Genomic DNA, 288358 nt, shown 5'->3' on the forward strand with positions numbered 1-288358 from the left:
CAGTTTCCTGCTGATAATCACATAGTTATTTCCTTAAATAGTTCTAATATGAGAACCCCAATTAGCCATGTACTAGTTAAAAATATTGTGTTTGACAAGCGTGGGGAGCTGTGGTCTTTGATTGAATCTTATCCTGCCCGTGGCAAGTTTCTAAAATTAAGTACCTGTCAGTCGACTGCCCCTCCTTCTCACTTGTACAAATCGGGTGGTTTACACGTCTGTGGGACGTCTGAAGTGAGAGGTGATCTGTGATCTGTGGCTGGTTCATTCCCTTTGTCCCCACATTTTCCATGTGTCAGCTTGATGTCCCTTAACGCCCCCCCTCCCACCGCCCCCATGAGTTACTCCCTTCCTTTTAGCAGCTTGTACTTCTTTTTCCCAGCACTCATTACACTTACTGTTAAATGTTTATTTGGCTGATTGTTTATTTAGTGCCCGTCTTTTCCATCTGACCATATGCTTCATGGGGGTGGGGGGAACCATGTGTTGTTTATGGCCCCGTCCCTGGAGCCTGTCATGGTGTCTGGCACATAGTGGGAGCTAATTTGTTGAATGAATGAATCAAAAAGTAACCATTAAAAAGACATTAAATTTAATTTAACCACGAATCGGAAAAAGTGTGAGTGCGGAATTAACCTCTTAGATTTGTGTGTAGTGCTGCACAGGCAGTTATCAGTTTCAAGAAGTCACAGCCTACTGAAATGTGTGGAAATTACAAAAAAGTATTTTTTTTTTTTTAAATAAGGGAAAACTGAAGATCAGGAGAAGCCATAAACTAGAGGAACCAGAGAACTCTTGGGAATATTAAAGTCCCTTCCTTCAAAAGTGAAGGTTTAAATCCAATTTGGTATTAGAACTTTCGAATGAATATATGCAAGGTAGTTAGGCTTAGAAATTCCCACACTACTCGTGACTTGATAGATTATAACAGCTCTTTCCCTTAGGAGCTGCTGTGCTTTCTCATTGTAAAATGTAATTAGCAGATGTAAAAAAAGGTTTATTAATCTCATAGGATATAATTATGGTTGTTTATATGTAAATTCCTTCATGTTCCCGGATAGCTTGTCTTTCATTTTAAATAAACAGGTTGAAGTCAAATGTCATTACCACTTTGGTTAAAATCATTACAGTTATTTTATTTTATTTTTAACAGATCATTACTTTATTTTCCGAAAGATAATGCTAACTTAATTGGCCTAGTTTTAGGGTTGGGATTTTCCAATAGCCAAACCAAAATGTCTCAGTGTAGATGTTGTGCCAAAAGTATTTGAGAGCATCCAGTTAAAAAGAAAATGCACTATAGGAGTTCCCATCGTGGCGCAGTGGTTAACGAATCCGACTAGCAACCATGAGATTGCGGGTTCGATCTCTGCCCTTGCTCAGTGGGTAAAGGATTCCACGTTGCCTTGAGCTGTGGTGTAGGTTGCAGACACGGCTCGGATCCCGTGTTGCTGTGGCTCTGGCGTAGGCTGGCAGCTATAGCTCTGATTCGGCCCCTAGCCTGGGAACCTCCATGTGCCGCGGGAGCGGCCCAAGAAATGGCAAAAAGACCAAAAAAAGTAAATAAAAAAAATAAAAAATGCACTATAGCATAGAAAACTGGAGATCTGCACAGCCATCCACCCATTTATTTAAAGCGCCTAATGATCTCGGATGGATGAGACCTGGGATGGGCGGCTTCTGCTCGCCCCTCCAATCCACCTTGTCTTGTGCTGGCTGTTTGCTCTCCTAGGAGGCAGCTCTGTCCAGACAACACCAACAGGTTCTTTGGCCTCTTGGTTTCCAGTGGATTTGGTCAAGGGGAGCCAGCAGAAGGTCAGGGAGGTCTGGATATAGTTTCCTGGATCCCTCCCTGTGGGGTTACCAGGGGCGGGCTGTGTCCCTCCCTGGGGGGGGAGGGGAGGTGTGACTGCTTCTCTCACAGGGCTTCTGTCCCTGATTCCTGGTTTTTGTAACTGCTCCCCCTGCTGGTTCTTAGGGCACTGGGGGTGGTAACTGCCCCTTTCTGTCTGTTTTTGGACTATGGCTTTCCACTGCCCCCGCTTGAAAATAGTCCCCTTATTAACCCCCCAAGTTACCTGAACTCAAGGGCGCCATTTGTTTTCTTTGCTCCCCAGAATCATACAATACCTTAGAAAAAGGGGTGAAAAATGTACCCTTTTATAATTCAGTAGAATGTATCCAAGAAGATCATGTGAAGCCAAGAAATGATGTAGTGTGACAGGTATATCTCCTTTCAGGCTTCCACATGGCTGAAAATACACTCTCCATGTTCTGAAGGAGGTGCGCCTCCTATGACTTGGCCTTCTTCATTTCTGCCTTTGAAACTTCGGACTGACCATCGACAGCAAGTCATCTGTGAATTTTTTATCTGTTAGTGAGAATAGATTGACCTTCTTTCTCGGGCTGGCTTTATTATGGGTGCTGTGCATTTGTGAGAAAGAAGGTTCTAGTAAGAGAGAAGGTCTGTATCCTGGCTCATGATAGAATTACACTCATGACCTTAAATTTGCTAATATCATGCTGCACTCGGCGTGTTAACTGACCCTTTTGGGGGGTGTGTGTATGTATGTGTGTGTGTGTGTGTGTGTGTGTGTGTGTAGATAGATTTTACGTACTCTGCATGAGCTGATGTTGAGGCAAAGGATAAAATTACAGTACAATGAAATCATTCTCTCTCTCTCTCTGTGGCCTCCACAATTTCCTGTTTCAATAGACCTCCTTTGCTTTTGCTAAGTCCCATCATGCATCAAAAGACAAAAGCCTTGGAGAACAGACTTGTGGTTGCCAAGGGGGGGGCGGTGAGGGAGTGGGATGGACTGGGAATTTGGGGTTAATAGATGCAAACTATTGTCTTTGGAATGGGTAAGCAATGAGATCCTGCTGTATAGCACTGGGAACTATATCTAGTCACTTATGATGGAGCATGATAATGTGAGAAAAAAGAATGTATACATGTATGTGTGACTGGGTCACCGTGCTGTGTAGTAGAAAATTGACAGAACACTGTAAACCAGCTGTAATGGAAAAAATAAGAATCATTATAAAATAAAATTAAAAAAACCAAAATGCAAAAGCTTGTGTCCTTCTCTGAATCAGCAGTGGGAATTCAACTGAGAAGACAGTCATGGACTAATTTCACATTTGGCATTGACGTTGATGTGTACAGATAGGACGCTTACTCTCTGTTCCCTGTAGGGAGGATTTCTTTGAGCAGGTTCTGGTTTGGGAGGGGAATAGTACTTCCTGTTTTGGGAAGGAAACTCAGGATAGTCATTGCTCTTGTTCATGACGCTACTCTTTGGCTCCGCAGCCTGTTCTTTTCTCCTTTTCCCTGTCCTTATTCCATTTCCATGAAGCTGAGAGGAGCATGAGAGCTCAGGGCTGTGTGAGGAGCAGAAGCTCAGCAGGGGGCATTGACTTCCTGCTCCGACTCCATATTTTTATCCAGTTTCTGACTGTATACTCATGTTTTGCCACAAGCAACTAGGAGTTTTAATACCAGAGAGCAGTGAAGTCTGAAAAGACAAACCGAATGTCTATAATCATTATGCTTTTCTGGACATGGTTCTGCAGCAACAACAAATCCATCCCAAGACCAGGTCGCAGGAAGCTGTCGTAGCCATGGCTGTGGTTGCTAAGGCCAGCATCCCTGAAGAAGTGCTCAGAGGAGCACTACCCCCTGAGGCAGAGCACAGCTTCAAGCTGGTCCTTGACTGGAGAAAACCAATGACGCTATCGAACGGTGCCAAGAATCCACCTGCTAACCTCCTCCACCATTACGGCTGGCAATCAATGGACGAGGTTGTTTGTAGAGATGGAAAAACACAGAAGCCTTTTTGGTAGGAATTGAGGGTGAAGATGTGTGCGACTCAAGTCTTCAGTTGTCCTCTCTTTGCAAATCTGTCCTCAGTTGTGTGTGCATTTCTTGCTGGAAGACTTAGAATTTCTGCGATTTGGAGAGGATTCCTCTGAGCTGTGCTTTAGGGCCCCTTGCTTGTGAAAGGTGTCTTGCCTTCCTAGGGGATCTTTGGCAAAGCAGAAACGGGGGGAGAAGACGTGGGATTCACATCATTTTGAACAGACACGGAAAGCTTCAAACGTACCATCGTATTTTAATGTGCGAACAGTGGGGAACCTTACAGAGGCAGCTGGAATAGGATGTAATCTTCTTGGGCCCTGGAAGAGTATTTGCGGTACCTAAAAGCCCCTCAGTCCCTTTGCATCTCAGTAAAGTCCCATGTCACCATGTCAGTTTTGGTGTTAGATTCAGTCAGGAAAGCAGTGAGAGATAACGTCCATCTGAGGAAGGAATATGCTCTCAGCCCTGCCTCGAAAGTGTATGCAGCAAAATCAGGCATGAGGCTTGGGAAAGGAACAGGGCTTGGCTGCATCCGACAATGTGCTGAGTCAGGTGAGTGAGGGCAGAGGAGGTCAGATGTCAAATCATAGGAGCCTGTGGAAAGAGCTTTGTACTTTATCAAAGGTGCATTGGGGAGAAGACTGAAGGGCTTTCAAGATTTTGATATGACATGATTTTTTTTTTTTTTGAAAAAGATCAGTTTGGTTGCTGGTGTAGACTGGTTTTGAGTGGGGCAGGAGTGGAAGCAGGACGAGCCTGCTTTGGTTCCAGGAATCCAGATGTTGCGGTGGTTTAGACTTTGTTCTGCCATCCCCAGGGCATGGCCTGAGAAGACTAATTGAATGGCAGGTTATGTCCAAATTCAGGCCAGCAGGAATGGGGGAGGGGCAGGGGCAGGAGACAGACCTGCCCTCTCCCTTTAAGGACAGCTTTTCAGAAGTTTCGCATATCACTTTACAATGATCAGAGTGGCAGTGAAGGCTGGGAAATGTAGTTTTCTTCTAAGTGGCTAAATCCTAGATAAAAATCTTGGGTTCTTGCTGGAAGAAAAAGAGACACTAGGGGACAATAATATCTGCTAAGTTATATTTAAAAAGAAAAAAAAAATTTTTTTTCTCTTTCTTTTTTTTCTTTTTATGGCCACATACATAGTATATGGAAGTTTCCAAGCCATGGGTTGAATCAGAGCTGCCGCTGCAGGCCTAGGACACAGTCACGGCAACACAGATCCGAGCTGCCTCTGTGACCTCTGTGGCAGCCTGTGGCAATGCCAGATCCTTAACCCACTGAGTGAGGGGTAAGGATTGAACCCGAAATCCTCACGGACACTATGTCAGGTTCTTAACTTGCTGAGCCACGACAGGAACTCCCATGTTTTGTTTTTATTTTTTTTACCATTATTTTTACTGAAAGATTATTATTATTATTTTTGCCACGCCCATGGCACATGGAACATCCCAGGCCAGGGATAGAATCTGAGCCGCAGTTTCAGTAACTCTGGATCCTTCTAACCCACTGTGCCAGGGACTGAACCTGTGCTGCTGCGAAGACAACACCTGATCCTTAACCCACTGCATCACAGCAGAAACTCCCTGTTGGTTTTTATTTTGTAACAAAACATCTAAGAAACTGTAAATGAATTTCTTTTGAAAGAGACCTTTGCCTCCTTGACAGCTGTGTTAAACTCCTGGAATAAATTGAAGTATGTAAGTCTCAGAGTCACGGACTACTAGCTAAATGTGGATCAAGCGATTAGTTTTATTCACAGCTGGGCAAAAGCCAGGTAACTTGCCAGACTCATGGCTGTCTGTTAAAACCAGACTGGAAAAAATTCAACCTGGACTTGAGGCCGAAATTGTGCCTCCTCCTCCCACACCACATCTCAACCTTGGGACCTGCCTCTGCCTGGACAGAAGACCTGACGTCTCTTACTCAACCAGGGGCCTGGGCTTCGTGCTCCCTCATACACCTGCTTGTCAGTGGAATATGGAGAGCAATGGGCTTCCTCCTCAAGAGAGAGGCTCTGCCTGCGCTTTTATCACGCAGACAACATAAGGACAGCTGGGATGTGTTTGGGCGGGTCAGAGAATGAAAGCAGAGTTTTATCCACTCTTGCCCAGTAAATGCGGAACTCCGACCTATCTTTCAGGTTCCCCTTCCCTTTGTGGAGAATACAAGAGAGGTGGGGGTCTAGGTAGGAAATATGCATTCTGGAACTCTCCAGGAGGGGTGCGATTGGGGGTAGACAGCTCTTCTTTTATGGGCTAAAGTGAAACTATAGTGGCAGAAGGTGAGGGTTTTTTTTTTTTCCCCCCCTGACCCAAAACAGTGATCAGAAAAGCAGAAGCTAAAGCAATTTTTAAAGAAGGGTATGGTGATGGGATGTCTTGAGTTGTGCAATTAATTGCCTCAAACGTGCTTTATTTGGGTAATGGGAATATGGCATTATTTTAGGCACACATCATATTCTCATGAAACTTCAGCACAAAGAAAATAAGAAATGAAAAAAGAAAACAAAAACAAATTGACAGGTGTTTTCAAATGGTGCAGTTTTATGCCTTAAGGCACGGAAAGAGAGTGGAAGGGAAAATGTTGGCGTTCCTGTTGTTGCTCAGTGGAAACAAATCTGACCAGTATCCAGGAGGATGCGGGTTCAATCCCTGGCCTCACACAGTGGGTTGAGGATCCGTTGTTGCCGTGAACTCTGGTGTAGGTGACAGACCCGGCTCAGATCCCACGTCGCTGTGGCTCAGAGGTAGGCTGGCAGGGCAGCTCCATTTCGACCCCTAACCTAGGAGTTTCCATAGGCCTCGCGTGTGGCCCTAAAACGACAAAAGAAAAAACAAACAAACAAACAAACAGCGGGTCACGTGTCCAATGATGGAGAAGGCTGGAGGGGAAGTGGGCGGGGAAGGGCTTGGCGGTGAGGGTGGGGCTGAGGGTGGGGAAGCAGGCCGGGGATGTCCCTTCTAGAGTCCTGGAAGGATGGGTGGATTAGCAGGTCTCTGGGGGAATCAGTACTCTGACTTCTGTCTCCTCCTGCCCTCACATCTCCTGTAAGGTCCCTCCCACTGGCCAAATTCAACTGAAAGCCTGAGGTGAGGGAGCCCAGGTGAGACAGTCTCAGCAACCTCCCAGGATGTACAGCAGGATGGAGAAGGGTTGAGGGGGCAGATGGAGAATAGCCAGCACCATATTTTGGTGGAATGAGGGGCGGGGCTATGGGGCAGAGGCTGTATCAAGATTCTCGCCATAGTTTGAGTAATTGCACACAATCATGGTTAATAGTGGATGGTAGAGGCTATGGGATGGGAAGAGCTGGGAGGTGCAGGGGACAGCAAATGATAGTTCAACCTGAGAGTTGGTGACAGCTTCCTGGGGAGGAGGGGGGCTTCTGAGCCGGGTATTGCATTTGTGCAGAGGATCACCAGGTGGAAAAGACGATTCTCTCTCCAGAGAACAGCGGGGGCCGGGTGCAGATGCCATCAGACTGTGACAGCAAAGGCATGAGCTGGGAAGGAAGATGGACAGAGGCTGATACCAGGGCTTCATGAGACCAATGAGCTGGGATATTATCCTTTGAATGGGCAAGTGAGTTAACAGAGGCTTATAAAGGATGTGACATCTGATAAGGGATGACCCGATACCGACTGCTTTCCCTAACACTTCTTTTCTTGGTACACTCGCCTCTTCCTTCTCATTTCCCTCTTTTACTTCTGTGCCACCCACCACACTTTTTACTGTTGTTTTGTTTCTGGAAGTGGAAACCTCCAGGGTGAAGGGATTAGTTAGAATGGATTCAGTGTAGAGAAAAGAAAAAGAAACACTCCATCTTTTAAAATAATTCCCATTTCACTTGCCAGTCGGGGTTTAATTTGAGGGTAGTGAAAATATTGGGGATGCTGGCATAGAAATTAAAATGTTTAATGCGCCAATGCTTGGTGGTGGACCACAATAAAACAAAAATGCGATATGACTGCAGGACAACGTGAAGGGTTGTCTGGAAATATGATCACATACGCTGACATCTGTGTAGACTGCGACATGGCAAAAATTGAACGAATGAAAATGCAAACATGTGTTCTCACATTGCTTTTCCACACAATGATCTGAAAAGAGAAAACTCTTTAAGACTTTGGAGACAAAGTCCTTTACCTAATTATTCAAACAGCCATTTCTTATCTGCACTTTTATTTTATATACCCTTTACACCTGTTTAATTAATCCTAAACATGATGCTGACTGCTAATTAAACAGCCCTGAAAGTGACTGACTGAAGGTAGTAATTTGAGATAATTAGTTTTGGTTTCAAACACTCAATTTTCACACTTTGTGCTCAATTTTAGAAAGGGGTGGCTCATTATTATAGGCAGGGTGGGGGTTGTGGAGGGCATTTTACTGCTGGACTCTGAGTAGCTGAGGAAGTGGGAGGATTATTATATACCCAAGTAGAGCAAGGAAATGGTATAGTGCTATCGAAACTGCTATAGAATGTTCCCTATCCTCCTACATACACGCACAGACACACACACACACACACACACACACACACACACAGAGAAGGAGTTACTTACAAAATGAAGGTCAGACTGCTGGATCTTTTCCATTAGAACAGAAAAATGTACCTGTTTTTGATCTTTGGCAAAGTTTTACCCACTAAAGAGTAGATCTCACTGAATCATCCATTGTCTCTTTCCCAGATCCTCTAGAAGCAAGTGAGAAATGGCTAAAAAAAAAAAAGACCAAGATTTTGTATGTGGTTTGAGATTTGGATGGTGTCCTTGGTGAGCTGTCCTGTACTACAAAGGCACAAAGCCTAAGGGGACAGTCTACCAAGAGATGGCTGGTATATGTGGCAGAGAAAGAAGAGGCAGGTCAAGACTCTTTTCACGGTCTCACAAAGTTAATAGGCAAGTTAACATGATCTCACTAGGAGAACAGGACCCGGAAGAATTGGGTGTGAAACAAGCTAAATCCTAGTTGTCATCGACATACAGGTGACATAGAAGCCGAGTAAATCCTACAGCACCTTGGAGAGCTCCAAGCACATTCTTCTACTTTTCCCTGGTTAATGAGGCTTTAAGTCCTGGGAAGTTCATTGTCACTTCACTAGCCACCTTTATGGAGTAGGACTCTCTAAACCGAAGAAAGGTTATTCAGACATCGAGGGCTTTTCAAAGATGTCAGGAGGAGAGTCAAAACCTCCGTGTGGATTGGAAATCATCTGGCCAGGCGGTGGTGGGTGACAGTCGGATTCCAGAGTGTGCAGCTCTGTGGGCAGGTGGAATGCCAGCCTCGTTGACGTCAGAGCCCTGACATTCGCTGCAGGATCTGATGGAGAGCAGAGTTAACTGTTTTATGTATGAGTCAAACCTGCATCTTCATCCAGGCCACCTGAGTTAGTGCATCACGGCCTCATTTTGACCCCCGAATTTTCACACCACAGCAAAGCAGCAGAGGAATGATGAGCTACATGTCTCTTAAACTCCAGATCCCACAATATCATTGCCTACTTTTTATTGCTTTCATTCATCTCATAGGAACCTCAAAAGAAGCAAATCAAAAATTGAACTAATCATGGAATTCCCATCATGTCTCAACCGTAATGGACCCAACTTGTAACCATGAAGATGTGGGTTCAATCCTTGGCCTCGCTCAGTGGGTTAAGGATCTGGCATTTCTGTGGCTGTGGTGTAGGCTGGTGGTTGCAGCTCTGATTCGACCCCTAGCCTGGGAACTTCCCTATGCTGCAGGTGCAGCCCTAAAAAGACAAAGGAAAAAAAAATGGAACTAATTATTTTTGATGTCCGAATCTCCTCTTATTCTCCAGTCTTGGTAAATAGGAAACATCATCTACTCAGATCCCAAAGCTGTGGGACTGTCCTCCTTGTCCCCTACACCTTTCCTTGTCTTTTAGATCCTTACAGGTTCTGCACTCATCCTTTTTTTACCACCTGCCACTGCCTTAGTTCAGTTTTTATACTTTCTTTCTTAGGTCTCTGTAGTAATGTTTCTAACTGATCATCCCGCCTCTGGAATGGCTTCCCTCCCTGTAATTCAGCGAATCTCTGAGCATGGGCCCATCCACAGCAGATGCTTCTGGAGGGCACATGGAAATGCAGACTCCTAGACCGCTAGACATACTAAGTCAAAACCTTTGGGAATATGTCTGCCCAGGTGGATACTGACATTTAAGGCTTGCTACCCTCCCTACTTGTGCCAGTGTGATCTTCTTAAAACAAAAATTTGATGATGCCGCTCTGTTGGATACAAGGCCAGGTAACCTCACTGGGCTTCCCCATGGCCTTGGTGACAAGATCCACACTCCTGTCAAACCTGATTAGCTCTTCAGCGTCTGGTCTCTGTCTAGCTTTGCAGTTATTTCCTGATGTTCCTCCCTTGGTATCCCTCCTTCCCATCATGGGAAACACTGCAGTTCTTGGGGCCTCTCATGCCCTCCTTGACTCTACGCCTTTGGACATGCAGTTCTTTGTGGCTGAGATGTCCTTCCCTACCTTGCCTGCCAGGTTTCTTGCATCTTCCATGCATGTCCTTCTGCTCTACTGCAACATTCTTGTGTTCTTCTAGCACTTTTCACTGGTAGAGTAAGAATCTTCACTTGTATATATGAGTGAATATTACATTTCAATTTTTTTTCTTTTTTATAGCTGCACCTGTGACATATGGAAGTTCTCGCGCTACGGGTGGAATCAGAGCTGCAGCTGCCGGCCTACACCACAGCCACAGCCACACGGAATCCGAGCCACATGTCTGTCTTGCATTCCCACTTGCGGTAATGCTGGATCCTTAACTCACTGAGCAAGGACAGCGATCTAATCCACATCCTCATGGACACTATGTCAGGTTCGACACCTGCCGAGCCTCAATGGGAGCTCCACATTTCACATAATTTTAGGAGTAGATTGGTGGCATGCAGCAAATTTATTTAGGAGAAACGACATATGATGTCTAATTTTGAAGATCTTCTAGCAATTCACCCTATTTTTGTCAGAACGGTCTCTTTTCTTAAAGAAATTGTGGTATGGATTCCTGTTGTGTGATTTTTTTTTTTTTTCCGGGGAGGTGAGAAGCTGAAAAGATATTTTAATTGGAAGATACATAGTTAGCTATTCCCAAATCTTTTTGTGGTACTCAGTGATTGTATCAATAAGCAGTGAATAGACTAGCAAAACTATATATTTAAAATAATTTACCAGAAATATAATCTTAAGACTGAGCTGGTGTCAAGTGTAAAAAAAAATCTCATATTAAATTCTTTGTCATTATGTAGACTTTACGTCCTGAAGCCAAAGACAATTTCAGAGGTGACCTTTTCTGAGGCATGAGTGTATGATAATGACATTTCTGCCTCATGTCTGCACCAGAACTTATCATGTACTGAAGAAAAGCGTAGCAACCAGAAAAAAGCACACTTGTTTTGCTTTGGCTTCTAAAACAATGGCAGCCGAAGCAAAACTAAATTCTGTCTTGCTGTTTAGAAATGTGCTTTGAAAGAAATGAGCCCATAGGCTCCTACAAAACACTTGCTAAATGATTGGTGGTCCTGAAACCCTATGTTGGCTTCAGGCTGATCCGTCGAGGCATCTGGTGTGGCTTTGGTGGGATCGTCTCTTGGGTGACACCCCATCATTTGACAAGACGCCTCCTGGGTTGAAACGGCCTGCCGTTTGTTTTGCAGATACCTCAAATCAGCTATGCATCCACAGCCCCAGAGCTGAGTGATAACACCAGGTATGACTTCTTCTCTCGCGTGGTCCCCCCCGACTCTTACCAAGCGCAAGCCATGGTGGACATCGTGACGGCCCTGGGGTGGAATTATGTGTCGACCCTGGCTTCCGAGGGCAACTACGGAGAGAGCGGCGTGGAGGCCTTCACGCAGATCTCCAGGGAGATAGGTAAGCGTATATTTATTAGATGATGGTGTTTGGAGGCGACAGGTGGCAGACGTCTGAGCAGCTCCCTAGAGTTCTCCGATCTGTACAGAATAATGAGGGCTCCTACAGAGGCCTGACCCTGGCTGTCCACTCCAGGGGGACGCTGGGCTTATTATAAATGATTCTGTTGTTCATGGTCTATCAAGGTGACATTTTGGTGCTAATTTAGGAAGTGGAGCTCCTGACTCAGGCGAACATTTTTGAAAGTTGTCTGTTTTGACGAGGGAGTTTGCTGGCACAGTAGAGCCACTGTAAATTTGAATAAATGACATACTAGTTGATTGTTCTAGATGGAAGTTTACATTAGCAAGTCATTAAATTAAAAAAAAAGGCATTGGAATTTAACATTCAACACCAGAGGGATTAGGACTGGGAATCATCTTAAAACAATACTGGAGTAGCCCCCAAGACTATGCTAAAGTGAAATTCTTATTGTCATATTTGACTTTTTGAATTTTCTTTCTTACCTTAAACTCTGAAGCTTACAGTGGGATGAAGGGCAGGATGTGAAAACTTGGTTAGAACAGGGCGCTGGTGAACTCTTTCCTGGGCTTTTTTAAGGTTCTCATCCGACTCTGTGCAGGCATTTGGTAAATGTGCATTTTATACGTATATTTAGCCATGAGGATGTAAATTCATTTCACTATGTGGGAAAAAAACAGAAAACAAAAAACAACTTGGGGCATAAATCTTTTTTTTTTTTTGTCTTTTAGGGCTGCACCTGCAGCATATGGAGGTTGCCAGGCTAGGGGGTCGAATCGGATCTATAGCTGCTGGCCTATGCCACAACCACAGCAAGGTTAGATCCAAGCCACATCTTTGACCTACACCATAGCTCATGGCAACACCAGATCCTTAACCTACTGAACGAGGCCAGGGATCGAACCTGCATCCTCATGGATGCTAGTCAGATTCATTTCTGCTGAGCCAGGATGGGAACTCCAGGACATAAACCTTATTGCTGATTGGTCAATATAATTTTGTGGATGAAAGGAGACGTATCCTTTCATCCTGTTACTTAAATGGTATTGTTCTTACTAAGAATTGCTGAATACAGTGTACATATTTTTCTATAAAAGCAATGTTTCGTGGAAAAATTAAAGTGCCTTTAAGCTGTTTTAGCGTTATTTTGAACTTGCGGGAAGTTCTATTGATCATTTACTATTTTCCTTGGAAGCATCAATGCAGGAAAAGACCAAGGGAGTGATTTGGGCTTATCAACATAATTAGCAAAGACAGAGTCTAAAGTTATTGGAATTAAGGTTTTCTTTTGACAGACTTGAAGATGCCTGGGCTCTGTTCTTTTGTATATAAGAGAGCATGGAAACTTATTATACACAATATTTAGTAGATTTAACATTTGTTCCAGTGCTGTGCTGTTGCAGAAAATGGAGAGAAAGCCTGGGCTTGTTTTGGACAGATTGAGTTGATTTATTTAAGGGACAACTATTCATTCTGGTTGTAAATGTCCATGATGCCATAATCTTTGCTCTTTGGAATTTTAAATTATATCACTATTGCTATAAAAATGATTCAAAACATTCATTTGAACTTTAAATGATGCTAAATTATATTACCTTCTTGGATAAGAATCCCCAGCTTATCCTTAAGAGAAAAGCCCTCTCAAATGAAAACAATAGCTTCTGAAAGCCAGGTTAATGCATTATTTAAGCTGCTGATGTCAGTTCTTACTGAGAGATAATTCAACGAAAGAAGGAGATGAGTAGGTATTGAAATAAGAAGTTTCCTGTCGCGGTCCTGTCTGTACCTTCTCAACTTCAGGACACATTCTGTGTGCATGAAACAGATTACGATGAAACATTTAACGCAGGACATGATTTACCAGTTGTTGCAGAATCTGATAAAATGCGCTGTTCTAAAAGTTGAGATCGCGGTACTCTTCCTCCTGCTGAAAAAATAAAGACGTAGTTTTCACTTTTAGGGAGCATTGCTATGCTTTGGTACCTGTCACCTAAAAGGATTCAGATGGTACCATTCATTATTGCTGTGTTTTAGGCATTAGTATGGGAGAAAGTAATTTTAGTGCCTTGTGTTTGCTCCTGATTAGAACAACCCGTTTCTTCTATGTTGATCCCTTCAGCATTCTGTGACTTGATTGGCTGTCCATTCTATTTCAGTTCTCACTTATCTGGGGAATGGAGGAGGGCTGGATTGTCAATTAATATGCAGAATAATGAAAAGGCCAAATTAGTGCCACACTAGAGTATGCCATGGAATATATTAAATATCAAAATCATCCCTCATTTTAATGACAAAGATTTTATCTAGAACAAAAATAGCTGAAAATTAAACCTTTTACATGACAATGATATTAATGGGAATGGCAAATGGTAGCAACTTAACCCATTCTGAAATGATCTGATGACTCTAATGAAAATTCATTAGTTCTGTAACATTTGCTCTTCTTACTGCAACATTGATGACATCCCTGTCACCATGTTAGTAGTTTTTAAAAATCTTGGTCTCTTGACTGAGAAGGAGATGTATAAATTCGTTTTTTGGAGTGTCTGCCTATTAATAAACTCACACATTTCCCCAACTCTTACACCTCTTCCTGTACTGTTTTCAGAGTTTCTCTCTTCAGCAAGGTGGATCGCAAAGAAATTTCAGTGTAAATCGAGGCTTCCTATGCTTTGTCTCTGATTAATTCTGACAGATCATAATGGAATGGTAGAGAAATGAAAATCTGTTTAGTGATAAATTGCTTGTACAGTGTGATTAGAACGTTTTTCATTTTAACAAAATCTGAGACTCAGCGAAGTGTCCTTCGTGAGTCTTGGAGAATGAAGTTTATGAGTGAATGATGGTCGTGAACGCAGATGTCAGTGATGTCTTTTCTCTAGTCTAGATCCTTCTCAGGGAGAGAGGGACGGGAGTTATTTGTTCAAATAAGACAAATGGCCCCTTGATGCTGCTCTAGTCTCAGACCCAGCTCTCCTTGACCATAGCATTTTTACTGGAGAAGGCAAAACCAATTTGATATCAGCAAATAGCACAGTTTTACGGGATCATAGTTCGTGTTGTGAGGTAGGGGAGAAGAAACTGGATGGCTTAACATGGACCCAGCTGAGTGTTTCACCTTGTAGGATAATAAGTTCATCCTTCATTTTCTAGACAATGGAGGAAACTACTGAGGAGAGAGGAGTTTATCAGCATGTGTACTTAAGATTGTACTGGTGAGACGTGGAAGCTGGGGAGAGCAGTTGAGAGGCTTTTGCAGTGTCGGTCATAGCCTGATATAGGGCAGTGATAATAGAAATGGAATAGGGAACAGATTTGAGAGACACAAGGTGGAGTCTCTGGAGCTTAATAACTGCTTGGAAGTAGAGCTCGAGGGTAAGAAAAAAATTAAAAACTTGTAATTCTGAACCTGGGCAATTGGGAGAATGCAAATGCCGTGAGTAGAAAAGAGATAGTGAGATGGAAAGGGGTTAGTTGGGGATGGAAGCATCGTTTGGTTATAAACCCAATAAGCTGTAAATACTGGTACTTACATTTGGGGGGAAGAGCAGCAAAGAACATTGGTCTAGAGCCCAGGCAGGAACTGAGATTCAGCTCTGAAGCTCATTCTAACAAGGCTGAGAATTGAGGTGGGAAGGGTTATTGCTGAGGTGGAACATGACCAATGGGAATTAAAGGGGGCAGAGGATATACTCTTGGGGAAAAGCTTGACATAAAGGTATGGAATGATAAGCTTTGGCGAGGATGCAGCGGAAAGGAAACCTTTGTACACGGTTGGTAGAAGTGTAAAGTGGTACAGTCATTATGGAAAATAATTCAAAGATTCCTTGGAAATTAAAAATGGAAGTACCATGTGATCTAGCGATTCCACTTCTAAGTATATGTCTAAAGAAGACGAAATTGGTGTCTTGAGGAGTTATCTGTACTCTCATGTTCATTGTAGGAGTATTTACAATGGCTAAGATATGGAAACAAACCAAGTGTTCATTGATGGATGATTGGATAAATACATATAAATAAAATGGGATATTATTCCGGTTTCGAAAAAGAAGGAATTCCTGCCACTTGTGACAAAATGGATGGATTTGAAGGACATTATGCTAAGTGAAATAAACCAGACACAGAAAGATAAATACTGCATGCTCTCACTTATATGTAGAATCTAAGGGTCAGACTCATAAAAGTAGACTGTAGGTTGTGAATGCCAGAGGCTGGTGGGAGGTAGGAGAAATGGGAAGATGTTGAACAAAGGGAATAAACTTTCAGTTAAACAGGATGAGGAGTTCCCGTCGTGGCACAGTGGTTAACGAATCCGACTAGGAACCATGAGGCTGCGGGTTCAATCCCTGCCCTAGCTCAGGGGGTTAAGGATCCAGCATTGCCGTGTTGTGGGTTGCAGACGCGGCTCTGATCCCGAGTTGCTGTGGCTCTGGTGTAGGCCGGCAGCAACAGCTCTGATTAGACCCCTAGCCTGGGAACCTCCATATGCCGTGGGAGCGGCTCCAGAAAAGGCAAAAAGACAAAAACAAACAAAAAACAGGATGAATAAATTCTGAGGGGCTAATGTACAGAGTGATAACTCTAGCTAATAATACTGCATTGGATACTTGAAATTTTCCTAAGAATTGATCCTGAAGTGTTCTCACTGCACACACGCAAGTAACTATGTTGAGCTGAGGGAGATGTTAATTAGCTTGATTGTGGTAATCATTCCCTGATGTATATCAAAATATCCTGTTGTACACCTTAACAATGTACACTTTTTGTTTGTTGATTATACCTCGATGAAGGTGGAAAAAATCAAACTGATATAAAGGAAAAAAAATGAAGGTGGGAATAATGGTCTAGGTTTAGCGATGGGAAACTGAGACTACAGCAGAGTGTTCTTTCTCTTTCCTTGATGGGTTCGTGGCCATGGGAGGTCTCTCCGTCTTCTTTGAAGTTTTTGTGGGAGGAGATGGTAGGTGTTCCTGAGGAAAATCCAGAGATATTGAGCAGGTTTTCATAAGCGAACAGGACCTTTGCTGGAGGGCACAGCTGCAAGCGTGTGGTACAGAGGCAGAGAATCAAGGCATGTCCTTGAGAGGAGCGGGTGTATTAGGGCCGCCATAACAAAACACCACAAACGGGGTGGTTGAAAAGAATAGAAACTCGTCTCACGGTTCTGGAGGCTAGAACTCTGAAATCCAGGTGTCAGCAGAGCCGTGCTGCTTCTGAAACCTATAGGGGAGCATCCTTTCCTGCCTCTTGTAGCTTCTGGTGTTTTGCTGGTGATCACGGACTTGTAGACGCATCCGTCCAGACTGCATCCATCATCACATGTCGTGTTTTCCATTCTTGTATCTGTGTCTGTCTTCTCTTCTAAGGAGGCCAGTCATATTGGATTAAAGGCCTCGCCCTACTCCAGCATGACCTCATCTTAACTAATTGTATCCGCAATAACCCTATTTCCTGATAAGGTCGCATTCCGAGGTACTGGGTGTATCTGTGGGGGGGAGACACAATTTTAGACCCATGACAGGGGGTGAGAGTGAAGAAAAGTGTACCCAGGGAGATGACTTGCAGTGACAGAGATGGGAGGTAGACCAGGAGGACAACCAGCTAGCGAGAAAGATGAGAGGGATGCTAAGATAGAATTTGATTAACCGAGAAACCCATAATAGTTCAAGAGTCCCTTCTGAAGGGCTACAGAACTCTACCCTTCTAAACCTGACTACTTGGGTAGATGAGGTGGCCTGATGGGTAACTCGGATTGCAGACTGGGGTTGGTGGGAGGGTCCTCCAGCGTGTCTGGCTTTCCCGGGGATTCTAAGAAGTCAAGAGCATCCCAGGAGGATCCCTGCGGGCACTCCTTCTACAGCGGTTCCTGGCTGTTCAGCCTCCCTGCTCTGTGTAATTCCAAGCTATTGTTCTTTTCAGCAACGCCAGGGAAATTATGGACATCCGGCGAGTCCTTTCTGGTCTAATTTATTTTTATTTCCCCCTTTGGTCTCTTTTGGCTTGAGGGAAGGGAATAGCTTCGCTGCTGCTGGTTGTTAAGACTTGCCCACTGCCTCTTTCGTACACCCTCAGTGGTTACGACCGGTCCTCTCTTTCTGTCTTGTCTTAATGCTTTGATATGATGTTTTCACTGATATTATAATAAGGGAGTTAACAATATATGCCCATAACGTTTCTCTCCTAAGCTCTGGAACTTGTAGCTTGGGCCTCAATGAACGACTTCCTTGAGGCTTTAGACAGGTTCTTTCCCTTCTTTGTCTTACCTTATTATATTATTTAAAAAAAAGAAGACAGGATAATAAATGTTAATGCTGCCATGATCGTTATAAGGGGCGAGGAAGCTAAAGCTTTATCTTTGAAGATAAAAGGAATTTGTGAAAGCAGTATATCTTTTCACTGTGGATTTGCACAGTATGGCAACACACTTCCTTTAATCAGTCATCGTGTTTATGAACGGCTTATTGAAGATGACAGGCCTGCAAGTCGTCATCCCACACGTTACAGGGGGCAGAATAGACCTGATTCTGTCAAATCTTCTACCGTACGTGACTTTTTTCCCTTCTCATTTGCAAATGCTGGAAGCTTCTGACTACTGTCTGACATGTGTTCAGAATCTTAAAATCTCAGACTGGGAAGGGACCACAGAGGTCGCTGGATTGGCACAATCTGTTTGAAATGTTAATGCAATAGACCAATTTAATGAAATTATTTTTGTGTATATAAAATGAATGACACTTGCCAAAATATTTGATAGTCATTTATTTTTGATGTGGGTCAGGAAATAAAGAAATTCCATTCTAATTCTCCAGTTGAAAAGTGCCCCCTGATCATTTTTCAAGATATCTCAGTACAGTTTTAAGAGAAAGCATTTTTTCCCTCTTGTGTTGCAAACAAGAATCAAGTTTCTATTAACTGCAATGGATTCGCTTCAAGATTAAAACAAAGTATTTTCAATGACAGAATGGAAAAAATACATAAAGAGCAGCTTTTTCCCTCAGATGTTCATTGCTTTGGAAAAATGACTTCTAGCAGGCAAAAATCAATTTGACAAAAGAATTAATGTTGTAAAATACTGTGAATGAAAGGAAACATTTTAATTCAATTGAAATTTTTACTTTCTATTCCTACAGCTGAGTTCCATTGATAACACCACATTTCAAGTTGCAAATCATATTTAATTAATATTAACACCAGGTAATTGGCAAGAATAACTTCAAAGGAGGGCTGAGGAAATTGCAAATTGGAACTGCAGGTGCAGTGATCCTGCAGAAGCTTTACAGGGATCCAAAGAAAGTGTATATGATTTTGACAATTACTGCAGAACTTGATCAAATAAAGCATCATTTCAAAGCTGTTCTTCACTCTAGCTTTGCTTAATATTTAGAGCTTAGGAACTGCTGAGTAGCAACAGCTGCTAATAATGTGAAATAGCAAATAAGTGCTTTCAAACCTATGGTTCTAATGCCGGAGCTAAGTGCTTAGTAAACAATGGCAGTTTGATGCAGGGCAACCCACTTTGGAGTCAAAAATGTGTTTAAATCCCTCTTCTTCAATTATGGGACTTTGTCTGTGAAATGCGGGCCCTCTGCTCAGTGATCATCCTGTGATATAATACTTGTGAATGTGCATCAAAAGTGCTATTTGATATCAGGCATTATGAATGAAAAGAATGGGGATAATACAAATTTTTTTTTCCAGAAGGTGTGGCAAAACGTATATATTATTATGAAGGTGGTGGACGTACTGCCTGGTGGGTAGGATAAATAGCCAAAGAAGACTTTGTTTGATTCATTAATTACCTTCAAACTTGGTCATATTCTGCCTGAAAGATCAGAGAGGAGATTTTAAGTGGCTCTTGCCCACCTACCCTCTCTGTTGTCTTTACTGGTCTTCCATACCCATCATGGTACGAATTCTACCCTGTCTTATCCTTTTTTTTTTTTTTTTCTTTTTAGGGCTGAACCTGTGGCATATGAAGTTCCTGGGCTGGGGGTCGAATCAGAGCTGCAGCTCAAGGCCTATACCACAGCCCCAGCAACACTGGATCCGATCCTCATCTGCAACTTACACCACAGCTTGCAGCGATGCCGGATCCTTAACCCACTGGGCGAGGCCAGGGATCAAACCCACATTTTCATGGATACTATGTTGGGTTCGTAACAGGAACTCCACCTTATCTTATTCTTTTCACCCTGGCTGTTGAATATTACGTATTGTATCACCTGACAGGTGTGTTTGCTGGAGTCTGTGCAGCATCACCTTGAGGGACCTTGTCTCGTCCTTAGTGATGTACTCTCATGAGTCCTTGAACTTAACCCTATGGGACCACTTGCCGCTCTGATCATGATGCTAGTTTCTCTGTATACCTCATCCACCAAAATGTGCCTTTCTCAGTGGAGGGGCTCCTCCCGGCAGAAGGCCTGGCATACGACAGGTGCTTTAGGAGTTTCTGTGGCATAGCCACTGTCACCAGATTCCTGGTTGTGTTGGTGTTGAGAGCTTAGCGGTCAGGCTTGCTTAGGCTCTGGGACTGAAGGGCAGAGATGTTCCCCACAATGTCTTAGGCATTTGCTTTGCTAACGTGTAACCTACTTGGGAATCTTTGGGGCTTCCATTCTGTTGAGACTCTCAGAATTCAGTTTTTTATTACTGGAACATACCAAAGCCTGTGATCTGTAGGTTCAGCCTACCCCTGATCCCTCAGGCCACACAGCGTTGGGGAGTGAAGAGGTTCTTACTGGCAGGATGTGACTTCCAGATCTGTCATAGCCTAGCACCAAGATCATGACTTATTTTTTTCTGTGCCCCAATTTCCACATCTGTACAATGGGGATAATAATTGTATAGGGATTGAAGAAAATCATGCAGAACAATGTGTGGCTTGCGGTAAGTGATCAACAACTGCAAACTCATATTGTGTTAGGAGCCCACCCACCCTCGACAGTGGGTGACGCAGCAATTGTCTTATTGCCTTGAGCCTGTGTCCAGTTTGCTCAATGAGCAAATAAGAAGGTGGAGTGAGGCCTAAATAAGTGCTCAAATAGAAGCAGCCGATACTTCTCATTCCTGAAACTTGCTTTTTACCTCCCAGCAGGGACCAATTCTATTATTATTGTTATTTTCTGTCTGTCTTTTTTTTTTGCTTTCTAGGGCTGCACCCGTGGCACATGGAGGTTCCCAGACTAGGGGTCTAATCGGAGCTACAGTTGCCTACACCACAGCCACAGCAACGCCAGATCCTTAACCCACTGAGTGAGGCCAGGGATCAAACCCGCAACCTCATCATTCCTAGTCGGCTTCGTTTCCACTGTGCCATGGTGGGAACTCCAATAATTGTTATTTTCTTAGCATGACTAATATACTACATGGAATAGTGTTGGCACCTAGTTGAATGCATGAATTAATTAAGTGCCCGTCGGTGTTGGCTCACCAAGTGTGCTTTCTCCCCTTCTTTTTGAACCTTCTGTATATTAATTGACTCAGCCAGCATCTAATGTGTATCCACCATGCATTAGGTCATACTTATTCTAGGCTTTCAGGACCCAGAGATGAATCATGGCCTCTGCTTCCTAGCTGGCTACTGTGTATCCGGGGATACAGAGATGTAAACAAACAATTATGAATGAAAATGATGATTGCCTGCATGGAGGCATCATTTAGAGGCATTGTCCAAGAAAACAGTACCCACGAGAAGGCATCCTGCAGTTCATGTAACAAAAAGACCTGCCATAAGCCAGTGGAAGGTGATGGTTTCTGGACCCTAAGCTCAAAGGGAGTACACTTTGTGATATGAGTAAAATTAATTTAGATAAGTTCAACAGAAACAAATTTTCCTGAGAAAAAGAGACAGCACAAACAATGAATGTAGGATATGATGCCAAATTTGTAATGTGTAAATTTGTGAAATGTTTAATATGTGTAAATGTATGTGTGTATGTATATATATATATAGTTTTTGACAATTCTTATTTCTTGATCTGTGCGTGGTTATGTAGATGTATCCACCTATTGACAGTATCTGACTTGCTCTGCAGCTTCAACCCCTGTTCCGTCTGATCACTCTCACCCAGCATCCCCTGTGCCCTTAGCAGCAGTTTCAGTTTTGTTCAGTTCCTGAGTCTGAATCAGGCCAACAGTTTGTCCCCAACCTCAGCTTACAAGTCTCTTGGCTTCGGAATAATTTTGCCGCGATGGAACCTGTTCCCGCTGGTTCCAGGGTGAACTCTGAGCCCCTTTCTCGGTCCCTGCAAACTTACAGTGTGGTCCCACCTCGACTCACACTCTGGATTCCTAGGAAGGGGCTCTGCCCCACACTGTGGCCTCCAAGATTGAACCAGGACACACTGTCTGTTCCTTGTCAACCTTTTCACCTGACTGGGTGGAAGTGTCTGGTCCCCTGTGTGTAATCGCATAGCTGTTGAGGTCTGACTCCGCACAAAGCTATTGAACAGAGGGCCCCTTGTGCGTGGTCTTGACTCTGTCTAGCTTGTGGTCTTTATATTTCTCACTTCCTTTTGATGTCGTATTCCCTAGAATCAAGGCGTTCAGCTTCAGATGATGGTTTGAGTTTCTCTCTAAGAAGTTCCCATTTAAATGCTTTAGGAAGGGTCAGGGTCTGTCGTGCCAACAGTGTAGTCCCTGTTTTGAGTTATTCTTTTCCTGATCTAACTCTCATCACCGAAGGTGTTCGTTTCCGAGGGCTGCCATAACAAAGTACAACAAACTGGGGGGCTTAAGGGATAGAAATCTATTGTGTTATGGTTCTGGAAGCAGAAGGTCTGGGGTCAAGGTGTCAGCAGGGTTGGTTCCCTCTGAGGCTCTAAAGGACAGTCTTTTCCAGGCCTCCCCTCTAGTTTCTGGTGGTTGGTTGGCAATCTTTGGTGTTCTTTGGCAATCTTTGGTATTCTTCACGTGTGGCTGTGTGTATCCAGATTTCCCCCTTTTTAAGGATACCAGTCACGTTGGATTAAGGTGCCCCTCATCCAATATGACCTCATATTAGATGACCTCGTGTAAGTATGACCTCATCTTCATTAATCCTATCTGTAATAACCTTTCATTAACTTCAGCTGCAATGAAAATAAGGTCATATTATGAAGTACTAGGAATTAGGACTTAAACATATGAATTTTTTTTTGGGGGGGAGGAAGGGTCACAGTTCAGTGATAGCCCCAGTCATGACTGCTGGATTGAGCCCTGATTTATGGCGTTCTCTCCAAACTGAACCCACATTTGTCCTGGTCCCCTGGATGGATTTTGGGCTATGGACACCCATTTTCTCCTGAGGGATCAGCTTCTGGAACCAGACTAGCCAGCCCCGTTTCCCCTTGTCCTTGCTGGCTGGTCTCTGCCTGCCTTACTGCTGAATGCCTGTGTCTCCTCCTGTGCTTACCCCCAAAGAAATCACATTCTTTTATTTCCCTTTCCAAAGTCATTTTCTTGGTCCAGCTCGTTTGGGAATTCCAGCACTCGAGGAGAGCTTTAAGGTGCAATCCGTACTTTGCTGTGTTGATGGAAGACCATGATATAAAAACATATTTCTGCAGAATGAAGCAACATCAGAAGCCATTTATGTAACTTTGTTTGTAGATCCTGAAAGAGTTGGCCTGAGAATTAGGAGTGTGTTTTCCCGATTTCCTTCCTAACTTATCAACTAAACAGTGATTATGGTTTCCTTGAAAATAAATGGCTCAGGAAGAATACAATCAGGAGGCTACAAGATGAATAGTTTATTGAAAAAGGTGCCAATTATTTCAAGGGTCACGTCCCTCGGCAAAACTGGGCCACACAGTCTTTCTCTCTAACATCTGCAGCTTTGACAGATCCTGGGCTTCTTTCTTTGCTGCTTTCAATGTTACCTGGCCAGAGCCATTTCATGATTCACTGGAGGCCCCACAAGGGGAAGGCAAAGGAGAGGAGAGAGAAAGTGAAACTCGAGTCAGCACATTTTGTTTCTTGTTAACAGCTCAGGGAAGAGGTTTGGTCGGGAAAGGAATTTTAAGTAATGATTTAAACATATCTTCTGGCAGTTCCACTAGTGAGAAAAAAAAAATGCCTCTTGTAGCAGCTCAGACACACTTCTGAAGTAGTGGGACTCCGGGGCATGTGACTCTGGGGCCACATTTGCATCACGAATCACCGCTGGCACCCCCAGAATAGGCTATTAAGGGAAGGAGGAACGTGCAGAGTACATTGTTAGCCTTTTGCGTTTAGTAGCACGGAGGGCAGTCACTGTGGACCCCTTTGAAATGGTGCCTGATGTTATGCCCGAAGGAATCCTGTGCTGGATGGAATTATTCATGGGAGGTGATGGGGCATTTCATTCAAGAACGCTTTGAGTACCAATTATATGTTGGGCCCCATCCTAGGAGGTTGGAGATATGGCACAGAGTGAGTCCAACCTGATTCCTGTCCTCGTAGCACAAAGGCTTTCCAGGCAAGCTGGCCGTCTTTCCCTTTCTCATGGTTCTCTTCATTTCCTATCTCTAGGTTATGGGAATGCAGCCGAAGTCCACTGCATGAGAGGCCCCAGACCAAGGGTCCAAGGCAAGATTAAGAGAGGGTCTGTTTCTGTCACATCAACGCCTTGATCCCTTAGTTGTTCTGGAAGCACCAGAGTTCAACCGATGTGTCCGTGGCCTGCTGGCGGTAGGGAACACATGTTTGTGTGGGCACACGGAGGGAGACACCTGGGCCGAGGAAGCTCTCCCAGACAGATGTTTGGGAGCAATGCCAGAGGCAGGTGAGGCAAGAACTCCATCTGGCCGTGCAGAGGCTCCACTGAGATTATGGTTCTGGGTGATACATCCCGAACCTACTGCCAAGTGTCCAGAGATGCGCTCACCCTGTCCCTCAGCCTGGACTTCCTGCCTGCCTCCCACATAAGTCTTGTTAGCATTTCCACGTCCTTCAGGTCTTGGAATACTTCCAGAAACCTCCTCTGATCGCCACCTCCTTATCCTCCCAGAAAACCCAAGTTAGTTTTCTCCTCCAAGTGTTCTCTCAGGTAAAAATCAATTCAGAATTTAGGTAAAGAGAGACTTTGTTCAGAATTAAAGACAATTGCAAGAGAGGAAGACTTCAGAAATCCACAGGCATCGCAAAAATCAAAGAGAGAAAGGTTTTTTCTTTTATATAGCAGGCAGGGGTGAGCGAGAGCTTAACAGAAACTTTTAAAAGAAATCTGGGTAGGCAAAGGGAGTCTGCCAGGAAAGGGTTCTGCTCTGGTCAGCTGAGTCCCAGAGGCAGCTAATAAGGGGGGCATGGTCCATTTTTCAGTGCTTGCTCTGATGTGGGGGAAGGCAGTGTTGAGGGGCATGTAAGGAGGAGAGAAGCCTGAGTAGGCATCTGCCAAGACCAAGTAGAGGGTGAGAAGTGGGTAGCTGTGAATGCTTGGTCAGTTTCTAGGCTATCGTGCAGATGTCTTCACACCATGGATTTTAATTACTTCTCTCTTTTTTCCGAGGTGGGGAACGTACTTTTTTTTTTTTGGTCTTTTGTTGTTGTTGTTGTTGTTGTTGCTATTTCTTGGGCCGCTCCCGCGGCATATGGAGGTTCCCAGGCTAGGGGTCGAATCGGAGCTGTAGCCACCGGCCTACGCCAGAGCCACAGCAACGCAGGATCCGAGCCGCGTCTGCAACCTACACCACAGCTCACGGCAACGCCGGATCGTTAACCCACTGAGCAAGGGCAGGGACCGAACCCGCAACCTCATGGTTCCTAGTCGGATTCGTTAACCACTGCGCCACGACGGGAACTCCTGGAACGTACTTTTTAATCTGAAATTCAAGAGGAAGGTCATTGGAACTCCCAATCTATAGCCAGTTGGTGAGCAGCGCAGGTGATAATCTGGGTTTGCAATTGGCATATGCAGGGCTGGGGAGGGGAATCATCTTCTAGGACTAAATCCTCAACCTGCAGAATCAGATGCTCTCTCTGGATGGATAGCGTCAGAGTTGAGTTGTAGGGCACCCAGCTGGTGTTTCAAGAATTGCTTGTTGGTGTGGGGAGCCTCCGGCCCCTGCAACGTGGCCTCTAGTGGAATCGATATCAGAACCTATTTAGTGCTGGTTTAGCACTGTAGTTGTGAGGTCTAGAAGATGCTTTAAAAATGTTGTCGAATGAGTGAATAAATGCACACAGCAGGTGAATGAATCCTGGTGACAGGACATCAGGAAGTAGGTAGTTTGGAGGAGGAAGGTACATGGGTGGGCTAGCAGTCCACGTGAAAGTGTCCTGTGGAAGGGGGGGGGCCCTCCCCAGGGTAAGAATTCATGACCGGCCTGCTGTCGTTTGGGAGATGGGGGGCCCGGGGGCATGGCTGGGTCTACAACAAGGTGTTACATGGGGAGGAGAGAGGACTAAGAAACCAGAGTTCAGGGTCAGGAATAAATTGGGAAGCAGAATCAGTAGCTTACGTAGATGACAGCAAGTTTGATGTCCAGACTGCTGCTAAACTTGATTCTGAGAACCGGAGCCAGATGGTGGATCCACATTTCCAGGAGGGTAAAGCTGAGTTACAGGCTTGAGCTCTGCTAGGTCTGATGGATGGGTTGGGGCCAATCAGAAAGTACATAAATATGCTCAATGGATTATTCCCCTTCCAAGTGGCTTTGAGTCTTCCAGGTACAGGTGTGTGACGTGAATCATGACGCCAAGATGTCCTGAAGGCATAGAGCTTCCGACATTCACACTCATGCTTCCAGGCCCTGGGGAGTGTGTTCGCAGATGACTCATTCAGCAGATGATTGGTGTCCATGAAGCTGGACTGGGCTGGGTGCTGGGAACTTGCAGCTCTGGTCTCTGGCCTTAAGGGGCTTAGATTCTGGTGAGGAGCCCGATTTAAAAAGAAAACAAGGAGTTTCCTGGTGGCCTAGCATTGAAGAATCCAGCATTGTCATTGCTGTGGCGTGGGTTCCATCCCTGGCCTGGGAACTTCTACATGCTACAGGCATTTACCCCCTGACCCCCCCCAAAAAGAAAATGATTATAAATTCAGGATAATAAGTATAGATCTTAACTTATGAAGAAAGAAACGAATGCATGTTTAGTTGAGAGATATCCTGGAAGCCAGTGTGGCTGGATCCCAGCAAGGAGGAGGGTGGCAGCAGAGCAGGTGAAAAGCGTGATTGATTACTGTCAGAGGTCACAGCAAGTGTGGATCGTATTCCTAAGCAATGGAAGGTTTTTGAAGGGTTTGGAGAGTGGGGTGGTGCAATTCAGATTTTAAGGCGATCGTGTGCAAAAACTGGATTGTAGAGGCAAGAAGGAACTAGGATATGAGTTAGAAATTTTGGGGGGTTGACATGCACTGGGGTGGAGGTAAATAAAGGCAGGGAGGTGTGTGCGTTGGCCTATAGACACAAACAGGATCAAGGTCCCAGACCTAGGAAAATGAGGTGACGATGCTGTGGGATCGAAGCCACAGAAAGGAAACTCTTTTAAGACTTGTTGGTCAAGAGCAGGGTGCGTCCTGGAGCCCTTAGGTTGGGATGGGTGTGTCCCAGATGACTCGGTGGCTCCCCTAAAAGTATGATTTGGGGAGGGAGATCAAGTGAATTATTTCCTGGCAAAATTTCACTGAAACTAGTGCTTCGGTGAAGAAGAGCTAAAAAGGTAAATGTCCCTCAGGTTGTTGTTACTTTTTTTTTCCATTTAAATAAAATCTATTTAGAGATCTTTATTGCTGTTTTTCCTGTGTTCTAGGAGGACCTGACGTTTAGAGCTTCCTTGTTTATAGTTGTAAATATTTTTCTCCGAACTCATATTTCTTGTTGCTTGTATACTCTTGTGTTACTGATTCATTTTAAGGCTCATTAATCATCATGCAGTTTTCTGAACATGTTTGTGCTTTCATAATACAAGGATGATTCTGGAAACGCTTCTGGGTCCACAGTCAAGGGTCACAGAAATGGGTGATTTGATACAATGGTCTCCAAAAATTGGGTTTAGTGCAGCTTTCATTTAAAGTGTGTAAAAAATTCATTGAGTAATAAAAAATAAAAAAAGAAGAATTTACTGACAGAAAAAAATAAAGTGTGTAAAATTATGACTTGACCTAATTACTATTGGTTTGTAAATTTCAACATGCAGCATATTCTATTACATGTGAATCTTTGCTTACCAAAATCTCTCTCTGTCCTTCTCTCTCTCTCTCTCTGTCTTATTGTCCCCAAATGTAAGGTTGTCCTTGGATAATTCATTGAAAGGACAGGGAAAATTAATTTAAAAATTTTTTTTTTTTGCTTTTTAGGGCTGCACCCATGGCATATGGAGATTCCCAGGCTGGGGTTCTAATCAGAGCCACAGCCACAGCAACGTGAGATCCAAGCTGCGCCTGCAACCTACACCACAGTTCACGGCAATGCCAGATCCTTAACCCACTGAGCGAGGCCAGGGATCAAACCCACAACCTCATAGTTCCTTCCGCTGAGCCATGACGGGAACTCTGGAAGTAGCATTTATTATGCTTACTTTACATGTACCATCTAATTGAACTTTCACTGGGCTCTGAGGCATCTATTATACATATTTTATGGATGGGAAAACCAAGGCTGAAAAAAAGTACATAGCAGCCCAAGATAAACTCATTCATTAGGAAGTGGTAGCATAAGATTCAAGCTCAGAGTTCTCTCTGACTCCAAAATTCATGTTCTCCTTACCACCTCTTGCTATTTCTCTTTTGAGGTTGCAGACTTTGGCTTCTTGTTTCATGTTGGCCATCCTTGGCCTGCAAAGCTGCAGGGAGGACAACGAGACCATGAGCTTTACACGGTCTGATTTCTTGCCTTTCCTTCCCTCTCCCTCACTCATTGTACTTTTGTGCCACACCTTATGACTTGAGCTTTTTCTAATGTGCCTGTGCGGGTCTTCTTCCATTTTCTGGAAATGCTGCATCCCCCATGTCTGCGTGGAGCTATTTTCAGATACTTTAAGACCCAGCATTAATGATACCTCCTTTGTGAAACCTTCCTAGATTCCCAGAGGGGTTAGTTGAGCTCTTTTCTGAATGCAACCCTTTGTACACATCTTTAGTGAAGAGAGTATTGATGGGAAACAAATAGATACTCTTCCGGCAAAGATGGGTTTGTTCAGAATCAGCAGAGAATTGTACTTTGGGGCCTGCAGCCATGGTGAGCCACGTGCAAGTACCCGCACAGCAAGGGAAGGAGTCTGCTTTTAGGGAGGGGAAAAGAAAGTTGGGGGGGGGGGTACTAGTAAATAAAGGGTCCTTGGCTTTTCATTGGCTGAGTCCTAGAAGGGAGAGGGGTCTTTGCCCTGCAGGGCTCTGCTATCACCACAGGGCATGAGAGCGCCCCCTTCTGGTCTCCACACTCTTTTTCCTCCCCTTTTATTTATTGATTTGAAATATTTTGGGGTTGTTGTTTTATTTTATTTTTTAAATTAAAGTATAGTTGATCTATAGTATTCTGTCAATTTCAGCTGTACAGCACAGTGACCCAGTCATACATATGTTCCACACCCTTTTAAATGAGGTTTCTGTGTCTTAGTTTTGTACAAAAGCATTTATTTCACTGTCTTAGTCAGGACTCAAACTCAAGCCAATGAGAACATCTGGGGTTCAGAAACTTGAAAAGTCTAGGAGCAAATCAGATTCCAGGTCGGCTTAGCTCCACATTTTCAAATGACGTTGACAGCAATGTGTCCTGTGCCAGCTCTGGCTTCTGCTTTCTTGGCTGTTGGCTTTCTCCTCAGGTTTCTTCCATGTGGTGGGAAGAGGGCCCCCTGGCAGCTGTGAGCTTGTGAACTGCCAGCTTAGCAAGTGTATTCCTTAGCTGCCTTAACAAATCACCACACCGTGTGACTTAAAACAAGAGGAATTTTTCTCCTGCCACTGGGGAGCCAGAGGTCCGAAATTGAGGTGTTAGCAGGGTTGGTTCCTTCTGGAGGCTCAAGGGATCATCCGCCCTCTGCCTCTCTCCCGGCCGCTGGTGGCCACCAGCAATTCTCAGCATCCCTTGGCTCATGGCTGCCTCCCTCCAACCTCTGTCTCCATGGTCACATCACCAGCCTCTCTATGTGTTTGAGTCTTCTCTTTTCCCGTCTCTTATAAGGACACTCGTCATTGGATTTAGGGCCCACTCTAATCCAAGGTGATCTTATCTTGAGTTCCTCCCGTAGTTATATCTGCAAAGACCCTTATTCCAAATTAGGGCACATTCTGAGGTTCCAGATGGCTGTATCTTCTGAGGAGAAACTTTCAACCTACTAGAGCAACCTTAGAGGGACTGGTGTGTTTCACCTGCATTAGTTCCAGCAGAGACCCAGATGTGGCCTCACCATGGTGGGTGAGGTCTGTCACTCAAGCTACCACTATGGCCTAAGGAAGGTGCTGTTCACAGAGACCAGGCCTGGGTCACATGCCCATCTGGAGCTGGGGAGAGGAAGGTGGCATGAGCCCTGCTTGCAACACATGGTCAAAGCCACAGGAAGGGTCATTCCTCAATGCTAAATTGAGACGCTCTCCTAGAACAAGGAGAAAAGCCTGCCAGGCAGGCGAACCACTGTGCATATTATGTGCTGTCAGTCTGCTCACCTCTCTGCCTCCCACCTAGACCGTGACCTTCTCAGCCTACCTGGTCTTATTCATCAGTGCCTGGGGCATGATAGAGCTCTATCAACATATGTCACATTGTTACAGTAGCTAAAATGTCCCTGAAAAATAGGTTTTCAACGTAAGCATGAATCATAGTATTTGTCAAAAATCGTTTTGGCCTGCATCTAAATGATAACAAGCAAAGCAGTTTTAGGGATAAGAAAAGTCTTCCGTTGGGTGTTCTCCTCCACTTTGAAAAGGCTCTGCCTTCTGTTCTGCTGTCTCAGCCCAGTGTGTTGGGAGCCAGAAGCCTTCAGCCAGGGCCTTCACGCTCACTGATGATGGCCACGTCTCTCTCCTCTGCAGTCATCTGTAGCGAGATGCAGACTCTGGCCACCACCACTGGAGTCCGGTCTGTGAAAATAGCACAGGTCACACCGAGGCCAAAGAGCTGCCTTCTCAGCCAGGGGCCAGTTCTGTCCACTAGCTGCCTGGACAGCCATCGGAGGAGCCCAGGTCATAAGGAAAGAAGTGGAGTATTTTGTTTGGCTGTTTTAAACATGGCTGAATTCTCTATTTTCAAAGAATAGGTTTAATTCTTTGTATGGTTTCTAAGTCAATGAATTTTTCATTTCTTCAGTTAAAAAGGGAGGGGAGCATTTGCCCCCATGGTGCAATGGGTTAAGGACGTGGTGTTGTCTCTGTGGAAGTGTGGGTTCGATCCCTGGCCTGGTGTAGTGGGTTAAGGATCTGGCCTTGCTGCAGCTGTGGTGTAGGTCATAGTTAGGGCTCGGAGTCCATCCCTGGCCTGGGGAACTTCCATATGCCGTGGGTGTGGCCAGAAAAAGGTGGGGGAAGAGGATTCCTTGTAGGACTGTGAGAACGCTTGGGGGCCTATGTGTTCTATGTGTCTTAAAGGGAGAAAGGCATTCTGGGAAAGCCCTACTATTGAGAACTGACTTTAAACACGTAATCAGCATGTTGAGTATACTTCACAGCACTGCTTATTTATTTTTAAAATGCAGCTTCTTTATTTTAAGCAATATTCTTATTTTTTTTTTCTTCCTACTGCTTCTTTACATGTGATGGTCTAGCTCCCGCCCCCTCCGACACCAGAGGAAAGCTTGGCTTCATATCCAGTCCTTTAATCACTTCTAAGTGTATGAAGTCTCATTTTTGTTATTAAAATGGCCAGCCCCGTGAAATAAAACCAAATTTCAGCCAAACTGGGGGTTTTTCCCCTGCTGCAGCTTGGAGATGCGTTGGGCTGGAACCCTGCTGCGGAGAGGCAGTGGGGGCGATGGCTGCCTGCTTCCCCACGGCCCCTTTGTGACCCTTCTCCGCCCGTCCCAGCTGCCTATCTCTGCTTTGACCTTCTGTGGCGGTTACCAAAGCGCCGGCCGATTGGCTGCAGTTGCTGTCCTTGATGGAGGGTGTTTTCTCCTCAGTTTCCCACTTGTATTTTTCCTTGGAGAAACTTGGGTTTCCTCCCTGGCTTTTGGCATTGGGCCCTCCATGTGGGCCAACATATGCTTTGGGTCTTGATCGCAGCAGCATGAACTTGTGAGTTCAGCTTTTCTTTCCCTTGCTTGTAAACAAAAAGTTGGAGGTAGGACTTGATTAATGAAGGTGGAACAGGAGCAGAACTCTGGTTTCTTTTCTTTCTGCAACAACAGGAGCCAGCCTAAGGTCACACTGGATTAGCTGTCCTGCACTCATTGAGGGCCAGACGTTGTGATAGGCGCTGGGTCCCATTGCAAAGATGGAGGTGATGTGACCGTTACCTTCCAGTTGCTTAGAACCAAGATGAGAGAAAATCATTGCTCCATAGAAGTACAGGTCATGAGCTGTGTGCGTGCAGAGGACAAGGCGATCAGTTCCTACCAGGGACATTATAAGCAGGGGGATTCTCAGGGGAAAGCGCTGGCCCAGGGGCTGAAGGAAGAGGGGGTGCATGTGGGTGGAGACCTGGAGACCAGGGAGACAGATGTTAGCATTTCAAATGTTATGTGCTTCAGAGGTAAAGGTTTTCACCGATAAATGCACAAGATTGCTTTGAAATTCTCAATTATAAAAATGAACATTTGTTTATTTCTTTCGACATACGTGCTTTGTTTTGCCTTCATTTCAACTTTATGCTCAAGAAGGAGCTGCTCCATTGACGGGATTTGTGTCTCTGGCTTCCCAGCATTCCCGGTATACATTGTTTTGTCCCATGCCTTTTCCAGCTTCAAGGTGATAAAGATTGGTTACTCCATTCTTACCCTGAAACACTCAATGGTTGGAATGTCTTTGTCATCGGAACTGTGGTATTTCCTTCACTAGCCTTCGGTAGCTGCAGTTCCTAAACAGGGACCAGGAGGAGTCAGTGAGTAAAGGGACAGAAACACTTCTTAAATCCCTCAGGCTTGATCGAGGCAATTGGAGCTTGGCATCACTGTCTCCCTCAACAATTGCCACCTCCTCCTTTGTGTAGATTTCACAAAATTATGACATGGCTTTGTCTTAATGACATATCAGATATAAGGCTTCTTACAACCTCACATCCCCCAGATTATTGATGGTCTTGTGTTCACTGTGAGCAGTAAAGCATGTCTTCTCTGTGATGCACAAGATTTGTGGTTTCATTTCTTATTTACTGTAACAAACATGGTCTAGCGTACACTCGATTTCTCCAGGCTGTACTCTCATAGTTCAGATACTCACGTGTACAGCGGCTGGAGACAGCAAGATGACAGCTCAGCCAGTCTCCTGAAAAGAATCCACCCCCTAATCTGTTGTGTCTGAAGATCCTTTTGTTGCAGCTCAACCTTTGCGCTTTTTCATTGTTCTAGCTATCATTTCTTCTTTGGTTATCGATTCTCCCTAGAGGTTGGGAAACATTTTTTTTTAACCCTTGAAAAACAAACAAAGATGTTTGAATATTTCCCAAGGAAAAATGGGGCTTCTGGCTATTCCTAGGTACCTTCAGTGATTTCTGGGCTCTGTATTACATTATGAGGTGATAGGCACTTTTTTCACCAAGCGAGGGGGGCACACCACAAATGTCGCCTCTTAGAAAGTCATATTTCTGCTAAGGTCTCAATTTTTTGTTTTTCTTTTTAGGGCTGTACTTGTGGCATATGGAATTTCCCAGGCTAGGGGTCAAATCAGAGCAATAGCTGCCAGCCTACACCACAGCCACAGCAGTGCCCTATCCGAGCTGCGTCTGCGACCTACAGCACAGCTCATGGCAACGCTGGATCCTTAACCCACTGAGTGAGGCCAGGGATCAAACCTGCATCCTCATGGATCCTAGTTGGGTTTGTTAACTGCTGAGCCATGAAGGGAACTCCCTCAAACTTTTTATAAAGTACCTGGTCTCATATATCCAGGTACTATGTTGTTAAGTGTTTGTATTACCAAAATGAACAGAACACAGCGCTGCCTCCAGGAATTTACATTCTAGAGGGGAAGTTACTTTCAGTGGTTGGTGAATTCTCTGCTGAGGCTCCGGAAGGGCAGATATGATATGAAAGCTTTATTTTGCCCAGATCTTGGGAAACACTGTCCCAAAATGATGATTTTGTACCGGTTCAGGGAGAAAGGAGACTGGCTTTTGAGGCAGAGGAGAATAGCACTTGCAAAAGTTTAGAACCAAGAAAGGGCTTGGCAATTTTAAGGGAGTACCGACATTTTTGTAAGGGGAAGTGTGCAATGAATGTGGTTGGTTGTTGGAGGGATGGCAGGAGATGAGACTGGAAAATAAATGAGGACAGGATAGTAAAGGACCTTTTCACCAAACTAAGGAGATAGGGCTATTGAAGGGTTTAAAATAGGGCAGCAGCATGACCAGATTTGTGTTTCCTGAAGAGCCCTCTGACAGTAGGTTGAAAAATGGATGGAGAGAGTCAATCCATCTGTAGACAGCAAGATGAGTTAGTGGGTTATTGCAATAGTCCAGGCAACAAGTGACAGGGTCTTAAATAAAGCTGTGGTAGTGAGGATGGAGGTGAGGTGACGAATAGGAGCACTGTTAGGAAGTAGAATCGATAGGTCTTTGCAAGCAATTGGATGTACAGAGTGAGGAGGAAGAAAGAGTCAGGGATAGCTTGCAAACTCTTGGTTTGGACGGCTAGGTAGGGAATTCTGTTATTAACCCAAACACAAAAAACAAAAGGGGATGCTTTAGAGCGAACTAATAATTTTAAAATCATAAGTACCCCATTCTGTTAAGGGCATAGGTATGATGGTCAATTTTATGCGTCACCTTAGCTGGGCCATGATGTCCAAATATATGGTCAAATGTCATGGTGGATGTTTCTCTGAGTTTCGTTTGTTTGTTTGTTTTTAATGTGACTGATACTTTAATCAGTAGACTTTGAGTAAAGGAAATTGCTTGCCCTAATGTGGGTGGGCCTCACCCAATCAGTCGAAGGCCTGAATACAACAAAAGATTTGCTTTCCCCAAGCGAGGGGGAATTCTGCAGCAGACAGTCTTCAGACTTGAACTGCACCCCTGGGGGCGCCTTCAGGGATCTCTAGCCTGCCGGCCCACCCTGCAGATTTTGGATTTGCCAGCTTCCTTTATGCAGGAGCCAGTTTCTTAAAATATTTCTCTTTATGTGTTTATACATCCTACTGGTTCTGTTTCTTTGCAGAGCCGTGACTGTACAACAGGCTTCGGGGCTACCCTGCATGGCTCCAAATCCTGTCTGGGCCAGTACCCAGGGATCTCACTGTGCGAGGTTAGGCAAGTGATTTCTTCAAGCCCAACTTGCCTCATTTGGAAACTGAGAATAACGATAGCCTTCACTTGTCTTGTTCTTGGGATGATTAAAAGAGAAAATGCACGTAACGTTTTAAGCTTAGGGTCTAGCCAGCAGTAAGCTCTTAAGAAATGTTTGCCGTTATTATAACCAAGGAAACATTTACACATTAGTGTTAATGACTAATAACAGCTCAGATTGTTACCTTTCCCAGGAGGGATTTATGTGATAATAGGGATCAGAGTTTTCCATTAGAAGAATTAGCCTCTTAGCTTAAAGCTTTGCTTATTGAACTAATAGGCAAATAGTCATTGAATGGTTGAATTACCTCCCAGTATCAGTGAGTAGGGTCAGACAAACACAGCAGGTTAGCAAGGGGAAGAACTGAGGCCTGGAGACATGTGACTGACTTAGATAAGGTCATAGGATGAGCTAGTGGAAAATCTAGTACCAGGACTCCTGCGTCCTGGCCCTCGTCTTGGGCCCTTTCTCTTGGAGCAAAGGGGTCCCCCCTAAACCTTGCCATGTCGCCCATCTCCAAGCTGCCAAGACAGTGCCTGCAGAGTGAATGGTATTTTATACCCTTCTTTGTGTAGCCAAGTGCAGGTTAGCCATCTGGTGGCTAGTTTGGTACAATCCTTAAAGGGCTTTTTCTTAAATGGACCAAAACCTGCGAAGGCATTAGAATTTTTAAAAAAATAAAAGTGTTTTCAGGCTTATTAGCCTGTATGAATGTAGAACAAAGGAAGACAACGAGTCATGTATTTTGTTCTCTTTCTTTTCCGGTCTGGTCCAGCCACGGGCACGTGTAGGTGTGGTCAGTGTGGACACACGGATTCTTTGTTTCCTCTTCTCTTATCCCCTGCCGTTCAGCCTCTTTCCTACTCCTTCTACTGAAACTACTCTCTTGGAGGCTGTATCTTAGAGGCCAAGTTCAAGGCCTTTACCAGCCCTCTCCTTCTTGACACCCCCCCCCCCGCCCCCCGCCCCACATCTTCCACTGTAGCTGATACCTTCTTCTGGAAAGTGTCTTCTTTAACAGCAGTCAGGGCTCCTTCTACTACGTTTATTGGCGCCTTGCCCTCCTCCCACCCCAGTGGTAATGCTTCTGAAGGATCTGTTCTTGGCAGTTTTGTCCAAGCTTTCACTTTCAGCCATCATCTGTGTGTTGACGATGCCCCAAATGATATCCTGGGTCTTTGTCTCATTCAAGCTCCAAGCTCTCTCATTCATATTCATCCTCCCTCTCTTTCTCCTCCTCCCCCTCCCTCCCATTCTGGGCCAGGCACAGAACTAAGTGCAGGCGTTACATAAGAAGACCACAGGTTTTGGCTTCAGAGCCCAGGTTAGTGGTGGATGGAGAGGCAGATGTTGAGTCAAAAAACAGCTGTCCCAATAATTTATAAAGGGCAAATGAAGATGTGCCCAAGATGCAGTGGGAACACAGGTAAAGCAGGATCACTAATGTTTAATTCTCTCTGGGTAGGGGTGATGCCAGGGTTGGTTCCATGAAGCTAGTATGAGTTGAATTGTGAAGAACGAGAACGCATTAGTGGGAAAAAGGGCTCTAGGGACCATCTCACACAGTTGCGAAAGAACTGAGAGGCACGTATTTACAATGGAAAGTCATCCAGGGTGACTAGGGTACAGGCCACCTGGAGTGTAGGGTAGGGGCTGGTGGGGGGGTGGAATAAGGAAGAGAGAATAGGCTGGGACTATGGGCAGAAGCTAGCTCCCCAAAAAGACCTTCCATGCTATTCTAGGTTTTATTTTGTTTTTTCGACTGTCTGCTGAGCATCTTTAATTAGCATCTCAATCTTATAATCTGACTGAAATGATCTTTTACTTTAAATATTTCTGTTTACCGCATTAAATTTCAGCTAATGAGGGGATACCTTGTGGTGGGTGTTTTTTGCTTACAGAATGAGTTCATTTCTGGTAAAGGTTCTAAGGCTGCTTTTGACAAGCAAGACTTGGAGCCGATCCAAAACTGGCTTCAAGAGCATTTTTCTTTCTCCATAACAAGAAGGTTGGAGGTATCTCAGTTCCACGGTTGGTTATGTCAATGCCTAAGCAAGGCAGCAAGGACTTTGCTTCTTTCTGCTTTCCTGCCCTGCTGTCTTTAGCAGGTGGGGTTTTTCTTCATCTTTTTGCCCTAAGTTGTCTCATGGTAACAGGTCCAGGTATCAGAGAGAGATGACAACATCCTCAGAGAGAGAAACAAAAGGACATTCCTGTTTATGAATATCTCCATGTTTTAAGAGCAAAAATTCTCAGAAACCTCCAGAAGACTTCCTCTCCCCTCAATCATTTTTTCTTTTTTTTTTTTTGGGCCAGAATTGTGTCACAAGCGTAGTTCTAAATCAGTAGGAAAATGGAAATATAATGATAGATTCAGACTGTGATGCTCAGTGGTAGCAGAATTGCCACCATAGGGACAAATATTGGTTTGGGATGAGGAGAGGGTGGGTTTCTTATGCTGTTATGAGAAAGTGCCACAAACTTAGGGGTTTAAAAATAACACAGATTTATTACCTTACAGTTCTAGATGTTAGAAGCTCAAAATGTGTCTCACTGATCCATGATTAAGGTGTTTACAGGGTTGCATTCTTCGTAGAGGCTGTAGGAAAGAATCTACTTTCTTGCCTTTTCCCTCATCTAGAGGCTGCCTGCATCCTTTGGCTCATGGCCCCCTTAGTCCATCTTTAAAGCCAGCAATGACCACTTGAGTCTTTTCCTGATGCCCTCTCTCTTTCTCGTCTTCTGCCTCCTTCCCACCTCCTCACCCCCTTAGGGAACTTTGTAATTATATTGGGTGTGCCAGAATAATTCAGGATAATATCCCCATCTCAAATTCAGCAGAATAGCAACATTAATTCCATCTGCAACCTTATTTCCTCTTTGCTAGATATTTATAGTATCCAGAGATTAGGATGTGAAAATGCATAGAGGACCATTATTCTGCCTGCCACGGGGACAAAAAAACTTAGATGTTATAGTGGTTCCTTGTCCTTCAAAAGGCTACATAATCAGATGTACAGTCTATCTGTGATATTAAAGTATTATGGAAGAGTTTGGGGAGTATTTGAGTAAAAAATGTGTACAAAGATTTCATGACGGGGGGATAGGAGGGATAGACTGGGGTTGAGATTGGCGTATGCACACTGAGGTATATGGAATGATTGGCCAATGGGGACCTGCTGTATAGAACAGAGAACTCTACCAAGTATTCTGTGATAATCTATGTGGGAAAAGAATCTGAAAGAGAATGGATATGTGTATATGTATGACTGAGTCACTTTGTTGTACAGCAGAAAGTATTACAACTTTGTAAATCAACTATAATAAAACTTAAAAAAAGAAATCATGAGGGGGAAATAAGATATTCTGAGTTAGACTAACTAAACCAAGATAAACTAGTGGGGTAGGGGAGGGGCCTATGTGCCCTGAGGCAAGTGGCCATTGCTACCTGAATAGTCCACCAGCAGGGAGGACAGGGGAACTAGTTGTTGGGTTCACAAATAAGCAGGATCTGCTTCAGGGGAGTGGCCTGAGGCCGAAACAAGAGGAAGGGTGATTAGTAATTGGACATTCGGCAGAAAGTCATTCCCTTTGGCAGGGATGTAGCCACACAAAGTCCAGATGGTTTCTGCCTCCCTTTGTTTTGCCTCTCCACTGTCTTCCCTTTGTATTTACTTTATCTCTGAATAAACAAATTTATGAAGGATCTTATCCGTAGAGAGCATCAAAATTTGCCACTGACCCTTTAAAAAAATAGAAGTGATGTGGCATAACACTTAAGCTGTATTTGCCGTGGATGGATAACTTGGTGTAATAATATTTGGAAGGTGAGATCAAAATGGTTGATAAGAAACGTGATATGAAATTTCCCAGTTCTTTCGGTCATGCCTTTCCTTTATGTGGGCATCATTTTTTCCCCCTTTTTCACTAACCAATTGTTTATCTAGAAGTTACCATTTGAAATTCCATTTCTTCATGAACTACTCATAAAGCCTTGGAAAATGACTGCTAATTCTAAAATAATTGTATCACTTATCATTACTCAGTCAGGAAAAATGGGCATTTATGTGTGCTTTAGCAATATTTAGATAGGCTGTTACACCTCTTCCTTTAAAATAGTCCTGATTGCAATGCAAATTGCAAGCTATGAAGCCATCACTGAAAATTGGAATGGCAACAATTTTGTATGGTTGATAATCCTCTGTTGACTGTGGGTGCTTCTGAGAGCTATACTCAGTCATCTTGGATCTTTTCACTAAGAGGACCAATGTGTGGTCTTTCCAACTAAGGCTATGCTTTGCATCATCGTATAGTCATTCCCGGGGCACACGTGCCTTCTCTGCCTGAAGGAAGTTCTGATTGCCCTCTGCTGCCAATACAGTTTCTGCCGTACTGTCAGGCTTTGTACTGAGATGGGGCAGCTGCTCATTGAACACTGAATAAAATTCTTCAAACATTAATAAATGTCTATTTGACACCAGAGTCTGTGCTGGGGCGCTAAAAGAAATTGATCTATGCTACTGGGCAGCTGGAGTCTAATGAAATGGTTGGATAACAGAATGGTGGTGTGTAGAAATGCTGTGAAGACACTGATGGAGGAGAGGAAACAGGGGTCCAGGAAGGCTGCAAGAGCAGGTGATGTTTCTTCTGGATCTTGTTAGTGTAACCAAAGTAAGAACATGACAGCCACTTTTTAAGGTGGACAGAAGGAATTTGGATAAGCCTTTGAAAATAGAGTTTGCAACAACCAAGTTTCTTTAGATAAAGGTTTCTTGACTCCATGGCATTGGAGGCTAGATAATTGGTTGTTCAGGGAGCCTTCCTGTGCATTGTGGGGTGTTTAGCAGCAGATATCTACCTAATAGACACCAGTTGCACCCTCCATTCATGATGACCAAAAATGTCTCTAGACATTGTTGAATGTCCCTTGGGGGAAAAATCACCCCAGTTGAGAATCACTGCTGTAGATAGTAGACTGAGAAGAATACAGAATCCCAAGCAATCCTAAAAAGAGAAGGAAGGGAGAAAAAGACAATGAGAAAGAAGAGGAAAGAAGAGTCAGGGAGATGGCAAAAGTTAGGTTTACCTGGCTAGTAAAAAAATCACTGAAGGGGAGCACTTTTAAAAATGGGCATGTCTGCTGGCCAGTTTGAGGTAGTTTGAATTGTTTCAGTGTAAGTGGCCTCACACAAAGCTTCTGGCACATGGTCATCTTCAGTGAGTGGTTTTGCTTTTGGTGGGAGTTTTTGAAATCGGTTTGACTTCCACATACAATGTAGAACAGAGAATGTCACATTTGCCTTCGTAGTTAATCCATAACTGGAGCTATTTGTTAGGAAAGAAGTTAGGATCAAAAGTAACCACAAGGCTAGAACTTGCTCTGGAAATCACAGCAGTTTGGGGAAGGTCCATGAAGGTCCTCAGAGAATGAAATGGAAGTTTAGACTAGTCCAGTTTAGATCCTACGGGGGAATGAGCACATCTGGCTGAGATCTGGGCTGTATGGGAGAATGCCCCAGTAAGAGTATGAATACTTAGGAAAAACCCTGGCATTTGCCTGGGAGAACATCAGGGGGCCAGAGTGAGCACGTGGGCACTCCCAAGACCTCTGTGTACTCTTGTTTCAGAACAAGTGCCCCGCTCACACTTACACGCATACCTGCACATACTCCTTTAAAGATTTTCTCTGGGAAAATAGCCAAGACGTGGGAACAACCTAAATATCCATTAACAGATGAGTGGATTAAGAAGATGTGGTATATATACACAATGGAATACTACTCAGCCATAAAAAAAACAAAATAGTGTCATTTGCAGCAACATGGGTGGACCTAGAGACTCTCATACTAAGTGAAGTAAGTCAAAAAGAGAAAGACAAATACCATATGATATCACTTATATCTGGAATCTAATATACGGTGCAAATGAACCTTTCCATGGAAAAGAAAAGCATGGACTTGGACAACAGATTTGTGGTTGCCAAGGGGGGCGGGAGGGAGTTGGATGGACTGGGAATTTGGGGTTAATAGATGTAAACTATTGTCTTTGGAAAGGATAAACAATGAGATCCTGCTGTACAGCACTGGGAACTATATCTAGTCACTTATGATGGAGCATGATAATGTGAGAAAAAAGAATGTATATATGTATGTGTGACTGGGTCACATTGCCGTACAGCAGAAAATTGACAGAGCACTGTAAACCAGCTATAATACAGAAAAATAAAAATCATTAAAGTAAAAAAAAAAAAAGATTTTCTCTGGGAAAATAGTATGGACAGAGAATGCTGTAGAATAACAGAGTTTGTCTGAAAGGAGAATAGCACATCCATACAATGTGTGGATAGTGATTGAAGTACTTGACAGGGAGTTGGGAGACAAGGTTTCTGTCCTTGGTTTACCCTCTAACTCTCTTTGTGACCCTAAGGAATCATTTCATCCCTTTGGACTTTAGTTTTTTTCTCTTTAAAGACCTCAATTGGTATAAGTTGTCTAACCATAGACCTTCCTGCCTAACATCCTATGAATCCATAAAAACCCTCCACTTTTCCTCTTGGATAGGACATTTGTTTATAGTACTTGAGCCAGACCAGCTCAACTAATACCAGCCCTAGAGTGGGATGGATGTGATGGCCAAGCCTGGAGTGAAGGACCCCCATTATAGCCTGAGGTTTCCGTCAGCCACCAGGTCCTCCCAGATCTTGCTCTTTAGGGACTCCTTGAAGGACATTCAAATCTGGGTGTTGTCACTGGAGGAACCAGGAGGAACAGAGGAGAAGAAAGCAGCAGGCTGGGTTCCAGAACCCAGTCAACCTTTTGGACTCTGTTTTCCTGGGCTTGAAGCCACACCCCTTTTACTCTCTATTCATTGTTGATAATGATGACTCAAAACTGGCCTTTTCCTCCTGTTCTCTGTTTGCTCTGCTTTCAAGATGGGTCTGAACAGAAATAGAGGATTTCTGTTCCTGTCTATTTGAGCACAGAGTACAGAGGATTTTTTAGGGCAGTGAAGCTGCTCTGTAGGATATCTTAGTGGTAGATGCATGTCTTTATAAATTTGTCTAAACCCAAAGTACAACACCAAGAAGGTACCTGAATGTAAACTGTAGACTTTGGGTGATGACGTGTCAGTATAGATACAAGTGTAACCAAAGCACCACTCTGATGGGAGATATTGACAATGGGGAAGGCTGTGCATGTGGGGGAGGGGCAGGGACATATGAGGAATCGTTGCACTTCCTGCTCAGATTTGCTGTGAGCCTAAAACTGCTCTACAAAAAAAAAAAAAGAAAAGTTGTTCATTTTTTAAAAAGTCAAATTGCCTTTATTTTTGGTTTCTTTCAGCATTTCCATCTTTCTTTGAGACTCAGAGCTGTCTTAATGAATCCTCTGCCACACTATGGGAAGTTGTTTACCAGTTTCTGCTTTTAATGCAGCTGTAAGACACTCAAACTGTCTGTTAGCCAAACTGGCTTTCTACTAACCACCTTTTCCAAGCTTCTGTCTCTTAAATACAATGTTTTTGACTAGACTAAGTGTATCAAACAGTCTTTTAACACTTTTAAAGTATGGTATTTACCACCGTATAATCCAATTCAGTAAATATCCTAGCACTTTTCTCTGTGTAAGGCCTTCTGCCAGGTGCTTTTGGGTTGTATAAAGATGAATAAGGAGCTGTGCTGCCCATTTCAATGTGAACTCCAGTGGGAGCTTGAGAGATAGGTGTGAGTGAGTGGGTTATTATTATTATTATTACTGCCCTCTCTTATTTAGGATCATACGACTGGCCCAATCCAGACCATGTTTGCATGCCTGCCTCCCCTCCCCCAACAAGGGGAAGAGTCCCCTTGGCAACTGCTTCAAAAACAGGACAATACTATGTTCATACACTAGATTCCATGTGTTCTTGGCAGGTTCTATAGGCCACTGCTACCCCTGTTCCGCCTTATTCCACCTAAAACCTAAGAATGTAGATTTGTCTCATAGACAATGAGACAAAATAATCCTATTTATGTATTTTTTTTTTCTGTTGTTATCATACCCCTTTCCCCATTGCTTTCCAGCAAAAATGATACATGGATGCATTTTTCCAGAAATAGATTACTGTATTTCCACCAATTTTATTTTAATCCATTCATTTCGCTTCATTAAACTACTGGTATAGCCACTGTTGTGGAGGGTGGCCCATTAACTGTATCATCGGAGGGGATATCCAGTTCTATTGGATTTAAGCCTTAACTCCAAGTAATACTGCATTGTACTGTGGAAAAAATATCTGTTGCCCATAATTTCCCTTATTGGGGTCCACAGTCTATAGCTTGGCAACCTATAGAATGAGCTTAAACCTTATCTGGTGAAAATGTAAAATTCCACCTTTCCATTTCCCACCTCTGCCCCTTAGATCTTTCCTGCAACTTGACTCTGGGCAGTGTTTCCTACCCCAGCAATCTTGGGAAAATAAAATCAGCCTTCATACAAAATAAGTAGGGACCCCTACATTAGGTATGGCTAAATACACGAAGAATACATGAAGGAGGAGGTTGGAACACCGCAAGTGGGGGAGTGTGTGTAATTGGGACACTGACGAGAACCTGAAGAGTATCCAGAATTCCAGAATTTCCAACCAAGAGATCAGAGTATAGTCTTAGAGCTTGACTGTGTCAGTGGATTCAAAACTATGGCAGGGTTGCAGGCACTGCCATTCAAGAGAAGAAAGGTGCCCACAGAAGATGGAATTGGTCCCTGTTTAAAAGGAGGGAGGAGAACATGTAGAAGGCAGTTAGTGTCTCTCCAGCCCTGTTAGGAGAGGGCCAGTGGACTGGATGGAACCTGATGGCTCTGTGGGCAGGCAGGGTAACTTGTGAAACGGGGAAGGATGCTTTCTGTTGTCTCAGGAAGCAGATCTCAAAGTCATCTTTTCATTTCCAATAATAGTGACGTGTGTGAGCACTGGTTAGTATGTGCCAGTTCCCAGGTGCTTAACAAAGTTGCTGGGCATATAAAACTGAGGATCACCTCCCAGAACAGGGCAAGTGGGGACATCCCAGAAGCTGTGTCCCCAGAGGAGGAGCAAGACTCTGCCTCATTCCCTTCCAACACACACATCTGTGACCCTCTGCTGTCCTTGCGCTTTGCCTATATCACACAATTTCATGCTTAGATGTGATGCGTGAATGAGAATTGGAAATGTAAAATATGGACGATGTGGAATTAAATTTTCATAAATGGCAAAAAGGCTGAGTTTTACATTGACATCCCCAAAGCCTCCCCCTACGCCACTAATGGTGTCTGCACTCTGGATTACAATTAATCAGCATACTATTTTATTGCTACCTTCTATTATTAAAAAAGCCCAATATTGTTTGGAATATCAGATTAATCAGCATACTATTGTATTGCCATCTGGGCTTATCAGTAGCAACTACTTGCATTTCCAAGTCTTATTAAACCAAAACCATTACAGCAATTTGTACAGGAAACATTCCAGAGTTACTAAATGTCTATAGTCCTGAAAGCACAAGTTAAATGAAAGCATACTCCTTTGGTTACCTAAGGTTTTATTATAGTTACAGTCCTATCTGCAGAAGGCTTTTCTTTTCAAGGACAAAAAAGTGTTAAAGAAACTTCAAATTCTTTAAGAATCAGGGACTCATACTGAATAGGATTTTCTGTCTAGTTGTAGGAGCGCAGTCTTACCACGTGCACAAAAATGTGTGAGGGAGACTTCATGCTCAAGAATCTGGGCTGGGTCTTTCCTCATGTCCCTGATCTAGTGCGTTTCCCCTTCCCCATGACTGCCAAGAGCCAGGGTAGCTCATAAAGCCTGAAGTCAAAAGCTTTTATGCTGCTTCTACTAAAACCAATCTTTCCTGGCTCAGCTTTAGTTGCATAGACTTTGGGAAAACCAAGCCAACCAGCCTAGGCAATCAGACAGAATAAGTTCCCAGGCCCGTACTTTTGCCTGTCCTGAAAGAATAAGTGGAAATTTCCAAGCTAACAGCAACCCCGGGAGCCCTTTGAAAGTGTTCATCTGCTTGAAACTCTGTACCGTTGTAAACATTTGGAACAGCCATCCTAAGGGTTTTCACTGATGGGATGTAGACGACCTTCCTCTGTGCTTACTCATCTGCCCCTGTTACAGTCGTGGTCCATTCCTCTGTTCTTCCTGTTCATGTGGTCAAACGAACCCAGGGGAATTTTGCTTCCACCCTGAAGGCATTTTGTGGCCCTCTTTAGATGTTACGTGATTTCTCCCCTCCGAGGTCCCTCCAGTCCCTGGAAGTGTTGCCCCCTGCAAAGGTGCCCTCCGTGGCCTGGAAGGCAGTGATATTTTTTCCTGCCTTCTGGGCAGAGGAAGGCTGCCTTCCTCCAGCTGTGGCAGTGATGAATGACTGACTTCTCTCTCCTCATTCCCCCTTCACCTTCCCTCTCCTCTTCTCAGAGCTGTCTCTATAGAATACTACTTTTTGAAGCCAGAAGAAGAAAGAAAAAAGAAAGGATGGTTGATTTGCAAGCAATCGGTGGGCTAGCGTCACCTCTCTTGGTCCCCTGCTAAAATAAAAGAAAGAAGCTAGAACAGCATCTGACCTTATCTCGCCCTTCTTTCAAGACCTGCTTAAAAATAATGTTTAAGATTTAAAATGTGGGCTGCAAAAACACCTAGAGATTTCTACTTTCATTTGTACTTTTTACCTCTCTATGAAACATTCTTTGTGTTCCTTTATGTTTCAGGGTAGCAGTATATTTTATTCATTCATTCATTCAACCTTGCTGAATTAATAATCATTTGTTGAGTATCTATGATATGTGTGGTGTTGAGCCAGGAGCTACAAAAGAAATATGGTAAAAGGATTCAGCATTTAGTAAGTAGGACAGGCAAGAAACACATAAAATCCTTATGAAACAGTACAAAGAAGCATATAATTTGATTCCAGAACAAACGATGCAGATATAAAAGCTGAAAGTTTTCTGAGGAAAGAAGATCAGTGAGTGGGGGTGGGGGATCCATAAACCCAGGGAGACCTTGGAGAGACCTAGTTGCCAAACTTAGGGAAGTGCATTTGATTCTACAGAGGATGGGAAACTTCTGGGAAATATGTTAGCACCCTCAAAGCATCTTGTTGGAAGAGATGAGCAGACAAGGACTCTTTGTGGCTGTGAAGGAAGTGGCTTGGTCAAATGCAAATAAAATGCCTCTTCAGCCAGGGAGAGCCTTTTGAGATGTTCAGATTCAAGTGTAATGGCAATGAAGGAAGGAGAATGCTTGCCTAAGCCTAGAGGGTTGGTTGGGTAGACTCTACAGGGTGATACTTGAGGGAACCAGGTATTGAGCAGGTGGGCATGGATGGAGAGGCAGGGATACTGTGGGCAGAACGGGGGAAGTTAGGTGAAAGCCATGTGAAGAGAGTGTAAGCCTCACTACATTTTGATGGGCAGAGAGGCAGCACTGAAAACGTCTTAAGAACTGAGCCAACAGGGGTTCCCTTGCAGTGTTAGGGATCTGTGTTGTCATGGCTGTGACTCTGACACAGCCTGTGGTGTGGGTTCAGTGCCTGGCCCAGGAACTTCCACATGCTGCGGGTGTAGCCAAAATTAAGAAAAAAAGCAGCTGAGCCATTGATGGGAGGGGAGAGAAATTGATGAATTCAGGAGATATTTATTGGCAGTCAAGAGAGTGGCTTCCCACTCATGGCAAAGCTAGGTATGTGCGGACAGAGAGGGAGCAATCCTGAACAGAAAGACAAATATTCCTATTTTTACCATACTTAGTTTCACTTGTGAGATCTGATAGTCAACTTGAAATATCTTGAACAGAGAGCAGGCCAACGTGATTTATTTCTGCCCCAAGAAAAAAAAGATATAGAAAAAGTCAACCATGAATCTCAACTGTCGTCATATTTTTAATCTATTAATTTGATTTACATTCAGAGACAACATTCTCTTTTAAGTTACAGCGTTTCCCATGATCTCTGAAATGACCTCTACAGACATGAAGAGAAGTAGGAAAGAGGTCTGAGTTGCCAGGCAGGGTTGTTTCCTCCTAGCTTTTGATCTGTTCCAACTAATGAAGGCCCCGTCAGGGGCTAATAAAGGAGGCTTGTTGTGGCTGATGCAGAAAATGTAGCTCTAAATGGTCTTAAATTAATATCTGTTCACCTTCATCCTTGACTTTGACTGAGCCTAATGACATCAGTGCACAAAGAAGACAGGATGAGGTGGTCTTAAATCATTATCTGGAAACTAAGTCTGGAAGAAAAAAGTCCAGTTTTTAGCTCATTAAGGGATATTGCTGAATACTCCAGGATATCAAATTAACCATTAAAAACCTTTGAAAGTTGAGTTGAAAATGAGAACATTTTTTTTTCAAATCTTTTGAGATTTGGTTTTTGAAGTGAGTAAAACTCAGAGCTTAAAAAAATTTTTTTTTTCCCCAGCCACAATGAAGAGAACATTAAAGGACATTTGCTTAAGTTACTTCCGTCAAGTTTAAGAAGTTAGTTTGGAGGAAAAAACTTCTTTGATAGTAGTGTTATTTTCTGTAGGATCGTAAGCATGATCTAGAGCTTGAAGCTCATAGCAAATGCAGGCTACGCATCTTGGTATATGGATAGTTTGAGGGGGTAAAACCAAGGTACCCATTATGATTTATCGTTGAATGTTTTCGAATCTTAATATTAAATTCACTTGTCCAACATCTTTCTTGGGCAGGATGATGATGTTACCAAAAAGGAGAAAAATTCCTTTTCTTCTCTGATGCAGTTTAATGACTAAAGACATTAAACTTTAGTCATTAAAGTTTAGTCTGCTTTGAAGACAGACAGACACAGGTTCAAGTCTTATCTCTGCTGTTACCAACCCTGGCTATTTTCCAAGTTTTAGTTTCTTTCTCTGCAACATGGGGACAGTCCCAATAGCACAGAATATTTGTGCCTGTTCAACTAATCTTTGGGTTAGTCCCAGGCATATGGTAATAGTTCTTCATTTTCAGCAGGAATACATATCAAAATTAAGGACAATCATCCCTGGCCAGCTCCTTTTTTCCCAACAAGCTCCTAGGATGCATCCTAGTTTCTAGTGACTTGGAAAATCTTTACATGGACAAGGTAGGCGGAGAATTATTGACTGTATTGACCTGTACACATTATTAGAGAAAGAACTGATTTCTGTCATTTTTATTACTGTTCAAAAATGGTGGTGAACTCTGTCATCTTCCACTTGATGCTATGTTGGTGATATAAGTAAACATCAATTTCAGAGCTTTTTAAGTGTAGTATGCATCCTTCGACCTAAAAAAAAATCCTAAGTTTTATTTAGAGGACAGTCAAATCCAGTGAGGGCAGAATGGAGCTTGCTGTATAGAATGATCCTTGTGTGGAAACAAGCTAACGTGTAGACAGAGGCACACCTAAGTGAGGAGATGAATTGGTTATCCAACTGCATCTTAGAAGTTTCCAAGTACAAATATCAGGTTGTCTCTATCAGATATCCATTTCTAAGAGATGGTATTTTAAAAAGACATTTAGATTTTGAAGGTAAAGATAAATGTGAAAGACAATCAGCAGAATTACTTCTCATTATGCTGCTACGGAGATTGATAATAAACGGTGATAATGAACTTTTTCCCCCAAATTGGAGTGACCAGGATATGGGCAGGGGAAAAAGGAAAATTATGAACACTTATCGAATATCTACTGCTGTCAGACGTAGTGTTCTACATGTGTTATCTACGTACTGCTCACAAAAGCCCTGCTATCATGAGCTACGCTGGCCACTTTTCAGATGACTGAAAGTTTGTCTCAGAGAGGTTAAGTCGAGATCCTATATTTACAAGCTGAAAAAATGGATGCCCCAATCATGATACCATGTGTGAAGGAATGTATCTCCTTTAGTGAAAAATCAGTCTGTTTTGAGCATCACTAATGTTTAGTTCCCAGAGAGGAAACTTTTGGTGGGAGGAGCTGAGTGTTGACACTTCTGCTTTCCTTTTGGGCTGCTCACATCTGCTTCCCTGACAACCACCACCCAGGCGGCAAGTCGTCTTCTCAGGTTCCTGTCTCTACAGAAAGCAGGATTTCCTAAGCACCAGGGCAAGGTTTCTTAACAGTGGTTAAATTAAATGCAGCAGTGTGTTCTGGCTGCTGGTGGAGAGAGTGGGAAAGAACTCTGGGTTGCCTTCCAGAGAAAAGCACTTTGTGTCATAGAAACTTCAACTGAGTCTGAAGTTTTCTGGTGTTTAGTGACACGTATGGACTTTGGCCTCACAAAAGCAGGGACACCCTCTAACCTGGTGCCATCCTTATCTCCTTGTGTCAGTGTTGCAGTGGGAGATCTTCTCTACCCACACGCATTCACGTTTCAAGTGGTGCATCTGGGTTTACTTTGTTTCGTCTTTTTAGGGCTGCGCCTGCGGCATATGGAAGTTCCCAGACTGTGGGTCAAATCGGAGCTGCACCTGCCGGCCTACACCACAGCCATAGCAGCACTGGATTCGAGCCACATCTATGACCTATGCCACAGATTCCAGCACCGCCAGATCCTTAATCCACAGAGTGAGGCCAGGGATGGAACCTGAATGCTCACTGACACTATGTCGGGTTCCGTACCTGCCGAGCCACAATGTGAACTCTGTGCATCTGGGTTTAAATGAAGGCATAAGAAGAGCTGATGGAGCAGGCTAGCAGAAGAGCACAAAGAGAAGCTGGTTGAGGGGTCAGGGCTTCTGGGTGTCTTCTTCCCATGTAGCTCTAAGCTCTGTTGTTTGGCCGTCTGTGCCCTGACTGCAGAATCAGCCTGTCTCCTGCTCTGGGAGCAGTCTTGTCATCAGCGTGGAGTGGGGTGGTCAGTAAAAGCTTTAATACTCCTGTATTGAACTAAGCATGGCATCAAGGCCTCTAGTCCTTGTGCTCTGGCTCTAGGGATGCAACATTTGCTCCGTTCCCAGGAGGAAGTTCTACATGTGTGCTCCAGTTCCATTTGGAGGTTTTCCCTCCACCTGCATCCAGGGAAACCAATCTGGTTTGTCCAGGACGACTTCAGTTTTAGCACCCAAAGTCCCAGGTCCTAGGAATTCTTGCAATCCTAGGCATCCTAGAATCTGAGGCAGCCCTACAACCCCCTATGTGGATAATGTGCCTAGAATCCCTATGGTACTAGGCCTGGTACTTTTGTTTCTTGTTAAGTTTGAAGCCTCAGATGAAATTGCTACAGTACTCTTTAATTATTGTCAAGTGCATTAATACATTGAATTTGGGATTCTGGATGCAAGTCCCCCTGAAGAGTGTGATTTTGATTATCAAACCACCCACATCTTTTGAGCATACATTCTAAGTGATAAAATTTCAATTCATTACAGAATGCTGTTAATACCAAGTATTTTGGGAAATTATCTTTGACTAATATGAGGGGGGGGGAAACTCAGATTTGACTATCTTAGGGTAAATGTTTTATTTAGTGGGAAAACATTCTGCTCCATTGTTTGCTTTCATTGGTCTAAAGTGATCAGACATGTATAGTTACCTAAATATGTTCAATTATAAATCATATCTCCTCTGTCGTTCCCAAGTCACAAGTCACTTTTGTTGGAGTTTTTTAAAAAAGCTTGTTTTACATGGTCCTTAGAGTTATTTGTAAATAACAATTGAGATGAAAATAAAGATTATTGCAGCAAAATGATTTACTATGGAGCTGCTAAAGTGAGGTCTTGACATATTGTTCTAAATTGGATGGAGCTTACTTTTGCTATAAAAGAAATGTCAGTTTTATATAATGACACTTTGAATTGCTTGCATCAAATGCAGGATAATATCCTCTTTTTTTTGTCTTTTGTTGTTGTTGTTGTTGCTATTTCTTGGGCCGCTCCCGCGGCATATGGAGGTTCCCAGGCTAGGGGTTGAATCAGAGCTGTAGCCACGGCCTACGCCAGAGCAACGCGGGATCCGAGCCGCGTCTGCAGCCTACACCACAGCTCACGGCAACGCCGGATCGTTAACCCACTGAGCAAGGGCAGGGACCGAACCCGCCACCTCATGGTTCCTAGTCGGATTCGTTAACCACTGCGCCACGACGGGAACTCCGATAGTATCCTTTAAAACAAAGGGAAGACATTGAAGCATAATGAGGAGTTCTCAAGAGCAGATTATAGAACTAAAGTATTGCTTTTATCCATCATAGGCAGTCTTGGTGTGTGTGTGTGTGTGTGCGTTCACGTGTGCATGCACGCGTACTTATGTGAGGGAGAGAGGGAGAAACCTAATAAAGAACATTCCAGATAGTTTCTCAAATCAAGCTAAATATTGAATGGGCAAAATGAACTCTCACAAAATTAGCTCATGGTGAGACGAGCCTCCTTTAAGATTTTGAAATAAAGAGTAATCCTTGATTGGGTAGAATTCTGTGTGCTGTTTACATGAACTGTCACATGGCAGGAATCATTTTACACAGAATAAATACAGCACCTGTTATTGCCAGATGTGCAGCTTCCTTGGCTGACAGAGAGGATGGGCATGCATTGCAGAAATGCTTGCCTGTGATTTGGTTCCCGAGACAACAAGCATTTTCGCTCTAGAAATGATAGCTTATGATGTTCCTCTCACAGGGCCTCCCGTGAGAACCCCTGGTCACCAATGGGAGTGGCCAAGGAAGTCAGATAGGGGAGCCACAGTGTGGATGGGCCGTGGTAGCTGCGAGAGGACAGAGCCTGTTGGCATCGATATTGATCCCGCCCCTCGAGAATTGTGGGTGCCGAAGAGAGTAGAGATTTTAGGGGGACAGTCTCAGCTCCACCACTTAACAGCTGGGTAGCTTTAGGTGAATCGCTTCCCATCTGTGCCTGGAAATCTTCACCTATAAAATAGGTTGGGTTCAGAATACTTCTCTCACTCGGTTGTTCTGAGCATCAGATAACATCAAGGTACTTTGTAAACTCTTAAATGCTACACAAAGGTTAACTATTTTCCCAGTAATGTGGTTTCTGATTGCATGTGCTTAGGTATTCCATGAGTCACAATGTTACTTCTGAGCTAGGGCCTGATATAAGTTATTCCATGACACTGTATTAGTCCTCTCCCTGGGAAGAAGACTTATCAAAGGTTAGCACTATATTAAGTAATAGATCCATTGCTCTACTGCATTATTCATGATTATGTGTTCAGTGACTGATCAGTTTGATTGAAATAATCATCAGGTGTTCTCCGGGCTCTAGAGAGGAAGCTGAGAAATGACCTAAGGTTTCTTCAATGTGATGACTTTGCTACTATAAAACATGAAGAAAAACCAATTAATGGAATCTCTGTGAAAAAAAAAATGTCATCAAGTTACAGTCTGGAATGTTAAAGGAATCATCCCTTTTTTGAAATTTTTATATATTTTTTAAAACAAATCAAAGCTTTTCAGTAAAAGTTTCAAAGTGGTGAATGATTTCAACCATTTTCTGAAGATTAGTTTTTTTTTTGAGTACAAAAGAGAAAAAAAACCCTATTTCTCCTCATCCCCCCCTTCCTTTCTTTCCTTCCCTTCTTCCTTTTTTTTTTTTTTTTTTTGTGGCTGCATCCACGGCATATGGAAGTTCCCAGGCCAGGGAATGAATCAGAGCCACAGCTATGACCTACATTCCAGCTGTGACCATGCCAGATCCTTAACGCACTGTGCCAGACCGGGCATCAAACCTGTGCCTCCACAGCGACCAGAGCTGCTGCAGCTGGGTACTTAACTCATTGTGCCACAGTGGGAACTCCTTTTTTTTTTTTTTTCCTTCAGTTTCTTTTTCATAAGAAAAGGCAAGCTAACTTTTTGTGGTTGTGAAATCAATAAATGAATGAGTTTGGTGAATTTTGGTTAGGAATTAAAAAATTTTTTTTTATTATTTATTATTATTGTTTTTGCTTTTTAGGGCCACACCTATAGCATAGGGAGGTTCCCAGGCTAGGGGTCAAATCAGAGCTGTAGCTTCTTGCCTACACCACAGCTCAAGGCAACATCCCATCCTTAACCCACTGAGCGAGGCCAGAGATCAAACCTGCGTCTTCATGGATGCCAGTCAGATTTGTTTCTCCTGAGCCATGATGGGAACTCCTGGTTAGGAATTTTAATAGCTGTTGGAAAAGTTTGTGTTGAGACTCTTCTTGGGAAATAGCTGCCCCCCCCCCCCATCTCTACCTCTGACTTCTGTGGGCTCCAGAACCAGGACAGTGACAATGAACGTGAGAATTCTTCTTGGGTATCCTGTTGTCATGTCAAACTATTCACATCTAAAATGAAACTAATTTTCTTCTCCACTGTCTGCATCACCACAACCACCTGACATATTCCCATTTTTGTCAGTGGCCCATCTTCCCATTTCTCTTGCTAAGATTCTCAGGAGTTGTATTTGTCTCTCAGTACCCTCCAACATTTCTCATAACCATTGTACACACAGGTCCTGGCTATGATCCTATTAAGAATATCTCTGGGTGGACCCCCATTTCCCCTGCCACCAGCATAACCCCAGCTTTCATTCTTGCAGTGTCATGGCAGCTCTGACTCCAATTGCCTTTCTCCATTCCTCCTGAATCTTTCCATAATACCACTTTCATTACACTATTACTTCTTGTGTAAACAGCAATAGTTCTCTATTGTGTGCTGCATCCAGCTGAACTTCTCTCTTATAGTTTTTTTTTTTTGGTCCTGTGATGTTTCACCATATTTGCTGGGACTGCCCCTGCCTACCTGGGCTTAGCCAGTTCACCTACCTGCCTATTGCTTGTGGCTCTGATTATCTAAATTCCTTGGTATTGGCCTTTCTTCCACTGGGACCTTAGGAAAGTCTAGAATCAGGGGGGCAAAAGGTGTTTCAGAAACAGAGGTTCACCAACCCCAACCTCAATTTGCACCTCCTCAGTGTCTTACAGTCTGGGACCCTCTCTCCCTCCTTACTCTGAAAAAGCAAGTACATCCTGCGTGAAAGAGCAATAGACCATTTATATGCTGGTGGGAAAAGCACTCTCTCCAAGATTGGTATCTATAGCCCTAGATCTCTGGGAATGATCAGGTGGGAGCCAAGATAGCATTGATAAAGTCCATGTTATTTGTAAGTGTAGTAGAGAAATGGCAGCAAACACCCAAGATGGTACAGTTGGGTCTGGGGAACACAAAAGAACTTGAATGTCCACAAGCATCAGCAGTAGGAAGAAGAGTATGGGGAGAGGAAGATGGTGTTGGGGCTGAGTATTCCATTAGAGGGGCCCCGAAAGCCAGACATTATTAATCAAATCAGTACCTCCACCCATGCCTACTCACCTAGAAACTACAGGAGAAAGATAGCGAGTTGAGATAATTCCAGTATAACTGTATCCAGCTTTGAGGCACTTAAAAATGTTAATGTATTTATTGTTAAAAAACGATGAGCTATCAGATTAATTCAAACAGCTGAATTTTTAGTTTGTACAGGTTAATACTTCTGTTCCTCTTCAAGATGATTAAGGATATGATTGAATTAAATGGCATATATAAAACGCCAAACACAATTTCTAGTAGCTAACAGGTCCTTAATAAATGGGATTGCTTTTACCCTTCGTTTTCCCTGAATTCAGGAATTTAAAGAAAATTATTCATGTTGGTAAGTAAAATTTAAAATCTTTGTGTGGGCTGTTTTGCTCCAGTTGATGGGAAAAATCCTCAAGTCTGAGGAAAAGATTTGGGGGTGAAAAGAATGAGTATGGGTGTTTGTTATACCTGTCTCAGATATGAGTTGAATATACCTTTCCATGTAAGTATAGAATATGGAGGCAGACAGGCTCATGTGGACTCTTCTAAGCCCCCACTGCCAGATCCACTGCAGCACTATGAGACATATTTGCACAAATGGGTCCTGATTTGAGAAGGCTATTATCAAACTTGGAAAACAGGCAAGTTTGGTTGAGGATTTTCCTATAAAAGATTCTTTGCTCTGAAAGATACAAATCAAGTAAAAATTTTTTCAGCGTGTATCTGTTGCATAAAACGAATCCTACCTGGATGAAAAGTACATTAATAACCATCTGAATAAATATGCAAAAACAAGGAATTTGGGGTGTTTTTCTTCTGGAGTTGGGATTTTTTTTTTTTTTTAAAGATCCACTTAAAATTCTTGAGGAAATGGGTCTTAAGAACTGCATTAACTCCACAGCCTACTGGTGCATACATTTGAGTTCCTATCTTCAGATCTTTTCCCTCATATTTTCTGTATTTTATTTTCTAAGATGTATCACTTATTTGAGTTAAATTTCTTATTACATTTTCTTTCTTTACTCTCAATTCATGATAAAATTTTGTATGTTCTACGTGTAAGAAAAAATTGATATTTGGACATTTTCTTTCCCTCTTATCAATTATTACTTACTGCATATCTTTGGGAGTCTGTGGGCTAATTCTCTGCTTTCTATTACCTTATAAAATAAATATGTTAATGAATATACATATATATATATATATTTATGTACATATTTGGCATAGGTAACAAGCCGCATGTGAATATTTCATCAAGTTTCCATTAGATAATTGCTGATATCATTCCAAAAGGATATGTGTCTATATAGCTTAGAAATGACATTTTAGAAAATTGTTTGAAAACTTGCCTCTCAACATCATGTAATTCTCAGAGAAATGAAGGCAAGTCTTTGGGGGTTGAAATTCCCTAGAGTTTTTATTCTCTTGTCATGTCTAGTTTTTAAACACCTCTTGAGGACTGTGGTAGCAGTAGAAAATATCTCACAGTGGCTTTCACATGGGATTGAATGTCAGAATACATAACCACTTACCATTGACTGGGCTTAGTTGTTTCTCCCATAGTATATTAAAAAACGAGTATTCTTCAATGCCTACTTTAAAAGGTGCCTCATCAACAGGGATTTTTTCTAATCCATCTTTATGTACATACGAGAAAAGAAGTTACCGAGATCTTTGTGGCGAGTCAAATGCTTTCAAGGTAACACAAGTGACTTTGATTTCCAGTTTTTATTTGGTTATGAAGAGAGAATAGCATATTTAGCCTCATGAAAGAAAACTCTGCTAAATGGTAACTTTGCTGAATTGATCTAGAAGCTGTTTGTAATTATGAGGAAGGATTATGGTGATGTTAGTGTGTGAGTCAGTACCCCTCAAAATAGCATTTACACATTTTGAGAAAACATCTACAAAAGGATTAATTTGTAATACTCTTGAGGTCTCTCGTATGCCCATTCGAAAAAATTGAGTCAGGAAATTTTTCTCTCTTCTGCCTATTTATTTTTTCAAGATTCAAGAACGTCTTACCTTCCCTGTAGGATCCTCTTGGCAACTCCAGATATTTCTTTTCTTTTCTGAGTCTCCAGAACCCTCTGTCTTATTATTATTAGAGCCCTTAGCAGATTGTCTTGAAATCTGTTGCCCACTTGTCTCCCTTACTGCTCTTTGGGCTCCACAAGGTGACTCTGTTTCTTCCGCTCAACTTGAATTCTTATACCTAGTATAGTGCCAGGGATAGAATGACTGACTTCGTGAAAGAGAGGTCATCCCCTGACAGTGTGCACACAATGCATGTCATGATTAATAAGCTGGAAACTACATGTTTTGAAAGGGTTTATTAGTAAATTCAGATAACATGCACATAAAGTTTGGATAAGATCTAGGGGAGATAGTCTCATCCAAATGTCCCGTGTTTACAATGGCCGCTAACATGGAGACTGCTGCTCATCCATCAAGGCTGTGATGGCCAAAGGTCCCCTATCATAGCTTTCAACACTCCCTCCAACCTTAAATGTTTCTAGTCAAAACTATTGACTGCATCTTCTTCCTGCTTTTCCATCACTTGCTGTTTCAGGATATTATAGAAAGATGTGTGTGAAGAGGAAAAAGAATTGGAAAAAGAACGCAGATGATGAAGGCAAGAGATGAGAAACCAAAGAATTAGTTTTTTTTGTTTTGTTTGTTTTTTTTTTTTGCCAACTCAAATACTATCTCAAATACCAGCTCAAATACTGTCATATCTATGACCTGAAAAAAGAGACTAATGTATGTGAATATTTATCTCTCAAATAGGATTTGGGTGTTATTAATTACGGGGCAAAGTAAGAAACAACCTGTGAAAAGCATTCTCTTCAAAGCAATTCCCAGAATTTCTCTCTTGTAACTTTCAATTGTTCCTAACTTGAGATTCAGGAAGCTTTAGGAGACCAGGAAGTAATTTGTGAAGTCTGCTGTTCTCTCCTACAGACCAGGGCTGATGACAAGAGCAAACGAAATCTTTTAATTTCTCTCGCCCTTCCTGGGGCCAGGCTGATGAATTTAATCTGATGCTATTATGCCATGACATTGTGTCAATATGCGATGATGTGTGTGATGGCACAGCGTCATCACGTGGTGACGCAACATCATGACGTAAGACGTCACAACGCCAATTAAAGACATGACTCCAGGAAGGTTTTAAAATTGAGCAACAGATCTACAGTTATTTGACTGAGGGCTTGAGATATAAGGTAGTGAGGTAACTGAACTGTAAATTATAGACTAGAAAATGTTTCTTTGCATGAATTGTGCCTCTTTTTAAAAATTTGTTATGTGGCTCCTTCAAGAGATTATAATCCCTGTTCTTGCAAGGCAAGTTTAAAATCAAAATAGAATCTTTTTTTTTAATCAATGTAATGTTTTTTTTTTCTTTATAGCTGGTTTGCAGTGTTCTGTCAATTTTCTACTATACAGCAAGGTGACCCAGTTACACGTACATATATAGATTCTTTTTTCTCACATTATCATGCTCCATCATAAGTGACTAGACATAGTTCCCAGTGCTACACAACAGGATCTCATTGCTTATCCATTCCAAAGGCAATAATCTTCATCTATTAACCCCAAATTCCCAATCCACCCCACTCCCTCCCCCTACCCCCAGCAACCACAAGTCTGTTCTCCAAGTCCATGATTTTCTTTTCTGTGGAAAGGTTGGTTTGTGCCATACATTAGATTCCAGATATAAGTGATATCATATGGTGTTTGTCTTTATCTTTCCGACTTACTTCACTTAGTATGAGAATCTCTAGTTCCATCCATATTCCATCCATAATGCCAATGGCATTATTTTGTTGTTTTTTATGGCCGAGTAGTATTCCATTATGTATATATACCACATCTTCCTTATCCAATCGTCTGTTAATGGACATTTGGCTTGTTTCCATGCCTTGGCTATTGTGAATAGTGCTGCAGTGAACATGCGGGTGCATGTGTCTTTTTCAAGGCAAGTTTTGTCCGGATATATGCCCAAGAGTGGGATTGCTGGGTCATATGGTAGTTCTACATATAGTTTTCTAAGGTACCTCCATATGGTTCTCCATAATGGTTGTACCAGCTTACATTTCCACCAACAGTGCAGGAGGGTTCCCTTTTCTCCACACCCACTCCAGCATATATTATTTGTGGACTTATTAATGATGGCCATTCTGACTGGTGTGAGGTGATATCTCATGGTAGTTTTGATTTGCATTTATCTAATAATCAGGGATGTTGGACATTTTTTCATGTGCTTGTTGGCCATCTGTATATCTTTTTTGGAGAAATGTCTATTCAGGTCTTTTGCCTCTTTTTCCATTGGGTTGTTGGCTTTTTTCTGTTGAATTGTATAAGTTGTTTGTATATTTTAGCAATGAAGCCCTCGTCAGTTGCATCATTTGAAACTATTTTCTCCCATACTGTAAGTTGTCTTTTTGGTTTCCTTTGCTGTGCAAAAGATTGTCAGTTTGATTAGGTCCCACTGGTTTATTTTTGCTTTTATTTCTGTTGCTCTGGGAGACTGACCTGAGAAAACATCGTGTAAGGTTGATGTCAGAGAATGTTTTGCCTATGTTCTCTTCCAGGAGTTTGATGGTGTCTTGTCTTATACTTAAGTCTTTTAGCCATTTTGAGTTTATTTTCGTGCATGGCATGAGGGTGTGTTCTAGTTTCACTGATTTGCATGCAACTATCCAGATTTCCCAGCAGTACTTGCTGAAAAGATTGTCTTTTTCCCATTTATGTTCTTGCTTCCTTTGCCATAGATTAATTGACCATAGGTGTCTGGGTCTCTTTCTGGGTTCTCTATTCTGTTCCATTAGTCTGTCTGTTTTGGTACCAGTACCACATTGTCTTTATTATTGCGGCTTTGTAATATCAAAATACAATCTTTTTAATGGACTGCTTCTATCAGAGGTTGTCCTTATGTTAATTTTCTTTTGTCTGTGGAATATGAGCTGGTGCTAAATTTAAATATAATTTCAGAATGAGATTAAGAAAATATAATTTACTCTTAATTTAAATATTTGTTAAAAATTATTTAGTACCTCATAGAGTCCCAGATAGAATGATTTATTATTGAAATTACATTGTAGCTAATACATTTTATAGGTATGCATTTCATAATAATAATCCTGCACTGAGATTCTAGTAATATCAAAATGTTATAAAGGAAAAATGAATTGCACAATATCATTTGCTTTGTGTGTGTGTTGTGTGATCTTAGGCAAGCTTTTATCCATTTTGTGTCTCAGTTATACCATTTTTAAAATGAAGATAGTACATTTTCCCCTCATTTTTATAGGAATATTATATGAACAAATTATATGCTGAATATGAATTTTTTGAGCCTTTTGCAACAAATTGTGGTTATATAAATAATACTATTAAATACCTTCTCCAAGACTAAATAGACTCTACTTATGAACTTGAAATCAAATGGGGAAAATTTTGTTAAGTTGAAACTAAGATACGTTTCACATTTGATAGTTCATCTTGACTTTTTTCCTGATTGCTTCATTTGTAGATTTATGTTTTGAGAAATGAATTAGATTTTGAGGTAGAGAAGATAGTGACATACATAAGATTTTATTTCTGATATTTAACATTTTGATAACTCTGTTCTGTAAAGGTGGATTCAAGGTGTGTATCTTTAGGAGTTCCCGTCGTGGCGCAGTGGTTAACGAATCCGACTAGGAACCATGAGGTTGCAGGTTCGGTCCCTGCCCTTGCTCAGTGGGTTAAGGATCCGGCGTTGCCGTGAGCTGTGGTGTAGGTTGCAGACGCGGCTCGGATCCCGCGTTGCTGTGGCTCTGGCGTAGGCCAGTGGCTACAGCTCCGATTCAACCCCTAGCCTGGGAAACTCCATATGCCGCGGGAGCTACCCAAGAAATAGCAACAACAACAACAAAAAAGACAAAAAAAGACAAAAAAAAAGGTGTGTATCTTTCACTGGTGAAATAAGCTTTACAATCCATGTCAAGGAAAGTATAGTTTGAGCAAAGGTTCAAAATTCCCTCATTCTCATGTAGTTTTGGCAGTTCACAATCCAGAGAATACTGAAAAAGGCTCAAGTGCTACAAAGGTTCTTTTGCTACATCTAATTTCAGTGGTGAAGTGAAGAGGGTGTTTGTTGTCTTAAAATTCACCCTTGCTTCCATCATTCCTTCTGTAACTCCAGTAAAAAAATGTACCTAAATTCCACGCCTTCTGAAAGTGATACATAACTTTTTGATGGAGTGAGTCTGACATGGCAGCTGATTACTTTTGAATACTCAAGCTCCACTGGCTGGTAGCTCACATCTGCAGGAGAGAAAAAAACAATCGGCAGATTTATGAATTAGCTTTGGTTTACACATTAAATCAGCAAAGTACTTCTTTATAATTTTAACCAACAGGCTGTGTGTTGATTAGAGATATTGGTGCTCATTAATAAATGGAACTCTTTTAAATTTTGCCAATGTGTGTGCATTTCATTCGCTTGCCTTTCATAGTTGCCATGATGCACCCGTCTCCAGGACCACCTATGTGGTCCGTAGGGCCCAGTGTTCAAAAATTAGTAAGATTTTCAAGACATTGAAAGTGGAGGATTAAAGCAAGTGTGTAGCCATTCTGAGCACCAGGCCATTTAAAGTGCAAGGCCTTGTGCAAGTGCATTGTCCATGCCCAGATGTCTCTGCCGGTCATGCTTTTGACGGCATTGGGTCCTGTGTGCCAACTCATGGTTCCTGTAATTGATGGCCGGTTTGTGTGATCTCTGGGTTTGGTTGGATCCTTTAAGGTAAGTTTTGGACTGCTTATAATACTCGCTTTTCTCTCTCTCTAGATTATAGTTACTTTGCTTTGGTTAATAATGATCTATCACCATTTCTTGCCTAGCTATAATCTAGAAGAACTCAAAGCACCATATCATCAAAAACATCCTTTAATAACTTGGACTAGTGGGACGTCATTTAAACCTGGGAAATGCCCAGGTCACACAAAAGCTGAATTTCTTAGCATGAAAAAAATAAACTTTATTATTTTCAAGTTTGTCCAGTATTCAGAATAAGTGCTACTAATAAGTACTTACAACTGGTAATCTTACATGATTTGAGGTAAAGAAGGGATCGTTAAGAAATTGGAAAGATTTATTTGTACAGAAATCATAAACTAATTATTTTTAATGGTGTGTTTTCTTGACTTCAGATGTAAGGCCAGGCTTTCCTCCTAGAATCTTGTTTACACTAACAATTTACTTGGCAAACATGCTTTGATTCTATTCCCCTCTGAATTGAAATACAAATTTCAAATAGTAGAACCTGAACTGAGACTTTGGTGTTTACCCCACTTTGACAAGAACTGTATACACACACACACACACACACACACACGTATATGTATATATGTGTATATATATGTATATATATTGCGTGCAGACATATTTGAGATGTAGGTGGGTAGCCTATTTAACTTCAAACCATATCTTGCCGAGATTATTGGTAACAGCAGTTACTAACAGTTAACCTTTCCCTCAGGCAATTTATAGATTGTGAATTCATTTTCCTTCAGGATTGCATGCGACCTCAAAATTCACTGAGACAAAACTTCCCCTGATACATTAATCCCCTGTAAAATATCCCACCAATATACTCTTTGGTCAGTTATCCAACCACCTAATTTGGGGGAAATCATAATCTCATCATCCTGCGTATGAATTTCCTTGTTATGCCAAGTTGTGGCATTTTTCTCTCAACCTATTAATTCTTACTGACATCTTTGGGTCCTTCTATCCTTCTTTCCTTTGGACTAAACAGACTCTTATAAATTATTACTTTTTTCATGTCTCTTCATCTGACATGGGACTCTTCCAGTGTGAGAAACTGAATGTTCATTTTGTCCATGTCTTTAAGTTTCAATGCCACTTGTTCTACAGCTTTAAGATTCAACATTGAAGCCCATACACAATCTGCAAGTTAATTACTAGTGTCAAGAAGAGCAGGCCTGTGGCTTCCCTTTTATGGGATACTTTTCTTATTTCTGTTATTGCAGAAATGTCTGGTTTCTGTTATTGCTAAATGTGGCTCCAGCTTTCAGCAGTCATATTGTTGTTGATTTATTGAATTTACTGCTAAGCAAAGGTCCTATGTCTCTTTTAAGGTAGCTGTGAAACCATTTTTTTTTAAACATCCTGTACTTAAGAAGTTTATTTTTTGGATCTTACAGTTATCTCTGTTAAATTTCAATTTGTTTGACTTGACTCATCGCTTCACCCTGTCACATCTATCGTGGTTTATATAATCCATTTATTATCCCACTCAATTTTTTGTCATCTTTACATTTTAGGACCTTGCTCTCTGTTCATTTAAGCTACTGACAATATTTGGGAACAGAAAAAGGTCAAGGACAGAACTCTGCATCACAATTCTTTGCCCAGGTTGAGATTCTTTTCTTAATTACTTGCTGTTTGAGAACAGCTATTGGTCTAATTGCTAGTTGTCCTGTCTGCATCCAGTCTGCATTTCTCCATCTTCTCCATTTGGGTATGAAAGACTCTGCCAGATGTTTGCTATACAAAATACAGCACATTATTGGCTGCAATTTATGACCAGACTACTAGTCCCCTCAAAGGAAATGATGAAAGTAATACACATAACATAATGTGAAGATAAAATAGGTACCACAGGTAATTCACAAGGTCAATCATCCTCAAGGTAGTGAAAGTCAGCCATATTTATCTAAGTGAGAATAGGGTCTATATGGGTCCCACTGACTGATTCTCATTCAAGGCCCTATTATTTTAGTTTTGTTTTTAGTCACCAAAGAGGCATATTCTCACAATAGTGAAGAATAGAAGATGTCAGGGAAGTACTTGCTTTAAGGAGTATTACGTTGTAAGTGTTGAACAGAGTCTAAAATTTGTTAGAGTGACATGCAAGGTGAAACCCTTGAAAAGCTCACTTACAAAACAGGTGTCTGTCTTTTGGGTATTAGTATTGTTGTTGAAATGGACTAAGACAGATTTAGAATCCTGACCAGTATTTAATAGTACTGAGATTCATACCAGCTAGGAAGTATCTGCCTCTCAGGGTTCCTATAAGGATTAATGAGAAATTGTCATAAATATCTAACATAGTCCTTGGCATAGTATGAACCTAGTGATTTAGCCTATTAATCAATTGATTCAGCAAGTATTAACTATATGCTGTTATGTGAAATATACCAGGCATTTTTTTTTTGGTACTGCTAACTGAATAGTATAGATTTTCCCCATCTATTAAAATATATAAATAAGTAAATATGTATCCACATATACTGCATTGAATCTAACTGGAGTCTACATGATTCACTGATGACTTTTTCATTTTTCACCTACAAAGGTTGAACACTTAGACTGAGACTATAGATACAAGGCCAGAACAATTGGTTTATTTGGTCATTCCATAGAACCAAAGGATTGCAGAGATTGGAGGGACCTTAAAAATAATATAGACCAATTTGTACATATCATAGATTAGGAAACAGGCCAAGAGATGATTTCGTAAGGCTACTCCAACTTGGAGCAAAAACCAGATTTGCCTGTTTTTGCCTCATATCCCTAGTCAGTCAGCATTTCCTCCCCTATCACATGGAACGAGTGCCTCAGGAACCTGGAACCCCCAAATTTGTGATTTGGTGTCACAAACCCTAAAATGGAAAATGTCACCTCGACCTGGCCTGCTGATTTGAATATGCAAATAAGCAAACCGTTAAAAGCGATGATGTATCTTGGTGGTGGGTGTAGTTTCTGTATATTTGAAATATGTTATAGTCAGTAATAGATGAGTTAAAATTACTCTTTGTAGGCATAGTTCAATGATATTATGATGGCCATGTTTCTCAAATGTTGATCCTGTTTAAAGGAGCAGCAAACAAACCTTTTTGAAAAGGGATTGCTCTTGTAAGAAGAGCATAACTAGAGGAAAACTCCAAAAACAATCTATAGAGAATGAGAAGCTAAGCTTTCCTTCATGGAAAATGTCAGTTCAGTTAGGTAGTTGTGCGGAATTGTATCTGATGTCAAAGTCGGGGATAAGGAGGTGGAGGTGATGGCCAAAGAACAGGGATAAAGTGGTAAACATCGCTGTAATCCTGATCTGAAATTCTCTTCCACTTGGTGAAATCTATGCTCAGGGCTAAGATTCTCCTTCAAGGAAAAGTTGCTTACAAATTCAAGGTCATTTTTAAAAATCCCACACAGCTTGTCTGTGCGCCAAACTTTCCTGGTTTTATTTTTATTCTTTTTGCCTTAAAAATATATCTTAGAACACAGGCTCTATGATTCCTGCTTGGTGATGTGTTATTAGTGCCCATCCCAGTTGCTGAGGCCATTGTAAACAGGGGGCTATTAGGGCGGACAGCTGGACAATGAGCAAGGGCTGAAGAGGCTGCAGCCTATGCGTGGAGACTAAAAAGGCAGGGGGCTGGGGATTTTTCTATCTGAGAACCAAAATAGATCATAGAGGGTGAATTCAACCCTCTCTGTTTTGCAAAGTGAGGGAACTGAGAACCCAAGAGAGAAAAATAATCTGATCAGTGCCAAAGATCTGTTATCAGGGTTGGTCTTGAAACTCAGGTAATTTAATAGCAGATTCCAACTGATTGTTTTTCTTATCAAATTTTTAATGAAATAGTTCATTTATCCAGAAAAGTATAAGAGTGATAAAAGAAACACTGTCATGGGGGGTTCCTGTGTGGCTCAGTGGTAACGAACCTGACTAGTATCCGTGAGAATGCGGGTTCAATCCTGGCCCCACTCACTGGGTTAAGGATCCCTTGTTGCTGGGAGCCGTGATGTAGGTCACAGACGCGGCTCAGATCCCAAGTGGCTGTGGCTGTGGCGTAGGCTGGCAACTTCTATTTGACCCCTAGCCTGGGAACTTCCATGTGTTGCAGGCGTGGCCCGAAAGAAAGGAAAGAAAGAAAGAAAGAAAGAAAGAAAGAAAGAAAAAGAAACACCAGTATGCCCATTCTCCCTCATATCAAATTTAACTTATTGTTATATTTTCTTTAGATCCTTTAAAGAAGTAAAATTGGTGAAGCCCTCTTAATATGCCCCCAACCCCCCTGACCTTTCACCATCTTTGTCCAGAGCTAACTACTGCCCCCAGGAGACAGCTGATCATCCCTATGCATGTCTTTATAATTTTACTACGTGCAAACATGCCGTGCATAATATCTGATATTATTCAGCATATTATAAATATTATATAAACATTATCAAGCTCTATTGCATTTTTCTGCAACCTGCTTTTTTGGCTCAACATAATGCTTTTTGAGACTGCTCTGTGTTAAAACACTTAGCTCCAATTAATTCATTGTAATTGCAAGTGTCATTCCAATGCACAAATATACCGCAACTTACCCATTCTTCTCTGTTGACAGTTATGCAGGTGAGTCCTGATATTTTGTTATTAGAGACAAAGCCACAGTGAACATTTGTACTGTTCCTTCTGTATTGGTGTGAGTTTTCTCTAGGTCAGAATTTCCCGGCTGGTGCTGAACAGGCCTGGTGCTGGTGGCTTCAGGCCTCTAGCAGCTTCATCCTTTTAACTTGGAGTTCTGTGTGAATACCATCACATCTGTTTTCTGCTGCCTAAGATGTGAAAAAGTTGGGAAGAACTATATGAAGGCAGTGGTTCTCAAACATTAGCATGCATAGATTCACCTAAAGACCTTTTTAAAGGGTTACTGCACCCCCCCTTCCCCAAAATTTCTGATTCATTAGATTTAGAATGGGGTCCATGTATTTGCTCGCTTTCTTTCTTTCTTTCTTCCTTTCTTCCTTCCTTCCTTCCTTCCTTCCTTCCTTCCTTTCTTCCTTCCTTCCTTTCTTTCTCTTTCTTTTCTTTTCTTTTCTTTTCTTTTCTTTTCTTTTCTTTCTTTTCTTTCCTTTTTAGGGCCCCACTCATGGCATGTGGAAAATTCCCAGGCTACAGGTTGAGTGGTGCAGTAGCCACCGGCCTATGCCAGAACCACAGCAAGTAGGGATCCAAGCTGCGTCTGAGACCTACACCACAGCTCACAGCAATGCTGGATCCCCGACCCACTGAGGGAGGCCAGGGATCGAACTCTCATCCTCACGGACACTAGTTTAACTTGTTTCTGCTGTGCCACAATGGGAACTCCCTATGTATTTGCTTTCTGACAAAATCCCATGTGACATTAATGCTCCTGGTCTGGGGACCACATTCAAAAGCCACTAGGGTATGTATTTAGGAGTTGAATGGGAGTTTCAATTGATTATTCAAATGCCTTTGCATTATTGCCAAACGTTCTCTCATAATTAGTATATAATATGATCTAGAATATAACTTAAAAATAGAAATGATATGATTATGTAATCGAATAGCTTAGTATTTGCGAGCTTTTGTGTGAAAGAATGATGAAGACGATTTAATCATGCTCAGAAACAACTTCCCCTTAACTGTAAATTCTGCATTCCCTTTTGGGTGTTTGGAACCACAAAGAGGGCTCTGTAAGGACAATCGAATGAAGAAAGCATCCCTGCTTTCTATCCCCTGTTATCTTTATAGTGTAATCAATAGTTACATCACCCATCACCAAGGAAGGAAAGCAAAATAGGGAAATGTTAAATTAGAACATTGTCAGCCCTTAACAGAGCTGTAAACTAATCAGAATGTTCTTCCCCTGTGCATCTCCTTTGGCTCTGCTGCATCTCTCTTGAAGTCCACTCTGGTTTCTGTCTCTTTTGGTATCCTGAGCACCTGATTTCAGTGTGGAGTTTCCCAAACAGCACCCAGCAATTCTCAGGTCACCAGCTGGATGTCCTATCCTTCAGTTCAAATCTGACCCTATCTACTTGGAGATAGATTCAGATTCCACAGGTCAGTGGCTCAGTCTTGTTAGAACTACACTCCTCCACCCATCCACAACTTCAGGCATCGGTTGCAAGCCCAGCTTGTTAACTGTACTTCTGACCAGTTGGCCACAGATCAAAGATTCCCACACCCTGCTCCCTTCTTGGGTTAGATTAATTTGCTAAAGTGGCCCACATGAGTCAGAGAAATCTTTCACTTCCTAGATTACCAGTTTATTATATAAAAGACTGTAACTCAGGAACAGCCAGATGGAAGAGATGCATGGGGCAGTATGGGGAAAGGGCATGGGGTGTCCAGGCTCTCTCCGAGTGCCCCACGTGCCCCCAGTCTCCATGTGTTCACCACCCTGGAGGCCCTCCAAACCTCATCCTTTTATTGCGTTTCTATGGTAGCTTCATTACATAGTCATGATTGACTAACTCATTGGCCTTTGCTGATGGAATTTAATCTCCAGCACCTCCTCCCTCTCCAGTGGTCAGGAGAAGAGGAAGTTCCAACCGTTGAATCACTTGGTTGGCTGTCCAAGCAACGAGGCTCCACCTCCTGGCACTTTCTAAAAGTCACCTCATTTGCATAACAAAGACACCTTTATCTTCTATCAGTCTCTTCACTTAGAAAATTATAAGGATTTTAGGAGCTCTGTGCCAGGAATGGGGACGAAGACCAAATATATATTTCTTATTATAAATCACAGTTTCACACTCTTCCTCCCCCAGCGCCCCATTCAGTGCTCGGGCTTCTATGGAAAAGTTCTGCATTCAAAACTTTTCTTTTCAGAACTTTCCCCCTGATCTTCTCAAAAGGCATCTGTTCCTCTCCCTCTGCAAGGAGGAGTCTCTTCTTATACCTTCAGTAAAAAGAGACCTGTGAAATTGAATCTTTCACGAGCAGTAGTTCAGGTTGGTAGGGAGAAGTGGTGCTGAAATAGACATTCACCCCGGCCTCCACGTCCAAAGCATACTTGACATGGACTCACAGCTGGGGTGAAGCAGCACCCCCTCCGTGTCCCCATCTCAGTGAATGGCCCTTCCATCCACCCAGCTGGAAAATGAGGGGTCATTGTCGCCTCTTTCTTCTCACTCATCCCCTCTACACAGTCCCTGTAGATTTGAGTCTGTCACCTTTGCGCACCGCGCTGCCTCTGGCTCCATCCGCATCCCAGAGCCTCTCACTGGATGATTAGGACAGCTTCCTAAGTACTTTCCACTCTTGTTCCCTTCTGATTTGTTCTTCACAGAGTAGCCAGACCGACCTTTAAAAAGTGAAAACTAGGCATGTCACTCCACGGCTAAAAAGTCTCCCCTGGTGGCCTCTCTTTGCTCTTAGAGTTAAATCGAAACTTTTAAGCCTGACCTGCCCTGGCCGCTGCCTGTCTCCAGCTCCACTTCACACAGTCCCTGCCCTGTCCTGATTTCCAGCAGGCAGCAGACTTCTTGTTCTTTCTTCTTCCAGGATGTTGGATTCACTCCTGTCTCAAATGCTTTGCACAGATTCTTCTCTTTACTTGGAAAGCTCTCTCCTTTGCCACCTCTTTGTGCTTCTCCCTGCTAACTGGCACCTGTCTTCTGTGGAGCTGAAACATCACTTCCACAGGGTGGGCTTCTCCGACCATTCTCTCCCATTGCACTGGATTTAGTCCCATGGTCAGAGCGGCCCCACACCCTCTTTCCTCCTTCATGGCTCTCCTAATATTTCTAATGATGTGGTTATTGTTTAGTTTCCCTTTGGGGCTGGAAGCTGAATGAGGTCAGGGGTCCTGGCCTTTTCGTTCTCAGCACTGAATCCCTTGGACCTAAGGTAGTGCTTAGGGAACACTCAGTAAATGGAATAAACATCTGTGGCTGATTGATTTAAATTCTTGACTGCATTTCCATGTATTGTACACACACACCCAACACACAACACACTTAAATTTCCCCACATCATTTACCTGTAAATATGGGTCACTGTGGCTGGTTTAAAAACCCAACACCAATAGACTAGAGATCAAATTTGTATGAACCATTTTTGTGTCATTTATGTTTTATGTTGAGTGGCTGGAACCACCCAATTTGTTACTGAAGAGTGAGTAGAAACATTTTATTAGCCAGTTCTTCTATCTGACTATCTTTATTACCAGTGACATTACAAAAGACAGCACTTCTGGTGTGCAAGATGGGATTAGAACCTCAGAAGGTGCCTGTCAGTCAGAATATTATGAAAAGAAGGCTCAGCACTCAGGTGGTGAAGTGAGTTTTACAGAATACAGTCTGAGATTCTGTAGGAGAGGAGGAACTTAACGTGGAGCTCCTAATTTCTAGCTTGAGAGTAAATAAATCCTCAGGTCCTTAAGTTTGTTGGAAGCAAACCTAATTTTTGCAAATCTAGGTTTAATTTTTTTCATAAATGATTCAAGAACAAAATTTAAGAATCTAGAGTTACAGCATCCAATGACTTAAAAATTTTTATTGAGGTGTTCTCTGGCGGCTCAGCGGGTTAAGGATCCAACATTGTCACTTTTGTGGCTCGGGTCATTGCTGTGGTGTGGGTTTGATCTCTGGCCCAGGTACTTCTGCATGTCACAGGCACTACCAAAAATAACAATTTAAAACATTTTTATTGAAATGGAGTTGACTTACAATGTTGTGTTGTTCCAGGTGTATAGTAAAGTGATTCAGTTATACATATGTGTGCATGTATGTTCTTTTTTTAACATTCTCTTCCTTATAGGTTATTACAAAAAATAAATATGATTTATCTAAAAGTCTGAAACATAAAATAGATATATGATTAATCTAAAATCATGACACTGTTAATTATGTCCTACATTAAGTGAAGTTTATTGTGAAGAACTTTCGCATAGTGCAGCCCGAGTCACTCTGATGCCAGACACCAACTTTTGACCTTGGATGGGCTCCAGGTTGGAACCAGCTCCGCTTGATAGTAGCTGTGTGACCGGGCAGGTTATCCTTTTGCAGTTTTGGTTTCCTCATCTGTAAAAAGTACAGAATAATGGTCACCACCATCTCATCCAGCCGTTGGGGATTAAGTGATATGAACTCTCCTTCGATATTGTAATGGCCTCTGGAATGGCCATGCAGCTTCTATAACTGTCCTCACCACGATAGCCAGAGTGATTCTTTAGAAAAGTCAGCCAGGTTGCCTAACTCTGCTCAAAACCCTTCAGTGGCTCCCCATTTCCATCAGAGTAAAGCCCACCAGGGCCTCCACTATAATCCTATAATCTCTTATCTCTTATCTCATCTGTTCTTTCTGCGTCGTCTGGCCCAGCAGCGCTGGCTTCCTTACTGTTCCAGGACCACTGCAGCCATGGGGCTCTGGGCTCCCTCCCTACCTCCTTCAAGTCTTTGCTCAGTTGTCACCTTCTCCAGGGGACCTGCTGACCACCTTATTCAGCACTGTACTTCTGACCCCTCGCCAGCACCCATCCCTTCCTCTATCTGCTCTTCTTCCATTACGTATTATTTGCTCTATTATTTATTGTTTGCTTCCCTTTGCTAAATGGTAAGCGTCATGAGGGCAGGGATCTCTGTTTGGTTCACTGATATATTTCCAGCACCTAGAATAGTACCTGGTGTATAGGATTCAGTATACATTTGGTGAGTGAATGAATCTTGAAGTAATTTAGTAGAGCACTTGGCACATACTAGACATTGAAGAAATGTTGCCCAGTCTTCTTTTTTTTATTTAATGATAGGAAGAGATTTTGCATTGATTTTAAACATATGACCTCAATCAAAAAAAAAAAAAAATATGGGAGTTCCCTTTGTGGCTCAGCAGAAAGGAATCTGACTACTGTCCATGAGGACACGGGTTTGATCCTTGGCCTCGCTCAGTGGGTTAAGGATCCAGCATTGCCATGAGCTGTGGTGTAGGTTGCAGACATAGCTTGGATCTGGTGTTGCTGTGGCTGTGGGGTAGGCTGGCGGCTACAGCTCTGATTTGACCCCTAGCCTGGGAACATCCATATGCTGTGGGCGCGGCCCTAAAAAGACAAAAGCCAAAAGATAGGAAAAAAAAAAAAAGAATAAGAGAAGAAAAAGGGAAAAAGGAAAGGGGGATAGATAGTCAAAGAAAGAGAACCATGGTAAGAGAGGAGGCAGAACAGAGATGAGAGAGCTAGAAAAGAGATTTTTCTAAAAAGCCGCTTTGGCCACTTGCCTGCTTGTTCCCCGGACCCTCAACATAGAGTGAAGGGTGTAAGAAGAGGGATTTAATATGGTGTCTATCAGGGTGTGCAGACTTCTCTAAAGGGCCAGATGGTAAGTATTTCAAGCTTTGTGTACCATTTGGTCTCTGTCAACCGCTCAGCCCTGACATTATAGTTTGAAGTATTCCTGAATAATATGTAAACACATGGGAGTGTCCATGTTCTGATAAGCTCTTCTTTTTTCTTTTTAAGTTTTTTCATTTATTAAAGTATAGTTGATTTACAGTGTTCCTTCAATTTCTGTTGTATAAAAGAGTGACCCAGTCACACACATTTCCCTGTGCTGTACAGTAGGGCCCTATTGCCCATCCGTTCCAAATATAAACGTTTGTATCCAAAACCCCCAAATTGCCCATCCATCCCACTCCCTCTCCCCTCCTCCCCTGGCAACCACAAGTCTGCTCTCCTGGGCCTTGATCTATTCTGTTTTGTAGATAGGGTCATGTGCCATATTTTAGAATCCACAAATAAAGGATATCATATGGTATTTGTCTTTTTCTTTCTGGCTTACTTCACTTAGTATGAGAATCTCTAGTTCCATCCACGTTGCTGCAAATGGCATTAGTTTATCTTTTTTACGGCTGAGTAGTATTCCATTATATATAACATCTTCTTAGTCCATTCATCTGTCGATGGACATTTAGGTTGTTTCCATGTCTTGGCTATTATGAATAGTGCTGCAGTGAACACAGGGGTGCATGTATCTTTTTCAATGAAAGTTTTGTCTGAATATATGCCCAGGAGTGGGATTGCTGGGTCATATGGTTGTTCTATATTACATTTTCTGAGGTAGCTCCATAATGTTTTCCATAGTGGTTGTGCCAATTAAAATTTTATTTTTCTGCCAAATAGATCATCTAGGATGTAGTTTGCTGACTTCTGACCCAATGTATATTGCTGCTAAATGCTCAGTGTAAACTGCAATGTAGGGATTAAATGAAGGAAAACCAAAGTATCCATATCAAGACTCATTCATGATATGAACTAACATCAAACTAGCAATGCAGTGAGCCTTCCTTACCATGATAAAGAGTATCTAACAAAAAATTATGGCAACATAAATTTTAAAGGTGAAACTTTAGAATATATCTTTCAAAGAGAATAAAATGGGAATGTTTCTATTTGCTGCATCATTTATCATGATACTGTTAGTTCTGGATAACGCAATAAAACAAGAAATAGAAATATTTATGAATATAAGGAAGAAGGAGGAAGAAACAAAGTTTCATTCTTACATGTAGGTTATATCATTATTAAAGAACTCGAAGATAATCTACAACCTATTTGACCTAACAAGAGCATTTGCAAGGCTTCCAGATATAAAATCAATGTATGCAAATTAATCAGATGCTTATAATAATAAAAGCTAACATTTACATTGGGTTACTATGTACCAGGCACTTTGTGTATATTAACCTATTTACATCTCACAACCACTTGATGAGGTAGCATTGTCATTACCATTTGACATATGAGAAAACCAAGTCACAGAGAGTGTAAAGAATTCATCTTTGGTGACAGTTAATGTGTGAACTCAGGGTGAATTGACTCTAGAATTGGTGATAATGCTCCTATTTCTTTGTCTCTCTTTTTTCTTTCCATGGCCACACCTATGGTATATGGAAGTTCCTGGGCCAGGGGTCGAATCAGAGCTGTAGCTACAGTCTACGGCATAGCCAGAGCAACACCAGATCCAAGCCGCATCTGTGACCTTTGCTGCTACTTGCTTCAATGCTGGATCCTTAACCGACTGGGAGTTGAGCCCATATCCTCACACAGACAGTGCTGGCTCCTTAACCCGCTGATCCACAGTGGGAACTCTGCTCCTCTTTCTCTTTTTTCATGATATCGACGAAAACTATACGATTCTTTGGGTTAAATGAAAGAAAGATCTGTAAAATCATTATGGAGAAAATATAAACATTATTGAGAGATGGGGAAGAAGACTAAAAATTAGTGAGATAATGCTATGTTTATTTAAATTCATCTATTGGATATTTCAATACTGCAGAGTTTTGTTATAGTGTGTGTGAGAGAGAGTTTATAGATTATAAAACTCAGATGCAAATGTAACATTGCAAGAATAGCCAGTCAATTCTGAAGTAAACAAGTAAAAAAAGTAAAAAACAACGATTTTCCCATATATTGATTTATAAAAAGATTTTAGCACATGGTACAGTTTGGAATTTGGAGTTAGCCCAGGGAATAGACAAATAGATCAAATTGAATAGAATAGGTAGCTTGACAAGATACTCACATGCATATGGGACCTTGGTATATGATGGAGTTGGACTTGCTTATTATCACAGAAAGAATGGACTCTTTATTGATTTTGTTTTTGTTGTTGTTAAAAAATTAAATTAGGGAGTTCCCGTTGTGGCGTAGTAGTTAACGAATCCAACTAGGAACCATGAGGTTGCGGGTTCGATCCCTGCCCTTGCTCAGTGGGTTGACGATCCGGCGTCGCCGTGAGCTGTGGTGTAGGTTGCAGACTCGGCTCGGATCCCACGTTGCTGTGGCTCTGGCATAGGCCAGCTGCTACGGCTCCGATTGTACCCCTAGCCTGGACACCTCCATATGCTGCGGGAGCGGCCCAAGAAATGGCAAAAAGACCAAAAAACAAACAAACAAATAAATTAAATTAGGAGTTCCCCCTGTGGCACCGTGGGTTAAAAATCCAGCTGCAGTGGCTCAGGTCGCTGCAGGGGAGTAGATTTGATCTGCTAGTCCATTAGTTAAAGGATCTGGTGTTGCTGCAGCAGAGGTTTCAGCTAGACTCAGATTCAATCCCTGGCTCAGGAATTTGGTATGCCACAGGTGCAGCCATAAAAAAATAAAATTAGGTCACTACCTTAAATTATTTATTTTTATTTAAGATGGATTAGAGAGCATATATGGAAAACCAAACTTTATAACTATGTAGAAAATACAGTTATAACAGAGTTGATAGATAAAGATATTGGAGGATGTTGTTAGGATATCAGGACAGGAAAAACCAATGGATTGGACTACTTGAGATTAGAGATCTTCTGAACGACTAAAGACCTCCTAACAAAGGTAAAAGTAGGCCACATCCTGGTAGAAGATATTGGTATATGCATATGTCAGACCCAAAACTCCTTCCTAGAAGTTATTTTTAAAAAGGCAAACAATAGTCAAGATAAAAAAATGGGCAAAGAATACAAGGTTGTGGGTTTGATCCCTGGCCCCACATAGAAGAGGAACTCCAGAGAGCCAGGACATGTGTGACAGCGTGCTCAATCACACTAGGGATTAATCAGAAAAATATAACTTAATAGAAAATGGAGGTGCCATTTTACTTTTATTATTTAGGAAAAAAAATCTGTTAATGCCAAGCATTAATGAGCAAGCAGGAAAGCAGTCAGAGAAAGATGGCTCACTTCCTTGGAGAGTAATTTGATGATATCCATTGAAGTTTAAAGTACACATGTCCCATGACCTCATAATTGTCTCTAGGTAAATTACATCTTAGAGGGTTTTTCATGTGTATACAAGGATTCCAGGCAAAATTGTTTACAATGCCAAAAACTTAGAAAAATTCCAGTAAGCCTTAGTATATAAATGGATAATTAATTCTGAAGCAGGCATACAATAAATTATTCTAGAAGTTAAATAAATTAACTCCATTTCTGATACTCATTCAAGAGATATTTATTGAGCATCTGCTACATGGCAGGCACTGTTTATTCATTTCTATTGAATAAAACAGAAAAAAAAATCCCTCTATTTCTTTTACAGTCTAATGGTGAGAAGGCAACATATTATAAACAAAATGAATGAATAAATTTAAGAGCTTGTCCCAAGTTGATAAGTGCAATGGAACAGATCAATCAACAATAAAATATTTTGAAGTCGGGAGTTCCCATTGTGGTACAGTGGAAACGAATCCTACCAGGAACCATGAGGTTATGGGTTCAATCCCTGGCCTCGCTCAGTGGGTTAAGGATCCAGCGTTGCTTTGAGCTGTGGTGTAGGTCACAGAGGTGGCTCGGATCTCGAGTTGCTGTGGCTGTGGATGTGGCTGTGGCTGTGGCTGTGGCATAGGACAGCAGCTACAGCTCCAATTGGACCCCTAGCCTGGGAACCTCCATATGCCGTGGGTGCGGCCCTAAAAAGACAAAAGACAAGATTTTGAAGTCTTACATTGGAACTGATAAAAGAGGTCTTCAGAAAACAAAACAAAAATCTAAAATAATACTCAATAGTATTTCCAGGTACCTATAAATGGAGTAAAACATGAGAGTATCACTGCCTGGTGGCTGACTCTGAGGAGAGAGAGAAATGGGAAATCAAAATTATTTCATCTGTAACTTTTCTAAAAAAAAAAAAATCTGAAGCAAATAGGACACATAGTAATCTTTAAGTTTTAAATAGTAGGTATATAGGTATTGCTTTATTTTCCTTTGTACTTTCTTTATGTTAAAAGAAATCATTGAATAAGAAAATGTCTGACCCACAGTGAATTTTAGCCTTTGCTGCTATCACTGCGATACTGTTCCTATTTAATTCTCTGCCCACAGTGGCTTTAAATAACCCTCAGCCGGCCCGACTCCATTCCTGGATGGTCTTTGCCACTGAATTAGCTCTACTGCCCTACTTGACATGAAGGGATTTGGCATTTTGAGCCAAACTTTGTTAGTTAAATTAAATTCCAAGGCAATTGCTTGTTTTTTTTAGCTAAACTCTAGTTCTTGAGAGTACCTGCGGAGAGACACTGTATGCATAATTTAGGTAAATTGCTAGTAAAGGATTTGTTTTAATTACTTTTAATATCTAAATTGTTCTAGAAATTTTAAATAGACTCCATTTGAAGTCCCACATGGAGAGGTAAATGTGTCTTTCTAAGCTTGATTACTGTTAGCCATCCAGGTGGATCTTCCTTCCATTCAGCAGGGGGGTAGAATTGGGGGAGGATGGGCTGCCCACTCCTCATGGGGGATGGGAAACCTCCAGGTGTGTGTGGGGGGGAGAGAGAGAGCAAGGGAGAGAGAGAGAGAGAGAGCGAGAGAGCCACTGCTTGTCTCTCCACTCTAAGCTAGGGATTGGGCATGGATCAAGAAAGTTAGGTCTTAAGCATAGTGAAAATAATACATTTAACATGGCATGTGACAAGGATAAAGAAAGGAAATCAAGCTTGCCTTTGGCATTCTCCAGCTCCCCTTTCAGGACCCTGTGCCCCTCCTCTCTTGCAACTTCTTGGCCACTGCTCTTCTAGAAGCCCAGAGGGCCTCCCTGTGCCCTGGCTAACCAGCATTTCCTTCCGGTGACTCCAGATCCACCTATTTATAATGGATTTTATCTTTAAAATTATTCTTTTCTATCCCTTCCTACAACCTTCTCACCCCTTGTACCTTCCTGCTTCAGGTCAATAGAGAATATTATTCGTCCGTGTCTTCACACTGGCTTTTTCTCAGTTCCCCTGTCTAGATTGAATTCATGTCCTTGCTTTCTGGGGCTCCACTCAGCTGTCCAGGCTCACCTGTCAATGTGCTGTGACCCCATTACTTACACTGCAGCCACTTATTCCCTGTCAATGCTCTGGGAGCTCTTTATGCATAACCTCTATTACCCCATCTCACCCACTCTACTATAATTGCCTGTTGATACAATAAAGTTCTTCTTTCATGGTAGAGTATACATTGTCTTAATTTGTGTTTCTCCAGCACATAACATAGTGCCTGATCATAGGTCCTGAACCAATGAATGAATGAATGAGGGAACGAGTGGGTGAATAGAAACTTCCATTTTATCAGTATCAGGAAGATACCTGAACTGAGATGATACCGGTTTTGGGAAGCCTATATGTCAGACATTTCTGCCCTCTCTTCCTCAGTATAGCGCTGCCCAGACATTATAAGGGGGGAGCCTCCTCCATCCTGCAGATTCAGCCCTGCCCTAAAATCTGCTGATTGCAACACATTATCTGTTTTTCATTTTGTTTCCTCACTTTCAGGATTGACTCTGGATTCTGGGGATTTCAGAAGAACCTCCTTGCAACTTTTTGCTCTGGGTGATTTACACACCCCCCCTTTACCTGACCACAGACATGCTAATTACAATCATTTACGGGAACTACTTTCATTTATTATTAATCACCATAAAACTCTATAATTCAATATGAGTGCCATCATTTATTCCTCTAACATGAATCGAACATCTCCTCTCAGCCCCTGTGCAAGGTGTTGGAGATAAAAGGATTGAATTTGCATGTCAGATTAACTTGGTTGCATTTTGGGTTTGATTGGAATCTGACAAAGTCTCTATTTATGCAAGCATGTTTTTTTATGTTTTCTTCCTCCCATAGCATGTTAGACAGCTCACACCATTAAAATGACAGGCATTTTGATTCTCTGTCCAGAGGAAAGAAGACAGGCTCAAAAGGTCTGGGCTGTGTGTCTGTAGCATCTTGGGGCAGAGCCTCAAATACCACCTTTGATCTTCCCACTCCAGTCATGCTAGGTTGTTCCACCTGTTGCTCCCTGCTCTGGAAGCTCCTTAGCTAGGTCATCACTGTTTTTATTAACATTATTAATTTGAGTAGCTAGCCTGTCTGCTCACAAGAAATAAAGAGGTAATTTGCAGGACAGTTATCTTCCATGTGGCCAGAATTCTTCAGTCAATGGAGTCTGACTACATTGGCTTTTGCTCTAGAAAACCTGGAATAATGTTTGTTTCGGAGGGGAAAATGAATGCTCTGTAGCTTCATGTGGCAACCAAATTGGAAAACTTTCTATGGGCATTTGTGTTGTCTGATTGGAATGTCCTTCCTGAACTGTCCAGAGCCATGGAGGCCTTCTAGTTTGGGCAGTTGTGAGACTGCCCTGCTCAGCCTTGCAGATGTAGGAAGTGTGATAAACTGACCAATGCTGTGCTCCAAAAGCCATCACCGATGCTGCCTGTAAGCTCTTCTCAGTCAGGAACTGAGCATGGCAAGGGTACTGAGGCAGCCTATTCCTGGGACACAGGACTTTTCTCTGGTCTTGCCAAACATGCCTTAGACCTGCACTACAGTCCCAGACTTTCTATCTGCCCTTGCTTCTCTTTCTCCTTCTCTCAAGGTCAGACCAGCTCTGTGGGTTCATGCTTCTCTCAGCCTCCACAAGCTCCCTCCTCATTTCTTCTCCTGGGAATTTCCTCTAATGTACCAGTTTGCTAGGGCTGCCATACAAATCCCTGTGTCTTCACTTGGTCTCCTTCTGTGTCTCTCTGGGTTCTAATTTCTTCTTCCTGCAAGGATGCCAATCCTATTGGATTAGAGTCCATCCTAATAATCTCATTTTAACTTAGAGACCCTTTAACCTCTTTAAAAATCCTTTGGTATCTCTAAAGATCTCCAAATGCAGTCACATTCTAAGGTATGTGGGTTAGGATTTCAACATAGGAATTTTGGGGGAGTGGACACTTTTCAGCCCATAACACCTAATAAATATCTTTCACATTTAATCCTGTCTTGGTGTTTGCTTTTTGGAGAACATGGACCAATCCACCCAGCCTCTCTACTGGTCTCATGGGACCAATACCCCAAGCCTCCTCACTGGTCTCACAGAGTCCAGATTGCAATGTGGTGAGTTTGCTAAGCCCCTGAGGCACTAGAGCAAGTGCAGTAGGAGCTCTCCTTGCCCATTAGTGGTTTTGGGGAGTCCCCAAGGTCTTCAGCTTTAACTCAGACTTTCAAACATCTCACTCGCTTTCACCATGTGTAATATAATAAGTTTTGCTATGGTTATCATGATTAGATGAAGTTACTAACAACTGTCCTTCATTTTAGTGTTATCTGACCAAGTATAGTCATTATTTTAGTAGGCTCAAACCAAGAGGAGGAAATACCTTTCCTCAACCTACTACTTTATTTAAGGAAAGGGTATCCAGTTTGGTTGTATCATCCACCACTTGTATTTTATTATTCCATTTTTATAATTTTCTTTATTGTTTAAGCTTTATAGGTAGCTTTTGCTTCTGAATTTTTGAAGGAATTAAAAAACTAATTCAAGGAGTTTCTGTTGTGGCTTAGTGGAAATGAATCTGACTGGTATCCATGAGGATGCAGGTTTGATCCCTTGCCTTGCTCAGTGGGTTAAGGATCTGGCATTGCCGTGAGCTGTGGTGTAGGCTACAGATGTGGCTGAGACCTGGCGTTGCTGAGGCTGTGGTGTAGGCCAGCAGCTGTAGCTCTGATTCAACCCCTAGTGTGGGAACGTCCATATGCCATGGGTACAGCCCTAAAAAGACAAAAAAAAAAAAAAAAATTAAGGCAATATAAGAATATAAAGTCTGCAGGTAAATAAATAAAAATTTTAAAGTTATCTATAAGAGTGCATTCAAACTTGTCTTATTTTGTTGTAATGAATGGGTATATCAATATGATATAAAGGATTCTTTAAAATCTTGAATATCTTCTATATCACAGAAAACCACTTTTCTGCCTGGAATGGAATTCCCTTCTACCATATTCTTATTCTAGATGTTCTTTAAGGCTAAGTTCAAAACCCACTTTCTTTATGTAGCCTTATTTTGGCCAATTGTTGCAAATCACCCCCATTTTTTTCTGTCAGTCATGTACTCTGTAACCTTCTCACATATTGTCTTAGACTTTTTTTCCCCGGTGGTTTCAGATATGTATGCAAGCTCCAGCCCCCTAGTGAAATTATCAATTTCCAGGCCTCTGTTGCTGTGCTATTTAGATGAACAAAAGGAGTATAAGATATGATTCCTGTCAATGTCTCCCTTAATGTTGGAAATTGTGAGCAGCAAATCTTGAGACCCAACTGACAGGAAACAATTTTTATCATGCAAATCAAATGCATTTGTAATAAAATTAATGATATATATGGATACTGCCATCCTAGTTATTTTACATATGGTAATTAGTTGTAAATAGTAAATATATTTCATATATAAATGTAATTGCTGTTTCTTTTACAGAGTCAAACCATATTTTCAGTTTTCCTTCTCTTCATTAATTCTTAGGTATTATATTAAAAGCATCAGAGTTGGCAGATTTTGCTGATACTATATATAGTGTAATTTTAAACACACATATGCACACACACACACACAGCTAGAATTCAGCATCAGTCTAGTCATGATTCCTTAGGCGCCTTGTGCATTGTGGGGCTGAGACACTCTTGTTCAAGTCTCTGCTTCTGGAAGCTCCTCAGTCTGCCTCTCTGTCCTCTCTTTTACAAGGTCCTGATAGCCCCTGCTCCTTGCTTACTTCGGTTCACCACTGAAGTTATGAGGTAGTAAAACTTTGGAACCTGAGGCCTGGGCTTATAGATCCAGCAGGAAGTTGAACTTTGAGAAAAAGGAGGCAGGTGGAGTTTTTAGGATGCCAGCTAAGGTTGTGGCATGAAGTGAGGCAAGGACATCACAAGAGGGACTGAAGGAGCATTATTTCAAAATCTTTGGGCAGAGAAGAAAGAAAGGGGGTTGGGGGGTTTGAGGGACTCAGATGAGTGGGCAGTCCTGGAAAAATCCCTCCCGCTGGGCTTGCAGTAAGTCCTAGAAGGCAGCCTTTTGAAGCCCTGTGCATTCACTCAAACAAGTGTCTAATTCTCTGCAATCTATGGACCAGTGTCCAACTTTGGGTTTCAAGAGCTCCTGGATATGTAATCAAACATTGTGGGTGGGGGTGTATTTTTTTCCTGGAGAGGAAGATCTACGATTTTAGCAAAGGGTCTATGACTCAAAAAATAGTTAAAAACCATTTCCCCATTATGTAAAATAATTGTAAAACATCTGTTTTTGAGCTGGTGATGTTGAAGCAGAGTTAGGGGCATAAAATCAGCAATAGTTGGCACTGTCCCCAGAGTTCAGAGAAGCAGAGGGATAAGCAGCATTCCATCTTCTCTCTGAAGGTTTATCTTTCTGTTTATCTATTTTAAATTAAAAGCAAGAGGAAAAGGAAGAGTAAATGTGAGTCATTAAATAGAATCAAGGACAAGATTAAGATGACTATAAAACCTGTTTACTTGCTCAGGATAGATCACAAATTCAGCTCTAACTGAAAAGGGAAAAGTGGTTAGTTAAAAATGCTATAGGGTCCATAGGAAAAGATAAGAATGATTGCTTTGGAGAAGTTCTGTCCTTGGTCCTGAAACGGGCAGGACTCTCCCAAGCATCTTAATAAAGGGGTCTCTGCAGTTTAACAGTGGTCATAACATCCTAACTGTGGACGCATAGTTCAGTCCCACAAAGGTGGCTGCTCTTCAAGTCACTATTTGGCTTGGTCAGTAATAGGCCATCTTTGTTGCTCTAATAGGCCAATATTGTGGGGTCCAACTGGTCCAGTTCTCTGCTGCTCTAGCTTGTCTGTGAGCAGTAGATTTTCCAGCATGTGGAGAGTATGTGCCTCAGGCAGTCCTGACAAATGATGGATTCTTTCCACCTAGTTGATAAGACATACTGGATAGCTATAAGTTTGCATTAAGATTATAGATTTTAAGTTAAGTCTCATGTGCCTTAACAATTTTGCTAGGAAAAGGATAAACATCTTAGGAAAACTGAGAAGCTCTTGTTAGAATATATCTGAACAGAAAATGACTCCACTTCCACTAAGAGGGACCCAAGAGAGGTTTACTGTCTGTATCATCACAACCATGATTCTTAAGATCTGCAGGTCTCAGTTTTCTAATATGTTAGATGTCCTTATACCAACTTAGTGAAATAAAGCATGGAATACTGGGCAACTGTTAGTTGTCCTTAATTATTTAATTGATCACCAAAAAAAAAAAAAAAATCCCACAACAACAGGACACTGCTTGATCGATGTACTGGTCCAAATCTCAAAGAGTTTAATAATCTTTGTTGTAAATGATACAAAATATATTACTGACAAATACAGAGCAAGCCAGCAGATTGTAATGAATGTTCAAGTACCTGGGGGTAAATAGTGGAGGAAGTTAGAAGGGGGTAATGTTTGCCCACTTGTCAGGGACTGCTTTGTGGAAGATGTGGCCCATGAAATTAGAAGAGGGAAAGGCTCAAGAAAGAAAGCAGGTTGGAGAAGTTGTCTGATAGGTAGGTGAGTAGAAATATGAAACCGTGAAGCATCTTCAGGGGGAACACTTAAAACTAAACTTTTTAACAAGTCCTTCTACACAGGATGAAACAAATAGGGTTTAGGGATTAAGAAATGGGACAAATTGCATCGCATCCCCAAAGGCAGCTTGCCAATAGCCATGCTACTGACTGATTCCCTATACTATACAGACCCCCAACACTGAACATGGTGCTGGAGGTGAAAGATGGAGACAAAGGTGCCCCTGCTTTTTGAGCAAAGAGCTCACTCAGTGTTTAGTGAGGGAAATAGACTTGTTATTAGGTAATGACCCTGCAGAATGTAAAAATGGGAAAGGATATTTGTGAGCGACTGATCCAAGTGACCAAAGGAGGCATGAGAGAGCAGACAGGGTATATAGCAAAGTGACCAGTCAATCAAACATGCCAGTCAGTCAGTTGGTTAACGCAGACAAACAACAAGCGCTTAAGTAAATGTTTCACTAAATTGACTGGTTGCTTGAGTGCATCAACCTAATCAAATGTTTGCTGGCATCATATAGACACAGCCTTAACAATGCAAATATTATTATAATCCCTAGGCTTCAAAATGATTTGATGGAACCGTCCAAGGAGTTTGGGCTCCTACTGTTGTCTAGCCTTGTTTTGACTTTCTGCCCCATCATGAGAAGAGGATTATTTTTTTGTGGACTATCTATCATTCACTATCTAAAATATAGCTCTGCATGTATTTCCAACATTGACATTATTTCTATGATTAAAAAAGTATATTTGAAATCTTTTTGAAGGCTAAAGTTCTTTGCCTATTTGCTAGAAACTGATAAAAACCAAGCTTCTTTAGTTTATGACCATAACCACCTAGATTCTGCTTTTAAAGTTCTTCAGATTTTTTTCTCCCATGCCCATCCTATCCCAGTATTTTAAAATGACTTGAGTGAAAGTTCAGAGTTTTATGGGCTCTCTTACACTAGTGCTATTTTTAGGATATTCAGTTCTTTTCTTTTCCCCAAATCCAATTTCATCTCTATGATCCACTCTCCAGCAGTGTTCAAGGTTATTCGAGGGATGGCATGAGTGCAATTTTGGTTTTATCCCCTGGAGCTTGTACCATTCACCGCACAGTGAAAACACTGGATTTATGGAAGGTCAGGGATCTACCTCTGTGACGTAGATTGTGTAACCAATTTTGTAATCTGACTCTGCAGCCTTCTAGTCTGAGCTTGAGTCAACAACAAGTACAACTATAAACCTTGCCATCTGGGGCTTGGTATGGAGAAGGAAAGAAGGAAGAGGGAGAATTAGGGTTAGGATAGCAGAGTGACTTGATTGATCGTGCAGTTGGGAGAGTGGCTTTACCTCTCAAGTTTATTTCAGGGGCACTATGCTTGGAGAAGGCTCAGATTATAAAGTCTCTAATGTGAGCTTTTGTTTCACTGACTTTGCAATCACATGATCTATTCAGGGACTCTAAATGCAAATGCCTCTACAGGAGAGACCAGGTATATAAATGTATCATATCAAGCCAGGGTGTGATACAATAGGGAATAGTATTGCTTGTGGCAAACCGGAGAAGTTATACTCATTTGCATAGAACAACTAAGGCTCTTCTGCAGGCTGATTTTTGGCTACTGAGTATTACCAGTTTGCAGCTCCTGAATTAAAGTGCATGAGAAGAAAATATATTTATATGACACTGATGAAAAGATGTGCAAGTTAATTATGCAGTGGTATCCTGTGTAGTTTGCCCTCTGTGTCATCTCCAATTTGATTAAAGGAATGTGGAAACAGTGGAGAGGGACATTCCATCTTAGAGGTTCAGAATTTTTATTCTCTTAGAAAACTATTCCATTAGACCATGGCAATGAATCTTCCAAGCTTTAAGTTTTGTGGTATGTCTTCTAGACAGCATAATTTGTGATGCACACTTAGTACTTATGGGGAAATAATTGAATAGATTAAAAGCAATGTGTTTACACATGTGATTTTAGCTTTCATTATTAATGGAGCCTGTTCTTTTTAATGTATGTGTCTAGAATTTATATGAGGGGGGGGTTTCTGTGGGTCATCAGTACAATACTTAAAACATAGAAATTGCGGTTGAATGTTTAGGAAAGTCCCATCTAGCTAGAGGTTATGAGAGAAATATGCATATGTTTTCTTCACAGTCAATAAAATGCTGTGATTATGTACATGGGGGTTGGAGACAGAAAACCCAAGTTCCCAGGTTTAAATTCTGGTTCTAGCATGTATGGCTTGTACAACCTTACTTAACCTCTTTGATCTTAAGTTTCCTCATCTGTAAAATGGAGTTTTTATAAGGGATAAATTAGGTGGTGTAGGTAGAATTTCCAGATCAGTCTATGTTCCATAATAGGTGTTCAATGATTGCTTAGATATTGTCATAATTATAATTAAATAATCATTTTTTCTTTTATTTATTTATTTATTATTTATTTATTTATTTATTTATTTATTTATTGTCTTTTCTAGGGCCGCTCCTGCGGCATATGGAGGTTCCCAGGCTAGGGGTCTAATCGGAGCTGTAGCCACCGGCCCACACCACAGCCACAGCAACGCTGGATCCGACCCACGTCTGCAGCCTACACCACTGCTCATGGCAATGCTGGATCCTCCACCCCCTGAGCAGGGCCAGGGATAAACCCGCAACCTCATGGCTCCTAGTCAGATTCATTAACCACTGTGCCACCATGGGAACTCCTATTTTATTTTTTGTTATAATTATTTTTTAATGGTTATTTCCCCAATACATTTTTTCCCTACTGTACAGCATGGTGACCCAGTTACACATACATGTACACATTCTATTTTTGCACATTATCATGCTCCATCATAAGTGAGTAGACATAGTTCCCAGTGCTACACAGCAGGATGTCATTGCTAATCCATTCCAAAGACAATAGTTTGTATCTATTAACCTCAATCTCCCCAAACCCCCCACTCCCTCCCCTTCCCCCTTGGCAACCACAAGTCTATTCTCCAAGTCTATGATTTTCTTTTCTGTGGAAAGGTTAAAAAAACAATTAAATAATTAGAGACTCAGGTATTAAAATCTGATGTAAGGGCTTTGGAGATTATTTGGAGTAAATCTCAAACAGCCTATAAGGCTAAAATATGGAACGCTGGGAAAAACTGGAAATAATGTTTTAGATTTTTAGTCCAGAGAAGATAGGCTGAAGAAAGAGTATATTGCTTTTCAATTGGATCAAAGCATGTGTCGCCCAGTTCTACAGGTTGCAATAACTTGAAGTTAACATAGAAGAATATTTTTACAATTTTTGGGTGAGGGACAATCATAAAAAAAACTAAAAAGATAAGCACCAGCCTAGGAGACAAAAATTACATCACATATACTAAACAAAGGATTACTGAATATAAACAATCTCTTCATTCAATTATAAAACTACATCTAACAGATAAAAGCACAAAAATAAAGTGGAGATAATTCACATGTGAAAATATGCTTAATCTCAATATAGTCAAGAAAATATAATTAAAACAAGTTGTCATATTGGCAAAAATCAAGAGGAGAAAAATCTTAAGACAATTTCTAGCGACCCACTGATTAAGGATATTTAGAATAGCCTTGGAGAGAAGCTTTGGATAAAAGCTCTCCAGATTGTACAGCAAAGAACTTTCCCAATTCAGCCTTCAGTAGAAATAAAACAACAACAAAAAGCAAAAGCAAAATTTAAAAATAGAAAACTCTTATCCTCCTTATCTTATAGAAAAAAACCACAGCTCTTTTTCTCATCCCCTCTCAAACCCAAATCTGGATGCCATCCAGATTGGGAAAAGTGGAGTTCTAAGAAGGGAATGGATGATTTGAGGGCTAAACGCTCTTTTTATATTTTCTTAAATTTCCTATGTTCATGCATAGTTAAAGATTTGGGCTATTTATCTCCAGTGGGAATTAAGATTGCTATTGATTTTTTTAAGTACCCCAAATTGAGGCCGTAAATGAACCTTTTCAAAGTAAAAGACTTCAATTTTCTTTAAGGAACATTGCTAGAAAGATGGTAGGAAGAATGTTCCTTGCTGGTGGTCACAAAGAATGCATCCTGGGGTGGGGATGAGGGGCAGCGGTGGAACAGGGTCTTTCGGAAATACTGCTAGAGGCCAGTCCACCACCAAAGAGAATGAGGTGAATGGGATAGGTTTGTTGGGCAGGAATCCTGGGGGAAACAGTGCTGCACAGGTAGCGGAAAAGCCAAAGCAGAAAGTGTGAGACCCATCCGAGGGTATCTGTGAGGACTGAGCTCCTGGGAGCAGCATGGTGAGATCAAGGATGGCTCACAGAGCTGGTCTCTGAAACTGTAGCCCTGAAACATGCTGGACCATAAAAAAATGTCTTTTTCAAGATTTAAGTTTGACATAGGAAATAAGGAAAGACTAGGCTTACTCCTTAGAGAGGATGATAAAGTAGGCTATATTATGGAGAAAAGGAGGAAAACCCAAATCTTAATTTTCTTCTATTTTATCCTTTGCAGAAGAGCAAATAATCTTCCAACTGGGAGAGTAATATAAATAAAAGGAACAACTAGTTCATCCCTGCTGTGGATTGAATTATATCCATGCAAAATCCATAGGTTGAAACCCTAACTCTCAGTGTGATGGTATTTGGATGTCGGGATTCAGGGAGATGGTTAGGTTTTGGTGAGGTCATGAGGGTGGGGCCCTTGTGGTGAGGTTAGTGCTCGCATAAGAAGAGACACCAGAGAGCTTGCTCTGCTTCTCTCTCTCTATCCTGTGAGATGGTCGCCACCTGCAAGTTAGGAAGAGGATCCCCACCAAACCCAACCATACTGGCCCCTTGGTCTGGGGCTTCCCAGCCTCCAGCCTCCAGAACTTGGGAAAAAATAAATTTCTGTTGTTTAAGCCACCCAGTCTGTGATATTTTTCTGTAGTAGCCTGCACTGATTAACATAATTCCCAAGAGAGATGAGGAGGTAATAGGGGACGGTCTAGGCATTGTCAGAGCTCTGGGCTCAGACATAGAACTTCCCCAGTACTAAGCGAAGGTGAAGATTTGACCCTGGAAATGATGAAGGGCCTGAGTTTTGCGAGCATGTATGAAGCATAAGAGGAGCCTGAGGATGGACAGATATCCAGATTTTCCAAAAGGGTATTGGGATTTTCTGGAAGATCAGAGCAACGATGCTGATGTTATCAGGATAGCCTGTGAGAATACAGAAAATAATTCGCTTGTTTTCCTGAGGAAACTAAGTGAACTGTCTATATATCATACTAACTTAGTCATATCTTTGAAGATAATGTGATTTTATCTGCAGATCATGGGGCTGTGGTAGAGATCATATTTTTATTTCTCCCAAATATCTCCTAAAAGCTCTAGAGTTTTATAAAAAGAGAGGTGGTGGTAAGGATCAGAATGTGGGCGGCAAGTAGGCCAACATTAGGTAGACTTAGGTGGATTTGCAGTTGGGTGAGCAGCCATATGCAAAAAGTTCCAGTCAAAATAGCCATCCTTAGAATACCCCAGGGCTCTGACTTGGCTCCATTCTCTGCAGGTCACTGAAAAAAAAAAAAAAAAACCTATGATCTAAGTTAAGACACAGCAAATATGTTTATCATATTTGCAGATGATAACAAATTGACTATCTTAGTATGATATCCAGATTAAAAGAAAAAACCCAGAGACTGGAACAAAAGGGCAAAAACAAGAGGGAAATGTTATGGAGCTTAATGTAAGATTCAACACTTACACATATGTGAAAGAGTCACTTAGGCCAGTGTAGGCAATGAAGGTGTGAACTTGACAGTGGTCCATAGAAAGGAAACCTGAGGTCTGTCGACCATACGTGTAACATGAGCCAACGATGTGGATCCTCTGCTGAAAAAATTAACCCCAACCACTGAATGCCCAAATCCCAATACAAGTGTAGCTGCATGAACAGAAAAAGAGAGCCCAGCTCTCAGGAACTGCTATTCTGGCTGCCCCTCGCTGGAAGAACACCTCTTAATGGAATAGCCGGGATGGTCAGTGGGTCTGGAAACCGTGGGGACCGAGAAGCCTAGAAAAGAGAAGTCACTGTCTGGAGTTCCCGTCGTGGTGCAATGGTTAACGAATCCGACTAGGAACCATGAGATTTTGGGTTCAATCCCTGGCCTTGCTCAGTGAGTTAAGGATCCGGTGTTGTTGTGAGCTGTGGTGTAGGTTGCAGACGTGGCTCAGATCCCACGTTGCATAGGCCAGTGGCTACAGCTCCGATTCAACCGCTATCCTGGGAACCTCCATATGCTGCGGGAGCGGCCCTAGGAAAGGCAAAAAGGCAAAAAAAAAAAAAAAAAAGAAGTCACTGTCATCATCTCTATCTGGGAACATTTAAAAGAGGTATGATGAAGAAAAATAGGGATTATTCTATTGCTGTATTGATCAGAAAGATAGAAAATGGATGCACATTTTTTGATTTCAAACTACTGGGGCTCTTCAGTATGTTATAGGCTTCATTATGATGAAGGGTTCAAAACAGAATTCATTTAACAGATCTTTAATAGCACCTCCTGGGTATCAATGCTTCTCTAGGTGCTGAGGGTGGACTGAGATGGTGCAGATGAACAAAGGAATGAGTTGAGATTGGCGAAGAGTAAACCATATGGCAGTGGTATTCTCCCCCTTAGTCCTGGAATCAGGGCTTTGGCTCAAAGCTGAGGACCTGAAGAACTCAGTGCCCCTCTGGGTTCAAGATGCTGCCTGTCCCTGGGACAGCCCTCCTGCAGGGCTTACTGAGAGGCACCAAAGAAGAACAAGCTTTGCCACCATACCTACTCTTACCAGCCTGTAGAAGAAGACTGAAAGGGTGGGAGTCAGCACTTTGGGGAGTGCATTTTCAGCCTGGCTATTCCCTCCCCTCCCTGTGACAGAGAGGAGGGCCTTTCCTCTCCTTGGAGGCAGGTGAGCAGGGCTCTGGGCAAACCAGTAATGGTGGGGGGCGGGGGTGGGGGGAGCCGTGTCTTAGAATGGTGGACCAGCATCTCATTCCCTGGCAGAACTTAGGTCTTTTTTTTTTTTTTTTTTTTTTGATGCTGTCACTGGAGTAGAGCAAGAGAGTTTTGGAGCATATTCTTGGAGCCTTGCAGTAAGGTTTCAATCCTGACTCCCCTCTACAAGAGAATAGGAAGTGAGTGTTTCATGTGTACCCCTGAATGGTAGAGGAGTTGTGTCTAAGGGTGGAGCCTGGGGGTTCATTGGCAGAACCCAGGACAGGGGTCTGGTGTTCCTGGGGGAGAGGGACAGTGTATACACCATGCAGGTTACTGGCAGCCCTCAGGACTGGCATCAAGGGGACGGCAGTGGTCAGGGTGGCCTCACTTGCAGCACTTGGTGAGGTGAGTGCAGGAGCTGGACCAAACCTTAGGGGTCTTAACTTGGGGAGAAGCAAAGGTACCATGTCTGCTTTGTTAGAAAAAAGGGGGACAGAGTGCTTCCTTCAAAAACCCCAAGGATTCCTTCCTTCCTTCCTTCCTTCCTTCCTTCCTTCCTTCCTTCCTTCCTTCCCTCCTTCCCTCCTTCCCTCCTTCCCTCCTTCCCTCCTTCCCTCCTTCCCTCCTTCCCTTCCCTCCCCTCCCCTCCCCTCCCCTCCCCTCCCTTCCCCTCCCCTTCCCTCCCCTCCCTCCCCTCCCCTCCCCTCCCCTCCCCTCCCCTCCCCTCCCCTCCCTTCCCCTCCCCTCCCCTCCCTTCCCTTCCCTTCCCCTGTAAGGGACCCACTCCTCTTGAGGAAGGGAGGTTGGCATGGCACTGTTAGGGGAACTGTTTCATATTTATATTCTGGTAAGTGGAGCTTTCTCCATAAATTGGTTATTTTTCTAAAAAGTCAAGGAAATAAGCTGGAATGAGTATGAGAGTCAGAGGGGGGAGATGGGATGGGATGGCAAGACTGAGAAGCTTTTCTAGGTGGGGGTGGGGCCTTGCCCTGGGGACGTAGCCTCTGAGCTGAAATCTTCCTGAAAAGAAGGACCTGGCCATGTAAAGACACGAGTGGAGTGGTGAGCTCTGCCGGCAAAGGCAGCGGCAGGTGCAAAGGGCCCCAGGTAGGAACAGACTTGGCCAAGGCAAGAAAGAGAAAAAAGCCAGGGTGACTGGAAGTGGAAAGACACAGCATGAGATGTGGTCAGGGAGCGGCTCCTGAGAGGTATTGTGCCCTCAGGAAAAGGCTGGGTTTTCTTCTGAGTGTGAAGTTAAATGTTTGGAGGTTTCAGTCAGGAGAAAGATGTGGTCTGACATCCGTCTTAGATGATTTGAGCATTGCGGGGAGAACGAAGCAGGGCAACTAATTCAACAGCAACTTTGCTCTATATTCTCAATTAAATTAGACAAAAAGTATTAAAGCTCAATGATTGGGGTCATCTGTAATGGTGACTGGAGAAGAGATCAAGAGAACGCTGGGAGCTCCTCCTAGCCAATGTCAAACATGTCACTCCTTTTTTCTTTCTTTCTTTCTTTTTTTTTTGTCTATTTGGGGCTGCACCTGTGGCATATGGAAGTTCCCAGGCCAGTGGTCGAATCAGAGCTGAGCTGCTGGCCTACACCACAGCCACAGCAATGCCAGATCCTATCCTCATCTTCAACCTACACCACAGCTTATGGCAACGCTCTATCCTTAATTCACTGGGCAAGGCCAGAGATCGAACCTGTGTTCCCATGGACACCGGTCAGATTTGTTTCCGCTGAGCCATGACAGGAACTCCTGAGCAGGTCACTGTCTTTCTCCTTCAATTTAATAGCAGTTGCAAAATAATTCCTGTTAATATATTAACAGCTGCCGTGCTTGCTCTGTGCCACGCCCTGTGCTAGGCATGTTAATTAATCTTACCTTATTTAATTCTCCCAAGAATATGCACCAGAAATGCTGTAGAAGAGGTGGTAGCTGTTAATAACCAAATCTAAGACTTGACAAGCTGTCAATTTGGTTGAGCAAATGATTAGCCATGCAGTGATTTAAAACCAATTCCATATTTGACTAAATTCCATCTTTTTAAACGACTTTATTTACAGGCCTAGCCTTGCAGAAGAGACTTTCATATCAAACGGAACACTTGAAATATTCTTCTCTAGATGCAGAGATATTTTGAAGTCATAGGCATTGTCAGGAATACATCTTAGAAAAATTACCAAATCTGTTTCTAAAAATGCCCTTCAGATGTTATGGGTTTTAATATTCTGAAACCTTATGGTGTATAGAAGAACCACATTGGGAGGCACTATGGAGGGCCTCGCTTTAATGAGCCAACGAGATTCTATGGAGCTGTGCAAACGTTGAATGAGGGATGACCATGGATTTAAATTGGAAATTTTTTGTCAGCCAAGAAGAATTTTTTGGTCTGTCTCCATGAATTCAATTTTACAGTTTTTACTTGATGAAATCATCAAAGCCTTTTGCTTCTGAGCGAACATTCCTTTGAAATGTAAAATTAATAGTTTAAAACCTAAAGGAGAAAAAAATCATGGTTTTAGATTTCAGAAGATGACCAGTTGTCGTGAATATTTGGAATGAGAAATTTCTGTTTAAGAACACATTTGCAGGCTTAGAAATTTACCTTTCTTTTTTTTTTTTTTTGTACAGATAGAAAGTATTCTCAATGTGTTCCCTTTGCATAGATAACATGTGATTCTACAAAAAGTGTGAGGATTGTTGGCACAAACTGATAATGAAGCCTTAAAAGCATGTTTTGCCATTATAAGAAATTATAAATAATGTATGAATAAACAAAATTTATAAACATTTATTTTTCCTTCTAAATAAAGGAAAAATCCATGATGAAAGATGTTATGAAGAAAACAGCTTGGAAAGCCAAAGTACTACTTCCTTCTCAGTATTAGGAAAAAATATCCTTTAAGTGGCAGTGTGCAGCTACTCCCAGATGTTATCACTTGCAAGAATAAGGGCACAGGTGGTTCTCTAGAAAGTAGGTCAACCTTTGATATCTAATATATTATGCTATCACCATAAATTGAGTGCCTACCTCATGGCAGGCTTTTTGCAAGGCACTTAGAAACATGTTATCATATTATATATGTTATTGTTTCCACAGTATGGATGGGGAAACTGAGGCTTAGAGAAATTAAGTGGGAGAGTTAGATTTTGAATTCAGGTCGCTAGGCTTCACTGCCTTGTGTGTGTTGTAAAAAGCTGTAAAATTTACATGATTGGTGAAATCAAATGTTTGGAAACATGTAATACTCTTATACTAAAATCGGTGGGGTTTATTCACTAGTAAAACATTTTTTCCATCATTGGTGTCTTTCTTTCCTTGTTCACATGCTTCCTTGTAGAAGAAATGATTGTAGAAACTGTGGGCTCGACCTGTTCTCACTTGCTTTCTGCCAGCGACTAAATTCTTTGCTGTCTCTCCATCCCTGCACCCCCATCCCTCCCCCGCCAGCCTCTTCATCTCTCCTCTGCTATCAAAGGTAGGTGAGGGTGCTTCAGGTTGTGTAAAAGGTTATTATAGTCACTTAGTTTTAATTTCTGTATATTATATTAGAAATTGACATTTGTGGTAGAAGCTCTATTATATACTTTAAATATTTCTCCTTTTTTTTTTTGGTCTTTTTTTATGGCTGCACCTGCAGCATATGGAAGTTTCCAGGCTAGGTGTCTAATCAGAGTTGCAGCTGCTGGCCACAGCCACAGCCGCAGCAACGCCAAAACTGAGCCACTTCTGAGACTTACGCCACAACTTGTGGCAGGAATCAAACCCACATCCTTGTGGATACTAGCCGGATTCTTAACCCACTGAGTCACAATGAAAACTCCCCATTTCTCCATTTTTTAATGAATTAAAGTTTGAACTAATTCTCCAAACATAGGTTACAGTGGAACTATACTTGAAGAACTACTGCTTCAGGGATTACTTAGAGTTCAGATATTTACCATGCAGTAATCTATGTAGCCATAATAAAATTTATGTTGAAATAAAAAGAAAAACCACAATTCAGAGAGAGGTAATAAGTGGTATTAGAACTAAGAAGATCCAAACCAAGTTTTAACTGTCAATTACTATTATGTTTGGGCTGTGAGCCAGCGAGTTCCTAGGTGGAAAAGTTAGAACAAAGTGCAACTTTAATATTGTTGCCAATTATTAATTGCCTAAGATATAGAACTCACTGTTTTATCAGATTCAACTCGATTATAAAGCTGGAATAGAAGGTAACAAACAAAATCTTCCAAAAGCAGAGAGATAAAAATGGCCCTTAATTTTTCATTATATTTTGTAGTATTTGTTCTAATCTGAATCTAATTGAATCCAATCTTGAAATGTATTTCCTACCTTAAAATATGGTAGGATTTAATACAGCAAACTTAACTAGAAATTATTAATTGTGGGACTAAATTTATCTGTTTTCTAAAAATGTTGTGGTATGAATAGCTGAGGTCTCTGTGTTAAAATACCATGACAGGTAGCAGATTTCCTATAAATATTATAAGATTTTTAGGAATATTGCCTATTTCTAAACAAAGTCCACTTAGGGATATTTAACTTAAGTATAATTTCTCAGAGTTACTAATTTGACGTGTTGATTGAACTGTCCAAACAACTGGATTGATTCACTTTTTTCTTTTATATGCCTATAGTTTTACAACCATAGTGATGAAATTCACCCATATGCTGTTGACTTGCTGGACACTTAGTGATAGCCGGTGTCACTTAGTTGTCACCTTTATTAGTGGACAAAAAAATTACCAAGGAAAGAAAATGATTTAACAGTTTAGGTTTGGCTTGTTATATTTCTTGGAAGTTCATTTCTTTGAAAAAAAATCTCTCTCTGCTATGGCTTTCTGGCTCAAGGTCTTTAAAGAAGCAGGTGAGTGTGAGATCCTTGAGACTGGTGGTAAGGGCAGGGTTTTTTGAAAACAGTTTCTGGCCATGACACTCTACAGTTTGGAAGCCAAGACTTCAGGCTCTTTGCTTCTCTTGATCTCTGTCTCTGTGTCTCTTCTTGAAATAATAACTGCTGTATTTGCAATACTTATGAATGTAAGTGAGCATAAGTGGCTTTCTCCTGCAGCAGCCTTTGAAAAATGTGAAGATATTATTCCTCGTAAGCATTTAGAACTGCAGTTGAAAGACGAGAAAGTGTTGGCAATTGTACATCACACAATTGCTTATCTCTTTTCAATAATGTACTGTTCAGCACAGTGTACATTCCCCGAGGAAGCTCTGTGGAATTGCCCTTTCTTCCACTTAGAAAGCAAGCTTTAATTTCCTTCCTGTATCTACTCTGAATGGTAATTGGACATTGAGATTCTTGTTTCCTGATTTATGAGGATGATTAGGGCAACAGAGGAATAATACAAATTTGGCCACTCTAACATAACAATAAAATGAAACATCCTCTGAATAATTACAAGGCGGTAATGATGATTCTCCTCTCCCCTCCGCCTCTCAACCTTCCTGAGAGAACGAATGAGCAATGCGTTTGTATTAACAAACAAATGAATTGACATTTTCGAGACTGACCAAGGGAATGTTATCACTCATATTTCCTGCAAGGAAAAGAAATTAATTCTCCGTATCCGTAAATATTGCTACTGTTTTATCATGAGGGTCCTACTTGGAAATATTTTTCTCTCACTGGCCCTTGGCTGCCAGACTGCCCTAAAAGGAGGGAAGTAGTCAGAGAAATGACTCAACAGGGAGGTGAGACTTGCTGAGGGGGCTCTCCCAGCTCTTCCGTGTGAGATATTTACTCTAGCTTAAGACTAGTTCAGGATGAGGGAGACAGGAGTGGGGCAGACAGGGGTGAATCTAAGGGTCACAGGCTGATGGGAGCAGAAGGATTCATCAGGAAACATCTTCCATTCTTCATTCTTCTGCTCAGAGTTGTACGCGGGCATATTCCCTACCCTGTGTCTGTAGGACAAGGAGAGTGAATCCTTAAAATTCTTGTCTTAGATTTTTGCTTTGGCTTTGTGATTATGTGATACTAACCTAGTCTTTCAAAAATGGAAACGATCCTTAAAATATCCTTCTGAGGGTCTCCATGATGTTGCAGCAGCAGGTACAACTGATTTTTACCGCCCTCTGTATGTGGGTAATTTTTGCTTCAGCATTTAAGGTTTTTGTATTTGGTAATCTTTGGTTCAGGATTTAAGGTTTCTGTATTTGATCATTTTCACTTCAGAATTTAAGTAGAAACCCTCTCTTCATATTATACTTAATTGGATTGGGATCTGTGCTGTAGCAACTGATTTTATGAGCTTAACGAAAATTTTTCAAATGTAGTTCAGTATAGGAATGGGCAAAGGAGATAGGAGATAATGTTTGCGGAGAGCTTACAGCCTTTGGAGGCCTTTGTGTGGGCTGTTTGTTTATAAAGGATCTCATTTAATACTCACAAAATGTAGGTATTCAGGAAACCAAAGCTCAGCTAGATTGAGTGACTGACGTGCTTCAGGTAAGAGATATGAGTCAGATCCTAAGGTTTTTGACTTCAAAGCTGCATCAACCAGGATACACTTGACAGTGAAATTTGTGCTACAGTGGACAGCATTATAGAATGTGCCAGTATAATGATTCTTGGTCGAGCTGGCCAGAGCTGACTTCACCTACCTTTCAAAATGGGAGTTTCATGACAAATCAATGTGCATAATTAGGGAAAGGAAAATGTGGGAAACTTATTTATGCTTTAATAACTTAAAAAGCACTGGTCTCCTGCCAAATTGACATACATTTTTGGAACCAGAGACTCTAAGATACTCCTTAAATGCTATTTATGATAAATAATGCCATTTAAATGTCCACCACCTGCTACAGCACATGGCTTCCATTTACTTCCTCAGATGGTCTTGATTAATATACAAGGATGGAGAGAGGTTTTTTTTTGTTGTTTTTAAAGAAAATGTTATGATGTGACAACTAGATGTCTTTAAATATACCCGTGTTCTGTGGTTTAAAGCTAAACAGTTTCCAGAGGATAACTTTTGCAATTCCAAAGCATTATCCTAAATAAGGCAGTACTTATTTTATTGAAGAGCTTGATTATTCCACGTTTGTGGCAATGCCACTGTCGGAATTGAAAAACAGGGCTGGACATGGTTTTTGATTCTCATTTCTGTCAGTGTCCTTGCTATTGGATTACCTTAGACAAGACAACGCCCCTTCCCATCCCACTGTAACCTTGTATTGATTAGAAATTATGCTGGACTGCAACGAATGGAAACTGGTCTGCCGTGGCTTACCCAACTAAGAGTTAGCTTTTCTTACATAACAAAAAGCTCACCGGGAGAGAGTCTGAATTTGGTACCATGGCTCCAGGATGTCCTCAAAATTCCAGGCACCCTCTGCTTCCCAGTTCCATCATCCTTAGTGTGCAACCTTTCACTCTAAGGGTTGCCTTGCATTACCAGATGGCTGCGTCACTTCTGGACTCATGGTGTCATTCAGGGTAGGAAAAGGAAAGCCAGGTGTCACTCAAGAAGGCACTGTGTTGCTATTGCAAAACCAAAACTTTCCAGAAATCCCCAGCAGTATTCTGCCTTTGTCTTCCTGGTCAGAACTCTCATGTCAACTCTCCATGCAAGGCAGCTTGGCAAAATTAGTATTTTAGCTGGGCTTCTTGTCACTCTACAAAACAGGGTTCTGTTAGTAAGGCAGAACTGGTGAATCAATTTTGGGTAAACAGTTAGCTGTGTCCACTCCCACCCCAATTCCAGTCCTGTCTACTTATACTTGGCTTTGGTATTAGCGTAGAAACGGTAGAGGAAAGAAAAAAAGGAGGCTCTTCAAGGTTGCCAGTGGTCTCTCTCCCTTTTTTTTTTTTTTCCTGTCTTTTTAGGGCTGCCCCTGCCCTAAATATTTTCCAGGCTAGGAGTTGAATTGGAGCTATAGCTGCCGGACTATGCCACATCCACAGCAATGCCAGATCCAGCCACATCTGCAACCTACACCACAGCTCACATCCGTAACCCACTGATTGAGGCCAGGGATCAAACCTTTGTCCTCATGGATACTAGTCAGATTCGTTTCCTCTGAGCCGCAATGGGACCTCTACCAGTGGCCTCTTGAGAGCAATGTACTGTGTGTTTTATTCTTCTCTTCCTTAGTGCTGGAATATCCTTACTCCCTCCGTCTTTGGTGATCATTCTCTCCCCTTTTATCATTACTCATTTGCCAGATAACGAATGTCATTTTCGTGTAGTACGAGAGCACTTAAGAAATGCCTAAAGTTAGAATACTTTAGAAAAGACGAGGCAGTTCCCTGTTATATATGCCCCCCAGCACTTGGACCTTGTACCTGTTTCCTCTTCCTCCTCCTCCTCTTTTTCTGGGAACATTTATTACAACTGTACTTATTTGTGGGAGCTGGAAGATAGTTCTGTTTTTTTTGTTGTTGTTGTTTTGTTGTTCAATGTTTTGCTTTCTTTTCCACTAGGCTATAAACTCCATGAGGACACAAACACTGTTTATTTTGGACCTGAATATTCTCTCCCACTTCTGTGTCTAGTGCAGCACCCACAAACTGAGTAGACCCTCAAATAAATATTTGTTCAACCAAATAACAACAAATGAATACATTATGAGGCTCTTCTCTCACCTGCTGTTCTTCCTTTTCTTTATGCATCTTTTATGTCCTCATCCTCTGTTCTAACTTTAAACATTCCTTAAGTACTCTCATACATTTTATTCATTCGTTTATATTTCTTTTTCATTGTCCCTGCCTCTCTTTCTAGATTATTTTTCCTCTCTCTCAGATCGGTATTCTCTCTCCTCACAGCTCTGTGTCTGCCCTGGTTCTCTCACTCAGGTATCACTATTCCACATTCAGTTGCTTCCTACATTTTAACTGGAATGTCTTTCCATCACCCCAAATTCAGCCAGTTCCAAATGACCCTCATCAGCTCCCCATCTCAATTTTCTAGTCTCTGAAAGTGATGACACCATTTTCTAGTTACTTAAGCTCGAAAACTTGGTGTCATTTGTGGGATTGTGTATTTGTATCATTAAGCTATGTTTTCTTTACCCTGGCAAATAGCACTAGTTGTTCTCCATTCTTCTTGCTGCATCCCAGTACACAACAGGTAGGGTTTGTGAGTACTGGTACATGTCAGGTGGTAAGATCAAAGGTGACAGGCATCAGTTGGCATGTACTCCCCATCAAGAAGAGGGCAGAGAACAGGCTTTTGCCAGTTTACGTTGCAGTATACTCATTTTAACACCATGTTCTAGTGCTCCTGACATGTGGCCCAATCAGTCTGGTAACCTGGGATTACTCTGCAGTAAAACATGAGAGGGTTTAACTACTTAGAATAGGTGGTACATTTGATGATGGTAGGTGTGGACAACTTTTGCAGTATTGATGAAAACATCATGAAATTGCATTTTAAAATTGCTTAAGTATAGTATAGGGTTTTGTAAAGACAGATTAAATGTTCCTACTCAATCAATTTCATAATGCAGAAATTAGTGGAAATTTATTGAAATTAATAGGTATGAAATTTAGAAAAATTAGCACAATTGCTTCACAGATTATCTCATTAATCAAGATGTACATTTTTATTTTACAGAAAAATGGTGAGTCATGTAGATATATTAGATGAATAAATGAATAGGGCAGCATATCCATGATGCCAGAATGATGGAAAAGTGACAAATTTTGATACTTTCTACTTAGCATTTTGAGTAAAACTCTAAGTTGTTGTTGTTTTTAAAAACCCTAGTGTTTGAAAAAAAGTATGAGCAAACAAAATTGCATTTTAACATGAAACTTTTAAAACCACTTTGTGAATGGATACTTTCTGTATAGGTTTAGATTGTTTGGCCATGCAGTATTTCAAAATTTTAATCAACACCTTCCACGTTACCCTAGTTATTTCCTATAGAGGTTGTAAGATACTTTAGGATTTTTTTTTTTCCTGTTTGAATTGAGAAAGAGCAAAGGTTTATGATATAGTTCATTTTTTAGTTCACTGCATTTGTCAGATTGGAATTCATCTCTGTCACCTTGTTGTTCTTTAGGGTATCTTCTTTTGATAGATAAATGTTTAGATGTATAGGGCACAGAGGCACAGAAGCCCAGCTGGTATCCATAACAGGCTCACATCACTCTTAATTTCCCTGATTTGTATCTCTTCCTTTGCTTTGTCATTCAAGTATCCATTTGATTATGGAGATTACATACAAAAAAATGTGTCAGAGATGGGATCCATGAAGACTTTTACCCTTTCAAATGTACTTCAGCTAATTCTGGTCCCTTTAATGTTCCTAGCATTGGGATGTAGGAATTAAGACCGTATTTAGATTTCTGTGATAGTCTTATTCCCACAGGAGGAGTAATGCTGGAAAAAAGGAGATCAGAGACCAAGATTCTATTCCCCTTTATTGGTGGATGTATTTCATTTATTACTTTTAGAGATTCTTCTCCTCTGGACATTTTCATGGTTTTTTTCCCAGTAGAATAGAATAAGTATTATTTGGGTTTTCATCCATCATAATAATAGAAAGCTGCTGTCATAAGGAGACACTTGAGGCTTGAGAACTGGGGCAATGTTAAGTCAAAAATCTAAGCTTGTTTGTATGACAAAATAGGGAGTAAAAGGCATGCAAGAGATACCAGAAATATGTGCCTAATCATTGTATCTCATCTTCATGGATGTCTTAAAACAAATATTATAATTCAGTATATGTCAAGTTGACTAAAATTCAAATTGGCTGTCATTATTCCACAGTAAAATTGTTTTAAGTTCTTCCTTTTTAGCTGGATGGGCTAGTGTTTTTTTCGTGTAGCCTCCATACTTTGATATATATGTCACTATAATAAAGTAGGAAAGTTGGCGCTATAAAAAAATACAGTAACAACCAATACTGGAGCTAGTAAGGTATTCTGTTTGTATGGAACTTTCTCTTTTGCTCTCAAGGTGGAAAATCCAATGGCAAGAGTGGATAGCAGCCAACCTCATGTTTTTAATGTAATATGATGTGAACCAGAATTGCGGGCAAATTTCAAACTACGTGTGTTGTTGGATGGCCTCTATCTTACGGTTTGAGGGTAAAGAGAATGGTTTTGAAACCATGGAAACCTTTGTAGGTTACCTGTCTAGAATCCTCCTTTCTTGCTCATTGTTCCCACCCAGACCGCTAATTTCCCAAGCATTCCAGTTCTAGTCAATTAGCGTATCCTCACTCTCTGGCATAGGAATTAGTCTGAGAATGATCATGTGACTTGATAGGAGGAGACGGGGGTTGGAGGGTCAGCAAGACTCTTCCTCACTCTTTCTTGAATCTCGCTTTCTCTCTCCTTCCTTCCTTCCCATGTCAGAAATGCATGAGGTACTAAGCAGTTTTCTTGCTACTGATCAATAGACTTTTGGTCACAAGAATGCCAGTTGTTAAGATGAAGTTGACACCGAAAGGAGAAGGAAATCATCCTGGATGATTTAAGACCATCTCATTTAAAAACAGGAGGTAATACTAATTTAAATGCCTACTGTTCTTTACTACTTATTTAAATTTTTCTTTATTCAAATTTTGATGCTTTAAAAACCAATAGTACTAGCATCTATCAGCTACCGAGTTCTTACTATGTGCTGGGCATTGTACTAGATGTTTTATGTGTCTAAGTTCATTTACCCTGCAAAACCACATTATGAGTTAAAAACTACCATCTCCCACGTACAGATGAGGAAACTGAGGCACCAAGGGTTTAACTCGCTTCCACAAGGCACACACCTACTGAGAGGTACAGTCGGAATTTCATCCCTAAGGCCTTGCCTCTAACCTAGTAAGTCATCCATGGTCAGATCTTGAATTTGGAGAAGGCAATTCTGAAGCTTATTTGGGCCTGTATCCTGAATATTCTAAAAACAGCCCTTTGAGGACAGTTTTGCAGATGCGGCTTTTGAAACATTGGAGGAATTAACGTCTTGGTCATGGTTGTGTAATAAGTGGGATGAACGAGGCTCTGGTAATGTGGTAGGAAGTAATGTGGCTCTGTGAACAGTATTTATCCAGTGTCTGAGGTCAGTGGGCTCTGTTTGCTGCTTTGTCTTCCCAGTATCCCCAGGCATCCTGCCTCTCCATCTTTGACCTTGTCATCATCAATTACCATTTCTGGGAGCCCAGATGTTGCCTTGTCGGACTAGCCTTACTCCACTCTATGAAGAATGAGCTTTACGTTTCCGTAGTGGCCTGTAATTCACCAAGATCTTCTCATCCATGGTCTCATTTGGGTTCTTCAACTCCCCTATGAGATGGACTGTTGTACTCATTTTCTTTACATCTTAGGCGCTTAGATACCACTTTGCTTTCAGTTAATTTTCACTTATAAATATGTTGCCTGAAAAGTACTTTTTAGTTCTTACAAATGTTGCTGAACGTGCAGCTAAACTCTAAGCTCCATGAAGAGAGGACTTGATTATGAGTTTCGTGTGCTTGACTTTCCTTCAATGGTGCCTCCTGCTGGTACACACTGGTTTTTCGGGCGGGGGAATGACTCATTAAATTAATATCCAGCACTAACTTTCCAGAGTTGATTGTCAAACATTCTGTCAGCTGGCTGTTAAACGGTTGGTAGTTTGAAATCTACAATGGGATTATTTTGTACCAGGAACACAGGCAGTGGCTACATACCGAGGCCTCCCTCAATCTACTCCCACCCTCAGAAAACCAGTTTACCAGGACATCCCTGTTTATAACCATTCCTTTGGGCCACAGACAACTACTCTTACTTATCCTTTGGGGATGAGCGAATGGCTGTGGCTCAAGTGTCTTCACCGGGGGCAGAAAGTAGAAGCGAGGTCACTGTGTCAGTCTTCCTGTCTTTGCTATCCTGAGACTCTGTGCAGAAGCTGACAGATTATATTCACTGTAGAAGAGCACACTACAGAAAACGGTCAGAAAAAACTTGATCAGGAAGCCCCCAAATAAGCATCACTAGATGTCAGCTTCCTTCCCTACTCCCATCTGTATTTCTTTCCAGCCCTCCTAATTGAACCAGTAAGCTGGTCAAGCTGTGCTTATAGGGATCTCAGAGCCTGTAACAGGATGCGTTGGGTTGCAGGTGAAATAATTCCTAAATACATGCGGTGTAAACCACAGGCATCTTTATTGTTTACTTATCAGAAGGTCTGGAAATAAGAGGCCCAGAGTTAGTTCACTGTCTTAATCCATGGCCTCAAGGATTCCAGGCTGTTTCTTTTCCCTCTCTGTCACTCTCAGTATATGAGTGGTGTTTCCCCTTCTGGCTTCAAGAAAGCTTCAATAGATTTAAAGAATAGGAAATTAATTCACCACCCAAATCCTCAAGAATATCCTGGGTTTGTGATAGGAAACCCCTTGTTTCTCTTTTCTGAAGAGAAGCTATTCTTTAACCTTAAATAAAGGGCTTAGGAATAAAAGGGAAATGACGCATCTGATGGAATACTAAAAATAACCTTTATAGTCAAATAATTTTGAGGTATTCATTTCCAATTAGCAGGATACTCCAGTGATTCTGTGTGACGAGGAGTTAATTAAGGAAGCCAGCAAGCCAGGACCATCGTAGAAGCTGTAGTAAGAACTAAAGGAAAAACATTGAAAGAAGAATAAGTAAAAGTGTTCATTTTAACATCCGAGGCAGTAAAATGCTATTTAAATGGAATTGAAGACTCAAATGGCTGCAATTATGGTACATTGCTAAATTTTTCACATTAAGAAAAAAATAAAACGATGTTTTTACTTTTATGGGCAGCAAAATTAGATGAAGCTGCCATGGGAGATAGGATATCTAAAATCCTAAGAATTTGTGAGCACCCTTGCCCTAAAGGACTTGCTCTTCTTTGTTTCCTATTGCTAACTTAGTACCTGACATACCATGTGCGTGTTGACTGAGAAGACAAGACAGGAAATGATGCAGATAATAAAACTAGCACAGGGTGGGGGCGGAGGGTGTTGGGGGGGCGGGGATTGGCCGTGGCGGAAGGAGCCCAGGCAGGTCATTGGAGCCAAGGAAGATCAGCTTTGGGTGGAGTTACGATGATTCGTGTTTGGACCCACATTTGCTGCAAGGGGAACAGAATTGGCCCCCGAAGCTGGAGGAATGATGGCGAATGGCAGAAACCTTCAAAGCTGGATCACTGAATGCTCATTCCCTCGCCGGATCAGCTTTCTCCATCTCTGATGCCAAATGTTATCTCTCCTTCCACACCACTGGGTAAAACTGAGTACTGAAACAGTTAAAGTGTATTCACAGCTGACTGACGTTTATGTGCACTGCCTTGATTAGCTGTTTTATGATCCTTTTTGGGGAAAAATGCATAGGGAAGACATTCCAAGCCAAGATGGTACAGAAAATACTGTCACACAGAATGGAGGGGATGAGGAATGTCTTGTAATCTTTCTCTAAGATTTTTATTTTTTAAAACAGGGATATGTGAGTACGTATGGTACAAAACTTTTTTTGGAAATCTGCCTTTAGAACATCAGAAATGAAAATATCCTTTAAGCATTGAACATCAAAACTCATTTCCAGGGAGTTCCTCTAGTGACTCAGTGGTAATGATCCTGCCTAGTATCCTTGAGGATGTAGGTTCGATCCCTGGCCTCGATCAGTAGGTTAAGGATCTGACATTGCCTTGAGCTCTGGTGCAGGTTGCAGGCAGGGGCTCAGATCCCAAGGTGCTGCAGCTGTGGTGTAGCTTGGGAACTGCCATATGCTGCACGTGTGGCCCTAAAAAGCAAAACAAACAAACAAACAAAAAACCCCCAAAACCAAAAACCAAAAACCAAGAACCCATTTTCATGTAGAAAAACTATCATGCTTCCTAGAAAACAATAGATTTTTAAATTTCCCTGTAGGAGACATCCTCACAGCCTTCAGACAGAGTAGAGAGGAAGGAAAAGACGAATAGAAAAGCAAGTAGCTTAATAAATATGATATTATAGCATCATAACTCCATTCATTTTAAGTGTGATAATTTCAAATCTAGTAAAATTGGAAGCATCATATTTGTGAAGTGTAGCAGCTTCCTTCTACCAATTTTAATTTATATAATTAAACCTCAAGTCACATGTGGGTTTTCATATTAAATGCACGTGTTCAAGTTAGTACTGTGACTATTTTACCAAATTTTGAATCCTTTCTTTCTGAGGCAGCATTATCTTTTTCATAGAGAATATGAGAAATGCCAAGTCTGCAGAAATTATAAACATTGCTGTGGGTTTAAGGTTGTGCTGTTTGATTCCATGACTTTGTTATTGAGTTTCATAGAATCTGACACGCAAACGAAATGTTTCTTAACTATTACCTCTGATTGAAAACTACATTGATTTTTTTTAAGGCAATATTGGATAAAAAGAAATAGTACCTAGGACAATATGTAAAATTCAGGACAATAATAAGTAATCATGAATAAGACGGTAAACTCTGAAGTCAGGACCCTCTCCATCTTCCTCCTCCTCCTCCTCCTCTGCCTTTTCCTTTAATTACATCCTATAAAGCAAGTGACTTTGAACATCATAGTGACTTAAAAAATAGCTTGCTAATAATGTGTGGACACACAAATCTTATTATCCCTCCCTGGATCTGGATTGCCGTGTTGGATATACTGAGTGATTGACAAGCATTTGTTGAATGAAATTTTTGAATTACAAACTTTTTTCTCTAATGGGTTCAGTCTTAAAACGTTGAGCTTGTACTGTACTGAACAAGAAGCTATTAAAATATTGTTGAGTAAAAGATTCGATGGACCCACTTTCATAAAGAGAGGAGCCATTTGGAATTAACATGATGGTATGCAAATAAATACTGGAAAAGGGATTGAAATTAATTTGTTAACCCAAGTAGATGGTTTTCTTCTTATAGTTTTGCACATATTTTTTAATATATTGGTACACACATACACATGCGTATATCTTTCCCAACATCTAGCCATTTTTACCACTTTCATGATTTTTAGACATCCTTGCTTACCACCTGTACAATTATTACCCCATGTTTTCTTTAAATTGATTCGCTTTGCAATCTAAACTTATTTAAAGAGAAAACTTTATATTAGAACTGTGAATAGGAAAGCAGTATCCTCTGCTGAAAACAGAAGGCAACTATAAAAATAAATATAATGTGATGAAAATGACATTATTAAATTTTAGCCAGCTTCTGTTGCCTGGAGAAAGACTGAGCCTACTTTAAATTTTCTTAAAAAGAGAGTTTGTCAAACATTAGAGAAGTGTTAAAGACACACAAACAATAAACTGAGCCTTTGTCTCTGGCCAATCTGGATTTTTCATGGTTACAAATTAGTGGGGCTGTACTTTATGAAATTTTAGGGCTCTATAATTTTTGTGATGAAGGAAAAATGTTCTCTTCATTTTAAACTTCATTTAAAATATTTGATTTACCATATATAAAATTAAGAATATAATTTAGAGTGAAGCCTTCATTTTCCTTCCATGACTATTTTTCCTGCCCTATGGGTTGTATAAGCAATGTCTAAGTGAAAAAAAAAAAAACGTAGAAATATGAAGGTACAATATGCCAAGTAGGGTTTATACTTTGTGTATTATTAATATTTCACAGGGAATGCCATTCTAGGTAGTGTTCATGAAGTTAAAATACATGCGTGTGTCAAATTTGTTAATACTTTAGTGCCTTATGGAACTAACGCAACAGAGAATCTAGGTCTAGATGATCAAAATTTCAAATTAATGTAGTCATACATAATGAGTTTTAGTGTGTAAGTTTTGAAATACTTCGTAGGCGCTGGCTTTGGCCTGGTTATCTCAACATTGATCAAGATCATTTCAGGTTATATCTGAAACACAATCAGATTGACCCTTTTGATTGAAAAAATTGATTTTCTAACAGGTAAAGTAATAGTCTGTCAATTCGGTCAAACCCCTGGTGGCCAGTCACTTTAATCAAAGTCAAAATGATTTCGTGTAGAGATGGGAAAAAAAACCTTGTAAGTTCTGCATGATTGGTCTCCCCTGTCAATTCAGGAGATGCTACATGGCTCAAAAGTCAGCCTGGCAAATTTCAGCAAGAAAGAAGGCAAATGAAAGATAGGTTTTAAAAATTTCAGGTATGATGATGACATGTGTGATGTAACACTTTCTGATGAGAGTTTCATAGTGATTTATTCCACTGGTGTGGGTAGAAATAGACCTGAGACTGAAAAACCAAAGCAGTTGATTTTTATCTGCGTTTTCTGGATGAGCAGTAGATAAGTATTTTTCACTTGTGCTACATAGAAAGCAACTTAAAAATATACAGAAAACACTCTCATGACCAATGCTTGATACATGATAATAACTGAGAATAGAGGTTGTATTAAAGTGGCCTTGAAATTTTTGATTATTGTTTTTGTAACTACTAATTGATTTAAGAATAACACATTTAATCAAACAAAAATGCTTTTACAAACAAAAACAAGGTTTAGTAAATGTTTTACTTTTTTAACGATGTTAATTTTTTTCCATTATAGTTGGTTTACCGTGTTCTGTCGATTTCTACTGTACAGCAAGGTGACCCAGTCACACATACACATATAAATTCTTTATCTCACATTATCCTCCATCATGTTCCATCATAAGTGACTAGATATAGTTCCTCATGCTATACAGCAGAATCTCATTGCTTATCCACTTCAGATGCAATAATTTGCATCTATTAACCCAGGACTCCCAGTCCATCCTCCCCCTCTGCCTTGGCAAGTCTGTTCTCCAAGTCAAAGGACCTTTCTGTAGAAAGGTTCGTTTGTGCCATATATTAGCTTCAAGATATAAGTGATGTCATATGGTATTTGTCTTTCTCTTTTGCATTTACTTCACTTAGTATGAGAGTCTCTAGTTCCATCCATGTTGCTGCAAATGGCATTATTTTGTTCTTTTTTATGGCTGAGTTGTATCCCCTTGTGTATCTATATATACCACATTTTCTTAATCCATTCATCTGTGATGGACATTTAGGTTGTTTCCAATGTTTTGCTTTTAATAGTTAATCTGAACAAACCCTGAGAGATTAGATATCAACATAAAACTTGAATAGTTTAAGATAATTTAGAGAACAGCACATACTTTTCACAAATACGTTACGAATCATTTAGTACCTATGTCGTGAGGCATGAGGAAGAATTTTAATGGTGTTGTATTTATAAGGATGAATTTGCTTTAAAATGTGGACAGTTGAAATTTTGACCTCTTTTTCTTCTTCTTTCACATTTTTTTTTTGTCCAGGCATTTCTAAGGTTTTCTGGAAGAATGCTTCTTTGAATCAGTCAGTTGCAAAGTGGAGCAAGATGAGGGTTACAGTTAAAATTCTTCCCATCGATCATGTTAATGTTAATAGGTTACCTTCAAATTTAGACAGAGATTTGGGCCTACGCGAAACATTCCAGAAAGAAGCCGTTTACTCTTTGTACCACACAATCAAATACGTCTTTAAAAGCTCTGCCTGAAAAACAAACATGGAGATGGCTGGTAGGGTCTGTACGATTTAGTTCAACTTTCTTTGTTTTCTTGTCTTTCTTTGCTTCATTGTCCTTATATTTTCAGATCAAATACGAAGAAACAGCTAATCTTGCCAAGGAGTGTGGGTGATCTTCAAAGACTGGGCGCCTCCTATAAATTTAAAAGAATTTGGGGAAGCGACTCCTTCAGGTATAAATGCAATGTTTTACGGCAGTGGAGGAGCCTAGCAATCCCTGAACACGCTTTGTTAAATCTGCAGAAGCTGCTGGAGGTTAAGGACTTTAGCGTCATTAAAATGAATTCTAGATTGGGGCATCTTTCTCTTCTGATTCCCGTAATCTTGCTGAAGTTGCTTAAGCAATGGTTATATGTAAAATTTATGTTAAGGCCTTGAACTTTCTAAGAATGCAAAAAGTTATTCTCCTTTGTTAAGATGTTAATCCTTACCATATTACCCTATGGTTGTTTGAAAGAATTCACTGGTGATAAAACACTGCTAGAAGTCGGAAGTTAACAGTAAAATTAATGAAAAAGTTATTAATATAATCAAATCAGAGTGATGGGAAGAATCAAGGATTTTTCCCTAAGGGATAAAATGTTTTCTTATGGGAGGAATACCTTTTTTTTAATAGAGCATAAAATGGTATTAGAAAAGTATATTTTTACTATCTGTATCAAGATCATGAGTGATCAATGTATCCTCTATTTTTTTTTTTTTGTCTTTTTGTCTTTTCAGGGCCGCACCTACAACATATGGAGGTTCCCAGGCTAGGATCTGAATCAGAGCTCTAGCTGCCGGCCTACACCTTAGCCACAGCAGCACAGGATCCAAGCCACATCTGCACCCTATACCACAGCTCACGGCAACGCTGGATCCTTAACCCACTGAGCAAGGCCAGGGATCGAACCTGCAACCTCATGGTTCCTAGTCAGATTCGTTTCCACTGTGCCATGATGAGAATGCCCCGTGTTCTCTAGTTTTTTAATAGGTGTAAGTGGAAATTAAACAAAAATGGCAACCTATGCTCATAAGTGAAAACAACTTCTATATCTGCTGCAAACCCATAGTTTGTATTTAATTTCATATACAATTAGTTCTGAGATTATGTGGGGAAAATGACAGCTCTGGAAAGAAGGGCATGATGTTTGCAGCTCTCCATCTTTGCTAGAGGAGAGAGTTGGAATTGTTTCTCTCTAAGATAAAATTTTAGGGAAATGTGGGACCTACTTTTTAACAAAAGATTGAAGTGTCTACCCTACTCTAGGTGACACACTTAGGCCAGCTGAATACCTTGAAGTTCCCTCACTAAGAAAGAAGGAAAGACTTGATATTGGTGAGGCATCTCTACACTGAGAAAGTTGATTCCATAGTTTCTTAAAAGACAAAGAACAAAGTTAATATATTAGGGTACTTCAGAGAAAGAGAACAAATGGAATTTATCCATGTCTGTCTGTCTGTCTTTCTATCTATCCATCTACCTATCTTGTAGTAAAAGATTTGTTATAAGGAATTTGCTGTCATGATGGTTATGGAGGCTAAGTCCTAAGAGTTGCACTTTGAGGGCCTACAAAGCATGAAAATCCATGGTGTGAGTTCCAATATGAGTTTGAAGGCCTGAGAACCAGGAAAGCTGATGGTGTAAGTTGGTCTGTATCTGAAGGCAGGAGGAGATCCATGTCCCACCTCAAGATTGAAAGGAAGAGATAGTGAATTCTCTCTTAGCCTTTTGTTCTGTTCATGCCTTCAACACATTGGGTGTGGCCCACCCATGTGGGGGAGGACAATCTTCAATTCAAATGTTAATCTCATTCAGAAACACCTTCACAGTCAACCCAGAATAATGTTCAACCAAATATCTTCACTCCCTGTGACCTATTCAGGTTGACATGTAAAATTAACCATCGCAGTTACACTTGAACACTTATTTAAAGTTTTCATGAAGATTTTTAGCACCCAGAAGTTGTTGAAACTTTCCATCAAAGGGAGAAATGGGGAGGCTGAACTGATAGGGTGTAGAAGCAGGTGTGTTTGAGGGCACTGCTGCATCTTTTCATGATGTGATTGCAACATATCTGTTCTTTTGGAGGTAGCAGAGGCCCTGATTGAAGATCATGAGAACATGTAGACAGCGACCAGGCAGTGTGAATATGATGACCACTAGCGGGTTAAGGAGAAGGGACATTAGAAAATAGGAAAGTCGTTCAAAAATTCCCAGGTAGAGCATTGCCCGCATTGAAATTTCACCTGGTTTACATTGTCCCCTCATAGAAGACAGAGTAATTATCCTTTAATACTGTCAAAAACCTGCCTTTTCCAGGCCATCAGTGGGCTGAATCAGCCAGGCTGTTTCAGCAGGGAACATTCATTCATGTATTTATTCAAGAAATGTCTTTTGAGGACTTTCTATGGAGCCAATACTGGTTTTGGCAGGCATGGTGGATACAGCACTAAATACAGCAGAGTCCCTACTAGGAGGGGTTACATTCTAGTGGAGAAGCCATCCAACAAGCAGATAAAGAGAGACATTTCAGACATTGTAAAGTGCCAAGAAGGAAAGAAATCAGAGTAAAGGAACATAGGGTGATGGGAAGTTGGGGTGGGGGGGTGTTTTACTTAGGCTGGTCAGACCAGACCTTTTTCTAATAGTGATGTTGGAGAAGCTGTCTGAATGATATAAAGGGTCCATTTGTGGAAGATATTAGGGGAGAGAATCCCAGGAAACAGCACGTATAAATGACCTGAGAGAGATGGAAATTTTGTATGTTTTTGGAGGCAAGAAGTCAGTGTGGCTGGAATGGAGTGATCAATAGATGAGGTTGAAGGGTAGGTAAAGGCCAGATTAGGCGGAACTCTGTGAGCCCTTTCAGGAGTTAAATTCCATCCAGAGTCATTGAATGGATACCTGTTACAGTTTTCAGCAGGGGAATAATACAGTATAATCCCTGTTTTTAAAAGTTCCATTTGGCTGTTTAATGGACAATAGAGTATAGGGAGGCAAGAATGGAAATATGGAGACCAATTATTAAGTTGTCTAGGTGACAGATGACATAGTTTGGGCAAAGGTGATAGCCTTGGAAGTGACAATTAATGTTAGATTTGGGCTATTTTGAAGGTAAAGGATTTGCCAATGGTTTGAATCAGGGTTGAGGGAAAGGGATAATTGAAATTACTTGATAATCAAAATAATGAGTAATCAATCATTACACTTAGATTTTTGGTCATGGCACTGGAAACTGAGATGGACGTAACTGGGAGAGGTTCAAAATTTGTTGAAGACAGAAATGAAGAGTTTTTCTTTGGCTATTAGTTCAAGAGCTTGATTATCCCTCTCAGTGGAGAGGTTAAATGGGAAGTAGTAGGACATCAAGAGCTGGGAGCTTAGGGCACAAATGGGAGCCTGGAAAAAGAATATAAAGACTAGAATATGGAGTATGGAGACTATATAGTGTCTGCATGGTTTGGAGACATTTAGTTTATTGGTAGTTATACAATACATGGTACTACAGGAGATTAGGAAGAAATAAATATACAAGAGAAGAGACTCAAGGACTGAACTCTGGAGAATGCTGACACTGAGAGCAGGAGGACCCAGCAATGGAAACTGAGAAAAAAAAATGCCAAAAAAAATTAAGAGGAAAATCTGTAAAGCATCCTTCACTGGAAGCCAAGTGAAGTGTTTCAGGAACAAAGCTATTATCCAGTAAGTTAACACTTTTGAGAGGTTGAGTAATTTGGAGACAGATGTGGCAAGATAGAAGTTGTTAATGACCTTGATTTCAGCAGCTCCATGGGAGTGGTGGAAACAGAACTTAATTGGAGTCGATTAAAGAGCAAATGGTGGCAAGCAGAGACACTGTTTCCCAAAGCAAAAGCAAAGGAATGGACAGAAACTGGAGGGCAGCTAGGGTCAAGAAGTTTGGTTTGTTTACTTTGCAAGGTGAGAGCCTTTTTATAACCTGTTTACATGTGAATGGAAATGATCCAGTTGAGAGAAGAAAGATGAGGAGGAAGCAGAAGAGGAGGTAGAAGAATTTCTGTAGCAAAATTCTCAATAATTGAGAAGGAATGGAATCCAGTACACTGTGGGGGGGTTGGTTTAAATGGACCAAGGAGAGGTCATTCATCATAACAGGAAGAAAAACAGAGTGAATGTGTCAGGTGCAATTAGGTTGGAAGATTCAGTGATAAGAAAGTGAGGAGGTTTTTTTCAAGTTGCTTTTCGTTTTTCAGGGAACTAGAGATCAGGTTCATCAGCCCAGAGAGGCAGTTGGAGGAGGAGTATTGAGGGTTTAAGGTGAGAGGAAAATATGTAAAATAAAATTTTGGTAGAGTAGGAAGAGGAATTTACTATGAATGCATAGAAGTATGTTGAGTGGTAATGAGGTGTTTCTTGAAATTTGTGGTCACAAATTTATTTTAAGGAAAGGAATAATTAAAATTCTTTCTTAAAAGTTAACATGAGATCAAGTAACTCAAGTGTTGTTTTACTCTAGCCACTTTCAGCTAGTGGGGTGAAAGTGGGGAGTAGATAGGGGTTAGTATTTGCGAGGTGAACAGGGTGGAGAAAGAGAGAACAAGTCATATTTGAGTTACTGAAAATAGTGCCTGGCATAATGGTAGAGAGGTTTTCACTGAGCTGGTTGCCAGAATTCTAAGTGAAATGCCAAGAGAGGCACTGGGAAGATAGTAGATAATTTTAAGAGACTCATTGCAAACTGAATTGTACTTGGCAAACTCACTTGGTTATGCAACTTTAGTGAAGGTAGGTCAAGATAGCGCACAGCCTGCCTTAGGTAATGATATGGTAACAACATCATTACCATAACTGTCAATTAGCTACAAACAATTTTAGTTTTTATCTTTAGTACTTCAGCCCTGCAAAGCCACGGAAAGCATAGTCTGTGTCTTTGGGGAATTGACATTCTTCCAGAGATCTGGTAGAAAAGAGAATTAGATGTAGAAAGTGATCCACAGTGGTTTTGTTGAGTAGAGTCTGTTTTAGTGGGAAAGCAACAGGCACACTAAGTTGTTTCTATGATCTCCTAGAGCAGAATGTAAATATTTATGGAATACAGACCTCTTTTAATCAGTAGCACAGTTGGGTCTCTACAAATATGGAGTTCTCTTTCAGATACTTCAAATTAGAGACAAATATCAAGCAAAATCACTGAGAGTAAAAATTCCGATATGTCGAGTGTAAACAGTTATTCCCAATAATTCACATATCTGATTTACTATCAGTACAAAGTAAATGATGATTTTTCTCTCTTTCTCTTCCTCCTTCTCTCCTTCTTTTTAGTAAAGATTAGGTGAAGAGAAAGTGATAAAATAGCATCTTGGAAAATTCATAGTTTTCCTTCCTTCCTTCCTTCTTTCCTTTTTACTAATAATGGTATTGCTTTTGTAATAGTAGCCTGTGTCCATTATAAATATTAAAACAGTGGAGGGAAGTGCAAAGAAAAATGTGATAGCCTACCTCACATTCCACCTCCTGGAAATAATCATTATAAATTTGATGATTATCGCTCTAGATATCTATGTTTATGTGTGTAAACAGAACAATAAACAGCAATAACCACGTTGTTTTTCTTCATCCTTGAAGTTGGAGGAAAATTTGGAGCCAAAACTCTTGCAGCTATATGCTGCTTATGAATTTTTCTTGAAATTTCAATGTGTAGATTTGTGTTTGCCCTTAATATCAGAGAAGTTTAGTTATACTTTACTTTTTTCATTTTTAATATTTTTATTGAAGTATAGTTGATTTACAAGGTTATGATGATTTCTGCTCTACAACAAAGTGATTCACTTTTGCATATCTACATATCCATTCTCTTTCAGGTTCTTTTCACAGAATATTGGGTAGAATTCTCTGTGCTATACAGCAACTCCCCACTGGCCAATCATTCCATATGCCTCAGTGTGCATATGCCAATCCCCAACCCCCCGAGTCCGTCCCTCCCACCCCACCTGTCTCCTTTGGTAAATAAGCTTTACAAAAAGTGCTGGAGAGGGTGCAGAGAAAAGGGAACTCTCTTACACTGTTGGTGGGAATGTAAACTGCTGCAACCATTATGGAAAACAGTATGGAGTTTCCTCAAAAAACTAAAAATGGTTGTACTACATCTTTGCATACTTTTCCGTTGCATTTATTGTGTCATCTACCTTTTCTGTCTTCTATACATGTTACTTTTCTTATACTTGCTTTAGGTTTTGTATTTTTTTTTTTATTTGCATTCACTTGATTTTCTGAAATAGTTCCTCCAGTGAGTAATTTAATTTTCAACCTTGTCTATTCAGTTCCTTGATCTTACTAATTTGTTTGTGATTTTATTAACGTAATTTATAATGACCATCACTTCGTTTCCTTACTTTTTTTGGTCTCATTTTGTAGTTATATGATCTAGCGCTTGAACTTGTTTGATTGAATTCATATTCAAATAATTTGTTTTGTAGATTAAAGCACTCATAGCAAATTTTCTTAAAAATCTTTCTCAGAAGTTAAAAGCCACTAAGAAAAAGAGGCATTCTTATCATAATTGCAATTATTGACTGAATTCACCTAGTTGCAATACTTTTTCTTAATAATGCAAGTGGTTATAAAGTCCTTAAAAGGATTTACTGAGAATGAGAGGCCACACCCTGCAACACAAACTGTTGAAACTGAACTAAGTAGTTAATTGGCTTAGGCACATATAAAGAAAGCTTTATAAATAAATTATATACAGGTATAACTACATGTTGTTCTGAGGTTAACTGTCAAATGGACTCATTAAGGTATTAGGGAATGTGCTTCACCATGAGAGACTAAGAGGGTATCTGGCTAGTTGTGGTCGATCCCCTCCTATTGTCCTAGTTCTTTTAATTTACTGATCCTCTTCTGTGTCCACTGCTGACCCATGTGGGCTCACGTTAGACTGGTCATATTCAAGACCGAAACCAGACATAGTCCTGGGAATTTTTCAATCTATCTGCCTTTGTTCAAAGTTTAGACTTTGACATATGACTTCTCCATCAACTCAATTTCTGTAGTGTAGTTGTCTGTTCTGTTTGACACTACACAGTTACATACAGTATGGGTGGCTCCCAAGAGTTGCCATGTTCTTCCAAGGCACAAGATGCAAAATTTCTTGGCACCAGATGTCTTTTGTTTCTTCCACTGCTGAAGAAGAGGTTTTATAGACTTTTTCATGTGGGTGAGAAGGGACTCTTTCCCCATCTGGATGCCACCTGTAAGAGTTCACACTTTTTCTCAGAAGAAATTCAATCTATAGCAGCAAGCTATTTCATGTTCTTTTAAGCAGTCCATGTTGCCATTCTCTAAGAGTTAAGTATAAATATTCTTTATAGGTTCCTTTTCTAGGATGTTGTGCTCTGTAGAAACAGTGCCATTTGTATTTGCATTTTGTTTAACGTAAGCAAGGCCAACAGAAAACTATTAACCCATGCAAAAATAATCATGCTATGTCATCATGAGGGACTGTTTGAAGAAAGTATATAATGACTAAATTGACTTTGATTATGTGTTTGATTGTTATCTTGCCTATCTGTCAACTCACTCCAAACTAATTGGAGGACTAAAAAGTTAAATGTCTCTGTCAGAGCAGGGAAACCATGAACCCATTAAAGTAATATTTCTTAAACGATTTGAAGGCTATCTTCCCTAGAATTAGGGAGATATTAAAATGCATCTCCTTGAACCCTAATTCCAGGCCCATCATAGACCTCTGAGGATTTGGGCTATGATCATGCAATGTGTGAGAATGTATTCATATTAATATTAGTATTAGAAGTTGCCTGTAAGATCATCAGAGAAAATGAACTTTATTGAGAAGCTTAGAAAAGCAACAGGATGAATTTTTATCTGTGCAAAGAACATATAAACCACCACTTTAATTATGCTTTTCATGTTTTAAAATCATTTCTGGGCTATTGTGAAGGTGGAGGATTGAGAAATAGTGGGCTGTCCTGGTGAGGGAAAAAAATGGAAGTGGCAAAAGTGCACAAACATCTTATCCATCATTTACTAAAGAATATGCCTTCTGGAGAATTGGCCATAGCAAAGGTTTCCTGAGTCCTCTCTCAATTACCCACTCCCAAGAGCAGTTGTCTTCTGGTAGGAAGATGTCCCATAGTCTTTGTCTTGGCTCTCGAGCTGTGGACCTGGGATATGTACACTGCTGTGGAAAAGACTGTGGACCTTCCCCAGCTGGACATGAGGGAGACGTTGCCTCTGGTGCTGCCAGTGACTCGGAATTCTGTTTATTCTCAAACTGAATTTACACCCACACCTTAGCTTACCTGTAGGTGAACTTGGCTACATTGCTTTGACAATCCATTTTGTCATGGCCTTAAGAAGTACATGTGAATTCAGTCATGGATGAAGGTATTTATTTTCATTTTCACACCTTTATTGGGGCATAATTTACATGTAATAAAATACACCCATTCTGGTTATAAAGTTCCACATGAGTTTTGACAAATGTGTACATCTATGTAATCACCATCACAATCAAAATATAGAACATTTCTATCACCCAAAAAAAGTCCCTCATGCCACTTTGCAGTCATCCTTCTATCCTACTAGCCACGATCCTGGGCAAACACTCATCTGTTTTCTGTCATTGTTTTATTAGTTTTGCTGGTACTAGAATTCTGCATAAATGGAATGGTAAAGTAGGCGTGTTTTCTTTTGCTCAATGTAATGTTTTTGAAAATTTATTCATGTCATTGCATGTAGCCATAGTAAAATAGCCTATTTCTTTTTCATTTTGAGTAGTAGTCCATTGAATGGATGTATCACAATTTGGTTATCCATTCACTTATAGAATGAAGGGTTGGTTTGTTTTCCAGTTTTTTGGCACTATGAATAAATATATTATAGATATTCTTATAGGATAGTCATTATAATTTAATTACTCTTGGGATTATTGGGTCATATGATAGGTATATGATGAAATTTCTTTGTCTTTTTTTTTTTTTTTTTGGTCTTTTGAGGGCCACACCTGTGGTATTTGGAGGTTCCCAGGCTAGGGGTCTAATAGGAGCTACAGCTGCTAGCCTACACCACAGCCACAGCAATGCAGGATCCGAGCTGCATCTGTGACCCACACCACAGCTCTGGGCAATGCCAGATCCTTCACCCACTGAGCGAGGCCAGGAATTGTACCCGCATCTTCATGAATCCTAGTCGGGTTCATTAACCGCTGAGCCATGAAGGGAACTCCCATTAACTTTTTCTTGTCTGTTAAAGCAGACTTAATGCTAGGCTTGTCTCTTCTTGACCTGTAGGGAGCTACCATCTGCTGTGTGCTTGCTTGACCGTTTATGTGTGTGTGCGGAGAGAGAGGAACAAGGTCTCTTATATCCCTGCTAAAAGGGCACTCATTTCATCATAAGAGCTTCCATCGCCTTATCTCACCTAAACCCAATTTCCTCCCAAAGGTCCCATTACGAAATATTATTACATTGGAAATTAGGGCCCCCGCATATGAACTTAAGTGGGAGGGCACAATTTAGTCCTCAACAGGTTCCTTTTTGAAGACTTGTTTAATTTTTCTCAGTAACATTTTGTAGTTTTAAGTGTATTACTCATGCCCACATTTTGTTAAATTTATTTCTTAGTATTTCATGGTTTTTGATGATATTTTAAATGCACTTTTTGTTTGGTTTCCAATTCTCCGTTGTTTACAATAGAAAGTGAATTTTTGGTATTGATCTTGGATCTGCAACTTTGCTTAGTTCTAGTGACTTTTTTTTTTTTTTTTTGGGTAGGTGCTTAAGATTGTCTACATAGCCAGTACCCAGTCAGGTTGTCTGTGAATAAAGATAGTTTTCCTTTTTCTTTTCCTAACTGTAAGTCTGGGGTTTTCTTTCCCCCTTGCTTTATTGCACTGGCTAGAAATTTTGTGTAAGGTATAATGGCACCGAAGTGGGTAGACATCCTTGCCTTGTCCCCAGTTATATGGAGGGAACATGCAGTCCTTTACTCTTAAGTGTAATATTAGCTGTGGGACATTTTATTTGTATCTTAATATTTGCAACTAATTTAATCAAGTTTATTGGCTACATGGGCTTTTCCTTACCCAGTTATGTAGTCAGTGATTATGGTGGCTTCAGGCCCTTTAACACTGTTTCACTTAGAGGAGTTCTTATTTATCTATTTTATATATAAGCTGCCATATAATATTTTATTTTTCAGGTTCCATGGCTAAAAATAATTTTTAAATTACTGGCATAATGTCATGCCATTGACTTTTATTGAAGTTCAAAGCAGCCACTGAACCTCATTGATGAAAATACTGTGTATTATGAAACTCAATTTTCCTTGAAGAAGGGCCCATAAGATAAATTCCTAATGGAATTTAGTACCGAGGCCACACTTGGAATTAGTATATAAAAATATTACAGATCTGCTCCATAAAGAATGAGAAATTGCTTAATCAACTATATTTCCATTTTCTCCTTAGTCTCATGGAAGCTCAGAGCTGAATTTTGTGCATAATCACATCCACGATGATTTTTATATTTGCAGCCTCTTTTCTATTGCTTGGGTATGTTGTGATTTATTTTCATCTTTATTTATGGCTTTTGTTGTAGGTCGATTCAAATCCTATTAGAAAGGATTTAGAAGTATAAATAATTATCTCTTTTTGAATTAATAAAAAAGCTATTTCATAGAAGGACCTACCTTTAAATATTTAATTGGAATAATATCTACCTTTAAGAAGCTTAATGGAAAGCTCTAAATGGAAAGTCTCTAGGCTTAGGAACAGAGTCTTTTATCAGGCTTGCAAGATAAGCTTCCAAAAAGAAACATTTGAAGTGATGATCTTGTTGAGGTTAAACTAAAATGCTTATGACTAAAACAAAGAAAAAAAAAAGCAACCTGCTGTTTTCTTCAGTGATCCAAGAGAACTAACGGGTTGAATGTCATAAACATAACCTAATAAATGAAACAGCAAAGATTCACAGTGACCTGGGTTTCTGGGTGAGGTGGTGAAAGAAATTGTAGGTTACTGCCAATCATTCAAGTCTATCCTTATGCTTCAGGAAGTAGTTTTTTTTTGTGTGTGTGACAAAAACTAGAACAATGTAAAAATGTAAATTATAGTAACTATAGTACCACCTAATGTAATCACACATGAGTGTATTTGTGCATTTTAATGCTAATTATAGACTTTTTGGGCTAAAGGATTTTTGGAGTGAGAATTACTTTATAAAAAATTGAATTCTCTACCACCCTAAATACTTAATTTTTTATGCAATTTTATGGGGGGGGAGAGAGAAGCAGCATTTAATTTAAAAAACTTTCCACTGTTTATATTTTAGTACTAATACGTACTTTTAATGTTTGAGAGTAACATTAAGTTCTGCCAATTACATTACGTGAATTATTTCATATTTCTCAAAATAATTTACAACAATCCTATAATGGTGATTACACCTATGCCCATTTTACAGATGAGAAACTGAGCTTAGAGATGTTTAGTAACTTGCTCAAAGTTACTCAGTTAGCAAAAGGCAGAATCAGGCTTTAAACCGTAACTGCCTTAATCAGTATCTCAGTTGGAAGGCACTTGGCTGTAACAATGGCTTACGCAACAAAAAATCTTTTTCGCAAATTGAGTTTTTTGAAAGAACGAAATTGCTTGCACTAGTTTGCTTATATTGTTCACTAATGCTATTTTATCCTCAGTTTCACTGTTCCCAACAGGCTGGCTTTTCATTTTCACTTTTTTTGTTTGTCTGTTTCATGGTTGCAAAGTGCATAAGGCGGGTCCGGACGTCATATGTTCAGGACAGGAAGAACCTGAAACTGGTGGTGCCGCCCAGAACTGTGTCACATGGGCACCCTGGGTGCAAGAGAAGCAGGGGAAGGAAATGTTACTGTACCTAACCATGGAAGACAGCGGCTGGGGCTGGGGCTGGGTCTTTGCTTGGCCAAACAGTGTCTGACACAATAAATATTACATAATCTTGATGCCGCTGGGTTAGCACTAGTGGAATTTGATTATGCATATGTTTTAAAAATGGTGATTGAAAGAGAGTAGGGAAAATATTTCACTTCTCTTAGAAGTTTGAATTCAATTTTCCAGCAGAGGGCTTTGAGATGCTTTTCTCTGCCTCCTCGTAGTCCCCATTTTTGCAGTACTGTATTTTCTTTCCCCAGCATGCCTCTGCAGTGGATATATAGTCCTCTGTATCGTGTCAGGGTATGAAGATGGCAAGAAAAAGGAATGGGACCCTGTTCAAGCTTACAGTTTAGTTGGTAGACAAGGCAAGCATGCATTGTAGTAGAAAGGGTACAGGATAGCATGATGAGAGGTATGGATTTCCTATTATAATAGTATCAAAGTTATGAAAAGGAGGTAAGATTGAATATTTATGCTTTTTTTTGCCTTTTTTTTAGGGTCACACCCTTGGCATATGGAGGTTCCCAGGCTAGGGGTCAAATCGGAGCTACAGCTGCCAGCCTACACCATAGCCGTAGCAATGCAGGATTGGAGCCATGTCTGCGACCTACACCACAGCTCACAGCAACGCCAGATCCCAGACCCACTGACTGAGGCCAGGGATTGAACCTGTATCCTCATGCATACTGGTTGGATTTGTTTCCATTGTGCCACAACGGGAACACCCAATATGCATTGTGAAGAGATGTTAAGCTAGTAGCCAAGGAACAGGGTTATAATTTATTATTTTATTAACTTCTAATTTAATAATTAGAATATCCCCTGAAATAACATAAAGGTAAAAAACCAAAACCTAAGATACAACAGTATCAGTGATGAAAATTTGAGAAAATTAAGGGATTCTGACTGAAATGAACAACTATTAATAAAGTTATAGCTTGTCTTGATTCACTAATCAGTTATGAATCCTTTTACTTGAGAGCCTCAATATGGTCTCTGCATCTAGGAAGGGTTAATGACCAAATGGTCATCTTCATGTCTGAAATTTTCATGAGTGGGATATAGTTTAATGCGTTTAAAAGAGATTATCATTTATTCACACAACCATGCGTTGATGTCTGGTCTGTGCTGGGGAAATACATACAGCCCCAGAGCTGCAGAAGTCATGCTCTTACCCTCAGAAGCTTGTGGTCCAGGGGAGGCTGGTCTTACAACCCCCAGTCAGCTCTCTCATTTTATGGAACAGTGGCCAACCCCATTTAAGTACGAGGCCATTGTTATTTCAGTGAACTAACTGACCAACTTAGGCAAAAATGCAAAACGGACAGTTGACCAGAATGCAAATTACATGGATAAGCTGACACATATGTTCCTGCCATTCAAGATAACATATAGAATTATTTATGTCAACTAAAATTCTGCTCTTCCTTCCCATGCATAGCTAGAACGCACAATCGAATGTTAAATTTGATGAGATAGCTAGAAAAATCACTAACCCAATTTAAAAAATATGGTTTTATTGACAGAAAAATGATTCCTATAAGTACACCCAATAGAGTGCTTAGCCAGTAACAGGTACACAACTAACAATCTGATGAGGGACTATTGCTGAATGAAGGCAAATAAATCACAATTTCTCTGTGGAATTTTATTTTCTCAGCATTAGTAGGACTTTTCGAACATATTCTTAGATTGATAAAGAAATAGACATTTTAGAAAAGTTATGGTTTGTGTCAGTGAATAAGTCTAGTTAGGTTCAAATTATTGTGCCTTAAGAGCTTCTATAGCAATTTTCCTGGAAACGCTTAAAGTGATACGTGAAAGGCTTCTCTTGGTGTCTAAATCCTCTGCTAAACTGACAAGTTGTTTTGATGTCCTCTGCACAAAATGACATAACGTCATTTCTTGTGGAGAGCAATGTGCTGGCTGGCAATTGTTTGCTTTCTGCGAGGTTTTGATGGAAGTGTTTTGTTAGACTAGCTTGGTAAATGCGCCTTGGCTTTTAGCTTGCAATGCTCCATGCAGCTGGGCTGCCACTTCTTCAAATGAGGGACCCTAGTGCCTTTAAGTTCGAAGCAGCCGCCCCATTTGAAAGCTCCATGCCTAGAAGAGAGTGGCCAGACCATTAACTTACTTTTCTACGGTAACATTTCCTTCAAATCCCAAGCGTATTTCCACACACTTGCTAATTTAAAAATTGGAATGGGTGTCTACTCCCATGGGTAAAGAGAAGAAATCTAGATATTATAGGTGTCAGAACTTGATACAGAATCAGTTTAACTCTTTGGCTGCTGGGTGATTTATAACAGTGCTTTCTCTGCCACGGGTTATGTATTTGAGATGCAACCGTGAAAACACATCCTCCTTGCTTTTAAAGAACTTAGTATTTAAAGAAATGGAAAGATATTCCATGTTCCTGGATTGGGAAAATCAATATTGTAAAAATGGCCATACTACCCAAAGCAATCTACAGATTCAATGCAATCCATATCAAATTACCCAGGACATTTTTCACAGAACTAGAACAAACAATCCAAACATTTATATGGAACCACAAAAGACCCAGAATCGCCAAAGCAATCCTGAGAAACAAAAACCAAGCAGGAGGCATAACTCTCCCAGACTTCAAGAAATACTACAAAGCCACAGTCATCAAAACAGTGTGGTACTGGTATCAAAACAGACAGACAGACCAATGGAACAGAAGAGAGAATCCGGAAATAAACCCGGACACCTATGGTCAATTAATCTTTGACAAGGGAGGCAAGAACATCAAATGGGAAGAAGAAAGTCTATTCAGCAAGCATTGCTGGGAAACCTGGACAGCTGCATGCAAAGCAATGAAACTAGAACACACCCTCACACCATGCACCAAAATAAACTCCAAATGGCTGAAAGCCTTAAATATACGACAGGACACCATCAAACTCCTAGAAGAAAACATAGGCAAAACACTCTCTGACATCAACATCATGAATATTTTCTCAGGTCAGTCTCCCAAAGCAATAGAAATAAGAGCAAAAATAAACCCATGGGACCTCATCAAACTGAAGAGCTTTTGCACAGCAAAGGAAACCAAAAAGAAAACAAAAAGACCTTACAGAATGGGAGAAAAAAGTTTCAAATGATGCAACGGACAAGGGCTTAATCTCTAGAATATATAAGCAACTTATACAACCCAGCAGCAAAAAAGCCAATCAATCAATGGAAAAATGGGCAAAAGACCTGGATAGACATTTCTCCAAAGAAGATATACAGATGGCCAACAAACACATGAAAAAATGCTCAACATCGCTGATTATAAGAGAAATGCAAATCAAAACTACCATGAGATATCACCTCACACCAGTCAGAATGGCCATCATTCATAAATCCACAAATAACAAGTGCTGGAGGGGCTGTGGAGAAAAGGGAACCCTCCTGCACTGTTGGTGGGAATGTAAACTGGTACAGCCACTATGGAGAACAGTTTGGAGATACCTTAGAAATGTATACATAGAACTTCCATATGACCCCACAATCCCACTCTTGGGCATCTATCCGGACAAAACTCTACTTAAAAGAGACACGTGCACCTGCATGTTCATTGCAGCACTATTCACAATAGCCAAGACATGGAAACAACCCAAATGTCCATCGACAGAGGATTGGATTCGGAAGAGGTGGTATATATACACAATGGAATACTACTCAGCCATAAAAAAGAATGACATAATGCCATTTGCAGCAACATGGATGGAGCTAGAGAACCTCATACTGAGTGAAATGAGCCAGAAAGACAAAGACAAATACCATATGATATCACTTATAACTGGAATCTAATATCCAGCACAAAGAACATCTCCTCAGAAAAGAAAATCATGGACTTGGAGAAGAGACTTGTGGCTGCCTGATGGGAGGGGGAGGGAGTGGGAGGGATCGGGAGTTTGGGCTTATCAGACACAACTTAGAATAGATTTACAAGGAGATCCAGCTGAATAGCATTGAGAACTTTGTCTAGATACTCATGTTGCAACAGAAGAAAGGCTGGGGGAAAAATGTAAATGTAATGTATACATGTAAGGGTAACCTGACCCCCTTGCTGTACAGTGGGAAAAAATAATAATAAATAATTAAAAAAAAATAAATAAAGCCGCTTCACAAACAAACAAACAAAAAAAAGAACTTAGTATTTAATAAGCAGAAATCATGGTAGGTGCTGCCTAGCACAGTGCTCAAGATCTCAGACTCGGGGGTCAAGCTTCAAAGGTTCTTATTCTGAATTTGCCATCGATTAACTCTAGGGACCTGAGCAAGACAGTTACCCTTTTCTTATGCTGTAGTTTCCTCATTTGTAAAAGGAGGATCATGATACTACTTAACTCACAAGGTTGTTAGGAGGAAAAAAGGAAGTAACATTCATAAAAGGCTTTGAATACTACTTTTGTTAGGTAAATATTGTCACATAGATACAGAAGCATTTAAGCACAATTATTTGCCTCTGCCCTGTGATATAACCTATGTCTTCTATATTCTTCCAAGTCAATGAAATGAATTCTGGTGGCCTGAAGCTCCTGTAAAATGGTATTGAGCTGTGAGCTAAACATTGATTGGCTATGATTTCATCTAGCAAAATTGTTCATGCATGTTACTGTATATGATATTATGTATACATACAGGTAGATTAATAACTTTGAACACTTTCAAGGTATCTTGAAAAATGTAAAGTAACACATATAAAAGTCTACAGAGCATCTCAGAATCTAGTACATTTATGATAATAGAAGCTAATTATCATGAAGAAAAAAGCGGGTTTGGTAACTTTAAACATCAGTTAACTTATATGAAGGGCATAATACAACTACAGGAATTAATTTAACTGCAATAAAATATGACGGAAAGATAAGAAAGACTTCTCCTTTCCCTTGATTACTAGAGCAAGTTATGATAATAATAAAAGAGACTTGATTTTCTTTTCTACCTTTCATCTTCATGAAAAAGGAAATAGACATTTTTGAAAAGGTAACTAGAACATTCTAACAAAGAATCTTTCATTAGCTCTGCTGCATATATTAATAAACTCAAACTGTAGTTTTGCTCTTTAGATATGTAAAATACACCAAAGATAAATATTTAGTTTGAAATCACAATAAAGTAACAAGTTTGCTCTTTTATTTTTTATCCTCCTGGCCAGAGGTGAAATTATTAATCACTACTTGATCCTCCCATCAGAGACTGAGCTGATTTTAGTTTGTGGATATGGAACCAAAAGTTGCTTGTGAAAAGTTATTCTGTAATTAATTCAAGCTGTTGAGCTTTGGAGCCTATGGAAGAAGGCACAGCATAGGCTTCACTTGGGTGTAAAGGAAATGGGAAAGGTATGTGCAATTGGCTAAAATAATACTGAAACAGTTTGCTTGTATTTCTTAAAACTCTCGTTTGTGTCAGTGAACTCAGTTAACTATATCTAAAAGCTTTTTTTTCTGGCTTCCTTTGTGTGTGTGTGTGTGTGTGTAATGCTATGGAAGCAGAGTTTGGTGGAAACTTGGGGGATAATTAGACGTTTTAACAGGATAAAATGCAGAGACATATGCAGGTACATAACAAGTCGTAGGAGCCATCACTGAAAAATCCAAAATCATTTTCAGAGATCAGATAGGTTATTTATAATACTCCTAAATGACAAGGTCACTGTTGAGGGGTTCCTGTTGTGGTACGGTGGAAATGAATCTGACTAGGAACCATGAGGACTCAGGTTCAATCCCTGGCCTCGCTCAGTGGGTTAAGGATCCGGCGTTGCCGTGAGCTGTGGTGTAGGTCGCAGACGCAGCTCGGATCCTGCGTGGCTGTGGCTCTAGCGTAGGCTGGTGGCTGCAGCTCCGATTCGACCCCTAGCCTGGGAACCTCCATATGCCGTGGGTGCGGCCCTAAAAAGACAAAAGACAAAGGACCAGGAAAAAAAAAAAAAAGAGGTTACTATTGAGTTTTAGCATTATCTTTTCAAAGCAGTAAGTTCATCAAAAAGAAACTTGATTCTGTAGATATTAGGGAGCCAAGGGAGATTGGTACGAAGGGTGATGACAGGCTATATTTTTCCTTATTCATATTATATTTATCTGTCTTCTCTCTATCAAACCTTGAGCCAAACACTTTTCCTGGGCTTCTTGGGAATGTATAGGGGAAGGAACATACAGAGCACAAGAGATATGGAAGAAAGAACCCTGTGGGGTGGAGAGAGGTACGTCCTTATAGCAAAGAGAATGAAAAAGGCCATATCAGGCAAGACCCCCGTGGTCTTCAAGAGGGCAAAGCCCTGGATCGCATAAGAGCAGAGCTGCTGCTTCAGAGAAGAGTTTGTGGCATAACCAGTGATACGGCTTCCAAATACAGTCCTAATCCCAGCCCAGAGATGCAGCCAGCCCCTCTGACTGTGGCAGCTCTAACCCCAATGAACTTGACCACTCTGTCAAGGTCTCTTGAAACGATGCCATTTTGGAAGCTCCTGCTATGGATAAGTGAGGTCTGGGGACGAGGAGCAGCCAAGCTGCTGAGGATCTCATCTGTCAGCACCACCACAGAGACAGTGTGCTCAGTGGCTCAGAGGTGATTCTGATTGGTGAAGGGATGGAGATGAACTTGGCTCAGGCATACATTTTCTGGGGATGGAGAGAGTAGCAAGAGCTGGTCCCAGTGGAGAGAAGACAGAGAGGGGCAATGACAGACTGTTTTAAGATGAACCATGATGTAGCATACATGATCAATTTCAAGGAAGAGAAATTGAGACATTAAACCTCTTGGGGAGATTGTTTTCGTAATACAGGTAAGAACTAGTGACAGTCTAGACTGTATGGCCCACTGGGAAGAGAATAAGGATGTTAGTTCAGGAGACATTCTGAAGGTCTAACGACAAGGTTAAGAAGCTGGGGTTGGGGTCTTGCAAAAGGGAATGTCAGCGGTTTGCTGTGCCATTTGGGTGTGGAAATAGTTAAGAGCAGCCACATCTAAATGTAATCACTGACACTATCAAGCCTGGGGAACCCTTTGATGATGGAATTAAGGGCACAGGCAAGAATTAAGCTGTGGGTATAAAGAAAAGAAGATTGGGGAAGAAAAATGGTAGACAAGTAAATCCTAAAACTACCAGTGTTTGCCATCTAAATGCTGTCAAGAGAAGGCAGGCTGACAGCTGCAGGGATAGGCTCACTTGAATGCAGCAAAAACAGCTTGTTACTCTGAGACTGAAAGGGAGATACATTGAAATTCATAATGTAAATATCTTTTCCATTAGCTCTTTACCTTTTACTGGTGGTTTTCCCACTAGAATGTAAGCTCCATGAGAGCAGGTACTACATCTGTTTTACTCATGGTGATACATCCAGCAACTGAAAAGAAACTGATACATACTACTTGACTGCAGAAACCAGTAAACTGCTACACACTCAGATCTTTAGCAGGAGATAAAGTCTGCCCAGCTCTAAGAACAAGGCTGGTTGAGGTCAAGAACAGCATGGCACCCTAGAGCAGCACTCTCCAGGGGAGTGTGGTGGACATGGTCCATCCACTAACCACTGGCCACATGTGGCTACTGAGCACTTGAAATGTGGATAGTACCCTGAGGAATTGAATTTTAAATTTTAGTGGAAGAGGCTTCTGCCAAACTTACATGAGGTACAGGTCACTTCTCCAGAGGAGGAGACCAGAGAGGTATTTGGGGCCAAAGTCCTAGTTGGTAATAAAATTGAGTTTACTCTGAGTGTCTTTATGAACATTTCTGCTAGAGAACTCACTGTCCCTGGGAGAGACCTCGGTAGATGACTAGCAGGAATTTAGGATGTAGGGGTTTGGGTCACTTTTTTTGTATCATGATAGCCACTAATGACATACAATCATTTAAAAAGGCATATGGGATAGACTTAAAACAAACCCTCAGACACCCAGGAACTCACAGTATGGAAAAAGTAACATCTTTGAATGTGAAACTACAGCAGAGAGTAAAAGTTATTTATATATTTAAAAATGCTTATTAAATTAGAGGAATGTTTGTCATACTTATTCTTAGAATATCTAATCTACAGTAGATTTTGGACTACTCTTTTTTTTTTTTTTTTAAGCAGAAGTACTTGCTTAATTTATAGCGTGCTTGGGCAAATATTAGAATAATTCTGATTTCCTTGAGCTTTCTGTGACAGGGCCTTGGGAGGAGGAGGGGATTGTTCAGGAGCGTGTTAAATTTGCCTTGTATTCAGAATTCACCCAGTGATAATACATATCAATATCATGTATTGAACTGTGTGTAGGAGCAGATGTTTGGCATGTTTCAGGCTACTTCTGGGAATAGCCTCTATTGAAGAGAAGAAAATACGTTTCACATCCATTCACATAATTTATGAAAGTGAATAGGGATTTCTCACAAAGGAAGAATACTGGATGGACTATTATATTTAGCAAGATAAAGCATGCTGTGTGCAAATTTCCAGAGTCAGCCAATATAGAAGAGGACAAAGAGATATTAATACATTCCTAGGGAAGGAGATTAGTTCCCTAAAGAGCAAACATGGAAATAAATAGAGGATCCCCTTAGGATTTCCTGAAGACTTGGTTCACCTCCCCAGGCTAACCATTTGTTTTCATTGTTTTTTTTTAACCAGTGAAAATCTTTTGCAAGCGTCTAATCTGCACCACAAGAAAATGTTTGAATATTGGAATTCTAGGGTTGGAAGGGATTTTCAAAAATTATACCAACTCTCTGATGCTTGGTTAATTTTGCAAAAGCCTTGACCTCCCAGTCAGGGCTCCAGTACCTCCTGGAAAGAGTGGCCAGTAGCTCTCTCCTTGGGTACCTTTGACACTGAGATATTCAAGAGAATCTAATTCTGCTGCTTTGTGCCTTCCAGTCACATGTTCTGTATGTAACTATTGGGCCCAAACAACACTGCCTGTTCTTTTCCCCTTAAAAGTCTGAGGAGGTTTGAACATGATTCTCAGATCTCCAAGGCTAAATATGCCTGATTCCTTCAAGAATTTTTTGAACAGTCTTTGACTGTACATCTTGAGTCTGAGTGTAGCCAGTTTGTCCATCCATACTTACACTAGAACTTCCAGAATGGTCTGGGCGGCACAGGGAAAATGGGGCTTTTGCCTCTTTTCATATAGAGGTTCTCCTCTCCTTCTTTACCTTCTCTCCTTTCCCCTTCCCTCCCTTTCCTTTCTTTCCTCATCCCTCCCATTATTCTATGCTACCTTTATGCATTTATTCAACAAAGATTCCATTTAGCGTTGATTCATCTCACCTTTCTATAGACTGAAATCTCTAAACCTTTGTTGCATGGATTGTCACTGAGCCATTGCTCCTGTCTAATCTGTGTAAAACCACTGTCGTTTTGGACTTAATCACCTCATTATACATTTCTGTTCCTTTTCGTCTGATTGGTTTTAGCCCTTGTTTCTAACCTGTCAGCTTCTTTTTCTGTCCTGATTCCGTCATCCGGTGTGGTCACTGGCCCGCCTACAGATTTTATGACGTCCTTTCTACAGTCTCATCCAGAACATTGATGAGAATGTAAAATGTTGAAACAAAGGAAACCCAGGAAAGAATCCTATGATGTTGGAAACCTAGAACCAGATTGATGTTACTCTATTAATTAGCACCCTCTGGGTCTACCTGTTGAAACTGCTACTAATCTGTCAATATTTATGCCCTCGGTTTCTGCTTACTCCATTTTGTCCACAGGGATAAGGTGAAAGACCTTCAAAAGGTCTCTCTGAAGGTGATGTGTGCTTACTCTCTACATTTTCTGTAATTCTAGGAGTTATACCAAAGGAGGAAAGGGCATTTGACTATTATTCTTTGCTCCTGAAATTGTTGTGTTATCCATTCTTTAGGATAGTTCTTGGGCAAGCAAAACACTTTGATTCCTTAACAGACACGTACAACTGAAAGAAGGATGTTGGAAAAATTATTCAGATAATGATTAGAAATGGTAATGGCATTTTATGGGAGTATAAAACATAAGCTAGGAATGCTTTGACATATCAAGTGCGATGAACCATCTTCTAATCAGCGAAGGATTTGAAATAATTGGTGTTTTTATTAAAACAAATCAGAATCTCCAAACCTCTGCTAATGCTTGTTTCTTAAGGTTTTTCTTATGTCTTCCAAAGAACTAAAGACACTTAAAATCATCATATATGCTGATGTCATGACACTTGGTGGAATTTATATGTATTTTGGTCAAAACAGATAAGGTGCACAAAGAATTGTTCTGTAAAGACACACCCTTGTAGAAAGGTGTGAATGAACTGGATATTACAGTGGAGAATGGAATGGAAGAATTACAGGATCCGTCTTGGTCTTTTTCAGTGGAAAATACTTGTAGGGTTGTATTCATTGTGCAACTAAACTCTTAAAGACAGAATCAGTTGAACAAATACTGGCCTTAATATTTATAGTAAGATAGGAACTAGTGTCCTGTAAAGATATTGCTGCTTCCTCCTCACTTAGGTTGACAGATTGTGTTCTCTGTGGCCAGTGCGACTGTGTCTAAGATGTCATTATCCCAGTGACTGAGTTTTATATTAAATTATATTCTACATGTGCAGTCATTTGAATTATCTAGACATTTTGAGTGAGTTTCGTGATGTCTTATATTTCTTCTCTAATTAAAAGCATGAGGAATTTTAGATATCACAGTTTTATTAAGGTAAACCTTTAATATATAACTATAGAAAGGAATTTAATACGAGCCAGGACCAAAAGAGGTTTCCAAGTTACAAAACATTTTTTCTTCAGAAGTTAGATTTCATTGGTAGTTGTGTTTGTGTTGTGTGTGTTTCCAATACAGTGAGAAAATGAAAAAAAAAAAAAACTCTACTAGTGTATTTTAATTTTTAATTACCGTCTTCTATAGTTTGTCACTATTTGGACCTTCAAAAATGTTCTTGATATTCTCTGACTTGCACATCTTATGTTTGTTTGTCAGTCTGGATTGAGAAGAAACTGGTAGTTATTATCAACTCCATCCATTAAAGGAGTAACTGGGTAAGTCACAAAACAGGAGAGTTAAAAAAGATTTTCTTAGTTGGAAAATTATAAATACAACCGTTATTTTATTTCAACATTTCATTTACATCTTTTGAATTTTTGGAAGCTTGAATATTATTTTATTTTCTTGTTATAATTAACTCATGTGCATGGAGACTACTGGAGACCATTTATTGAAGTTATTAGAAATCTTGAGCTCCCAAATAAAACTGTCAGGAGATAGTATTGCCCTGATCTATGTTGCGTTACAGAACGGATGCACTTCCTTTTTTGTTTGTTTTGTTTTAAAATTTTTATTAAAGTGTAGTTAATTTATAAAGTTCCTTCAGTTTTCCCTGTACAGTGAAGTGACCCAGCCACACACACACACACACACACACACACACACACACACACACACATACATATACACACACCCCAGTTTTTTTTCTCATGCCCTCTTCCATCGTGTTCTAATCTGAGATGCTGGACTGTTTCCTGTGCTATACAGTAGGACCTCAATATTTACCCTTTCTAAATGTAATAGTTTGCATCTACCAGCCCCAAACTCCCCATCCATCCCCTTCACTCCCCCTTCCCTCCTGCCAAACACAAGTCTGTTCTCCATATCTGTGATATGTCTCTCTTTTGTAGACAGGATCATTTGTGCCATATTTTAGATTCCACCTATATGTGGTATCATATGGTGTTTGTCTTTCTTTCACTGAACTACTTTGCTTAGTATGAGAATCTCTAGTTGCATCCGTGTTGCTGCAAAGGGCATTGTTTTGTCCTTTTTAAGGCTAAGTAGTATTCCATTGTATATATGTACCACATCCTCTTAATCCATTCATTTGTCAATGGACATTTGGGTTGTTTCCATGTCTTGGCTATTGTGAATAGTGCTGCATGCATTTCCTATGGGTGAGAGCATTCGCATTGAACTTGAGGGGAGTTATTTTCTACCCCTGCCTTCAATCAAGATTTCTAGAGTGAAGGGAAATTGCAATTACTATAAATTTGATAAAACAATGATAAAAAAATCAGATTTTGTGGCAATACTACAGTTTAAAAAGCAAGATGGAAAATAAAAATGTACCATGGTAAGTCCCAGTAATATGAGTTCCACCATCTTTCTTTCTCCTCCAGGTGTAAATCATGCTTTCTCCTTTAAAAGTCTCCCTCAATACTCCTCAAATCTTAGGACCAGGCTTCATGTTTATGCAGAAAAAACTCTCTTGTCCTGACACTTTCCTGCTGACTGCACTGCACTCTTCTCTGACCTGAATCATTCTGTCAGTGAACTGACTTGCTTTCATCAAATGGGGAAATGCTATCCGGCGGGAGAAGGCCTCTTCCAAGTTTAGAGGGTGGATGCTATCAAACCAAGTGGGAATATTTTTGTTTCTTCAGCAGCCTATGGAATTATACGATGGATTATGATACTGGCCTGTGTTGTAGTTCGAAGGACGGGCCTTGCAATCAGTGGGCTCTCAGTTTCAAGGCATTTGAACTTTGAATCTGCCTTTAGTCACCACATTAACTAGGTTAGTGTTTTTTAACCAGAATTGCGTTATCACCATAATCTGGGCAGTGAGCCCAAATTCACATATGTATCTACTCTATTTTATTAATTTCAGATGCACATTTTTTTCATATTTTCCCTCTTTTATTTTTTTGGCATGCTCACGGCATGCAGAAATTCCCAGGCCAGGGATCCAACTTGTGCCACAGCAGTGACACCAGATCCTTAGCTGCTAGGCTACCAGGGAACTCCATTATGTTTTCTCTTTTCTGATATCTGGATGTCCTTTTCATCAGTTTAGTCATGATTCAACCGCAGAATTTTTTTTTCTTGGTGGTGCATAAAATAATGGCACATCTTATAACAAATGACATCTTAAGTGTCAATGAAATATGGACTAGATCAGAATCTTTGAGGGGCAGGTGGCTCATTGCATGAACTTTACAAAAGCTCTCCAAGTGAATCTGATGCACACTGCTGGTTATAAATACACTCTACTAGCTCTTGGCATTTCTCCAATTAACCATAATAATACATTGTTCACTGCCATGCATTGATCTTTGCTTTACCAGACACTGGTATTTTCATCTTATTTAATTCTCACAGCAAGCCTATTGAGTAGGTATTATTATCCCCACTAAAAAGATTGAGAAACTGAGGCTCAGCAAGATGAGGTAACCTGCCCAAGTATATATAAATATTAGTGGAAGAGCCAGGATATGAACCCAGGTGGGTTTGACTCCAAAGCTCTAATCACAGTATTATATATGGGTGGTTCTTCAAGTATGGTCCATCAGTGTCCCTAGGACATATTAGACATGCAAATTTTAGGGCCCCACCCCAGCTATAAGGAATGAAAACAGGGCTCAGTAATGTGTTTTAACAAGCCCTCCAGGTTCTAATGCGTCCTATAGTTTGAGAACCACTGTTATATAGCATAGGAGTCTTCTGCAAGAGGAATCAGAGGCATTGCTAATAAAGATAAGAACTAATACAGTTTATTGGCTAGCTGGCTGTCTCATATTGTAATCCTAAAATAATGCCATATTTGCAAGGTTGACTAAGCTTTTACTTGCTTAATAACAAATAAAATTGCATTTGCTCAAATGTGCTTTAATTATAGTTCCCAATAGGCAGAACTATGGTAACAAAATATACCAGGCTCTAATGTTTTTTGCATAATGAGCATAGTCAAAGCATTTAGCAGGAATGGATTACAATTCCCCATATTAGATGGGAAAGCTCTAGAAGGACCACATGCCTTTCTTTGCTCAGACATCTTCTTGTTCTCAATCTTCATCTAATCCTGTTATTTCCTTTCTTCAAAAGTGCAGAATACGGTATCTCTCTTCCTGAGAGGAAAGGATGAACTGACAAGATCCCAGTTTGTGTTATCCTGGGTTGATAGCTTCGTTAAATCTAGCATTTGTAATGCAGATAGAAATAAACAGTTCCTGAACAAAAGCTGATTAAAGAATTTAGCAGAAAAACAAAGAACTTGCTTAGTAAAAAAAAAAAAAATTGATTGACATTATGGAATTAAGCATCCCAGAGGATAAATAAATTTGATTCCAAGAAAAAAGCCAGTTTACAAAATAATATACCAAAGCGACAAAGTGCAAAGATGCCTGGCGAATATGATTATGTCTATCCAGCATCAGTACAACTATTTGAAAAGCACAACATTCAAATTGTAATTTTCTGGCTCTGCATGATGCAAAATGAGCAATTTGATTTTTCTTTTTCCACTAAATTGACTGATTTTTGAATGCATTATGTGACCCACAGTACTGTGTTATCCATGGCATTTCCCAGATGACTGAACTAAGTAGATGTCTTATTGTTGTTTTTTCCTAATAGATGTGTGTGGGGATGAAGATAGTGATAATTGGAAAAGAGGAAAGCATAGCATTTGGAACTTGGGAGTGGAGATTTTAGAAGCATGAGCAATCTTCAGCCTAGACGACCTGATGTTTGGCTGCAGTGACCTGCGGTTCTGGTCTCTGCACAGGCTTGTACACACTTACTACAAATTTTTAAGATTGGTGCCTTATAGATAATGTCAAAGGGTCTGGGGTCTTGTTGCAAATCCTGAAATGCTCCCATGTTGGTATCTGTTTCTAGCTCTTCTCTGACATGTGACATGAATCTCAAAATGGGCCCTGATTTCTAGAGTTTCCTCTAGGGTCTTTCTGTCTTAAATGAATCTCTGGACTCCTGTCCTGTATACGCTGATCATGTACTGTACTCCTGCCCAGCTTGGACGTAAGCCCTGGGAGCCCAGACCACTTGTCCTAACCTTGAACCCTGTCTACAATGGACATTCTGGCCAGCCTCATGGAAGTTAACCCTCTTCATAGACTTATTGGGGAGGGCAAACTGGTTAAGTGCATCTGCTAAGGCTGGCCTGTAATTGAAACTCCCATCAGAAATTCAGTAATTGTGAAATCTGGAGTAACTCCTCGCTGGATCTCAGGTTCCTCATCTACTTTATATCCAGTGGTCTGTATATACATGCATGTTTTCTATTTTTTTTTTTTTAACAAATGGATGCATGCTGATGAAAACAAAATAGTATCGTATGTTTAAGACAATTATCAAAGTCTAAAACAAGGATTAAGTGTTCAACACATGCTGCCCATGATTATCATGGGCTTTTCCCCTTTTCTTTGTTTGGTCACTTATTTTTAGCATTGTTACCACCCAGTCTCTGTCTATATAAATCGGTCCCCAGCTGTAATCTCTGTCCTGTTGGCTGGTCTTGACTGTCTTCATCCCATTACCTTCCACAACCTACCACTGACAAGGCCAACACAAATTTAGCATGAATCAAATAATTTATTTAAAGAAATGTATTGTTGTCCACTAAGGTTCATCAGGATTAAGCCATTGAATGAAACGGTTTCCTCAATCTGTGCAGTGACAGAAAACATTTTAGGAAATACTCTCCTAAAATTCAGTCAGAGTTTCTGTGTGAGAAACTGCAATGTAGTACATATGTTTAGTTCCATGCTTCTGGTTTCCTGAGTTGAGTAAATAGTAGAACTCAGGGAGTACAAAGTTTAACCATTTAATGCATTGCCTGGCCTGCTTGTTGATTTGGGCATCTATAGATATAATCATTGGTTTGGGTTTCAAATTGATTTTTGCTTAGTCTTCCAATAGCAGACAGCCAATCAAAGCAATTTGTTGTTCTTATAACAAGAACCTATGACTAGATACTTACAATGGAGCATGACAATGGGAGAAAAAATATGTATACATGTATGTATAACTGGGTCCCCAGGCTGTACAGTGGGAAAAAAAATTGTGTTGGAGAAATAACAATTAAAAAAAAAACACTCAAAATAAAAATAAAAAAGGGGAAAAAAAAAGAATTTATAGGAAGACTCCAAAGTGGTAAATGGATTTGGAAGTCATTGCAGCTGAAACTCGACAGAGCTGGAGGATTAGGTTATGACTGACACAGTCATGCTTTATTGACCATGATTTAATGGCTTCCCAATTTTCTTTTCATTTCTAGAGCATTGACATACTTCTGAGTTGCCTAATAGATAAATCTTAGACAATGGCATTATGCCTCGATGACAGCATAGGGGTAAATTCATATATTCCATCTAGTGACTATCAAAGTGCTAGTTTCTCCAAGACCAATAAGCTGAAGTCATAAAACACGTTTACATTTGCATATGCATCCTGTGCATTTATGGGGGCACATTTAACTCTGAAGGAATATTTATATATTCACACACATGAATTGGGATTTATTATGAGTGCTGAATTTGGAACTTTAAAGTCGTGAAGACTTGAGGCACTTTCCTCAAGACCTACTTTTGCTTGATTATGATTCATTAGTTGAAACCTCACCAGTCGTATATTAACAGTACCGTTCTTTTTGAAGAGAGGGCTATTCTCTCAAAACTTATTAGGACAATATATGAATTTTGGCCCTATTTAAGACTTGACACATTGGATTAAAGAAATAATATAGGAAATGTTGTAAGTTTCTAAGTGTGAAGGCTGCTTTCTGTTTTATGTAATTGAACATTTTATGATGCTCTCAGGCATTTTAAGGGACACATTTGCATTTAGGGGCAAAACGTAGAGAATAATCTAAAGAAAGACAAAAATGAAGAGTAAGGAAGGCCCATACAATGGGTCTGAAATTGCTGTGTGCTTTTTCCCAAGGAGGAGAGATTTAAGAGGTCCCCTGAAAACTTTAGCTCATGGAATTCACATTCTGGCACAATCACTGTTATCCATTAAATTTGAAGAATTATCTGGGTTATCTTTTCCTATATGTATATACATATAAATGTATATTTTTACATGTATAGATGTGAAATAAATATATATGAATAAATGAGGCAATGCCAGTAGCCACCAGAAACTCATCTCATCCACGGCCCCAGTGTAAGTTGGTCCAGGCATTCTGTGTCTCAGGTTATGTGAGTCCAAAAGCAGATGTAGGGTGAACGGGGCTCTCTAGGTCCCTGCTTCTTCCTGCCCTGGGAAGACTGGGGAGGTAGAGTTCAGCCCTAGGAGGGACATTAACATATCATACCACAAACTCAGCAGCTGAAGGGTCTTCCAACAGTGGGTGCTTCCCCTGCCCCCACCCTTGTCCCTTCAGAGCAGGCCAGAGCCCCCAAAGGCAGTTCTACTTCTCATCGACTTATTTATTCTGAAGATCTAGGGAGAGCTTGGGGCAGCACATTATTATTTCCATTGGTCCAATTAGCCTTGTTTTACTTAGGAAGACAAGTTTACTAAATCAAAAGTTTTCTGGCTGGGTCATGCTGACCAGTACAATAGCGTCTCCAATTATTTCGCTCTTGGAACAAAACACGTTCACTCTCTAAACCCTCGGTGTAGAGATCATGATGCGTATGTTTCTCTCCTTCAAGAGGACGGAAGCATAATATTATTTGTAAGCAAATGTTGAGGGCACAAGCGGACACCTCCTGTTGTTTCCTTTTCCTTTTAAGTGATCACAAACAGCTTTACGAAATCTCTTTACCGCCTTACTTGGCACATAAATCTTTCCAATTACTCTCATGCAAGTATATTTTGGCTCTTAGTCTGGTTCCACAAAATGCCATTTTCTTTGTTTTATTCTAACTTGAGCAATATATTTTTTTTTGCCCCCCCCCCCCCTTTAAGGGCTACACCCATGGCACATGGAGGTTCCCAGGCTTGGGGTCGAATCAGAGCTCTAGCTGCTGGACTACACCACAGCCACCAGCAACGCCAGATCCGAGCCACATCTGTGACCTACACCACAGCTTGTGGCAATGCCAGATCCTTAACCCACTGAGCAAGGCCAGGGATCGAACCCGTGTCCTCATGAATCCTAGTTAGATTCGTTTCCACTACACCACGATGGGAATTCCCCCCCCCCCCTTTTTTTTTTTTAATATTTTTGAGTACTTACTAAGTGCTACACAGTGTGCTGGTGGCTGGAGACAGGACGATGAAAAGATATGAACTGCCCACAGGTTGCTCACAATCTTTCAAGAAAAAAAAATCACTCAGCTCTGTGCTTATTTGTTTATATGCGTAAGTGTAACTAGAAGCTTGTCGTCGTGGGGAGATAATCAGGGAGGGCTTTGGGAAAGAGAAATATTCTGAGGTCATTTTTGAGCAAATAAAGGAACAAGGGTATGTTAGAAAAAGAAAAAAAAACTTAACGTAGGGAGGGTGCAGGATGTGTATTTTCATTTTGCAACTATGGTAGAATATATGATAGAAATCTTCCTCAAAAATTTATTGTTCTAAGAGGAATATTTGAACATAGAAGAAAAGACTCAAGGTAATTTGTATTCATATCACAAGAAGACTTATACATTTGGAATAAGTCTGAATTACTATGCTTTTCTTTAAAAGTATAATTGAATAACTTTGACGACATTTTAACACACACAATGCAGTTATCTAATTTAGATTCAGAGAGTTTCACTTGCGATTGTGTCAGTTGTTTTTTATTTGTTTAGATAATGTATTGAGAATTTTAAATGATCTGTTAAAATCTTATTTTACTTAGCAGACCATTTTTTTTTTCTCCTTAGATGTAGGGCAAAAGTAAATTCTGGCCCAACATCTATCAAAAATTATACAGTCTATACAATCTGGGAGTTCCCCTTGTGGCTCAGTAGTTAACAAACTGGACTAGCATCCATGAGGATGCAGATTTGATCCCTGGCCTTGCCCTCAGTGGGTTAAGGATCTGGCATTGCCCGGAGCTGTGGTGTAGGTCACAGATGCAGCTTGGATCAGATCCTGCATTGCTGTGGCTGTGGCGCAGGCTGGCAGCTGTAGCTCCGATTCAACCCCTAGCCTGGGAACATCCATATGCCTCAGGTGTGGGCCTAAAAAGCAAAAAAAAAAAAAAAAAAAAAGGAAAAATTAAAAAAAAGAAATCATACAATCTGAATTAGGTTCTGATGAATGAGGTTTTTACGGCACCAACTAAAATGCCTTTTGCTGATATCACTGAAACCCTTTCTTTCTTCTTGCCCCAATCATAAAATACTCTCCCCATCCTGATCTGATGACGTGTAACCACCTCTATCAGCCAGTGCATGAGGATTTACCCTTCATCAGGCCTTGTGGTTCTTTCTCTCTACTATCCTGTTGTATCTTTTGTTTTATGTTTTTATTTACATGGTTACTACAGCATTGGGAATATTTGTTGTGATATCTCTATCACAAGTTATGTCCCCCCGATGTCACTCATTGTTGCAGCCACCCTCCCCCTGCATGACATTGAAACAAGCAAATGATGACGTTCACGTTCAACCTTCTTTTACCATTTTTGACAAGTGGTTGTCAACTTTAGCTGCTCATTGTGCTCACCTGGGAGCTTTAAAAATATTGATGGGTGGGTCTTACTCCCAGAAATTCTAAATTAATTGGTTAGGAGGGTGGCCTGAGAATTAAAATGTATAGAAGCTCCCCAGGTGTGCAGTGAGGTTGAGAACCACTGATCTAGACCTGCACGGTCCAATGCAGTAGCCACTGGCCACATGTGGCACTGAGCACTTAAAACGTGCCGGTTCAAACTGAGTGTAATTGTGACTATATGCCTCAGATTTTGATGATTTAATACAAAAAACAGTAGAATAACTCTAGTTTTTTAATATGATTATATATTGAAATGGTAATAGTTTAGATATGCTGGGTCAAATAAAATGTATTGATTTATATTAATACTTTAATTAAGGATAATCAAGTTAATCTCGCCTGGTTTTTTTGACTTTTTAACAAATTTATAAACTATCTTTTTTTCATTTTTTAAAGTTTTATTGAAGTATAATTGATTTACGAGGTTGCGTCTTTCTGCCTTTTTATTTTTAATTTTATTATTTTTTCTTTTTACAGTGCACCCATGGCATATGGAAGTTCCCAGGCTAGGGGTTGAATCAGAGCTGCAGCTGCTGGCCTATGCTACAGCCACAGCAACGTGGGGTCCAAGCCATGTCTGTGACCTACACCATAGCTCATAGCAATGCCGGATCCTTAACCCAATGAACAAGGCCAGGGATCGAACCTGCGTCCTCATGTATACCAGTTGGGTTCATTACCACTGGGCCACAATGGGAACTCCCTTTCTGCCTTATTAAATGTGGCCACTGGAAAAATCAAAATCATGTACATGATTTGCATCATATTTCTGTTGAGTAATACTGATGTCCATATGTGTAAAGACAGAGATGTTTACCGAACAACAAAAAAATGCTTAAGTGCATGCTAGCAAATTACTTGGTGATGTTCATGTTTTGGGCCATCTTTGGTACACATAGTTTCTCTCTATGGAAGTCTATATTTAAAGTCAGACTCAATTAATGTTCATTGATTGTATGAATTATAAAAATTATTGAGCTGAGAAGAGTACTAATGCTCATGCAATAAACAGAAATAAATTGACGACTCAATGGTATCAGGTATGTAAAAATGCAGTAGCACCATTGAAAATGAAATAGTCCTTCGAAACTGGTCAAAAAGGGGGAATTGAGAAATAGAATGTTATTTTTGTCATTATCATTGGACTACAGGCCAAGCAAAAATATTCTTCTTAAACTGGACTCGACCTGGTCTTAACACAAAAACGAAAAACAAAGACCAAACCCTGAGTGAGTTTTTTGGTTTGCATGCAGAAGAAATAGATAAATTATTTACATAGTCATATGTCATCATATATGTATGTTTAAAAAGCTTGGAAAGTGATATATCAGAAGAAAAGTCAAGGTCAGTGATGTCTAAGGTTTTCACAAATGGAGAAATGACTATAGAGCTGAAGTCATTAGATGATATGACCATCTTGAATATTGAGCATGAACGTAGGAGCAATGTGACCTATGGAGCAAAGCACTGGGCAGAGCAAATATGCAGGTGGTAGGAGTGAAACATTCACTGCAGGCTTAGCTGATCAGGTTAGCATGGTGGGTATCTTTTGCTCTAACCACAGGGATCCAAAGAAAATGTTGTTAAGTGTTTTGAGCAAGCTCTTATTGAAGGGGATTGGTTTAAACTGGGAATTGCTAACTGTGAGTTATTAAGAGACACAGTATCCATAAATCAATTAACCTGCATCATATTCTGTTCCATGCCCAGCATTCATTTAAACATAAACCACGGTTGAGGTCTAACTCATGGTAGACCAAATCAAAAGTTTAGGCTACTTTCACTTTATTCTGCAGTGTTTTTCTTCTGTTGGAATAAAATGAAATGCTTCTTTTCGTTTGGTTTCTGATAAGCTTGAAGGGAAATGAATTTGTATTCAACAGATACCTGGTGCTGTAATCTTATTTTTGTTTTTCTTCTCGCGTCTTGACCTTATGAAGCAGCGTGGGGGCGTTTTGAAAGCTGGGCTTTGGCGTCTGAACAGACCTTGTTTGAATATTAGCTCTTATCACTTGCTATTTGACCTTGGCCAAGTCACTTAACCTCCGCAAGCCTCAATTTGCCTGGCCCTGATACCTGCCTTGCAGGGCCTTTGCACGTGGTATAAATATTACTGTTATCCTCCTTATGAGATTGAAAAGCATTCTGAGCAGGACAGATAGTTTTATTGTAATCAAAAATTACAATCAAAATTAGTATTTTATTTGTGGACTATATTATTACTATTCTAGCCCGCAGAGTGTGGAAGGGGGTGAGAAGGTGTATAGAGGAGAAGGGCTGGGGAAGGAAGGGAAAGAGGGGGTACATGGTATCAGCAAGAAGGTTTCCCTATTTATAGTTGGGGCCATTGGGGGGTTAAATCTTCTCTACAGTGGATATGGAGGAATCTTTAAAACCAGAACAGATGAGGGAGGGACTATGGCAGTGCTGGGCCATCCTCCCCTGATGGGCCCTCGTGGGGGGGTGGGCAGCACTCAGCTGTGCTTGACCAGCCAATGTCCAAGCAAAAAGGATATGTACAAGGAAGTACAAGCCTGGGGACTGTGCTTTCCTTCAGGCTCTTGGCTTGGACTCTACTGATGAGCTTCCTGATAGATAGTTTGTGAGCAGAACATCCCAAAGCATCTGTCTTGGGAATGGCAGAGTCTGAGACATGTTGGAAAGGCCCTGCTGTGTGGTATTCGGAGGCAGGGGTAGGGCCCTAACCTGTGAAACCAGGGGCCGGCACATAGTAGGGATGCCCTGATGAACGAATGCACACATCCTACACTTTGTAGACTCTTTGGGTATCTGCAGTGTGAACAATTCAAGCTCATTTCTAGACAAATAAGTCTTTTTATATTCTCTTATACATGGTGATGGTATAAGAGAGGAAAAGAGAATGGAAATCAATGATAAATTAAGCAAAGGGAATTAACATCCAAAAGACAAGTCCTTTAAATGCCTCTCAAAATTCTGCATTTGCTTGTTTTACAAAATGCTTTGATCAATGAAATGCAGTAGGTGAGGAGTTTCACACTTAGCGATTCTTTCTCCAAAGCCTATTTAGAATGACCCAGAAAATCTTTCACTTTTTTTCCCCCTAAGCTTAACCCTTTTACGTAGAGAAAGGGTTTCTGTTATCTGCATTTAAAGTATGACTTAGATAAGGAAGATCAAATGACTTTTGAGAGCTATATACTTTGTCCTTTAGCTATGATAATATGGTCAGAACTGTCTTTATGAAAATGAGGAAAGAGGATTGTTTGATGTGTGAATATTTGCAAGAGAAGAGCTGGTTCAAGGCATTGTGTTTGTTTATATGTCAGTCATCCATAACAGTGAAGGGGAGGTATCTCCTGCAGGTAGGAGTGTTCTTTGCTGAATTTTAAGTATCGCTAAACCAGCGGGTGTCCGGGGGGAACATCTGGAATATCCCTCAATATGGAAAGTAGGAGTAGCGGGAAAAGAACAAAATTAAATGGCACTGTCTTCAAAAATAGGAATAGTTTGGATCTTAGCATTTATTTACTTGGAAGTGACATCATCCAATGCCATTCGCTTATTTCAGTGCCACTCCTTTTAAAATATGCGTCTGGATCTCGGACACAGCCACATCTAGGTCTCAGTCTAAGGCTCCAACATTTCCTTGAGCCTACCCAAAATATATTAAGATGATTTCCTCTATCTGTCCCCTGATAGCCATCTTCGCTGGAGGTATAACTTCATAAACTATAAAATAATTTCCTTTGCAACTCTAAGCCAGCATTCTAAGCTCAGTGTTGTCTTTGGCCCAGAATAATTTTATTAATTACTTTATTAATTTTCATTCTTATGCTAATAAAACACCTTGTACTTTTTAACTAAAGTTCTGCTTTCCGTTTTCAACATTTCTTCACAAGCTAAGGTATCTCAATTGTTTTTAGGGGGAGTATTTTTCATTTGCTTATTTTTTGGCTTGGGTCTTTGAAGAAGCCTGAATGAAACAGCTTTGTATTATTTTACTAATTCTACTAATTGTCTAATTCTACTAATTGTCTTCATTTGTAAAGACTTCTGCTAACTGGGACATCTGACTCTGGTTTGATAACATAGATGATGAATCTTTGCAGCAGATTTTTTTTTTTCCTCACTACCAGTTGCCAGGATCTTGTCAGAATAGAAAAATTGGAAGATTGATTGGTGTTCTTTTCTTATTCATTGATTTACTTGGGTTTCTGGCTGACTGATGTATGTGTAGCTTCAGTTACCTTGGATTGTGTGTGTGAGAAGAAAAAATAAAGAGCTCAACAATAAAAATAACAATAGCTACTGTTTTTTAGATGCTTGTAATTTGCTAGGCACTGTGGTAAGTACTTTATACACAGTAACTCTTTTAATTTTCTCAACAATTGGATCTTATAGATGAGGAAGATGAGTTTTAGAGAGGATAATTAATTTATTCAATACCATCCCGCTAATATGTGATGAAGTTGATTTCAACCTAGGTTTACACAACTTGAGAACTCAGACCAGATGGCTTCTGATCATATTATGATTTTTGATCAAATTAAATTCAAGATATTTGAGACAGACATTTCACTAGGCACCATGGAAGATGCAGACAAGAAATTTAGAGTTCCTTAGAGGAAAAAGACACATACTGATAAAGATTGTAAGCAGGTGAACTTTAGGGTCTTTTTCTTTAGCTGGAAATCTTTCAATCCTGGGACGCATACCCTTTGCCTCCAAAATTTGGGTCTCCTGTCCATGGGTTCGAGTGGAATGTAATGAAGATATAAGTTTCTATTACTTTTTCCCAGTCCAAGGACAATGTTGGCATCTCTCAAATAAGGAATCAAAACTAGCCTTTAAGTGATTTTAAGTTCAGTTTTGTTAAATTGTGCCTCTAAACACTCTATCTTTCCCTCTCTTCCAAGCCCCCAGCAGAGCTATAGCTCCAGGACTTTCCAGCTCTGGTCTGGTCGGTTGTAGTTTTCCTTCTTCCAGCATTTGGCACCACCTTCTGTAGTCGGTCCTTCCTGCCTCTCATTGGGGCTTTTCCTCTCATTAAACATCATACTAAGGCAGCCCTAAAAGCTCTGTGGACTCCCAGGACCCCCCCCCAGAAATTACAGCTAACAGCCTTCACTCTCCTTCAAAGTCTTTTCCTAGAGTTACTTACAAGCTCACTGCCCTAATCTCCTTTCATCTTCCAGCTTTCTCCTTCCATCTGCCCACATTAAATTTCACCATGTTTCAGAAGCTTGTTAAGGGATCAATAAAGTATATTTTGAGTCTAACTATAGGTTCCATGCAGGTCCCTCCCTCACAGTTTTGATGACGTTGGCTGAATATACTTTTTCATGAAATGAACTGGCTTTGTGCATTGACTCTTTGCTGTCTCAGTCCATGGGGTTGGGGAGTGGGTGTCGGGGGAAAGGTAGAGAAAACCCTTTAGTACAAAAGACACAGCTCTTTTCCATGTAGATTTTTTTTCCTTCAAAGGAAGAGACCCCATGGTTATCTAATTCTTTGGGGGAAGTAGAATGAACTTTTCCATTACAGATGTTCTACTTTCTTTCAGCTCATATCTCAGTGCTTACTGATTTCGTGCAGCTCTCTGCTTCAGAGCTTCCTGACTTCCCAGGCACAAGCTCCATTTGCATCCACATGGAGCTTGCACCTTGTCAGGTACCAGAATCATCTGAGGAGCACTTTCAGTGCTCACACTAGGTCCCACCTCTGTGCTTCTGATTCTGTACTTTGTCACCCAGGATTGAGAAAGATGCCTGCATTCATCAGAAGGTCCTCCATTGCTTAGGTTCTTTTTCTTTTTCCAGATCTCTCTTCATGATTCATTTCCACAGTGATAGTGGGCTCCATCTTGGGTGAAGAATTCCATTAAGAGAGCAGAAAAGATAAACTCTGCAAGTTTAATTAGGCCTAAGAATAAACTTTGCTCCTAGTGTGTTCTATGGTGAATTCTGACAAGAAGATTCATTGCTCTTCATCACAAGTTATTGATCCCTTTCTAGCACGGGCTTCTTGTTTTTCCCTGTTCATGTTTCTGCCAGGTTAATAAAGGAAATGTTAGGAAGTAATAAAGAAAGCAAGTTGTGGCCTCTTCAGTTATATTTCCATTTCAAAAGGGAATGCTGAAGAGACCATGATGGGAATTAGCATTTATTGAACACCTACTAACTGCCAGACACGATGCTTGGTGGTCTTCTTTACACTATTAGGCTTAATCAAACAACAAACTGAGATAGGCACTGTTATTTGGCTTTTCCAGATGAAACCAAGGTTCAGAATATGAAATAATAGTAAGTAACAGAGTGGGGATTATGGATTCTAATTCCATAATACATTTTTTTTTCCTTCATTGTATTTCTTCTTTGGAAACATTCACATCTCAAAGGTAGTTATGTATCTTTCTCTCATTTCTTCTCAAAAGAAAAGTAATAAAGCCCTAGTTATATAGTGATACACTTAGACTTTTAAAAATATTTTCACATGCATCGTTGTTGCCATTGCTTTAAAGTGCCATTTATTTTCAGGTAATTGATAATATCCCCAAATTAGGTCACACATACATCTGCAACGGTTGCTATTTAATGTACTCAGCTCTCAATTTGACTTTCTCAAGTTCATTTTTTAAATTACTATTGAAAATGGGAATGGGATAACTGGAAAGGTGTTCTTCTAGTCATTGGGAAAATCCCCTGCAGTGAACATCAGCGTGTACTTCTGAAATGATCAAAGTTGTCTCAAAGTGGTGTCTCGCTAAGGAAATAAGGGGGGGAAGGGGGAGAGCCACATATTCTTTAGAAGTGGTGGCAGTGCACTGCAAAAAAAAAAAAAAAATTCCTCAAAGTGTTTAACTCTGGAGTTTATCTGATTGAGTAGGGAAAGAACCCACTGGATTTGTTAAGGGGAAGATAGACCTGAATTGGCAGGAATAATCAATCTCTTGAGACTAGGTAGAGGAAAAGGTTGCATCCGAGTCTGTGGAACACCCTCAAATACCTATGAATACTAGTCATAAAGAAAATGAATCGTTTCCGTTGATCCTGGCCCTCGGGAAAGAGGGAATGTTCTTTGGAAAGTGCTAGTGTAACAGGAGGCTGAGAGTCACTTTTATTTATATATATTTTTACCCCTCCAGTCAGCAGAAAGAATGAGTTGATAGCTGAAAATTCAAACAGTTTTCAGTGAGAACCTTTCTGCTGTTCTGGTTTTTGCATCCAGCCAAGAGGAAAATGCTATTTTCCAGCCTTTGTGTTGGTGTTGATGGGTTCTTAGGAGACTTCTTGAAGGAATGAAGGTGGAAGAGGCAGATAGGACACTTCTAAGGAAAAAGCTTAAATATTGGCTGCCTTCCAGGCATAGGTAATCTTGGAAAGGGATTGTAAACCAGCCTCTACACAGAAACATTTTACTGGAGGTCACTGTCAATTCTTTTTTTTGAAGGGCTGGTAATAAGTGTGTTCTTAATTTACATATATACCTTTTCCTCATTTTTGTTTGGGCTTATCTCAGTTGTTTCACTCCAATTCTTCTGCCTTTTATTCTGAATTGAAATGAAAAATGGAATGTATAAAACACTGCAAGAAAGTTCCGTAAACGTTCTTCATTCTGAAGCCTGCCAGTGATTATTATTAAGGGATTACGGGAAAATCTTACAGTGTAATTTAGGGATTCTCAATTTATTCACAGACTCTTCTTCTCTCTCTACCTTGCTTAGCAAAGACATGTTCTATCTTTCTGATAAAATCTAAAACTTCACTTACTGTCTTGTGTGCTGTTCCAACAATATCCTATTTCATGTTCATAGTAATAATAAGGTAACTACAATAATAATGAGAGCAGACATTGAGTGGATGCATAGTATTGCACTAAGCATTGGACACATTATTGGATTTATTCCTTACAACTCTTCGTTGTAAGAAATTATTATTATTATTAGCCTGTTTTACAGATGAGGAAATAGAGACAGTAAGTAAATTACTTGAGCACCACAATGAAGAAGTGGTGAACCAATAGAAGCTTCCAGGCCTGGAAATTAAATTGTAGCATTATTTATCCATTTCTTAGAAGGGGCCAGCGAGTTGCTGGACAAAATATAGAACACTCAGTTAAATTTGCATTCCAGTGACACAATGAATGATTTCTAGGGTGTGTCTCACATATTGCATCTGGACATCCTGTAATTTTATTTGCTGGATCTGGCAACACTAAGAATACTTGACTATAGGCAGAATCATTTTTGAGCCAGAAAGTTCATTCGAGGCATCTCCCTCCAGTGTCATAGTACACAGATAACGATAGACTCAGGAGTCTTAAGATTTTCTTGTTCCTGTGACTGCTGACAAAGTGAGGTTTAGGACTTGGCCATGCTGCCTTTGAATTAACCCCTCAGCACTTTCCCATTTGACTACCAGGTAAGATTTCCCCTGTTCTTTCTAAGGGTATTTATCCCCGGCCTATTTTCTGAATTATTGTCTGCAAAGCAAGTCTTTGCAAACACTCTGCTGATAACAACATGAGGAAAGGTGGAGGCAGGGCAGGAGAAAGCAGCAAGTAAAAACTTCCCGACTGCTCCTGTGTGCTGGCAACATATAGCATTCTTTCCGTGTGGTGTCTCCTTTGGTAGAAACAAAAGGCTTGAGTATAGTGGCATATATTAAATAGCTACTTGTCCTTGTAGTGTTTCTTTTAAGACTTTGGCCAGGGGGTGAGGGGGTGGTGTTTCCTATTTGAATGACTACTCGTGTTATCAGAGAATGAATACATAGGAATGCATTTTATAAAGCAGTCATCCTTTGAGCAGATAGTAAATTAAAATGTTGTATAATTCACTGGAGTTCAATATTGGGTCATTTTCTTCAAAGAAGAGAGAGGTATTAATTAGTCTGTTGCTTGGAGGCTTCATTATATATGCTTCATTCCCTTTGCTGTTGTAACAAACAGTTCCTGGGCACTGGGGCCCGGACTGATTAACTTGCAGAGCTGCCTCTTGATAGTTTTCCTTCTAACAGACCCTGTTAAATAGGGGAGAACAGGATGGAGGAGTAGGAAAAAGAAAAAAAAAAGGGGGGGCTCTTTTTATCATGTGAGAAAGCAAATAAATACAACACCTCAGCAAACAAAAGTGAAATAAACTGCTCAAGCTGTCCGTCTTCGCCGTGGGGTTCCTTTAGGCTGAAAATCAAATGCAGTCGGAGTTGTAAACAGCTTCGAAAGCTTCTTGAGGTCCCGTCTGTGGAAAAGGAAAGATTCCTCTGCTGACACTGGAAAATGAAGGTGGGTCGAAGTTAAAGGATAAAGCCTCACAAGTGTGTTGAATGCAAGGGATGGGATTGTTGATACAGATTTTTTTTTTCTTTTTGCCTTTTTCTAGGGCCGCTTCTGCGGCATATGGAGGTTCCCAGGCTAGGGGTCCAATCGGAGCTGTAGCCACCGGCCTACGCCAGAGCCACAGCCATGCGGGATCCAAGCCACGTCTGAAACCTAGACCACAGTTCATGGCAACGCCAGATCCTTAACCCACTGAGCGAGGCCAGGGATCGAACCCACAACCTCATGGTTCTTAGTCGGATTCGTTAACCACTGCGCCACGACGGGAACTCCTGATACAGATTCTTAAGTGGTAACTGTCTAAAAGCGGGAATTTTTAACCAAATGTTGTTTCCCTGGCATTATTTTCACAGGAGAATGCTTTCCCCCCAGATTTGGTCTTTTCCCTCAAAAGAGATTGCCTTCTTCAAAAGCACTTGCAATTTAGACAGTACTTTTTCTTATTGCTTTTGATTTCAAACTGCTTTTAGATGTAGAGAGAAGTTGCAACACTACTACAGAGTGTTTCCATATATCCCCGCCCTAGGCTCCCCAAATGTTTAAAACCTTGCTTAACCATACACAGTGAGATGGTCGAACCAAGAAATTAACATTTGTAGAATACCAATAACTAAACTGAAGACCTCATTCAAATGTCACCAGTTTTTGTTTTTATTAAAGTCTTCTTGTTTTTCTGAGATTCCATTCAGGATCCCACATTGCATTTCTTTCTGGAGGGGGGGAGTAATTTTGAAATTTTTTTTTTTTTTTTAACATTGTAGTGCCGCATCCGGAGGCATGTGGAGGTTCCCAGGCTAGAGGTTGAGTCAGAGCTACAGCTGCTGGCCTCCACCACAGCCACAGCAATGCCAGATCCGATCTGTGTCTGCGACCTACACCACAGCTCACGGCAACGCCGGATCCTTAACCCACTGAGCGAGGCCAAGGTTGGCGATTGAACTCTGACCTCATGGTTCCTAGTTGGATTCGTTTACACTGCGCCGCGATGGGAACTCCATGAAAGTAATTTTTTTAATTTCATTTTTATTAAAGTATAGTTTATTTACAACGCTGTACCAATTTCTGCTGTACAACAAAGTAACCCAGTCATACATCTATAGACATTCCCTCTTTCATATCACCCCCCATCACCACATTGCGTTTTGTTGTTGTTTCTCCTTACCCTCCTGAAATCTCTAACAGTTCTGCTTACCCTCACCCTTATCAACTTGGCATTTTCGAAGAGTATAGATCAGTTATTTTGCCAAATGTCCTTCAAGTTGTGTGTGTCTGGTCTTTTCCCATGATTGGACTGAGGTAGTTATCTTTGGCAAGAATTCCGGGAGTTCCCGTCATGGCACATCGGAAACGAATCCGACTAAGAACCATGAGGTTGTGGGTTAGATCCCTGGCCTCACTCAGTGAGTAAAGGATCCAGCGTTGCTGTGAGCTGTGGTGTAGGTCCCAGACACTGCTCAGATCCCACATTGCTGTGGTTGTGGTGTAGGCCAGCAGCTGCGGCTCTGACTCAGTCTCTAGCCTGGAAACTTCCATATGCTGCAAGTATAGCCCTAAAAAAAAAAAAAACAAAAAAACAAAAAAACAAAAAAACAACAAAAAAACAAACAAAAAAACCAATTCCGCAGAAACGATGTTGTGTCCTTCTCAGTGCATCATTTTACGGGATTCATGATGTCAAAATGTTTCATTCCTGGTAATGATGACCTTGATCACTTGTTAAGACGGTTTCTGCTGGTTTTCTTCACTTGGCAGTTACTCTCTTTCCCCAGGTTATTGACAAATATCTTGAGGGAAAAATGCTTTGAGACCGTGCATGTCCTGTTTCTCTTCAAAGTTTTACCTGATGTTTTTTTGATTTAAGTTTTTTTGAAGTATAGTTAATTTACAAGGCTGTGATAATTTCTGCTGTACAAAAAAATGACCCAGTCATGCATATGCATCAGAGAATCTCAGTCCTATAGTAATTGTTACTATGGTATTTACTTAATGGTGATTTTCTATTCTCTTCCATTTAACATTTATTAATTGGAATTCCATAACAAGGAAGTGGTATCTTTCTCTCCCATCTATCTAGACAATTGATCATTTATATCCATGGCTCATGGATATTTATTTGAGTCTATGAGTCATGATCCAATTCACTTTTTTTTTTTTTTTTGCTTTTTAGGGCTGCACCTGTGGCATATGGAGGTTCCCAGGCTAGGGGGTCAAATCGGAGCCACAGCGGCTGACCTACACCACAGCCACAGCAATGCAGGATCCTAGCTGCGTCTGCAACCTACATCATAGCTCACGGCAATGTCAGATTCTTAACCCACTGAGCGAGGCCAGATATCGAACCTGCAACCTCATGGTTCCTAGTGGGATTCGTTTCTGTGGGGTCTCAGTGGGAACTCCTATGTAATTTTTTTACTCAACTCATTTCCACTTTGGTTTTTAGGAGGTTCTTCAGATTGGTTCTGGTGCTCCCTTGAGAAGCTATATGTGTGTGTGTGTGTGTAAACATTTCTTAACTTTTGCCTCACACTATATTCCAGGCTCATTTGTATTTTTACTGCCCTAGCCCTGGGATCGACTGCTTTTCCAAGTTGTCCTTTGTTGGAGAATGCTGTTTAGAAGCTGAGGTCTTGATGCTAGGTGTCTTTTTTACTACTAGGGTGTCATTTCTCCAAGTCCTCTCGTTAGACAGACCTGGGAAACGTACATAAATATACCAACGTGCACAATACACACATCTATATTTCTATATCTGTCTATATATTTAAAGCCATATATTTATATTGTTACCTCAGATTCACTGTGTCTTCCTTCTTTTTGAATTTATGACTTTTTTCTCTAATAGTGAGAAATATGGTTCTTGTTTTTTACAGTATAGTTACCTGTTGAATTCTAGTGGGCACATTAAGTAGCTTCAGAATTGCTAACCCATACCACTGTAGGAAACTTATGCATTGACTTAATCGTAGCATTTCTATAGTTATTTTTGTCTTTAACCTTACAGCATTCAGCCAAAGTACTGTTCTCCGCAGTTGTTTAGGTTAGTTTTATCATTTCCCATCCCTTCAGTGTGGTTGTGTGATTCTTTTGAAATAGAGTTAGCTTCCTTGTTAATTTTTCTATTGCTTTTTGATAGTTCTCCCCTAGTCCTCATCCAGGTACGTTTTAGCTGTTCATTACTTGGGGGTATGTGAAAAATATGAACCGTAACTGTGGGTCTGAGAGCCAGAGCTTTACAAGGTGATGTACTCAGGAGGAGTGTTACCCCATCCTTGCCCGGCTACCCCGCACCCATCGCCCATTCTTTCCGGCCCTTTCACCTCCACCCCCTTAACGTAATCAGTCTCTTCGGTTTCAGGTTCATCCTTCCTGTATTTCCTCTGTACAGATGTGCCGTTACACATGTATTTTCTTGTGTAATCATTTCTTTCTTACACACAGGGTACCGTGTTATAGATGCTCTTTTGCGCTTTGCTTTTGTCGCTTAGCAGTATGTTCTGGAAATCACTCTGTATCAGTGCATAGAGATCCTCCCTAGTGTATTCCACACCTGTGCTGTACTCCACTGTATACCGGTGTGACAGTAACTTCTTCATGTACCCCTTTCCCTAGGAGAAATGCATACCCCTTAACAGGCTAAGGAGGTTTACTATTGTAACAACCAGAAGAAAGAGTAGAAAGCTTAAAAAATACTTAAAAATGGAGTAAACTGGGCATGGTTGGTAAATGTAGCCGTTTGTGGCATTTATATCAATCCAGGTTGGAGAAAGCAGAAGTAAATCATAACCATTTACCAGCTTAACACTTTTGGAGATAAGTCTCTGCACATCTGTGACTTTTTGTTAACACATGGCATGGTGAGCCAGAGCCATCGCTGCCCTTATCGGTTGGACCATCAAAAATTTTGGATTTTTACAATGCACACGTGATATGAATTTGGGCAAGTTACGTAACATCATTGTGACTCAGGTTCTCTTATTTGCCCAAGGAGAATAATTAGAGTGTGTGCCTCACAGAGTTAAAGTCAAACCGTGGGAACAGTACAGGGAAGGAACATAGAATGGTGATCGGGATTGTGTTGTCAATTTATTACCTGTTATACTAATTTACACACTAAGCAGAAGTTTGTTTTTGTTTTGTTTTGTTTTTGTTTTCGGTCGCACCTGTGGCATATGGAAGTTCCTGGGCCAGGGACTGAACCTGTGCCACAGCAGTGACCCGAGACATAGCAGTGACACCACCCAATCCTTCACCTGCCGAGCCACCAGGGGACGCCTAAGCAGAAGTTTTTGATCATTTGGTTTACATACACCGTTGACAACACCTGATTTATTAGTCATTAATAGCTGTTTTATATCAAATGATGCTAACAGAAGGCCTGAGACAGAGCAAGAAGAATAGGGGGAAGCGAAGAGAAGGAAGGAAGGAGAGGATACATTAAAGAAACGGAAATTATCCCTAATTTTACTAAGCAGAGAAAATCACTGCTGATACCTTAGTATAAATCTGTCCAGATAATTTTCTGTATATATGCACACAATGTACATCTTTTGACAAGAAATGTAGATTTTAACAAAAATGGTGTCATTTGGCACATACCTGTGTCATTCATTTAAAACTTTATTTATTTTAAATTTTTTGTATGATCTTTAAAGGTTATACTCCATTTACAGTTATTACAAAATATTGACTATTCCCCATCCCTGTAGCCTATCTTCTTTTTATTATGAATATTTTCCCATAGTATTATTCGTTTTTACTAGAAGCCTTGACCAAATCATTTGGTCATTTCAGTCTAAGGTCTGATCAATCAAAAGTGAAACAAAATTGAAGAAGCAGATGGACAAACTAATAATAATTAAAAAAAAAAACCCGGTATATTTGGGTGTTTGCATTACCTGGGTATTCAACTCAACCACCTCTGTTTTTGTAAATGTAACGTTTGCCGAGTATACTTATTTGGAAAATACAAAGTTAAATTCAAAGAATCAGTCCCTTGCTTCTTCAACTTTCATTTGTGATGTTCATTTTAGTGGTTTTACCATATGAGGGAATTAACCTCAGCTTCAAACCCACATCTTTGATCTAAAATGCTCAACAGAAGTCTCCAGCTTCCTCTCAAGAATGCGATTCTTTTTTTGTTGATGCTGTCTTTTTAGGGCCACACTGGTGGCATGTGGAGGTCCCTAGGATAGGGGTCCAAACAGTGCTGCAGCTGCCAGCCTACACCACAGCCGTAGCCACGTGGGATCCTAGCCATGTCTGCTACTTACACCACAGCTCATGAAAATGCCAGATCCTTAACTCACTGAGCAAGGCCAGGGATCAAACCCACATCCTCATGGATACTAGTTGGGTTCATTACCTCTGAGCCACAACAGGAACTCCCTCAAGCTGCAGTTCTAAAGGAAGCACTTCCATCATGACTGGAGCTTGTAAAATTCCTCAGTAAAGTTTCAGCGTTTTGAAGAAGAATCATTTAGGTAAAAGCCACCCCAAAGTTCTCCTCTGCTCCCTGCCTTCTTCCCACCCTTCCTCCCTCCTCCGGTTTCATTAAACAAGAAGTCTTTATTGTTGGTCTCTTAATATTGCCAACATTCTAAGTGGTGCTGAGACTTAGGTAAATTTCCAGCTATGTAGAAGATTTAGCTTTATCTTCTTTCTTTCTTTTTAATTTATGAAGGCAAGAAGTGAGCAGATAAAAATTCAGCAAAGTTTTCAAATAGAGGAACATTCTTAACCCCACATCTTAGCTCCCAAAATCACCATGAGGTAGGAGAAATGGAGGGAGGCATGCTGGTTTTTCCATGTGGAATATAAGCCTGTGACACATATTTTGATTCTAGTATTTTTTGCTCCTTTCTAAAAATAGTTTTTATTTTTTCCATTATAGTTGGTTTATAGTATTCTGTCAATTTCTACTGTACAGCAAAGTGACCCAGTCTCACACACACACACACACACACACACACACACACACACACACATTCCTTTTCTCACATTATCTTCCATCATGTTCTATTGTAAGTGACTAGACATGGTACCCTGGGCTACGCAGCAGGATCTCATTACTTATCCGCTCCAAATGCAGTAGTTTGCATATATTAACCCCAGATTCCCAGTCCATCCCACTCCTTCCCCCTCCTTATTTGCTCCTTTGGAAAGAGGGCCTACTCAGTTGTAGAAAGAAGAAAATAATTTTTAAAAATTTTATTATCTACTCCAAGGGTAGATCTGATCTTTTATTGTGCTTGGCATAAATACACTTTATAAGAATATAAGAAGCACTGCTATGGAACAGAAGGAGCAGCCCTTTAAATATAAGATTTTCTCTCTGAGATCTCTGGAGGAGAAGAAAAGGGATGAGATATCGAGGAGGGTGTTTTTCGAACCATCTGCCAGGTTCCAGACTTCTTTAGCAATAGGCATGGTGCTTGACTGCATAACGCTAATTGATAATCATTGTAACTGTGGATTGTGGAGTGCTTACCATGTACCAGCTCTGTACTGAGTGCCTCACATGTGTCATTCATTTAATGCATCCTTAATTTAGGGCAGGCGTTATGATATCTCCACCTTGTAGATGAGGACCCTGAGTCTTGGAGAAGTGAAATAACCTTATCAAAGTTACACAGCCACTAAGTGAGTGAACTCTCTGTTCCCATTTAACCCAGGTCTGTTGGATTCTTTCTTCAGTGCCACCTGTGATCTAGTCTTGTGGGTCTCGGGACTCCCTGGGGCCATGGTTCTCCTGGGACCAACCAGTGCAGCCTTGGGCTCGTAGATCCAGCTGTGAGCAGCAGTGGGCTCTGGTCCAGGCCTGCCCCCTCCAGGAATCCTGAGCATCTCCAAAGCCTTCCCCAGGGAACTGGGGTTTAGATGGCAAGTGACACTTTGAGGCTGGAGGGAATGAAATCCAGCAGAAACGAGTGGAAAGCACACTAGTAGATTTGTATTAGCCTCCCAGCCCTCTCATTTCTGTACTAGTCATTTTTTTTTCTCTAGACCATTAGCTGGGCCTTCTTGTCTCCTCTTTTATAGGAGCATGCTCTTTGTTGAAAGCAAGGATAACTATGTTCTTTGCCTGTTTATAGACTTTCAGTGGCTCCTTCCTCATCTCCCTAGGCAAAAGTCAAGGCTCTTTTTGTTGCATTATTTATTCTTGCCTTTTTCTTCTTTCATGTCCCCTTATATTCCCAACCTGCATCCCAGATTCAAGATTATCCATCTGGTTACAGTCTCTCAAACACATGTGTTAAATGTCTTTGCATAGACTTGCTCTCTGCCTTTTCCTCTCAAACCCTGCATGCCTTACAGACTCCTTATTTTTCAAAATGCAGCCCAGCTGCCTCCTCTTTCATGAACTCTTCCATGTGTCTTCATGCAGAGTGAGATATTTCCTCCTCTGGATTCTCAAAGAATCCCACAAATACCTCTGCCTTTGCACATATGTTAGAGTTTGGCCATTGTTCCCTTCTTCGTCACTTCACCTGGACCGTGAGCTCCATGAGAACAATGAGTTTGTCTTAGTATCTTCTGCATCCTGAGTGGCTGGTAGTGTGTGCTGAGTGTTCAGTAAGTCTTGCTGGAGCAGATTCATGGATGCACCAGGTATTAGACAACATAACATTAGAACTCCCCTGCCCACCAAAATGCTGGATGGCATCTGGTAAATTGCAGGATTTTCAGGGCCTTGGTTTCTTCATCTGTGAGATGAAGATGCTGACCATAACTGTCAACATCTCTTCCTTGGAGGACACGTACACTTTAAGCCAGTTTAACAATAAGGTGTTAAGGAGCTACTGAGGGCCATTCCTTGTCAGCTTGCTTTTGGCTGGAATCTTCCTTTCAGTCCAGGTTTTTCAAGTGAGTGATTTGGACTGAGAGAACGTACATCAGAATCTTTGGAGACTGAAGTGGAATGAAATGATGAAATGGTTCCCTTTTTTTTTTTTTTTTTTGCTTTTTAGGGCTGCACGTGGGACATACAAAGGTTCCCAGGCTAGGGGTCAAATCAGAGCTACGGCAGCCGGCTACAGCCACAGCCACAGCCACAGAGGATCTGAGCCAAGTCTGCGACCTACACCGCAGCTCACGGCAATGCCGGATCCTTAACCCACTGAGTGAGGCCAGGGATCAAACCCGCATCCTCAAGGATACTACTTGGATTCGTTACCGCTGCTTTTATTCGTTACCACTGCTTTTATGACAGGAAGGCCTCTGGGCTTGTTTCTCTGTCACAGGTTCATGGAATGTTCACAATGGGGGGAATCTAAAAGATGAGTCATCCAACTTTGCTTCATAAAGAGTTAAAAAAATCAAGGCCTGGAGAATTTCAGTGACTTGCTCAGAGTCACAGTACTAGTTTGTGGCAAGATACAGCCTGTGGATTCTCAAGTTTGTATTCTTCTGTCACAACAAGCACTTGATCTATGTCACTAAATCAAGATGTGGACTAATGTTATGCTAAGATGTGCTTTGGGGTCACTGTTGACTCAGGTTGGAGTAGACATCATAAAAGGTTAGAACCTTTGAGTTCTCTTCATGTTGGCTTGGAATCTACTGTCAAATGCAGCACACGTTTATGAGCAATTTGTTATTTGTTGTCTTTTTTTTCAACAGTATTGTTTACAGAAGTCTCATGAAGGGTAAATAAAGGCACAGAACACACCATGCTAGAACCTACGTGGAAAGATTGCAATTGAGCCTCGCTTACATGGGGGCCTTGCTTCACAGATGAAGCAGATATCTTCTAAATAAGGAACTGGACAGTGTGTGGGAAGAGTCGAGCAAGTTTTGATGCAGACTGTAAGGATGACATTAGTAATGGAGGCTTGGAGTGTCACATGTGTGTCTAGGTATGTGTCAGTGGTCACTTTTGCTATAATGGAGTTTTTCTCTTAAAAATTTTGTATGTGGCAAATGCATGTCTCAGCCATTAAGACATAACAAGACCACTCCAGAGTTACTGGTTTAAAGCACTAAGTAATTATTATAGTTCGTGAGTTGATGGGTCGGTGGGACATTCTTTTGGTCTGAGCTAGGCTTCTGCCGTCACTGTGGGTCAAGTGGGCAGATTGGTGATTTTGGACTGGGTGCTCTTATAGGTTTGGGGGTTAACTCTTAGTAGGCAGCTGTAGAATAGCTTTGGCTGGGATAACTAGACTCTCCTTCACCTGGTTTTTTATTCTCCAGCATGCTAGTTGAGGCTTTTTCTAGGAAATGGCAGCCCAAATGTGGAAGAAAGGTACTAGCATGCCAGCCTCTTGAGACCTAATTTGGACTTGGCACGCCACTGTTTCACTTGCATTCCATAGGCCAAAGTAAGTCACAAGGCCAGCCAGAGTCAGATGGAAGGAAACTCTACAGTTGCAGGGCAAAGGCTTTGAGTAGAGATAGGTCATTAATTGGGGCCTCAGTACAATCAATATATTACAACATGTGAAGCCATGTTCATAAATATGAGAACAATACAGAGTTGGGTAGCTCCAAAGGGAAAAATCCCTTTGACTTTCTTCTATTCTACTTTCTCCCCAAGGGTAACACTGTCAGAAATTCTCTCTTCTTCCAGGATCATGTATAGTAAGGATATATGTATATCTGCATCCATACATACACTATTCTGATAGATCTGAGATATCATCATGGTCATTTCATCTTTTCCTGATTATTATTGAAGTTGAGCCTCTTCTCATATACTTATTGGAATTTGGGGGTCTTATTTTTGATGAAATAACACTATGTATCTTCTGTTTATTTTTCCATGAGATTATTTGGCTTTTTGTTATTGATCTTTATAAGCCCTTTATATGTTCTTGATATTAACTCTGTATCTTATGTACATTCACTTATCTTCTTTCAGTCCGTGGTTTGTCTTTTAGCTTTGTTTAGTTATCCTTTGGGGAGTAAGATCATATGAAATTTGTGTATTTTTGTTCTATTTCCTGGAACAATCTGAATTTACAATGGTAACGGCAAGTATCATTTCTAAATTTCTTTTTACTGCTATTTTAACATCTTTCATTGTTTAAGTCTATTTAGGGTAGAGATTAGGCTTTGCTTCAGGCTCCCTAGGCAAGGATGGAGTTTTTCTTGTCCTCTCTTCAAGGACACCTGGGCAGTCCCAACGGGCCAGGTATACAGTTCTGGTTCTCTGCTTGGTCAAGATCCAAGGTTAGGATTCTAGGCCTGTCCTTTGGAGCCCATATTGTCATCATACCACTTGGGATGTCACAACCCCAGCTCCTGCTCACATCCTGACTTTGACTTACCTATTTTCTTATGACTACTGAGAATCTTTTATCTTTCCTTCAAGTTCATATTATAATATTTATCGTGGTTACGTTTGGTCCAACTTTCCATGTGTTCACTGTAGTCAGAAGAAGGTCCCTAACAGCTTTCTCTACCATGTTGCTGCGTGTTTACTAGAAAGGCTCCACAGTTACAGTCATGATTCTGATGAGGTCAGTTGGCGTCTCTTGGGTACAATAACTAACCTAAAGATCTCAGTTTTATTTGCCTACTAATAGTATTTAGCCCAAGAAGGGGGTCAGCTGAGCTATCTGGAAAGATACAGAAAGCATTAATGTACATTTAAAAGCGTAGGCATCTAGTATTTAAACTTTTGTCAATAGTAAAATGAGTTCTTTACAAAGAAAAATATTAGAGCTATGGCTTCTTTAGGCAAGGGAGAAGCTCTTTGGGCAAATATTTGACAAATGTCTAAATCAATCCAAATATGAATGTAAATTCGTCTTTGTGTTTACTCTCCATTGAACTCATGGCTGACTCACCTTCATTTGTAGCACTTCAGTGAACATGAGTCTGTAAGCCTAGTTCCAGCTGCTTTTACATAGGAGACCTTAGCTAGAGAGGGAAGAACAGATGAAGTTTCACCTTGGATTACCCAAGGAGCTATTACATTCTGTTCCATGCTAATGGACTCTGGGGCCACGGTTTAATGTACTTGAGATAGAGGAAACTGCCCACAAGGTCCCAAACATCTTCCAACTCTTGTGTAAAATGACCTGTAAGACTTGTGCCAACCTTTGGCCAAGAGCCACACAGTTCTGATCTTAGCCTTACAGTGGGGATCTGAGCTTTGAATGTCTTAAATTTTTTACTTCCCATCAGCTTCCAGCCTCCTCTGAGTGCCACCCTTGTCTCTTCAGCATCAGCATCAGCATCAGCTGCAGCAACCGCTGTCTGCCACACGATCAGGCCCCTGCCTATGTCCTACAATCCTTGGCTGCCCACTCTGGGTAGCAGAGACAGAGGAGCATCGGACTCAGAGTGCTGAGCACTCATCAAGACTTAATTCTGACCTCTCCTCAGTGACTCAGTGGTCTGATCTTTGGATTCCTGAAAACTTGGTGGCCCAGACAACTACTATATGTCAGTTTCTTCAAACTTTTCCTGGCTGCCAGGACTCCTGAGGTGCAGGATTTCTGTGTCGTATCAATCTGAGAATCTTTCAAATCTTGTTACTTAAAATGAGATCCAAGGACTCAGCAGCCTTGACACCACTTGCTAGCTTCTTTGCAAATGCAGAATCCCAGTACTACTACAAACCTACTGAATCAGAAACTGTCTTTTCACAAGATTCTGAAGGGATTGACATGTACTGCTCCACTGGAGTGAATTTCAGTTCAGTACTAGGTTTCATTACCAACCAGGGTCCTTTTTTCAAAGTGTGCACCCCACTAAATGATGGGGATAACCCCCCTTTACCTCTCCATTGGGAACATACTCTCTATTTGATAATTGGTACTCTTTATTATTATTATTATTTGTCTATTTGTCTTTTTGTCTCTTTAGGGCTGCACCCACGGCATATGGAGGTTCCCAGGCTATTGGTTGAAATGGAGCTTAAGCTGCTGGCCTACACCACAGCCACAGCAATGCTGGATCTGAGCCATGTCTGTGACCTACACCACAGTTCATGGCAATGCTGGATCCTTAACCCACTGAGTGAGGCCAGGGATCAAACCCAAGTTCTCATGGATGCTAGTTGGGTTCTTTAACCACTGAGCCACAAGGGAACTCTGGTAATTGGTACTCTTAAGTCTGTGTACCTGATAGAAGTGTGGCTTCCACTTGAGGTGTTAGAGAAACAGGTGTGTTCTGTCATCACTGAGCCTGCTTCTGACCTTGACCACAACCTGATCCTTCTGGGCTTCATAATGTTTGATTGCACCTCCCCAGCCCTGGTTGCTCTGGGGACTTGAACTAGAGCATTCACATACTACTCAAGGTCCACATGCCCTCCCCCAACACACTGGGTGAGCAACAGGACAGACCAAGGCATTTGGCTGATTGTCATGGAGCAGAGCAAACGTCTGTCCATGTCAGATCCAGGACCTTGGCCTTATTAGCACTGACCTACAAACTGAGCTTGTTATTGCGATGTTCCCCATCAGGTAATGAGTGCTTAAGCACCTACTGCTTCCAATTATAGTGAGCTATTGGCAATATGGTCTCAGCCCTCAAGCAACGTTTGCAATCTGAAATGGGGAAATAGTATAAGGAAGGAAGGACAAAAGACATGCGGGATGCAAGATACTATAGCAGAGAGGTCTGAAGGGGGGTTGTGTTGACCACATGGTGACTACTTCATTATCAGGAGGTTTGAGGTTTTTAAAGATAGGCACATTCTGACTGCAGCAGCAATGGACCTGCATGCTGTTCCCTTTAGTTGGCAATGTGGATGCTTGGAGGTGTGTTTGCTTATGTAATCCAACTATCCAGAAAGTAGTTTTCCAACTTAAAAATTGTTTGCAAGTTTAGAAAAATCACCTTCTCAAGTTCACTATCTAGAAAACCATTCATGAGTGCAACTAATTCTATCAAATTTGTACTCCAACCCAAATAAGGAAAGGATGGCAGAAAGATATGCCAGAGTACATTTTAATTAAAAATCAAATTTAAACTTTTAAAGAAAAGTTTTCATTTATCCTACATATTCAGAAGAAAATACTTAGACTCTGTCTGATGCGAGGATGGAGGAACTTGCCAACGGATTTGTTTTTAAAGAAATCATTCTAGGTAGATGCAATTTTGTATTTAATGTTCATTATTCGTAAATCTAACAAACTTTGGAGTTTATAGCTTCTGATACCACTGTTGTATTGGAATGTGATCTTTATTTTATTTTATTATTCTTTTCTGGGCCAGAGAGTGAATCTGTGCTGTAGCAGCAACCTGAGCTGCTGCAGTAACAACACCAGATCCTTAACCTGCTGTGCCATAAGAGACCTCCTGGAATGTTCTTGTTTGCTATTTTTCTAGACATAAAAAGTAACTATTTAAAAAATTATGTGAATTCGTCCTGCTGTAGTACAGATTCAATTAGGAAGGGGCTGTACTTTGATTGTTTTGGTGATAGCAAGATTCTGTTCCAGAAAGTCAAGAACTTAAATTACTCCTGCTCCGTCTGAAGAAATCCACTGGATATACCCTGTGTCCTTTGGCCCAGTGTTTCCTGAGCACATGGTGAAGGTGATGCCAGGCTCTTGGGAGGCTCCATGGGTGGACCAGGCATGCAGACTGGGATCAAGGAGCTTGGGAGTGAGTAGGGAGGGTGCAAAAGTCCGTGAACCATGTAAATACATGTTGGAAAGAACTGTCAGGGGAGATAGAAGGAGAAGCGCTGTGGTTGTTCAGAGAAGGAAACAGGAGTGAGGGGGTGAGGGAAGGCTCAGTGCAACGGGGACGAATGGACGAGGTTTGGATGGCTGGGTAGAGTTTGAACATGGATCACATTCCTGTGTAAAAACCTGCTGTGGAGATAATGAACTAAAATGTGTAAAATTCTGTGCCTCATTATCATTGCCTTTGTTTCAAGGTAGATGCAAACAAATAGGCTGAAAACAGGCCAAGCAAGCAAATAATGATATACAAAGCCCCCTTTTCAATCATGTAATCGGCAATGATTACACAGTGGGCACTGGCTCTAGGCTGGGCTCTTAGCCGGGACAACCAGCCAAGCAGCAGACAATCCAACTGGACAAAGTCAAAAACGTTCTCAAAGGAAGAGAAAGGACAAAGAAAAAAAAACAAGAACCCAAATGATAATCCTAAAAAGCAGCCAAGACTTTACAAGGGAATATTACAGTATAGCCGAGAGTCCTAGACCAGGACTCTGCCTGTAGGAGGCCACCCAGGAGAATACTTGAGCTGGAGTTCTTCTTTGATTTCTTTTTTGGTGTAGAGAGGTTCAAGGGCTCTTGTTTGCATGCTGACAACAAAGACCATGGATTCTGGTCTTAGGTCTGCCCCCACTAAGCAGTGTGACTGGGGCTACATATTTCCCCGGAGCCTGCTTGACCATTTCAGCAGTAGAAACCATTTCATGAAGTGCCCAGAAGTGTCCACCAAATGCAGCCAAGAAAGTTCCAGGGACTAGGGCATTTGGGAACAGGAGCAGATGAACTGCGAAGCCACTCTTCCAGCAACTCTGTGGCTGAGAAAAAAAAAATCAGCTTAGAAAATTGGGTCAGACCGGGGTGGTGACTAAAACAGAAACCTGCAAGAGGAGACCCTCTAAACAAAATTGGGCAAAATTCATTGCTTTAAAAATAAAGATGAGGGAGTTTCCATTGTGGCTCACTGGAAATGCATCTGACTAGGAACCATGAGGTTGAGGGTTCGATCCCTGGCCTTGCTCAGTGGGTTAAGGATCCGGTGCTGCCGTGAGCTGTGGTGTAGGTTGCAGACACGGCCCGGATCTGGCATTGCTGTGGCTGTGGCATAGGCCGGCAGCTGTAGCTCTGATTCAGCCCCTAGCCTGGGAACCTCCAATATGCCACAAGTGTGGCCCTAAAAAGCAATAAAATAAAATAAAGCAAAAATAAAGATGAGACTCTTTAGCTGCATCTATGTTGCTGCAAGTGGCATTTTTTTTTTTAATGGCTGAGTAGTATCATACTAAGTGAAGTAAGTCAGAAAGAGAAAGACAAATACCATATAATATCATTTATATGTGGAATCTAAAATGTGGCACAAATGAACCTACCTACAGAATTGAAACAGACTCACAGACACAGAGAACAGACTTGTGGTTGCCAAGTGGGAAGGGGAGTTTGGGATTGGTAAATGGAAACTATTATATTTAGAATGGATTAGCAGTAAGGTCCTACTGTATAGCACAGGCAACTATATCCAGCCTCTTGTGATAGAACGTAATGGAAGATAATAGAAGAAAAAGAATGTGTATATATGTATGTTTGGGTCACTTTGTCTTATAGCAGAAATTGACATTCTGTAATTATTGTAAATATTGTAAAGCAACTATACTTTAACAAAAAATAATAAAAGAAGAGAGGAAAAAATAAAGATGAAACAATGGGTTAAAAGAAGCCATGCTGCATATCTTCTTCCCTGATAGAAATGGCAGGAAAAATTGGAATTGGAGGTAGAAGGGGAATGTTTCTATTTTAATCCAGAAAAGAAAAGGCTCATTTTGCCTTTAGTTTCAAACACTTTTTTTTTAGTTCCAGGTTTATCTCCATGTTGCTGGTAAAAGAAAAAGCTCCCTGCTCCATCCTGGATATTGGGTTAGCTGATGACACTAATTGTCCCAATCAGCTCCCTGAAGGCTAAGAGGGCATTTTCTTTGAAAACTTAATTTTAGTTTTGTGAAATCATTAAGTCTTGGAGGGTGCTGGGTGACACCCACTGCTGTAATGATTGCTTAGCCAAGCCTGGCATGGTCAGTTTAGCTGCATAGAATGTGGCACTAATAAGAAGCAACATCGTGGATACAATCTCATGTGAAGCATTTGGCTTGACAGAGGGGAGAATCTACACTTCATTAATGTATCTCATCTGCAGACAACAGGCAATAGGCTTGCAAAAATGATGTTTTGGCATCTATGGAGATTAGGAGAGAATGTGCTTGAGTGGTCAGTGTGACCCATTAGTGTGAGGAGGAAAATACACAAAGCATATGCCCGGACAACCAATGAATCTCAAATTCATGTGAGAGTGTTATTGTCTTACATGGATGACATGTTACTGCTTTTTGTAACAATAATTATGCCAATGAAAGTTTTCATTGTCCATTTCTGAGTGCTTCTTGTATCCTAGGCATTGTAGTAAGCATCTTGTGTGTAGTATCTCATTTAGTGCTGATAGCAATGAATGAGCTAGATATCATTGTCTCCATGTTACAGATGAGGGCAGCTGGTCTCAAAGATGTCCGGAGACTTGGCCCATATCACACAATTAGGAAATGAGAGCTCAGAGACCTGGTTCCGTATTTAGGTAGACATAGCACAGGGAAATGGGAGTTCTTAAATCTAGAAGTTGTTTTGAAGTAAATTCATGAATCTGAATTTTCATCAGTATATTTTATTACATTAATTATTCATTTCATATGCTAAGGTATGGACACACTTGGTATATAAATAAATCCCCTGATTGAGTTGCTGCCTTTTCTAAAAAACATTCTGTGGGTTGCTGATCTGAGAAAGAAATCAGTCTCCTAGAAGACAGAAGGTTCAGATGTCTGGCTTTTAACAGTGATTTTTTAACAATCAGACGGAAATAACTGGAGTTGGTCAAAGATTCACTGAAATCTTACTATGAACTGGGTATTTCCATGAGTGCTTCGTGCATTTTCTCATTTAATTCATAGGAAACTGAAATACGGGCAGCTGAGACTTAGATAATCTAGGTAAGAGTTTAAGGTCTGACACCTTGGCAATTCAGGGAGAGTAGGAGGCTTTGTTCCAGAAGGTCACCCAGAGACCCAGGTTCTTTCTGTCTTATTGCTCTGTGGCCCCCTGCGCAGTTTCCATCTGTGTGCTCAATAGTGGTGCATGCTATCACTTCTGCATTCTAGCTCACAGGAAGAGGGAAGAGAGAGACAATAAGTTGAGGACAAGGAGTTTCCCTTAAAAACATGTACTTCATCGGTCAAAGTCACATCCCATGGGCAAAAATCTAGCCATGTGGCCATGCCTTGTCAGCTACAAGAAAGGCTAGGGAGTGCAGGCTTGGTCTTAGGGAGTTCACAGCTCTCTAGGGGGTTCTTAACCTAAAAAGACAAGAGGAAAATGGATGTTGGAGATAATTAACCACCTCTGCCACAGTCTGCCCCTCTAGCATCAAAGTATCCCTTCTCATTCATCATCCCACAAGCCAGACATGCTTAAGTTCTTCCCAAAGGAGACAAACCAAAGTCCCTCCAACTACTGCAACCAGTTGAGAGTCCAGGATTTCTGGGAGGGATTCAGCCTCTCTGTCGTGTCAAATGTGGACCTGCTGATACTAAAACATGAGTTATCTGCTAAGGCTTCCTCAGCTGGAAACAGGAAGAACGGGAAGCACCCAGCTAGGTTTAATCAGTAGCAGTATTTTGCTGGACAGGAAATGCTTGGCTACCCTTGGTAGGTTTTCTTGGGCACCCCAGATTTGCCCCCTGGGAGTAATTTTTTGCCACTGTTCTTGGTGGCTTCTTTTGTGGCCACATCTGTGGTGAGTATTAGAGTGTCCTTTATTGGGAACTGTTCTCCTTTTACAGCCTGCTGCCTACTGGTGCAGGCTTGGGGACCTGAGATTTGCTTTGGTGATTGAACCATCACTGCCTTTATCAGCTAGGCTCTTGATTTCTTTGGTAATGCAGTTTCCTCAAAAATTCTACTTTATGTGCTTCCAGTCTGTTCTATATGAAAGTAACCTCTGGCTATAGTTCTGGAAGCTTGCAGATTCTGGCTTTTTACTTATTGGTTTCAGTGCACAGAACACTCCTAATTCTTTCTCTCAGTTCAAAGGCTTCCATCTTGAGATCATCTGAAACAATGAGCTTGAGTGGGGAAGGTACACCTTTGTCTTCTGAATCTTGGAAGCAGGACTGGCTCCCATTGTGTGGCTTGGGAAAATGTCCCATAGGAAGTTCTTGAATCACATTCTGAATAACAATCTTATCCTCTACTGTTTGGAGAAGAGAAGCAGTTGGCTTTACTATCAGGGGCCACCAGCTTTACAGCCTGTAATATCTGTGTCTTTACCACCTGCCACCTGATCATTAAGCCACTGCCAGAAAATTTCAGTTTTGGTAGGTACTGACCCTGCATCTAAATAGAAGCTCTATATTAAGATACTCACTAAGCTGCTATAACAAATAGACCCCAATGATACTGACTTTCACAAGACAGGAGTATAGGAGTTTACTTCTGTTTCATCTAGTGTTCTTCAGGTAGGCAGGGAGTCCAGGATGGGTCAGCACTGCTGCTCTACAACATCAGTTTAGAGACCAGGTTCCTTCTATTTGTCCTCCTGTCTTGTCCCCAAGTGTTGTCCTCAGCTTCAGTCCTAAAGCTGGCACATACCATCTTGTTTATTTTCCAGACTGTAGGAGGTAGGGGAGTGGGAGACAGTGGAGTGGAGGGTGAATAATGTCCTTATGAAAACGTGAACTGGAAGTTACACATGTCTTTCCAGTGACAACACCTCACTGACCAAAAACTTGTAGCCATACCTAAATGCAAAGGAGGCTGGGAACAGGAAGGGTGGGATAATTGTCTCCAGGGGGGAAGCCATTATTTTTGTTTTCTGGATTTTTCTAAGGTTTCTGCTCCTTTGAATGCATATCCATGCCATGTAGAAAATAAAATTATACTTAAAACGTATTTTAGCTTTATTGTGGTATAATGGACATGTAAAATTATGAGATATATAAAGTGTATATCATGGTATTTCGATACCTGTGTACACGGTGAAAGGATTCCTCATCTAGTTAATACATCTATCGCCTTACATATTTCTATTGTAGAAATAGAAAACCACTGTTGTCTCTCTCTTTGTTTATTTGTGTGGGAACTTTTAAGTTTAACTTTCTTAGTCAGTTTCAATACACAACACCATGTTATCGACTATATGAAAGAAAACATACTTGAAATCCCTGTGTTGGTACCACCGGCCAGGATAAAGCTCGCCTCATTTTTGTGAGGTGAATTGAGATTTATCTGTCTTTAGTGCCTGCCTCCAGGGTAAGTAAAAATGGGAGATAAGTTGGAGAGCTGGGGCTAATGGGATGGGAATGAGGTCTTCCTAAATAAAAGTCTGGGGATTCTACTGTTAGAAGGAAGAGAGAGGAATGGTAGCCAGAGTCCCTACCACAACCCAGCTGGCCAATTATTAAATGAGGGTAGATGTGCCTGGACTTCTGGTGTGCTCTTAAAAACTTGCTCTTTCACAAGGCGTCTATCCATCATGGAAATACTGGGAATGAAAAATATCCTTCTGGTCTTGTTGCTCCTTCAAGCTCTCTCCCTGTGTTCTTATAAATATAATGTGAACTGAGTTTTAATCAGAAATACCATAAGACAGGTGGTCAACTGTTTGAAGTTCAAATATCCATCATTTGTTGAGCTCTTTTAAGCCATCCACATGATAATTCCATCACAGAAACTTATTCATGTGTCTGGAAAGGTATGTTCATAATTGATTGCAAGCAGCATGGTTTAGATGGTTTTTCATCTTTTCTTAGCACTGATTTGGTGACAGCTCAGATGAAGTCATTCAGTCTTGGTAGGAGTCGTGTGCATGAAAGCAAGCATGCTTATATTCTGTTGTGTGAAGATATAGAAAATAAGGGGCTGAGTGGCCAGCTTGAGTTACTCAGTCTGATTATTTATTGCCTCTGGTAGCACAGAACTTGCAGACGAAACTGCTTCCCAAGTTTATATTGGGGAACAAGGTTTATTTAAGATGACAGTAAGAGAAAAATACAGAAGAATCACAGCACCTAGAAAAGTCAGTGCGGGACAATATGGTTTAGAAGTAGTTACACATCTGTATTGTTTTCTGATAGGGTAAGTTTATCTGGGGACCTGTCATCAGTTTCCTCTTTATACTGATTAACCTCTGTTTTCATCTCCTACAGACGCAATTGTCAACATTCATTTCTGAGTTCATATGGGGTGTACCTGTGTGTCTTTGCTTCCCTTCACATTTGCTGAGTCAACAAGCAGCTGCAGTTCTGAGGCTCTGGCCCTGGTCCCACCCTAACCTTGACGTTTTTTCTCCTCTCTGTACCCACAGGGCATCTTCTTGGCCTGATGATATACTTTGCTAGGGTTTTGTCAGTTTTGGTTGCTGCCTTCCTGTTTGGGTGTTGAGAATTCCTGGTTTGCATATGTCTGGGTCTCCTTGCTTCTGAGTAGGGCTGAGTCTCAGCCAAATTGTAAACTTTGCCTTTATGTCCTCTTCTTTCTGAATTATTTCCAGAGATGTCTCCCTCTTCAGTTCAAACTCCTGGGTAGCTTAAAGTGATCTACTACAAGCATGATGCCTCTTCCTAGTTTCCTCTTTTGTTTTTAAAATGCGTGCAAATCTTGGATTCTGCAACACATTTGATCCATTTGTTTAAATAAACAAATGATTTAAATTATTACCTGTTAAAACACTCATCTCCCTCTGCCTCAAATCTTCAAGTAAAACTAATTTGTAGGAAAAAAAACCTCATGTTTACCTTGTGGCTTTGCACAATCTTTGGGCCCGTGGCTCCCAAAGTCCATAAAGTCAAAGTTTTCCAGTTTGAGAAATATGTATTTTCTTAGTCAAAGAAACTGAGCTCTAATAGTGGGATTTGAGTTAAGAGATTTTTAAAAATCCTTTTATTTCATTTTATTTTGCTTTTCATTTTTCCAGCCTTATTGAAGGATAATTGAAAAGTTAAATGTAAAATTGAAAATAAAATTAAAATTGTATATATTTAAGGTATAAAACTTGATGTTTTGAAATACACACACAGTGCAAAATAATTACGAGTTAGGCTAACTAACATATCTATCACTTCACATAGCTACCGTTTTCTTTTTGTTTTTGTAAATTGGAGAAGAGTTTACAATGTTTCAGGTGTATAGAAAGTAATTCAGTTATATATATATAAACTATATATTTTCAGATTCTTTTCTGTTATAGATTATTCTAAGATATTGAATATAGTTCCCTGTATTATATAATAGGTCCTTCTGTTTTATCTACTATTTTCTTTTTCTTTTTTCTTTTTTTTTTGTAGTGAGAACACTTAAGATCTACCCTCTTTGCAAATTTCAAGTATATGTTGCAGTATTATTAACTGTGGTTGCATTGTTGTGCATTAGATCTCTAGAACTCATTTATCTTGCATAACTGAAACTTTGTGCTTTTGACCAGCATCTCCTTATTTTCCCCTCCCGCAACCTGGCAATCACCATTCTACTCCCTGTTTCTATGAGTTTGGCTATTTTAGACTCTATGTATAAGTGAGATTAGGCACTATTTGTCTTTCTCTGTCTTTCAATAAATTTGGCTTATTTCACTTAGTGCGAAGTCCTCCAGATCTATTAATGTTGTTGCAAATGGCAATGGCTTAATTCTCTTGTGAGGCTGAATAATATTCCACTGTGTGTGTATGTGGGGTGTGCGCGTGCGTGCGTGTGTGTGTGTGTGTGTGTGTGTGTGTACGTGTGTTTCTTTAGCCATTTACCAGTTGATGGAAATTTAGATTGTTTCTGTATCTTGGCTACTGGGAAGGGAAAGGCTCTCTTCAAAGATGACTCATAGGTCCAGTCCAAACAACAGTTCCAGTCTCTTCTCATGCCTTGTTTGACCCATGTAAGTGTAATTGCCTCCCTCCTGACCTTAGCTTCAGGCACAAAGGACCTGAGATTTCTATCCCTGACCCACAAGAGTAACCTCATACTACTTAGTGGTCTGTTGACTTTAATATCTCCAGTCATTTGAAGATACATTTTATTTAGTTACCTTTAAAATTTGTTTCATATTGCTACTTTTGCTGACCTAGAAATTACTGGTATGTTCATTTTTAACTCTGTGGTTTAACCTCTGTTTATACCATTATGAAAATCAATTTTAAAAAGTCACAAGCATGCTGTGGAGACCCATCCTGAAACATTTTTTATGAATGATTTAGAGCAGGGCTACATAATTGTATTCTGTGGATGAAAGACTCCCAGTTGATGAGAGAGATTGACTATTTCTTTGCCTTCCTTAGATATATACCAGAATTATGAATTTTTAAATACATATATAATGTCAAAGCATTTTGATATCATAGTTGAGTGCTCTGGGGGGTTTTGCCTCCACCCATGCTTTTTTTTCTAAATTTGACCTCTTAGGTGTTGGGAAAGGACCTCATTACGTTTAGGTCCGATCATCATGAGCGTATGAAAGGAATAATGTTTTGCCCTTAGTTCCTTGAGAGCAAGGGACAGAATGAATGTGTATCAACATATATATTTAAGGGCTTAATGGGTAACAAAGAATGAAGTGTTAATTTATTTACTCACTCCACACTTACTAAGCTCCTCCTACAGCCCCAACGATGTGCTCTGTCCTACAGAGGAGGTGGTAGATGAAATTGACAAGGTCCCTGCTCTCAGGGGTCTAATGGGAATGACACCGTATTTGCTGAAGTGTTACTAAATGCCACACGTTGTCCTGCCACCTTCACATACGCTAACTCTTAATCTTTACAGTAACCATTAGGAGGCATAAGATGCATTTACAACTAACAAGTATTGGAACCAAGATTTGAACCCTAGAAACTCTCTCCAAAACACAGTGTTGGTTTCCATTCTATCCCCTTACATAATCTGCCAATATGTACAGGTTTATCAATCTGTAAACTGTGGTAAGTGCTAAGAAAAAAGAGTAAAAGCTGCTAATTGAGAAGTTCCCATTGTGGCACAGCAGGTAAAGAACCTAACTCATGTCTTTGAGGATGTGAGTTTGATTCCTGGCCTCACTCAGTGGGTTAAGGATCCAGCATTGCTGCAAGCTGTGGTGTAGGTCTCAGATGCAGCTTGGATCCTGACTTGCTGTGGCATAGGCTGGCAGCTATGGCTTTGATTAGATCCTAGCCTGGGAACATCCATATGCCACAGGTACAGCCCTTAAAAAAAAAAAAAAAGCCTCCCCCCCCCCAAAACCATGCTCATATGGAGTAGCAAGGGATGTAGGGTTAGAGAAGAACACACGAAGAATGATTATTTCGCCAGTCAAATGTGAACAGAAGGGACTGTACCAAGTAAAAAAACTTAGTAAAAAACGGCTATGTTTTACCTGGCTAGAGTAAATTTCCAGAAAACCTCAGTCCAGTCATTAATCTCTATGCTCTTAACTATTTTCAGGATGCACTCTTTGCTTGCATTTCCCTTAACACTTGTACGATTGTGCACAACTTAATTGAATCTACTACTTTCTTTCACTAAAAAGCTTGTGAACGCTTCCCCCTTTACAATGTTGTCTTGAGAAGAGGTAGGGAAGTATCTTTCCATTAATTACATCCTACTAGGGATGAATCCACCTTGCAGCTGTGCTTGGTGTCCAGGTGTGATTCCGAGGGCCTCATCTTTGCAACCACGAGAGGATGGGTCTTTCTAAGAGGTCACAGGACATAGTTCTTTAGGGAAAGAATCCTGAGCTTTTATCATCAGCGTCACGATCATCCTGGGTAGAGACTGGGGTTCCTGGAACATTGAGAGACCTCTTCACCTGTGGCTTTTAAGTATTGTCGACTCTAGAAGCCAGAGTCTTTGTCTATTTCATTTCGTAGTGAATCTAGTTTTAGTCAAACAGGCGAAGGATCCATCTGTCTCGACCTCTCCTTTAGCTTCCCCAGTCTGTACTGTACAAATTCGTTTACGATAGTCCTTTTGAACTTTTTCTTTATTATGTGAACTGATATTATTTACCCTTTCCTGAACACAGGGCATTCTCATTTTTTTTTAATGTATTTTAATTTGTAAGACTTATACCTCTTCAAGAAGTTGTTATTTTATTAACTCAGTTCCATAGACTTTATTCCAAGTCTCGAGGCATTTTTGTATGTTATTTACATGATTTTCTTTGAACTCAACAGCACAATTTTATGCACATGCCTGTTTATACTTTCTAGCCAGATTGTGTATTCTTCAAGGGTGAGAACTATGCCTTTTCTTTATAATTCTTCCACAGAGTTCTATAGTTTGACCAACTGTGACTAGGCAAAAAGATTACCTAAATAATGAAGACAGTGTTAACTTTTTATTAGTTGTCTGTGATTTGCTTTATGTCACCCTTGATCTTAGCTTGTCAACAAAACATTATTGGTATTAGCTAAGGATAAACAGTGTGTTCATTGAATGACTTTCTTACCTTCCAGTTTGTAGTGTTGGCCTGGAGAAGTGTTAGCCTGGGTATACTTTGGATTTCTATTATCCTTAAAATAAAGTCCAAATGTTGCAATGAACATAATAGATTCTTAAAGACACACCAAAGCCAAACCAAACAAAGTTGCCGATCTACCAATGGACGAACAAAACAGTGTTTCAGAGATGCTCAGGAAAAGAGAAAAATACTATGTAGCCATCTGTTGGTGATGCTAGAGAAATTCCTTCACTGGGAGGGTTGACCCTAGGTAACCCTGAAGTTTATTTCCAACTAAGATGTTATTTTGAAATTTAGAGGCAAAATTAAAGAAGAGGATTAAAAGGAATGTTAGCAAAGTGAGTATAAAAATGAGGCCTTGGGAATTTTTCATGAGAAGGTCAATAGCTGTTTTGTGTTGAGTTAGCTGCTAAGTGCTGTGTGATACTTTGAAAGCAACCATGATAAATTATTAAGTATGTGTAATTTATTACACACATCAGGGAATAATATATTGCAGTGTGAGCTGATGACACCAAATAGTGCTGGCTGAAGCATTTGTCTAGATATTGCACAAGATTGTCTGAAAAGCAATGGGCTCATTAGTAACTCAGATTGTTGCAGGAGACCGTGTTTTCTTTCTTATGATTTTTTCAATTTTCAACTAGAAAATGAATTGTAAAGACACCTTTACATTAGCCAAGGGTCCTGGTGAGACTTCTGCCCGCTGAAATTATTGGGGTGATCACCAGTTTTTTCCAAGTGTAAGAAATGAAGCACAGAACATGACTTCTTCTATTTAAAACAAACGTTTTATGAATCATTGATAAATACATATTTAAGCTTTGGACTTTTCAGTTATCTATGGCTGACATGAAATGCTATTAATCTATTGTTTGTTAACCTAGTTACAACCTACATTTCCTATTCTGCTCAGTGTAATTTTATAAAGAATAATTCGCACTAAGCATGCAAAAACATGCTTCAGGTAAGGATTAATGCACAGAGTCCCCAGGGATGATCGTTTTTCATAGCATCTTCACAACCTGAGTGTTTCCTTCTACTGATTCAAAGCACATCATTGAATTTATTCGGAGGAGATAAAAAAAATACTCTTGCATTTTCAGTCCTAGCAATTATAGGAGCCCTTGTCGTATGCTGTGGCTTGTTAGCTCAGTCACACCTTGAAAATCTTTAATTTATTTCACATCTCTCCTGGAAATTTTAATTTTTTTATCATTCTCTATTTTAACTAATGCTTTTCTTCTGAGGTATTCTAAATTTTACCTCCTTTTTAATGTGTTCAACATCAGCTCTACTTATAGACAAATTATCTCACTGCTCTTGAGAGCTTTCCATTAAACTTTAAAAGCTTCTATCCACTTGCAGCAAACAGTGAGTTGGCTGGAGAGAGGAGGAAGGAGAGGTGAGGGTGGATGAGTGACAGGGGGAAGAGGATGGTGGAGGCTTGGAAAAGCAGAGAAAGTTCAGAAACAGGTGAGGGCGTAGCCACGAGCAAGATTGTAACTGGGACAGTTACAAGTTGAAAAGTAGGGGACTTTCAACAATTCTGCCTGTGAATATCATTTACTGTGCTATGTTCTCATGATAACATTTAATAATGGATAGGAATCATTAGCTCATAAACTTACCTATAGTTTGTAACCTGTTAGAAGGGAAGGAAAAATGACCATGCGAATAAAATAGAATAACCATTAGGCTGATAAGGAGGAGGTGAAAACCTGGTTGGAGACTGTCCATTACCATCTGTTCAATGTGGTGCTTTTTTTTTTTTTGTCTGGGACCCGTCTGAGACCTCATCTGACCATCATGAGGCAAAGACATATCAGAGTCAGAAGAAGGTCCAGCCAAGGCCAGAGCAGTGTGTCCTTCCAAAAGGTGTGGTGTGTGGGACTGTTAAGCCCTTGGTTAATTGCTAACCCATGGTCAGCAATTTATTACGTATGTCAGGCTCCGTTCTAAGTGCTTTGCATGCGTTAAGTCATATCAATCCTATGAGGTTGATGCTATTACTGTTCCATTTAAGATAAGGAGGAGAACGTGGCACAGGGAAGTTAAGTAATTTGACTCAGGTCACTCAGCTAGTAAATCAGAACTTGATTTGAGCACAGACAGTCTGGCTCCAGAGTCTTCATGCCTAGTCGCTATTGTCCCCTGCCTGTCCAGTGTGGCTCTGTAAGATCTTTGCGCCACAGGAGCCGCATTTAATCAAATGAGGACACAGGATCCTGATTCCTTTCTTGTCACCTCTTTTGATGCCCACTCTGCTTTCATCTTCAACTTCTACACTCTTGTTAAATAAAACACATGAAAGTACATTATGAATTGCAAAGGCCAATAAAAGTATTATTTCATTATTTCCCAAACAGGTAACCTCACCATTTCAATCCTCTTTCTCCTTAATTTTGAAACTTTTATTTTTTTAAAGCTTATAGAACTATAGAATTCTGCTCTGGCCAAACGGTCACTAGCCACGTGTAGCTATTTAGAATTAAATGTAGGAGTTCCCGTCGCGGAGCTGCGGAAACGAATCTAAGAACCATGAGGTTGCAGGTTTGATCCCTGGGCTCGCTCAGTGGGTTAAGGATCTGGTATTGCCGTGAGCTGTGGTGTGGGTCGCAGACGCGGCTTGGATCTGGTGTTGCTTGGGCTCTGGCATTGCTGTGGCTGTGGGATAGGCTGGCAGCAACAGCTCCGATGAGACCCCTAGCCCGGGAACCTCCATATGCTGCAGGTGCGGCCCTAAAAAGACAAAAAGACCTAATTAATTAATTGAAATATAAATCCTGTACAATGAAAAGCTCAGTCGCTTACGCCCAACAGCCACATCGCACATGCTCCGTGGCCACACGTTGCCAGTGGCTACTGTGCTGGACAGCACAGCGATAGGACCTGTCCGTCACCATAGAAAGTTCTGTTGGGCAGCACTAGGCAGATCATACCTGGTAGTACTTCCTTTCAAATGGGGCAACATAGTAATTAAATCACTGTGGTATTGGACCATCTCATTTCCTACTCATTGTCTTTATGCTCCTGGAATAAATAGGACACCATATTTCCTCCTCCCTTCCTCTTCTTTATTTATCTCTTCCTTGAAACAAATACACCTGGTCCTGTTTCTTTTCTTTTTTTTCCCCTCCTTCTCTCTTGCTTCCATTCATTCTTCCATACTGAAAATGTGTGAAAGCAGCTGCCAAAGCCCATTAAATGCGTGAACACCTTTGCCTCGGGGCAGCCTCCTTTCAGTCTACCTTCCTTCATACAGTTTCCTGACCTGCAGAGGACCCTCTGAGACAGTCAGCTTGAACCTGAGCTTCTGCATTACCCTTGAATTCAATTTTTCCTTGAAGGCATTCATACTCTATTTATTTGCGGTTTTTCCTACCATGTGTTTATTATTAAGATCAAACTCACTTTTTAATGCACACGTCAAAGCTAGCATCCAGGGTTTTATTGAGTAAATCACTCAAGACAGTCAATTTCATGTATCTTTCAGGTCACCCAATGCTTTAACAGTGACTTGCACCATCGGCCAAGTCCTATATAGCATGAATTTAATAGTATTTCTCTAGTTTTCAAAAGTTACAACAAATAGGATGGGCTACTTGCTAGGTACTATCACTGGATATTAAACAGAGATATTAAGATATCAAATATATTAAACAGAGACCGGAATTCACTCATGTATTTATTAATCCAACAAACATTTATTCTCTACCACTAAGAGCTCACACTGTGCAGGGTACTGAGGATTCAGAGTTAAAGGCACATCTTTAACCTGAAGGAGCCAATAGGCTAGCTGGGAAACCAGCAGCTAAATAAGCAACTACAATACAGTGAAATAAATGGTCTCTAATTAAAGATTTCTGATCTGTTGATGGAATTATGAATGACCAGCCAACACTGGGAGGATGTAGAGTTAGGAAAGTCTTCTGGAGGAGTGGATCCTAGAGATGAGTCTTGCAAGACAATAGTTGTCTAGGTGAAGGCTTGTAAGACCCATGGTCTTTGTTGGTATTGAATGGGTGTGGGGTTGAAACTAAAACCTGAGCTAGATTATGAAGAGCTTTGCAGGCTATATCACCAAATTCAAATTTTGTCCTGGTTAAAAAAAAAGGGCATGCTTTTGGAGTATTTAAGCAGTGAGTAACTCTCACCTTCGAATTAATATTTAAACCACACATGATGCCAACAATTGAACTGGAGGCAGAAATACTGTAGAAGAGGTAATTGTAGTAATCCAGGTGAGGGTAAGGAGAACTTGAACTAAGACCAGGCAGGGAAGACAGAAGAGTGGGCAGATTTAAGAGGGAGTTTGGGTTTGAAAGAGCAGGACTTAGTAACACATTGAAAGAGGGCAATTAAACACAGTGAGGAGTCTAGATAATGACCAGGTTTCAATCAAAGATATTGCTGCAAAAATTTCTCCATGGGTGAAAGACTAGGTTAAATTATGTCTATAGTCCTTTACAGGTCCATGGGTCATAATTTAAAATTTTATTAACTTTCAGAACTCTTGAAACTTCCACTCATTTTCATAAAATATAATAAAGTTAACATTTAACAGCCACATTTAATGTGGTGAGATACCCCTTTTCAGATATGTTAGCAGACCATTAAATATAAGTACTCAATGTTGTCAAGGCTGTTGTATAATCATATATATTTTTAGTGCATTATTTTTACTGAAGTATAGTTGCTGTGCAAATAGTATGTAAGTTACAGATGTGCAATATGGTGAGTCACAATTTTTAAAGGTTATACTCCATTTATAGTTATTATACAAAATTGGCTATATTCCTTGTGTTGTACAACATATCCTTGTAGCTCATTTTATGAATAATCATTTGTATTTCTTAAGCCCCTCCCCCTACATTGCCCCTCCCCCTTTCCTCTCCCATTGATAAGCACTGGTTTGTCTTCTATACCTGTGAATCTGTTTCTCTTTTTATTATATTCACCAGTTTGTTGTGTTTTTTAGATTCCATATATAGTATCATACAGTATTTGTTCTTCCCTAACTTATTTCACTTAGCATAATACCCTCCAAATTCATCTATGTTGTTGCACATGGTAAAATTTCATTCTTCATTATGGCGGGGTGGTATTCCATTGTGTGTGTGTGTGTGTGTATGTGTATGTGTGTGTACCACATCTTCATTAGCCAGTCATCTGTTGATGGACACTTAGTTTGCTTCCATATCTTGGCAGTTGCAAATAATCCTGCTCTGAACATTGGGGTACATGTTTTTTTTTTTTCCAATTAGTGTTTTGGGTTTTTTTGGATATATGCTCAGGAGTGGAGTTGCTGGGTCATATGATAGTTCTATGTTTAGTTTTTTGAGAAACCTGCACACTGCTTTCCACTCTGGCTGCGGCAATTTACATTCCCATGACCAGTGTATGAAGGTTCCCTTTTTCCACATCCTCTCCAACATTTGTTATTTGTGTTCTTTTTGATGATAGCCATTCTGATGGGTGTGAGGTGATATCTAATTGTGGCTTTGATTTGTATTTCCCTGATGATTAGCAGTATGAAGCATCTTCTCATGTGCCTGTTGACCATCTGCATATCCTCTTTGGAGAAATGTCTATCCAGGTCTTCTGCTCATTTTTAATTGTGTTATTTATTTATTTTTTGATATTGAGCTGTATGATCTGTTAATATATTTTGGATATGAACCCCCCATTGGTCATATCATTTTCAAATATTTTCTCTCCTTCCTTAGGCTGTGCATAATCATATATTTCTAGTAACAGTATAAGTTTGCATAATTTTTTTAGAAAACAATTTGGCAGTATATACCAAAAGGTCTAAAACATATATAAATATGTCCACCTTACCATGAAGTTATATCAAGGATAGTCTTCAAAAGAAGAGAAGAGCCATGTGAAGAGTGTGTATTACGGTGGTACTTAGACCTCTGAACTATTTCTCATGCCCTAAATGCCCAAGACCAAGAAGAGTAGGTAAAATTGGTTATATTAATTCCATGGAAGATTGAATGGCTGATAGAATGAGGACTGTCAGGTCAGTGCAAGGAACTTATGTGTACTAAGACACGTGTGCTGGTCACATCTTCCTGTTCAAAACCCAGGGTTCTTTCTTGCTTCTCTTGAAATGGCATGGAAGAATATTAACAGCACAATGCTCAGCAGAAACTAAACTCAAAATATATATGCTTGTTAATAAGAAGTGATAATTACGGGTTTATGTGGATAAAGCCTGAAATAAGTTGAAAAAAAATTTTAACGCTAGGATGGTAAGTTTATTGGCAGCATTCTTTTCCATGTTTTTCTTTAGCCGTTGTTCTGTTTTTGTGCTTTGATATTTTAAAAATTATACTTTAACAATTATAACAGTAAAAAAGATAACAAAATAGTTTTATTTTGGTTTCAGAATTGTATTGTTTAGGTCTGCAGCTTTTCTGCAAGATTGCTTGTTATTATCCTTCCCAATTTAGAAGAGTTAGATATTTAATAATAGAACACATGTGCAGCAATTCTAGTACTGCATTTTGCTTTCTAAAAATTCATTCAGCACAAATTTCACAGAAGCCCACCTACACTTTTGAGCTATTTAATTTTTCACAGTTTTATGCTCATGTTGTGCTCTAGCACCCATGCAAAAATAAACTGAATGCTAACCATGCTGCAGAAAATAGACGCAATGTATGCTCTGAGCTCTAAAAGTGACAAACCAAGTGTTATTCTGGCTATTTTTCATGATTAATAATAATAAATAGAAAACAGGAAGAAGTAGCTCGTGTTGGATTTCTTGCTGTTCTCTTAATGTCACATCACACCTAAAACTCTTCAGAAGCTTCTCCTTTTCATCCAGGAGCTGTGGGCTCTTCCCTTTCCTCCTTCTCTCTCTTCTTTGCCCACTTCTCTCTTTTTCTCAAGTAAATTGCAATCTTGCCTATCTGGGTCCCCGATACTCACTGGAGACTCACTTTCCTGGAGGACAGTGAGCTAGCATTTACGTAGCTTTGCATCTGGTCCTCGTGAAATGGCATGGACCTCTTTCTGCCTCTCTCTCCTCATTAAACGTCTTACATAAATTGTAAGCTCCAAGAGGCACCCGTGTCCACTAACTTCCTTTGCCCAATGCTGTGTCCAGGTGGAGCCTGAAAAGAACCTGGTTCCTATTGACATCACTGACCACTAAGAAGATGAATGGATACTTTTTTCTAAAATTAAAAAAAGATAAATCACACAGAAGTCATTTTAATAGGACCAAAAAAAAAAAAAAAAGAGAGAGAGAAAGAAAGGTAATATTACCCTCATGAGGGCTCTGGATTATCTGTTGGCGGAGATTGAGAAAAACTTGTTACTAGGAAACAATGTCACTGCCCCATGTCACATAAGTCACCACCTCTGGGACACCCATGACACCTGGAGGGTTTATGCAATATGATCTCTATTGTACGGTGACATAATGCAGGGAAAGAACTTAACACTTTTTGAGTTGTGTTGTTAGGGTGCATGATTATTTCCAATTTTATGCCCTGCTGGTGGTGGGACAAAAATCTGTGAGATTTAAAATGAGTATGTATTACTTGGTATTAAAATGAAGGACTGACATGAATCTAATACCTTTTCTTCATTTGCCCCTTGGATCCCAAATTCTGTGAAAATCGGGGTCTGGGCTCCCATCCTCCATGCCTACGCAGTGCTGGCAGGAGACTTTACCCACGGCTGCTGTTTGCTTCACCTTTGTCCCCTGTGCGTGCTGAGGCAGGGGCAGTGGAGGGGAGGTGGGTCTGTCTTTCACCACGTCGCCTAGAGGCAGGCAGCCTATTCGTTGTTGGCAAAGAAATCAGCGCACATCTCTGGAGAACTGTGACATGCAGACTGATTTCCAGTGCTTCAATGTACAACATATATTAAAAATACATGTAGATGTATTCGAATCACAGATGATTGAAATCTGTGATTTATTTCCCATTTAAAATTCTTCCAGTTTCAATTCTGGATGGATGAGCTAAAATTTGGCCAAGAAGTTTTTCATACCTTCTCAAGCCTTCCTGAAACACCCTTGTCAGGGCTTCGGACTCTCTCTGGAGGGGTTCAGATGACAGTTTCTGGTACATTTCTCACTCCTACCTGCTTCTCTTGTGAAGTACTATTGAACGCCTACCAAAGTCGCTATAAACTCAGGTACCTGATAGTTAGGATACTAGAGTAATTTCCACCAATGCCCTTGGCTGCACACCCCCACTCTGGGCCCCGCTGTGCCCCCCTCTGCCCAGAAGCCACTTTGCCTATAGAGCTTTATTCCCTTGTGGTCCTTGAAATACTCAAATAAGATTGACTGGGTGACAATTACATCCTTCTGTGAGAGAACTCATTTTCTTTAACATAGCAACAAACATTTTAAATTGCAAATAGTATCTAGATAAAGGGTCAGTTGTGGTTTTGTGTAAGTGATAGGTCTTTTCGGTCATTGATAACAGTTACTGATACATCTGAGGAGAATCTTCGGAGTTTGGGCGAAAAACAACCTATGGACAGGTTAGCTTTAACTGAGATGAAAGCTGGTACTTTAAACTCTGGCAATGTGAGTTGTCGTATTGTTCTTATTAATTATTGTTTTTGTCAGTATCCTTTGTTGTCTGGGTTTCAGTCCCAAGAAAATTAAACAAGCATCTGCTATGCCATTGAAAAATTGAAGAAACAAAACACCAATTAAGATAATACAGGCATAGGTATGAAGATGTGGAAACAGGGAGTTCCCGTTTTGGCTCAGCAGAAGCGAACCCGACTAATATCCACTCATCAGGGTTCGATCCCTGGCCTAGCTCAGTGAGTTAAGGATCCGGCGTTGCTGAGAGCTGTGATGTAGGTCACAGACGTGGCTGGGATCCCACATTGCTAAGGTGTAGGCATAGGTGAGCAGCTCTGATTCAATCCCTAGCCTGGGAACTTGAATATGCCACATGTGCAGCCCTAAACAAACAAAAAAGATGCAGAAACGTTTTAAAGAGAAACTCAGTTATGGAAGAGCCTTCCCTTAAGAGATAGATAGAAAGCCATCTTTTTTTTTCCTACTTATGACTTTAAAAGCAGAGCCCCAAGCACGCATTTTATCCCAGTCATATCATATATAACGCAACCAGGCTTAACAAAAAGGGCAAGCATGTACCCTGCTCTTTCCACTTTTGAATCTTGATCCTCTAGAAAGTGACTTTTCAACTTCTTTCATTTTTTTCCCCTCTGATTTTGGTCTCTATTTCCTCACATAACATGTTCATGCTGCTATCTGGATTTTTAACTTTCATCTTTATGGTCTTCTTGTTACAGAAGATGATGACTTACTTCCCACCATACAAAAGTTGCAGACACAAATTGCACATGCATGTGCACATAGACACACACACACACACACACACACACACATCTCTTCCAGACCTTCTGGCAGGATTGCATCACCATTTTGGTCCAACTAATATTCGGTGTTTCTATTATAATGACTGCACATGATGCTACAATTGATTTAGAGAGGTACTAAAACAACCTTTCTCTTCTAATAGACATTTTGTTTTTCGTGGAATTAATAATTTTTTATTTTGCCATTACATGTCATTTTCTATATATCTCTTTTGAATTCATCTTCACACCCTGGCAAAACTGTACATATCCTTTCAGTACATCCAAATATATCAAACAGTCTGTCCATTCTGGTTCTTTTTTTCCTGGGAGATACTTCTGGAGTCTTCCATCTCTAACCTGGACAGGATGATCTCTGGACGAGTTCCACACTGCTAACTCTGACCTCCTGTCATCATCACTTTGAGAAGTCCTTTGACCTTTTCTGTGTTGGATCACCTGTTAGCTGCATTTGGAGTCTTCTTCTATCTTGTTTCCTTCCTTGCTTGGATGGTGTACATCCTTCAAGAACTTTCTAAAAAGGGTGCATGGAAACTAAAGAGTTTTGAGATTTCTGCACGTTCAAAATTGACTTTATTTTACCCACACATTTGATTTATAGTTTGATGTTTTTCTGGAATAAAATTTGTCTTTCCTCATCACTTGAAGATTTTGAGCCATTTTTTCCTGATGAACCACACTGCTGCTGAGAATCCTGAAGCCCTTCTGAGCTCTAATCCTTTTTCTATCATCTGTTTTCACTCTCCACTGATTTTAAAATCTTGTGTGAATATTCCTTTCTGTGGGTATTTCCCTTTCTCTTCTTTCTCTTTTCTTCTTGCCAGAAATTTGGTGGGCATTTTCAATTCAAAAACTCATGTTCTTCAGTTCTCAGAACTATTCTTCCATTTCTTTAGTAATGGCCTCTCTTTATTTCCTTTGGAGACTTCAGAGTTTGAATGTTGAACTTCTTGGATGAATCCTCTAATTGCATAAGGATTTTTCATTTGTTTTACTTTCTGAAATATTTCCTCAACTTCCTCTTATATCTTATCTATTGAGCTATTTCTCTCTCACTCATCTTTTTTAATTTCCAGGAGCTCTTATTCTCAGAATGTTCCTGTTTTTATAGCCTCCTATTCTTGTTGCATGGACATAATGTCTTCCCTCTCAGAATATTAATATTCTTGAAGTCACCTCTGCTTGTGCCTTGTTTCTGTCTGCTGATTTCTCTTTGGTGCGACATTAAGAATCCAGTTGTCCTGACGCTATTTTGAAGCTTGGGACATGTGGGTCAAGTTCACAGACTGGGCTTTTCTTCCTTCCTTCCTTTCTTTCTTCTCTCCTTCCTCCCTCCCTTCTTTCTTTCCTTCCTTTCTTGCCACACCTGCAGCATGTAGAAGTTCCTCGCCAGGGATCAAACCCACACTGCAGTTATGTCCTACGCCACAGTTGCAGCAAGATTGAATCCTGAACCCATTGTGCCACAAGGGAACTTCCAACTGGCCTTTACTTTAAAATGAGCAAGTAGGAGTTCCCGTCATGGCTTAAACCCAACTAATATCCATGAGGATGCGTGTTCAGTCCCTGGCCTCGCTCAGTGGGTTAAGGACCTAGCATTGTGGTGAGCTGTGACATGGGTTACAGACGTGGCTCAGATCCTGCGTTGATATGGCTGTGGCTGGCCACTGCAGCTCCAACTTGACCCCTAGTCTGGGAACTTCTATATGCTGTAGGTGTGGCCTTAAAAAGACATAAATAAATAAATAAAGTAGACACAGTTATTTAGTTGGGTGACATCGATCTATGAGTATCAGTATGGGGTTCCCCTTGGCCAATTTCTCCAGAGACGACTCTTCCTGCCTGGGAGACAAAGTTAGGTGACAGAAATCTGGGTGCTAAGCAGAGAAGGGGAACCAGGGGCTCCCCATAGAGGCTTTCACTTTATAGAAACTTGTTCAGTCCTTGCTGGATCTGGTGTCCTGAATTCATCCTCTACACAGCATGGCCCTCTGATCTTCTGTGCAGAGGGCCTGTCTTGGAGGAAGACACTTGGAGAGGATTTTCCCCCACTTCTATTTCACCCCTACCTTCTGGACTCTCCCCCGCCCCTCTCCTATGCCTCCACTCTGAGAGCCTCCTGGTGGAGGGTCAGGTGGTTTCTATTGGTATCAGCTGCATCCCTACATTTTGTGGGCTTTCCTTTCAATTTTTTTCTACTCTGGTTAAGTCAGTTAAGGCTTGATCACCATCTGCTTTTCAGCTTTCAAAACACTGATGACATTTCTTTCCTGTTTTCCCCATTTTAGCCTCAACAATTTAGTTGGTTGTTTGGAGGAAGTGGAGATAAACGGATGTGTTTTAGTTTCAGTGCTTAAGCAGACTCCATACCACACAGCAGTTGTTTTTGCTGCTCTGTCCTGTTAGTGAATCTTAGGGACCAGCAGGACAGATGGTCTTGGAAGTGTGCTGCCTCCAGGGACCTGTCACCATTTTCTGATTTTTGAGAGTGGAGAGAGTGGGGTAAGAGAAGAGAAAAAGAAAGTGGGGTAGGATGAAGAAATAAGGGAAATTAAAAGATAAGAGAAGAGCAGCTATTACTGAATACTGAAGTGAAAGCTATTAATGAAGAAATCCACGTGGAGATACCTCCATCTTCATCACAGCTATGCCGATCCCCCATCTCATTTCCTTTGTAAAAAGTTTTTATCAGAATATTTCTGTAGTAGAGCATAGCAACCCTTTTATATATATATATATATATATATTTGTATATATGTGTATATATATTTGTGTATATATATATATATATATATATTTGTGTGTGTATATACACATTCTTGTTCTCATTCTATCTTCTATCATTTTCTATCCCGAGAGATTAGATGTAGTTCCCTATGCAGTACAGGGAGTCTTCATTGCTTATCCATTCTAAATGTAATAGTTTCCTTCCACAGATCTGGGAAGGAATGAGAGTGCTTCGATAAACTGGTCTCCAGACTGCAAGCACCTGGCGGAGACTCATATACTCTTGTAAAAATTAATTTTGAAGTTACCCAGTCATGCTCTGACTCGCGAAGCCAGGCTTGGTAATTTTGAATTGAAGTTGTCTTGTGTCCCTTCTAGTTCATCTCTTACAGGCTTAAAAAAAAGAGCAATTTGTTGTATTTTACAGGATGTTCTTTCTCTTCCCCTGTTAGAACTTCTGTAATTCACAGTACTTCTGGGAGGTAGTCTCTGTGTTATATTCATAGAAAGACAAAATGTTGAAATTCAAAGGAACCTGGAGATCATCCCATCAAGCAGCCTTCTTTTGACCAGTGAGGAAATTGATAGCCGGAGAGAGTTCTACAGAAGAAACATGGGAATGATCCAGCGTAGGAACTGGAAAATTCTATCCAGTCATGAGTAAACTTGTTAGAGTGAGAGCCAGTACGTCTTTCATACTATTCATGTTTTGGGATTTTTTTCCCCCCACAAGCAGAACTGCTTTTTATTCTGTGGGTATTCACATGCTATAGTATATGGATAAACTGTAATGCATTTGTAAAGAGAGTGGGTTTTATCGGGGAGTCATTGCATGAACGGAAATTGTAGAAATTATGTCACAGAAATGTATGCGGTAACAAATGGTTATCCTTTTGTCATTTGTGGTTCTGATCAGTTTTCATTTTTGTGCTTTGATGATGTGGGATTACTGAAAGCTTAATATTCTTTTCTGAGAACCACCTTAGATAAATGATGTAATTTAATGTAAAATGTTATAATGCACCTGCTCTATTTCCTATCACACCCCAGGCATAGATGTTTCTTGGTTTCGGTGAAAGAATGTTTGATAGTGAATCCTTAAATGATGCAATTTTGCCCTGGCTTGTTCATCCACGGTTTGCAATAATAGGAATAAAATTTTTTAAAAAAACTATTCTTGCAAGTTCTGACATGTTTTAACATTGAAATAAAGTCATGTATATATAAACTGATTAGTTATGATTAAAATGTATTGAAATCTTGGTTCTTAGAATTGAAGCTTTGTTATTTCCCCTTCAAGTGGCCATTTTTAATGGATATTTAAATGTTTTCCCCCATGTTCCTTTTACCTCAAGGTGAGTTGTCTGTATCTTACTGCGGACAAGTAAAATTAAATCCCCCCCGGTACATAAATGCAGGGTGTTTATTACATCATATTTAAATTATTAAACACAATCACATTGTTACAGGAAGTACTGAACATGTTGGCTGACTGGTAATATCTACTGGAAATAGATTTGGCTGGTTTCTGGCTGGATAAATCAGAAGCTCCCTGCTGAAGTGTTTTCTGACTTGTTGATCCTGGTGTGTATGTGTGTACCACACAGCTACTTTTTATGCTTCTTTGAGCATGCATTCCTACAGTCACTGGCAGGAGCTGGTGAATCTTATTTATGGTTAACTAGATTCTGGTTTCTTGGTCTCATTTCCCTAGGCTACCCTGCATTGTAGCATCTCTCACATCAGATTGTAATATTGTTTACATATTGTGTTATTTACTGGGAGTGTCTCAAGACCAGGGACCATGTCTTCTTATTCATTTGTTTTTATCTCCCGATTCCAACAGAGCACTCAGCATGTAGTAAACGCTCAGTTAATGCTCCGTGAGTGATGGTGGGCATGCCTGTGTTCATGGGGAGAAGAAGCCTGCAGGATACTCTTTTGAGAGGCTATTAATTAATGAAATTTCTGTCCAACCTGAACCAGATTAAAAACCGTTTTCCTAAATTATTCAGTCCTAATGGCATAAAAACTTCGGAGTTCATATTTTCATTATATTATGTTACCTATTGATGCTGTTTAATTATGCACATTAAGGAGATTTAATGATGAGATTTAATGACCAAGGGGACAATTCTGAGAGAGAATTGCAAAGTACAATAAATATACTTGGCTATTAGAATAAGAGTCACAAGGTCTGCACTTGACACCTTGCTAGCTGTGTGAACTTAAGGACAGTTTCCTCAATGTAAAACTAAGTTCATGATGTTTACTCTACTTATTCAATAACATGGGATATTATAAGGGTGAAATGAGATATTAAAGCATGGTGGACTAGTAGTCTTCAGCATGCCATTATTAATGTTATTTTCTGTTTCTTCAAAAACAGGTTTTGCAGTTAAGGAAAAGGCACTAGGGTTCATTTCTTTTGAACATGGGGAGTCTTGCATTTCAAATTATTCATTGTCCTCTATTTTGAGTAAACTCCAACCTAAACTTTAACAAGAGCCCTTAAAAGCCTACAATACAATAGGAAAAACCCAAATAACTCCATTTAAAAATGGTCAAAGAACAAAAATGGTCAAAGAACCTAAAGCGATACTTCTCCCAAGAAAACATACAGATACAACTATGTATTTGAAAAAGTGCTCAGTATCACTGATCATCAGGGAAAACACAAATCAAAACTACAATGAGGAGGTCCCGTCATGGCTCAGTGGTTAACAAATCCGACTAGGAACCATGAGGTTGTGGGTTCAATCCCTGGCCTGGCTCAGTGGGTTAAGGATCTGACGTTGCCATGAACTGTGGTGTAGGTCTCAGACGCGGCTCGGATCCCGCGTTGCTGTGGCTCTGGCGTAGGCCGGTGGCCACAGCTCCGATTGGACCCCTAGCCTGAGAGCCTCCATACGCCACGGGTGCGGCCCTAGAAGAGACAAAAGAACAAACAGACAAAACTACAATGAGAGCAAGTTCCCACTCTGGCTCAGTGGTAACAAACCCGACTAGTATCCGTGAGGACAGGGGTGTGATCCTTGGCCTCGGTCAGTGGGTTAAGGATCTGGCATTTCCATGAGGTGTGATGTATGTCACAGAGGAGGCTTAGATCCTGTGTTGCTGTGGCTGTGGCCTAGGCTGTCAGCTGTCGCTCCGATGTGACCCCTACCCTGGGAACTTCTGTATGCTGCAGGTGCAGCCCTTAAAAAAAACACTCACACAAAAAAAAACCAAAAAAACTACAATTTCAGATCACTTCACACACATATTAGGATGGCAATCGTCAAACAAACAACAAAATATAGCAAGTGTTGACAAGGATGTGGAGAGAATGGAACCCTTGTACATTGTTAGAGTGGATGTAAAATGGTATAACCATTATGGAAAATAGTAGAGCTTCCTCTAAAAAAATTAAAAATGAAATGACTATATAATAGCACAATCTCACTATTGGGTATTTACCCAAAAGAATTGAAATCAGGATCTGGAAGATATATCTGCACTCCTGTGTTCTTTGCAGCACTATTCACAATAGCCAAGACATGGAAACAACCCAAATGTCCATTGGCAGATGAATGGATAAAGCAAATGTGGAATATCCGTAAAGTGGAATATTATTCAACCTTAGCAAAGAAGGAAATCCTTCTGTTTCAGACAACAGGGATTAACCGGAAGGATATTAGGCTAAGTAAAATAAGCCAGGGTCAGAAGGACAAATGCCCTACGGTTCTACTTATGTGAGATGTCTAAAGTAATCAACCCATAGTAACCGAGAGAATGGCGGCTGCCAGGGGCTGGGAGGAAGGGGAAATGGAAAGTTGTTCCATGCAGATACATTTTTTAATCACGAGGAATAAGGTTGAGAGGTCTCCTGTACAAAACAGTGCCTACGGAGATCAGCATGGTATCACTTAGAATTTTGTTAAGAGGGTAGATAGCATGTGAAGTGTTCTTGCCGCATACACATGACAGGGGGACATGAGACACAAAGAAGCTTTTGCAAATGATGAATGTGTTTGTCACCTTGCTTGTAGTGATAGTATCGTAGGTGATGTAATGGTCCAGACTCACCAAACTGTATACATTGAACATATGCAGGTGTTTTGTTTTGTATATCAATTACACATCCATAAAGCTATTACCATTTTTTAGAGTCCTTTAAATAACTAAAGTGTCTGATGGCTTGCAGTCAAAAACATGTCAAGTCACTCTTCTCTCTTTTTAGTTCGATTTGAATCCAAGACGTCAAATATATAACTATATTTTTAAACCTTTATATTTCTCAAGCAGAGAGATCAGATTTTACGGTGGAAGATTATCTTGTACTGCCTAGAGAAACACTGCAAGGACTTGCATTTACTTGAAGGACTGAGTTTTTATTTTAAATGCTTTTGGTGCTTAGTTTTGTTCTCCGAAGTCTCTTTCTTAGCTTAGCCACTGTCGTACATTTGTTGTAGTGCAGCCCTTGCTCTGAAGAGTTATTCAGCTAAAAGAATAATGAGTTTTCAACTATTAGTTCCTTCTTTAAATCGAGAATGTCATCGCCTTGAGTATCTGTTAAAATGCTGCTTTGGGTAAAGACCTCTGTTTGAAAGCCCATATATAGTAGAATTCAGGTAATGCTGATAAGTGGACCAAGATATTTTGGGGGTAGAAGAATGTTTGTGCTTTGCAAGCTCTAATAGCTGCTCTTGAAGTACTATTGATAGTGACCAACTTGCAGAAGGTATTTGGCAATGACTTTAGACTGTATAGCTAGCTGCAGAGGCGCTTTGCCGTTTTCTGAATGATGGTATTTTAAATACATGGATAGGCTTCTTATCTCTATATTAGATCATTCCACTCTATCATGAAATAGGAACTTCTTATTCATTCACATATTCGTCACACATCCAAAGAATGCCACAGGTATTAGGCTTCACAAAACTCTAGAGGTACACTGAGATGTGAGCCCTGTAAAGTCAGGGACCCTCGCTTTATTATCAACTGCTGTATATTCTATGTCTAAGAAGTTTCTGACATGTACTAGTACTCACTAAATATTGAATGACTGAAGGATGCTGGATACCATGATTGTTCACTACCCCCCCCCCACTAATTTAATTGGCATGACTCCAGAATGAATTCCCCATTCACAACTGAATTCCTAATTTCTAATCTGTTATTGTAATGAGCTTAATTCACAGTCCAATAATAGTATTTTTTTCTAGTCCAGAATGGGTAAGAAATGTAAAAGTGCTCACTTGGGTTCCAGTGGTCATTGGCATGATGGTTTTTCCAGGCAATGGGCTGGAAAATATGAAATCTCTCTTTTCTTTGAGAGTTTGTTCATAATGGGCATTTGAGCGTTTACAGGGACTTGGTATTATTTTTTGAAACCTTCCTGTCATAGTGTTGGCCCCAATATCTGGGAATCCACTGTGAAGTGATAAAAACGAACAGACAAAAGAAAACAATCTCAAACACTCCACAAATAGTACTCAGAAAATAATCCAGGTAAATACAATTGCACTCAACACATTAGTAAAACTTACTTAAACCTAGTCAAGTGCTCCTTCTCCAAGTGTTCCTTACCCCACATTTGCTCTTGTGACCCTACAGAGAATCTAAGTTTTTTTTCCCAGCTCCAAAGATACTTGGTGCAGATGTTGTGCCCTCCAGAATCTCCTCTCTGTACTCTTGTTCTCTTTTCTTTTTCTTCCCCCTAGGTCACGTCATTTCTTGTCTCACTCTCTCCCCTTCCTGGTTCCCTCCTCCTCCCATCCTCCCCTTCCTCCTCCTCCTCCTTCTTCTACTTCTTCCTTTCTCTTCCTGAAATTTTCCCTCCTACTGTACCCATGTCTCCTTTGATAGTTCCAGCTTTTAGGAGGAGGAAGAGGCAATACATAAGGAATTTAGTTCTCGTGGTCGTGGGCATGAGTTTCCCTTCTAGGGTAGAACCTTCCGTAGTTAACATCCCCATTGACTGGCTCCTCTAGTAAGTGTTGTTATTCTGTGTACTTTCGTGGGAATGACATTTGAGGCATCTAGGATTAATGTTATAGGTAATTTTTGCATGGTGAAAGTGACGTACTGTTTCTGCTTGGGGTTTGTCAATTTTGATTTTAAGCAATTTACAACTCACTTGTTTTCTGAAAAAAAAAATGAATCTGTTGAGTGGTTATTCAATGCCTTCGCAATAACGCATTTCGAAGATAATCTTTAGATTGAGGGACAGGGGCACAGAGAAGTCACAGAACCTACCCAGCTTCACAGAGCTAGCTGAAGAAGGGCCAGGATTTGGAGCTGGTAAGTCTAGCCACAGAGACAGCGTTCATAACGCCACACCACTCTGTGTCTCTGTGATGAGTTGTGGCTGTGTGACAAAGCTGAGCACATATGAAGACTGACCCAGCGAACCTGTTCCAGCCCAATCTGCCCCCCAGCATCATCATCTCTGTGGGTACCACGGGGGCAGGCAGGAGAGGGGCTCTCTGAGCCAGTCCTTTCCATACTGGATTGTCCCTAGTGCCATTCTTCAGGAGACCCAGAGGGGAGGAGCACAGGGCTCGTGCCCCTTCTGTGCCAGGGCTTTCATCCCCTCATTTCATTGCTTTTCAGAGTCCCTTTAAGGGTGAGAGGGCATTTGAGAGAAGAAAAAGCATAACGTGTTTATTGGTGCCAGGTGTGTGGCGGGGAGATGATCATAGATTTAGGTGCAGTTTTGCTCTTTTAATCCATGTTGTTAAAGATCACACTTTTTCTTCGCTGTGATGTGCAAGATACATTTTCTCTCTCACAAAGTGCACTTGAAGCTGGCAAACAGACGCACTTTCATCACGTTGTGCGCTTTGCTGCTGAGTCCCAGTTGTACACCACATAAGGAGGTGAAAATACTGTTACAAGAGGCGTGATGACACTTATTCCAACCTTAGAACAAATTTTACTGAACCATCACTAAAGGACCAATTACATCAGGCCCAATTGTTATTTTACTCATGTCTCCAGCAAGAGGGAGGGAAGTGATGTCCAGGGTAATTAGGGAAGAGAATTGGGCTACTGTGATTTTATAATAAGAAATACGTATTTCATCTTCATCCAGTTTCTGGCACAGAGCTCCTTAAAGCTCTTGGAATTTCCTAAGCGATAAAAGTGATAAAGGGAGTTCCCGTTGTGGCGCAGTGGTTAACGAATCCGACTAGGAACCATGAGGTTTCGGGTTCGGTCCCTGCCCTTGCTCAGTGGGTTAATGATCCAGCGTTGCCGTGAGCTGTGGTGTAGGTTGCAGACGCGGCTCGGATCCCACGTTGCTGTGGCTCTGGCGTAGGCCAGTGGCTACAGCTCCGATTCGACCCCTAGCCTGGGAACCTCCATATGCTGCGGGAGCAGCCCTAGAAAAGGCAAAAAGACCAAAAAAAAAAGTGATAAAGGCGTTTTTTGTTATGTTGATGACATGACTTTGGGTCTCAGTCTCAGGGTGAGGGCCGGTTGTCAGGAGAACCAACAAGGGATGGAGGGTTGGAACTTTCAGTCTCATCTCCCAACTGCAGGGAGAGGAGAAGCTCTGGAGATTGAATTCAGTCACCAGTGGCCAATGATTCAGTCAATCATGACTATGTAACGAAGCTTCTGGAAGGAATTGGGTTTGGAGATCTTCAGAGTTGGTGGGCACTTGGAGATTCAGAGAGAGCATGGGAGCTCCATGCCCTCTCCCCATACCTCCTCCATGCATCTCTTCCATCTGGCTACTCCTGAGTCACATCCTTTTATAATAAATCAGTGATCTGGTGAGTAAAATCTTTCTCCTAATTTCTGTGAGCAAATTAATCGAACCCATGGAGGAGGTTTTGGGAACCTCTGATTTATAGATAGTTTATCAGAAGCACAGAGAACAACCTGGGCTCACCACTGACAGCTGACGTGGCGGATGGGCAGTCTCGTCAGACTTAACCTGTGGAATCTAACAGTCTCCGAGTAGATAGTTATCAGAATTGAGTTGAATTGTAGGACACTGCATTGGTGTCTATAGAATTGCTCGGTGATGGTGGGAAAACTCCTCACTCCCAGTGAATCAGGATTGGGATCCAGACACTTCGAAGAGTTGTCATGTTTGTTTGTTTGTTTTTTCTGTCCTTTTGCCTTATCTAGGGCTGCACCTGCTGCATATGGAGGTTCCCAGGCTAGGGGTCCAATTGGTGCTGTAGCCACCAGCCTACACCAGAGCCACAGCAACGCAGGATCTGAGCCACGTCTGTGACCTACACCACAGCTCACAGCAACGCCAGATCCTTAACCCACTGAGCAAGGCCAGGGATCGAACCTGAAACCTCATGGTTCCTAGTCAGATTCGTTAACGACTGCACCACTACGGAAACTCCAAGAGTTGTCATGTTTCTTATTGTCTTTAGGAAAGAAAAAAAAAAAAAAACCTGGTTATTTGTTTTTGCTCATTGCTGTTATTTGAATGTTCATTCCTAAGAAGTAATTAAATATGGAGTTCACATTGTGGCTCAGCAGTAACAAACCTGACTAGTATCCAAGAGAATGTGGTTAAGGATCTGGTGTTGCTGTGAGCTGTGGTGTAGTCCACAGATGTGGCTAGGACCTGGCATTGCTGGGGCTGTGGTGTAGGCCAGCAGCTACAGCTCCGATTTGACCTCTAGCCTGGGAACTCCCCTTTGCTGCTGATATGGCCCTAAAGAAAGAAAGAATAGTTGACTGACTATATCCCATATATTTTGGGGTCAATTATAAGCAATTTCTTGATCAACCAACAATTTTGACCCATCATTTTTTTTTACCAATAGTCTTACCTTTGATAAAACGGTAATTTTGTTGATTTTTTTTTATGTATCCAAACCAGTCTGCCATGCAGATCCAACAAGTTAGATAACCAGAGGCTTGATCTGATTTACTTAGAACTTAACTTGACAAAAATTGGGAACCCACTTGGGACACTGGTAATAATCATGCTGTTTAAAGAAAATCACATTCACTATTCTATACACAGCTTTGTAAGTGATTTCATTCCTAATAATTTAATCCTCCTCGATTTCCATCACAGTTGGAAGTTAGTGCTGTGACATTGTTTCTTGTTTTATTTTTCTCCTTCTACTTTATTAATAGAGATTTTGTTCTTAAAAATAAGCAGTAACGAAGAATGCAATTCTTTATCCCTGCAGATTGCTTTAACAAAACCTCTCTGTTGAAATACAGGGGGGGTTATGATCCTAGTTCTTTTGTCTGAGCTGTCTACAGTTCCACTTGTGCACTGTTTGTATAGGTTGCCTTTCTTTGTGCAGAGTTTTGAAACTAAATAATGAAATTTGATTAATTATTTGACTTGCCCTATCATTTCAGAGATACTGTATCTTCAGTTCTCTATAAATTTCAATTCTTACATCTGGTGATTCCCCCTTCGGAGACCCATTCAGTGGAGGTCCTGATGCCCTTGCCTTGTAGGGAGACTTAGAACAGGCCCTTCAAGGATGACCTGGCTGTGGAGAGCCGCCTTGCCCAAAGTATCTGCCCCCTTTCCCAGGATAACACATCCAGAGACGGATAGATGTGGAAGTATAATGGTCTATTCTACCTGACCTAGTTCAGAGCAACTCTGGAGGTCATTCTAGCCTTAGGGCTCCCTGTGGTACTGGGAGTTTGTCATTGGGCCACAGCCAGCTGGACTTCTCCTCTGCCCAGTCCTGCCTCCTTCTCTGGTTCTCCATCGGGTGGAGGCCAAGAGCAAATAGCATACATTTCAAACTCCTATGGCTGCAACAATATTATCTTAAAAGTTGCTATTCCAGCCTCTTAATAATCTATAGACACATGTTTAAATTAAACAGAACATGTGGATGTTTCTACTTTTCCTTCTTAAGGGTTGACACCATTAAAGGATGAATAGCTTTTACCATTACATTATTCTTTTAAAGTATTACATTCTAATTTTCAACCTAGATCTTCAAAATATTTATAAACTCCCTCCAAAAGGAAACCTGGATCCTTAGTGTAGGAATTAGCAGGTTGCAGAGGAGAAGTAAGTAACTCATTCCATTCTCTGACATTGAAACTGCCCCAATCACATTGTGATGACCAATTATAGGTAAAAAATGACATCTGGTCATCTTACCATTGGCATCAACAAATGGGCAAGTATCCCTTTGCAGAACATAGGATGTTTCATCATGGTATATACAAAATGGTGAAGAGTTCAGGGAGTCTGGCCTGTTGACTGTCTCATGTTTTAGGACAGACTATTAAACAGCTCCCCTCTCAGCTTTGGTGATGAGCCTCTCTGGTCACGATGATGTGTGGATGAACAGTGGTGGTGATGTACCAGGCTGTACACAACTTTATCATTTCACCCTTTTAAATCTGACTCTTAACATTCCTGGGAGATAGTTTTTATGAACCTGTCACAGAGATGAGGATGCTGAGCGATGAGAGACTTGCTCAGAGTCACACAGGACCCACCCTCAGGTCTTCTGACTCAGGTCTGTTTTCACTTCACTCCCGCACTTTACGGCACTAGCAAACCAACACATGTGAAAAGAAGTTTTGGCCTCTCAGACCCGAGACATCAGGCTATTCACTCATGAGGTAAAGAGATGCAAATAAGTGGAACTGTTTACAAATTTGTTCTTGTGTCCTCTGAAGTAGGATGGTCCAAATTTTTTTTACTTTTTGTGCCACTTAAAAAATATTTATATGCCTCCTTTTGTTTCCTTAGCGAAGAGGTGTTTGAAGCCAGAACTGTCTCATTTCTGTTTATACCAGTGGTGTCTCTTATAAGTCTTGCATTTGTTGCAAGTCTCTCTATGCCAAGCACAGTGATAGGTATTAGGGGTATGGAGATAAATGTGAAAGACAAGATTCAGCAGTCATGGAGCTTATAGTCAGGGGGTGAGAAAAAAAGATAGTGGAATTTTAAAAATATGCAATTATTGTGTTTGCTGCAGTGAAAAGGTGAAGTGTAAGACTAGAGACCTCAGGAAATTTCTCCTGAAGACGTGCATTACAGGGGCAGCTGGAATGTTTTGAAGATAAACTACTTACATAGTGATGTTTAACTCACTATGTAAGTTAAACATACATAGTGTATGTAATCTGTATGAATTCTAAGTGTCTTAACTAAGTTCTTAATGCCCAGTAGAAGTGCTGTATTTGTTTAGCTACCAGATATATTTATCAGGGGTGACCTGCTGGGCCTTTTAAATGCCATTAAATTTGCTTTATCTTATTCATCACTCATTCATATCCACTAAAGCATTAAGGACAGGTATGGTCAGTTACGGATGGGCCAGATGATGGAAAAAGTCTAGTCTTGAAACTAGATGGATCTGGCTTTGAAGCTGGGTTCCAACCTCTTGCTAGCTATTGATGCCCTTGCTTCTCAGTGTCTTCATCAGAAATATGGTGACAATACCTATCTTAGCATGCTTTCACTAGGACTAGGGAGGTACAGAGTGAAAAAGACTGGGAAGGAGAGATCACATGTTGTAGAGTACATGAAAATGTTCAGTTTAACAAAGGGTCTTTTAATTATCACTAAATAATCAAAGGGAAAACATTTACATAGGCAAGTAAACCAGACAGAAAATTCTAGAAGACCACCAATTATACATTCCTCTGTACAACATTCTTTTCCTAAGTGCTAAGCTTTAACATTTATTTCTTGGAGTTCCCATCGTGGCTCAGCGGAAACGAATCCGACTAGAAACCATGAGGTTGCAGGTTCAGTCCTTGGCCTTGCTCAGTGGGTTAAGGATCTGGCATTGCCGTGAGCTGTGGTGTAGGTTGCAGACACGGCTCGGATCTGGCATTGCTGTGGCTGTGGTGTAGGCCAGCGGCTACAGCTCCAATTAGACCCCTAGCCTGGGAACCTTCACATGCCGAGGGTGTGGTCCTAAAAAGACAAAAGACAAAAAATAAATAATTAAATTAAATTATTTCTGAGGAACTGGGCATACCTGCAGAACAGGAAGGTTAGTATCTCTTGAATTGTACACAATAAGTACTCTTCCGGAGTGAAGTGAAAAAATAGCTGCGATAGCCATATCCTTTGATGGAGACCCACTCCTCATCCTTCTTCCCATCTTAAGAATCTTAAGTCAAGTCAGATAATCTCTTTAAAAACTGAAATAATAGATAAGAAAATTGTATAAAAACCCATCTTTGATAAGACTAAATTTCATTGGTAATTTTACCAGACTCTAACAGTATATAATGACCTCTCTTCTTGTGAAATCACTGGACTATTTGGGGAGATAGCATATCATTTATTATTGAATTTGATTTGATCTTATGATTTTTTTAGCTTTAGATCATTTTACATTCTTATCTGTCTTTTTGTGTGTATATTTTGTCATTCAATTGTACAAGACTGTTGAGGACAGGCAATCTTTGAATGTACATAGCTCCGGAAATGTAGTAGACCATGAGTGCTTATGAATGGATTAACTGTGTGACTTTTTGATTGATATGAAAATAGAATGTGTGAATGAGTTTTGAGGCTAGAGAAACAATTCCAGGCTTCTAACTACAATCACTTGGGAGTAATACACTCCACCATTTAATAAAATATCCATAAGGCACCAAACAGCAAAACGTGGTTGGTGCAGGTTCTTCATATAGATTTGTTCAGCTGAAATAAATTAATTGTGCAGTCCCTCTTTCCAGGAGACTACGAATTGACCAGGCTGACAAATAAAAGACGAGGTAAAGGAATAAAAAATATGAACTCGATTGAGACTATGTAAAATTCCAACCTAACTCAGCTTTTTACAAACAAAAATGTTCAATAGATCTGCAGTAAATGAATAAACCGATGAACTCAGACTAAAACATATGTGTGAATTGCCTGTTTGCCTCCTCCGAGATAATCATAATAAAATTTTTCTGGTCTTCATTTCTTCTGACTATAGTCAGTAGTAACCTCAGAATGATACTTAGGGTATGGCATGTCTTTAATGGAATCTTTAAGTCATCAGAGCAATTTTGTTCAAAGGGTGGTCATATTTAGAAATAGCTGTCATTCCCTACACAGTGTTACAGTTGGGGTCTTGCATTTCTGAGCTTACATAATATGTCCACTCACCACAGTTTGTTCGTTTGTTTGATTTTTTAACACATTATACTGAGTCTGAAACTTAAGATTTTGTACCCAAAGTTTTCTCCTCAAAATGTGTAATTGCTCCCTTTCCAGTCTCCTTCACTAGCTGTCTTCCCAAAGCTGGTGGTTTTTCAGAACTCTGTCATTCACCTTTTCTAATGGTTGATTTAAATATTTTCTTTGAGTGCTCTCTTCATTCCCAGCCCTTCAACTACCTGCTGTATCTGCCCTTGACAACACTGAGTGCAACTCCCATTTCTCTTAGCTCCAGACTCATCCTTTTCAGTCTGATGTTCCACAGGTACTTTGAAAACAACTGGTCCTGAATCAGAGTCATTCTTTCCTCCTCTACAAACCTGCTTACCCTCTTATATTTCCTATTTGTTTAATGAATGGTGTCATCACATAAATGGATCACAATGTCCACATTCTCAAGTCACCCTTTGAGCTTTCCCACTACTTCACTACGTAGCTCAAATCAGTACAACCTAAATATATACAGTTTTTATTTGTCAATTTTGTCTCAATAAAGGTGAGAAAATATCACAGAATCCCACTGATTCTAACTCAGATGCTCACAGGTCCACCTGCCCCTTCTCAGGGGTTGCATTGTCTGTCATCCTTCCCCGTGGCCCATTCCAGTAACCTCTGAACTGGGCTCATGGCCTCCTGTTCTTTCCACTCCAGGTTGCCCTCCTGCATCAATCAGTAATCCTCATTCATTTGCCTTCCATGAAATGCAGTGTTCAGAGACAAGTCCTATTCCTATGGGCTACTGAAACATAGGCACTTTAATTATTCATAATCTTCCACAGGCTCTGAACGCCATGCACGTTCTGGCCCCCATCTTCCTCCCATACTCTTTCCCTTTCATCCATGAACTCCACGGGCTCTTTCCTGTCCTTTCCCATGCAATTCTGTCCTATTCTCTTTTCTTTCTGACCTTAACCAAATAACATCACCTTTAGGGAGCCTTTTCCTGAATGTTCCTCAATCTAAATTAAATGCCCTTGGTCTTCCTCATAGGACTTGCCATAACTTATATTCATATACTTCTGGGGGGGAGGTTGTAAGCCTCTTATAACATTTCTGAACTCTGTGAAAGCAAAGCCTGTATCTATTTTATATACCATTATAAATCTGTATCCCCTGCATGGTATCTGGGAAACAGTGGGCACTCCATCAACACTTCGTGAAGGAATGAATCCATCATCACAACAGTTTTTTTGTTGTGTTTTTTTGGTTGTTGTTTTTTTTTTTTTTTTGGTCTTTTTGCCATTTCTTGGGCCGCTCCCACAGCGTATGGAGGTTCCCGGCTAGGGGTCTAATTGGAGCTGTAGCCACCGGCCTACGCCAGAGCCACAGCAACGCGGGATCCGAGCCGCGTCTGCAACCTCCACCACAGCTCAGGGCAACGCCGGATCATTAACCCACTGAGCAAGGGCAGGGACCGAACCCGCAACCTCATGGTTCCTAGTCGGATTCGTTAACCACTGCGCCACGACGGGAACTCCCATCATCACAACTATAATGGCATATCAGTAGGCTAACTGAGTTCAGTTGCAGTCTGTGGATTATGGGCAATTCCCACCCCGAGGAGCATGTTGTAAGGTTAGTGAGAGTATTGCTATTGCAGGGATAAATTTAGCATTGCTCTAACTTGTATGAAAAATAACCATCAGTGCTCTAGCACCATTAAGCATATAGTATTGTCACATAGGTTAAACCTGATCACAACACACTGGACACCCGGTGTCTGACTACTGCATGATTCTTCTTTGGAGATCTGAGGTTTCTCCCTAAAGCATACAGCTCGTCATGTAATTCTCCTGCTTATGAACATCCAGTAGGTTCCCATTAATTTCAAGATAAAATCCAAATTATTTGGCATGTCTAACAGAGTCATTGTCAAGCTGGCCCTGGCCGTTCTTTCCGTCTTCAGCACCTGTCGGTCTCTACCACAGGTCATGATCAAGCAAGGTTCCTTCATACCTTGGCCTCTACCAGAAATGACCCACTTTTGTCCCTCTGTTCATGTATACTTGCCCTTAAATCGAGTGTCCTGAAGCATTTCACTCCTTCCTCTGTACTTCTAAGGTGTAGTATGCTCTTTTAATTCTAAAATTTATCACATTTCATGATGGTTTATTGGAATGCCTCTCTCCCAGACAAGATGGTAACTGCTGGATGAGACTGTGCATTCCTGGTGTCCAGCCTGATGCATTGTGTATAATGGTACCCAGTGATATTTGGGTGACTGAATGCATTGCCAATTGTTGGCAAGTAAAAATACCTTTGCCTATTGAAGCGATGCTATAAATAAATGGTGATTTTCTTTTCAAGTGGCTCAAAAAGCTGTTTGAATCATAATGTAGTTGAAACAAGTTGATAATAATTGCTTTTTCTTCTAGTATTAGAATGTGTTACCTCTGTACCACTGCAGTGGAGGAGACCTCTTTTATCCCAGCCCACTGGCTGAGGGCAGGGATATTTTCTAAACTTTTCTTTTTGGCTCCTCACTGCCTTAAAGGAAAGGCCAAAAGAAGAGGCTTATTTGTGTGTGTGTATGTCTTGTGTGTGTGGGTTTGTGGTGGTAGTGGGGTGGGATTTCTGTCATTTTGATTTTCATGATGTAGACATACATCAACTAAGGGTTTGTGTCTTTGAAACTTGCTTGTGTCTCAAATAGCCTTAAAGACCACTTGTCTCATAACATATTCTGTGGCTGCATAAGAATCTTGCTGCAACGCTGTGAGCTAAAAAAGGAAATTAAAGGAGGTCTACTAGTAAATAAAAGTCGTGAAAGGACCTTCATTCTTAACAAGTGATCTCACTTATCAGACCTAATCATAACTTTTAGTAACCCAGGCACGTGTCTTTGGGGTTATGTTAAATGAATTAAAACAGCCATTCTTTCCACTCCTTCTCTCTTGTCCCACATTTTGCACACTTTGGTATTTTTTCAAGACATCCACGAAAATACTGTTTCACTTGGAAAAAAAAAACCTGGTGTATGATTAAGTCATTGATGTGATTTATTTGATCTGTACATTGTAATGCAGATGGCATTGCTTTTAAGAGGTGAGAGAGACAGGTATGTTGAGAAACAATATCCTTTACTGAATCATGTGCTTTTATAACGTAGCTAACCTCGTTGATTTTGTTCAATAAATGTCCTTTCTGAATCACTCTCTCTCTCTCTTTTTTTTTTAAATAAATAGGTGGTGTTTGCATTGCTCAATCACAGAAAATCCCACGTGAACCAAGACCTGGAGAATTTGAAAAAATTATCAAGCGCCTGCTAGAAACACCTAATGCTCGGGCAGTGATTATGTTTGCCAATGAAGATGACATCAGGTGCTGATTGCTTTTCTTCCTTATATAGGACCAGATTTGCAGCCCACATCTTTTTCTAACATATTTCGTGTTCAATGTAAAAGCGTGTGAGATTTCACAGGAATTGCAGCGTTCTCATGCAACTGCCTTCTGCTACAGAGATAGCAGCCTTCTAGTTTCTCAGCCTGAAATGTTTATCGAGTAAAACCTGGGGACTGAAAGAAATGAGACAAGTAACAGTAATAGACAGAATGATGTGAATAAGGTTAAGGAGAAGGCTAATTATCAGATGCTGGAATTAAAGTCTCCAATAGATTTCCTTTAGGAGATGATAAGATTCAGGCAGTTAGAAGACTGACTAGTTGCTTAATGCTGACCTGCTGAGTATATATAACTTGATCTAAGCTGGTCTTGTAACATTTGTGTTGAGGTTCTTGATAAATGCAGTATGTTTTATTTCTTTTTATTCTTATAGGAGGATATTGGAAGCAGCGAAAAAATTAAACCAAAGTGGGCATTTTCTCTGGATCGGCTCAGATAGCTGGGGCTCCAAAATAGCACCCGTTTATCAGCAGGAGGAGATTGCAGAAGGGGCTGTGACAATTTTGCCCAAAAGAGCATCAATTGATGGTAAGGATGCACCACAGAGAATGTGTTTCATTTCCAACTGAATCTAAACTCAAAAGCAGAATCAGAGTATCAGCAAATGATGAAAGGCATCCATTATTGGTGGCTCTGGATGGAATTTTTAGCGCTGATGACAAAATCGCCAAGAGAATAACTATTGAACTCAGCATATTACATATATTTTGAATAGAAAAGACTACCCACTTTTTTTTTTGTCTTTTTATGGCTGCACACATGGCATGTGGAAGTTCCCAGTCTAGGGGTTCAATCAGAGCTGCAGCTGCCAGCCTACACCACAGCCACAGCAACGCAGGATCCAAACCTTATCTGCAGCCTATACCACAGCTCGTGGTGTCGCTGGATCCTTAACGCACTGAGCGAGGCCAGAGATCAAACCCATGTCCTCATGGATACTATTTGTGTTCATTACCACTGAGCCACAACAGGAACTCCCCACTAGATTTTTTTTTTTTTTTGTCTTTTTGACACTTCTTGGGCCGCTCCCGTGGCACATGGAGGTTCCCAGGCTAGGGGTCTAATTGGAGCTGCAGCTGCCGGCCTACACCAGAGCCACAGCAACTCAGGATCCGAGCTGCGTCTGCGACCTACACCACAACTCACAGCAATGCCGGATCGTTAACCCACTAGGCAAGGGCAGGGATCAAACCTGAAACCTCATCGTTCCTAGTCGGATTCGTTAACCACTGCGCCATGATGGGAACTCCCCTTTTTTTTTTGTCTTTTTTAAAATTATTATTATTATTTTTTTCCCATTAGATGTTTTTTAAGGAGCACTAGTGTTGGCCTTAGATAACTCCGAAATGTTAGCAGTTGCCTTCTAAGTTCGCCTATTTCCATGGGCATATATGCTGATGATAGCATCATTGGAGGGAGAGTGCTTGCTTTATAGCAAATGAAGATGTGATGCTGGCCTAACTCTTAGATAAATAAATGTAACAGCAAAGATGTGGAGCATCCCTGAAAGACAGTGTGTCTCCCAAATATCTTTTCCAATGATCTTGACAGTGACTGAAATTCCTGCCTTTGCCATTAGCCTTTGGAGTAAGGCATTATTTCCAGGTGGTCTCCCTTCAATGGGAGTTACCTGAGCAGGCTGACATGTTAGCCCATTACCCAGGACTCCATGAGGTTATATTAGTAAGGATCAGTTTATTGAATTTGCTGAAAATGGGACATGCAGGACAGATAAGTCTCGAGGTGAGATGCACAGAAGCCTGGAACACTGACTCCGCTAGGAGAGAGCGGAGAATGAGAAAAGTCTGAATTCGTTCTGAATGTTCAGCATGAGGTCCCTGAACGCTGCCACTGGGAGAGGGGGAGGTGGTGAGAATGACACCCCAACAGGCTCTCCTGCTGCGCACATCCTTAGAGCCAGGTGTCTGAATAGGGAACGGTGGGGGTGGAAATATTGTCCACTGATCCCCAGTGACTGTTGCCATAAGGGAACCCTATTTCTGAGCTATTGGCCCTTCTCCATTTTTAAAATTTTTTTCATGCAGTGATCACAATATAATATAATATCTATTCAAAAACCCTGACAGTATTTGGTTTTGATTTTGAAGGAATATTAAAGTCATTCTTTTCTTCTTTAAAATAGGATTTGATCGATACTTTAGAAGCCGAACTCTTGCCAATAATCGACGAAATGTATGGTTTGCAGAATTCTGGGAGGAGAATTTTGGATGCAAGTTAGGATCACATGGAAAAAGGAACAGTCACATAAAGAAGTGCACAGGTAGTCACTGAAATGTTTTCCTTTGAGCATTTGTTTTATCATTACCTGAGAGATGAAGTTTTTCTGCGTGGATAATGATGACGGTATTTTCTGCCTCCTTGCATCCTTTGTTAGAGTTTCGCAGCCGGGCTGAGCGTACACTGATCCTTCAACAGACTTAGGTTTGCTCATCGGTTCTTACAGTCAACAAACAAGTGTTTATTGAACATGTGTCTTGTGTCCCGCACTGAGGTATTGAGTGTCTACTTTCGTCAGAATACTTTATAAGGTTTGGTGGGATATTGACAAATAAGCAAGATGTGATTTTGCTTTGCCAGGAGCTCAAAATGTAGTGAGGATGACTGGTCATAACGAATTTCTCAGAGAGAGTGTTCAACTATTTCGACCCATGCGCCAGTATCCTGCATCGTGCCCTCTGCTGTGGGTTTTGGTTGCTCTGCTTTCTGTATCTAGTGCTTAAAAATAATATGCCATTAAATGTGCATTTTTTAATGTTAGAATGAAACTTTTTATTTGCAGATGACATGATTGTGTACATAGAAACATCTATGGGATTTAAAAGTTTCTAAGAGCTAGGTAGTACATTTTGCAAGGTCAATACAAGATACAAGGTCAATATAAATATCCCTTTTTAATCCACATATGGATTATATTAATTAATTCTATATATAATTATTTAAAACACATGGAAAAAATACATGCAGCATGATTAAAAAGAACATAAAAAGTTAGGGGTAATTTTTACAAAGATGCATAAATTTTCCACACTAAAATCTTCTACACTGGATGAGCATTTTATAAGTAGACACTCCTCCCTCACTCATCCCTTGACTCCCCCCATACCCTCACATTTTTATGTGTCCTCCTTTCCATCTATTTACTTTCTTTGAAAATAGCTGTTCAAATAAAAGATGTAACATGATAAGTGCTAGAGCAGCCATAGAACTGGAGTGGGCATGGGGATGGGAACACAGGTCATTCTCCCCGCCACTCCATGGCAGGCTCTGACTCCAGGCTTCCTGTGTGAAATGTGAAAAGAGTGACCAAGTGGTCCCTGGCGAGAGGGTGGCCATTTCTGTAGCTTCTTTGGTGAAGATGCTTTGCTAAGGAGGTGACATTTGAGACCAGACCTAAATGGCAGCCGTCGCCAGCCATGTGAAGATAGGAGGGCAGCCCATTCCAGGATCCAGGGCAGGCCTCTGGTTGAAGGTACAGGAAAAAAAAAAAAAAAAAAGGTCAGGAAGGCTACAGTGAATGAAGATGAGGATGGTTGGAAGAGGGAGAGGGAGGGAAGAGAGGATAAGGAGACAGGCTGGGACTCGCTTATGTGGGATCTGGGAGTTCTTCCTAGAAGCTGCGGAGCTGAGGTGCTGAGGCTTTATCTGACCTATAGGGTAAAATAATTTGTGGCTTTTCATCCAGGGCATTGCTCAGACCTCTGTCTCTAAAAGATTCCTCTGGCAGAAGCGCAGGGAGTTTTGGAGATCAGGGGAAAGGAAGGAGAAAGGTCAGTCAGTGCCCCTCTAGTAGCCCTGGTGATGGGCAGTCAAGCCTAAATGAGACAGACGTGCTGGTTAGGAGTAGAACACAGTATAGCCATCCTAGTAGCCTTACAGTACAGGGTGAGTGATTAATGCTGGGGATGGGGGAAGGGGTGGTGAGTGGCGGAGGTCCTGAATGTTCAATCTCTGTGGACCAGGTCTAGGAAATGGTGACGTAATGACTTCACAGAGAAGATAGCATGAATTTGGAGGGATCAGCTTGCATTTGCTTCTGAGCTCAGCTCGCCCCGTGGAACTGCACAGAAGGTGGCAGCATAAGGTCTGGGACCCCACAGAGTGGCTCTAAAAATACAGACTAGGGAGTGGCAGATGGAGACCTGGAAGTTAAAGACAAGGACGGAGATGCAGTTGCCAGAGGAAACTGAGCAGAGATGAGGGATGACAATTTAAGCTTCTGGGGAGGAGCCAGAAGAGGGAACGAGCATGGCAGGCTGGGGAAGGAGAGCGAACTCAGGGTGCACGCAGGTTCAGTGCTGCTGAGAGTCGTGCCTGAGGGACAGAAGTGTGACAGAGATCAGATCACGAGGGCTGGAGACAGAACCGGAATAGAAGAAGTGGAGGAAGGAATGCCTTTTAAAGACATTTGGTGGAGAAAGAAAGGAGATAACATAGGGAGAGCTTGAGAAAGAAGCAGGATTGCTGAAGTTTCTGCCGTATAGGGCACCTTTAAGCATGTTTTCAGATACATCTAGAATTCAGAAGGAATAACTAGAGAAAGAGAAGTTAAATGTGGGATAGGATCTTGATAGAAGCTTTAGGAAGAGGCCGAAGAGGGAGGTGTTACCTTTAATAGATCAGGTTGTTTAGGTGGGAAAAAAAAGATATATACAAACACATACATAAGCAGAGGGGGAAAAAAAAAAAACCCACCAAAAACGCCCATGATTAAGGGCAAAATTTGGACAGAAATATTAAGGAAGTTCAGAAAACGTATGACTAAGTTCAAGTTGTAAAACTTAAAGCTTCGTGGAGGAGATGAATGTTTGATAACAAGAGAGATTTAAGAAAGCCTCCGAAATGAGGGGAAAGATGGGTCAGTGGAGAGCGGCACAGAGATGGGTGAAAACAGTGAGAGGTTCAGCTTATTGGATCGGAGTTTGCATGTCAGCCAATAATGGGATATAAGGAGGGGTCAGTTTATAGAAAGGTCTGAAAGGAGGGCTGATATACAGAGTAACTTTGCGGTTTTCATTCAGATGTATTTTACGCTGTGCTTAGTTTCAAATTCTGAATGTTACTGTTAGGTCGTCTATACATTCCCATCCTATTGTTGCTTAGATGATGTTGAAAATTTACCAGCTCATGAAACGGATGAACTCAGTTCTTTTTAGACACATATAGGATAGAACTGGCAGGAGATTAGTAATGAACTAATCGCAACTTTTAAACAGACTGCTTTCAGAAAATTTACCAGCTCATGAAACGGATGAACTCAGTTCTTTTTAGACACATATAGGATAGAACTGGCAGGAGATTAGTAATGAACTAATCACAACTTTTAAACAGACTGCTTTCAGAATAATCAATTTCTTTTTACTTAGATTTCCCCCCGAATGTTGACGTATATAGATGTCCTTTTAGCATCTGTTGATCGTATATATGGAATACTTACTTCAAGCATAAATACCGAACTGGGTTGTTGTAGAATCCTGACCTGGTGGCATGTCTGTTTCATATTCCTTTGATTTATTCGGGTGTTGCTAAAATTGTGACAATCTGTCTAATTAGAACTATTTCTAGTGCAATGAAAATGGTGTTTCCTCCAAGTGCTAGGGCAAATCTACCCTTAGGGGATGGGGTCAGTAAACAGATTTTCATGCAAATTCCATTGTAGATGATCCTGAAATAACTTGTCTCTGGGTAGACAATAAAGAATGCAGTGTTCTATCATTTTTTCTTTTTTTGAAAACAGTAACACATGAATATTTCCAGTTGGGAGAGAAAATACTTGTACCCCTAATTGCCATCAATGCCCAGTTTTTATCTCTGTTTTGGAGAAGGAAAGCAGATGATCAAGTGTGTGAGTGGACAAAGAGGAAATGTACTTAGGAGTGAAAATTTACAGGATATTCATGAGTAGAGGGTCCAGGATTTGAACATTATTTTTATTTCCAATTTGCTCAATTCCATCTCATTCAGAAATGAATGTATACCATTGTGCATGTGTCAAAATGCGACCTTATAGGGTTTACGTCTCAGCTCTTCCCAATGAGTGCAAAAGCCAGAGAACCCCGAAAGCGGAATATCCACAAGGTCCTTTTTGCTGCATTTGGAGCATCATCATTTGCGGGTGATGTTTTGAGTAAACTCTTACATTAGGCGATGGTAGTCTGTGAACGTAATCATTTGCTTCCACTGGGGGGCGATCCCGGCGATGTATTTACATGGATAAGCGAGTGCTTCCCAGCAGGCTGGAGCTTCTGTCCTATCAATTTTCGGGAGAGAGAATGTCTTCAAGCCGTGAGGCGCATCCCCTTCCTGAAATTAACTTGGTACCGTTTTCCGAGATGATGTTCCCCCCCACCCCCGGAATCTCAGGAAAGCTTTCAAAAAGATGTGATACTACGGTTAACTTTGATATGCTGGCCGGATTCCAAAGTGAAGTAATTCCTACCATCCACTTAGCTATTTATGTAGTTTTTATTGCTTCTGAGAGCTGCTGAGTTCTAAAAGCTACTACTACTTAATCCTACTTAAAATTCCCTTTGTCTCTCTCAAGAAGAAAAAGGGATTCTTTTATACTTGTTATCAGTGGTGATGGGTGTTATTTTATACACTTCTATTTGACCTCTCCCTCCCTCCCTGTGTTCTCTCAGACTTAATGCTTTTCTGCTGCTCCTGACCCACACGCCCACACACCCTCCCTGGAGGATTGGGGTCTTCCTCGTCTCTCCTTGTTTTGGCACATTTTTTACACACTGTTTTCCCCCCTCAGGGATCTGCCTGAATTCCTCTTCCACTGTTCCCCTTCATCAGCTTATTTTTTCTTTTCCTACCGGTTCTCTGATCAGTTCCTTGCCTGACATTGTTCTTTCCAGCTGGACCCTGACTGACTGGCAGTGGAGAGTTTTTCTTTTGAGGTTTCCCTTGACTTTTGCAATGGCCGTGATTCTCATTCGTGTCTTCCCTAGGGAGGCCTGAGAGTCAATGTTGCAGGGACATGAGCAAGTGCAGAACAGTTGCTCCTCCAGGGCAGTCTCCCTCCTGTGTCACATTATGTCTTGGCTTTTGTTTCTCCATCGTGAATTGTAAATAGCTCTGTCCTCATCAACATAGCATCCTCTGACCAACTCCCTAAATCCAGTACGTTCCATATAGCATCTGGTATTTCTTTTTTTTCTTTTTAGGAATACACCTGCGGCACATGGAAGTTCCCGGGCTAGAGGTCAAGTTGGAGCTGCAGCTTGCAGCAATGCCAGATCCTCAATCCACTGAGCAAGGCCAGGGATCTGCATCCTTATGGACACCAGACAAGTTCTTAACCGACTGAGCCACAATGGGAACTCCCCATATAGCATCTTTTATGTTGTTGTTGTCTTTTTAGGGCTGTACCCACAGCATATGGAGGCTCTCAGGCTAGGGGTCAAATTGGAGCTATAGCCCCTGACCTGCACACAGCCACAACAGCGTCAGATTCGAGCCACATCTGGACCTACACCACAGCTGATGGCAACGCTGGGTCCTTAACCCACTGAGCGAGGCCAGGAATGGAACCTGCATCCTCCTGGATGCTAGTCAGATTCATTTCTGCTAAGCCACAAGAGGAACTCCCCAATATAGCCTCTTAAAACCTTTTTTTGCCTCATTCAACCATCCATCCACCCATTCATTCATTATCCATCCACTCGTTTATTTGTTTGGGATAGCCCGCCTCATGCCAGAGATTGCTATAGGTATAGACAAAGACTAGACTACCTTGCCTTCAAGTTGCTCACACAGACATATCCACACTGCCTTAATGAATGTGAAGTGCTTCTCTTGTCTGGTGGGTTTTAATTCTCAGCCAGGAGGTTGGTGCACGGCTGCTAAGCCTGCATATGGCTGACACTCAGATGCTAAATGGTGGTGAGCATATGCTGCTCGAAATGGCCTATTGACTCTTATTTATGATGATAGAAATAGTGGTAACGGAAAAAGCAATGCACAAATATGTTTCTTCCTGCAAACAAGCCATTCTGTCCATGAACCAAATAGCAGGCTCAATAATTAGCCCCTGAAAGTCCTGTCAGTTTACTTTCTGGTGCCAAAGTAACTAGGTAGCTTTTGACGTGTAACTGTCTCTCCACCTTTCCCTGTTTTGGGGCCTGTGGAAGATGGAAACTTTTACCTACTCACTCAGCAATCATGGAGACCTTATGAATGAATTGGATAGTTTGCAAAGGGGATGGACCATACGATTTGATTTGGTGATTCAGAATGAAAGGAAGTTAAGGTAACTTTTCCTTCATCAAAATGTATTCTGTCATCTGCATTTGCTCCTTGCATAGAGAAAAAGTATGTTGGGGACAATATCTTTACATTAGCACCACAAGGTGGCCATTAGCATATATGTTCCCATTCTTATCAAGTGAAAAAGCAGAAATTTCAGAATGACTTATTTAGTCCACTTCTGAGATTTCATACTGAATTTCAATATATGCATTTGACAAAATGAGCATTGATTTCAGACATAACCTCAATTTCAGAATTTTAGAGCTGGGACATAAAAATCAAAAGCATTCTTTTATTTTGTATAAGAAAAAAATGGAACCCCAAAAAGTTTAGTGAATGTTTGAAAAATCATATTGTCTTAGAGCTGCAACGAGATCCTTGTCTGTTTTGTTTGAACTTATACTTGAATTTTATATCCTCCATTTATTTTTTATTTACGTATTTCAGAGTTCTTAACTGTATCATTGAAAACTGTTTTCTTAAGATACTTTATGTATGACAGCGATGCATTATGAAATTTTAAAATCACCAGCTATAAAGTGAAAGAAAAATAGCATATTCCTTATTACCTAATCATAAAAAAGTCTAATATTTTAATATTCTTCATATTGATTTTCGGTGTGTATATAGTATTTGTGAGTTGGTCTTGAATAGAAAAAACTCTTCATCCAGTCCTCCTCCCCCCATTTATAAGAGTAGACCTAAGACTACATTAAAAAGAAATGGACAAACTATCAACTATAAGCTTCTATGATTTCAAGCCCAGAGGCATTAATTGTAGAAATTCACTTTGCTAAATTACAGTTAGTTTGCTAATTTATTAATTCCCTTGTAGGAACCCCCCCCCCCGCCACCTATTTTAAAGCAGTGCAAGAAGCACTGTAATATATAATAGCACTTCTAGAAGTTCAATGAACATGTAAATCACCTGAACATCTGGTTAAAATGCAGATTTTGATTTCATAGGTCTCGGGGCAGCGGGGGGTGGGGGTGGGGAGTGGAGAGGCAGTTTCTGACCAGTCCCAGGTGATATGATGACAATGTGGACTCTGGGCCACAATTTGAGTAACAGGTGGCTATTAGTTTATAGAAATAAAGGCACCTGACCTTTCATTAGCATAATAGATACTCACCTGTGCTAAAGATGACTGATAAACTCAAGATGTCTTAAAGAAGATCATCCAAATAAGACGACAAATTTTCAAATACAAAAATTTACAATCCCTAGTATGTGTTATACATACTGTCTTCAATAAACTATTTGGATTAGTAAACTATAAAGATACAGTAATGTGTGTGTGTGTCGCTTCATTAGGAAATTTGAAAGTGGGAGTCTTAATTACTCAATTTAAAGAAATGTACACAGATGCACCTGTACCTCCAAAATCTGCAAAGTAGATTGCAAAGCTTGCCATATCAAGATCCAAAAATACTCTGAAAACTTAAAAAGAAAAAAATTGCACTCTCAGTCATAAATATCCATACAGTAAAGGAGTTGGAAAGGTCCATAGAGATCATTTTACTCAGTTCTTCTGTTTCTCAGTAAAGGAAATGGAGGCCCATTCTGCCTAAGGGAGTTATCTAAAGCCCTACATAGCTGCTACATGACTGAAGGTGACAGAAGGGCTGAAATCTGATTTGACACTTGATTCTCTCCTTAACCCTTTACTGCTCTGAAAGCCTTTCCCAGCGAGGGGCCGAGGTGCACTGACCCATTTCACTATGTTTTCCTGGTATAGTGGCCTGTTTCCTCAGTGGCCATTGAGAGGTAAGTATTCCCTCTTTGTGATCTCCCTGACTTCTTAGTGGGTCAGATTGATGCTCTTGGTCTCAGAAGCATTAATACTGCTGGAAATGTGGAAGCGTAAGGAAGTGTCTTGAGGGTGAACTTGGAAGGAACATAAACTCTTGCATTTTTTCAGGTCGTAACTTAAAACAGAAGCACATCTATTCTATAGAGTCAAGATAAATTTAGGAGTCTAGAAATGTCTTTGTGCAAAACATGCAGTGGACTCAGGCATTAGCTTGATGGGTTGGGAATCAGCCATCTCTCTGGAGAACATGACAAGGGACTCAGAAGTGGACAGGGAATATAAGCAATCAAGTGACAGTTAAGCATTTTTGAAAACCTTTTTTTTTTTTTGAAAACCTATAATAAGGCTTGAGCCAGTGAGAATGAGGAAAGGGTTAGAAAAGTACAGAAACATTAGAAGAAAATGTCTTTCTGTCAGTGTTTATTAAACTTCAAGTTGGGGAACCAGTTCATTAAAACAAAATGAAACAAAGAAAGAAAGACTATACAGATGGCTCAATATTCAGAAAATTTGATATCCCTCCTCTCCCTTAAAAACATACAAAACAGATAAATGCAGGGGCCAACTATTTATATTACAAAAGGAATATTTATTTTCTAAGAAGTTTTACCTTAAGACTCCTTCAAACCCATGGGATTTGAGGAAATTCCATGGCTACGATGGATGACTTGATGAAATAAAAGAGATTTACTATAAAAGAATTTTGTTTCTAAGAATAGGAACACATCCAAACAAAAAGATCGACATAGTCAGCTGAACAAAGAATTAGATACATTAGGGCAAAGCAGACATCAAATGAGATGTGATCAGAGTTTACTAAGGCTGATTAAGAAAACCTTCTGGAGAGTTTTAATTTTTGGTTACTTGCTGCTTTTGTTAAATCTCTATTATAATGTGTTAGACTCCTCCAATCCCTCTCCTCAAGGAGCTTGTATTTAATGAAGATACATTGTTTGAAAAATGAAGAGAGTAGATTAGAGATTAGCCTCTTATGAGCAGGGCCTGTATCTTCATGGCTTAGCAAATCATAGCATTCATTATATGTTTGTTAAATTATTTAATTGGTCCAAAATGATGGCCAATAGCTCTATCTCTTCATTCTAATCATGTAGATATGATGATGGGGCCTAGTTTGGCATAAATGTGACAAATATTTTAATTGTTGGAATGGAAATTTAATGAACAGAAATGCTTAATATAGATGCTTATGGTAAAAGAGCCTTTACTATCATTTAATAGTAAAATTTACTCTTCCGGTATTTTGTCCTTAAATTTCTGACTGCACTGCTAATATGGAGATGAGAATATAATTCTATAAACATATGTAGGCCTGTGCCTTTCAGCCAAATCTAACTGGAATATTTGATTTCATGATTATAAATGCCTTCTATAGTGTTATATTTTTTTAAAAATTACATTTATACTATGTGGTGGGGTGGAACATACTATATATCTATACTACCTATTATGAGGTAACAGAATAATCAAAAGACTATTTGGAAAATATGATATAAAATACCAGTTAAGAATGTGTTTATTCATTACATTTAAACATGTTTATTATCATTGGTTTTCTTTCCTCACAAAAACACAGGCGTCAGGAAGGCAGGGACTTTGCTTTGTCCTCTGTGACATTCAGTGCCTAGGATAGTATTTGGCAAAAATAGGCTTTCTTAAAAAAAGCCTACCTGTTCAATGCATGAATGAGCTGAATGCAGCTTATTTATTATATACTTTTTGTCAGGCACCAGTAGATGTCAGAGGCATATTAGAAAGCAAACAGAAATGGTCGTTGCCCTCATGGGGCTTACCATTTGATGGTGAAGGTGAATAGTTAAGTTACATCCCTGCAGTGAAATGTGGTATGTATGGTTGGTGAGTAGTGGGAGCATGCTACTACCTAAGGTAGTATAGGGAAGAAGAGTGGCATTGTTTCAGTGGAGACTAAAATACCAGCAACGTTTAGACAGAACAAAGAGGTGATCCATAGAATTAGTATTTCAAATAGAAGGAAGCACAAAGTCCAGGAGACAAGAGCGAGGATGGCAGTTTGAGGAACTGAACAAGTTCAGTATGGCTGTGGCAGGGGTGGGGGAGGGGAGAACAGTGTGAGGGTAGGATAGAGACCTAGGAGAAGAGCAGGCAGGTAAGATTTTACATGCCTCACCTGGGAGTTCACATTTGTTTTGAAAGGCAATGAACAGGTTCTAAAACGTTTTAATCAATTCAGTGACATAATCAGATTTCCATTTTAGGAAGATTATTCTGGCTGTAGCATAACACTGGCAAGGCATAACATTGGAGGAAGGAGGCCAGTTGGCTTTTATGGTTATTCCTTCAGAGGTGAGAGTGACCCATGTTAGAATGCCTGTACTGCACTGGGGGTAGAGAGAAGTGGATGGACACGAGATAGTTTCAGAGAGAGATTTGGGATGTGGCAATTGATTAAGGAGTGGACAAACCATGGATGACAACTTGACTCTTGGATTAGGAAATTAGATCATTGGTTGAGACAGTGTTCCTGACATATGGATATGAGGACATTTGGGGAATAAGGGGAAGGGGAGTTTGATGAATTCTCTTTGGGATATGCTGGACTTAAGAATCCTGTGAGAGATTCAGCTGCAGATATCTGAGAAATCCCATAATTATGAGTCTGAAGCTGAGGAAAGAAGTTTGCTGTAGAGAAAGAGTTGGGAGAGTCACTAACTTATAAATGAGACTGAGTGAGATAGACCCAGAAATTATGTGGACAGCAAATTTCAAAGAGCCTGAGTCAGAGCTTGAGGGACTCAGCCTTCAGAGAATGTGTTAAAGGAGAAGACCCTGGAATTCCGGTTTCTCTATGAATTGTCCTCAGTATCCATGATTGGACCTTCTCAGTTCATGTATCTGATCTTTGACCCTAGACCGTAGTTCCCTCCCTAAAGTCTCTGCAACTGCAACTGACTAGTCTAAGGCTGGGTGCATGACTCAGGCTGGACCATCAGAGTCCCTCCACAAGGGTATTTAGGACTGGAACTGAAGAAGGGAATAAGGGGTAAGGCTGTGAGACGTGAGGCTGAGAAGATTGTCAAGTTCTTCACTGTGAGGATAAACTTGGCCTGGAAGAAAGATATTGACATTTAGACAAAACAGAGATAACAAAGGAGACTACTGACTGGGATCAAAACCTTAACCATGCCCTTCCTGTGAAATAGTTCAAGATCCTTCCAATTAAAATTTCCCATCCTTAGGTAGCAACCTAGTATCCAGCCTAACATATAATACAGAAGAAGATTAGAAGCAGTGATGCACAGAAAGCTTATTGCTTGCTACACAGGGAGTACAGCAGGTACTATAACATATCCAATTGCAGTTTCCCTTTCTTCTAGGCTGGTACCATGTAACAGGACTTTCTGTGATAAAGACATTTTTCTATATCAGTGTCATCCAATAGAATAGCCCCTAGGCACATGTGGCTACTGGTCACTTGAAATGTTAAATAGTGTAACTGAGAAACTAAATTTTATTTCGTTTTAATCAGTTTACATATACATGAGAACAGCCACCCATGGCTAGTGGCTGTCACAATGGACAGTAGAGATCTAGGCTACAGAACAACACTTTGTTTTAGAGTGCACCCCATGTAGCCCAGTTAATTCTGATTGGTCTTGTCCATTTATGGTGGGCCTATCCTGTTTGCCAGTGTTTGGTTAAAAGGGTGACTCGTAATATAGTTCTGGTCAATGAGCTAGATGGCAAAGTCTTTCAAGACGCTTCAGGGAGTGGGGAGCCTTTGTTGTCTGGTTATTGTTATAGTTGCAATTAGTGGCTGGACCTGCACTGGGGAAATCATGCTGAGGGTAGCACAATAGAAAAGTAGAAGGAAATTCAGTCACCGCTGATGTTTTCGAATCTCTGAATTAACCTGCCCTGGAATGCCCTTTCATTCTTGTGTTATGAGATAATAATAAACCCTCTCATTTTTAAAGCTATGCTGCATTAGATTTTCTCTTATTTGCAGCTGAAAGCATATTAATACAATGTATTATCGATAAGTGGGAAGGATTTATTGAACCTGACATGAACATGCCTCATTTTAAGAACATGTGAAAAAACTTAAAATTCTAAGGTAAATCAGGAGGTTAATATTTGCAATACAGACAAATTGCTTATATTAAATGGATTCACCACAGGTTTCTTAAATACTACTTCCCAGTCAGTGAATATAACAAGTGATGTGGTTTATTAAAATTGAAATGATATACAGCTTTTCAGCAATCTTTCCCTGAGATGTATTTCTGTATAAGTTGCAGAATTATAAAACATAAGTATTAGAGAATGCTCCTTTGTTTTTCAAATTAATTCACCTCTGGCTTCCTTTAAACAACAAGCCCTCTGGTCTACCAAAATGTAGACGGGCAGTAATTTAGCTAAGCATTTTTCTTTACAGTGTAAGTGAAAACTGTTCAAAGTGCTTGCAAGTTTATTAACCAAATCATAAGACCTAAGAGGAACTAGGTATTTCTGTTTTCAGCGTCTAGTAAAATTCTCAGCCTCATTGGTAGACAAACACTGCATCTTAACCGTATGATCTTGGGCAAGTAACTTAACCTCTATGAATTTGTGCTAAATGTTAATTTTTTTCTATCTGTGGATGGTGGTGGCTGTTACTGGTGTATGTTATCTTTCACAAACACCATTCAAATTGCTCTGATTCTCCCTTATGTTACCAAAATGCTCTATGGCTAAAACAGTGAGCTTAAATGTAGAACTTATATTGTTTACAGAAGTGGTACTTACGGCTTTACCTACCTCTCCACTGCATCCCAACACTGGGCTGAGTTCAGATGTGACTGGTTGTTGGGAGGGGAGATGGTGCTCTGACCAATAGGTGATGTCATTTCACCCCTGTATTACTTTCCATTAAACCACTGGCCCGTATAGAACCTTTTAGCTGCAGGTTTATTTGCTTACATCACTGTGGTCCAATGATTCGATTTGTCGTTTCATTTGGGGAAATGATTAGTATCTTTCATGAAGAACATGAAAATGCTTGCTTGAAGTTCCCTTCTGTTCTTGGTTAATGAAACACTTCAGAAGGTTTTCCCTGGCCTGTGGGAGGTGGGAGTATGTGCTATGTGTGTCTCCTGCCCACATCTCTTTCAGGAAGAATATAGGCAGAGCTCGCTAAGCTGTTAGATGGGAGCAACATGCAGGTCTTTGCCAAGAGAGATCCAAGATGTCAAATATGCTGATTCAGCAGAGCCCAGGTAGGAAAACTGGAGAAGGGCTCAGGGCTCCCTCAGAATGTGTGATCATTTAAATAAGATTCAAATCCCGCAGGCGGTTGGAGAGGCGGAGGATATCAGAGAAGGAAGGAAACTTAGAGGTCAACACAGCCAACATTTTGCTGAGCTGGACCTCCCAGACTGAAGTAAAATGAGGACAGGGAGTGCACAGAAACATTTCGGGTTTTACTGATTCAGTAGAACTCGTGAGGTCTGTATTTGGTGCAAAACGAGGCTTTCTCATTGACTCTAAATAGGCTTATTAGCAACACACAGAAGGATTTCCACTGTGGCTTCTCTTTGTCCCCAGTCAGAGGGAAGGCATAGGTGTGACGCAGGCTGATAGCTGTGGAAGAGAAAGGCACCCGCAGACCAGAGCCCAGAGAATGGGCTGACTGCCAGCTCTGGGTCAGCACCCTGAAGAGTGTTGTTTGTCGGAGCTACTTTTATGAAACAGAGGCCTTCTTTTGTGTGTGTGTACCTGTGAAAGGAAGCCTGGGTGTAGCTGATCCAAAAAAGCAGAAAAACAAATAATTCATATCAGTTTAGGAGGCCCTCCTGCCTCACCCTTCTCTGTTTTTAAGAGCCTTTGTTTACATCTCAATACAAGGCCAACATTCTGGGAATTCTGGCTTGCTGAGTCCCAGAGGGGTTTCCTTATTTGGTATGGAAGTTTAAGTCTATAGAACCCAGAAAACCATTTAGCCTTTTCTTGCCTGCCCAGGGACAGAAAATGTCCCGGTCGCTGATTTCTTTGTGGAGTCGGTCTGCATCTTCCCTAGGGCTGACACAAAGCCTGACCTCAAAGGACAATGCTGGTGGCATGACTCACCTCTTCCCGGAGGGCTGCAGGTTTGATGAAAGTTTAAATGACCTTTTAGGACAGATGATTGTGAGGTTGGGCAAACAATTTGTTCTTCCACCTCTCACTAACTTTGGTGAGTATTTGGGCTAAGTGTAGACAGAGTTGGGAAGAATGTAAACAAGAGACTTGGGTAATCCTTAGAGATGAGGGTGGTGATGACGGTAATTTTTGGGGGGGAGGGGCGCTTTTTAGGGCCGTACCTGAGGCATATGGAGGTTCACAGGTTAGGGGTCGAATTGGAGCTACAGCTGCTGACCTACGCCACAGCCACAAGAATGCGGGATCCAAGCTGAGTCTGCAACCTATACCACAGATCAGAGAAACTCCAGATCCTTAATCCACTGAGTGAGGCCAGGGATTGAACCAGTGAACTCATAGATACTGGTAGGGTTCATTACCCCTGAGCCACAGTGGAACTCCCAATGATGGTAATTTTAATATGAATAAACAGAATACGTCTTATCAAAACAGGGGCAAACTCAGGTAGAGTTCCTCATTGCTGGCTCCGTCCTTTCCATCTCAAACACAGACACTCATAGTATGTTCTGTTCTGATGACTTTGTAACTCCTCAAGAGAGCACCAGTACTTCCCAAGGACCACGGCCCTGTGCCTGGGGAACTTTACCCCTGATGGCTTTCTGGGAAGCTCAGCAGTATCTTTAACATGGCAAATGTAATTTGAGGGTAGATTTACTTCAAGGAAATCTCCAGGAAAACACTGTATGCACTTGTGAACTACACCCAATCTCACTGTTCAGTCTGTCCTTATAATTGGGCTATAGGTTTTACTTCCTAGCCCCCAGATTCTTTCTGTCTCCAGTTGATTCTTTCAGCTAACCAGTTCTTGAAAAAGAAGTCTCTCCCGGCTTGATTTTCAGGTGCATCTCATGCTCCTTTCAGGTTCCAGATTGAAAACTTCCCTTTTTTGAGACATCCGGAGGGACCACATCTTAGTCTCCTGGCTCTCTTGAATCGTCTGGATGCTTTGAATGAGTATAACCTGTCCTGACACATTTCTAGACTATTGTTTCTCTGCCCTTCCAAAATGAATCCTTCCCTTCTTTTGGCCCTGACTCTGCTGCTCTAGTGCATTCATTCATTGCAACTCAGAATAAACACTAGATTAACATCCAAGAGTTAACTCCACATTTTATATTTCTTATTACCTGAAAATCTGGCTGCACAGAAACTATAGTGACTTAGGGATAGAAGGACTTACTTGAGAAAGTCTCCATACCTATACATTTTTGAGAATGAAATTTTGACTCTATAAGATGAATTATCTCTGATTTTTTTTTCATAAAAAAATGGATTTTGGTGACTTTTCATTTACATTGCCATGCTATTAATCTGTCAGCGTTAATGAATTTATGCAGCCTGCTCAGAAATTAATGAAGCCTATTTATCCTATGGATTTTCTCATGCACTCCTTCGAGCTCTTCTTGCCTTCTTGGCAGCGCCGTTGACATCATAAAATATGTTGCACATCCTACTGCTATAGCCTTTGCAAGTTTTTTTGATGATTATTACACACTCAGGGACTTGCATAGTACTGGATCTATGGTCAAATTATTTTGAAATTGTAATACGGAATGCACAGGAGAAAACTGAAAATGTGCAGAAGTAGGCAGACTTTCCTATGAAAAAAACTGCAAACTAAATAAACAGTAAGAGGTATAAAATGTGTCTGGAATTCTGCTGCTCCGTTTTCTTCATTTGTTGGTTTATGTACTTAACTGGTTGCTCTCAAGACGTGTTAATGGGTATGGGAAGGGTACATATAAATCTTGGCAGTAAGGTGGGGAAACTCAGAACTGCTTTGGCTTCAAGAGAACAAGCCAACTTAGTAGAGTCAAACATCATTGTACCTGCACAGAGTTACCTGGGTTTCTTTGTGGTTATAAGGAGTAGGATTAAAAACTGTACCATTACAATCACTCCATGATGTTTATATGACAGAAATAATACTGGGCCAAGCGCCACAAAGACTTGCCCTTCAGGAACTTTCATTTCCAAGGAGAAAAACAAGCTTGTTTTTGGAATCAGATGAGAACCTTTATTATGATTACAATTTGGGTTTCTTCATTTTATTTCAGAAAAGTTGCATTTGAAGGGGGAAGATAGCTAGAAATGCCCCCTACCATCCTGCCCCACCTCTTGCTCCCTGAGGGTTTAAAATCATTCTTGAATTAGTAAATATGTTCAAAAATTAAAAATCAAATCAGATTTGTTACATGAAATCATCTAAACCTAATTTATGTATATATATGAGTCCCCGAGGACTTTGGGGGTCTTTTGTGGTTCCATACACATTTTAAAATGTTTTGTTCTCATTCCATACAAATGCTATTGATAATTTGATAGGGATTGCCTTGAAGCTGTAGATTGCCTTGGGTAGTATAGTCATTTTGACAGGATTGATTTTTCTAATCCAAGAGCATGGTAATTATCTTTCTATCTGTGTAACCTTCACTTTTTTTTCATCAGCCTCTTAGATTTTTCAGAGTACAGGTCTCTTACCTCCTTAGATAAGTTTATGCCTAGATTTTTTTTTATAATTTTTAATGAGATAGTAAATGGGATTATTTACGTAATTTCTCTTTCTGATCTTTTGTTGTTAGTGTATAGAAATGGAATAGATTTCTGTGCATTTTTTTTTCTTGCAACTTTACTGAACGAATTTACTGAATTCAATCATGAGCTCCTTCTTTTACTTTTTATGTTTAAGTTTCTGAATATACATTTGGCTGCTTCAGACCCACTTGAAATGTAGCCTCTTTGAAATATGGTCTACAATTCACAAAATTTTATTTATCCTTTTTGATAAAGAAAACAACAGCTTTTTTGTGGAGTTGGAAGAAATATTAGAAACTACTTACCCTGAATTATTTTTTACAGATTAGAAAACTGAAATCAATTGGAATAAATTACTTGTTTAAGTGCCAGAGTAAAGAACCAGGACCAGAAATCCTATATATCTCCTTATCTTACAATGGATTGCTGTTAATGTGAGCTCCTAGTCTGAGTGATTTATACCTGACATTCTATTTGCCTTTCTGGCATCAAAATAAAAGAAGGCCTATTTTGTTTTATTTTCTTCTTCTCCCCATTGCATAGTTGAAGTGAGCTTCAATATTCTGTTGTAAATTCAGAATCAGTCAAGTTTAAGAAGATGAAAGGGACTTTGAATCATCTGTATAATCCAAACACCTAAATTAACTGAGTGATTATTTATGAAGCTTCTTCTTCTTTTTCTTCTTCTTCTTCTTTTTTTTTTTTTTTTTTTGCCTTTTAGGGTTGCACCTGTGCCATATAGAAGTCCCCAGGCTAGGGGGTCAAATCAGATCTGCAGCTGCTGGCTTATGCCACAGCCACAACAATGCAGGATCCGAGCCACATCTGCAACCTACACCACAGCTCATGGCAATGCTAGATCCTTAACCCACTGAGCAAGGCCAGGGATTGAACCTGAATCCTCAGGAGTCATGTTTATTACTGCTGAGCCACAAGGGGAACTACCTGTGAAGCTTCTTGAGTTTTGTTGTAGTGTTTGGATTGAGGCCAATCAGAAATGACCCTTGAGTTCTGATTCTATCTAGTCAGTCTCTCCTTGATCAAGGAGAACGTTTGGGCATGAAAGGTAGTTTTTATTGTCCTGTGACTGACTCCCATTAGAAATAGCTACTCAAGGCCAGCCTTCCATTTTGATCTAATTGTATTATAAACATAGCCTTCGGAGTTCTCTTTGACCTTTGGAAGACTACGCCTGGGCATAGGGAAATTACAAATACTATTGAGGGCTCAACAATGAGGGTATTATTTTATATACTTAGGGATAGGTGCTTTTTCTCTGTGGGATGCCTGAATAGGAAATTTTTATGGCCCCAAATGTAGCCACAACATTCAAATATCAGGAGAGACTCCCATTACAGAAATTCCCCTGAAACAATTGATCTCAGGAGGATTAAACTGTTCCTGGTGCAGACACTTGACCTTCTAAGAATAAACTATCTATCTATCTATCTATCCATTTGTTTATTTTTACTCTCATGGCTGAGTTCAGGGAAGAATCTCATTCCTTTCCAGTGAATTTTTATAAATTCTTTTCTCAGATTTTGAGCTCCTTTTTCTAGTTGAGTAAAATTGCTTACAGATTTTTATAGGCTATCCCTTAGTATTCCTATTTCTTATTATTTAAAATATTAAAGTGTTACCATTTGCAATGATAGGAATCTCAAAAAGAGCTGAATACTCTCTTCTTAATATTCTTAGTGATATAGAAATGATAGCTAGAGTACTTTTCATATTTTCACTTGCCCTTTTTTTTTTTTTTTAAACCGAAGAGGTTGAATTAAAGATATAAAGCAGTATAAGCAAAAACATGGAACTGTAAATTTCTGGGTCAATCCAAATACATAAAGCATTTAAAAATGTCAGATACCAAGCTAGATGCAAACCGACAGGGAGGAAAAAAAAATGTTTGTGTACTGAAAGCCCTAAACCAAAAGCAAAATTAAAATTTGTGCTGACCCTCCTCCCTTGGGGCTGCAGATGTCACTGCTGTCCAGGGCACCGTCTGTTACCGAGTGGAAGGAGGAGAAATGGCATCCAAATCACTAGTGTAAAATGAAATAGTCAGCCTGCCAAGTCCTGAAGATGTCCTGCCATAGTTTTTGAGGCAAGGGGATGTGGGGTAGAGGTGAGCTCCAAAGGTGACCACTCACCTTCTGTTAGTTCATTTCTATCTTTGATGGTTCATTCTTGTATTATAAATGTCCTATAAGAGTCAGTTTATTATTACTTCCTGTAGGACTTAAAACAGGATTTAAACTTTATTTATTTATTGTATAAATATATGTTTTAAACTATTTTATTACACACATTTATTTATTTTAGGATAAGTTTTCATTGTTGGTAACAGTAGTTACCAGTTATTGAGAGCTTACTGTGCTAGAAATTTTGTAGACATTTTTTTCCTTGAGTATTTGGAAGAAGTCTATACACTGAGTGTTATTGTCATATTAAAGGTAAGAAAGCTAAGCCTCTAAGCCAAGTTTCTCAAAGTGACACATAACTGTGATTTCAGGGAGACCTGTAGCTGTTTCCTCACTCTGAATATGGGTGATCTAGACCCTGCCACCCTTCAGAAGGCAAAGCCTGAGCTGGGGATTTGCCATGTCCCCACATCCATTCTCTATGGTTCTGTGTGTGCTCCTGGTACCCTGGGAAGCTGACCCTTACAGCTTCTGGAGAGATTACATGTCCTGGACACTCTTCCCATCTGAGTCATCTTGGGCTTGGCCAATGGGAAGCATAAGCAAGATACTGGAGGACAAGAAGAGAAAGTGGGGGGGATGTTTCTTTTCCCCATCCTGTTCCACCCTATGTCCTGGCTGTGGTGGTGTCCTTTCTGGCTGTCAATCCATCGAGGCTGCCCTCTTCCAGGCCTCCAGCTTTATCTGGGCTCCTGTGGATGTGCTATTCCTCTGTGTCTCTTCATTCCCACTGGTAACACTGTCTTCTCACCAGGGCTGGTCTCTAGATGCCTTGCCATCTTGTTTGTTCCTTAACTTTCCCTACACTTTGATAAATTACTCTTTCATTAAAATCTCTTCGTTTGAATCATCTGGGATGAATTCTGTTTCCTTGTGAGACTCTGACTGATACAGAGGCTGATAGCACACCCATATGAAAATATGTCAAAAATAATTTGTAAAGCAGTTACAAAAACTCTAAATTAGGATCACTAGTATGCCAGAAAGCACAGATAAGAAAATAAATTTACTTCATTCCAGGCATGGAAGAAGATTATTCTTTGTTTTATTTTTTAAACTAATGGAGAATCTGCCTTAGAGAGATGTGAGGGACTAGGCTGGTGAGAGGGGTAAAGACTTCAAGAGTCTGTTACATACCAGGCTTTTGAGAACTGTGATAGACTTTGAGCGGGTGATAAAACTATCTTTGCGGAAATTTTTTCTAGCAGTCATTTGTAAAAAGAGTGGATGTGGGAAGAAAGATTGGCATCATGGAGAAGAAGTACAATGCTTTTAAATTAGCCTGTGGTTTGCAGAGTGGCTGCAGGTATGGGATAAAAAAAAACATGGAATGAAACATCAAAAGAAAATCACTACTACGTGACTGCAGTCTTGCCTACGTGATGCATTTGCTTTAAATTGGTATAAGCTCTTCACGTGTGGAGGCCCCATATGCCTTGATCATTAGATCAAATTGCAGAAATTGAATTTGGAATTAAGGCAATATTTGGTTGTAGCGAACATCACTCCTGTGTCTATCTCTTTGACTTTATGCGGAAGCACGTAAAGTCCTAAGTAAGTTCAGTCTATGTATTAACAGTATTTCAGATTTTTAATTTTCTGTTTCCAGGTGATCAGACTCCTCAATTTGAAATCCAAGGGCATTATGCACTTCAAGCAAATTGCCTGTGCATTAAGACTGTTGAACTTAGAGAGAGTAATCCTATAAAAGCCCCATTATTGCTGAAACATTTTCTTTATAGTGTGTTTCTCTTGAATGTTTATTTGAAGATGTTCTCTTTTGGTAGGGAAGTAAATGAGCTGATGTGTCTTGAGCTCTATCTACCCATTTGTTTATTTATTCATCGAATAAAAATTTGGGTGCATAGGTATCAGGTGCATTTATGTTTTAACCAAGAGGTCTTTCATTTAATATTCAGCCATTCAACTGTTTGGTCATTCATAGTGAAAAGGTCATATGGTTTAGAATGAGGCTGGCCTGGGTTTGAAACTGAACTTTGCCACTCTCTGGCCAGGTTGTCTTGGGTCAGTTATTTTTTAGGCTCCTGTTCAGATTAGATAAAAGACTTTTTATAAAGAATCTTCATCATGACTCAGAAAAGGCACTCGAAGGAGGTAAGTTTAATCCTCCTAAATCGTACCCCCAAATAACCTCATATGTACACAAAATACATGAAGCTCAAAGATGGCTATGAAATAACTGGTAGGAAGTATAATACTCTTTTGTTTCTTTGCTTTTTTAAGGCCACATCCAGAGCATATGGAAGTTCCCAGACTAGGGATCGAATCGGAGCTACAGCTGCTGGCCTATACCACAGCCACAGCAATGCAGGATCCAAGCCGCATCTGTGACCTACACCACAGCTCACAGCAACCCTGGATCCCTGACACAATGAGTGAGGCCAGGGAACGAACCTGCATCCTCATGGATATTAGTCAGATTCATTTCCGCCGTGCCACCACAGGAACTCCCAATGGAAGTATAATACTCTTATGTGTAATTGCAGATAAAAGACAAAATATAAAACTGTTTAAGTATATGAGAAAATTAATGTAATGAAGAAGAAAATATAGTATAACTTTTCTTCTGTTATTTAATGGGTATAAAATTAAATCCTTGAATCTCACATTTTGTCAACAAACATGGTAATGCACATTGTGATATTTTGTTTGCCTTGAGAAGGCAAAAATAATTATAGCCACAAAACATTTAAGAAAATTCTAGAAAATGAGTACTAGAATTAATTTTTTTGAACCTTTCCCAAATACATTTTAAATGTCTTTCCTGAAGGAGAGAGAAACAAAGGAAAAAAATGCAGATATAATTACAGATAAGACCCATGCATATTATTAGTGGACTTAAAAATAATCATACATATTCATAGCTAAATTGCTAATTACTATTCTCAGAATTTTTTTTAATATAAGCAAGTTATTTTAATGGGGTTAGGGCAGAAACAATATGATGAAGGTCTAAATTTGTGCCTATTTAACCAGCACTGAAAGCTTGACCAAACTGCCTCCTCCCTCCTGCAGACATCAACAATTGTCTCATTTTCATGTTTTTTAAAGAATAAAAAGGGCACGTAGAAGGCAGTACATTAAGCTTTAACACGCAGTCATCTTTGTTGATTATTGATGAGTTTTGAACCCTCAGGGGTTTGAGAGAAAGGCTGATGGAACTTGGAGGCAGAAGCCATGGGCTCACGTCCTCTCTCATCACTAAATAGCAGCGTGGACTTCAGGAGGCCTCCGAACTCTCTCAAACTCTGTGACATGGAGATAATGTTTCCTGTAGAGCTACCTCAGAGCCGTTGGGGAAATCATATGGAAATAAATTATGGCTGTCAACAAGTTTTATGAACTGTAAATTACCTTATACATATAAAGCATTATTCACTCTTCATTTATTCACCAATGGAGCTGTATCTGGTGTCATGAGGCATGTGGGGTGAACATTAATATGGTGAATGAGGTGGAAGAAGCAGTGCGTCCCTATGATGAAGGGTGTGGGCTTTAAAGTCAGACCCTCCCGGGGTGACTCAAGGCTCACCACTCTGGGACTTTGCGTGATCACCTCCTGTCTTGAAACCTTCATTTTGGCCAGTTGCTTCATCATCTTAAATCCCATTTTCCTTTTTTTTTTATTTTTAGTTTTTTAAGGGCCACACCTGTAGCCTATGGAAGTTCCCAGACTAGGGGTCAAATCGGAGCAACAGTTGCTGGTCTCTGCCACAGCCACAGCAGTGCCAGATCTGAGCCACGTCTGTGACCTCTACCACAGCTCACAGCAATGTGGGATCCTTTAACCCACTGAGCAAGGCCAGGCATCAATCCTGCATCCTCATGGATACTAGTCAGACTCTTAACCTGCTGAGCCACAACGAGTACTCCCCCAGTTTCCTTAATGATAATATTTAGCAAGACAACGCACATTTCACAGTGGAGTTATGAGGACCTAAGACTCTTAGCACTCAGCAACAGTTGGTAAATATCAAATTTTCAGACACTTTAATCTCTAATCAGGAAGAGCAGACATTCACAACAGCAATGACAGAACAGAGGGTAAGAGTGGTATAAAGCACTTTGGGAGTCCAGACAGGTTAAGTATTTAGAATGAATTTTGAAGAAAGGGTCATATTTCGATAGGAAGAAGAATGGTGGGTAGAGAGCATTCCAGGTATAGGGAACAGAATGGACAGAAGTTTGGAGGTGAGAAAGTCAAGTAGTCTAACTACCTTAGTGCTGCCCGACAGAACTTTCTCCCCGACGGTAATGTTCTATAAATGTCTTGTACTGTATGGTAGCCACTAGCCGCATGTCGCTGTTGATGGGTGGATGGTATGACTGAGGAGTTTTTAATTTCATTTAATTTTAACTATTTTAAAAGTCATATGTGATTAGAACAGGTCTAGGCCATAGGATACATGGAGAAGAGGTTTGTGTGATGAGGCCAGAACAGTTTGTCAAATCTGGTAGAACCTAACTGCTAGACTGACACGTTTAGGTTTCAAAATGAAACCAAACCTATTTAGAAACAGGAGAAAAAAAAGAATTTATGAGCAAAGGAGACCCAAAAGCCGCATCTGAGAGAAATGGGAAAACCAGGAAGCCAATGAAGAACAAGTGTTGAATAAACTTGCGGTGTTAGTTCAGAGGTCAACAGATACCAATACGTTTGTTGGACATGGCAATGCAGAGATTATTAGTGATCTTCAAAAGAAAGTTTCCTTTGAATCGTGGAGGCATAAAGTTTACTGCATGGATTAAGGAGTGAGTTATGTAGGGTAGGTGGCAAAGGTGGAGCACTATCTTCTTTGGAACTAGTATGTATTCCTAAAGAATAAAACATTACACACTAACTTAGTGCCAGCAAGTCCTGTATATTCGCCAAGTAAGTGGAGTTCTTGCAGGCAAACTAAGTAGTTTCAATGCCAGGTGTGAAATTATAGTGGTTTAGACAAAATTTTGAAGCAATTCTGCAAATAACTACTCTGAGTCATGACATTTTCAGGGCACAATGAAAACACTAGCTGAAAGAATACAAACAATGTTGAAGTCATAACCAGGCCCCTTGCTGAGTTTATATTCTGAGCTCAAGCTAGATTATCCTCATGCCCTTATTTTTATATGATGAAAAATTGTTTTCTTTTTTTTTTTTTTACTTGCATAGCACAGATAGGTAGCAGGTAAATGAGGATAGGGGAATGCTGCATGGATCCCTCAAGATAGACATATTTTGTAAAAAGACATAGGTTTTCTTATCTCTCATGGTTAAATAACTGTAGCAATTCTTTCCTTTCCTCATTTGCCTGTCCGAAAATCATTTGGAACACCTGATAACATAGGTCATCTTTATCCCTAATTCAACCTGGTCAATAGGAATCTCCAAGGGATTAGTTTGAGGATCTGCATTTTTAATAAGTATCAAAGTAATTTTTAAAATCAGACTCTTTGGGGAAATTCTGAGTTGTAAATTCTGATCCTATATTCACCTTAACAGCAGACATCAATTAAGCACATTCCATGTTCTAGGCGCTCAACTAGATACTAGGACAGAAACATAAATAAGACATACAGGTATCTCCCACTTTTCTAAAGTTCCTTTTATGCCCTTTTGCTGTTACAAAAGATCTACATTAGTATCTGTTTGTGCTAACTGAAAGAAATGTGAAGGGGATTTTCAATTTTATGTAGAAAGGTGAAAAGTGAAAATAGTGTTCAGTGTTTGTCTTGCAGTAAGTATTACTGAGACAGGATGTACCCCAGCAGAGTGCCCCTCGCCCCCAGGTTCCTTTCCTGGGAACTGCACTCAGCATTTCAGCATCAAGCCACCATAGCTTTAAACTGTGCTTTATCTTGATCAATTCTGTGCATATGTTAGCAAGATGTGTCCTAAGGTAGTGCTTCTTCCCTTTATTCCATTTCTGCTTCAGGAGGCTTCTTAGAAGCACTCTTCTTTCAGATAGTAGGTGCAACCTGCAGTCTTTGGCTTTGAGAAATCGTTCTGATTGGAGAGATGGTAAATACCATTTGGGAATGAATGATTTAGTAGATGTTCAATGGGAGCATAGAGGAAGAGCATCTCAGCCTGAGGAACATCATGGAAAGCCTTGCTTAGGGGAAATACATTTGAGTAGAATGTGAAAGGAAACATCAACCAAGTGAGGGAGAGAGAAGCATCCTGTTCAGGGGAAGTGTCCCAGTAGAAGGAAGGAGAAGGAGTGTGTTGGGTCTGGGAATAGCACTGAATTTAACATGACTGGAAAATAGTTTTCCATGAGAGAGTGGCCAGTGTGGCCAGAGAATAAAGGCATTGGACGGAGCACAAAAAAAGAGTTTCTAGTCATCCTCAAGGTGATGAGAAGTCATTACAGGGTAATATGGGGTTGATGAGATCAGAGACAAGGAGATCTATTAAAAGCTTAATACAGTAATTCAGGTGAGAGGTGATGGTGTCTGACCTAAGGCAATATCCATAAAGGAAGAATGAAAGGACATTTTTGATAAATTGTTGGTGATTTATTATGCATGACACAACCAGATGATAGTTTACTTGATTCTTTTATTAAGATTGTCTTAATGAGATGAATTAGATTGCTGAACAGTTGATTGGGTAGATGGCCCACATAATGCATTCATTGTGGCCAGGATGGAGAACATATAACTGCTTGTTCTGGTTATAGTCACTGTTTAAATTGGACTGCTATTGGACAGAGTTTCCAAAATTATCACATTGGTTTAGGACTGTACCATCCCCAAGGATGGTATAAAGGTTTTTATAGTTGTCTTTGAGAGTGTCTCTAACTCTGACACTTAATGTAGGTGAGAAAGTGTTCATTGCTTACTACCTATTCAAATTCTTCCTAGTATTATGGCTTTTTAATAATTTGTCCTGTTTGTTTTTCTTCTACGATTACTTACAGTTGTCATACTATTTTTTGTTTTTTTGTCTTTTGTCTTTTGTTGTTGTTGTTGTTGCTATTTCTTGGGCCGCTCCCATGGCATATGGAGGTTCCCAGGCTAGGGGTCTAATGGGAGCTGTAGCCACTGGCCTACGCCAGAGCCACAGCAACGCGGGATCCGAGCCGCGTCTGCAACCTACACCACAGCTCAGGGCAACGCCGGATCGTTAACTCACTGAGCAAGGGCAGGGACCGAACCCGCAACCTCATGGTTCCTAGTCGGATTCGTTAACCACTGCGCCATGACGGGAACTCCTGTCATACTATTTTAAAACTTAGATCTCTTCTTGATTCACTCCAAGTTTAAGTTAATATAAAGAATATGCAGATTTCCAACATACAAGTAATCAAATATGAGTGAACTAAAATTATTTTTGAGGTTTTTTTTTTTGATCTGCACTAAATCTTGAGTTGTCATGAAACTAAATTTGAAAGATACTGATTTATAGTGATAAAGTCTGTGGTGACTCAGGAAAAGGGGTACTGGGCACCTTAATAAACCATTTAATCGAATCTGAGTAGATGACACCCAATTGCAGACAAATCAAATACAAAGCATAATAAAATACTTGGCTACCTTATGATTTGCAGACATATTTTACAAGTTGGAACAATTTGAGGAGTCATAGCATTTGTGTAAAATATGTGGTTATTAACACATTTGAATGCATTGTGTTGCGAAAGCCTTATAACATGCAGTGTTTAATGGTTATGGTCAAAGTGTTGCTGTGTTTATGCAGTCTGCATTCATAAGAGGGCAGCAAGTGAGTCAGAAGGGGCAGTGGTCTGGAAAAGCTGACTCAAACCAAGGAATCTGGAGGGAAACCAAGGTTTGGGATTCTGACTCTTCCAGGGTGTGAATCTGGATGAGTGGGTTCACCTCCCAGAGCTTGTCGTCCCTCCTTTGTGATGTAGGCTGATGTTGCTTACCTTCCAGGGTCGTTTTAAGGTTTACAAGAGATAAGGCAAGTAGTATGGTTGGCTCATAGTATACCCATATTGACAAAAAAATTAATCAATAGTCAATCCAAGAAAGAAATTGAAAATTTTGTTCAAGCCAGCCTGAGGATTATAACCCAGGAGACAGTCTTTCAGAGAGCTCTCAGGACTGTTCTACCCATTAGAGATCAAAGCACAGTCACATAATTTTTTGAGACAAAGGGTTTTATGTCAAGTGACTTCTTAGTGACAGTTTACACAATCCAGATCAACAGGTACAAAGAAAATAGTAGGTCTTGGGTTATGTACCCCTTTACAAGATTAAGAAGGAAGGTTATCTTCTAAGGATCTGTGACCCATTATGAGATTGAGAATGTTATTTCCTAAGGAGCAGGTATACAACACACATAAAAAGGGAGCGAGGAGGCCCAAATGGACAAAGAGAAATTTTATGTTTAAATTTTTCTTGTCTTACCATAAAATATGAAATTTATTTCATTAGTCAGTATAAAAATAATAGCAATTACAAAAAATTAGGAATTAAGATTCTACTTGCAGCTCAGCTACATTTTCATGATTATCTTAGACAAGTCATGTTTCCTGTTAAGATCTGAGCCTCCTTATCAGTAAAATGAAGCAGGCGGATTGAATGAGTTCTAAATTTGATGATCAGGGTTAGGATTCGATGACTAATATGGAGTTACAGATGAATTTTTGTCATCACAAAATGTCTCATTTAAAGTTTTCTTTTACCCTGAGTCATGCACCCCTCCATGAGCATTGAGAATACATTTAATCTAAGCAGATCTAGAAGTTTCAGGAATGGCGATATGTTGATTTTCGAAAGCATACTAGATATCCAAGTGAAGAATTCCATGAAATAGCAATAAGATTCAAAGAAGAGGACAGAGCTTTAAAAAACATGAGAATTTAGCAACACAAGTGATACTGAAATGATATCATTGGAATGAAAGTGAATAACAATCCCTTGGATACAAACAAAAAAAAGTATGCAGGTAATTTTCACATATACATTTATTTATTCATTTAGTTTCTGATATTCATAATAGACATAATTCATTAAGAAATTAGTGCTCAACTAAAACTGTTTATGTTAATTGCAAAAGTTTTACAAAATATTGACTTACAAGGAATTATAAAAATTTGGAAACAATTTGAATTTCCACATGTTTTTGTTATGATAATTAGCAAATGTTTGACATATTTAGAATGAGCAAGACCAATTATATTTTGAGAGCATTGTTGAATTTTGAAAGCCTCCGGCAGATAGGTCACCATGTCGAGTGCCTGGACGTACATAGAATACTGTCCATGACAAAGACAATTTTGGAAAGCGTTGAGATCAGGAACAGGGAAATTCATAGTTTTGACTTATTTACCCTCAGTTACATCTAGTTAATTTGCATCAGTGCTATTTCTCTGCTTATACTCTGTGTGCCCAGTTAGAGAGTTTGAATATAGAGATTAGTAGTTGGACATGGAACTCTTGAACGATACTTCCTAGGTTCAAGTCCTAGCTCTATAACTTTGGGAAAGTTGTTTCACTCTCTGTTAGTTTTCCCAGACTGGATATAGAGAAATAAAAATACCTATCCTATAAAAGTTTGTGACAGTTAAATAATACATACAAATTATTTAGGCTAATAACTGATGTACAGTTTATAAGCATCAGTTGATTTTTCCCTTCTCAGTTTTTCTTTTACCAAGCCCAGAGGAAAAAAGTTCTATATCTTCAACAACAACAACAAAACAAACCCAAACTACTATGCTCAGCAGATTGGCTCAAGTACAGAATTTTAGAAAAACGCCATGAGTGTGGTTGTTTTTGAATTGCCTTATCAGTTTCATCAAAAAGCCAAACTGACTGCATATGCAGACACAATTCATGTTGATAACTCCTCCTCAATGAAAGTTATAAAAGATAAAACAATAGTGATATATGTTGGAAGAAGAAAACTGTACCTATAAAATTACGTGTATGTGCATGTGTGTGTGTGTGTGTGTGTGTGTGTGAGTGTGTGTTTTAAGCTGCAGCAGAAATCCTAGATCTCTAGCATGATACTAGGAACTTGGTAATCATCTGGTAGATAATTTTTATTAATACTAAATGAAATTTCATATTTTTGTAATCTGAGTGCTTGGTAACTGTGTTTAAAGAAAAGAGAAATTTCCCAAAAGTTATCTTCGTTTTCTCTCTCTGCAAACTCTGACATATGCCTGATGGATATAGATTTTCATTTTAAAAATTAAAGAGGGGCTCAAATGAGTTTAGTTATTTTCTTCGATGATGAAATGCTCCCCGGAGGTGGACCACGAGGAGTGATAAATCTTTGATGCACCTGTGTAATATATGCACTCCACTGCTGAGAATATCTGGTTTTGAGGTTTCAGTGGCAGAAAACCAACTGCAGGGAATCTGGATATTCTAGTACAGCTCTGACCTTAAATTTTTTATTCACTGAAAAGAATAATGCCCCGTTTCAAAAAAGTTAACATGGTCTCAAAAGAAGGCGGGGACTTTTTCCCCTTTGCCATACAATGTTAATGGCACCGTGCTAAACAGGCTAAAGTGCTAGGGTCACCTTAATTTTAAAACAGAGGGCTCTTTAGTTAGAGTATTGCTACTTGGGATAATCTAAGCAGAATCATAGCAGCTAAAGAATTAATGCTCCCAACACTCCTCTTGGTGCTGGGAAGTGGCCTCGAAGGAGGACAAACTGGTCTGGACTGGAGCAGCTATGCAATGGGCATGGCTTTCTTCCTCTATGATCCTACCCATGACCTTTTGCTTCCCAAACCTCCCTGGCATTTCCGAATGAAGAGGAAAAAAGGGACACAACAGAAAGTTAGGGGGAAAAAAGAGAGAGGGCAGAACAACCCTTTAGAAGAGTTTGCTCATCTTCAGAATTCAAGACAGAGAGTTGAAGTTCCCCCAGAACAGCAGAGCTGCTTTCCTTCCCTCCATCCTAGGCAAACACAAAGACCAGGAGCAGAAGCAGCTTTTCCTGTCAAGCACCCAGGTCATTTAGAAACATAGATAGGTTTCCTGTTTGCATGTCATCTGTGTGGGCTGATAGTGCAGGCCAGAACTTCATGCAGAGGAGAAAGCATGAAGGATAATTTGGATCCATGAACGTAACACATCTTGTGAATCATATACATTAGAAGAATTTTTTTTTTTTTTGGTCTTTTTACGGCTGCACCCATGGCATATGGAAGCTTCCAGGCTAGGGGTCAAATCAGGGCTATAGCTTCCAGCCTACACCACAGCCACAGCAATGCCAGAGCTGAGCCACATCTGCAGCCTACATCACAGCTCACGGTAACACTGGATCCTTAACCTACTGAGTGAGGCTAGGGATTGAACTCACAACCTCATGGATACTAGTCAGATTCATTACTGCTGAGCCATGATGGGTACTCCTACATTAGAAGTATTTTAGTTTATCACTGTTACCACACCAAACTTGGGTTCCCTCACCCAACACACAGCAAGGCCAATCTACTGACACTGGGTTGGAGTGAAGGAAAGTACAGTTTATTGCAGGGTTAAGTGAGGAGAACAGCTCATGATCAAAAGACTCAACCTCTCTGATGGCTTTCAGGGTAGGGCTTTTAAAGACAGTGGTAGTGGGGGTTAGGCTGCTACATGATCACCTTGTGCACAGTTCTCTGATTGGTTTATGGTGATGTTTTAGGGAATCTCAGTCATCAGCCTTCTGGTTCCAACCTGTGCTGGGTCTACTTGCTGGTGGTCAGCATGCAGGTAACTTTGTCCACCTGGTGGAGGCTTTAGTAGCTGCAAAACGACTCAAGGATATGGCTTAGGATTTCATCTATAGCCCTTAAGGAGAAACTAAATGTCCTTGACTTTGTATTATGACTAAACTATTATTTTGTCTTGCTTGGTTTCCTTTCTTTGTTTCTTCACTTTTTTCACTTTTTTTTTTTTTTGGTCTTTTTAGGGCCACACCTGTGGCACATGGAGGTTCCCAGGCTAGGGATCCAAGTGGAACTGTAGCTGCCTGCCTACACCACGTGCACAGCAATGCTGGATCCGAGCCATGTCTGCAACCTATACCACAGCTCTCTGATTAAATTTGCTGTTTGGAACTTGGGGAAAGCCTAGGAGATTAAAGTTTTTCTACAAACCAGAGAAGGGGACACAGGAGGTCTGTTTCCAGGGAGGCCCCGCAAGGTACTTCTCTGTTTCCACCATCAACCACAAAATTGTCCATTTAACACTGTTCCTTTTATGTAATGATTCTCCTGTTTGTTGTGGATGAGTATAATTATCTATAATCCTTGGAGATAAATCACTTTCAGAAGACAGTCATTTTAACACAAAATACGCAAAAATAGTTCAACAACTCCACTTTTGTCACATGCTGGCAACCTCTTTAATGTCTAGAAAGATGAGATGTTGTAATATTAGGACTCATTTGTCCTTTATATGCATAGCAAAGTAAAATAAAGTGCACAGGACATAAAAGACAATGGTTAACCTTGTCTTATGATAAACCCCCTTGCACCACTTTCTTTCCCTTGTCCCCTAAACCAGTGCACAAACACAAATGCCTACTTTTCAAAGAGATGTTTTGGCCAGTCCACTTCCAAAAGACAAATTTCATATGAATTTTAACAAAAGGATAGTTATAAAGTGTGTTATTTTACTATCTCTAAACGTAAATCAGGCACTTTATAACAGCGAGAATGATTAGCTCTTTCAAAAAGGTACTTAGCGTGGTTAACTCTCTATATAGTCATGAGGAATAAAATGCACACAGAGGGCAATATGTATCACATGAAAACACATCCTAAATCTCAGCAGTTTGGCATAGTGTAGTGAACCATCCTATTCCTCTTGTGTGGCTTTTGGCTTCACCTCCTCTAACCTACTGAATGAATGCAGATGTGGGTGATTCCTGGAGTCTCTTCTAGTGGAGGTCCACAAATTCCATTTCTAAGCATCATTTTCAGAAAACAGTTCTTTCCCATGATTTTTTCTTCCTTTTTCTTTCAAAAGCACTTGTAAAGTATGTATTTTTCTAAACATTGCTAATAAATTGTCCCAAGGCCATTAAAAAAAAAAAAGATGTGGGAAGGAGGAGTTCCTATTGTGGCTCAGTGGAAATGAATCTGATTAGTATCCATGAGGACGCAGGTTCAGTCCCTGGCCTCGCTCATCGGGTTAAGGATCCAGCATTACTGTGAGCTATGGTGTAGGTCGCAGACATGGCTCAGATCCCGCATTGCTGTGGCTGTGGCATAGACCAGCAGCTACAGCTCCAATTCAACCCCTAGGCTGGGAACACAATATGCCGCATGTGCAGCCCTAAAAAAAAGAGAAAAAAAATAAGGTGTAGCATTTTTTTTATCATCCATCAGAACTTCTTTCATGTGGAAGACACTGATACAGTAAAATAACTTTAAAATGTCAGCACTGTGGAGGTATAGTTGACAAATAAAATTGTTTACGATGTTTAAAGTCCATACCAGAATGATTAGGTATACCCTATAAATTGTGAAAGAATTTTCCCCATCAAGTTAATTAACACGTTCATCACCTTATGTTAATAAAGTAATCAAGAACTTTAAAGTCCTATTCTCTTAGCAAATTTTTTTTTCTTTTGAAAAGATGGGGGAAACTTGAGAGAACCTGTTTCATATCATACACTCAGGACTTCTATAAATGGCCAGCAAGTCTTCCCAAAGGGTGGCAGGCACCCTGTGTTGGTCAAATGTGGGATGCTGTTCTATCATTTCCAGTGTCAAGTCTGGTGGAAAAAAGACTCCACCCAACACTTCTGCTCTCTGCTCCTTCCTGGCCCCTTAAAGGGAGGGACAAGGTGATGTCTTACTCATTGGGGACACAGGAGTCACTCTAAGCCCAGGATTTGCATGGTTTGAAGCTGAGGTGGCTGAGCTCAAGTCCATGCTGACCTCTCAGGGGTCACCTGCCAGGCCCCCCTTGCCATTGGTGCCCTTTCCTGGGACCTGCTGGGCTCACTAATGCCTGCAGAGCTAGAACAGACTTGGGGAGGGTACCCATGGGCTCCATAGTGGTAAGATCACAGCAGGGTGGGGCTTCTGCTGCCTTAGGGCTTGGATTTGGCTGCTTGGGGCCCTCAGCTTACACAGGCCTACGGAGCCTGAGGCTCTGCTCCCCCAAGGCCCACTTCTCTGACAGATCTCCTTTATTTTCACATTTCATTTTCAACATTGATATCAAGATGGATTCAGGAAGTATCCTCGACGTCATGGTTATATGATTTTTATGCAGCAAACTGTTCCTAAGATTGAGTATTTATAAATACTTTGAGATGTATTGTTGATTAATTACATCTCTTGAATCCCATCTAAGATCACCTCCCTGGTTTGCAAACTGCATCTTTCTAATACAGGCAGGTGATTATTTTGTCTCCCTCTGTGTCTTATCTTTGCCTCTCCTTTCACCACCTCAGTTTTCCTGTCCTCCCATCTCTGTTCTCTGCCTTTCATCTCTTTCTTTCTCTGCTCTCCTTTCTCGGTTTTCATTCCTACCATTTTTGTTCCTCTGATCCTTTTTTATAGTCTTTTGCCCCTTCTCCTTTTAAATCTCTCTCTTTTATATTACAGGAATAGAGAGAGAAATACAGAAAACTACTGACTAGGATTTACCATATTATAAAAAAATTTCTGTTCTCGCTCCTTTGCCAATGATTCATTACTTGAAAATATTGACATCAATTTCCAGAAATTCATAAATGTCTCCAGTTAATACATCTAAATTTCAAATAAACCTCCAGTGGTTTTGATAAGAAAGTGCCCAATTTATTACTTTCCTTCATTTCTTATAAATCACAGCAGTGAGAGTTTGGAACAAGGCTGCATCAGGACACCGTAAGAAATCAGCCTGTGCAAATGAGGTTTTTAATTTCCTTAGAACCCATGATACTAGTGACTCAGGTTGGTTAAAGCTCCCTGAACTGTTTGGTTCCTGGTGTTTCAACACGGTCTCCTTATCTTGTATCTAAAGTACGATGATGATGGCTTTAAACTCTAGTTCTGTTAATCATTGAAAAACGTACATATGTAGAAATATGTAAAAGAGTAAATATCTCTGAACTACTCTTTTATAATCCCATGCTTTTCAGAGAGATTAAGATATCAAAGAGGCTGGTATCTCGTGTCGTCTAATATTGCTGTGATACTGATTATACATAGTGACCCCAAATCGTGTCCTTTTTTGGTTAGATCTTTAGTTCTTAGAGAAGACCTGGTAGTAACCTTAAAAAGCACCACTATGTTCACACCATATAAAAAAGTAATTCAAAATGATAGAAAACTTAAATATAAGCTCTAAAACTACAAAACTCTAAAGCAGTAGCTCCAGAAGGAAAGCATAGCCAGAATGAAGGAGAAGCAATAGAGAAGGATATAACAACAGGGGATAATCCAGATGCCTAGAACCAAACGGGTTCTCACACTGAAGAAACAAGCAGGCTCACTTGGACATACCACATTGAAAATGTGAAATGCAAAGAAAAAGGAAATCTTTAAACATGCCAAAGAGAAAACACATGATCCGTGATAGTGCAGGAAAAAAACTAACAGCAACAGGAAAACATTTTTTAAATGTGGTGGGAGGAGTTCCCATCGTAGTTCAGTGGAAACAAATCTGACCAGTATCCATGAGGACTCAGGTTTGATCCCTGGCCTCGCTCAGTGGGATAAGGATCCGGTGTTGCTGAGAACAGTGGTGCAGGTTGTAGACATGGCTCGGATCCTGTGTTGCTGTAGTTGTGGTGTAGGCTGGCAGCTGCAGCTCAGATTTGACCCCTAGCCTGGGAACCTCCATATGCCTTGGGAGTAGCCTTAAAAATGACAAAAAAGAAAAAAAAAGAAAAAGTTGAGGGAAAAAAAACAATAGTTATAAATCTATACTCAAACTGTCATTTAAAAACAAAGGAAAATAAAGACATTTATGTCATATAGAGACTTAGAAAATTTGTCCCTTAGATTCTTTTTGAAGGAGCTGCTAACTCTTAAAGAAAGAAATTGATTCTGGAAATAAGCAACAGGGTGTGAGAAGCAATGACTCTCAAAATGCAGCTAGCATTGTTTTTAAATAAGGCGGAAATAAAGTTCTAGACAACAATGATGTGTTTGAGGGGCTAGAAATAAAGCCTTCCTGACCTCCTTGCATTGTTCAGAAATATAAAATTATTGATTATCATAATACATCATTATATAATCATACATGTTAAAAATTTAAGGTTAGTGGTGTTCCTGTTGTGGCTCAGCGGTAACAAACCCGACTAGTATCCGTGAGAATTCGGGTTCCATCTCTGGCCTCACTCATTGGGTTAAGGATCTGGCATTGCCATGACCTGTGGTGTAGGTCACAGACTTGGCTCGAATCCCGAGTTGCTGTGGCTGTGGTGTAAGTGGGCAGCTTCAGCTCCGATTTGACCCCTAGCCTGGGAACTTCCATATGCTGCAGATGTGGCCCTTAAAAAAAAAAAAGCAAAAAAAAATTGAAAAAATTAAGGTTAATAGTTAAGATAAATGTACAATTTAGTACATTTAGTACATAAAGTAACTTGTGTTTAAGTTACTTTATGTGGCTATGGCTCAGAGTCCTCATTTGTAAATTATAGCTAATACTAGTACCCAGGCGTTTTGTGAGTTTAACAAGTTAAAACATATAAACTGTTTAGAATAGTGTGAAACATATGGAAATACTTGACCAGTGTGTGTTGGTACTATCATTATATAAGATAGCAAAAACAGTAGCACAAAATTCCATTTAATAAATTCAATAAAATTAGGCATGGACTATAAAAAAACAGCCCCAATTCTCCCATAAACTGGAAATTTAAGAATAGGCTTCTAAATAATTCATGAGTTGAAGTTCCCTTCCTAGTGTAGCAGAAATAAATCCAACTAGGAACCATGAGGTTGAGGATTTGATCCCTGGCCTTGCTCAGTGGGTTAAGGATCCGGTGTTGCCGTGAGCTGTGGTATAGATCGCAGACATGGCTCAGATCTGGCGTGGCTGTGGCTGTGGCGTAGGCTGGCGGCTACAGCTCTGTTTAGACCCCTAGCCTGGGAACCTCCATATGCTGTGGGTGTGGCCCTAAGAAGACAAAAAAAAAAAAAAAAACCTCACACAAAAATAAGTAATTTATGAATTAATGAAGAAAGTAAAATAGATATCACACAGTATTTATAATTAAATGACTATGGTACATGTAATAATGTAAATGCAGTAATCAGCTAAAGGGGACTTTCTAATTATAAACGTATGTATTAGAAAATAATAAGTCATTTGAAAATAAATGAATGGGAGAGTTCAATAGAAGCAGTCAGAAAATAAGCAGCACAAGTGAAAAGAAAATCATGGACTTGGAGAACAGACTACTGGTTGCCAAGAGGGAGGGGGAGCAAGTGGGATGGATTGGTAACTTGGGGTTAATAGATGCAGACTATTGCCTTGGAATGGATAAGCAATGAGATCCTGCTGTGCAGCACTGGGAACTATGTCTAGTCAATCATGATGGAGCATGATGATGTGAAAAAAAAGAATCTATATATGTATGTGTAACTGGGTCACCATGCTGTACAGTAGAAAATTGACAGATCACTAAACCAGCTATAATGAAAAAAAGTCATTGTACATATATTAAAATACATACATACATACATACCTCTTTCTAAGACCACAGGGGAAAGAAAAAAAGAATAAGCAACACATTTGGAGTGGATAAGCAATGAGATCCTGCTGTATAGCACAGTGAGCTATATCTAGTCACTTGTGATGGAACATGATGGAGGATAGTGTGAAAATGTGAGAAAAAGAATATATATATGTGTGTGTGTGTGTGTGTGTGTGTGCTGGGTCACTTTGCTGTACAGTAGACAATTCACAGAACACTGTAAACCCACTGTAATGGAAAAAATAAAAATCATCATTTAAAAAAAATAAACAGCAGAGAACCTGCAGAGGAGTAGGAGGGAAGTCACATGAAAAGGGGTAATAAAATAGCAAACAAAAACATTAAATTACAAAATACAAAGAATGCTTTCTTGAAAAGAATGTTAAAGTAGACAATCCATGATGAAACTGATCCTTAAAAAAGACACATGTAAACACATATAGACAATATGAGAGATAAAAAACAATGTAATTTAATATCAGGTGAAAAATTTTAAATCCTTAGAGAATATTCTGAATGTGTTATGCCGAACAACTTAAGTAACTTGCTATCTTAGGTTAACTGAACAGTTTTCTAAGATAACACACATGTCCAATATCAACACAGAAAGAAAAAGAAAATAGGAATTTAAAAATAACAATTTAAAACCTTAACTTGATAGTAAGAATGCTGCCCTCTTCCTGAAGGATGCATGCTGTTAGTTTATTTTAGCTAGGTCCTGGCCTATGCAATAAGATAAGAAGTGCATATAAGTATTAGTAAGTAACAGAGTGATTATTTGAAGAACATAAGTGTAAGAAAGTCCAAGAGCATTTAGAGACAGATTTTAGAAGTAATAATTTTGTTGGATATAAGAATTATTTGAGTCTTTTTATACCACAGAAGAATAGAAATGTCCCTACATTTTTAAAAATTTATATCGTTGTAAAAAGCTATAAGCTGCTGGGGAGATACCTAGTTATTAATATATCTTTCTTGCAAAACAGAATATAGATCTCAGAAACTGATCACATGGGAGGTTAAACAAATGGAAGGGTATTAAAAATAAGTGTGGAGAAAATAGATTATCGATTATATTGAAGTAATTTGCTATGTAAATGGAAAAATAAAATTATGTTTATACATCACTTTTTATTTTAATTAATTAATTAATTAATTTTTGTCTTTTGTCTTTTTAGGGCCATACCCACGGTACATGGAGGTTCCCAGGCTAGGGGGATAATCGGAGCTGTAGATGCCGTCCTACACCACAGCAACACAGGATCCGAGCACATCTGCAACCTACACCATAGCTCAGGGCAATGCTGGATCCTTAACCCACTGAGCGAGGCCAGGGGTTGAACCCACAACCTCATGTTTCCTACTTGGATTCATTTCCGGTGAGCCACAACGGGAACTCCTTTTTTTTTTTTTTTCACGTTTTAAAACAAAATAAAATCCAGACAGATTTAGAGACATACACATGGAAAACAAAATGTAAACAAATACTGTAGGAAACATAGGAGAATATGTAACTTGACCCTTGAACAATGTGGTTGGTAGAGGTGCCAGCCCTTCATACAGTCCAAAATCCTGGTATGACTTTACAGGATCCCTGTATCCATGGTTCAGCATCACGGATTTAATTAACCATGGTTCATGTAGTACTGTAGTGTGTATTTATTGAAAATGAATCTACATATAAGTGGACCTATGCAGTTCAAACGCATGCTGCTCAACTGTATGTATAATACACATTATATTCAATGAATATGTACCTTTTCCTGCCTTGTGGTAGCAAGCATTTTACTCAAAGACACACTGAAAAAAAAAAAAGCATAAACCAGAAGTGAGAGCAATCTGACTCTACCAAAACTATTTAAAAATTGCTGTATTAAAAGAAAAATAAGTCCAGTTACAGACTAAGAAATGATAGTGTGTGTATGTATATAGATATATGTATATGTATATGTATATGTGAGTCTTTCTATACAGTAAACAAAGCAAGACAAAACTCAAAAACTTTGGGTTCTAGGCTATATGTTACTCCAACAAATAAGTGAGAAATGAAAAACAACTTACTAAGTAGGATAAGAAAATGAGAATGAGGAACAGCCAGTTTATAAAAGTGGGTAAGTAAACAGCCAATAAACATGAACATGTTTGAGCTCACTAGTAATCAAGATAGTACTTTTTTTTCTTTTTAGGGCCACAATCGTGGCATATGGAAGTTCCCAGGCTAGGGGTTGAATCATAGCTACAGCTGCCAGCCTACATCACAGCCACAGCAACTCGGGATCTGAGCCACATCTACTACTTACACCACAGCTCACGGCAGTGCTGGATCCCCAATCCACTGTTCGAGGCCAGGGATCAAACCTGCATCCTCATGGATACTAGTCAGATTCATTTCTGCTGTGCCACAATGGGAACTCCAAAATAGTACAATTTTCTAAAGTCTAGTATATGTAATTTTATACCCATCAGATAAGAAAAATAGTTTAAAAATAATACCAGGAGCATCAAACACAGAAGAGACTGCAGTGAATTTGAAACCCTTACACAGTATTGATAAGAGAATATATGTATGTATTTATATAATGATTTTTATTTTTTTCATTATAGCTGGTTTACAGTGATCTGTCAATTTTCTACTGTACAGCATGGTGACCCAGTTACACATACATATATAGATTCTTTTTTTTCACATCATCATGCTCCATCATGAGTGACTAGACATAGTTCCCAGTGCTACACAGTAGGATCTCATTGCTTATCCATTCCAAGGCAATAGTCTGCATCTATTAACCCCAAGTTCCCAATCCATCTCACTCTCTCCCTCTCCCTCCTGGCAACCACATGTCTATTTTCCAAGTCCATGATTTTCTTTTCTGTGGAAAGGTTCATATGTGCCGTATATTAGATCCCAGATATAAGTGATATCATATGGTGTTTATCTTTCTTTTTCTGACTTACTTTACTCAGTATGAGAGTCTGTAGTTCCATCCATGTTGCTGCAAATGGCATTATTATGTTCTTTTTTTATGTCTGTGTAGTATTCCATTGTGTATATATACCACATCTTGTGAAACCATATTAGAGGGCCATTTAGCCATATCCAGTAATGTTGAAAATTTACACTCTTTACTAATAATTCCACTTCTAGGCATACACTGTAGAGAAATTTTCACGTGTGTGCCCATGGATATTCATTGATGCATTGATTTTAGTAGTGAAAATTGGAAACAATATAAATGAAAATTTATAGTGGAAATGATAAGTAGATTGTGATATATTATATAGGTATAATGCATATTAGGATGAATGAATACTGGATATTCATGTATCCACATTGATCAAATCTTGAGAGCCTAATGGTAGATAGAATAAATAAAAGTGTCATAATACTTTTATCCCTTGTGAATAGAAACATGTGAAGGAAAATGAAAATAAGAATGGTGAAGGATCTACAGCAGCTTTGATATTGTAGTTATGTCTGAGGAGGAAGGGGATTATAAAGTCTCAGTGGTGGTTATGTGTTTCACCTAACCTTCTCCCTGTATTTTTGCATTGTAGAAATATTTCATGTTAACAATGTCCCAGCCTCCATGGTGTCCTTATGAGCTGTTGAGATCAAACAGCAGGAGACTAGCTGGCTGGTATGGAATAAGAGAGACGTGCCTGAGCATGGCTGATGGCTGCAGAGGAAAATTCACCAATAAAAGATTTATAATAATTGCTACAGTCAAAGCATAGAGCAATCTTAACATGTTCACCATATCAAATGGATGCTTTATTATTTATAAGTCTTTTCAATTATATACTGATATTCACAGGTCACGAGGACTAAAAGTGCTTCTGTTTTCAGAAAAGCAAAAGGATAGCAACATATAAAAATATGCATTTAAAAAAGAAAAATTGCACAAATTTCCCCCAATATTCCCAACTTGAAAGATATGTGCTTTGGCCAATAATTATCATGTAAAATGGAGTAGAGCATCTGAACTCAATATGCTTGTAATTTCCATAAATAAATCTGTTGTGGTTTTATTAATTCTTTAAAGAATTGGAGTTAATATTAATAAAGTGGGTAAGTTATTAACACATTTTTATGAGGTTATGTTTATGCTTTTATTATAACACTATGTGTTCTGTAGTCACCTTAATTAGCAATTGTTTTTCTATACATGATTATATTCTTTAACAAATATATCTGCATTGCTAGTATCTTGGTTGAGGTAATCATCTTCTAAATAAATTTTTTACCAAAAAACCCACATTTCTTAGGAAGGCATAGATTCTTACTCATACATGGAAATAATTAGGTATCACAGTAGTACTGCCGAATCTCTTAATTGCTCTCATAGCTGACTTGTTTAAGAAACTTAGTTTAAGAAACAGCAAGGAAGTCCAAATGGTTTGAGTCAAGGGTGCAAAGGTGAGAATAACAGAAGATGAAGTCGGAGAGTTGAGGAGAGTGTCTAGATCATTAGTTAAATAAAAGAATGAATGATCCAGTTAAAAAATATAACTAAATGCTACAACGTAAAGGACATGAATTTGCCATCTGAATGTGAATCCCGTCTCCATGATGGACTTCTTACATGGATGTTTCTTGACTTCATTTTTACTGTTTTCTAATCTGCAAAAATGGGGCTTACTGACTTCACAGCATTGTTTGAGAATTAAATGTGGAGTTCCTGTCGTGGCGCAGTGGTTAACGAATCCGACTAGGAACCATGAGGTTGCAGGTTCGGTCCCTGCCCTTGCTCAGTGGGTTGACGATCCGGCGTTGCCGTGAGCTGTGGTGTAGGTTGCAGACGCGGCTCGGATCCCGTGTTGCTGTGGCCCTGGCGTAGGCCAGTGGCTACAGTTCCGATTTGACCCCTAGCCTGGGAACCTGCATATGCCGCGGGAGCGGCCCAAAGAAAATAGCAAAAAGACAAAAAAAAAAAAAGAGAATTAAATGTAGTAATTTGGGGAAAGTATACTGCAGAGTGCTGGACATCTGCTAGGGTCCAGTAAATATTAATATTCTTTCTTTTCTTTCACTCCTTCCCCTAATTTACATATTCTTTTTTTTTTTTTTTTCAGTCTGTGAGGGCAATGGGGAAGTTCAAATTACTTAAGGAAGAATTTAGAGCAAAACCATCAATGATCCTAGATTTACAGTGGAGGGAAATGGAGTCTTGTTATTCAAGTAAATACAGAATTGTTTATTTAGGACCTACAATCCTCAAAGTGCACAGTGAATAGACTTAAAGGGCCCATGTATCCCTCAAATTGTGTGTACATTTTTTATGTAAGTGAGGTTTTTTTCCACTTATTTTGATCCACACTTGGCCTCAGACTCTCAAAGTATCCATGACCTCCTAAAATATTAATATGCACTGGCTTTTAAACATGAATGGAGTATCTTTTATAGAGTGTGACATTGAGAATAACATGTGATATCTCTCGCATTGGGATAAAACTAAGTCTTCAACTCCAAAATGCAAATTGCACATATATTAAAAAAAAAAGAATATTTCTTTCCCTCTCTCAGTATTAAGGGGGAAAGCACAACTTATCTTGGTCAATCAGTCTTTGGTGTGAGCTAATTCACTGGGAGTGTGAGGTGGCCTGATAAAGGGCTTACGACATGGAGCTGGTTTCATTTGGTCAAATTTGGTCAGAACAAGCCTAGCTTTTGTTCATTTATTAAGATTTCATTGAAAACCCACTTTGTCTCAGCGTCTGTGCTTAAACACTAGAGATGCTATGATGAAGCCAAGAGAAATATAAGCAAACAAACCCACAAGATGTTTACATCACAGGATGGGGGTTTGGTTGGGAGGTGGAAGTGAGTTGGAGAGGTGTGTGTGCCGTGATGAAAACCAGCTCAGCTGTCATGGGAGAGGTCATTTATGATGTGATGCTCAGGGAAGGCTTCTCTCTAAGGGGAGACCTTAGACGGTCTGCTGTGCAAAAGACAGGGAGGGGCACCCAGGGCAGAGGACCCTGCAGAGGCCTTGGGTAAGTGGGAAAGTATATTTCATGTTCAGAGAATAGGGAGGGGCCAGTGTAGCACTGTGAGTGAGAGGGAGAAAGTTCGGGGCAAGATTGAAGGGCTGGTGAGTCCAATCAGGCAAACCCTTATGGCCAGATTAGGAATTTGGGTTCTGCTATGAGAGTAATAGGAATACATTAAAGACTTCTGAGGAGCAGGGTGACCTGATTCAAGTGTTGACGCTACAACTCCTCTGACTCTCTGTGAAAAATGGATTGTCGTAGTTAAGAGTAGATGCAGGGACGTCCTCAAATCAAACCACCAAGCTATTATATAAGTTCTTCCATCACCAGATGTAGAACCGATCCAGCCTCTTCGGAACTGGGGTCTGAGAAAAAGGGTTAATTACTAAGTTTCTGCTTTAACAACTGGGTGAGTGGGAGTATCATTTTCTTTAATAGGAAGCACTAGGAAAGCTTGGATTTGAAAGTAGAGGGTGGGAAATTCTATTCTGAACATATTAAGTTATACCTACTGAACATCCACGTGGGGATGGGGTTGCAGATAGGAGTCTAAAGTGCCAAGGAATTGTAGCCTGGAAATGGAAATTGAGAATGGACAGTATACTATGTCACTTAAACCAACCATGGGGCTAATAAGGCAAAGAAGTAAAGAGAAGCTGAGTAGTACCTCTTATCCAAAGAGTTTTACTCTGAAGGAAAGTATAGAAATGATAGTGTAGGTGGAAATTAGTGTACGTTATGCCTGGGAGGTTTTGTTTGTTTATTATAGTTGATTTATAGTACTGGATCAATTTATGCTACATATCAAAATGACTCAGTCATATATGTATATATACATTCATTTTCTCTTATTATCTTCCGTCGTGGTCTTTCCCAAGAGTTTGGATGTAGTTCCCTGTGCTATAGAGAAGGACCTCATTGCTTATCCATTCTCAATGTAATAGTTTCCATCTACCAACCATAAATTGCCCATCCATCCCACTTCCTCTCCCCCCCAACCCCGGCAACCATAAGTCTGTTCTCTGTGTTCGTGAGTCTGTTTCTGTTTTGTAGATCAGTTTATTTGTGTCACATTTTAGTTTCCACATACAAGTGATATCATATGGTATTTGTCTTTCTCTTTCTAACTTACTTCACTTAATATGAAAATCTCTATTTGTAACCATGTTGCTGCCAATGGCCTTAATTGTTCTTTTTCATGACTAAGTAGTATTCCATTATATATATGTACCACATATTCTTAATGCATTCTTCTGTCAATGGACATTAGGTGTTTCCACGTCTTGGCTGTTGTGAATAGCACTTCAGTGAACACAGGGGTACTTACATCTTTTTGAATTATAGTGTTGTCTGGATATACGCCCAAGAATGGGATTGCTGGATCATGTGGTAGTTCTATATTTAGTTTTCTGAGGAACCTCCAAACTGTTTTCCATAGTGGTTGTATCAATTTACATTCCCACCAACAGTGTGGGAGGATTCCCTTTTCTCCACACATTCTCCAGCAGTTATTATTTGTAGACTTGTTAATGGTGGCCATTCTGACCAGTGTGAGGTGGTACCTCATTGCAGCTTTTTTTTGTTTGTGTTTTGAATTTTTAGGGCCGCACCTAAGGCATATGGAGGTTCCTAGGCTAGGGGTCGAATCGGAGCTAAAGCCGCTAGCCCACACCACAGCCACAGCAATGCCAGATCTGAGCCCCGTCTGTGACCTACACCACAGCTCACAGCAATGCCATATCCTTAACCCACTGAGTGAGGCCAGAGATTTAACCTGCATCCTCATGGATACTAGTCACATTTGTTTCCACTGAGCCATTGTAGTTTTGATTTGCATTTCTCTAATAATTAGTGATGTTGAGCCTTTTTTCATATGCCTACTGGTCATTGTATGTCTTCCATTTTTTGATGTTTTTGGTATTTTATAAAAGATAAACTGTATTAAAACATTTTTGGGAGTTCCCCTCGTGGTACAGCAGAAACAAATCCAACTAGGAACCATGAGATTGTAGGTTCCATCCTTGGCTTCACTCAGTGGGTTAAGGATCCAGGGTTGAGGTGAGCTATGGTGTAGGTCACAGACTGGCTCAGATCTGGGGTTGCTGTGCCTGTGGTGTAGGCCAGCAGCTGTAGCTCCGATTCCACCCTAGCCTGCCCTCCATATGTGGCCCTAAAAGAAAGCAAAAACAAAACAAAACAAAAAACCATTTTTTGTTTGTGAATGGAAATAATCAATTTTTAGGGAGTAAATGATAGTGCTGAGAGAAGATTGCTCATGTCGATTGTCAGAATTGAGGCAGCTTTTATCAAGGGGTCTCACATTTCATTTCTTTTTGTTTGTTTATCTGCTGAGTGTTTTACAAACCCAACATCTTAACTCCCTTCACATGGGCGACTAAGTGGAAAATGGTTGCTTATAAATGCAGCTGCCACCTCTGTCTGTAGAATCACAGGCAATGGCACCATCTGGTTCAGAGGCTTTATAAAGATTAGACCGTCCCATGCTGTTGCGGTAGTCCACAGAATTTTTCCCATTATTTGTATTTCTCTCCTGCTCCTTCTTCTAGAAAGTTTCTGTTTGCTGGGTAATGAGGTAAATTGTCATGATCCTTGGAGTAAAGATCTAGCTGCTCACAGAAAGCAAGTTTACCTTGCTTTTGCTATAGAATAAATGTACGGTGCAATTACAAAGAACTTGCTTATCACTAAGAACTGTGCATATGAAATCTAGTTGGAGAGAAGTTTTCCTAAAGAGGGGAAGAAAATCATGCTTATTTGCCAACCATAAAATAAGAGCTAATTGACCCAATCAAGAAGACTACTTCCTAGAGGGAAGAATGAAAGAATGCTTGAATCTTGTGGTGGATGGTATGTCACATTGATGGGTGCTCCCCATAACAAGAATTACACAGCAACTTCTTCCCTATCTAAGGGCTTTGAAATATCATTTTTGCCTGGTGTAGGAGGTGACTGGGCTTTGTTGTGTATTAGCTCCCATTTCCAAATCCTTGCATAAAGAAGCCACCTCCAAATGCGTTAGCTGTAATGTTCCCAGGCTCAGCTACATCATGGGACTAAGCATTACAGATTTATTTACTGGTCTTCCTGACCTCTAAACTCAGTGGTGGTATAAGGAAGACATGACAGAACTCATCCCTGAAGCTACCCTAGAAAAGACTGGAGAATAACAAATAGATGCAAATGAAAGACAAGTAGAAATAGCACTGTTCTCCCTATAAGTTTAATCATTTGCGCTCCAAGTCCATATTGCAACTGCATCTACTCAGATCCTTCAGAACGGATTGCTGAAAAAAAAAATTGTGGCAATGTTATTTTTGTTATCTGATTTTTTTAATTTACAGGCATTCCCTGCAGATATCAGAGTGACAGCAAATTTACAGAGTGCTAATAAAAAGGATGTACTGGCTGGAAACATTTTTAAGATATGATATTTCTTAAAGTAATTACTCGAACCAGTAAGGTCCAGAGCTATAACATTCTGTATATTAGCCTGATCTTTCATTAATTATTTGAGTTAAGGAAAAAAAAAAACTGAGATGGAATTTACTTTTCGGGAAAAAAAGTATATTTTAGCAATTCTTGCGAACAAATAAAAAAAGCTGGGGAGAGTTCATGCTTCTGAATCATTAGGGCCGTTTTTCTCTTTTAAAGAAAAACTGTTCTTTTGTTCTGGAGTATTTTAAATTTCTTGAGGTCAGGGTCTGCATCTTTAATTCAGTTATAAATATTTATTGAATATTTTTACATGCACCATGGAAGATACACATCACTAGCATTCCTCTTAGCATTTACAAATTAGCTCTAGTGCAAGGTATGTAGTAGACTAAGAGAGGTCCAACTCTCTACAGAAGCCCTGAGGAGACAGAAATTAATTTTGGTTTAACAGCAATGGAAGACTTCATATAAGACACAGCACTTGAGACTGAAGTAGGTGAAGCATTCGCATAAATGCAGATGAATAGAAGAGCATTCCAAGTGTGACCCCAGGACCAGCAGTCTCAGCGACACCTGGAAATTTGCTAGAAATATAAACTCCTAGGCTCTACCCCAGACCTGCTGAATTAGAAACTCTGGGAGTGGTTCCAGTTATGTGTCATCTAATAAATCTTCCAGGTGATTTTGATACATGCTAAAGTTGAGAACCACTGGGTTAAACGAATCAGGGGAAAGTAAGAAGGTGGGAAAGAAAAAGCTATTTCGGGGATGGACGATATCTTTATTTTTTTGGTCTTTGGTATAAAAGAGGCCATAAGGAAAGAAAAATGCAGGTTCGTATAACCCAGATGAGGGATTTTAATGTGATGCTCTGGAGTTTTGACTTTATTGCATTGGTGGAGGGGGGCCATTGAAGGCTCATGAGTAGGAAGTGACACCAAAACTGAATCCAACAATTCTTCTGGCATCAGAGTCTAGGATGGAGAAGTGATTACCAAAGGAGAGACCATTGAGGAGGGACCATTTAGGAGGTTTTTGCAATTTTCCAGGTAGAAATTAATTATGATAAGAACTGTAATGACAGAGACAGAAAGAGACTCCGAGGAGAACCTGTTCTGAACATTTTCTCAGTGGAAATCCAGGAAGAGAGGGAAATAAAAATCAAAATTAAATAAAGACAGTAAAGGGAAAAGATATGAATGGATATCATTAATCTGGTTTTGGAATGTTTAATTTATGCTTGCAGATATTGAGGGAAAGGTGTCCAGGGGCAGTTGAAAATGAGTCTAGAGCTGCACTGTCCAGTAAGACCACATGTGGTTATTGAACACTTGAAATGTAGGTGGTTTGAATTGACAAGTGCTATCAGTATAAAATACACCCTGAATTTTGAAGACGTAGTACAAAAGATGGAAAATATCTCAATAACGTATACATTGTTCTTTGAAATGATAATATTTTGACATCAAAGTATCTTAAAAGAGTTGCCTGTACATGCTGCTTCTATTTTCTCTTCCTTATTATTTCTTGAATCTTCACCAATTATAATTTCCACCATTCAGCTGTCCTTATCAAGGTCATTGATAACGTACAAGTCGCCAGTTCCAAGAGTCAGTTCTCAGCATGCATCTTACTTGACTGCTCAGAGTACTTGCCAGTGAAGAATTCTTCTCTTTCCTTGGCTTTCAGGACAGATTGCACTCCTGGTTTCCTTCTGTGCCCTTAACTGTTCTCCTCCGTGTCCATGATTGGTCCCTTTTGATTCCCAACATTTACATGTTGGAATAGTCCAGGGCTCAATCTTTAGAGTTCTTCTCCAGTGTATGTATATTTACCCATGTCCGTGATCTCCAGGCAAATACCACCTGGAACACACCTATAGTTGAACAAATTGGGTTTATTATTTGCTGCAGCAGGAAGAACCCACACTGTGGAGGACTGTGAGGAGTTTTAGTAAGATGGTGTTAGAAGGGATTTATTATAGAGTGTGGGGTTTTGTGGAGTGACTTTGAGGAAGGTCCAAGGAAATAGTAGTTTACTCTTGATTAGGTTCTGTCTGACAGTTCCGTGACTGATTATCTTAATAGGCTTCATCTATAAAGAAGACAGACTAAATCAAGGCTAAAGCTGTAATTGGTAAAGAAGCAATTTGCTCTTATTAGACAGATAGGATGTTTGTGGGTTTTTTTTTTTGTTTGAACAATGTTGATGTTTTGCAGGTGTTCAGACATGATTATGGAACAGTCTCAGTTTTGCCTTGATCCATCGTGGTCACAGAGTGGCCTTGTCTCATGTCAGTGTTCTGTGAAGTTTTCTATGGTCAAAAAGTGAACATCAAGACCTATGTGATAGCATTAGGCTGGCTTCTGGAAGTTAAGAGCTGCTTTTTTCTTTCTTACTCATTGGGTGAGTTCATCTAATCCATCAATATGTTCAATACTAAAATTGATATGCCTAGTTCTTTTTTTTTTTTTGGTCTTTTTGCCTTTTCTAAGGCCACTCTTGTGGCATATGGAGGTGCCCAGGCTAGGGGTCTAATCGGAGCTGTAGCTGCCAGCATAAGCCAGAGCCACAGCAATGCCAGATCCAAGCCGCGTCTGCGACCTACACCACAGCTCACGGCAACGCTGGATCCTTAATCCACTGAGCAAGGCCAGGGATCAAACCCGCAACCTCCTGGTTCCTAGTCAGATTCATTAACCACTGAGCCACGACAGGAACTCCTGGTATGCCTAGTTCTTATAGCCACAAATCGGCATGATAGCCAGAAAATCTTTTTCTAGAAGGCTTTTTCACTGAGCATATCTGAATCTGGGATCCTGACAGTCCCTCCAAGTTTGCTTCTCGTGGTAGCTTCCCTGGTTTAGACAACCCCAACCTTTCTAGTTGCTCAGACCCCAAACTTCTCCCTTCCTTGACGCTTACATACTTTCTCTCTCTCTTATATCCCAAGTCTGATCTTTAGCAGATTCTGTTGGTTGCACTAGCAAAACTCACTGAGAATCTGACAACTTGTCCCCTCTCCAGGGCTATCCCTCTGTCCAAGTCACCATCATTCCCTTCCTGGATTTTTGAACAGCTCCTCACTGCTCTCCATGCTTCTGCCTTTTTTCCACTTCAGTCAGTTCTTAGCCGAGCAGCCAGAGTGATGCTGCTGGAAAGGAAGTCAGATCACATCACCCATCCGTGGAAAGCTCTCCCCTGTCCTCCCACCCCACCTAGTGTGAATACCTGTGTCCTTCCTACGGCATATGTGATCTGGACCTTTTCTCTGACCTCATTTCCTGCTTCTTTCACCCTGACTCACTCTGCTTCAGCTACACTGGCTTCCTGGCTGTCCTTCAAACACACTAGAAAAACCACTCATTTTATTGTTCAGGGCTTTTGCAGTGTCTCCTTTGGCCAGAATGCTATTCCCTCACCTATCCGCCAGCATTCCTTCTTCACTTCCCAGAGGATTTTACTCCAAAGTCTTATTAGAGTGTTCCTTCCCGGCTTTTCTCTCTAAAGTTAACCTCCCACACCTGACATTTCTTCTCCACATTTTTTTGCTTTATTTTTTCCTCCGCAGCACTTTTTACTCTCTAATATACTTCGTACTTGACTTTCCTGTTTGTATTTATTGTTTCTTACCAGCTGGAGTATACAGGGGCAGGGTTTTCGTTTGTTCTGTGCGCTGCTGTACAAAGAGCGCTCAGTAAGTATTTGTGGAGTGGATGGTCTGTTGACATGCCAGGGACAGTCGACACTGGGGGAACCTGGGCAGTCAGAGGGGGTGGCAGCCTGGAAGAGCAGGCTGGGTCACCTCTCACCCCTCCATGGGCTGAGGTATTGATGTTATGTGCTCACAGGTGTGGGGCTGTGGGTGCCTTCCTATTTCCATCCTCCCTTGTGGATGGAGTTAATGATCTCTGGGACATGCTCAGGTCTGTGGAGCCCTGTCCTCTGAGTCACTCTCCCTGCCCTGGGGAGTAGCCTGCCCTGGCCATTCTGTGTGCTTAGTTCTAAGCTTCCCCAATCCTAGGCAGCAAGGTCCAGCATGACCCACCGTCCTCTTTCTTTGAGGCAGAGATTGGTCCATGACATTGTGGTTTTTCCTTCCTTAGGTATCTTTAGAAGTTAAGCTGGTAAAATGGCAGAATGTGCCACTGGGTGGGGGGAATCTGAGATGGTAGCTCTTCTGTCAGTAGCTTAAAGGACAGGCGAGAATAGGGACAGGGTGGCACAGAGTTAGCACTACTCATAGTTTTCCCCCATATGAAATGATCCTGGTTCCTATGAATAAAAAGAAAAAATAATAAAAAAGAGCTTACACTAAGTAGATTTACAGAACTGAACTAGAAAGATTCGACCTTACTTTTGTACTAAATTGTGACATTTAATAAACCTTTTAGAGATCTAAATGTGCATTGAGAGTGTTTTCTTGAAAGAATGTTCAGTTGTTGTGTTTGCAAAATCTGGTGACATGTGGCTTATCCCTCACCCAGTCCAGCTTGCATAACTAATCTTTGAACAAGGCTGTTTGCGCATTACAGAATCATACATCTCTATATTTCCAGATTGTATTTATTTTATGTATTTAAGTACTTACATTTAGAAGAAATTGGATAAAATTCCACCTTTTTGAGTATTTTTAAATTTTGTGTTGAGCCTACCAATGGTTGATCCACCTTTTAAATTTAGTGTTGTTCCAATGACCTAATGTTGCTCCAAACAGTTTAGAAGTAAACAGATTGACTTTGCTAATGTCTGCCTTTGGTTTCAAAGTCAAGATATGAGAAATACAATTTTCCGATAGACGGGGCATTGTGTAAATATAGACCTCAAGCCTAGGCTTTTGAAAAAGGATGAATCATCTGGAATAATACCGGAACTACCTGCCTCCTCTGTTTCTTTCAGCTGTTTTAGGTTAAATTAATAGTGATGCTACTTGACTGGGGTTAGAGGGTGAAAGAATCAGATCACTGGATGCTGGATTCAGCATCCGCTTTTCTCTTCATCGTCAGTTACTGGTGTTTTGTTTGATCTGCCTGTAATATGTTATAACAGATGGATGGTTTTTAAAAATTCTTTCTTCCCTTTACCGTGGCAAATCTCTACCTGCCTGATCTGCACTTACTTTAAGAGGCCCCGGGTCATAGTAAGAAAAGATGAGCCTCTGGTGGGCCAGGCTTATTGAGGCCCACTTTCTAGAGACGGGTAGATTGTTTCTGATTTCACTTGTGTATTTTTAGGGTTCTTTCTGGACCTAGAAAAACATATCTGGTGACCAGCCTCTTTCATGCATGGTCCATCCTGTGTAACTAACCTCTGACACAAGATTGAACATCTAAATAAGTAAATAGGGAAGGAAAGAAGAAAGGAAGCCAGCCTCTGCTTTACCTTTTGTGTAGTTAAGTTTTTCAGGGAAGGAGCTTCATGTTGAATTTGGGTTTTAATAGATTTCCAAAGCTTCCTAGAAAAATTCCCAAACCTAACACCATATGCCCCGCTGGCCATAGTTTACTGTAATGTCTGCTTCCACATTAATATCTATATGACTTGGACAAATTAACCAGTCTTCCTGAGTCCTAGTTATCCGTACAATAGTCACGATTTGTATGCAGGAGATAGATGAGAGATATGTATATGTATAGATAGCATATTTTATACATAGGCTGTATATATTTAAATATCTTATACTGCTAGGCATATAATAGGGGATACAATTAGTAATTATTACATTCATTTTTTTCCCCCAGGAGGAAGAGGAAAGGCTGATGATTGTCAGCCCTCCTCCACTCCCATCCATGCTCTCCCCACATTTTCTTCCGTCTCCCTCAACAGAAACCTCTCTCCAACAGATGCCTATCCTAACATGGCATTTTGAAGTCTAAATGTTTTTTCTATGAGAATAGGTACCTCACTAGCGATAAATTAGCAGAAATAAAATAGTTGTAGCCAACAGGTACAGTGTGGTCTTCAAAGCATAATAAAGTAAACTGGATTATATTAAAGTCAATTCTGAGTTAATTGAAAATGGATTATTCATGCTAACCAACTTCCATGCCCCTATCACTGAAAGATCCATCACTCTTCCTTGCCCAGGGCCCAGAATGGAAAGGAAAAGTGGCAAAGTAGGGTAGGAATGGTATGGGCTTGTTCTCAGACCAGTTCAGGTGCAAAGTCTGGATCCCACTGACTCGTTGTAATAGGCAAATGTGATAGACTGAATTGTGTCTACGCCCCACCCCTCATTCATCCACTGAAGCCTTAACCTCTAACATGGCTTATTTGGAGATAGGGCTTTTAGGAGATAACTAAGGTTAAGTGAGCTTGTAAAGGGGTGGGGTGGGATCTGATCTGTTAGGATTGGTGGCTTTATAAGAGGAAGAGAAAACAAATTCTCTGTTTCTAAGCACACGGAGGTAAAGCCATCTGAGCACAGCAAGAAGGCTGCTGTCTCAAGCCAGGAAGAGAGCCTCATAAGAACCTGACCCTGCCAGCACCCCAATCTCACCCTTCCAGCCTCCAGAACTGTGAGAAAGTGAAGTTCTGTGGTTTAAGCCACCAGATTTGTTGTGGCAGTCTGAGCAGACTGAGAAGGAAAGTGACTTAACCCCCTGCCTCATCATCAGAATGAGGATAATAACACCTACCTCACAAAATTATTGAGAGGAGAAAAAAAAGGTCAGGTACACAGGGCTTGGAAACTTAAAGGAAGGAAGAAAGGAGGGTGAGCAACAATATCATTGTCCATATTTTTTATATGATTGTAAAACAGATCTGGTTACATATGCCTGATCCTATGAATCAGAGTCTCCCAGAATGCTTGTTCGAAACATAGTTTCCTCCCACAGACATAGAAAATAAACTGAAGGGAAAAGGGGGGGAGGGTTAAATTAAGAGTTTGGGATTAACATACACACACTACTATATATAAGGTAGATAATCAATAAGGACCTACCGTACAGCACAGGGAATTCTATTCAATATTTTGTAATAACCTATAAGGCAAAAGAACCAGAAAAAAACACTTCTGTATAACTGGATCACTTTGCCGTGTGCATGAAACTACCATGACATTGTAAATCAACTATACTTTGGCAAAAAAATACATAGGTTCCTGGACCCACCTTAGACCTAAATAATTAGACTGTCTCTGATGGGGCCCAGGAATCCAGAAGTTCAGGTGATCTGTACACTTAAATTTAGGGGCACTACCTCAGAGGAATGGTATGCTAATCAGTGTCTCGAAATGTTGTTCTACAAATGCTTCCTGCCAGGAACTCCGATTAAAGGAATTTATGTGGGTAGATGTCAATAGACAAGGAGAAGATTAATAGAAGTCTGATTCCGAAAGCTGCCATCTGAGTCTGCCTTGGCTACTGTTCATCTGCCTGTGAATCTTTTAGATTGACCACAAAGGACAGCGAGTGAGTGCTGGTCATAAAATTAATTAAGATAATATAACCAGATTCCTGGGTAATTTTACAAGTTGATAACCTATTTAAATATCGCTTTTTGATCAATAATATATGAGAACATAGCGTGTTCGAGGAAATGAACCGAAGGAAGTGCTGCTCATGATTCTTGATCTGTGTGTCCTGAATAAATCATCAGCAGGTGAAACTGACTTTTTGGTAAGCACGTGTAGCAGCCAAACTGAAGGAAAACATCACTGCTCTCCCCTCTCCGGCTCACAGAAATATTGACTTCTTTTTTAGAGACACTGCGTCTCATCTAAATGATTAAATCTCTGAAAAGAATGCCAAATACTCAGCAAATGGTAATTACAATGCCTAATCCACCTCCTCACATCTTTGTGGAAGACAATATTTACTCTGGGTTATGTGTTTGCCAGAACAATCATAGCCCAGCTTTAGCTGGTGGGTGTTCAGCTTTGCCAGGCATGTTTGCAAGATGTTATGAGGAACCAGCGGAAACTCAGAAGCTTTGTCAATGGTTAAAATTGTCTCACTAGGGATGTATTAGCATTTTCACTTGGAACTCAGTTTGACTTCTATTTTTATTCCAATTAATTTTAGCTTCCTTCTTTCTTCCTTCCTTGGCTAGCATACCCCATCTCACAAGCCATATGTGGTGGTGAGTTTTGTTATTTTATAGCCCCATTTAATTTATAGAATGGATTTATTCCTTATTGAGCGTCTACTATGTACTAGGTGCTGTGCTAGTTACTAAAGTCTAGATCTGCCAAAATTGACATTAAACAAGACAGGGAAGGGACTGATATTCCACACAACACATGAAGCTTAGTTGCTATGAACCTGACAGGGTGATGTTAACATTATGTGCTATAAACAGTTATATTCATTTATAATTTGCCTGTAAGTGTTGGTATCATTTTTATTATTCTTGACCAACTATTTGTAAATCAAATGTTTTCATTTTTCTCTGCCAAGACCCCCATATATTTTTCATAATTATTTTAGTTTCCTCTTGCTGCTGTAATCAATTACTATAAACTTAGTGCCTTCAAGCAACATGAATGTATTTCTTCCAGTTCTGGAGCTAAGTCGGAAGTCTGAAGTGGGTCTCATTGAACTGTAACCAAGGTGTCAGCAGGGCTGCATTCCCCTCTGGAGGCTTCAAGGGAGAATCTGTTTTCTTGCCTTTTCCAGCTTCCAGAGGCTGCCTGCTTTCCTTGGCATATGGACCCCTTGCTTTTTCAAAGCCAGAAATGACCACTCAAGTCTTTTACATGCCGCTCTTTGTTATGGACTGTGTGTTTGTGTTGCCCCCAAATTTGTATGCTGAAGTCCTAGCCTCCAGTGTGACAGTATTTGTAGAATTGGGCCTCAAAAGAAATAACTAAGGCTAAATGAGGTAAGGGTAGGGCTTGATCTGGTAGAAATCGTGTCCTGCTCAGAAAAGACAGAGAAAACTCGCTCCTTGTCTTTCTCGTCACTGGCATGCATCGAAAAAAGCCCATGTGAGCTCACAGCACGAGGCCAGCTGTGTTCAAGCCAAGAGATCTCTCATGAGACACCAACTTTGCTGATATCTTGATGTCGAACTTTCAGCTTCCAGAACTGTGAGAAATAAAGCTTTGTGGTTTAAGCCACTCAGTCTCTGGTATCTGGGATGGTAGCCTGAGCCGACTGGTACACCATTTCTCTGGTCCTGGCTCTTCTGTGTCCCTCTTCCCCAATTAAGGGTGCTTTTGATTATATTGGGTCCACCCAGACCAATAAAAATTGCTAATCAGCTGAATTTTAAAAATTTTAATTCCATCTGCAACCTTAATTCCCCTATGTAACATAACATATTCAGGGTTCCAGGGAGTAGGATTGTAGGCATGTCTGGGGAGCTATTATTCTGCCTACGATATAATGTAGTTTCTTTCTCTCTCTGCTTTTAGAGGTTAAATGTTATTTACTCCACCTTTTCCTTTTTTTAAAAAAAATTTTTATTTTATTTTATTTTTTAGGGCCACACTTAAGGCACATGGAAGTTCCCAGGCTAGGGGTCAAATCAGAGCAATAGCTGCCAGCCTATACCACAGCCACAGCAATGCCAGATTCAAGCTGCCTCTGTGACCTACACCACAGCTCATGGCAACATCGGATATCATACAGAATTAGTTTCAAAGCCCTGAGAACATCTCCTGTATTTGGCCTACTTAAGTCCTTTTCCTCCCTGTACCACTAGCAACCAGTGGTTGCCTTTTCCAGGTGTCAAATAAATTGAGTTACATAGTCTGAGTCATTTCAGACGAGCTTCCTTCACTTAGCAGTGTGTAGTTAAGATTTGTCTATGCAGTTGTTTAGAGGGATAATTCATTCCTTTTTATCATTGAATATAGATTGCTACGGTTTGTTTATCCATTGCCTTTTAAAGGATATCGTGGCTATGTCCAGTTTTTGGTAATTATGAATAAAGCTGCTATAAACATTTATGCCTTTTTTATGTATATAAGTTTTCAGATCATCGTGGTAAATCCAGCAATTGCTGAATCACACAGTAAAACAATTTTTAGTTCTATAATCAAGTAAAAACTGTTTTCTAAAGTGGCTATACTATTTTGCATTCCCAGCAGTGATGAGTGAGAGTTTCTACTGCTCCATATTCCTGCTAGCAATTGGTATTGACAGTTTTTTTTTTTTTTTTTTTTGCCGTTCTGCCTGGCGTGTAATAGTATCTTACTGTTGTCCTCTTAGCCACATCTGGAAGATGTGCTAAACAGCTATAAATGGTCAGACAAAGAGAAATAAAGAATGGTGATGGTGGTGTGTACGCTTTTAATGTGGATAATTAGGGAAAATCAAATTTTGTACATTGCATTATTTTATTCAACTTATTTTCCTGGCCTGTACTCAGTGAGAGAAATACATCTAGTAAAGTGGGGCTTCCTTTAAATCATACTAAGTTTGAAATTTCTTGTGTAATACATATATATTCTTTTTTTTTTTTTTGTATTTTCTAGGGCCGCTCCTGTGGCATATGGAGGTTCCCGGGCTAGGGGTCTAATCGGAGCTGTAGTCGCTGGCCTACACCACAGCTCACAGAAATGCCGGATCCTTAACCCACTGAGCAAGGCCAGGGATCAAACCTGCAACCTCATGGTTCCTAGCCAGATTTGTCAACCACTGCACCACAACACTATCTTCATTTTCTTTATCTCTCTACCTACATGTCCATCTCCACTTACTAGTTGGATAAATAAATGAACAAAACCTAGAAATCTAAGTAGTCGGCTGTGGTGGATCAAAGATGGCTGCACATATTTTGCTACTTCTCTCATTGAGAAATGGGGTTCAATTTCATTCCTCTTGAATTTAACCTACTTTAAAGTAGGTGTGTTTGACCAATAACTGCAGCAGAAGCGATGTTCTGGGACCTCTGAGGCTAAGTCAGAAGAAGCCTCACACCTCATGTCCGGAACTCCTAGGACGTTTTCTCTGGGTCCCTAGACTGCTAAGTAATTCACATGGCTCCTCAGAGACAACCACGTTGCAGAGGCCACATGTAGGTACTGCAGTCAATTATCCAGCAGAGCCTATTTTTCTAGCCATTCCCACCAAGATTCCAAAAATGTGGTGAAGCTGGCTTGGGTTCTCTGAAGCAGTCCAGCCACCAGCTGAATACCATCGAGTGGCTTCTGTCAATGCCTTATGACACAGAAGAATGGCTCAGACAGGCTTTTCCTGAATTCTTGAGCCATCAAATTGTAATGGGTGATAAAATTGTTGTGGTTATAAGAGATGACGAGAATAGCACCCAATGGCTCTCTGGGTCTGAAAGTGAATCACGCAGTGTATGTGAAGGCTCATTCCGTGAAATTTTACAGCAGCCACGATGCCAATGCACACATTACTCTATTACAGAAAATAAAGGACTACATTTTCAGGCCCCTACCAGTACCTTTAATCTTCACATACACAGCTACTTACACAAAATGAAATCGATCTTCTTTATTAAATTTCCAGATCTTCCTTAGATAGGAGCTAGAGTAATCTCACAAACATTGATTATAAAAACAGAAGCTCTGACATAAAATTAGTGTATACTTTCCACTATTAAAAGGAAAGGTTGATGAAAAATTATAATCTTCCTTTCAAAAATGAGTTGCCCTATATTCTTTTTCATTCACATTAAAAAAATACAGAAAGCTCTTTTTTTTTTTTTTTCTCTCAGTGGAAATGTGCTCATTAGCAAGTTATGCTATGATGTGAAATTTGGAAAAATTTTCACAATGAAAAACCACATGGCCAAAAATTCACTTTACAATGAAGAAGCTCAAAGTCATAGATATTGATACAACATGAGTGTCTCCTTGAGTCACCTGGTTGCAATGACACAGTGCAATGAGTAAGAAAATATATTCTTGAAAATAGCATTAAATTCTCCTCCAAGAAAAGGTGAAAATACTCTCTTATTAAAGTGTTGAAAAATTAGATATTATGAAAGGCACTAAAATACTGTAGTACCAGAGGAAGGAAAAATAATGGAATCGAGTTAATTTTTAATGAAAAGGCAATAAAGCTAAATCTAATTAATTATGATAACTTGAATTGTGGATGTCCTGCAGTTTACCTTTCTATTCTGGGAGACAATAAGGTTTGCTTAGAAAGTTTGATATGTAAATAAAACTGTAGCAGAAATGCTTAGCCAAATAGGTTAAGGGAAACTGTGTCCAAGATCAGATGTCGATTCACAGGAAAATAATATATTTTGATTCCTTTAGTCTTGGATGCCATCAAAGCAGACCCCGGATGGATGCTTTATGGGTTAATGTAGTTTGATTTATTATATACGGTGGGAAAAAACTAAAACTGCATTTAAAAATGCAGTCACATAGGAGTTTCCATTCGTTAGACTTAGTGAAATAGTTGGTATCTCTAGAAAGTGCAATATTGGGCTAATTGTCTGATAGAAGAACCTGGAGAATAAGTGTGTACATTTGGCAAAAGAATGTTTCTGGATTCTTATTCACAGGTTAGGGAATGCTGTGGTTCAGGAGAAAGTGATCCTGTGCATAATTCAATTAAGTGCTGCTTGAGCTTCTCGATGAGGATGGGGTTATTTGATGTCGAGGATCATTTCAGGGGACCTGGAACAGTGTTGGTAACAGAGTCTGCCTTCAATCCTTAGCCAAACTCTGAAATGGATAAAGTGTGTTTTTAGCCCAATTAGCTTTCCCAGTGGTTCTCTCCTACTCCCTGTCAGGGGTATCTGCTACCTCCCAGATTTCCAGCTCACTCTTTTCTCCTCCAAAATTTATAATTCTCTGTATCAGATTTTGTCAGCTAATGAGAAAATCATGCCTAAGTGTAAATGTACTCAGTGTTTTTCATTCTTTAGCTATAATTGCATCATCAAGAAGTGCTGACTATTTTAATATCTGGATTTTTGAGTTAGAGACACTCAAGTTTGAATCTCAGTGATTCAGTTTATCTAGAGCCATGCTTCTCAATATTCACATACATATAAATCAACTGGAACTCTTATTAAAATGCAGAGGCTTATTCAGTCACCTGGGGTTGAGGCTGAGAATATGCACTTCCAAAAAGTTTCTAGGTGATTCTGAGGCTGCTTTTCCATGGGCTATAAGTAGCAAAAACCTAGACCATGTTACCTGCCTCTGTCTCCTCAGCTGTCATTTGAAAATAATGCCTAACAAAACTATCATTGAAAAAGATCCATGCACCTGTATGTCCATAGCATCAGTATTCACAATAGCCAAGACATGGAAAAAACCTAAATGTCCATTGACAGATGAATGGATTAAGAATATGTGGTGTATATACACGATGGAATACTACTCAGCCGTAAAAAAGAACAAAATAATGCCACTGGCAGCAACGTGGACGCAACTGCTAGTTGCAACTCTCATACTAAGTGAAGTAACTCAGAAAGAGAAAGACAAATACCATACAATATCACTTATATCTGGAATCTAATATATGGCACAAATGAACCTATCTACAGAAAAAAACACTCATGGAGAATAGACTTGTGGTTGCCAAGGGGCAGGGAGGGAGTGGGATGGACTGGGAATTTGCGGTAGTAGATGCAAACTATTGCATTTGTAGTGGATAAGCAATGAGCTCCTGCTGTATAGCACAGGGAACTACTTCTAGTCACTTGTGATGGAACATGATGGAGGATAATGTGAGAAAAAGGATATGTATATACATATAAAGTGGGTCACTTTGCTGTACAGCAGAAATTGACAGAATATTGTAAATCAACTATAATAAAATTTTTTTTTTAAAAAAGAAAATAATGCCTACCTCCTACAGTGGTGGCAGTTGTTGTATGAGTTGCCTTATGTAAGGTGCCTTGTGCAATTTCCATTCAAGAATCATCTCATGCATGGTGGTAGTAGTATGATGATGGTAACAGTTTTAATAATGTGTTGGAGAATTTCAGGCTGAAGGCTTTGGAAAAAAGTTTTAGGTGTAGAGTCTTGGTTTCCACCAAACGCTGTCTTCAGAAGCAGCCCATCAAACCACGGGTTCTTAGGACTTTACTTGATGGGCAGAGCACCATCTCAATAGGTCCTCAGTTGTCCTCTGATAAATTTTAAGACCACAGAGCTTTCTGAGAGTTCACGTCTGGGCTCTGGGTCTAGTCATTAAAAGATTCTAGCTGTGAGTTAACATTTTCTTTTATAGCTTGACTTAGTTGGTTTAAGTGGAGAATTCGGAGGTTGGGGGAGACATGCGTGAAGGATTTTGCTTTATTTTGTTTGTTAGCTACAGGTCAGGACTCTGAGTACTTCAGGAAAGGGAAAATTGAAGTGCAACATTACAATGCCTCGAAGTGTTAATAAAATAGTATGTGGGAAAATAGAAGCACAGCATGATGTTCATTGCACCTTTATCTCTAGGGTCTCCAAGAACTTAAGCTGGAAACACTTCTTTTCCCCTTGGTAAGAGATGGTGGCTGGGGAATGTTATGAACCACTTCTTTAATGTCTTTGGTTGTTTCTATTACTTTGTAATTTTAGGAAACTCTGCATGTAAGTGCAGAAAAACTGGAGTCTCAGTACTTCAATGCTGAACAAGCAGAATAGAGAAACAAAAGAAGGAAGGTGATATTACCAATAGTTGGCTGTGTCCCTGGAGTCTTCATGTCCATGTTTTATTGGCTGATTTTTCAGGAGAACACTTCTTTTTCTCTTGGGTCTTTTTTTTTTTTTTTTCCAGATGTTGTTTCTAAAAGGTCACTTATTTGTCATAACACTACTACTACACATTAAAATGCAGAATACATCAAATTAGAATAAGGTAAAAAAGGAGTTCCCGTTATGGCTCAGTGGGTAACGAATCTGATTAGGAACGATGAGGTTGCGGGTTTGATCCCTGGCCTCACTCAGTGGGTTAAGGATCCGGTGTTGCCGTGAGCTGTGGTATATAGATCGAATTCTTGGCTCGGATCCCGCGTTGCTGTGGCTCTGGCATAGACTGGCGGCTACAGCTCCAATTGGACCCCTAGACTGGGAACCTCCATATGCCGCAGATGCGGCCCTAAAAAGACAAAAAACAAACAAACAAAAAAGAATAAGCTAAAAAATACTGGAGCAATTCATTCAGTATACACTTTTAATATTATTTTTAAGATTAATATATTTAAGGGCACAGGTAGTATTTACGATTGGGCATCTGTCAAAATTTTCTCTTCTGCACCCATGGTTATCTTTTATAATCCACTTGAAATAGCCTTCACGGTCCCTTCAACTTTAAGAGGATATGGCTTCCTTTTTGGATTTTTTTCAAGGGGAGCACTACAAGTCTTTGATTTTCTGCAGTACTGCTTGAAAGATGAAGATGTCAAGATGGATGACAGCTAATGAACTGAATGCTCAATAGTTCATCACCTTGGTTTTTCCTGAAACCATTTCTTGTCCTTGCTTGGTAAATTGAAATCACTTGACTTTGTTGCAATACCTGACAGGAGTCAAATCCCCAAAATATCTGGACAGGAGTAAATTCTTTTAGCATCACAAATCTTTTGTTGTCCATGGCCTTTAGGCCAGTGGGTTAAGGTATAGAAAGATGAGGCCCTGGGCATGTTCCATCTGGTACCAGTTGGGTCCCTTCGCTCTGATGAATAGCACCCTAGGACCATAGATCCTCTCCCCTCACCACTCAAAAGGGGAACAAGGTGAGAATTGTGCACAGATCAGCACAAATGCATCTCCGCTCTTGGAAAAATAGCTCAGACAATAAGTCCATTCATGGTTGGCCAGTCCTATCATTTTGGTGTATAGAGCATATTTACAGTTTTCATGTTCCCTCATAGGCATATTTGAAATTATAACGTGGCATGTACCTTATATTGTTTCCTAAACTGTTGAAATGGTTCACATAAGTGGAATAATTAAGTAAACCAATCGGTTTCTTTTTTACGTGACATTTTGGCTTAAAATGTGTTAAAGGAAATAGCATCAATCAGGATTTTGAGGGAGTTCCCATTGTGGCTTAGCAGGTTAAGACCCAGCACAGTGTCCCTGAGGATGTGGGTTCAATCCTGGCCCTGCTCAGTGGATAAGGATCGGGCATTGCCACAGTGCAGTGTAGGCTGCAGATGCAGCTCAGATCCAGTGTTGCCGTAGCTGTGTTGTAGGCCTTCAACTGTGACTTTGATCTGACCCCTAGCTGGGGAATTTCCATATGGCATAGATGCATCTGTATAAAGGAAAAAAAAAAGGTTTTGATATAGTTAATGTCACATCAACTTTAGCAGTAAGTAAATTACTAAGCATCATTGTCACAGTTTATAATATTTCTTAGATACCAAAGCCTTTAGTACTAAATGTGGTTTCTTTTTGAATATGCCTATACAGTGTTATACACGTAAATGAAGACTAGAATGGTCAATTAAACAGTTCTTTGGTTTATCATCTTGATGTCACAAAGATAATAATACCTTCCATTTGAATGGCACTTTCCAATTTGAGAAATGTTTTTATTAACTATAACCCAGATAAAACATATAGAGGTTATAGGGTTATTGCCCATATTTATAGATGAAAAAAACTGAACCTCAGAGAAGTTAGAAGACCTACCTAAAATAACATAATTAGTTAAGTGTCAGAACTGAGATTTCATCAAAGTAACCTCATTTATTGAGTACTATATGCTAGCCACCATCTGTAAACCCTTAGAAATCTTATGATCTAGCGAGGGATGGAGAAGTTAAATAAATAATTATACAAATTCATAATCACACATTGATAAATGTTTCAAAGGGAAAGCAAAATATGCTCTGAAAGAGAATGGATGCCTGATTAAGAATGTGGTTAGGCAAGGACTAAGTTTGAGGCATGATGTGTGTGTGGTCTGGGCCACGTGACTCAGGAAGAGACAATGAGTACTAAGGCTGGGGCAGGGCTGCACAAGCTAGAGATTGGCCAGAAAGGCAGCAGACAGCACATGCAGGACATGGCGGGCCATGCCACAGAATTTTAATTTCATTGTAAGTTATACTGGAAGTAGGGGAATGCCATGATCAAACTTGAACCCCGGATCTCTGCTTCCAAGTTTAGTGGCTATTTCTATCATAACCATCATTCTTCTGATAGTGTCCCCCATAGAATTCTTTTTTTATGGTCTTTTCTTAGAGTTTAAATATGCTATTTTTCTTATAGACCATCTGTATATGGGAGTTTGATCTGTTGATTGTCATTACTGGTGGTTTCTGTATTTTTTTTAACTTTTGCGAGGACATAATCCAGGCAAGGAAATTAATATATGGGTCTATGAAGGCTATGTTTCAGTCTCTGTAAACTTCAATAATGTGGAGCTCAACTTAGATTTTGACGTAAAACAACTATACTCTAATAAAAATAAAAATTTTAAAAATAATAATTTCTTCGTTATATTAAACAAGTAGTAAATGATGCTTTGAATCAAAATGGAATGAGCTGACCAAAGAAGGAATTTTTTTAAAGACCTGGGGTAATGCCCTTGACTGATGGTCAAACTTTTCTCTTGCCTCCACGCTCATTCATCAGTCTTAGCAGCCTGTATCTAGATGTTGAACAAGTCTTCAGCCTTGAGGATAGCCTAATCCTTTTAGAGGTGAGTTTATGTGTGTGTTTTAAAGCAGACACCTGTATTCACTTTGAAGTCGCTTCCTTTTAAACAACCTAGATGTCTGTGTTTTGAATTAACTTCCTAAAATTTTAGAGAGGCATTTAGGACACACGGATGGGATCATCCATACACATTTTGTTTCCCTAAGGAAATCTGTTTCTGCGCCGTGTGGCATTTTGAGATCAGACTTACAAATCACCTGAGACCAAATCCATAATAAATCTAAATCTTTGGAAAAGTTCGTGTTTGCAAAGAAGTCGAAAAGAGTTTTTAAAGATAAAAGTATTCAACTTAATTTCAACAACAGTTAGTCACTTATCATTACACATGTTTTTATGGTTATCAATGTATTCCAAAATGTGACAGTGATAACAAGTTCGGGCATTTGGAACTTGGCTAATAGATTTTTATTATATTTGCTGAGCCCTACTTTTAACCTGGAATATTTCTGGTGAAATAGGGGCTTAGTTGATATCAAGGAGAGCTTTACTTTTAAAGAGGAGTGGCCTGTAGGAATTAGACCTTATTTCTTACTTGCTTGTTCCTATACTAAAACATAGCTTGAGTAAATGCAATCTATAAATAATTTACTAATAAGCAGCCCTATGAAAGCATTTATTTTTCTTATATTTGAAACATCAATAGTTTCATATATTCGTATTTGAAGGACAGCTTGAATTTTGTAAAGAATATGCTATACACTAAAAGTAATTTTGATTTTCTCTGCATAATTCTATTTCTTTTGGTTCTTCCCTCTTATGTTTATGAACCATACTAGTTTTAAAAATCATCATAATATCTGTGCTATGAAATACTTTGAGGCTGTTAAGCTTACGATTTCAGTGTTTTAAAATTTAAGCCCCAGCAGTTAATTCTAACAAAGCCTTGTCCATTAAGGTTTTTTTATCTGACCATTTGGCATTATCTTTAGGACAACTGGGTTATCAGTTCTACTTTTGACTTTTTCCTGAACATTAATTTTTTTGTTGATCTGAACCATTTATGACCATAGATATCCCTTCATGTTTAGCAGATAACACACATTGAACCAATAAAATTTTTAAAAAGTATTGTTTTTATTTAAACATAGCCTTATAAGTTTTCGTTATTATTGTTTCTCTTTCAAAAGACTTTTCCTTGGTGTCGCACTGACAGGGAGATGCCTTCTAGCTCAGGATAAACTTTCTTTGGCCAGACTGATTCCATTGACGGAAACACGTGTATTCCCCCAACTGGCAGTCCATTGCCTTCTCCGGCCCCTCTCGAAATCCATCTTAAAAACTTACCTTTGGGCTGGGTATGAGGATACTATCCAGATTTTTTTTTTATTTCCCTTCTGCTCAAAAATAGTCTTCCAAAGGTCATGGAGATGGCCGTGGGATTGGGGATCGGGCAGTGAGTATGTCTGTGTGACTCAGATATACATTACTCAGCGCCACTTTGCTGAGATTTATGTAGATGTACCTCTGTTCACATGCCCTGGTTCTGGCTCTTACCATTCATGGGACAGTCTGATCTCTGAGCAGTTCCTTCCACTGTTCCAGGCAGAGCACAGGGACTCATGAGCAATCCCTTCTTCCCAAAGCCAATCTAGAGCAGATGCTCACACTGTGGCTGGTAGACCTTTGAAATAGAATTCCCCGGATTGCTTTTGAAACTATTTCCTGGCCACCTCGCAGACAGAATGAATCAGAATCTCAACTGTTACAGGACTGAATGTTTATGTCCTGCTCAATTTCATATGTTTTGGCCATAACCCCCAATATAATGGTATTAGGAAGTGGGTATTTGGGAGTTAATTAGGTTTAGATGAGGTCAGGAGGGCAGAGCAATCATAATGGGCTTACCGCTCAGGGAAGAGGAGTAGACAACAGAACTTCCTTTCTCCATCATGTGCGATACAGCAAGGAGACAGCTAACTGCAAACAAAGAAGAGGGCTCTCATCAGAACCCAACCTGTGCTAGCAACACCACCTCTGACATCCTAGTTTCCAGAACTGTGACAAATAAAGGTCTGTTGTTTAAGCCATCCAGCCGATGGTATTTTGCTACTGCAGTCCGATCCAATTAAGACAGTCGGTGTCCTAGGGAATACTTCCCATATCTAGACATAAAAGGTTGTTTCATCCTTTAGGATGGGAATGAAGGCCTGGGATGCAAAAAAAAAAAAAAAAAAAAGAAAAAAGAAAAAAAAAAGAAATGATTACTTGGAGATCGGTCCTTTCATATAGTTGTTGTCTCAATTTTTCTACTGTGGTGATTATTATCTGTTAGTGGGTATCTTTGTACCCTCCTTATTACACCTGGAGCTGCTCCTTCCACCAGCTGCATTTAATACAGAAAAGCGTTCCAAGTACATCTCAGGTGTTGGATTTAAACTTTTAAATATCCTGATTCCTAGTCTGCCCTTGGCCAGCCAAGAGACTGATGGTGCAAGACTCCTTATGTTTCTGCAGAGTTAACTGAATTTGCTCCACCATTAAATTTGAGGCTATCATGTGACCTCCCAGTATGCATTAAAATTAATGACATCCCTTTAGTCTTCAACACAAAATCATATCTTTTTTTGAGTTTCTGCAAAATTCATGAACTGTCATTGAATTTTCTTAAATTAAAACAGCATGTTAACAAAGGGTAGTAAATATGATTTATGGGATGATGCAGTCATTCAGCATATGCTGCAGCTTTTAATTGTTCATTATTACCATTAGCCAGGGAATCAGTGCAAAGTCCTGGAAAAAAAGGAACTAATAGAAGAGAATTTTATTTAAAATGAAAGGACCCAGTTGCATATTTCTTCCTAAGTTTTGTTGGGAAGGATAGTTCCATAGTTTGGAAAACAAAGTCTGCAGCCACCTTGCTGTGTCTTCTTTTATAATTAAGGTTTCATACTGAATATCTTCTTAGTTAATATTAGGGCTATACCTGGTTACATAACATGTAAATCTAAGTTAAAAAGTGAAAAATGTAGGCAAACGCATTATTTAATTATACAATAAAGAAAACTTAACTTGTGATTCCAACTCAGCTTTATCATGTTTGATTGTTTGTATTATGTTTCTTTTTGTTTTACCTGAATGGAAATTGAGTTTATCTACTGAATATATAAATATGTTTAGAAACAGCCTAAATGGATCCAAATTACGGTACAAATTATGATACGGAGAAGATGTTTGGATGCCCATTCCTTGCTTTATGAGGTTGATGTGTTACAACGGTCATCTCTTCAGTGTGAACCATAATCATGACAGATCACAAGCCTGGGCAGACCAGAAATCTGATACGCTCACTATAGCATTCTTTTGGCATATAGCAAGAGGTGTGTGTACTAGCTCCTGGACAAAAGAGAGGCAATGATCTAGGTGTGAGTATGCCTCTGCCCCAATCTTGAGATTTAATGACCTTTTGACACATAGTAGGTACAAGGTCAACAAATGCTTGAATAGGGATTTGTACAGTTATGCAAATGTACATTTACTTATTGAGATGGCTTTCTCCACCGAAAAGGATAAAGAACCTCTACTAAACTCCTAGAGATGGAAACTCTTAAAATGAAATAGAAAAGAAGTTCAACCTTTCAAATGTAGTATCACACACAAGGGACTATTTTATCTATGGACATTTCATTTGTGTGTAACTATTTCAAGGTTTTGACTTTTTGTTTTAGGGCCACACCCATGGCCTATGGAGGCTCCCAGGCTATGGGTTGAATTGGAGCTATAACCGCCAGCCTACACCATAGCCACAGCAACGCAGGATCCAACCTGCGTAGGATCCGACCTACACCACAGCTCACGGCAACGCTGGATCCTTAACCCACTGAGCAAGGCCAGGGATTGAACCTGCATCCTCACGGATGCTAGTCAGATTCATTTCCACTGAGCCACGATGGGAACACCCTTGACTTTTAAAGTCAATATGTAAGTTTCCATTTTATGAATTACCATGTAAAGTTACAAATTCAGAGTTTGTTCTTGGCATGGTTTTCTTACTTTACCAGGTCTTATAACAGGATTTAAGTACACTTTCAAAAGCATGATTTTTGCCATCTTTTGAGACCATTTGTGGTGAGAACTCTGGACTTGATTGAGAAATTTGGAAATTGGCCACTTATTAGCCATGTGACCCTGGTCAGGTTGTTTGATGATTCTGATTCTTAGGTTTCCTATTTATTAGGCAAAATGACAGTAGTAAAGAAAATAATAATGCCTCATTAGTTTGTTATACATTTAAAAGCAAGTCATGTTCGCCTAATTGCTTTCTAAACTCTGATATAGCAATAGACATGAAGGGCTGCCCAAGTGGTCTTTCTCAGTTCTGCTGGTTTTTGTTTTTGTTTGTTTGTTTGTTTGTTTTCTTTTTTGGCCAGGCCCACAGCATGCAGAAGTTCCCAAGCCAGGGATCAAACCTGTGCCACAGCAGCAACCTGAGCCACTCACTGAAAACACTGGATCCTTAATCCACTGCACCACAAGGGAACTCCAAGTTCTGCTGTTTTTAAACTGCTCTGAAGAGGAAGAGGGAACTCCTGGAGAGTGTCCTATAGTATGGAGACTTTTATGATTATAATGCCTATTTAGTAGACCTTGCCGTCTCTGTAATTTCACTTCATACAGATTACAGAGGAAGGATCCAATATAATGGGACTGCTAAATCATGAAGGCGAAAACATTTTAAAATAGTTCTGAAATACTAACCAGAAAGGTAAAGAAAATAGTAAAAATCTTATATTCCAGTTTTTGCTAACACTGGTATACGCCCACTCTTCTCTCTTCATATTGCATGAAGAATCCAGTAGGCTTGGGGCAGGTGTCATGAGCAGTCATCATTGTGACATGCCAAATAAAGCATCAGAAGCTGAGCCACAGTCTGTGACCAGACACAGCCCTTTAATGGGACACGTTGATATGTTAACAAGCACAGCGCTGTATTTGGCATGCCCTCCTCCCACCAACAAGGAGAGGGGAGAGAAAAAGCTGCCATCAAAAGATAGTAATGACTTCTTTGGAAGTGGATCAATGAAGGTTTAGCAGCAAGGGTGATTTATTTATTTATTTAAGTATGGTTGATTTACAGTATATATTAATTTCTTCTGTACAGCAAAGTAATTCATATATATGTGTGTGTATACATATATATGTGCACATTCTTTTTTATAATCTTTTCCGTTACAGTTTATCACAGGATAGTAAATAGAATTTCCTGTGCTATACAGTAGGAATCTGTTGTTTATCCATCCTATATATAGTAGTTTGCATCTGCTAACCCCAAACTCCTACTGCATCCCTCCTTCACACCTCCTCCCCCTTGGTAACCACAAGTCTGTTCTCTGTCTATGAGTCAGCTTTTGATTCACAGATAAGTTCATTTGTGTCATAAATTTAGATTCCACAAATAAGTGATATCATTTGTATTTATCTTTCTCTTTCGGACTTACTTCAATTAGCATGAGAATCTCTAGTTGCATCCATGTTGCGTTATTTTTTCTTTTTTATGGGCAAGTAGTATTCCATGATACATATGTACTACATATTCTTAATCCACTCATTTGTCGATGGACATTTAGGTTGTTTTCACTTCTTGGCTATTGTGGATAGTGCTGCTATGAACAGAAGGGTATGTGTATCTTTTTGAATTACAATTTTTTGTGGATATATACCCAGGAGTGGTATTGCTAGATCATATGCAGCTCTACTGTTAGTTTTTTTAAGGAACCTACACACTATTTTCCATAGTGGCTACACAAGAGGGTGTTTTATTTATTGACTTGTTATTTGCCATTGACTCAGACTTCTTTCTCTCCTCATATACACTTGTGATTTATACATAAAATATATTTTTTATTCATAACACTACGCTAAAGCAATGATTGAAACCAACTCTGCAACATCTCCTGGTTATTAATTTACCCAGACTGTCTGTCATTGGAGAACATGCAGTGACTCACTGAGGGATGAGCAACAGTGACCCCAACCTGGGAAGGAGTAATGAATGATTACAGTGATAATGATATTGTCCATATGAACGAACTTTCTTTAATCTTATGTAAAAATGAATAGAAGTATTTTTAGACATCCTGTTTTATTGATTCGTGACATGCAATCTAAACAAAAGTGTTCTTTTTATGCAAATAGAGATTTAAGACAGGCTCCCTTTTGTATACCCTACTCCCTTCTATACACACACACACACACACACACACACACACACACACACACACACGCAATAAATATATTTTGTCGAGAAATCCTGGAACTCTACCAACCACTAGTGATTAAAAAAACCCCAAAAAACCTAGTATTCTGGTTAGTCGCCAACCTACTGTAAGTAGTCATGGCTGTAACCCAATCCTTTAGTCACTGTAACTTTTCCTTAGCTGAGGATGGGGGGTGGGTACAATGGGACATAGAAAACACCGTCCAGGAGTTCCTGTGAATTGACTCCTCAGTTGGTGGTAGAATACACCCAGAAATGTCTGTAGATGTGTTGGAGAGGCTGTGGGATCAAACAAATAAGTCTCTTAATTCCTCAGCCATAGTGATAGGACAGTTAGCATCCAACCCATAGGTATCTAAAGGCAATTAAGATTAGTAACCAATAAATTACTGTACCAGAAGGCTGCTGACTAATGGATTGCTATGCCTGTGTATGTAAGTCCCCAGCTATGTGTGACAGAACTCTGTCCTATTTTGTTTCCTTTATTTCCCCACTGAATTTGAACCCCATGTTTAAGATGAGGGTAAACAACACACACTCATCAAATTTGCAGAGGGGAGGAATGGCAAACTCAGGTCCTAGAATGCAGTTACTTGTTCAACTCTTGGATTCTTTAAAGTTTTTAGGCAGCTGCATCAGAGCCTCCAAAATACAAGTATTTTTCTTTTAAGCAAATGAAGAATAAGTTACAGGTATAATTTCCATTCACATTCTATTGGCAAGAATCTGGCTACATCTTGTAGGGAAATGCAGTCTCTCCCCTTCACAGCTATTCAATACATTGACTGTGACTCTGTGAGGCTGTTGAGACCTTGAAATGTGGCTGGTCTAAATTGAGATGTGCTCTGAGTGTAACATACACGTTGATTTCAAAAACTTAGAATGAGAAAAGAATCTCTCTTTATTGAGACAATCTTTAAAAGTCTCATTAATACATTTTATATTAATTGTGTTGAAGTGATAGTATTTGTGATGTATTGGGTTAATTAAAATATGTTATTAAATTGGATTTCACCTTTTCTTTTTACTTCATTTAATGCAGCTAATAAAAAAATCTAAAATCACATTCGTGGCTCTTATAACATTTCTGTTGGATAATGTTGCATCTAGCTCTTGGCCAGGAACCTGGATTAAACTGCAGTATTATGGAAGAAGAGAAAATGGATTGAGGTGAAAACTAGCAGTCTGTCCTACTATAGTACCTTCAGTGTCTCACAAAATTTTGGTTGATTTAGTGAATAAATGGATTACTGTGTTTGGATCCCAGGATTTATCAGACTTGAGCGATGGGCCAAATTCAAGGGAGTGACATAGTGTGTCTTAAATTTTATCAGTACAGCTACAGGACTGGCGAAATAATAACAGTAATATATTTATACAGAAACATGGGGGGTTTTCGCAATCAGTTCATCATGTGTCAATTATGTAATGTGGCCACCACAAAATCTAATGCAATTTGAGGCTGCCTTGGTAAAAATAAAAATCAATGGAATACTACTCAGCCATAAAAAGAACAACATAATGCCATTCGCAGCAACATGGATGGAACTAGAGACTCTCATGCTGAGTGAGGTAAGTCAGAAAGAGAAAGACAAATACCATATGATGTCACTTATATCTGGTATCTAATATACAGCAAAGAAGAACCTTTCCACAGAAAAGAAAATCATGGACTTGGAGAAAAGACTTGTGGTTGCCCAGGGGGAGGGGAAGGGAGTGGGAGGGATTGGGAGCTTGGGGTTAACAGATGCAAACTACTGCTTTTGGAATGGATTAACAATGAGATCCTGCTATGTAGCACTGAGAGCTATGTCTAGTTACTTATGCTGGAGCATGATAATGGGAGAAAAAAGTGTGTATACATGTATGTGTAACTGGGTCTCCATGCTGTACAGTGGAAAAAAAATTGTGTTGGGGAAATAACAATAAAAAAAAATAAAAAAACAGATGCCATTCTCGACCTACTCTTTGTTGAGTTTATAGTGGTTTAGTAAGTTTTGGGGGGTCCTCCTGAAATGTAAAATAAATCTTATTTCACAAGGCTAAATAGGATTGGTTGCAGGATATATTCAGTTTATGAGTCCTACAGTTTAGCTTATGAAGGTGTTCAGAATGCTGTTGGATATACGGGTATAAAAATTAGGAGAGAGAAATATGTTGAAGGTATAGATGGGGGCATTGTCTGTAAATGGATGGCCAGGATGCACTTGTCCTGGGAGAAGGCATCATTAGAAATCAGCACAGACGCTCAGATGTAGCTCACCAGGAAAGGAGCCAGGGGAGGGGGCTGAGAAAAGCACCCAGAAAGGGTAGCGATAACTCAGGCAAGTGTGGCATTATTGTGGCTGAGCTCAGCAGTCTTGGGGTCACCCTGTCGTCCTGAAGTAAAGAGCTAAGAAGTTTCCTTTAAATCGAACTTCTAGAGAGTTCTTGGTGTCCTTGATAAGAGGAATTTCAGTATATTGACGGGAACCGAAGACACTGAACAGTGGATTGAGAACCAAGAGAAAGGAGATTAAGTGAGGTTACTGAGAGGAGATAATTCTTGCAGAAAGTTTTGCTCTGACATATTGCCATCATGAATCTCTTGATATGATGTCTGGGAAGGACATAATATCAGATCTGTGGTATTCTGGCTAAAAATGCAAGAATTTTTCAAATTGCAACCCTGATAAAAATACCACACCGAAAGGCATTCTATGAAACAACTGATTAATTCTCTTCAAAAGTGTTTAGGCTGTGACTAGGGTAGACAGAGGAAGATTACAGAAGACTAAGGAGAAATGACAACTAGTTGCAACGTGGGATCCGGATTGGGTCCTGGAACAGAAAAATGATATTAGTGGGAAAACAGGCAAAACTTGTATAAGGTCTGTGGTTTAATAGTCTTGAACCAATGACAATTTCCTGGTTTGGTTTTGATTATTATACTATGGTAATGCAATGTAGTTAACATTAGTGGAACCTGGGTAAGGGATAGATAGAAACTTTCTGTAGTAGTAGTTTTGCAATTTTTCTCTAAGTCTAAAGACATGGAAGCAACCTAAGTGTCCATCACCAGAGGAATGGATAAAGATGTGGTGCATTTATATAATGGAATATTACTCAGACATAAAAAAGAACAAAATAATGCCATTTGCAGCAACATAGCTGCAACTATACGTTCTCATACTAAGTGAAGTAAACCAAAGACAAATATTACATGATATCACTTATTTGTGAAACCTTAAAAAATGATATAAATGAGCTTATTCCCAAAAGAGAAATAGATTCACAGACATAGAAAACAAACTTATGGTTACCAAAGGAAAAGGGGGCAAGGGAGAGAAAAGTTAGGAGTTTGGGATTAGCAGATACAAACTACTACATATAAAATAGATAATCAAAGGGACCTACTGTATAACACAGGGAATTATACCCAATATCTATTAATAACTTATAATGGAAGAGAATATAAAATATATATACACACATATATATTCATTTTTATTTATGTGTATTCATGGATATAGTCATATATACATGACTAAATCACTGCTGTTCACCTGAAACTGACACAGCATTGTAAATCAACTATATTTCATTAAGATTTTTTTTTTGTCTTTTTAAGGCTGCACTCGCTGCTTTTGGAAGTTCCCAGGCTAGGGGTAGAATCAGAGCAGTAGCTGCTGGTCTACACCACAGCCACAGCAATGAAGCATCTGTAACGCTGGATCCTTAACCCACTGAGCAAAGCCAGGGATTGAACCTGCATCCTCGTGGCTGCTAGTCAGATTCGTTTCCACTGAGCCATGACAGAAAATCCTAAAAAACTTTTTAAAGTAAAAAAAAATTAATTTAGAAAAAAATGTTTTAAGTTTTGCTCTAAAGGGAGGAAGAAGGATGGAGGAATGGCGGGAAAGAATATGAAGCCGAGGAGAGTTCAAAATTAGCAGTATTCGTGAAAATGATTGGTAATATTTTCTAATAGCTTTGTGGAAATTTTTCACTCAGGGTTCATAACTGTGCTCTGGAGGAAACGGTGCTGCTTTTGCTGTTGTTGTGATTCCATTTTTACAGCTGAGGGAAAGGAGATGAGGCTAAACATAATCACACAGCAGTAAGGTGCAGCGCTGGTATTGGAAGTTATTTCTTCTTTCTTTTTTTCTTGGTGTGTGTGTGTGAGAGAGAGACATTTGGTATAATTTTTGCTATTATTTTAAAATTTTTTTCATTTTTAAAAAATTCTGTTGAGGTATAGTTGATTTACAAGGTTGTGATAATTTCTTCTGTACAACGAAGTGATTTGCGTATATGTACACACATCTTCATTCTCTTTCAGATTATTTTCCCACGATCACTGAATATTGGATAGAGGTCTCTGTGCTATACAGTAGGTCCCTGTTGACCAATCATTCCATATACCTCGATGTGCATATGCCAATCCAAACCCCCAGTCCATCCCTCCCCGCCCCTTCCTGTTCCCTTTGGTAACCATAAATTTTTCAAAGTCTGTGAATCTGTTTCCATTTAGCAAATAAGTTCACTTGTATCTTTTTTGAAGACTCCATGTATAAGTGATGTTTGTCTTTCACTGACTAACTTCACATAGTATGATAATTTCTAGATCCATCCATGTTGCTGAAAATGGCATTATTTCATTCTTTTTATGCCTGAGGGATATGGTACATGTATACAATGGAACATTACTCACCCATGGAAGCTGATTTCTTTTTTTTTTTTTTTAATTTTTTTAACTTTATGTTGTAGAGCAGTTTTAGGGGAAGCTGATTTCTTAAGTCATTGCATTCAATATTCTCTTTGAGATTGGAGAGAATTAGGTATGTGTAATGCTTGTTAGAGACAAGTAAAGAAGAAGATGGAATAGAAAATAGAGGTGGAATCCAGAATATAAGTGGAATATGGACTTGGACCTGAGGAAGGACACTTGTGATAAAGAACAAGTAGAAAGGTAGGAAATATGCAGGTGAGAGATTGAGAAAGTTGTTCTCAGTGGTTTTAAATTTCTTTTGAAATGGGAGCTGAGGTTGGAGATTTGAGGTGGTGGAAGGTTTTATGAGAACCGGTAGAGATAAAAACAAAGAAAGCTGGTAAAGGTCATGCAGGGCAGCCAAAGTGTGCTGAGAAAGAGCTGGCGAGACCACACATCTGTGGTCTCACCATCTCTGCAGTGCACGGCTTTCTCTAGCATGTTCTATATAGTCCATGCCATGGACTGTCGACTTTACCCAAGATTGAGTTTTTGCCAGGTGGGTGCTACAAAAATAATTGATCAAGAAAGAGAATGATGTTAAGAAAGAGTAGAAAGAATAGACCCAAATCTGACTAATGGAAATGGGGTGAAGATAGGGTAGGGTTGGCAGGGAGGAGTTAGAGTTGGCAGTCTGTTGTTTCAGTTCATATTTCTCTGATAACTAGTGACTGGTGAACACTTTTCATATATTTATTGGCCATTTTTATTTCTCCTTTTTAATACTGTCTGTTAACTGTCTTTTTTTTAATAGAGAATTTTTTTTCTTTTATACTTTCTAGTTTGTTTTTACTAAAGTATAGTTGATTTATAATGTGTTAGTTTCTGGTGTACAGCAAAGAGTTTCAGTTATGTGAATGGATGAAGAAGATGTCTACACACACACACACACACACACACACACACACACACACACACACACACAATGGAATACTACTAAGCCATAAAAAATAATGACATAATGCCATTTGCATCAACATGCATGGACCTAGAGATTATCATACTGAGTGAAGGAAGCCAAAAAGACAAATACAATATGATATCACTTATATGTGGAATCTAAAATATGACACTAATGAACTTATTTACAAAACAGAAATAGACTCACAGACATAGGAAACAAACTTATGGTTACCAAAGTGGAAAGATGTAGGGGAGGAATAAATTAGGAATTTGGGATTGGTAGATATAAACTACTATATATAAAATAGGTAAACAAGGAGTTTTTTTTTTTTTTACTGATATGTTAAAATGATTTGTTTTAAGGATGCAATATATTTATTTAACTAACAGGTATGTTTTACATGTTTTCTTTCAATTTTGTGGCTTGCTTTTTTCTTTTCTTTCTGTAAGATTTTATTTGGATTAAATATCCATGTTGTCTAAAATGGCAGCCATTAGCTATAAGTGACTATTAAATTTAAAAGTAATTTGAATTGCAGTTAAATTGATTAAAATGATATAAAATTAAAATTTAAGTCCCTCAGTCTCCCTAGTTAATTTTTGTGTGTCCTGGAGCTATAAGTAGCTAGTGGCTACTGTACTGGATATTGCAACTATTGAACATTTCTGTTCAATGCTGAAAGTTACATTGGGCATCATTGCTTTAGAGTTATTTTTTATTCGGAAAAGCTGATATCACTTTCCTGATTGATGTCTGCCTTTGGAGTCATACCCAGTAGAATCTTTTCCATCTTTCAACATAATGTGATTGTTCATGTTTATTTTATTTTATTCCAGTATTTATATAGTTTATTTATTGGATATCTATTATATTGCTTTGATTTGTCTGCTAGAATCTATTCACCTCAATGCATATTTATTAAGGGAAGCAATGTGATGAAGACTAATATAATTCACAGTGTAGCAAGGAGGTAGTTGACAGAATATATATATATATATACATGAGTCTTTTGATAGGAATATGAAAAATTTCAGTGTCATTTCAAAGGTCATTAAAGTGGGCTATGTGTGATATGTATACCTGGAGAGAGGCGGGACAGAGGAGTAAGGAGAGGAAATGGGACCATGTGGTGACACTAAACTGAGACATAGTTTGTACGTGACACTCTACTTTGTTAGCTGTCCTAAGATTTGTTCTCTAGGAGAATAGATGGTCTGGTTGTTCAGCTAAGGATCAGGGACTGGGTAGGTGGGCACAGGAGCAGGGAGCTTCTTCAGATAACTAATCCATTTATAATTCAGGTGAGAGCTCAAGAGAACGAGAACTAAGGCATTAGCAGTGGGCTGGATTAGAGAGACTGTTAGAAGGTAGAAATGATAGGCATTGGTAATAATTGGATGTGGAGGGAACTGCTGATTGAGTGATAGTCCAAGGTATACCTGCCGAATAGAGTAAAGCACACGTCAGGTTCTTCCAAAAATGAACCAGTCTCCTGACACGGGGAAGCTGAATATTAAGCAATACGCTATTCACCTTGTTATTACTGTTTCCTTGTCAGAGGTCTCAGTAACCTGATGTGATTTCCTTCAGTTTGAATAGAGTTGGGATTTGGCTTAGAAGACTGAATATCTTAATGCTGGAGAAACATTTGCTTGCCTGGTTCATCCTAATGCCAAGATTAAGTCGATAAGAGTTGTGAAAATTCACAGCTTTAAAAATTTTAAATGAATCGCTTAGAGCATCTTCCCTTTTACAGAATGTATTTGAGGCAGACTGAATAAGACAAGAAGAGTGGAATTATTATCATTGAAAGATTTGACATTTGATATTTTCTGTTGGCACTAAAGGCCTTAAAGTTAGTTTAGTGACAACAAGCAGGAAGAGATTATCTTGGCATCTTTGAATTATATCTTCTGGTTGTTCTTTCTGGAAAATATTTAACAGGACAGTGAATGTCATTCACTTGAAGATAATCAATCCCTATGTCAATGCTATAGAAAATTAAGGTTAGATTTAACTGGTTTTAGGACATGCTTCTACAAAAGAGCTCCTAAGATTTTTTAGGGGTGTAAATATCTCATCTGGAAGCCAATTTTATTGTTTGACAACTGAAAGTAGGACATTTCTATTAATATTACATAGACTAATAAATTTTCCATTAAGTTAAAAATGTCAGTTTTTTTAGAAGATTCTTTTCTCATTAGCATCCTTTTTTTCTAGTTTGGAAAAAAAAACTCTTAAGGATTTTAAAAATTGTATGATTGTTGCTATTTTCCAGAGTTAAAGACTATTATTCAGTTGAATTACCTCTAATTCTAAGTGTTTTATGTATAAGCCTTATAAAGATTTTGGGATGCCGTGGCCTTTACTATAGTTTGGGGGGAAAAGTGTGTCCAGAGAAATTGAAAGAAAAAGAACATTTGGAGAAATAATAATACAGAATGAGTCTAAGATATTTTCTCTTTATCCTCTTAAAGGGACATTTTACCTACCTTGGTGAAATTAATTCTTTTTCATTGAGGTGAGTTATTGACTCATAAAAACAGAAACGCTTGAACAACCTCCCTCCATCCACTCCCCTCAAACGTTTGCTTCTGAAAATCAATCGCTCAAAACTGACGATGGCCAAAGTGGTCAGGATGTGCGTAGAGGATGATAAATGATAGGGAAGGACTTTTCGTAAATATGCAGCCTACAGGATATTTTCTCAATTTATAGGTAACTGTACATTGATAATCTCCAGTACATAAGCTGAGCCTTACCAATGAATCAGACAAGCAAAGGTCATCATCCCTCAGGTAAATTACTTCTGAGGAAATCGGTAAATATTTTGAAAATATTCAAGTGAAGGTTTATGGCATTGATTTAATGAATCCTCATATGTATTCCCCATGGTATCATTTTGCGACAATTCCTTTTACTGTAGTAAAATAAACTAAATGGTAAATATTACACAACCTACTCTGATTGCTTGGGTATTAAAATACCAAGAAATCGTAAGGAAAACTCACCAAAGGTAGTAGATAGGCATTAATAGAGACAAAATGCAGTTCTATTCCAAATCCTCCATCTTGACAAAAAGTGGAGAAGTAATTGAATTACTAACCATTGCTTTTTATGAACACCAATTTAAAGAAAAGTAAAAATGAAAAAAGGAGCTGTGTGTGGAAACAATCGACGCGTGTATAAATCAATGTTGAGTGTCTCACCATATTAGATTCAAAGTACAAGCAACTGGGAGTGAATAATATGAAGGAATTTTTAGGAGTGATATGATAACGGTATTGCAGGTATGTTTTATGAAAGAGATACATAGTGGAATATTTTTGGAGATATATAATTGAATATTGAAAATTAAATTACATATTGTTTGAGATTTTCTTCAAATAAAATGGAAGGGAGAATTGGGGGGTTATGGTTGAAAAAGATTGTCCACGAGTTGATAATTGGTAAAACTGGGTGATGACTATGTGGGATATATATTACACACATATGTAATTTATGTATATTATATAATACATGTATATGTAATGTACATAACCCACTGTATATGCAGTTTCTTATGTCCCTGTGAGGTAACAAATGGCAAGACATGATTATAACTGGATCGTGGAACTTAGCAAGTACCAGGAACCATCATCTTCTCATCTTTTCATTGTTATCACTCTAGTCCCTGCTTATTGTCCACCTATGGGCCAGACAGTAGGTTAAGTATGCTCCGTTTTTTCTCAGATTTAATCATCATACCACATCCACTTAGAGAATATTTTTGGGCTCATGGTTCAGATGGGAAAACTGAGGCTCTGAGATGTTAAGTAACTTTCAAGACTGCACATATCCTGGCTGGCAGAACTAATAATTTGTAGGCTATATTGCCTTTTTACATTATTGGGTTCCTTGCTGAAGTTTAGTGTGCTGTGCTGCCTGTGGACAGTATCAAATATGTGAAAATAAATGAAGGTCACAGGCAGGAGAGTGGGAAAACCTTATACTGAAAAAGAAAAAGAAAAGCAATGGCTCTAGGTAATCTCTGATTGGACATTGTTAACATAGAGAAGCTAACTAGAAGTGAGGCTTCTTACGTGGTTGGTTCTGGGAGCACATTTGGCTTTTTGGGGTTGGTACTGAGCCGGAAGTGAAGACAGAAATCGAGACACTGACTGAATCTCTCTGCAGAAGTTGTGGTTTGGTTCCTGGGCTGCTTGCTACAGCGATTGTGGGTCAGAGTTCTGCTGTCGTACCTGTTCTGGCCCTTGTCCATCTGTATATTCAGTCTCCCCTTTGGGTCCTTTTCTCACTTGAGAGAGGCTGGTCAGTTGATGGGAAGCTAGGGATCCAATTCATCACCGTCACGTTTAGGGACTGCTTAGTTTTCTCCACAATTATTTTGTGCCAAGATCTTTATGTTGTTGTAGCATTAGGGCTATCGTCTGATGATAGGCAAGCTTAAATACAGACTCCTGAAGGTTCCAGATAAAAGCTGCAGACCAGCATCACGATCATTCCAACCAAAAGAAGAAAAATTAATAGTCCCTGTAAGATGCTTTGGAACAAGGAACCCCAATTTCCCCAGTCAGGTTATGAGAACAAACTTCATACAGCAAGAGGACTCCATTAGACATCCAGGTGGCTTTCTCTTAAGGCATCACACAGGCTGGTCTGCCTTGTCTGCTTCACTGATCCATGTACAGCAAGAAGTATCAGTCATGGCACCGAGGCCATCATGACTAGCAAACAGATCTGGAGCAATGGGATTATCCATTACCGCTTTTTTCAGTGAGTTGAAAGTGACGTGTATTTCATGTAGGCTAAAGAGGATATTGCTAATGACTTCCGCTGGCGTTAATGTTAAGGGCCTAATAGTCTCTTCTATTTATATGATGCTCTGATTGTTCATGTCAACAATGAGTCAGTGATTCTCCTGAGTAGAGTTCCTGAATAATCAAGGGTGGCCTGATTTTGGAGCTTGTGTTTGAGTTGGAATTTCAAGATGTGACAATGTATAGAATTAGGGTTTCTGTGTGCAGAAACACCTCTAAGTATTATTCCTAAAGGGTATGAGATGTTAGGGGCAAATAGAACCAGGCATCCTGGACACGAAGGACGTAGTGACTGGCAGGGGCACGTGGTGAGCCATGAGAAGTGGAATTATTCATGACACAAGGTTGGAGCCAAGGCCTTTCTTTAGCTGGGTTACATATTGAAATATCTATTAATACCTTCCAGATACCAAATAATTGGCACATCATTCAGTGAAGATTACGAAATTCAAGTTTAAATTCATCTAGGATCTGATCAAGAGATGGTAATAATTGGTTCTTTTTCTGGGATGGAAGGACAGTGGTAAAGCCACTTGTTGATTTGTTTAAGGTCTTTTGTCCATGCAGGTGCCAATGGACATGTCATCGACTAGTTCCTTCTGATGTCACCTGATGAGACCAGGATTGCTCAGAGGTTTTTATCAGAAGACCTGGTTTTGGATGACCTATACAGTAGTCTGTAAGACGGAGAACAGTAGCTACATTTGGGAGAATCTAATAATAATATTTGAATGGTTATGTTCTGATTTAACAATTAAAATTAGGGGAGAGAAAAAAGAGAAGAGGGCCATTATGAGTAGATGGCAAATAGGGATGTTTAGAAAATGAGAAGAATGGTTATAGGCAAGAAGATAAAACAAAACAAAACAGGAACTAGGAAGAGGTCTTGATCTGATATCTTCAGCAGAAGCTCTGAGGTCATATCCTTTTTTTGAAGGTTTTGGGTCAGCTCTCTATATCTAAAGACCAACTGCTTCCGTAAGATCTGCGAGAATCTTCAGCTTAATATCTCCTACTGAAGTAGCCTTCTGATTGTGTGGAAGACTGAATTGTGACCCAAGGAATGACTCCCTGGCGTTTCACTGCTGTATTTTTTTAAGAGTATCTGATAAGGTCCCTTCTGAAGAGGATCATGAGCTGTGTATTTTTTTATTTCTCTTATGTCTGTGCCCGTGGTCAGAATCTCCTGGTTGAAAATCATGAAGATGTTATAGGAAGGCAGTACTAACTTGTTGGTGATGAGACGGTATAACTACATGTGTCCTTTGTGATATCGTGTCCTATCTTTGTGCAGCAGGTCTAGTATCAGAGGCACCTGAATGAAAGGGCTTTCGAATGACCAGTTCTCATGTAGATAACGGATAGGTTCCTGAGGGAAGGCTAATGAAAATAACTTTGCCCTCCCCCCCCCAAAGGACGCTGACTTAGGAGTTTCTGAAATTTTTTTTTCTCTTTTAGGGCAGCATATGGAGGTTCCCAGGCTAGGGGCCAAATTGGAGCTAGAGCTGCCAGCCTGCCCCACAGCCACAGCAATGCCAGACCTGAGCTGGATCTATGACCTACACCACAGATCCCAGCAACGCTGGAATCTTAACTGTCTGAGTGAGGCCAGGGATAGAACTCCAACCTGCATCCTCATGGATACCAGTCAGCTTTGTTTCTGCTGAGCCACAATGGGAACTCCTGAAAATTTTGTTAATTGTAATTTAAAGATGCCATTGATTCTTTCAGCCATTATAGGAGATTGTGGCTTCTTTTGCGTAAGGCGATAATGCCTTAGAGATTTCTTTTATAAGGATTCCCATAAATCATGTGCTTTGGTCACTTGATATAAAAGTGGATATGCCCCACATTAGAAACATGTAATCAAGAAGCTTTTTAGTGACTGTGAAGGATGTAGCTTTTCAGCAAGGAAGTGTTTAAGCCCATGCTAAAAATAAACACACATTAAAATGTATTCAAGTCCAGTAGAGGATGGATGTTGGATAAACATCTGAAGGTGTTTAAATGGTCCTTGAAGATTTAGTTCCTGACCATGTTCATCCTTATAGCTTTTCCAGGATTGTATTGTTAACAGGTGACTCATGACCTCAAAATAGCTTCAGCTGTTTCTACAAAATTTTACCAAAATGTTGATGTAGGGTAGTAACCAATTTGTCTCTGCCATGGTGAGTAATTTCGTAGAGAAATGTAGCTGATATTCATTTGAAATTATCTTGTGTCTCCAAGCCTCCTTATTGGGAGTGTTGGAGATGATCTGAGTGAATGGTACAACTAGTTTTTTTTTTTTTTTATTCCTCCTTTTCATGGTCTTAACATTGTTATTTTGTAATGGCCTCTTTGAATCCCTTAAGTGATTGATCCTTTCAGGATTTAATTAGGACCGTAACTTTGATGAAGGCTGCCTATTTGGTAGAATGACCTGTTGCAGAATTTCCTTTCTTTCTTTTTGCATCAGCCTCAACCTTTATAATAACCACCTCTCTAGAAAGCATCTCAAAGTTCCTTAACTTGTCCATTTCTGATAGAATTTCCACCAGAAGTCAGACACCCCTTTGAATCTAAAGCACTCAAAAGTCATGTACTATCCCAAAAGCATACTTCTCCCACTTGGCTGGATGACAAGCTCAAATAAGCATACAAAGTTCTACCACCTGAGCATATTTTGTGTCAATTAGAGAACTCTGTTCTAAAGGAGAACTTAAATTAGTGAATGCATATGCAGCTTGATAATCCCCAGTTTTAATTTGGAGATGCAATCCATCGACAAATAACCTTAGGTCAAAGTTCTCAAAGGGAGTTTATACTGAATCTGAGGATGGTACAGCAAGTTCCTAAGCTGGATAATCATCAAATTTCCCTTCCAGTAGCAGCAGGAGTAAAGGTTTGCAGTGGGGAAGAGTAATATGAGAGGGAGAGTAGCAGAGACTCATGGGAAGTTAATTGACTGGTGAAGACTTGTTTACGCTCAGTCCGTAGCAGTGCCTGGACTGTGTGAGGAAGCATGAGATCAAGCAGGGAGCCTGGAACTGATTCTGAAGAAGCTCTGACAAGTTTTGCAGGGACAGCATTGCCCTGAGACAAGGTGGTTAAGCCTTGGCAGCCAGGTAAGGGTGAGGCTATGGTAAGCCATGGGTTTTCTATGGTCTCAATGGAAATTATCTTAAAGTCTCACCTTGTCCAGATGGTCATGTCCAAAAAAGTAACAGGTTTTTTGTTTGTTTATTTGTTTTTTGTAGTCAAAGATGCCTGAGGAAGGAGGCTTTTAAAAAAAATTTTAGGTAATTTTTTTTATTAGAGTATATTCGATTTACAGTGTTGTGCCAATTTCTGCTATACAGCAGAAACTCAGTCATATACATACATATATATATATATTCTTTTTCCCATACTCTCTTCCATAATATTCTATCCCAAGAGATTGGACATAGTTGATTACCCATTCTAAATCCTTCAGATTATAGAAGGTTTGTGCTTGGCTTCTCTGAGGAGAGGATCTCTTTCTGAGGCTTTAGCCAATTCATAGAGAGATGTTGCAATTCCAGAAAAATGTGTCACCTATTATCTGGAACATCAGTTAAACCTGGAAATCCCCTAAAGTGTCGTTTTGTGAGGGGGCTCGGATACTTTGGATGGTCTTTAGTCTACCAGGAGAGTGCGTTTTCCCCTTCATAGATAACTTGTATCCAATATAATGGATGTTGTTTTGGCAAACCTGTAATTTATTTTGTGAAATGTCCTTTTCTGCCAAGGCTTATAGCAATTAAAAGAAATTCTCTTTATAGGCTTTATGGTCCTCTGAAAAGAAATCATCTACATACTTACAACTACATCACAGGAGGAGTGAGATAAAATTTTGAGTCTTAATTGAGAATCTGGAAAAAATAGAGGGGGCTTTGGTGAATCCCCAATACCTGTCCAGTTCTTTTCTTTTCCTATCCAGAGGGAGAGAGAAACATACTGACTTGCAGGTCTAGAGGCACAATGTAGAAGGTAGATCAGAGTCCACCCCAGTGCAGCAAGTGGGTTCATTTGGAATTGATGATAACATGGTGTTTGGGTTAGATACTACTGGGAAGCAAGGCATCATAATTTTGTTGATTGCCCTGGGGTCTTGAGCAAATCAATATCTCCTCTTATTTGGTTTCTTATTTGGTTTATTACAAAGGCTAGTGTAGGAAATGAAAAGGCCTTTGGATGTAATAAGACTTCTATCTGTAGACTTGAGACCTTCCTTTGCTTCTGGTTTCCGGGGATATTGGGGAAGTTTGCATAACTGGTTAGATCTGTCTGAAATTTAATAGGTTCTCCTCCAGTGATTTTTCCTGTGTCAGTGTAAATTTTAACCCATAATGTCTGGTGCCAGATTGTGATAGGCAGAATGAGAGGCCCTCAAAGATGGGCACATCCCAATCTCTGGCACCTGTGAATAGATTAGGGTCTAAGACGAAGGGAATTACCTTTGCAAGTGGAATTAAGATTGCTAATCATCTAGCCTGGAGTGGGAAGGTAGCTAAGATTATCCAAGTGAGCCCAAAGTAATCACAAGGGTCATTATAAGCAGAAGAAAAAGTTCAAGTGAAAGATTTGGAGATGCTACACTGCTCATTTTGAAGATGGAAGAAGGGGCCATTAGCCACGAAATCTAGGTGGCCTCTAAAAGCTGGAAATTGCAAGGCAATG

At 40.2% G+C, this 288358-nt stretch overlaps 1 protein-coding gene across 1 annotated transcript; it reads left to right on the forward strand.

The window, feature by feature from the left end:
- The first annotated feature begins 3624 nt into the window (after positions 1–3624).
- On the forward strand, positions 3625–204215 carry LOC125117317 (metabotropic glutamate receptor 8-like). The gene is made up of 7 exons (XM_047763119.1): positions 3625–3842; positions 4024–4102; positions 11562–11778; positions 201149–201284; positions 201739–201893; positions 203509–203646; positions 204166–204215. The coding sequence occupies exons 1-7, from the start codon at positions 3625–3627 to the stop codon at positions 204213–204215; spliced, it is 993 nt and encodes a 330-aa protein (XP_047619075.1).
- The last annotated feature ends 84143 nt before the right edge of the window (positions 204216–288358 follow it).

Source organism: Phacochoerus africanus, chromosome 16 (genome assembly GCF_016906955.1).
Source record: "Phacochoerus africanus isolate WHEZ1 chromosome 16, ROS_Pafr_v1, whole genome shotgun sequence".
In the NCBI taxonomy this organism is placed as follows: Eukaryota; Metazoa; Chordata; class Mammalia; order Artiodactyla; family Suidae; genus Phacochoerus; species Phacochoerus africanus.

Excerpts from the sequence above, each read along its gene's own strand:
- LOC125117317 (XM_047763119.1), top strand. The coding sequence starts at position 3,625 with ATGGCTGTGGTTGCTAAGGCCAGCATCCCTGAAGAAGTGCTCAGAGGA. Across the intron at positions 3,843-4,023 it reads AAAACACAGAAGCCTTTTTG|GGGATCTTTGGCAAAGCAGA; the intron begins GTAGGAATTGAG and ends TTGCCTTCCTAG. Across the intron at positions 11,779-201,148 it reads GCAGATCTCCAGGGAGATAG|GTGGTGTTTGCATTGCTCAA; the intron begins GTAAGCGTATAT and ends TTAAATAAATAG.